Genomic DNA, 284,493 nt, shown 5'->3' with positions numbered 1-284,493 from the left:
CACTAGACCAGGTTGCTCAAGGCTCCATCCAACCTGGTGTGTCGTGTTCGCTCACCACCCTGGAAAAGTGCTGCCGCCTTCTTTTTAAAAAACTCTGCTTTCCTGTGGGGTTTTTTGGGTGTTTTTTTAAGAGCATAAATCCTATGTACATGTATGTATATGTCACTTACGAAGAAAACACTTCTGACTGTAATTTACAACTAATCTACACCGTATGTATTGCTCATTCGCGACTTGCAAATCACCTTGGTGCCTCAGAAAACCTCTTCCATGCCCGCTCCTGGCACGGCCCGCTGCCGCGACAGCGCGTTTGATTGAGTTTGCTGGTAACACAAAACGTTTATGACATCCACATGTGCCAGCAACTGTTGCCATGTTATTTTTATAACCATTTTACTGCATAGCACAAGCCGAAAAACAGAAAAAGCCACTTCCAGCGTGCGTGTGCGTATGCGCTTATGTGCATGTAGGACAACAGAAAATGTTTGATCAAGCTACAACAAAAATAGGTCTGAAAACTTGGAGCTTTATTTAGAATTTAATTTACACAGAGTACTCCAGTTAGCAGAAATAGTCGATGTAAATTATGTGCAACTGATACACAAAGAGCAAGAGCTGCTTGTGCAAATATATGAATAAGCTGTCCCTCGTGGAATTAATTATGTGCATGCCTCTGCTTGTTCAGACCGTTAAAACTAGATGTAGTGTGTATGATGGAGGAGTGGAACTACAGTACAAGTATTATATTGCAAATATCGAATTTTCATGGAAAAATTGTGTGGGTGGCTTCCATTTCAGTTAGGTGGCTTTAAACAAACAGAAACCTCAAATAAGACTAGACATCTAAGAAGGATAAAACTGACAACAGAAATGTCTTTAATCACTTATTTTAGCGTCTAAAAATATCTCTAGGGTATTGAAAAACATAAAAAGAGGAAATGTACCGGAGAAGAAGAAACTGGTACACAGATCTGTATTTTTTTTCATTTTACGTTTGAGTTCTGTGTTTTCAATCAACACTAAAGCTACCATTTAGAATTGTGAAAGGTGAGGGGGTTATTAAAGAAAAAATGAACTTTTATAATAAAATTGTCTTATCAGCTAGTCCAATTAACATGATATGACAAGCAAATTCAGTAATTAAAATATGGAAGGAGAGGGAACCTCTAAGAGATATTTTGTTGCATTCCAGCACAGAGGTGTGACATACATGGGTTGAGGTTTGTTTTGGTGTGTTTTGGGTTTTTAAGGTGCTTGTCTCTGTTAATAATTGGTAGCTACAGACTTGGTCTGGATGGCTGAGAGACTGTTTAACATTCAGTAAAGTTAATCTCTTCCTGCATCTGCAGGTTGACACTTCAAATCCCCACTATGTTTAAGGGAATTTGGGCAGAAAATGAGTATTTTCATATTCATATTGAACTATCACCATATTTTACACTAACTAGGTGCTGTCCTTTTCCAAAATACATAACCTATCACCTGTTTAATCCTGGATTGCTGTCCATAAACGAATAAATCATCATTCATCCTTTGGGATATTCAGGATAATGACTGACTTACTATACCTGTTTTTCCAAAAAGTTCTCATTATACCTCTGTGCTAAAAATACTTAATTTGCTTATACATGGATACGCAGTGGCAACAAGACAATGTGATCCTACAGCATGTGGTAACAGACCACAAAACCAGGGGAAAGCACTGATCTCCTGTTTTTACAGACAAAGGCGGTAGGACAGAACAGGAGATTCTGTAAACCCCCGGGGCTGCGGGTGCCTGGGGGAGTTCACCTGACCCCCGGAGTAACTCCTGTTGTCCCCAAAGGTACTTCAGAGGCCTCCGAGGGCATTTGAGTATGTCCGTGCTGCAGCTGCACAGTCACTGTGTCACTTCAGAGACCGCACTGCAGAAACACAGACTGGCTTTGGAGCCTGAAGTTCAGGTTAAGCCTGGTTTAAAGCATCACCTGGCTCTGTCCCCTGTGTTTGGGCTTGGATGCTCTAGTCCGGTCTCCCACATTCGCCATCCTCTCTGGGCAAAGTGGTGGGATGAGTTTTATCAAGTGACACTTGGACAATGATTAGGTGATGGGCTAAATCATTCCACCATTTTTTATTTTGGGTTTTTTTGGGGTTTTTTTGACTTCTCACTGATTTCAATAGGGCTTTACTGAAAAATTGATAGCACAATGGCTCTTTGTAACTTAACGTGTTGTTCAATAGCTGTGGAAGATGAGACATGCTAAAACTAATGTCTAATATGTGGTATTTTTAATCACCAAAGGTTATAATCTTCAAAATTCAGTGGTTCTTTGCCTATGATATTAGAACTAAGTTCTTTAATTTTCAGGGTTTATATTAAATTTCTGTTTTTTGAGTCCTGTATAATTTCTAAAAATTACAGTTTTGAAGATCTCCATTTCTCTCTGTATTATACTAGTAAGATTTTTGTTTCATGCAATGTCCCACATATTTTAAGTAAAATCTATGTTCATATAGATAATTTGAACTACGTGCATGTTAGTCTCACCTTTGTAGCCTTATTGACCCCTGGCTGAATGCTGAGTGTGTTTCAATGCATCTCCCTGACAAGGCCTGCATTTCTACACCATGTTTATTTAGTGTAAAAAGCGAAATATTTAACGATGAAAAACAAAACAGTAGGATTGCACTCACCACTTTTTTTAAAGAAATGGATACAATATACACCATTACAGCATGGTGCTTGCACAGTTCTTTCCTTTACTATCTTCTATAATTAGTTACCATCAAAGGTACTGTGCTGGATGGCTTTTTCACTAAAGGTGTTTTTAAAAACTGCATCTTCATTTTACAGAATCAACTAATTTATGTCAGAAGGGATCTCTGGAGGTCGTCTAGTCCAACCCCCCAAAGAAAGCAGGTCCCACTGCAGAATTATTTTCCATCTCACATGTTTGTACAGTTCTGCATACCAAGAGAACATCCATCAAAAAATAAGAGAATTAGCTGGGACAAATTTTAAATTGCCTGTGTCATACTAATGCTACATAGAAACTAGTACAATTAACTTGCTTTTGGGGCTGTAAATAAATTCCACTTGGAAAGGTGTGTAGTAAATGCAAAATATTGTAGATAAATGCATATTTCCTTTTTTTTTCTTGTTACCGGAAATATTTTATCAGTGTTTATCAGGTGCCTGGGGAAAGATCGGTCGGATATCCCACCTGCATTCCAGCTAGTGCTCCAGAAGAGTGCAGGTCTCCTGTAGGTCCAGTAGCTGCAAGCCCTGTGCAGATGTTTCAAATACTCCACGCTGTCTAAAGCATCCAGGCACTTGAATCACTTCTCTCGCTCCTACTATTAATCTTGCTGATGGCACTGACGACATCCTGGTGACCCTAAGAAGTTCAGGAGCAGAATTTTGGGAGACTGGGGTTTTTTCCAATAAATATTACAGGCTTGACCTTATAAACAGTCCAGACTATTTTCAATTTGAAGCTAGTGATTGATTAACTTGAATGGTTAGACTACTGCCTGGGAAACTAGAGATCTGCATTCTTTAGGTTTTTTTAGTATTATGTGTAATATCAGTTAATGTATGTAACGCAACAGCAAGTGTAAGGGAAGCAGGGAAAAAAGTCCACGTGCAGCCTATGGCCAACTTGTCCCAGCAGACTGCCTCATATGGAGGGACTAGCTCATTCAAACCCACTTCACTCTGCCTTGACGTCTGAATACTGCCCTGGAGAATAAACACCACCAGCAGCGTGACAGCCTGACGGCGAAGAGTTCCAACAGATACATAAATGCTCAGGCTTATTCCTCTGTCAGCACAAGTTGGATGTATCATGAATTTCAACATCACCCACTCTTAGCTTTGTTCTCTGGCCATTCTGCATGCTGGAGTGTTCCTGCAGTTCAGCTTCCAAGTTTGAAAAGAAATTCTTGCCCACTGCAGCTCTTCTACGGGTATGTAAACAACATCATGTCAAATGATCCTGTTACTCCAGTCTCAGAAATTCACATCCTAGTGTTCCCTCTGTGTGTGCTTCCACAGCGGTTTGTATCTATCCTAAAACATATATATGTATTAAAAAAAAAAAATCTCCACTGCTATGATCACGTGTGCTTTTGCAGAACATGATAACTATAATGTGCAAGCTTGGAATGCCTGAGGCTTCATGGGAAGACATTTTAATAGTGAAGTTATTAGAAAAGTGTTGCTGTTAGTCACGTAAGTAAAACTTCTGTATTCAGGACTTGAAATCAAGTTACTAACATTGTTGGTATTTTTGATAAAGACATATTATGCATGTTTAAAACTTTTAACACTGCTTCCTAACAAAACTGACCCCCTTAGCCTTTAGGTAGTAACTGTCACTAAAAGGATAATCGCTGCAGAGCTGTAGAAGTCAGTACTGTTCTCACTGATGTCTGATGGCAGTGTGTCTATTCATTCAGAGAATTCTTTGTCACTGGGCTGGTTCCACAACCTGCAGATATTGGAAAAAAAAAATGCCCTGACTTTCCAGTTTCAAGTCTTTTTTTAATTGTGATGGCTGCCAAAGTAATTTTCAGCTGTAAACTTCTGGTATGCTGTCTTCTCGACACGTTGGCAATGAGGCTATGTTTACATGGTGCGAGACTGTGCCATGCAGAGATGCACAAAAGCAGTTCTAAAATAATTACCTGGGGTATGGGAAGGTCTTTGGCCCCTAAACACTATCTGTGGAACAGTGAGAGTTCAGGGAACGTGTTCAGAGAGCACAGCCCGTCCCAGTTACACCACCACCACCACCAAGTGTGACACCTTAATTGTTCAGTAATGCCGTGAAGATACAACACATGGCAATACATGTCCTGTGGTGAATTCATACTGTCATATGAAATACATGCAAGTGATTATATGCAAATAAAAAATAAAACCAAAGCTGAAGAAGACTTTGAGTTTATATATGTAAGAACTTGCATGTACATTCATTCAAGGGAAAAGGAGTGCAATCACAATACCAGAACTCTTAAAATTATTATCTTAATCGTACAAAAAGTCTTAATTTATACAGCACTGATCATGCATCTCAATGTAAATACGGGATAAATTGTGTTTATTGGCTACCTGGCACTGAAATTGTTTCTGCATGCCTTCTGCCCAGGGAAAAACCCTGACTCGTCTGCCTCACTGATTTGGTATTTTGGGATCCTGTAACTTCTGTTTAGTCTATCAAAGCTCTACTGACCTAAGCTGTGTGAATGAATTACTTACACACTACATTACTACTACTATTCTTATTCTCTACCATATACTCAGTACCATACCTAAGCCAAAGGTACTAAAATATGGCTAAAGCTAGTAAAAGAGTTCGGATCGAGTCCGTCTGGACACTCTAGCAGTGTATCAAAGGCAATTAATGGATTAATTCTCAGTTTCTCTTGAATCTGTGTACATGGCAAAAGCCGCCATTACAATACTGTCCCGCACAGGAAATAAGATCTAGGCCTGGAACAGACCTCGTAGATCAAGCCCACCATTTTCCTCTTACGTTCGTACAATCACGTTCATAAATTTGTTATGTTATTGCCAATTAGCAGCAGAATAAAAATAACATCATTATGTTTCACAACTGTTTCTGACCCTGTTTCTTGTTTCTTGCCTTCATGTTTGAGAAAAATGGAGCAGGTAACATTGAATGATGAAGGGCTGGAGGAGGTGCTTGAAGAGCACCTTCATGAACTGCAAGATTCTCACTAACTATGTAGTTGTGGTTGACTTTAGAGTTTTTTCTACAGCTGGTAGGCACCATTATTTCACTGTCACGTAGGAAGAGTTTAATAAATTTAGATTAAAGTTCCGTTATGCCTGTGTTCTCATTTTTCATCGTATTCTCTTGCAGTGATATGTAGAGGTATGGTATGCACAGTGACATGTATTGGCATTATTTAGGCCCGTGACTAACAAAGATGGCTATTCAAGTTCACAAAACTGCACCAGAGGGAAAAATCCTTGACAGCGTGCTTGTACAAGTAGTAGGGAACTTGAACGAGTAACAGTCATTGTAGCAGAGCACGAATTGAATCCAATATGGACTCTTTGGAACTGCCAAATGCAGAGGAATTACTCAAACGACATGAACTATGAAAAGCTTTTAGGCAACTATTTGGACTTCTAGGTACACTGGTACCTTTGAGAGTTTGGCTTTTATGCCTGTCAGGCTGAGTTTGTGATTTCTTTTTTAAAAAATACATGTACAGTTATAAAATCACATAGGGGTAGAGCCCAATTCTGCTTCTGCAGAAATACCTGTGTTTTTCAAAAGCGCTAGATGTGTTCTGTAAAGTGTACCAGCAGACCTGAAGAGGAACTGTCATCTTGGAGAGCTGTTCTACCTGCATATAGTTCGGTGTATAAACACTGCTTTAATCCATAATACAGCTTTCTCCTCCTCTAAATATATTTGATAATAGCTCCAACACCACAGTGAGCTTAATTTTTGGCAAGTTCTAGGGTTTTTTTTTTCATTAGCAAAGAGTAGTACTTCATGACTGTACAATCTCTAAGCACCAGCTAAAGTATTTTCAATTCATTTACTGTATTCATATTTCCCCAGGCTCCCACTAGTTCGATTCCTTCTTAGACAGATGTTTCCAGTAGCTGCAGGTGTCAGAGCTACCTGATTGTTTGCCTTAAGGAAACAGAAGATTTGCTGTTAGTTAAAGGTTATTGATACAAGGAAGCTCCCTGTTTTGTGCGTCTGCTTATTGAGGAGTAGGAATAACTTTCCATTAAAAGGTGTATGTCTGATGTGATGATAAAAAAAATTCTAGTTGCACACACATACGTACATAGCGTTAACTTTTGTTATTGAAGCTCATTGAAGGTGATAAGAAGACTTTCACCTAAAAAAATATTACTCAAATACACTGTTTTGTTAAAGCCAAACATTTTTAGGAAGTTCTAATGATCCGGGAAACTTATGTAACTTCAGAATGGAAAGGAGAATTGTAAGAGCTGAACTTCTGGGTTTAAAAAATACTACTTTGAAACAAAGCATTTCACAGAAATGTTTAAAATATTTTGTTCAACCAGGACATGGTTCAGAATGTTGAAATACTTTTGTAAAATGGAGTGGATGCTTCTAACTACTTCTTGGTTTCCTTACTGTCTTTGAGTAGTGACATAAGTTTGATCTTCCTTATTGTAATTCGGTTTTCCAGGACCATCACCATTTTGTCAGGCAGTTCAGAATACAGCTGGGGTTTATTTGCCTTCAGATTCTTCTATCTCAAAATTCTTCTCCCTGGTTACAACAAAAAATCATAGGTGGAATTTAAGGTGGAATGCTGTAATATTTAGATTGATTCAGTTTAACTGTGTAATATATATATATTCCGTGACATTCATGCCAAACTTTCCATCACTATATTTACACAGCTTTGGTTCCCAATTCGATGCACTTCAATTTTTCAGATTTTCAGAAAGTAAGAAATATCCATCCTTTGAAAATCCTCCTGTCCTTGCTACTTTCTAATTCATTCTGTATGTCAGGAACTTAGTTTTTACACTGTGTTCCAGACTCCTCTATCTGAACTGCAAATATGCCCAAGAAGGAAGAAAAAAGCTGGAAGTGTGAACCCAGCTTCAACAGATTGTATTCATTCTTGAACCTAAGTAACTGACATCCCCAAGGCAAAAATACAGTAGCTTGGGATAAAATTGGGTATCTCTCAAAAAATTCTTCAGTATTGCAGTTACCCTTTGGTGGTCTGGGGCAAAGTGCAGTTCTAATAAGTTTTTTTAAAAATCTTTAAAATCAATGTTTAGCAATCTGATTGCCTAATAAAACTGATTTATGCTAGGTGTTTTGGAAGGTGACATTAGACACTTGCTTGTAACTCTAGACGTCTGAATAGCTTTTAAATCTAGTCCTTGGTTTCAGCTTGAAAGACAAGAAAACACGTCCACATTTTCTGAAACTACACTTTATATATGCAAATATATAAATGTAAATGATTAAAATATTATCATAGAATCATGGAATCATTTTGGTTGGAAAAGACCTTTAAGATCATCAAGTCCAACCGTAAACCCAGCACTGCCACGCCCACCACTAAACCATGTCCCTAAGCCCCACATCTGCACATCTTTTAAACACCTCCAGGGATGGTGACCCCACCACTTCCCTGGGCAGCCTGTTCCAGTGCTTGACAACCCTTTCGGTGAAGAAATTTTTCCTAATGTCCAATCTAAACCTCCCCTGGTGCATCTTAAGGCCAATTCCTCTTGCCCTATCACTTGTTACTCGTGAGAAGAGGCTGACCCCCACCTCACTACACCCTCCTTTCAGGTAGTTGCAGAGAGCGATGAGGTCTCCCCTCAGCCTCCTCTTCTCCAGACTGAACAACCTCAGTTCCCTCAGCCGCTCCTCATCTGATCTGTTCTCCAGACCCTTCACCAGCTTTGTTGCCCTTCTCTGGACACGCTCCAGCACCTCAATGTCTTTCCTGTAGTGAGGGGCCCAAAACTGAACACAGCATTCGAGGTGAATTCTGTAGGGCCAGGAATAAAATATTGCCTAGTCCGCACTGGGGTAGTTTTCTACAAGATTTCCTGTGTCTGCCAGTGCATTGTTGGGCATTCACTGGAGCTGGATATATTATCTGCAACCTTTTTATACAGTACCACCTTAACTCAGAATGGTCTAACCCACATACTATTAGAACATGAATAACTGCCAGTAAATCTTATGGTTTTTAATGCTAATGCTAGGTCCGTAGTAAGCAGTGCTGAATATTTAACTCCAGGGTAGATGGGATTGTAGTTAAATACAGTTTTTTTCCCAAATAATCACTAGGAAAAAAACTCCACCACAAATAAGAACAAGCTAACCTGCCATTCATTGCAACTGGCTTTCTGGGGTTTTGGGGGTTTTTTGGGTTTTTTTCCCCGTCTCTATTCCTGTGCTAACCACATGCATAAACAGCTTTGGCATACAATGTGTGTGCTAAAATTAAACAGCACATCCTCAACAATTTTCTCTGATCTTCTCCCATATTGCCTAAGAGAACCAAAGAAGTCCCAATTAATGTTTTAGAAATAGCTTCCACAAAGGTAGAAGGCCGTTCTGTAGAATTCTCACAGGACTTTAAAAATTATACAAATGAATATTTGGAACTGGTACCTGAGACTTCCCACAGGAGAATTCCAGAATGGTGCTCTGTAACCTCAAAGCATCCTCAGTCGCCTCGGCAAAGCAGTTGGACCTCACGGCCCTCGCAGAACAGCCAGTGTGGACAAGTGCCTTTGCAACCCTTCTGACAACAACCCAGCGTGATGCCTCTATCCTCATGCTCTGCTTGCCTTCAGGACTTCAGTGTTGGTCTTTAATTTCTTAATTGTGCAGCTTCTCATTATACTCTGACTCTCAGCCGAGGCACTTAAATCAGTGATCCAGTATCACTTAAGTTGTACAGCCCATGCCATTTTGTGTCACAAGGATAGTGGAGGAACGGCAGACAAGAAGAAAGAAAAAAATTAATTTGTGGAATCAGAGAGACATAAAAGGTAAGGTAAAAAAAGACCAGAAATAAGTGCCCCTGTCTTAACAATCCCATTAAGAAGTGTAACTGTGTGAAAATTAGGGGAAAGTAATGCTTCGCACCAATGGCATTCTTCACACAGGAAAGATTATCTCCTTTTTATCTCACACGAGCAGAAGCCCTTTATCTAGATTTCAAAGGGAGACATATAAAACCCCGTATGGCTGTGCCTGACTCCTGGAAACCCTCTCACGTACAGAAATTCAGAATTTTGAGTGAACTTGCCATGTTTGGTGCCCTGGGAAAATGAGGTGTCTAGGAGGGAATGAATCGAAATCAGTTTGTAGGGCAGACTGGGAACTAAGCTGGCCAGCAGAAACTGCAGTTTGCAGCTGTGACTTCTCTGGGAGTCACACGCCCCAAGTGGCCCCGTGCCCTTTTCCTCTGTCTGTGAAGAACGAGGAGAACATTCAGAGGTAATTTCTGGGCAGGGGGACTGTACGCAAAGGGACTCCCCTTCTCCCAGAGACTGTCCAGCATCAGTCCATGCCAGTTGCATCAATCTTTCTGGGTGCATTCTCTTCTGAGGTCTGCTACGCCCCAAATGCAATGGGTACAGAGGGCCCCGAATCACGCCTCTGCCAGAGTTGCAGCAGGAATTTCAGTCTAAGCCTTCCGTGAGCAAAATGTAGCTGCTGGTTCACTTACCTTTTTTGGGGGGTTTTTTTGCTTAAGTTCTGTTGACAACCAACACCTCCCTTACAAAAAGATGAGGGTGGCTGGTGCTGTCTTTGCCTTGGCCTGGGACAGCCTCTTGGCCTTCCATGCAGGTGAAAGCTTGTTGAACTTTTCCCTTAAAGAAAGATCAATCATTTGAGGTCTCAAAATTGTTCTAGGATGTCTAGATACCTTACAGCTTTTTTTGTGAGCCCAGCAACCAAAAGTAATCTCACTGGTTTGTGTGAAAAGATACTTTCATCAATAAATCCTGAAGCTTTATGCCAAGGAAGTTATTTTTATCCATATTTCACTCAGGGAGAATTCAAAGCACAGAATTCTAAAAGCACAGAGTGGCACTGATGGAAATAAAATTAAGATCTACTAACTCTCAGCTCTATGCGCAAATAGCAAGGCTTCCTGCAATTAGAAGGAGAAAAAAAAGAAAGTAGATTTAAATACAGTTTTCAAAACTTTCAGAGCACTTAAATGCATGCAGTGAAGTTTGAGGCTGAGAATAATTTTTTGAGGTGCCTGAAAATTTGTATGTTAAAAGTGATCCTATATTCTTGCTTGACTGAGACACAGAATACAGGGATTGTTTCCATGTTCTGTAAGAAATTTTGAAAACAACTTTTTATTACAAATTTTGGCTGAAAAGCGGGATGTTTTCAGAGAGAACATACTGTCCCCCAGCCTGTGGTTTGTCAAAGTGAGCCTGGTCACTCTTCTTGAAAGACATCTTGAAAGATGTCTCCGTATTTAATGCTAACTTTTGAGACAAACCATTTTTAAATGGGAACACTGTTTTATTCTCTCAGCCTCATGAACTAAGAACTTCCTTTGTATCTCATTTTGAGAGGGCAGATAGCTTACTATAAGAACATATAAGAAAAACTGGAAGTTGAATTGAATCCAAGTCCATACTGTGAGAATGTATTTTCATATTTATATGACAAAGACACAACTTATACAAATAAACAATTTTAATTGAAAAACGCTGACAAAATCCTAACTATTTGGACTGTGCAATCTGGTTTTGATTTCAGACATAAAAGAGTCTTAATTTTATAGAAAAGACGTGATGGGACTATGTGTTATTCAAAGTTCTCAATTGTCAATATAAATATTATGATCTTGTTCAACAGTGAGGGGATTGTATTCATTTTGGCAATATTCAAAATGCAATCAACCACAGATTATGAATGCCTTTAGACACTGTGCAATGGTGCATAAACCCAATCAATTATCCTTTTTGGCTAGGCTTCTCTGGCACTGAGACTGGAAACCTGTTCTATTGTGAATTGTATGCACCTCAAAAATACATACAAACTATTTTTGTGTTTAATTAGTACACAAGACATTCCTAGTTGTACTGGGCATGGGAATCTTTACCGTCCAATGTTCACATATGTGTCCTACTTCTATGAAATTTATCCAGGAATTAAATAAACCCGGTTCATCACTCCTTAGAACGTTGTTATATGTATCCTCTTGTCTCAGTCTCATGTGGTACCTCACCACGTTATTAATCAATGTGTGCAGCATGGAACTCACAATCGTGCGGCATACCATGAGATTTTTTCAGCATTTTGAACTCCACATGAAAGTAAAGGACTAAATGTGTTTGCAGTACTGGTCCCCGCATAATTACTCAAATTATTCTGCCAGTATAGGTCAGTTTGGATCCTTGCCACCCCTGCTAGTTGTAGTCCTGCTCAGAACTAGACAATTGTGCCAAACTGTGCGTCCTGTCAATCTGCTCATATGAAACTCGGCAGCATCAAGGAATTTCCTTGGATGCTAGACAGCGGCCTCCCATAGAGGAACAAAGGAGCCAGAGGAAGATACTGTATTCTCTGAGCTTCCTGCACATCACTCTGCTTTATTCAGAATGTCAAACTCCCTCCCTTCTTGGCTAAATAAGCCATCTGATTAAGACTTGATTCCAATCAGTAATCCAGTTCAGCATTAAAAACCCCATTTTATCACAACTGTAAGGCGTGGAGGTTTTCTCCACATTCCTTAGTATATGTTGCATTTAGAGGGTGTTCTCTTCAATCATACTATTACTGTCTTGACAGTTTAGTCATTGTTATTCATGAGGACTTCTTGATGCTTATCTGCAAGTTGTTCAAAGAAGATCACATAGTGATGACCTTGAAACGAGAATGAATGAGGCCTTTGTGTTCTACAAATCAGCAACAGTCAGCACAATGCCTGTATTTTCCTCCTGGGAGGAAAGAAGATGGCTACCTGTGGCCATAAGCTTCTGCACTTGTGCATAATACTTGTTACTAATGCAAAATTAAACCTTCACCATATGAGGTGGAAAAAACCACCCCTCAAATGAAAGCGAAAAGGAATGTTTTCAAAGCCAGTGTTCAGCCTAAGTTGCTAGAACAGGAGAAATACTGAGTGTCAGAGAAGGCAATGAATATATATGATTCAGAGTCTTTGAGGAAAACTTTAAAGACATTCCAGAAGAGCCTAACATAATTAAAAGAGCTGCAGATAGATAAATGCATGAAAGGAATAACCAAGTAGCACGTTAGAGGAAAGTGTAAGTATTGCTGAAGCACAGCTAAATATATTAGCCTGCTATAGCAAAAATAAGGTACTCCTCACAAGCTTAAATTTGGAGTTAATGAATAGCATTATGTCTAAAATAGTAGGTTGACATTATTAAGGGGGAAAATCAAACTATATTCTCCAGAATTAATTTTTTGAAGCCTTAGGAATAAGCAATAAGGAAAAGTAACCTGTCTTATTAGAAAAGCAACTACCGGATTGATAGTATGGAAACCTTCAGTTTCCTCTTCATCAGTATGGCAATAGGATCCCAACATTTGCTGAGAAGCTTTCAAAAAAGTTAAAAAATGTCTTGGCATTCTGTTTAACAACATGTAGCTCTAAGGGCAACATAAATGAGTAAGGCACTGAGCAGCTACTTTGTGAGGAGAGACTAAAAGGGCTGGGAGTCTTCAGCAATGAAAGGAGAAGCCTGGGAAGGAAAGGGATGAAGGGTTACAAAGTCATGAAAATAGTGGATAAGGTGAAGGCAGACCTTCTGTTCACTCTATCCTGTGATATGAGAACTTAATAAAAATAATAGAACACCATCTTGAAACTGATAAAACAGCATTTCTTTAAACACGAGGTGGTGGGCTTCCGGCACTCGCTGTCGCACGAGATTGCAGAGGCAAACGCTGTCAACAGGATCCAAAAGGGATTAGACAAACAGATGGGCAATATCGCCATAGGGTAGGGAGGTGCCTCTGGCATCCCTAACACAACAGTGCTGTATGGTGGGAAGTGAGAGAGGAACGGACCTCCGAAAACAGGCGGGCTGCTGATTCGCTGTGGATAGCCTCTCCTGCTGCCACTGCGGGAGACAGAAAATGGGCTGGATAGACCGTCAGACCCAGTAACGCCTTTCTTACATTCTTAAAATAAAATCGAGATTGAAATCTCTTTAAATGCCGGCATCAAACTGATCGGCTTTACTATTCCTAAAAGTGAATGTAAAACGTGAACAGTTACGTTTGTTGTTAAAATAACTTAAGAAGTCAGTGTTAGGTAGCATGGCCTCATAAAAGTCAAAATTTGGTGTGCCTAGTAAAACAATTTCAGTAAATGATGCCCTCTCGTTACAGGAATACTGCTGCTTTCTGAATTGTAAGAATTTGTGGTTACTTAGTTTTAAATATACAGCTTGTATATTTTAAGACTCTATATTTTATCATATAAGGGGAAAGTACTACATAGTTGTGTGTGCTTACAAATTTACAGCCAGGCTTAACCTAGAAACCAGCACACAGCAATGTATTATAGCTCGTTAGAAATATAGTGGTGCCAATAATATTTCCCAACACACTGCTTTATTTTTACATTTATGATGTAGAAAAGTCCAGGCTATGAAATGCAGTTTGTTGGCATAAAAAGGGGATGTTTGTGTGAGGTTTTGTTAAGGATGAGCTCACAAAAGATCTGTAAATTTTCAGCATATCAGCTATAATGATATACAGATGTGATCCTCTGTCTCATTTTTTTTTTTTAATTGTAAAAAAGACACCCTATCTCCCTATTTGTTTGCTTCGTGAGACATAGAAAAGTAGCAGACAAAATGCATTTTTCAAGCAAATGTATAACATACGTATCAGTAATGCTGTCTCCAAAATGCTAAGAAATTCAGTGGAATACTCTGCTTCTGAGGAAATCTCACAAAATATTCATCCCATCACACCAAGGGAAAAAAAAAATCATGCTCTGAAAATAATTTGTTCCGGACTCTGTTTGACTAAGGAGAAAAGTTTTGATCCAGTTACTTACCTTAGACCCATGGAACAAATTTTCAAGCATAGGGGATTCTACCCCATCTGTGTTTCCATTTTGAAGTTCACTTTGCTGGATGAAGTTTCTAGTCAGATTCACAAAGCCCATCTAGGTAGGGTCAGGTGAGCCACATGGATGATGTCTACATTAGTAAGTAGTGTGGGCTAATAGGAAAGGATTTGTGGCACGAAGGAGTTAGTGCTGAGAGCTTAACATCCTCACCACACGTTTCAGGAAGGTTTACTTAGGGGTATTTCTAGCCTGGACCTGTGGCTGGAGAGCATTACGTGTGCTTTTGGAGCATATCTTCTAGTTTGATCTCATCCAAAAGCAACCTAGTTCCTACGCTTTGAGATTCCTTCATGATGTGAATAAAACCATGATAAATGCTCCAGAAGCACACACTAATGTGCTAATGGTGAAGTGCAGCGATGGGTGTCATCAACACTCAGAATTAGTGACACTTCAGTACTTAAAGCACAAAGGTCTTTCACAGTCTGGGTGACTTAGGGGTCATGCTTGTGAAGGATTTTCCTCAGAATAACCTTCCTTTGGTATGACACTCGATCAGGCGAGGGAAACTGTAAGATATCTGAGCAAATACGAACTTCATCGAACAAACAAAAGAATGTGTTTGCAGATATAAATATTTGCTTTAACTACATTTATCCACCAGGTGGTGTCCCACAACATATCCTTTAGGAGGTGCCTGAAAGAGGAATGGTTCTACATCCATTTCACAGATACCACCACGGGATTTTTGAAACTCACAAATATTTTTTCAATACTCGAATGCTTAAGGACAAATTTTAAATTTTATCAAAATGCCGTATCTGGAAAAAATCATGGTAAATGATGCTTTTTATTGCTGCGTTACATTTTGCCCATTTTTGTCTTTCAATGAGCCATGGAGGCTTGAAGCTCTCGAATGTCTATATTTTCTTAAAAGTGTAGAAAAACTGTATGGTTTAGAGAATATTAACACTAAACTAATCAATTCAAGCTGGTTTAAGAAGAGGTCAGGCTTATATAAATAGAAAATATTCAACAGTCTACTCAATGACAAAATTTTGAAAAAGGCCACTAAAAAGTGGAAAAATAGATCCTTTTGATTAATGACTCAATAGTGGAAGAATGTTGCCCATACCCATATGTGTCCCAGACAAAGTGAAGGAGATGGTTTATCTCCTGCCAGGACAAAAGCCCGCACAAAAGGAAGATCTTACAATGGAGAATTCTGGTGAATCCTCACTTATGATACCCCATGGAGTCTGTAGTAACAATAGGGAAAGGAAATGTGACAGACTACAAAAAGTCTCACAGAAAGCCAGAAGATGAGAATTGAAGGTTTTTACTGAATAGGGCTATAGGTGTGTATTTGAGGGGAATCTGGTTCTGCGTTTACAAAGTATACAGTATCACTTCAAATTCTCTACTAGCAGAATAGCAAGACAGGAAAAAAACAAATAGAAAATAAAAATAGAATCTGTGGTTCCTGTAGTGCGTTGTTCATTGTGTATCTGTTGACTAAACTGAAAGAGTTCATGGCAATAGGCTATATTACTATCTGCAAAATGCTTCAAAATTGATATTTAAGCCAGCACTTCCAATACTTTTTCAAAATTAGGAGTCTAAAGCTGGTTCTTAGATCAATGGTCCAATTCTCAGTTGTACCAAGTGCCCAACGGTATCTGCTGAGTCAGTAAGAACTGCAGTGCTCGACATTTTAATATAACTTACCCAGGTTTGCAAACTTTTCCCCTCACCTTTGCCACTGCTCTCACCAAGACATTCTCCCCTGCCTTTTCCTCTTTCCTCTGCAGTATGAGAACTGTTGTCAACAGACAATTTCTCTGTTGGACAAGTAGATAGGTAATCATGGGTAAAGAAAGTTTGACCCCATACCAGGTAGATCCCACACGCACAGTTGGGACAGATTCAGTTAACTTTGAAGAGTGTCAATGTTTCTTCTCCTGGTGTCCTTTCCAGCATCTGCTCTGGATGAGGAGGAAGGTTCTGGAGCTACCACAGTTCAGGAGGTGGCTTCACTGCTCCACGGCCTCCCTGTGCTCCTGCCCTGTGCATATCAGTCCTTCTCCCAGCAGGCCTGTTCCCTCAGCACAGCTCTGTGCTTTGGCCTCATCCATCTTCTAGCCACTTCTCAAGCAGCGTGATTCGTGGGGAGCGACCTCCTGTGTGGAGAACTGGCCCAGAAAGACAAATAAGTAACAGTTACACAAACAAAAAAAACAACAAGAACTCAGGCTCCTTTTGGCTTTAAGTGGTACATTTCTATGAAAGGGTTGAGGTAGAGCTCATAATTTGATATACAAGTGATTAGTAATGAAGTGCAGCGATTTGGAACCCTATTTAATAGTATGTTTCATCTTTTTTTTTCCCACTATATTCTGTCTCCATTTTTCTAATTAGTTTCCAATCTTTGTATTTAATGCTTCTTTATTAGTAAAAGGTTTGGTTTGGGGTTTTTTTTTCACTTCTCAGTGACTTCTGCAGCACTTATGAAACATGAGGAGCATCTATATGTACCCCTAAGTGGTTTCAAATGTCAGCATTCACTGCCTTTATTCCTTGGTATGCACCTGGACTGTAGCACTCTGCTGGTATGTGGGGCATCAGTATAATTGCTAAAGCCTTCTGCAGATTGAAGAGTTTGCCCTGATGAAGTACAGAAGACGTATACCTCTAGGGGATGGAAACTTTGGTCTGAAGCAGCAGTACATGCCTGAACACGTAACCTCGCCCCCAGTTCACATCAAGTGACCCCAACCTTCATCCCACAAGTTCTAGGAACACATTAGTTTCATGTCCATGAAAGCACCGACCTCCTGATTTGTGTTTAGCTTTAGAATTAAAGACAATGTCTGTATTACTTATTCATAAGCCAGTACATTTCAGTGAAATCAGTCTAATGATTCTGGAATTTCTTCTGTAAGAAGTTTCTAGAGAGAATGCATAATTGTGCTGTGCAGAGGTCCAAATGGCCAGCATCCAATGAAAAATCATCAACCAGCCTGAAGCAGGCACACTTCTTGTTATATGATCTTCATATGTCAAAACCACCCAGGAGAAAGGGGGGTCTGCCTCAGTTAATTAGTTTTCCAGCAGTATCTATCTGCATGATGAAGAAAAGCTTGTAAAAAGTGGGGACACATATAACTGGTTTTATTAAGGTATTCTTCACTTTGATACTGCTGAGAATTTGACAGCACTGTTCTTAAATTAGATTTTTGTCATGAATGCCTTGATGTTTTGTACTCTGTGTATAGTAGGCCTCACACCATATCCTCAGAGACAAAAATAACTCCTTTGTGTTCAGCTGAGTAGCTTGGTAGCTGTCTGAGAGACTGAACAGTGATAAATGAGAGAGAAATAAAAGACAACTTAGAGATTACTGAAACTTAGTGTGCCTGTAACTTTACAAGGGAAAGTACTGGGTAGTACTATAGATGAGAGATCTTTTTGCAGCCAAAAAATGAAAGCCCAAACCTTCAGACTACAGACAAGACATACGTTCCTAATAGCAAGGGTGATCCAAATTAGCAGAGATGGCATCTGCTGAAGTCTTCCTTCACATTTCAGAACCTTTCTGAAACACATTCTTTAGTCAAATACAGGTTATGAAGTTCAGTACAAAAGCACCTAGATGTGTGGTGTATCATCATCTCGCAATCTCCCCTGGCCTTCCAATATTGAAAAAGCTTTGGGAAAAGCAGTACAATTGGAGCCATGCTCTGTTTACTCTTCCATTTAAAAAAAGAGTAACAAATGACATTTAAATGCTTTTCATGTGTGCATCAAATATTTTGCCATATCTGTAGCCTTTAGAATGAATATTTTGCATAATCTTTTGTGGCTTCCATAGTCAGATTCTTGGGCTCTAATGACAAATAGCACCTTGCTTTAGTGGCTGTCTTTTTCAGACAAATGGAAAGCTGACAGAAGCTAAACCATCCTTGTGAAGCAACTAAAGTGGACAGCTGATTTTCTTTGGCTCTTTTAAAGACTTCAGCCAAAATCAGTTTGCCTTTTTTTTGTTTCTCCTGCAAATACAATCTCAGAAACAAGAAAAATTTGCATTCCGTACACTTAAAAAAATAGACGATTTTCCTTCTGTTTTTCTAAACAGTTACCTTTGAAACAAAGAAATACTGTGTGACTTTTCAGCCTGTGGCACAGAACAACACACAACTTGGCCAGTAGACCATGTGTGGAAAAGAAAAAAAATATTTTAATGAATAATAGGTCCCAAAACCCAACATCAATGGTTATTATTACTTTCTTTTACAATTAAAATGGTCCAATTTTAAGAGAATTCTTCCAAAAATTCATACAAAAAAAACCCTGAAAGTATGTAGATTATATTTTACAATTAGAAAGGGAAAAAGAAAATGTACATTCTAAAATGTTTTAAATACATGTTTATTATCTGTACCACATGAGCTGTGCTTTGTCCATAAGTGCTCTACTGATAATTTACTTAAAATGCTTGGATAAGGACTGGCCCTTTGGCAGGGGTGAGGTAGCATGGAGTACATAAAACAAAAATCAGTGTAATCTGTTTCTTCTGGTGAAATACATTTTTCTTTTGCTGAGACTTTGTCTCAATGTAAAAAAATGCAGTTTCAATTTGATTTAATATTTCTAATGCCACGTACTAAGTCCATTACTTTCCCAGTCTTAACTAACAGGATTTCAGTGAATAGCGCAGCTACTCTTCAGCAAGCTAGATCCTGCCTCACTTATGCACAATTTCAGTTGAACTCCGTGAGAGTTCTTCCTTCTGAAGAAGTAGACATTTGAGTTCTAACTTGTATGGAGCATTTTTGGATCTTTCAACATGCTCGATGCCAAAATACAATGCTGTATGACAGTTTTGTAAGCTAACAAAGCCAGCACTCCCTATATTCTCCATTTTATTTCCACTGTAACAAATCTGCTCATGATCTTAACACATACATTCACCTAATACTATTACTTGCATTAGTTGCTTGCATGCAGTACTTCTTTTCTTTCTAAATTACTGCTATGTCTAGTATCTTCTGGTTTTAACACAGCATACCGATCTGGCAGACGATTGCTAGTAACATTTAGTTCATCACCCTCTTGTAGGGAAGTGCTTTTGCTTGTCTGCAGCCTCGTTAAGGCTTTACTCCCATCAACTGTCTCATCTGCATGCAAAACACAGGGAGCAGGGACTAGTATCCAGGTATATTCCTGGCAAGGAAAGCCTAACACTCTAAGCATTAGTTTTAAGACACCCTGGCTATTACTATTCCAGTCCCAACCAAATCATCTCACTGTTTCTACCTTCCCAGGTGCCTAGTGGACTGGTAAAGCTCACCATCAACTGAGTATTTTGAAAAATCCAGGGTCCTGGCCATTTCATGTAGATAAAAATGTATTATTCTTTCAATAGCGACATAATTTCAGTCTAGTGTTTTCGGCCAAAACATGTGTCCAAGGCATGTGTTGTGCCTCCATGTCTGGTTGTTGCACCCCGTGTGGTTTAGTCACGTTTAGCTGATTTTGAGCGAATGCAGTTTGCAAAGTCTGTTGGGAATTTTCAGGATGAAAAGCACTTTATAAGCGTAAAATATTGTATTATTACAGCTGCCTCCAAGAGAGAAGTTGTGTTTAGCAGAACATTCTGAAAGAAAATTTACAGAAATTTATTAGAAGCTTAATTTAGTTTCCAAACCACAGTCACCAGAGATCCAAACTATCTATCTTGAAACATACCTGCCAAATTTTGATGAGATTAAATTCCCCCCTCCCCATTTAAAAGCGAGATTGACCACAGTCATACTGCAGACTTTAAAGTACCCTGCATTGTTAGGTTTTCTCCACATTCCAACCCATCTGCCTTAGGGTATTAAACCCTACTTTCATCTCTGTGAGGTTCAGTATTTCCAAATCCGAGCCATAAGGCCATGTCTAGACTACAAACTGAAAAGTGGGTTTGACTGCGCACATGCGCACACTAAGCCACATGCCCCACCATTTTTCCATCTGTACTTTGGTACGTAGCCCACTCACAGCTTGGTTTTAAATAATCTACGCTGTTATTAAAAAACAACCCCAACCTCCCAGTACTGGCTGCAGAACCGTTACTATGATTGATTTTGCCTGGGTGCAGGCCAGGCAGACTGCCTGAAGAAAAGCTTGGCCCACGCAAAATCACGGAGTACGATCAGTGTTTCTGAGCATAGCGGGAATTTTTCTACCTCCTGGCACTGATGCTAAAATAACGCCTTGGTATTAGTTTAAGGGTTTGCGGTGTGAATTACAGGAGAGTTGGGTCTTGAGAATATTCTGAGATCCACACATACTTGACAGCAGAGATGCAAATCCTAGACATAAAAAACATCGTAGTGGCCCCAAAATCACAAGATTAGATTAACGAGATATTTTCAAGTACACCGCCAACTTTTGATGCTGGAGCCCAAACTAATTAGGGTTCAGGATACAGCCTGAACTTTTGCCATGCAAAGATTACGTGCGCCGCAAAGCTGAAGATTTGGAGAGCAAACTCAGTGTTCCTGCTCCTCAGATGTTTCGCTGAAGGTAAGAAGGCAAACAATGAGCGACTTCAATCCTCTGCAACATCCCTAGCCAGAAAGGACCTGAATAACCAAGAGTAATCCTGAAGTATGATTATATTAAGCACCCTCTGTATTCCTGGGACTGTCTTCCTTTAATCTTTGTGTGTGGGATAATTAAGATATCTTGAAGTTCTTTCACTATTGTAGTTTCACAAAGTGGTGTTTAGTCTTATGTGGTGATGCGGTATTAAGTCACTGCTACGTTACCTATTGTATCAAAATAAGGAACAGTTAGTGATACAAAGAGGACTCGAATGGGAATGGAGGATTCCCAAGCCTCCCTTTCCAGGACAATCCCACATTTCTTACGGTGGCACTACTGCCTGTGGCATGAGGTTGAAATCGGAGCCTTGGTGCTGAATGTCCAGAGGAAACAATGCATATAGGAGGGGGAAGGGGGCTTCCAGGGAATGATGCCTTCGCTAATGACCCCTAAGCGGACTAAACTTCGGTCAGGAAGAATGAGAAGAAGTCCTCCCTCAGACGTTTGGAACGAGGGCTTGGGAAGGACCGCCACCACGTTGTGGGCACAAGTGTGCTGACATTAGTAATAAACATGAAGTAATGGAAAAACTGAAAAATGTAAACTATTTTTAACAAGCTGGGTAAATCGAATATTTTATAACTATGCTATTCATACATATGATGAGTGCTTTTCAACATGGAAATGTGAATCTAATAATGCTAATTAAAGAAAAGCTAATAAAAAGACCACATTGGTTGCTGCATATAGACAGTTATAATTGATATTGGCCTTTTGTACCCAACTGGAGAAATACCATTTTGCTATGTTGGTGGTGACATGCCATTGCTTTATTTACGTTGGAGACTACGACATCTCCTATGCCACCTACTGGACAGATGTTTTAAGTTATTTTAATGTGCACGCTATGAGCACAGATGATCGGAACACTGCCAGCTAGCTTCTTGGTGACTGTTTTATTGCTTGGAGGCTCTAAACCCAACTCCCTTTAAGACAATTGAAGGATTTCTGTGGACTTCAACAAGGTTTGAATTGGACCGTTAAAGAAAGTGAATGCTGCGGCACAAGCATGCATAGTTCTTCCTTCTGACAATTTATAAAACAAATGAACTATCTTCAACAGTTTATTCCTGACAGTAAATTTATTCTAGAATGTAAAATAAAACGAAGTATTTCATGGCCATATATACCTCTGTCCCTAGTAACCATCCTATCCTTTCATTTTTGTTTATACTTGTTGACTAAACGAATAGTAATGAAATAACCACTTTCCTCACTTCACTTAAGAACAGAGAAAGTCATTAAAGTATTATTGAGTAAATTAGTTCCAGTAGTTCAGTTTTAGTGCTTTTTAAACAGACCTTATAATGATACTGAGTGCTGACAAGAATTATGTATCGGGTTGCCCTGAATAAAATATTTTATTCTGAGTAAAATATCCTCCTTTTATGTCCTCCGTATTATTTTTTAGAAGGAGCACAAAATATGTATTCTGTGCACGATTTATAACATGCTACATATGTAAACGTGGTGCAGTAAGAAGCAGATGAAAAATTGGATATAGGCTAGAGTGGGCACGACCTTAAAGTTCATGTAGGCATTTGAGATATAACAGCATTTACCGACATTCTTTAAAACTATAAAACAGACATTATGCTGTAACTTCTTGTACATACAGCAGTAGAAGTCACTTTTTGTAATTTTCCTTTAAATAATTTATTTAAAGGAAAAAAAACCCTCACAGATGTGATTCTTTCCCATTGTAAGGATCTCTACAGCAACACGTACCTTCCTCTGTCGCAGAAACTACTAAAATTCTTTTCCATTCATTTTCTACAGAAATGGGTGTGAAATGCATTGCCACCTACTAGTTAACAGAATCTCCTCAGAATATGTATTTTATAGAATTTGTCCCCAAATTGCTTCCTGGACCTGCCTGATCTACTGGCTCTTCCTGACGTTGTGCAAATACGCAGCCTTAACAAGTATCTCAAACGCTCTTCCTCTCTTGAAGCTTCAACTGCAAAACAATCTCTGGAGAGATACCCTCCCGATCCTCTGTCTGCTCTGCTGGTGCTAACGGTGCTTCCTGCAGGGAGGAACCACGTGGAGAGCCACGGAGATGCCAGGCAGTCATCGCCTCTTGCGCTCCAACAGCTTGCCGGAGTTCGCAATGGAAGAAGCAGAGGAGGGAGTCAGTGCGGGACGCTAATTCCATTCGGCTCCACGACAGGGGGATGGCAATGAGCATCCCGTGGTGCAAACCTCTGAAGGGAAGCTGGAAGGCAAGGTTTCATGATGCTGCCCTCCCAAGAAGTAGCAAAGGTAGCCAGTAAAGAGGAAAACAAAAATTATGGACAACGCTGTCTCCTGCTGGCTGTTTATACAAAGGTGGCTTCTACATCCAACCTTCAAAGGGAAATGTGCTTCTCCTGGACTTAGAGGAGGCCAATCCTGTTACCATCAGGGAAGAGTCACGCCAGGGATTGTCACCCGCAGGATCTTCCATTTACAGTAAAGACTGTTGTGTTGTTCTAATCAGGCATTCAATCACATGAATGTGTGAGATGAGAGCTACATTTTAGATGAAAAGTACCAGAAGGGAGGTCACGATTCTGTTTTTCCTCAGAGTGAAAATTCATTGGAAATATTCCTTCTGAAAAACCAACTCAGATGTTGACAGTTATGAAAGCTTTATTTGTAGAACGTTTCCGTGTTTTAGAAAAGCAACCCTGTGAAAAGCTTTGAAGAACTGCACAAAGGCCAAGCAAACAAACAGGACGTTCTGACCTTTCCTTTCTTGAACACTGTTTGTAGGCCACCTAAACCAGTTTGTAATTCTAAATAGACTAAAGACTGAAGTCCCACAACAAACGTCTCTCACAACAACCATGCTTTGCATTGGCAAAAGAATGTCTTCATTGCCTGAAGATTACAGACATCAATAGTGACAAGGTTTTGAATATGGGGTAACGCAGGTTCGTTATGGAGCCTGTTCAGTTTCTGGACACTGCTGTCAGGTGCAATAGTGACGAGAACTGCTGTTACAGTCAGTTATGAACAGTATGGACAAAGCTTCATCTTTGGAGATGTAGTCATTTTAAATTCATCATTGCTGATTATCTCTGCTGACAGTGGCCTCATTGTTAAGTTGTTTTGTAACCATATTACTTTAACTGCATTTTAATTCTAAATGCTAATTTGTTGTGATCATATAGATATGTAGAGTATTAGCTGAAGACTGAAATCCCACTGCACTTCAGGCTACAGAGGATGGTTTTGCTCAAAACTCCGTGATTAAGCAAGTACAGCTAATATTTGTTTATTACCATAAAGTATACTGAGAGACTTCTAAGCTTAGATAAAATAAGATAAATAATCCTTTAAAACCTAATATCATGCTTAAGGCAGGGATTATCCTGCTGCTGTTGAACCGCCATTATTAAGAGCCAAGATTAATCAAAGAAAAAATCAAAATAGCAACATCTGGTTAGACTTAGTTTTTTCCCTGAAATTTCTTCTGTAAAGAGTCTCGGAATGTGAATTAAAGAAAAGATTTTAAAATCTTGACACCTACTGCTGCAAAAAATTTCCATTCTTTGTTCTTCTCTGAAGTGTTTTGATATTAAATTTTCCATACAACCTGGAGAATGGGTGGAATGTGCTGAACAGTCATTCCCGCTGAATAGCTTTATGGCACTAGCATTTTTCACACTCATAGCCAAACTGAGTGTGCATGTGTTTCCACATACTATATTTGTGTACGTGAGTCAATGGCAACAACAAAATGTTCTCGCTGTAGAAATGCCTAAAAGCCTGTTAAGCCCTTAGCCCTATGATTTTGGAAACTTGACTCTTGGTGTGCATCTTGCCACTTTATTAGTTAAGGCTGTACTGTAGTCATAGGAAGTTTTAGTAAGCTTTAGTTCAGTGAAAATGTAATTTTATTGTTTTAAAAGAGCTCCTAGAGCATTCCAGAGAGGAGATCTTCAATCGGCAGGGATCAATCATCTCTTTCTGTTACATTTTCTTTTACATGTGAATTCAAGGTAGTTAAAATTGCTGGAAAGGAAGCCTGGAATGGGCTGTGGTGTCTGCGTGGGCAGGTGGTGCTTGGTTCCATGTCTTAATTTCATTCAGCCTGACTCATCCATTGATTGCATGAAACAGTTTGGGCCTTAAAAGAGAACTAGGTGACTGAAACTAACTGCAGGTAGGAAGAAATGAGCAGTAGCTCAGAGCAAAAACCAACATGTGAAGATATTCCTATAGGTCCTTTGAGAGAGACAGATCTCCATTTTAATTAAGGATCCCAGGGTTTAAAACTGTGTTTGGGGTGATAATGTGGAAACATTCGCTGGGTTACAGCAGGTCCTACACGTGCAAATAAGAGACTTTCAGTACTGTACAAATGTCCCGTAATATTGGATGGATTCATTTTAGTAAAAGAAGCTGTATACACTTTGTTCAATTATATTCTGGTTTATGGATTGTAAGTAAATCCCTGATACTCAGTGCGTGGTAAGTCTGTGAATTTGTTGTGCAGGATGGGCCATTCCTGTCTCTTGGCAGGGAAAGGATTACACAGCATTACGATTATTAAAATTCTAATTTGGGGCCAGGTTTTGCCCTCAGGTACTTCCTTAATTTCAGCAAGGAGTTGTGCATGTTTATCTGATTGAAGAATTTGGACAGTAACATTCTTGGTGAAGGTAATTTTTTTTCTTTAACAAGAATATGCATTAGCCAAATCTAAAACCTGAACATAGCAGGGACAGGTTTCTTACCAGGAGACAAATGTCAGTAACTGTTCTGTTTTGATAAGGTAAAGTGATTTCCTTGTAAGGGAGTGGAAGATGGAGCAGAAGGAAGGGAAGAGGGATCTTCTTCGAGATACCTTGTAGGCTTGTTTTTAAATTATGACTTTGGATCTAACAACAGGTTTGGCAAGTGCTTGCCTAGGAAATCCTGACACTCTGCCAGATTTTCTTAGCTGGTTTGTTGTAGTGTGCATTTTTTAAATACACTGTAATCATTTCAGACCACGTAATTAGAAACACAAAGCAGTTTACTGAAACATAGTGATATATTAAGAGTTCAGTTAATTACACGTAAAGAAACAAGTCAGACTTCAAAACCTTTACTCAGTTTCTATTTTATTTGCAACTGGGGCATGTTGATGGGACTTTGCCTGCTTAGCATTGAGTAGGAGTTTCAGAATTTTAACCTGAGGGTAAAATTTTCAAAAGCATTTAAGTCACTGGCTCACTGAAAATCAATAGGACTTTCACTCCTCAGGGCAACATTTTAGAAAATATGTAGATAACCAAAGTCCAGTTGACTTCAGTGTTTCTGTATATTAAAACAATCCTGCTTTATTGCCCTAAATCTCTTTAAAATAGGAGTGTAACATTTCGGTGTCACCTAAGAGTTTCTGAAAATGTTACCCCCAATAAACAAGCTGTTATTCTCATATTTTTTCATTTGTAAAACCCTGTCTTGTTTTTCTTTCTTCTTCAACATATGCAGAAATCATAAAACAAGTTTTGGATGACAATAAGACACATCGTCTTCAGTCTGATCTTAAAATCTTACTGCAAATGCTCAAGAAGAGGTGGCAATTATAATTAGTGCAAGCAGTTCTTCACCCTACTGTAAATGTTGCTAGAATTTAAAAATAAACTTAAATATTTCCCCCTTTTCAGTCTATTTAATGTCTTTTTCGATAAGGGTGATAAATTGCCTCCTTTGAAGCCACAGCCTGACCTAAATTATTCTGTCTAAATTATGTATAAAAGCAAGTAGAAAAAAATAAAATCGTAATATGAAATCTTAGTGAGATGAAGAAGACATAAATCAGAACTAATTAGTCATTCTCATTAATGAGAATATATATTATGTTTTCCATTGAATCTCTCAGATGTAATTTACTGAGAAAATTAAAAAGTACCACTTAGTATAGAAAAACCTCAGTATTAAAAAAATCTTTGGTTTGAGAATTTGCAGGGCGGGGGTATCTCGGTTCTCTAACATGTTTTCTGTGTGAGCTTTAAAACTATGCTAACTTGTTGCACAATAGCTTACAAGTTCTCAACAGTTGCATTTATTACAATTTTACCTCACTTTCAGACAAGTTCTCTTATCATGCTCCAAATCACATTTTATGCTGCTTTGAAGTACATTACTAATATGCTTATTGCTTAACAGAAAATAGCCTGACAGTCATTTCTGTTTTAAGGTGCAAAGTAATAAATGTCAGCTTCTTTTTTGCAGTCATTTATCTGGGCCTGTACTTATTCTCAAAGTATCTGCCTTTGGAAACAAGTCAGAAGTGCAATGCTCTAATGGTCTTCTCTTTGTGACCGAAAATAAAAATATAAACCCAAATTTTGAACCTTTCTTTCTGTGCAGCCTTCGTTCTAATTCTGGCCTTCTCCTGTCATTATTAAAACCGGGCAGGCCCAAGTTTTATGAAAAATTGGGAATTCCTTCTTATTTTGTGCACGTTCAGAGATCATGTGGTTTGCAAAGACAAGGCTCTCTGGCAGTCATTTGTACTTGTCAGTGCATACCCTGCTATTCCCCGTGGCTGTTTTGTGCTGCTAGACAGGTGTGCGCACTCTGCACAAAACTTTGCCCTTTGGACATCATTATCGTGTCTAAGGAACACGGAAGATGGGATCCTGACAGACTTACAAATGACCACGCAGAAGGGAATTCTCTTTTGGGATCTTTACAGAACATATGCCTTGTATTATTCCGCAGCAATTGAGAGAAGTGTGGTTTTCCCCATCACAAGCAATGCAGAAAGGAAGATTTAAGGTGTGGGTAACTCTGGATACCGCTTTCTCTGAAGGGTGATGGATGGCTTCACCACTATGTTTAGGTTTGTTCAGAAGCAAGCTTGTTCAGGGACAAGAAGCAGTTAGGTTGAAAAAAGTGTGTAGTTAAATGTAGCTCTTCATCCCTGAGTACATGTGCAAAGATTTAAATGAATCTGGTTAACGGGTTTCTTCCCTGCACCTTCCTCACAGCCACCTCTTGAGGATCTGACCCAACAAAGGCCTTTGCCCCATGCCACGCAGCAGAACAGAGCTCTCGTGGATCCTTGGGAGCAGTGAAGTCCAGTCTCCTGGGCCCTTCAGGTGGAGCATTCAGCCTCTCCAGACACTCAGGTATAGTCAGTACGCTCTGCCTGATCTTAAGCGTCATAATGGAAGATAAAGGAGAGAGAATTTATTGCCTAGGACTCAAAGCATACAGGGTTTTATAGATCAATAAGAACATCCTGAGTTATGCCCAGAGGCAAAAAGGAAGCCAGTACAGACTTCAAAGGCCTTGTGTAATATATTCCTTATGGCCAATATTACAGTTTAAGCAGAGAGCGATGTTCTACACAAGCCATCGAATCTGACTAGGATAAGGACAGACTATACGTTGTATAAGTCTGTTTTGGAGGCTACAAAGGTTAAGTTGTAGCCTTCACCTTTGAGAACTCACCACAATCATCTAACTAACAGACAGCAAAAAGTATTTTAACTCTAGGAACCTGTTCTGAGCTAGGCATCAAGAAACACCTTTTTGTTGTGAAGTTCGCTCAGGAAGAACAACCAAATTTGACTGGCCAGCATCTCTTCCCCTCATGAGACTACTGCTCTCTCTCAGAACAAGTGAAAGACTGCAAGCTCTGGGTTTGGCGAAGGAAAGTATAAATCAAGTTAACTGACAAACTCCTCGGAAGCCCACTTACTTTGCAAAGCAGGGAGGCTGACAGTACTGAGCAAGGAACTGAAATCATGAAATTTACAGTACTTGTAACAAGTGGAAAAAACAAACGGCATTAAAATAATGACTACTCTGTGTCTAGTGCACAGAAAAATGAGGTAATCTGTATTATTTTTTCTGTGGCAAATTCAGGGCCAACCTTTTCCTTTTTACAAGGGCTGTAAGAGGCTTGTCTCGAGGCCTTCCTTCTCTAAGTGACGAGACCAAGAGAAGTGACAAACTTAATAGTTTCATATAGCCCAATTTTAAAGGATGATTTTTCTCTTCCATTGAAAGCTGAAAAGGTTAAGTCTTAGCAAGCTCCTTGCAGATCCAGTCTTATAGCCGCTCCAAGGTCCCATTCGTTTTTCCTGTGAGAAGATTATACGCCTTATTTCAAAGAAAACAGCTCTCAAGGAAACTTCTGACTTTCCCAAGTCTCGTCTAATGTGGGAAAATCTTTCTACTAGGAAGAGGTGCCCTGACTGGTATCCACAGGTACTGTGGATAACTGGAAAATGGGTCCCATGCTTTTAATTATATTGGCTCAATTCAGCACAGAGACTATCCTGCAGGGAAGGGGAGAGGTGTGCAGATCTGTATGATCTGTGAATATGAGAAAAAATGAAGCAGGACTTGAACATCGACAAAGTAGACCTTTGGTTAGCTGCTGTTGAGGAAAAATCATGCTCAAATATTAATGGTCTGTAATGTACATATCTTCTTTGATAATTTGCTTCGAGAAACTTTCTACTTCTTTTTTAAAGCAAAGGTAAAATGTCCATCTTTGCTTTTGTGGTTAAGCAAGATGCTCCATGAGAGCGGAACTTGGAGCTCTGTCAGGGGTTAGCAGTGATCCCACTCCTCCATACATTACTCTGCTGAAAGATATCACTCTGCCTTGCAACATTCTTGTTATTCCAGAACTGGGTTGGGCTAGTCATAATAGATGCAGGCAATCAACTCAACTTCCCCACACACAGCTCTGCCAGTAAAACTCACTTCACCTTGCAACACTCCTGTTTTTCCTGTGTCTTTTAAGCGAAGGCTGTCAATTTGTCACTTACTGTGGATCTGTCCTTACTCCTGCTGAAATCAGGGAAACTTTTTGGTGACGTGAGAGGGAAGCGTCGCTGATACAGACACATGTCTGCTTGTGACTAGGATGAACAAGGTTGTCTCCGACAGCGGAGGTAACTGACCTGTGTTCCACTTCTGCTTTCATCACAGCAAATAAAATCCAGGATGACTATAGATATCAACTCAGTTACAAAGGGTGTAAGTGAGATTAGAGTCTGTCCTCTACATAAGGTGGCCTCCTGCATGGTTGTGCTTTTTCCCAAGAAAAAAGATCTCCTTTTAATTAGAACGCTATAGCTTTAACTGTTGATCACTCTTGGTTTGTGTATAATGAAAATCTAGAGAGTATTCACCACGATGCAGACAAGCATTGCCCTACTGACAGCATCTCAGTTTACACTAGTGTTTGGATTTGCACCATGTAATTTTATGTAAAATCAAGTAAGTGTGTGACACAGTAAAATAATATGCCAAAATAAGGATTCTTCTTTCCTCTTTGTTTTCTTTATCACATGAAATAATACATTAAAAATATAAGAATGCTCTAGGCAATGTACAAAACTAAAAAAGACTAGTTTGGTGAATGAATGAGCATAGTGAGAGCTATGAATATGGATGTGTTTGTACTAAGGAGCCTAGAGGAGATACTTTTTATGCGTGGTGATACAGAAATACATACTTGTAGCTCCGCACACCAGGGAGAGAATATTCCCCTAAAACAAGCAGTTTCTCTAGCAGTGCTCCTTGTTGATCAAAGCTGCATAATTTAAAGCAGCTAGAGGCAGCTTTAAATTATTCACAGTATTTTTTTTAAGTGATCTTGGTATATTGCAGACAGTATTTGTGTAACTAGCAGTCTTCTGCAAGTTCCATAAAATTTTGCATCCACACAGAGCTGGCAAGTTTTCTGAAAGTCACATTCGAGAAGAGGGGAAGTAACTTTGCATAACAGGAGCAAGACGGACTCGTTGTGACACCGTGTTAGTCCCATCACACCAAGTGCCAGGCACGCAGGGCCACACGGCACGGCGGGGCACAGCCGGCAGCCTCTAGGTCCCAGCCCGAATGCTGCTGTGTGGTGCCTCAGAGTTTTGTGATACCCTCAGAAGCCCCAAATAGGAATCCTGCAATTAGTGCATCTAACTCCTCCTTTACTGCAGTCTTCTCTCCTATTGGTAAAAGGTCTTCGCAGGCTCATGCAGGGATCCCACCCCTTTTGTGGGTTTTCATTCTGAAGCTATCCACAACTTTACACCTGAATGAATGCCAAGCCTCTCTGAATATATAAAGGAAACCTTCGAGAGCAATTTCAGAGTTACCCAGAAGAAGCCGAAGAAAAGAGATTTCATCCAGCTCTGTCAGACAGAGACTGAACCAACCATGCTTCTCCCTGCCATTCACTTCTACGGCTTTCTCCTAGCGTGCATCTTCACGAAAACCTACTTGGCTTTCAAGAACGATGCCACAGAGATACTTTACTCACACGTCGTTAAACCCGCTGCAGCGAGCCCCAGCAGCAACAGCACGCTGAACCAAGCCAGGAACGGAGGCAGGCACTACACCGGCGCCGGAGCCGACCGTAACAGTGAGTATCCCACCGGCGGGGCGCTCCCCCCGCGGCCCCGGCAGCTCCCGCCCCCCCCGGGCGCGGCGGGGCTGCAGGGAACCAGCGCCCGGGGGAAAGCCGGGGCGAGGGAAGATGCTGCTGGGTCCTGGCTGGGATCTGCCCTCGGCCCCCTGCCCGCCCGGTGTGAGCCCCGCAGGACCGGCTCTCCGGGGCAGGCTGCCTCCCGAGGGAGGTTCCTTCCCCCAGGAACGCCGGGGTTTACGGGTTACCCGGCAGGGAAGCGAGATGAAGGGAAAGGAGTGCGAGGCACTTGCAAAGCGCTCGCTTTCTAACTCACCCTCCCACTGCGGGCAGGGGAGGTGTCTGGGCTACTTTTCAAATGCAATAAAAAACTCTGAATTTTGTTCCCGCTGTTTAACTTCCTGCTGTAGCACTTACCTGCTTAACACCTCCAGCAAAAGTAAACAAATCAGCTCATAATTTACCTATGATCTCTGCTCTAACTTGCCCTTTTATATCCAGTCTTTTCCTGCTGAGTTTTACGTCTCTATGTCAGATACACGGGGATCTGGAAACCTTCTGCTGACTTGCTCTGTTCCCTCCCCTGCCCGCCTCCTTAAAATGAGAGAAATCCAAACAGAGAAAAACACACCCCACACCCCACACCCCCCCCCCCCCCCCACGATTCGGTAAAAATAGCGTCATCCCTGGAAAGTGAAGGCAAAAAGCGACACCGATACCTTTCAGCTAAGGCAGGTGTGGCAGCTTCTGTGGATCCTACGGGTTTAAGCGCACAGGAAACATCTCGTCATTATGAGATTACTGGAGCAGCCCTGTAGGTATTCACTGTCAAAGAGCTGTCACGGGAGAAAAGCGCAGCCAGGAAAGACATAAAAACAGGAGGAGAGACAAACTCCAGTCTGTGACCAGTTGCTTCCAGGTACATTCCTGAGTGCAGCTGCAGGAAGGCAAGCTTGTGTCTTCTCTGCGAGGCAGGCAGGAGAGCAGCCCCCCGGCTCAGCCTGCAGATTTACAGTCCCTCTGACTGCCCACCCTGAGACACGGGGGACAGGGTGAAGCAATCTGAACTCGGTGTCTCCGTTCAGAACTTGCTTCCAAAAATCCGAGTAGAAACAGAAGCAGCCTGTAGCTGCGATATGTAGATGTGCCTTCAAAGCCTTTTATGATTCACTCGAAAATGTTTCTAGTAATTACTTCTATTTTAAAGGCGTTAGTTAATTGCATTGTGTGTAGAATCTGCGCCGTAATTGTCCTTCAGAAAGAGGGAGAGCACAGCCAGTAAAGATTGCTTATTAAAATTAAGCGCACTGTGGGCGTTTATTTCAAAGCGTAATTACTGAAATAAACAGTTGTGTTTATTGCAGGGTGCAGAGCTGCACATACAGACGGGTACAAACACGCCTGCATGAGAAGCTCTGCATGTTGATTCTGTGTCAGTTGCCCGAGAGAATTTGCAGGATCCTCTACGTTACATAGAATATAAAGACTGCCACAGACACAAAGGTGGCGTTACCCTGCGGGCAAAACGACCACTCTGAAATCGTTACTGCTAATCAATCAAACTTCATATGCAGAACGCCTTTCCCTGGTAACTTTGGCTGTTCTCACTTCTGCAGTATCGGTGTTCAGAGCAGTCGTGCTCACGGGAGACTCAGTCCACCGTAACCACGGAATAAGAAGACACACAGTATTTGAAATTCATTTAAAAGCACACAGACAGTTCCCAAAGGACTATTTTCCCCCTTGCTAATGATCCAACATAATTGTTGTAAACATCACAAAGCAGATTCCCTAGACTGAGAAAAAGCAGGAAACATTTCTTCCCTTGGGGCATTTTTTCTCTCCTAAAAGGTATGTCCCTGAGAAAAAGCACAGAGAATAAAATTGCCTTTTCTACCCCAACTGCCAAAGTGCGTATCATTAGGATTTCTTTATGCTGTGGTAATACCCAGAGATACCATCAGCGCTTGAGGCCCTCGTGTTGGGGGACACAAGAGTAAAGAGATGTCCTGTGAAGATTGCAGCCTACTTTAACTTCTGCAAAACACAGCCTGTTAATGTGAAAATGACTGCTTAAGGAAATCTCTCCATCCTGAATCTCAGTGTTTATTATTCTGTGCATTTTGCAGATCGTGTCCAAGTGGGCTGTCGGGAACTGAGATCCACCAAGTACATTTCAGATGGCCAGTGCACCAGCATCAATCCCCTGAAGGAGCTGGTGTGTGCTGGTGAATGCCTGCCTTTGCCGCTGCTCCCCAACTGGATTGGAGGAGGTTACGGAACCAAGTACTGGAGCAGGCGGAGCTCGCAAGAGTGGAGGTGTGTCAACGACAAAACTCGCACCCAGAGGATCCAGCTTCAGTGCCAGGATGGCAGTATAAGAACCTACAAAATAACTGTGGTCACGGCCTGCAAGTGCAAGCGATACACCAGGCAGCACAATGAGTCCAGCCACAACTTTGAGGGAACCTCTCAAGCAAAGCCTATCCAGCATCACAAAGAGAGGAAAAGAGCCAGTAAATCCAGCAAACACAGTACAAGTTAGAAGTCAGACATTCTCTCCTCTCTCACCTCCCTCTCCTCGTGCCAAAATTGAACTCACCTGTAACCATTTGCTTTACCGTTCTGACTGCTTAAAGACAAGTCTGCCATTGCTGTGTTCTCCGGTGACACGACGTGCTTACTGCTTTGACCAAAATCAAAAAGGGGCATTCTCAGCACATGGACCTTTCGAGTGATTTTCCAAATGCTCAAGATGGGGAATAACACAAGCCTTCCAAACCCACACTATAAACTTTTACATTTTCCCCAGCCGTGGAGGCAAAGAACATTTGCCGTGAATATTCACTGAAGTCTATTTTGTAAAAAGGTGCTTTGTTGTGTGTTTTCATGAGAACAGTTATCCCGTCTATTGCCTTCTATATCATGTTTTATGAACTTCTGACAACAGCTTAAAAATACAACACTTGGTATCCGCTTTCAGATTCATTCTAAGAAAATAATTGCCTTGCATGCTGACCTTTCTCTTATCTCAGTATACCGAAAATTAAAATATGCATGGCAGCAATCAAAAAGTAAAGCTGAACAAACTATTTATTTGTTGTTGTAATTATTTAATGAGCTTTTATGTGTGTTATTTCCCTCCAAAATGTTCTTATGTTTATAGCTTTTCTCATGTATCAAAGTATTTTCCTATGATTTGTGGCTGGATTAAAACATTCACTTTGTAGATAATGTAAAATAGACATTTTAGCATTCTTGGTATATATATTTTCATTTTGAACGTTCATAGACATAGGTGTTATTTTGAAGTAGTGACATAAAAATTGTTTTTTTCATTCTCCACTCTGTATTATTTTTGTTTAAAAGTGTGCAATCAAAAGACAGAAATGATGACTTCCTTTCAAATACATTGTTGGTTTTTTTTTTTTTACAAAAATAAACAATGCTAAAAACCTGTCTCGTCTGGCTCTATGTATGAAAACACACACATTTTAATCAGTCACAACACTTAGACTTAAAAACTGAGAGAACATTACTTGGTTAAAATAAAATCTATCCATGGTATTTAACATTAAACCAATCTTTCTGTGGAGTCTTTTTGGATGTAAAAATCTTATATGGCCATTTAACAGATGGTGCCTATTAATGGTCCAAGTCAGGTTCTTATTTGGCAGTTCTCAAGTTGTACTTCGCAGCAGAAGTGTATATTTGGGAAGTTTTACAAGCTAGTCAGACAGCACCATTTTGTTGTTTCACTAGTGATGCTCGAGTCAAAGACTAACGGTAAGATATAGAGAGCCAGGAGAGTCCTGCACATTATCCACCAACTCTTACAGAGTGTATCAGGAAATCCATAGTAAGTAATCTGCCTTTCAGCACACAGCCCATGAATCACCTGTTCTTAACCTTTCAATTATATATTGGATATATACTGGATATATATACTGGAATACTACGGGCGAGATTTCATCATGGGATTCTGCTGTGCTCAAATGATTAACTTTTACAACCCGTTTGCACCCCAAGACAAGATTACACAAGAAGAGAGCAGTGAAGAGTCTTGCCTGATAAGGTCTCACACAAGCTCTCTTTGACCTCTTTTTATCTCATTCCATTTTGCATTTTAATTCCAAAAGATTCAGCATGAAGTTCTTGGCAGAGATCTTCCTTGGTCGTTAGTGCAGAACTGTTTGAAACTTGCTGCTACTGCTTGACTTACTGAATCCTAAACTTTATCGACAAAATGTAATGATTTTTCCTCAAAGCTACTTTCAAGAATTCTCTTTAAACTCTGGTATATGTAAGAAAGATATATACTTACTTTCTTCTTTTTTTTTTTTTTTTTTTTTTCAATTTTAAGTGATCTACATGGTGGCACAGTTAAAAACCTTAGCATTAATGACCTAGTTGTTTCAAGTTTAGTTCTGTGATCATGAAAATATCAGAAAGATGAGATCAGAGACCATTTATACTTAAATTCTCTGTTCACAAAGCTGCTTCTTTTAAGCCTAAGAGGACAGATGATGAATAAAGGAGTTAGCAGGGAGCGAGGTGACATGATGTTGCTCCTAGGCATATCAGTTTAGTGGACCTACAGATATCCTAGTTTTATTTTAACAGACATTACCATCTCATTCAATCCATTTTATGAGGGAAAGATTATTCCCAAATGCCAAACATCCATCCATTTTTATTGTTCTCCAGCTACTTATTCAAGATGATAAAGTATAAAAGATTGAGATAATAGACCAAAATTTAATCAAAATTATTTTCAAAGCCAATAGTCGCTACACATCAGTAAAGTTGCCCTGCCTGGTCTGCATTTGACTCCTAGAAACACTAACCGTGCAAAACCCACACCTCTTGCTCATGACTCTTCTACAGTCAGTGAAGTCTGATGGAGAGAACATTTAATAAGAGTTTGCATTTAGCAATAGAGGTAACAACTTGTAGTTTGTTTTTTCACACAGAACTACCTGAAGGGGATTAATTGCAACGCTTCCACTAAGATGACCTCATGAAATTTTGCTGGACATGCTACAGAAAGGCCGGGGGCTCATACCAGTCTTGCATATTTGAGGGAACATGAAGGAAGCCAGTAGGAGCTTTGTCCATCAGCAGTGACTTAGCTCTGAAGCGCCACCTGAGTCAGCAATGGTCTCTCTGGCCTTTTGGGGGGCAGATCTGCAGGAAAGCAGTGTTAGAAATACGTTAATCTTGAATTTTCTTAAGGAATGATGTTACTCTTTGTGACTTATCTTCTAGTTCTGGATGCTTCAACCTGGCCTATACAATCTGCTTTCTGTTTCATCCCGTGAACTCACAGGGGTCTACCCGAGGATCCAGACAAAAGGCATTATACGAGTACATCCGACTAGTTTTTTCTATAGGGGGAGTGTCCAACAGCCACAGCTGCAGTGGGTAGGATATGGTATCTACAGCGGAGAATCTTGCCAAAGTTTTTCAAAGATTCAATGAAAGAAGTAGGACTGCTTAAACTGAAATAATTTCAAATAGAATACATCTTCTTATGTTCTGTCAGAGTTTAAAAGGAAAGACAAACATGCTAGAATTTTCTTAGTTTTCACCTGAAATATTAAGCCAAATAGATACAAGAAGTATGTAAATATTGTGGAAAAGTACACGTATGTAGAAAAATGTAGAAGAAGATCAGATAAGTTTTTACACAAATTAGACCACTAAACAGTCTAGATTTATTACACTAAGAATACATAGAAGTTGGCTTTCTCAATAATATCCTATCGTATGGGCAGATCACTAAGTCCAGGGGCTTCTTAAAAAGCATTTCAAGCATCTTAAAAAGAATCTAAAAATCTCGTAAGTTCCCATTCTTTCTTCTTTAGAAAACTAAAAGTGAATAAATTAGAAATAATCTGTTAATCTGCCATCATTATTTCATTACTTTCGAGTTGATGAAAACTTCCCCCAGCGAAGGGGTAAATTGTTTTATAATGAATGGAAATCAATTTTCCTTAGACATCACTAGAAACTTAGCCAGCTGCTGACTGTTTTGATAGCATGGTAGCTCTCAGAGGCACGCTTTGTAGGGGCAGAGGTAGACAGCACGTGTCATTAAGATATTATCATCTGTGGAAGTCAGAGGGGCCTGACACTCGCAGCCTAGGCTAGAAAGGCCCTTGAGAAGTTTATTTATTCATTTTTTTAGTAATAGTAACAAATCTGTTGCTTCCTCCTTTCTGGCAGCCTTGGAATCGAAACCACCCAATCCAAGTTCAGTCATTTGTTTGGAAATAAAGCAGACATTTGGATAACACCCTTCAACATACCTAACAGATTTCTGCTAGTAAATCACTGTAGTCCTCCTAACCTTGACCTTTATATCCTTCCTGAAGAAGTACAACATTAATCAAGGAAGGACTGTTCAACACATTCCACCGTGAGAGTCTTGTTGCTACAGTATTAACCTGGAGGTGTTCAGTAGAAAATTAGAAGGAATCCTTAGTGTTGGAAGGTATCCTATTCTCATGATGCATTTCCTTTCCCGTAGGCCAGGCAAGGGGCTTTGATTTTAAGTTCATTGACATACATATAAACATCACCCCAGGCTAAAACCGAAAATTCTCTAGAGATTTATGAGTTAAGCAGACATTCTGTCACGGGATTTGTTAGTTTTGCCTGAACATCGCCCCCACAACAAAAAGCCTGCCCATGCATCTTTCTGAAAGACATCCAGCCTTTCAGCTCACTCATCATGTGAGTTATGTGGACTGACACACTAAAAAAGTGCGATTTACAAGTGATATTGCCTACCACCGAGTTAATATTCAAACATCTACCTTCCTCAGTACTTCCATGACAAGAAAATACTCTTCATCCTTAATTAATGCTCATCAAACTACACACCATGAAAATAACTAGTCTCTACTAATTGCTGAGAAAAATCTCAACAAACACGGGACTTTAACTCCAGCTTGGGAGTTTGTTTTTTCTTAACTCACTTTGGTTTGGCAACATATTATAGTGAACGAGGCCGTGTTACATTACCTAGCTGGAGTTCAGGTCTTCTTAATGCCTCTATGCAACCACAAAGGAATACAGAGGATGTCTTCATATAAATGAAAATCAGGACCACTGACTTTAATAGGTCTGTTTGGGGAACAGGGTACTTCATGAACGTAAAGGAAAATAAAGAAATTCAGCTCCCTGGAAAAGAGACCTAAATCAGAATACACTGCAACAAGAATCTAATTCTGTTTACTAAACCCCAAAGACAACTGCTGTCAAAAAGTGACCTTTGTTACCATCTACTTCAGTAAAAAATACTAAATCACCTAAAAATGTTTTGAACACTTGTTTATGTCTTGTCCCCGCCCTATTTTAGTAGTTGTACAATAGTGTATTATTGTCTCATTGTTTAAATGCTCAGCTGTTGTGAACTATACTTCCTACAGCACGCTTGCTTTTTGATACAGAAACACTTCAAATCTCTTTGTAGAATGACTGGATGTATCATTTTTTAATTTTGACTACGGAGAGGAAAAGTCATGCTCTGACTTGACCTAGGAGCTCCACATTCGATTTGTTTTCTTAGCCCCAGCAAGAACTGACTTAGTGAGGAAACTGCAAAAGAAACTCAGTAGAAGCATAAACCAGCCTGTGAAGTCCGATGCTTTGGTGGGCTAAAGGCGAGAGAACCAGGCACATGTGTTAAAATTCTTTTATATGAAATGGTGGGGAGGTGAGGGAGAGGGCTTCAGGAGGAAAGTACTTGCCTAGCCCTACCACAAGAACAGCCACTGAGAAATGGAGGGACGCTGTAGAGCTTTAAAACGGACTCTGCAGCACAAAGACTTTGTTTTAATTGCAGCTGAAGCAAGTTTAAACATCTGTTGCTTGTTAGATTATTATTTTATTTATTTACTTATTTATTTATTCATTTATTTTTGGGATGGGTTGAAGAAAGCTCTTTTAGATTCCCTATGGCCATTAAGTTGGGATGGAGAACAGAGGTCTGAATGTTTCTAAAATGTAAAGTTGCAAAAATTTTGGTTTTAGGAAGGATCGCTTGCTTTTTTTTTTTTTTCCCCACTGAAAAAGCCTACTGAAACTTCTGCTGTTGTACATCTTTACTGCAATTTTTAGGACAGTAGCCAGAACAGCTGATAGCAGCACTGTATCGCTGGAACAGGTTGTATTGCTGCACTGCATTTTTTGTTTCCAGGTATGGAAGTGTCCAAATCCACGTGTGTCTAGAAGAGGAGAAAGAAGAGAAAATGGATCAAAAAAAAATGGACCAAAATGACACGTGGAGGACAGCATGTGCTGCATGTTCTTCATTTTCTTCTAGTTGTCAGAACGTTTCATGAGTCTTCAAAAGACTTGCTCTCTCTGCAGGTTGCCAAGCCAAGCATTAGCCAATGCACACGCTACCCTTGGGATTCAACAGACAGCCAAGCCTAAATCCACCTGGTAGATAACCATTTCTGTCTGCGTCTTCTCCTAGGGAAGGATGCACAGCACAGGGGGTCTGTACCATCCACGCATTCCATACACAACCACCAGGGCAAGTCAGGGAGACTTCAGAGTCTGACATCTTTACAGAAACTCATGTTTCACTGCGTGGTCATATCTTCTGGTGGGCAACCACAGCCTCCTCTTTCTGAGGAGAAAGAGTACTGCCAAAGCTGAAAAGGCCCACACACAGGTTTGTTAGAAAGCCATCAGTCTACCACACACCTGGACTTCCTTCTCGAAGAATTTGGCTCAAAATCCTGCTTACAACCTACGTAAAAGCTATCAGTAGATTCCCTCTCAGTGTAACCCTTATAAAATTATAGTAATCTGATTTTGGGAACAATACCCTTAAGAATACAGGTAGTGAGTTATCCATAAAACCTCTTTCAGGCGCTCTGCAACTATCGTCCCCATATTCTCTTTTGAACTTTCTGTAATCAGTTATGCATCTTGACACTTCTGCCAGAAGAAAATGTTCGCAACATCCTTTGCCAAGAATAAAGTAAATATTAAGCTGGATTTCCATTTTTATTTGCTTAATGAAACACTCTTTTGCATACTTCTTCCATAAAAGCCCTCATTAGATAGACCATTCAAGCCACTGTCTGAATCTTAATGCAGTACTTTGTGGTACTCTCTCTACTCAAATACTGCAGACCCTTGCAAACCTGCCTGCTTCTGCCCTCCGCTTTGAAACTTCTGGCTCTGGCAAAATCTAAATCCTCTTTCTCATGGTGTCTCAATGACAAAACTCTTCTTTCCAGTAGTTAGGTTACTTGTCCCACAGTTCTATTCCAACACACACACACACACAAAAAAGAGAAAGAAAAGGATGCATTACTTAATCCACTTTCTGAAGTGTTCAGTACTGAATAAAACAGTGTCTGTGGAAACACAAGTGTACTGGCACAGGTGTCAGGAAGAATTTTTAAAGTAAGATGAGTTGGACTGCATTGCTCAGAAAAACAGCAGCAGGATACAGAGCATTTTTCATTAAGTTGCTGGTTTGCATTCAGCTAGGTAAGTATGTTGGAAAATGGTTACCCTTTGGTGTTTCCTCAGTGGCATAAGTGAAACAGGCTGAATCTCTATATCATGGCCGGATGACAGGCAGCCACATTGATGCTGCAGTTGGGAAGAATCTCAAACCTTGATCTTTCTAAAAACTGAACAGGATCAAAGGACTGACCCTTTCCACTCCTACGTTCTCATGATAGAACTGGACAAGACAGCAAAAGATGAGGCAAAAGATTAGGACAGGACTGCTGGTTTTAGAGACTATCATCCTGCAGGTTTTGCTCACTATAAAGCAACTGTTTAGAAAGAGAAAGAAGATTCACAAGCCTTTCTACAAGGCAGGCTGCATTTTAAGGCACTTTCCTTACAAACTGCCAAAAGGGTTAGAACATAACACTAAAAATTCAAAAGAAGAGGAGAAAAATGAACGAGTTCCACACACTGGTTTTGTCTGATGCGTACCATACAAATCCACCATGAAGGCAAAGTCCAATTTCTGTGTTGGATGGTATCTTAGAATCACAGAATGGTTTGGGTTGGAAGGGACCTTTAAAGATCATCTAGTCCAACCCCCTGCCCTGGGCAGGGACACCTCCCACCAGACCAGGTCGCTCCCAGCCCCATCCAGCCTGGCCTTGAGCCCTGCCAGGGAGGGGGCAGCCACAGCTGCTCTGGGCAGCCTGGGCCAGGGCCTCACCGCCCTCACAGGGAAGAGCTTCCTAACATCTAATCTAAATCTACGCTCTTCAGTTTAAATCTTGTCTTACCTGCTGCAATTTCAGTCCCTGATGGTACAGCTGGGACCAGTCTTCATTTGCTAAGTTAAAACTTACATGGTTGGAATCCCTCCTACATGAACTCAGGTAATTGTTTTCATCTATGCCCTTCAGACATGGGACTACTGAATAATGTTGCTGGCATTCTAAGAGTAAGGACCATTATTAACATGAGAAGGGACTCAGAAGCAGTACTAAATAGTAAAGCTTGTACCAAGAATTCATACCAAATCTGAAAATTTTTGGTGGTGGTGTTTGATTCCCTCCATCACTTCAAGTTTGGTGAATTGTTTGACATTCCCTCACAAACACTTCACGGAGATAACACAGAACATGGTAAAGCAATAAAACATGGCATGACAATATGCACACAACAAAATTAAAACATAGATTTAGACCAGTGAAAATCCCAACTTCATGCAAATGTAACTACAACTCTGAAGTATTCTCTTACGTTTCACTACATCATTCTGTATCACTGGTATCTGTGCCTTAATACCACATATTTCACCAGTTCACAGATTATCTCTGCTTTGAATTGTTTTGGGAAAAGGAAACTACCACTAGTCTTTCCTCGGAGGTAACTGTTCCTCCAGTTTTGGACACCTGTCAAGAAAGAATAAATTAAACATTTCTTTTTTACTGAGATGACAGGGCATTATCCTAATGGCTGGTGCCTGCCGCGAAGTCACAGTGATGGTGGAAAACAGCCTCTGGGACATCCAACCCTCAACTTCCATGTCTTAATCGTTGTGAGGGTCCCCATATAATGCACTCTGACAGTGGAACACCCTAAAACTCAATTCCTATAAACTGGCAGAATAAATGGTGATGTTAAAGCCGAGCAGAGAGGCCTACCCAACCTTGGCATTACTCAGCATCTGATCGATCAGTGAAGAACCTACGAAGACCCTCCTGGAGCCAAGTGTTTAAGACTAGTCAACCCTCTCAAATGAAAAATTACATGAGGCCTCTACCTCATCGCCTACTTTTCAAAGCACTCCCCAAAGCAGTAGAAGACTTTCTTCTTTAACCTTTCTGAATTTCATAAAAACTCCTGCAGTCAGGGACTCTCATGAATTATTGGATTAGACACTATTGGGTAATTCTCTTATCTTTAAATTATTTTACTTTATGTACACAAAATACTCATTAGCTTTTCAACTAACCTTCCATACTCCAGAGAAACAGCCTACAGGATTATTGAGTAGAGAACAGATAAACACTCGAGGGTGAAGATAACATTTTAGGGTGAAGCTTTAAAACGTGTGTCAAACATCAAATTAAACCTCTGTCAGTTTTTTCTCTAGCACTTGTACAGAACATAAGCAAGATGCTTCCTCTGTGTACCAAGTATTCATAGACTCTAGAAGAAATTTATCTACCAGAACCATGTAAAAAAATCGCCAAAGGTGTGACCTAAAACACACACAATACAACAGGTGAAATTCAACATAAGTTTCTCAACACTTCCTTCAATGACGTGCAAGTATGAAAGCCCTCCATCGTGCTCAGAGACCACAGTTCCTTTACATTTGTAGCATTCATATTCTCTTATTTATGCTTCAACTACTAAAAAAACTAAAAATCATGGAACACGAACTCATTAACTAAAATTTACAGCTCATTATACCACTTTGTCAAAAATCAAACCCACACATCAGAAATATTTTGCAGAACTGCGCACGAAGGCCACAGCACTTCGAATCCCCCTTAGGGATCGGATCTATAGGCAATTCTGTGCACACTGTATATTAGGCACGTAACCACTCTTTGATATTTGATTGTCAACTATTGCCATCATTTAAGATACGCACTTGCTCAACACATGCGGGTTTGATCTCAGTTCCACATGGCAATAGGAGCAAATCGGTAGCACAACACTATGCAAGTACTCCACATACCTATAGCATCTTTCAACAAAGAATCTCAAAGCAAGAAATAACCCTCTGCAACCATATCTGTAAAACTATGCTAATATGAAACAGGATTTTCCCAAAGGTGTTACTTATGATTTGGAGGGAAAAGAGTTTTGCCTTTTTCAACATTTTCCCGTATCTATTATACTGCCTCAGGCTGTATGTTCCCTGTGACACTGACTTGGGAACCACTGCCACCACAGAGCAAATACTCCGAGGCAGCTGCTGTGCAACAACGACTGAAACAGCCACGACCTAAGTCAGTCCAAAGGGATTACGTGGAGGGTCGACGAGGTCTCAGTCACAGGCAACAAGTAAACGATTGTGAAAAGCATAAAAGAACTGTCACATGATTATTCTTCCTAGTGATCAATCAGAACTGATATAAAGTACCTGGAAACAAAATGCCCAGCCAGAGTACGCTTTCTCAATTATTTTTTTTTTTTCATATATAGATGTAGAAATGATGATGAAGCCTAAGACTTGGAGATCTCGTGTAAATTGCTACAAACAGCAACAGACATGCAAGATAAAACCTAAAATACTTTTGGGGGACTTTCTAATCTCTTCAGATATGTGAAGAACCTGTATCCGTCTCTGTAAACAGTGCCTTCAACAATCAGAGGCACTTACTGTTGACTTAAAGAGAGCCAAGACTGCTATCCTACTTGAACAGAAAAACTCTCTGAAGAGAACTGACATTCCACTTGCTTGCTTACAGCTCTGGATGTTCATTTTATGGCTTGCCACCACCGAAGAATTAACTTATGTATCTGGATAAAATTAGTGAAATACAATCATGCAAAGACAAGGCTCTGGCTAAAAGCCCGCATCACTGCAGTCAGCTGCAAGAATGGCTCTCGCATTTTAAATGCTTTTAGCTTTATGAAGTCTTCTATAGATCTTGCACTTCCTTAGTAAGAAGTACTGTATTTTGTTGTCATTTTGCTTTTACAATTCACTTCAATTTGCGAAAAGTTACTCGATTGCATGCATTTCCCTTTAAAACAGTGAATGTTGCTGCTGGTCAAGGAAAGGTAAATTCATCTTACTTTGCATGCGATAAAACCAAAATGCTTCAAGACCTTAGAAATGACTTTGAAAAAGGGACAGGCAATTTCTCTGTTAATTCATACCACATCTACAGAAGACCCAATTGCAATTTTAAATTAAGGAATTTTACTCTTTTACTCATTTTTCACAAAAAACCTTTCAGTATGATTTCTACCACTCCAATAACTTGATGTTCTCTGGAAACATTATTATGAGTTTTAGTTGTAGAAACAGATGATTTTTTTTTTTTCCCAGCAGTTAAATTTTCAGGTGAATTTCACTTCTGTAATTCGATTCCAATTTGTACTTATCGTCTTTCTTCAATAAAAAAAGAAAAAAAAAAAACACACTTTTCTTTTCAGACCTGTGATTGGCATATTTACTGCATAATTGCAAACTACTACTGTGGTTTCAGATGTTATAGCCCTGCACAGAAATGATGGATTAGCCTGCTCTTTACTTGCTTGGAGGCAAAAACGTTGCCTCTGTCCCTCTTCATTCAATTAAAAACCGGGTAAAATTGTTCTCCTAATACATGTGAGCTTACTTTTTACCCCACTTCAAATGTTTATATATGAGCACACACAGATATGCACAGTAACCAAATTATTAGATTGATTTAACAAAAATGCAAAATGGAATGGAACTGAAGCAAATCACGTATTCACAAAATGCCACTGTTTCATCGCATGTTACTATCAAATGAATAAAAAGATGTAAAACCAAAAATCCCAATTTTCTTAACTCACAGCATGAATTGGTAACGTTAAATATGCTCTTTCTTCCAGGACATGGTCTAAGAAAACAGAAAATCAGAGGAGAAAGACCAGTACCAGGCTCAGTCTAACCAAGACCCTAAGAATCTACACTGAAGGGCTTCTTGCAGAACTATCGGGTGCTATCAATACAGGACAAGAATCTTCTGACTCCTCATGGGCTGTGGAAGCATGAAAACGTCTGAAGCACCTGAGGTGCAAGTGCAGCCAAAAGGAGCTTCAAAGTGCTGTTTGGCTGGATCATCAAATCTCACCACAAATACACAACGTATTTGATGACACTGAAGTCCGCATCCATCAAGGCTATTATCAAATATAGTTTCTCCTGGACAGATCAAGCCTCATCCACCTACCATAATAAAGAAAATGGGCTACAGAAGAAGAACAGAACCAATTTTGGCACGTGATCCTCTTTCCTCAGCCTCTCTTGCCTTTTTATCCTTCACAGAAAAAAACGGTAAGTATGAAAGAAATTAAATGGGGAAACACTGGCGGGGCAAGAGAGGAGGTACAAGATGCAACAGACTGCTGGAGCATGGGAAGAAGTGCAGAACAATAATGTCAAGAAGGAAGGGGAAAATATTTCTGAATGTTGTGTTTCAGAATGACCTACTTACCTCAGAACCCATGTACAGTGGGAGGAGCCATGGGAACTAAAAAAAGACTTTCTTTTGCTCCCTACAATAATGTAAACAAGAAAAAAGTCTGGAAAATCAGCCACAGCTAACTAGATTAATATCTGTACTCTTTATGAATGGAAGTATGAAGACCTGAGTCAGGAATTTAGAATGTCTGTTCCTCTGAAAATAAGGAAAAAATGGGAATGTTGTAGGACAATCTGCCATGAGCATGTTTGTACAGAACTGCTGCAAGAAAAAGTCAGAATACTGTCACTTATGTGATCCAAGATGATTGTGAACACTGGAGGTGCCTACCTTGAGAAGAAAAATTCTTTTTGGGCATCTGATAACAAAGAAGTGATGCTGAATGGACAGCAATCTGCACAGAGGGGAAGAGTCAGGGCAAGCTTCGAAGTCCTGAAAAGAGACAAATGTATGTCATCAGTCAGGAATTAGGTGCACAGAAATACTTTCCAAGAAAAGCAATTGTCAGACCCACTGAAAAGGAAAAGAAACAGGTAAATACGGTTTCTGAGCCAATGGATTTTCTAAAAGAAATCTGACAGGATAAACAGTCCTGAAGACGAGACCAACGCTGGTCGGGAGGAAGGCAGCTCAACCTCTAGCTAATGCTTTCACTGGTGAAAAGGGTCTCCAATCCAGAAGTTTTTCAGCAATTTGTCTAACTCACAGTCTTTCATCTTTTTTTTACATGCCTATTCCCTTCAATGCCCATGATAATACCTAAGTTCCTTACAGGAGCTTTTGGAGCCACCACTACCTCGGAAGCACATCTGTATGTTTTCATTTAAAATGTTTTCTTTTGTTTGCCATCGGTCCCTCTCATGTTGCCCTTCACGGTACGAGCTGATGTGATTTCTGTTCATTGCTCTGTCAAGACACCTCTGCATGTAAAGTGCCTGTGTTCTCCACGGTACTGTCCAATTCCCAGGACCTCCCTGCTATTGTAGGTATCAAGGATACCTGTGAATTCTGTCTTTACTAGCAGGGATCATTTCACTCTTCTTGTAGGAGTCCTACTTACGATGCCTCTGCAATCCCATATGATCATTCTACCCCAGGCCACAGCTGCCACTGGCAAAGCAGCCCAGCTGGGACGTAACAAACTTCCTTCCATGCTGCTTTTTTGATCAGACCTACTCCTCAGAAAAGTCTCCATATGTGTTCTACTTAGGTTCCTCTTAACACAACGAAGAGAAACCTGAAAAGCTGTAAATAAGTCAGCTTCTCAAAGATATAAAGAACAAAAAATCCTGCAGACTCTAAAGCCTCTGGTCATTTTATGTGTCTGCACATAAGACACTGATTTTTGCCTAAAAATAATGTCAAAGACAACAGTGCTAGGGCCCTGAGTGCACCCACCTTCAAGTTTGGTTGGCCAAGTCAAGGAGTCTAGCTTGCCGAGTGCTAAGGCAGCTCTTCCACTAACAAGAGCTGTAAAGAAGAAAGCCAGAAGTGAGCCCTGACCCACCCTTCCTCCCTTTCCCTTGGGAGCTACTTTTAAGCAGAATCTTTATTGTTGGCCCCCTACGTCCGCACCTGGTCTGGTGCTTCCCTGACCTTGACCCACATCCACTGCCTCAGCTTCCTGGCTTGTCTTGGGACCAGATGCCTCACCGAGACCTTGCTGGGTGATCACTAGACTATGCCTGACCCTGAGGGCCTGATCCTGACCTTTATTCATGCTTAACTTCCTGGGTCCTTGTTGGTGAGGCTACTGTTCTCGCCTGCCTTGATACCATGCTCCACTCCAGGCTCCCCTTCCCTTCTGGAGTAGCTGGCCCTCACGGCTCCCTGAGAAGCAGCAACAAGTACACAACAGTTCTTTCAGATCTGCAAGGCTATCTTTACAGCGACATGGCCGGAACTTTCAGATGGGGATGGAATGCAGCAATAGTATAAATAAACTGACGTTACAGCCCAAGGTGTACAGTGAAGCCAGACACAGCAGCCTGAGACCTGTTTTGCTGATTGCGAAGCATAGAATCATTAGGTTGGAATAGATCTCTAGGATCCTCAAGTCCAGCCCCATGCCCACTAAACCAACTCTGTAAGTGCTACACCAACACGTTTCTTGAACACCTCCTGGGATGGTGACTCCACCACTTCCCTGGGCAGCCTGTTCCAGTGCTTGACAACCCTTTCAGTGAAGAAAATTTTAATTATGTCCAATCTAAACCTCCCCTGGTGCAACTTGAGGCCATTTCCTCTTATCCTATCGCTTGTTACTTGGGAGAAAAGACTGACCTGCACCTTGCTACAGCCTCCCTTCAGGTAGTTGCAGAGAGCGATAAGGTCTCCCCTCAGCCTCCTCTTCTCCAGACTGAACAGCCCCAGTTCCTTAAGCTGCTCCTCACCAGACTTGTGCTCCAGACCCTTCACCAGCTTCGTTGCCCTTCTCTGGACACGCTCAGCAAGCCCATGACTGTCCCCCCTCTGCGACCTAACGGGTACCAGCCCCGGGAATTTCCCGACCAACCTGTCTCAGCTACTGCCTACACTAACACCCTAAGATGAGCCGGAACATCCAGCTTCCCCCCGTGAATCGACTGCTGCTATTTCCATCTCTCCCTCCTAGGATTAACGGCAGCATACACCGGATTTCGGCAGGCGTCCTCAGCCAGCCTGTGGAGAAGCAGCCCTGGGGGGCCGGGGCGGGGCTCGGCCCGCCCTCCCCTCGGCTCCGAACACCACGTACTTCTGTCCTCAGTGAGACAAGGCATCGCGCCGCCATCAGCGAAGCCGGACGCGGGCCACGCAGAGGCGGCGGCTCCCCGGCCTCTCTCAGGGCGGGGGGGACGGGGACGGGACGGGACACGGACAAGGCAGGGCGGCGGCGCGGCCTGAGGGGCGGCACGGCCTGAGGGGCGGCACGGCCTGAGGGCCTCCCGCCGCCCCGCCCCGCCCCGCCCCGGGCGGACGCACGGCGTAACAGCCCGCGGGTCGCGCGCGCTTCCCGCCGCCGCCGCCCACCCTGGCTCGCCCCCGGTGGGAGCAGCCCGGCGCCGCCGCGCATGCGCTGTAGGGATTTACCCGCACGCCGGGCATTTAAAGGGCCAATGGCTACCGCACCGTGCTTGCGCTACCGTGTGCCTGCCGCCTCCCTACCGGGGTGCCCCAGCAGGGTGGGCGCCGCCTTCGGGGTCTGCCTGGGCCCGCCCGTCGCGCAGGGTGGGCTCGGAGCAGGGCCCGGTCCCCGCTGGGGGCAGGCCAGCGGGCGGGCGGGCGCTGGATTCTTTGGATTGCGGACGTCGTGGGCAAATAAAACACGCGGGCGGGCGGTTGCGCGGTGCCGGCTGGGTTCCTGCTGGTTGAAGGCGGGGGGGGGGGGTCGGGGCGAGCGGAGCGGCCGCGGCGGCCCGCGCAGATGGAGCCCACCAGCGGGAACGGCGACACCAGGCCCGCCGTTACGGCGGTGGCGGCTGTGCTGCCGGCGGGCGGGAGCGGGGAGCGCCTGGGTGGCGCCACCCCCAAGCAGTTCTGCGCCGTGCAAGGGAGGCCGCTCGTCAGCTACACGGTGCGGGCGATGGAGAGGTAACGAGGCCGGCGCCGCTCCCCCTCCGCGCCCTGCGGGCTTTCCCCTCCGCGCCACCGGAGGCACGGCCGCCGGCCCTCGCCGTGCCCCCGGTCCTCAGAGAGCCGCCGGCAGCTGCCCTCCCCTCAGGCCCTGGGCGCCCCCGGCGGGGCCGCCTCTCGCAGGGTTTGGTTTGCGTTCCGGTGGGCTCGCCTTCCCTCCCCGCGCCCGTCCGAACGTGCCATAAGCGACAGGGGGGCTGGGAACGCGTAGGCCCGGTGCGGGCCGGGGGTGCTCCGAGCTGGGAGTGAGGAGGGGTGCCGGGCGCTCTCCCCCGTCCCAGCCTGGCTCTGTCGCCGTCCCTCTGGGCAGCTCTCCCAGTCTCTCTCTCTCAGTCCCTCTCCCCAGCGCTGCCGGTGCCTTGAAGCTCAGTCGCTTTCCATTGCTGCTGGAGAGCTGTTGTAGGCCTTCGGCCTCGAGGGTTTCTGTAGCTGCAGGGGCTGGGTTGGGGAGCCACCAGCCTACCATAGCCGTTGGACACGGTCACAGTGCTATCCAGAGGCCTTGAAAAAAGACCTGCTCTGCCATAGCCGTTGGAGATGTTCTTCATGGTGTCCAGAGGCCTTGAAAGAAAGACCTGCTCTGCCGTAGCTGTTGGAGATGATCTTCATGGTGTCCAGAGGCCTTGAAAAAAGACCCGCTCTGCCATAGCTATTGGAGATGGTCTTCATACTGTCCAGAGGCCTCAAAAAAAGACCTGCTCTGTTGTAGCCGTTGGCGATGGTCTTCATGGTGCCCAGAGGCCTTGAAAAAAGACCTGCTCTGCCATAGCCATTGGAGATGGTCTTAATGCTGTCCAGAGGCCTCGAAGAAAGATCTGCTGTTCATAGAGGGATGAACTCTCTGGTCTACAGCACTGGCATTATGCTTCACCATAGTAGTCCCTGGTGGAACGTGCTGTCTCAGCACGAAGTTTAAAGGCCCCCCTTGGCTTTTTTTTAAGATGCCATTACTGGGCTAGAAGCTGGTAGCTCACACAGAGCGAGGCTGTGTGCGTAACTTTTCTTTGTTTACATTGGAGCAAAGAATTTAAGTAATGGGATATCTTAGCAGTCAGGTTTTTCCTTTCCGTGAGACTGTTGAGTTCTAGGCATGTGACTGACAGTTAATATATTATTGTCAAATGTTAACATAATGTAAGTCTTGTATCTAGTGTCACTTGAAACACTGCAGGTAGGAGTGGAGTGTCAGATGTATTCTGGATGTTTTGCAGTAACTTGTAGGAAAACAAACCTTTAGATTTTAGAGAGAATAAATGGGAAGGAGTGGAGGGTGGTGAAAAGAAATGGGATTGCCAACATCTCCCAAAGTTCTTAACTCATGGAAACTTGTACAACATCAAAATTGGGACTCTTTTTTTTTTTTTTTTTTTTTTTTTTTCCATTCCCACCCAGAGAGGCTTCCCTCAGGTCACTTGTTACTTTATGAAAGAAATATTGCTTGTTTTCTTTATTTAATTTTCAACGGCAGCCAGTCACAAAGCTAAACACATCAGTAAGCAAAACCTCCAATCCAAAGCTTGTCACAGCTGTAATTTCTGCCAAAATGTCATGGGAATCTACAGAGAATAATAGTATTTTCTCTCAGTGTATTGGAGACCTGGAAAAGAGAATAGAGTGAGGTTTGGGAAGGAAGTGATAGTCATAGGAAAATAAAATGTTATTCATTTGAAAGAAAAAAAAAAAATTGTTTTTGCTGCCAGTAAGCTCTGGGAAAATTACAGTTCTTTGAGCAACGGTATTATATTTATGTCCCAAAGCTGCAAAAAATTACAAGGTTGAATTCTTATCGTACAGTCCAACGAGGCACATGCTCCCAAGTTGATTCTGGGAGTAACAACCTAGTGCTTTTGCTTAACTTTGGGAGTGCAACTGGTGCCAGTGCTCTCGCAGGCAGAGCGTTCTGCCATCTCTGTACTGAACTGGAGCCTTGGCTGGTGTGTGGGTATGGGGAGCTGGGAACAGATGTACTCTAAAGCTCGGAATGGCTTCCGTTTTCGTCTCCACACTTACTTCTGACTCTGAAACTGCAAAGGAGGTATCTTGTTCTTACTCTGTGCGAATGTACGTGCAAAAATGTAATACTGAGGAGCTGCAGTTTGTCACATAATCTATCACCCCGAAGTAGCAGATTTTCTGTGTTTAGCTTGATACTGTCTTCTGGTTGCCTGCTGTGATTGAAATGAATCATTGACTCATTAGCCTGTAATAACTTCTATTGAACTGGGTGTCTGAGCTACTGCAGCTATTTTTGAGCTTTTTTTAATCAGGAAAAATCATAGCAGCATAAAGAGAAATACATGAGCAAATCAACAATTTGCAGCTGCTTTGCATATGCTTTTTAAAAATCAGGAGAAAAAGATTTTTGTACTTTCAGCTGAAAGTAGTGAGAATCTTAAATATTGATGTGGAAAAACTGGCAGGCAATACAAGAGCAGACGTGGATGAATAAGCAGTGCGTCCTGTTGCATACGGTGACAGCGTGTAGAATGTTGGCCTGCCAATAGTAATCAAAGATGATGCCCTTAGGAAGAGGAGGCGAGAAAAATAGGGTGAGGAGAAATGATTGGGTTTTGTTGCCAGTACAGTGGCACTGGTAGGAAGGTCAGGTCCTATCTTGGGGGTAAAATTAAAGTGTTAGAGAACTTAAATGCCTGTTTTTCCCATTGGATTTGATTCTGCTTTTGTTGAACTCTGTGAGGCTTTTGCATCAAATTCAACAGAACTAGACTGGCATTCCTCCTTTTTGCTTCTGTGCAATCTCGTAGGGTTTTTCCTTCACTGTAAGGGTTTTTTTTTTTTGTGTATATTTGTTTAGAATAGAACCTTTTCGGTTCCTTTTCTGAGGCAGGGAGGAGTCTCAGCTGTGTGTGCACATGCACACGCGTATTTTACTAAAGCTATAAAGAGGAAAACACACTAAGGTAAAGGTTGATTTTTAAAATCATTGCGGGACAAATAAGCTACGCTATTCTTGCTGTGCTCTGGTTTCACCGGTTGTTGAGAGTGCAGTGAGAAGTTACGAAAGAGCAAAGCAGAGTTAATATGTTTACTGGCAAAATAAAAATTTTCCAACTTTGTTTTCTTTGTTTGCTGTAATGTAGTCTCTTAAAACGGGTGGCCTGGTATAAAAAGAAAAAAAAACCACCTGGGGGAAGCTTCCAAAGAATCTTCTCTTGGGAAGGGTCTTGGCTAGTCTATTTGCCAAGTATTTTTCCCCATGGGCTGGTGCATGTTCACTGGCTCTGCAGGTCACGTGATTATAGTTTTGTTAAATGTATCTAATGTGATAGGTCTTTTTGTCCTGTTAATTGTTAATTTATTCTTGAAATTGCTTATGAGTTAAAAATAATCATAGCAAACAATCCAATTGTTTTAAGTGTATGAAGAGATCTTTGATATCTTGTCTGACTAACAACGAACATATTCTTTCAGGAAAAAATGAATGGCTTCTGTACATGAGCTGCTCAAAACTTCCTTAATGTACCTGTGAAACTTTCAGACTGAAAAGCTCCCTGCTTCAGTTTCTGTACTGTAAAAGATACATATACGTATTAATATATTTTTTAATGTATTGATGAAGTCGTAACAAAGCTGTTACGGAGAAGAAGGAAGTTAGGCTCGCATTCTGCAAATGCGTTTTGTTCTTGATAGTTCTTTTTCTCGTTTGGTGCTTGAATAATGACATCAGCAAAAGTAATATAAAGGTTTATCTTGTACCTCTGAAGAGTTCCTGTGGCAGTGAAAGATTGTGTCTTCCACTACTAAAGCCGTCTCAGCAGTGACTGCCTGGTTCTGGCCTTGTTTTGGTGATACCACTGTGGATGTCAGTAGGTTGTATGTTAAATAGGTTGTTCCTTCTCTTAGTAGGAGTTGCAAGAGACTGAGTGTGAGTATTTAAGCCTTATGTCAGACTTCAGACTCAGCACTGGTTTGTATGTGAGTGAACTGACAGAGGGTTAAGCCTCAGCACGTTTGTACCTGAGCATGCCGTGTGGGTGATACAGTCTCAGAGCGTAACTCGGGGGTTGTCTCCTTTCCTCTGCAGTCTGTGTTGTGAAGTCCTGTAGTAGCATAATCTGTTGCTGAGTTAATGACCTCCTTTGCCCTGAGTTCTAGCTCAGCTAATATAAATGCATGTACTTTTGTTTGAAATGCTGTTTTCCACTAGGCAGCTGGTCGGTCGGTCTGTCTGTAGGTGATGAGGATAAGGACAGTTGCAGGAAACACACAGTCCTTTCTACCTCCTGGTTTTCCTTCTACTAATATTGAGGTCCCCCCAAAGCAGATGTAAAATGATTATAACTGGGGTTGTTACTTTTCTTTCACGTGATAAGACTTGATTTCCCACTTCACAGCTGCAGCAGACATTGTATGGAGTTCTGTACGCAGTGCTTGTTAAAGCACGGTGGGGTACGGTATTCTCATCTTTTTTATGCCTTGTGCTGATTCTTTCTGAAGTTTGCGTTATCTTGATTTAATATTACAGTTACAGAATGGAAAAGGCTTTACTATTTGTAAGCTGGTTTTGAGCAGGTGCTGAGCTTCTATTATTTTAGTATGGAATATTTCTGAAGAAAAGGGTGTGACTAATTGAGGGAGGAAAACACCCCTGCCCGTTTACAGCCAAATTGAGTGAAAAACGATATATTTCTACTTCATTAAAACACTTTGCGACATTTCCATATGCAGATCTTTAGAAGCGTAAGCACCTGTGTGGAGCACAGTTCTCATCCATGAGCATTTGTAGTAGCATACTTTACTGAATTGGTACTTTTCATGAGTTTTGGTGGGACGTGTTAGGCTTCAAAGCCTGGGCTGTTCTTGTACCTAATCAATCTAGAGGATACCTTTGTACTCTTATATGAATAGATTGCATCTCTAAATTCCAGCTCTAATTATAGAACATTGGTCCAGGGTGAGTTTCAGGAGGACATACTCAAGTTTATAAATGTGTTTATCCAGACACAGGGTGGAGCTGTGACCGCATCCTGTCACTTTTTGGTGTATTGTACCACTGGAGGCCTTGAGCCATCCCACCCGCCCTGTGCAGAGATTTATCACAGGCTGGCCAGTCCCTCTGCTCTCTTCCCTTCTCAGAAGGTGCTGTGTACTACCCAGTTGCCTCAATCTGTTTCGTTTGACCCCAAAATGGGAAATGTCAGTGCTCTTCTTGCACAGTCACTAGTGAATGTGCAGACTGTCCGCTGTTGCTGAGAACTGTGTAAGGCTATAGTCTTTCTGCAAATAGGAGTGCAGAGTTTTTGTTCTTGTTCAGTGTGAAGTAGCTCTTCTTGAATTTTGCTTTATTTAAATAAAATATTCAAAAAAATAATTGAGATGAATCCAGTTAGTTCGCCCTAGTTCCGGGTTGAAGTCATGCCAAGGTGCTAAGTTTTGTGGCTAAATGTAAGACTATGCCAGGACTCATTTGAGAGATTTGAAAACCTTTTGATGAACCTGTGGTGAGTGACAAGTTGAAATGAAACTTGAAACCATATGACTTCAGATTTTACATTTGAACAACTTCAGTACTTTAAAAATGCTGGGAATATGTTGGTTTGGCTGTATTTTCTGCCTTTGTTAATAATAAAATAAACATAAGGACAAATATTTTTCTTTTGAAGGATGCTAATAGCTTTTTTATTTATTTTATTTTTAATAGTTATTTTAAAATTCATTGAAATAATTTTCCATGGAGTTCTATTAATTACAAAAAAAGCATACAGAAGGTGGAGGATGCTCTGTTGTTTCACATAGTTCTGGGGTAGTGGTTTGTATTACAGATGACTTCACTTTTGGAGGAAGGATAATTTGTAGACAATGCTTTCTCATGCGTTATTGCAGTAACCAATAGCTGGAGTCTGTATATTTCTGAACTGTAAATTTCTTGCTCTTATTTTTCTAACTGGAAGTATTTAGTATCTTAGTCCAACTTCTGTCTGCAAAACTAATTCTGATAGCTTTGCTGGTTTTAGCTGAGAGAATGTACCATACTCATCTCTCTTCCTTCGTACTTGAATGTGTAGATTATGCATGAGTAATTTTACTATAGCAAACAGTAAATTGCTTTTGTAATCATTGCTCATCTGTCTTGACTGTTACGCTAAAGAAACCGCCTGTCATCTGTGGAGACACAGGAAGGAAATAAAACAATTTAAAATTCTTTTTTATACTCTCTACATAGCATTTAGGAAATAAGACACTCAACTAGCTAGATCTGAGTTATGATATTTCCATTATTTTGAAGTACAGTATGACACATGTGACTATAATTTGTATTCCTAAGTCCTTTGACACAAGTGTGACTTCGGCATAACTTCAGTTACAAACTGCTTTTAATCTTGTGGGGTTTGGGTCGTTCTTTCCCCCCCCCCACCCCTCAGTTCTAGAGCTAGCCTGATACCACCAGTAGAAGCTGAAGTTCTCTAAAAAGATGCTTTTTGTACTAAGGTAATTTTACCTAGCAGAGCTGTATTTTTACATTGTGATCTTTGTTTCGGGGTTTTCTTTGATGCTCTTACTCACTTGTACACAGTGTACTGCACAGCAGAACATGGAGTATTGCAGGTCTCAGGATTTACCAATTCATTGGAGACTGAATTTAGAGAAAGCTAAAAAAACCAGACTGTAGCTGATTGATTTAGAAGTTGTGTTTGAAGCTGGGAATGAGGCTGAAGTTTGAAGGCTTTTTGGAGGGGTTATCAGAAGGTGCTCTCCCCCCACCCAAACTGGTTGTTGGAAGCAAGTGCCTTCCTGGAATTCTAGTTACTTTGATTGATATCAGTAGAGATCCTCTCATGCAGCTCTCCCTTTAGGGTTGGAGTGCTAATACACACAAAACCATGGACTTGAGTATATTGAGAGGTGCTTTATTTAGCCAGCTTGAATTTTGTTTGATACGAATTTCTTTGTTTCATGGAGATATCTGTACTTTTATGTAGTCATTCATGCCTACTTTCTCTGGTTTTGTACTATTTCTTCTAGGATAAGTTGGATATCCAACATTGTTGTGGTGGTCTCTCCTGAAAATATCGAAACTATGAAGTCTATCATTGAAAAATATGGCCACAAAAGAGTTCTGGTAGTAAAAGGTGGAATGACTCGTCACCGGTCAATTTTCAATGGACTGAAAGTATTTGCAGAGAAGGAATTTTCCAACCATCTGCTCCAGAAACCAGAAGTAGTGATTATCCATGATGCTGTGAGGCCGTTTGTTGAAGAGGATATTCTTTCAAAAGTGGTTCTGGCTGCTAAAGAACACGGGGTATGTACTATACAGCAGTGCGACTCTGCAATGTTCTTTATACTGTGCAGTGTAAAATAAGGATTGATAAGTAAGGATTTTTCAAGCAATTGTATTAATATATTATGCTGATTTTTAAGTAGAACAGATTCAGAATCCCTCCTATGCAGCTGGGGGAGGGAGACATTTTTAAATGCCACAGGCATTATATGCTACCGGGAATAATTATTACCATAGAGACTATCAGTAAGAGATTGAATTAATCAGCAATTTGTTGGTTGAAAGGTAGATTACATAATGACAGTTTACCTTTTTTTCCATGCATAATTCTCACCTAATGCCAGAATAGTTCAATTAGTGATTACTAATAATAGCCAAAGAGTACTGCATTGGTTGGCTCTCAAACTTTGTGTTTTCATCTCAAACTTATATGCAAATCTGAAATACTGGGCAAGAGAGCTATCTCTGTATTAATGCTAAGTTTTTCTAGAATCTGTGATTTGCAAACTGCTGGGAGAAAGAGGAAGCGGGAAGCCTCCACCCGTAGGTTGGAGATCCTCCTGATCGTTGCTGTGTCTGAGGACTGGGAATATTCCCAGGAACTGGAAAGATTTCTGAGAAAGTAAGTGTTAGGTGAAAGGGAAGAGTTGGTAGAAGTTGTGTTATGCAGGTAGAATGCTGGAGTTGTTAAAGGCACGCACTAGCAACAAGAGGAACTGGTGCATAAACTGGCTGACTAAGAGATGCAAGAAATCACAATTTAGCCACGGGCTTGTTTGTACAATTTGCTGTTTACCTTGTACTTCAGTTCTCCATTGTTAAGATAGCAGAATGCTTCCTTACTTCAAGGAGATGATTTGAGGAAGAAGTCATTACTGACAGCAGATTGTTTGGGTATTAGAAAGCTAGGAAAATCTTCCACTGCTTGTCTTTTTCAGGAAATGAGGTAGAAGATAAGCTAATTGACAGATGGTTTGCAAGTTTGACAGTGGAATAGAGTCCAAAGAATGAATTGTGGTATTTCCTTAGTGCTCCTCCACCTTTTTTTGAAAACTCATAGTGTCAAAGAGGAATATATGACTTGTTAAAGTATTTATTATGAAAATTAAATTATGTAAGGTCTCTCAGAACAGTATGTTAGAAATCTAAATATATTGAGCTTCTTACTAGTAGGCCTGTACTTTCGTACATCGGCTTAATGAGAAATGGCAATAAAATAGGAACTCTGCTCTATAGTTTTCAGTGATACAGGACATAAGTTTCCAGTCATTAGAACTTAAATTCTGTTAGAATTTTAACAAGGTTTTTGACCTTTCTCATATAGCACAAAACAGCATTCCAGAACTGATTCTCTGCCAAAGACTTTAAAATAGATTCTTGTTGTAAATCTGTTCTAAATATGAGAGTAGTAGAAGAGTGGGGTTAATTGTAGGAATGTTGAGTGAAAGTGAGAATAACTGTTTTCTGAATGTGTTTGTGTTTAGGTGTCTTTGCATGTAATGGTATATCGTATCTCACTTGTCTTTGTGTTTAAATTGTTCACTTTTTCTTGAAACTTGTGTGATTTTAATGTAGCATTTTTTCACGGTTTTCTTTTTAATTGTATGTAACACATTTTCAGTAAAACAGTAGGGAACCAAGGCAGATTACCTTGACCTTCTCAAGGCAGCGTACTCTAGTTCATCTGAACTTCTGACTGGTAAATGTGTCCTTACCTAGACCACTGAAGTATCGTTTGATGTCAAAAAGGTGATCTTATGTATTTGGCGTAGTCTTTTCCATTGCATAATGTCTGTCTGAAATGCATGTGGCATTTGTTGGCTCTGTGGTGGCTTCCTGTGTTGGCTTGCATCTGCTGAGTTCAGTAAGGCTGCGCTTCGGAGAACTCGACTCCCAAAGCTGTTAGCTACTGGTGTTACCTGAGGAAGCAATGGAATTAAGGAACACGAGAACAACTTCATTTTACGTTACAAATTTCAAAAGCTTCCTGCCAGAGAGGGGTGGCTATCTTCACTTGACAGCTACAGACTTCAGAAGAACTAGATGACTGGAAAGCTGAGACTCTCTCTCAAAGCTGACATGCATCTTTTTGAATATAGGAAAAAATTTCATCGGGAGAAGCTGTTCTCTTTAGTTCTTCCTATAGTCAAATTCTTTGCATATCTAAAAGGGAGTCAGTTCTTCAATCTTTCAATACAAAAAGTAATTACTTCCTTTTGCATTATGTAGAAAGGTACAAAACCTGGCAGGAACAGTGTATTAAATCACTAGTGTAATAGGGATAGTGCTGTATTGTTGTTCATCTGCATACCATATAGATAGCATAATTGTGAGAAGCTTTAATGTTCTTTAAAATGGCAATTGATCAAGTAAGTTATTGCACTTCTAGCTGCCAATTGTCAGACAAACTGCTTTATGACACTTACTAATCAGTTTGTTATTTGCCTGTAGGAATCAAAATGCGTACCTTATCCAGAACTAATAAATTATGCCTTAAATCCCCCAAACAATCTCTTGATTATGTGAAAATATTACTTTGTAACCAATTAAATTCCATTTATGTTTTTGAGGTAATTTTGTAATTAAAATTACATGTTTCTAGAAACAAATTCTTTATTGCTAGTAAAAGTTGGGAAAAGTGGAAGCTTCAGAAGGCATCAGTCCAAAGCCTCTAGCAGTATCTCATTGCCAACATTGCATTTTAAACAACATAACTAAAAAGAAAAATGCTTACAAGAAAGAAAAAATCGGGAGATGGGGTGGGGGGAACTTGTCAGCTCTGCTACTGAGAGTTAAAAAAAAAAAAAAGCAGCACATACAGTCGAAAGACTCTTTCAGTAGTTAACATAAACTAGATTTGAAAGTATAGTTTAATTTCTTTGAAAGGACTGAATCAAAAAGCTAGTTTCTGGAAGCTGTCTAACATCATTACTTTATTCCCAGCTTTAGCAGGGACCTGCACAAAGCATGCATGCCAGTACAGCTGTACGGTGCTACTCGGTCTCATGGGCTCTTATTCACATACACAATCAGTCAAAATAATACCCCCAGACAAAAAACGCTGTCTGTTATGCTCAGTCTGTTCCTGTCTCTGAGTTCACTCAGACGCAGTGCTGCGATTATCAGTCTTACTGGATCGGAAGGCTGGAGCAGAAAACATGTACCCAGACACATGCTGTGCTTTCACCCAGTAAGACAGCAAAATAACATGCTTTATATGTGATTGTGGAGTTGCATTAGAAAAAGAGGGTGGGTGGCAAACCAAAATAAACCTCTCTTTCTTCACTGAAAGTGAAGGAGGACTTGGGTGGATGAACAGGCTGATCTGGTGTGGTATACCTGAATGGGACGGCAGTGCTGGAGCACTTCTGCTCTCTCTGTCCTTTCTTTGTTCTTTTTCTCTTAGAAGCAATTATCTTTTTTGTTGTCTTATTATCTCCTCTGTTTTCACCATATATGGAATATTTTACACACGATCTTTGTCCTCTTTGCTATACTCAAAGACTGATTTTGGCTACTTGTAAAGGCTGCATCAGTAACAGACTGTTTCTGATTTTTATTTGTACACTGGGTCATTTGAAGTCATCCTGTGCCTGTGTTCTCTGGGGGGCTCCTGCTGTCCTGTCAGACACTTGTGCAAAAGCAGGATCAAGAACTGATGACATACTACCCTCCTGACATGATTTTTATTCCACTGATGAAATGAGTTCTGTAGCTTAGGAGACTCTGACGTATGCCAATGTAAAAGTACAGATTAATGACTTGTAGGGGTGTATATAGAAATTTTAGAAGAAAACAACATTTAAAGAGCTGCATTATTGTGGAGATCAGAATCTGTTCAGTAGCCCTGAAACTTTTCTGAATGTGTGAAGAAATCAAGTGTGGTTTTGCTGCTGTACAGGAACTAGTTATACAACATGTTATTCCTTTTCCAACTCTGTACTAATGGATGACTGTCGGAAACATCCTGATGTTTCCATGGCCTATGGCATTATTGGTCCCATAGAAAGTTGCAGCCTTCTCACCCAACTCATTAACTGTTTTCTGTGTTGAATGGAGAACTAATGCGTTGTTAGCAAATACCTGAAGTCTTTGTCCTAACAAGATGTGATGTTTGGTGGTGGGAAAGCACCGGTAAGGGGGAGAAACAACTGTCATTTCCCAGTCTCAATTTAAGTGATTTAGATGATCATTACATTCATTAGGAAGGATGCAACTCAACCAACTGAAATACATAAATCATAGACAGAAACTTAAATTATAATTTCCCTTTCTTCTTTGCAGCATTTCTGTGTTGTACTAACGCAGAGACAGCTGTGCCTAATACAACTAATAGTTCTTTTTAAAAAGGTGACTTAGTCCCACATTTTTTAGCTTTTGGAAGTCTACACCTACAGTAACTTTTACCTTTTATTTTTTTTTTGGGGTAGTATTAGGTTATTCTGGAAATAAATTTTGAGCGTAGTTTCCTGTAGGTAGTTGCTGAAGTCATTTTTATGTAATGTCTATAAAATGTACCTCCTTTAAATTTAGAGAAACTACGCATATACTATGTATATGACACTGCTGGTGACTTGGGGCTAACTAAAATCTGTATGTTTCATCTGAAAACACAGTATGACTTTGGAAAATGAAGCAGCCTTCAGCAAAGATGTGTCGATTTAGTCACTCAGATTTCTCCTTCCTGTGGCAGATCAAAGAAGTTAAAAATAGTTCCTTAAAATATGGGAAATCTCAACTTGTCTAGCATGTGTGAGGAGATGAATGAAGGCCTTGGAACGTTCTAGCCACTTCTACATGGCAAGATCTGGAAGAGATTCTTAGCCCTATCTCTCTGGCTAAGGATTAGGTATGCACACCTCCCTGAGCTTTTTCCTTTTTTCACCAAACATTGCACTGAAAAGAATTCTTGAGTTTTCATCAAGAAATGCCCCCAGCTGCGTTTTGGCTGAGTTTGTGATCTGGGTGGCTGTGGCGAGGACACCCCCAGCCCTGCAGGTCAGGTGAAGCTTCTGAAAGCCAACTTGGCCTGTTTCATACGCTGCAGTAGTTTGCTGGACTGGTTCTGTGCTTCTCCTCCTGTTTTCAGGAAGGTAAGGGGGTTGTGGTACAGATAGAACTAAAACTTCCTTGAGGAGCATTGGAGAACGTAGGAGAGAATTCATGAGGTATCAAATTCATGTATACACAGGTAGAGGCCCTGTTGGAGCCAAACTCGCCTGGTAAGGTATAATGATCCATTTTACAAGGCTTTTGATATCAGAGGAGGTCTTAGATGAAGCTCGTACGAAAAGGCGACTTGAAAGTTTGAATTTAATGGGCTGTAAGAGAAGGAAGCTCGTGTGCGAGGTTTCCTGCAAGGAGAGGCCGCGAGCAGTTCTGGGAGAAGCAGCTGAGCAAATTCAGGAGGCAAAACATTTGATAAGCAGGCGCCGAGTTGCTTAGGGAATTGCACGACCACGGACTATAGTGCCTGTGGTTTTGGTTGCTCAGGACTTAGTGAGTGGGAAAGAGTTATTAATTAAACGTCGCAGGTTTGCATATGGTTGATTAAATTGTGCAAGAGTCCTCCTACAACACCTCAAGATTTTTTTTCTTCTTTCTTTATAAAGTGATGCAAATCATGCGTTTAATGCTATGCAGTGGATCAGTAGCCTTCGTGTCATGGTGTTGTAGACTTTCTGGAGGTAAAATATAACTTCTTATCTGCAGTTGTAACTCCTGTGGCAGTAGCTTCAAGATTTCTACTCCACTGAATACAAATGCTAACTCCTCTTTATATTGACTCACTCTAATATGCAAAATCCTTTGTGGCACAGGGCACTCTCACTGATAGCTTTTTGCAATGTAAATCAGTAATTAGAGTATGAAAGATGGCTTGCTGACTGTATGATGTGTTTTGTTGCTTGTTAATGCAAGATAATAGTATGCAGTCAAATGAAAATAAATAGTCTTATTAATTTTAAAGGCAAAAATAATTGTTTTCAGGATACTTCAATTTTTATAGTAAATATTCTGTTTAATTTTTGTCACCTAGATTTGCAGTATAGGCACTAGCTAGAACAAGAAAGTGCTGATAGCTCATCTTGTTGTCATGTTGAATGAATGCCAAAATTTAAAGCTGTAAGTATACTTCAAAATATTTCTAAAAATACTGAAAACTATTGGTAGCATACTGGCCAACATAATTTTCTTTGGAATGTTTAAATTGCTTAGACAGAATTTTACATGTTATAGAATCCATCATAATTGTCTGTAATATACAGCTATTGCTAACAACTGAAAAGATTAAAACCATGGTAGGAAAGTCTTGAAGCACTATACCAGCATGTGCTGCTCTTGAGGCAGGGGATGCTATGTGTAGTCTGGATCATACACTTGGTGTGGAACTTTGGTAGTGTTATCCAGACTTTATACAAATTTTGAAGTGCTTTAAAAAAAAATCTATCAAGAAGAAAACAAAACTTTAGTAAATGAGAACATGTTAAAGATTACCAGTTACTGCACTGTGACAAGAATTAGCTGAATATGTTGATTAAGGAAATAAGACCTGATTTGGCTAATAATACAGTAAAATGTATTTTATTGAATATGCAGTGCTATTGTATTTGTGGGAAACGTGAGCTTCCTCGACCATTCTTGAATTTCTCACAGATGAGTGCACAGATAAGGAATGCACTGGAAGAAATGCTATATACTTTGTGTGACACTGTTAAAAATGTGTGTGTTCATTTAATCATGCCAACTTTTGCAATTTCATTCTTTATTGTATTAGAAATAGTTCATCTGATTTACGGAAGTAATTTGTGGAAGAAGAACAACATAAATGACATTCTTAAGAATTATTTTCACTCTGCTGTTTAAAATCCAGTTTTAATATGAAATCAAATATTCATGTAAATTAGTTTTGTTGTTTGCAGTCCTGCTCTTTGCTTTTTCTTAGTGCATATGTATGTTCTTGGTTTTACTTCTTTTCCACTTCCAGTGTGTTCTTGAGCTTGCTTTCAGTGCTGTGTTGAAAAATGGCAGTCTGTGATATGCCTAGTTCTGCTTTCTTCTTCCTCCTCGTATATATATTTTCAGTTGCATATTCCTATCATCCTGTCTTTTTGAGGGGAATCTTTCTGATTTTCTTTGAGAAATCTAACTTTTTCTGTAGAATAACATTTAGAATTTAGCATAGTGTCGATTAGATCAAAACAGTATTTACTGACACTGACAGGTAAACTCAATACAAAAGAACAGAAATTATGTAAAGTAAAAGAGAGCATATGCAGTCTTAATTTTGAGCAGCAGTTTCTGTTATCGGTAATCTTCTTTAGTTTGCTATAGCTAATTGGGGCTCTGACATGTCTTGATGTACATGTATTATCCCCAGTTACTCAGATAGTATGTTCTGATAAAGGTGACCTCATTAGAAGAAATGTTTTCTTTTTCTTAAACAGTGTCATAAATATACATTACATTTGTTTAAGGCATCCTGTGTCTTTGAAGTTGGTTCAATGTACAACATAGTGTCAGCTCATTAACATTGGATCAAAGTGTATATTAAATTTCTGATTAAACATCCCCTCTTTTGCAGCTAGGAATAAACACAATTATAACTTCTTCCTTCCTGGTGTTGGTTTAAGATTAACATGTGCCCAATTTTAGTGAGTTCAACTGTTGCTCCTAGCCAGCTGGGTAAACAGACTTTAAGGAAATTAGGTGAAGTTTATCATACAAACCTTATTTCCGAGTGTTCAAAACTCCTTACATCTGTTCTAATTAACCTTCTTTTTGTCTGGCTGATGATTAGGTTTAATATCTGTGTTATACCAGGCTTGTTTAACATTTCAACCAGTGCTGTCCTTGGGCAATTAAAAGCTGCCAGTACAAATATGTCAAGATAGCTGGAATTGGTCTGGTTGGTGATACTGCCTACACAGAAGAAATTTTAGTGGGTATCTCACTGATGAGAATCAAAGATGGTGTGACCATAACGACTATGAATTTTGATTATTTTTTTCACCGACAAAATAAGGTCATTTAAGAATTATTCTTGTTGTTTAAAAAAAGGAAGATACCTGGCAGAAAGAAGGTAGGCTTTTTTTTTTTTTTCCAGCCTTGATCTCTACTGGATCCACAGCCCAGGTGGCGGCTTGTGCTTGTTTGTCAGTAGAAGAAATAGGCAGAAGGATTCCTGTCCCCACCACAACACTGCCACACAAATTATGTCTGTGCTGGGTGTGCGTGTGGGTGAAAGTATGATATGCCCTGGACTTAAATTTGTGTTTCTGCATGATAATGAGAGTACCTCTAGCTTTATTGTGGTCTGCTGTTCTTAACTGAGTCATCCTGGTTGTCCTGTAGTCCTGACTACACACCATATCTGGTCCTTCAAGAGAAGCGTTCAGCTGTGGTGCTGCTTTTGAAGATGACGTTAGCAGAAGGAGGTGTGGGGGCAGATGGTGACAGGTTTGAGTTGAACCCGTGCAGCCAGGCTGCTGCCTTGCCTTGCTGTACAACAAGGATGTGGGTTCTGGGTGCAGAATGAGGTGATGAACTCTGTGGACTATGTTGCAGGCTTGGGTCAGTTAGTTCAGTTTGGAAGTTTGACTAGTTTGGGCTGGAGCATGAACCTAAGTTCAGAAGAGGGTGCACATATAGCCCAATTGTAGTTATCAGCTGTGCCTCTGTGTAGGAGTGGTAGCTCATAGCTTGTGTTGTTGCTTTGTGCCCCGGTCTTTTCGATCCAAATAGAATTATTTTGCCAGGATTTCTGTAGGTTGGAGGAGGAAATACTCTACATCTTCCATCTCTGCAGTGGAATTATAAAACTTCTCAGAGGTTACAACTCTGGTTATAGAGAAGATAAAATGCAGCCCTAGACAGCAGCTGGATACAAAATGCAGAAAGGAGAAGAAAAAAAGAAAGGTGAGAAAAAAGCTGCAATATTTCGCAATATTTCAATGCGATACCGTGAATGCGCATTGGAAGAAATTCTCTAATTTGTTTATTTTACAAAGATAGTTATATGACTTTGTTTTATTAGACATTCTTCCTGTCAGATTTACAATATAAGATTTGAAAATAACATCCTATTAAATATGTGAAATATTTTAATCTTCTTATTGAGTTTTTGAATATTGCTTTGAAGATTCTGCTTGATAAATTTGAAATGAGAAATCTTTCAGTAGAGACAATTCTTCTAACTTAGATGGTAATTACTGAGTGTGGGTGAAGCATGTTGATTACGATAGATACAATTAGTTTGAGTGCAGATGTCTGAATAGAAAAGCGTGTTTCTACCTGTTTCGTGCATCACAGATGCTGTATTTATTTCTGTATTTTTTTATACTGGAGCTGGCTGTGAATGCCCTTCATGGCAAGTAGTTTGATCTGTGTAAAAGAATACTTTCCCTGTAGTAACATGTGGAAACAGTTTGATGGAATAAAATGAGAAGGAATTAATCATAGTTATTCTGAGCTTCTTTCGCTGGTTCATAGCCAGACCTAATTTAGACTGAAATCCTTAGGAGATGTTAGTGTTTGGTAACATATAAATAATCTTTCACCTAATAAAAAACATACCAGGACATATTTGTGAACTGCTAGATACCTAGCTTGTCTGAAATAACATCGATTGTTATTGTTCTGTAGTTGAACAGTGCCCGAATTCAAGCCTTGTTTTCATGGAAAAGCGAGATAGAATTGTTTGAGTATTTACCAAATTCACCTCTACAAAATCGATTTTAATGGAGTTCCAAGATGGATGTAGTTGTCCTACTGAGGATGACCAGCCCCACAGTCTCCAGCATACAATTTCGAAGAAGTCAGCTGCATTGAAGTGATGAAAATACATTTGTAATACACTTCTATATCTGGTGTATATATGCAAGACAGGTTTATTTTTTCTAAGACGGTGTGACTAAATTATTTACGAGTCTTGGTTCGGTACTATTTTGCTTGACAGTCAAAAACTCCGATTAAAGAATTAAAATTAATAAATATGAATATTGAGAAAACATGTGAAAACATGAGGATAGGGACATTCTTGTAAAGACAGCACTCATAAGCTGTGCTTGCATGTGTTTGACATCAGGCCTATTTATTCCTGAGTAATTTTAAAACATTGAATCTCGTGTAGTTAGGATGGTTGAAATATAAAATGTACATTTACTTAATGCTACTAGACAGCTGAGAAGATAGAAAACATAGGAAAAACGAATTTCAGGGGAGAGAGAGGGGAGAAGAAGAGTATTGTTGGTGTAGTTAAGAAGTAGAAGAGAGTTGTGCTAGCGGGATCAGAGAACCTGCTCCTTTAGGACTAGGCTATGTACAGGTTTAGGCTGTGATTCCCACTCACTTGAAGTTCAGGGTTGCAAACTGGCCGGGGAAGTGAACTTTGTGGGTCTGCATTAGTACTTGGGGCCTACTGGGGACAGGGCCGTGCCAAAGACTTAGCATGCTTTTTTTTTTTTCAGTATGCCAGCCTGCAGGATCTGTGGTTGTCTGAGCTTGTTACCGCACTGTTGTAAAACAAAAGGAATTGTAGTTGTGGTATTTTTTGTAAGGATTTTGTGCCATTGCTATTTTTTTTTTTCTCTTCCTAGTCCGGATCATTCAACTTATTGAGCTTTGCGGCTATTTAACGTTGTTCTGTTTCAGCTCTGGCTACCAAAAATGACCCGATCACTGATGCGGGCGTGTTGGTTTTCACGCTCTTGTGGAGCTTCTGGCTCTCTGGTAACTCGTTCTTGGTAGGTTGTGTTCTAGGTGTGGATTGTTGGTCTCAGGTGAATAATGCGCTGTGTGTTGTAACCTCGATAATTTCTTGCTTGTGATATAAGCTCCATCTCTTCCCAGATACTTTTGGAAACTTTAATAGGTTCTGGTTTTTTAAACAAAATTATCAGTTTTTATGAATATTCAGTAAAAATAAGCTATACTGCATTGTGTTAGCAACGTTGCTATGTTTTATGTAGGCTTCCGTGGCCTAACCATTCATACTTCATTTTGTAATAAAAGGTTGCATCAATACTGCTTGGATTTTACTCTTCTTGAACCGACTGTGTTGTCTGATCTTAAAACACACCCTGGTTATATAGTCACTGAATACATGCATCTAAACAATTTCTTGTCGGAATAAAAGCATGATAAAATGAGAACGATAGAGTGTTACTGTTTAGTGGAAAGGTGGATTAGTACGCCTTGAATCTGTTGAAAATACTTATGATACCCTATTATACTGACCTGCGTGATGCACTCCATTCTCTACCTTTTTTTTTAGTCATCATCGAATCTTTAAATCTTGAATCTTAAATCTAAAGTTATGCAAAAGCCTGAATACAAAACTGAGATCCTGTTTGTAAATGTTTTTGATTTGTGCTGTTTAAAATGGGTTATAAAAAACACCGTTTGTTTCTAAAAGCATCTAGAGGCTGGTTCAGTTTTCAGCAGATGGATGGATGAGGTTGCTTCTGAGAGATACCAGTCTGTCACTTCCACTGAAGTTGGTGGAATTTGTGTTCCCAGGACATTTTAGAATTGTTTTAAGGAAATGATAGATTAAAAGGATGGGATTTTGTTCCAATATTTTGTCTGCAAAAGGAAACTAACCAGTTAGCAGTATTTGTTTCAGTATCTATTATGTGGTGAAAGAATAAGAGCTTGCCCACCAATATTTTGATACTTTAACTAATGTATTCAACAAAATATGCAAAAATGGGGAAAAGAAGTGTATGCATTTCCTGGACACACCAGGTTTACCAAAACTAGTGCTTGACTGTCTTTGCAGTGGAGTGGCTTGAAGGCTGTAAAGTGGACGTTTAAAGACATTCAGTTTAGCTATCCATTGACTCCCCACGTTCAGGAAGGGTGTATGATGCATTTTGTGTATGATTTCGAAAGCAAGTCTACTTGAGATCTGGGTCAAAATGATAAGAAATTGAAAGATGAGTACTCTGGATAAGGGAACGTTAATATAAGACCCAGGCATTTGCTTTAGACTCAGAGGATTTGTATTTTGTGGTAGGTAGGCTAATTCCAAGTATAAAAAAAGATCTGTAAAACTATAGTGGCATTAACAAGTACTTACATTTTAAATGAAAACAGATTTTCTTTGTTTTATTAATTTTATTTATTTATTTTTTTAAAAATTCATGTCTGAACCTCTTGCCTGAGAGCTGGGCCAATTACCTGTGCATTCCTGACATAAATAGCAAGTCAAAGCTTCGCAAATTAGACCAAATAAAATATGAACACCTGAGACTCAGTATATACTCTACTAATTGGCAATAGCTCCTTGTTACTGATTTATAACCGGAAAAACAACACAGAATTTCCTTGCGAAGAATAAAACATTTGGTGGTGTAACTGAGGAAGACGTAGATGAGCTGGATGATCGTGTTCTTCACTTACACCCCGCAGTCATCAGGGGCAAAAGCCCCTCTGGATACAGTACCACCTTATTGTATTATTTTCCCTACTGTGCCCTAATGTTTAAGTTTCTGAAATAAAACATGTAGTCTGTAGCCCTGCCTTAAGTACTTAAATTCCTGTTCAGTTCACTGCGGAGGACGCTTGTGCTACCCAGAAGGAAGTGCTGCAGAAGGAGCCATACATCTTAAAGCGTGCCCCTCTTCAGCCTGTATATGAGGACAAAATTCACAGCTCAATTCTTCTGTTCTTACGTGCCAAATATGATGTTTACACCATGAATGGGTAACCATGAGCCAATTTTGGAAGCAGAAGCATGTGTGGTGAGGTCTGTGTAAGCCAGCTTGGGTTTGGCAGCTGTGTTGGTGTATGCCAGCTAGAGAATGTCACCACAAGAACTGCGGATGCAAGGTTTCCTGTGTTAGGGACACAGCTGTCTTGTCCCGTATGAAAACATATGGGCATACACAGGCCAATATTTTCCTTTGCTTGATCCCAGTTTCACCCTGTCTGAAAATGGCCTTAGGAACTAATGTAGTTCTTGTATCGCTGAGGTGGTCAACTCAGCCCCGTGTTGGGTCACGTCATCTGGGCGAGGGAGCCCGTGTGCGTGTGCTGAGACAGAGGAAGGTCCTGCAGAAAGGCGAGCCAGTACCGAGCAAAACAACCAACCAACCAACCAGTTTCTGTATCTTGTCTCAGGATTTCAAGGTTTCAACACGTGCTGCACCTTAGCAAGTATGCTCTAGCTCGTGGGTTCACGGCTTTTGGACCCCAGCTGCTCATCATACGAAAGTTTTCTGTGCAGTAGAAACTTCCTGGCTTACGAAGTACTAGAGATCTGCACTCTGCTTTTAGAGGAGAGAGCAGTCATGGACTGTCTTGTCCTTTTTTGGGAATAAAAGCTGATTATTTTTTAATCAAATGACTAATAGTATCCTGTTACTGCATACATAGTTAGAATTTCTCTCCCTAGCATAAGCAGAAGTCAGCCATAAATCTTACTCTTTGTATTAAACTTCATGTTTTCAGTCAATGTCAGGTATAGTTTGAGTGGACTTGCTGCAGAAGACATTTTATTGTGCCCAGCTTGTGATTTCTCATTGACATGAAGGGAAGACGGGTGAGAAACTCAGCCTGTCACACTGGACTCAGGTCTGGAGTAACGTAAAGCAAAATGTAGTTGTTTGAAAAATGCCAGTTGTTAAATTTTAGGTGTCATGACGCTTTCATTTACTTGAGAAGTTAATCAGGGCTTTTAAAGAATCATGTGTTTGGTTTTATTAGAAATTAGATCTTCCTGAATCTTCTGGAAGAGCTAGGCCGCAGCAGAGCAGGAGATGTGGTTCAGTATTGTCACAAAGATACAGACATTCATGAATTTTTATTGTGCAATAAACCAGATGTCAAGAAAACAATGTGTTTCAGAGCTCCTTTAAGAATATAATTTTGAGCATTTCAATTTTATTTAGAATTGCAGTTTGGTTTTTTGTTCCTCAGTGCGTGTTTCACTTGTGAGATTTGGTTACGCAAGTCACATTGTATTCTCTTGGCCTGTTTTATGCTTAAAATGTAACATGACATGATTGTTTAAAACTGTAATAAAATACTGGTTCAGCCTAAGTAATCCTCTTCTGCTAACTGGTTTTCTGGAATGGTAACTGTTTCAGAAAAAAAAAAATTCAAATAGACTTAACTAATTACAGAAAAGCTGTGGCTAGCATGCTGCTCTGTCTCTTTTCCCATGACCTTCTAATTTTATAATTTTTTTGGTGTGTGTGACCAATTAAAATGTGACGGCAGAGCACAATAACATAGTCCAAATGCCCAGCAGCTGGGATATAGAGGTAATAATCCATGTCCTGGAATCATAGGAAATAGAGAGGGGACAAGTTGCAGATAATTTAGTCTCTCTACTTCTGCTTATGGACAGCTTTTCCTGAAAGTGCATCTGTTAAATTTACTCCTCATTTAACACATTGGCGTATGACTAAAATTATAGTGGTGTTTAGTTTTTTCAGTTTGATTTTTCTGTTACAGAAGTAAAATTGATCCCACCTAGGACAGAAAGATGGACTAGGTGAGCTCTCGAGATCACAGTTCTGTGGTCTCATAGTTCATGCTGACCTTTCTGTACTGTGTTTTGCCTTTGGATGATTGTGTTGTGCTCCATGTAGTGTTTTATGTAGATATCTCTTCCCTTGTGTTAGAAAGAAAAAGTACTTTTCAGATTTTGAGAAAGTGGTTCAGACATTTCTCTTGCCATAGGAATCTTTTGAATCTTTTCTGTTGCTTCTCCCTGCCATGGTAGCTCATGCATATTGGAACTCCTTTGGCATGAGAAATTGGTTCAGATTTCTGTCCTCATTCTGTAAAAGAATGAAATAAGAAGCTGTATTTTAGAGCTCATAAACTGCTCAACACACTGACTGCATTCCTCTTTGTTTTATTGTTCAGTGGTGTGAAAGGGGGAGGGAAGACAACTAGTTCTTTCTCTTCTGAGAGGAAAAAAACTTTGGGTTCACTTTTTGTGTCTCATTCTGCCACTGTGTGCTTATCTGTGGTCAGAAATCTTGTAAGAATGGACAGGACCCATATGTATGAGGGCAGGATTTGCCAAGAGGAGATAAATGAAATCAACAAGTAACAGTGCCTCATTTTATGTGTTGAGACTTCTGTGTCAAAACATGCTAGACCTCAGAAGATCATCTGTGGCTGCAGTGAAAAGTGTCAGAATTCACCACTGGGAGTGGTTTTCTAGGTATGCTGATTTAAGATGTTGGGTAATTCCAGCTGCTTTGGAATAGCATCAATTATTCTTTTTTATTATTCTTAAAGATAGATAATAAACAGTATAGTGTAAGGATGCCATTCTCAGTGGTTAGCCTTGTTGGGGAGCGTGCTTTTTGCCCTGTGACTTGATAAGCAATGTTCTGCCATTGCATCCTTTTCTTCATTGTTGTACAGACAGCTCTTGTCCCAGTTGCCTTTAGCTTCACATGAAGTTCATGCGAGCATTTGATAAGGGACTAATGAAGTGTGGGTAACTTTCTGGTATCAGAACAACTAAAACCATCTAGGAGAGTTCAGTTTGAGAAATGCCATAAATCTTTAATACTATATATTGACGAAAAGATCAAAGACATATATTTAATTGCTTTCAAATCTAAGCAAAACCAAAACTGAAATATAAGCATTTAAATATCTGCTCTGGGGCAAGGTGCTGCTGGATATTGAATGCTTTCTGATGTATATACTGTCTTCCCAGTGATTTCACTGGTAAGTGTGGTTGCTCAATATTTGACACGGTGAATTCAACACAGAGCAACAAGCTCAATTTTCTGACACATTTCTTCTTGCTTATTTCTGAGCAGTTTAGCTGAATTGAAATCTGTGATAGCAATAGGTGTTGTGGATTGTCAAGACCTCTCAGATGTGTCTCCTGTTTGAGATCTGAATAGGCCTGGAACTGTCCTCATAGAAACCACCTAATATGGATGTGGAGAAGTCTGAAAAAGCGACATCTCGGATCTGTACATGTATTTGCAGTAGGAGTTTTTGAAGGACTTAAGATTTTTTTTTTTTTTTGGTAAATTATTTATTATTTTGTAACAGTTTTCTGTTGCTATATTCATGGTAAGTCTCATACAGACCGGGACTTATGGTCATGACTTAAAAGGTACATAAAAGATAAATAAGTAGAAAATGTATTTTAAGGCTCTTATTTTTTTGACTGCAGCGATCTGACGTACATTAATATCAATGACATTTAGGCCTATCTTTGTGTTTTGTTCCACAGGCAGCAGGAGCAATTCGTCCTCTAGTTTCTACTGTTATTGCCTCTGCTGCAGATGGCTGTTTAGACCACTCATTGGAACGTGCCAGGTACAGAGCGAGTGAAATGCCTCAGGCTTTCTTGTTTGATGTGATCTATGAAGCATACCAACAGGTAAGACTTTGAGACTTTTAAGACTTTTTTTCCGTTTACTTTAGCTGAAAAAAAAAAGATATCTTTATTTCTCTTCTTTCAAAAACAGAGATTCAGCATTTATTTCAGATCACATAAAACCGTATGCATATTACTTCTCTGTAGTCTTTTGGTGACAATGCTTTATCATTCTAATCTATTCAAGTTTTTCAGTTGTCAAACTGCCAAATACAAGAGCCAGTGAGGGGTCTAAACTATTGGAAAGACAGATTTGCTTTAATTTTTAATGCACATTAAATAAATTCCTTAAATGAATGGCTTAATGTATTTAAAGTTAGGTATGTATTATTGACTGAGAGTATCGAAGAGTTTTGGATGCACAGTGTAATATTGACATTATATAATAATAAGATGGGATACAGGCTGTTCTAAAATATTGGGGTAATATTAACTTGGTACATCTCAGTAAATATGTGTTTAATTTGTTCCATGTTGTGTGTGTATTGTACATACTTTGATTACTGTTGTAATTCTCCATTTTTTTCCCCTAATATATTGCTTTAACATCATCTTTATTTAAGAAAATAAAAATCATGGGTAGTGTATTAAACCCTGACTCTTTAGCCTTTATCCCTCTTGAAGGCTGCTTGCGTTCGCCCCACCCTGCATTTACAGTTTACTGGAAACACTCCAGGCTCTCGTCTCAGCATTCTACTTCCTTTTCATTCATCACCTTGTGGAAATTGCCTGTCCTCCAGGTATCTTCCAGACTGACTGGAAGCAGAGCATTTCTTTATTTGTCACTTGTAAGGAATTATTTTTCACTCCAGTAACGCTGACAGTCACGCTTCCCATCAGTCTTTCATTTCTAGAGGAAACAAGCCCAAATTACTGATACCCACCTTCAGAGAGTACATAGCTTAGAAGTCACCGACAACAGGGCAGGCAATAAAGAATAAAGAGTTGCTTAATTGTTCAGTAATTGTTTTACTTAGAAATGTTGGCACAAATTCCATGGCATACCCTTTCTGCTTGGTACTTGAAGCTGTTCTTTGATGCTGGAGGTGCGGGGCTGTCCAAGACCAAGAGCTACTCAAGTGATTGGACTAGGTCCGTCCAACCTTTTTACTCCTGATGGGGAGGAGGGGGCTGTTCTTGGTGTACGTGATAACACACAGCTGATACTTCTAAGTGAGACTCTAGCTTGAATGTAGTGGGCATACTGGTGATAAAGGCAGCATGTACGTGCAAAGAACACATTTCAAGAGACAACAGCTACTGCTGGTTGTACAACTGTTTTGTTCTTAGTGATGTGTATCTCTTTCAGCAACTTGCATGTTTATATTGTTTCTCAAACCTCCCCCCCCTCAACAACCCCTGTTTTTTCCTGCTGTGTTTGCTCTTAGTTTGCATATAGAGCTGGCAAATACATAAAAAGCTTTTGCCCTAAATGCCTTGCTCAAAAGGCAACTATATTTGCAGTCCCTGTGCTCCTCTGAGTAGTGTTCTCTTCTCACATATGCATTCCATCAGTCTTCTTTTTTGTATCCCTGCTCTTTCAAGAACAAGCCACCAAAGTTGTTAGCAAGCAACCAAGGCCCTGGTTCCTTGTCCCCAGTTCCCTTCACATTGGCTAAATTTTGGTCATTTAAATGCTCTGTGCCTTGGAGCTCTGGGAAGGATAACACTTCGCTAAACCTCTCAACTCATATTGTTTGCTAATTATTTATGTTTCAATGGTGCCTAGCTGTCCAAGTCAAGGATTAGGACCCTATTGTTCTGGGAACTGTACAAACAAATAAAAGAAGATAGATAATTGCTGTCCTAAAAAACTTAGTCAAGCTACTGTAGGACAGATTTTTGTAGGACCAGGTGAAGCTTATGATGCTTCCTAAATAGTAACGTACCCACCATAGTTCCCACAACAACTTGGTGAAGCAGTTAAGTATCATTGTACAGATGAACAAAAAAAAAGAGAAATAAGGTTGCTGCTTATGTTGCAAGTCATTCACAAAGCTGGGAGTGGAATTCGGTTTGGCTGACTCAGTATGGGATCGTGATCCAACTCCTGTGTATTTTATACAGTTGTGACCTTTTTGCAACAACAGTGTGGGGAAAATCAATAGTCAAACATGCATTCCTTAGAAAGAAACTGTCCATTTGAATTATTGCTTCAAATAACGTAGGCTTTTCAGTTACATTGTGGGTAGTGTGGCATACTGCTTTTAAACTCCATCTCTATTTAAATGCATCATCTGATGTGAGTAGGTAGATTTAAAGAGTTTACTTCCAGATGTGTCCTTTTTCATGAATGTAGGATCTTTGAGTGTCTTGACCACTAAGTTGCAACATTCAGTTGAAGTTCAGTTCTCTGATCCTTACAGGTTTGCCATCTATAATCTTTTGCTCTTCTTGTCTGGCACCAGTCTGGGCAGAGCAGACTAGCGCTTCTTCTCCTCTTATTGCTGTTTTGAATGTATTTACAACTAGAAAGGAATAGGCTACTAACACTATTAAAATATGTAAAAGATATTTTAGTCTCATCTTTATCAAATTAAAAGTAATTTCCTTAGAAACTTTTTCCATGTCTTGCTTGATTGACAAATGGTGGTAATGATTTGGGGTGAAATACATGCCTTGTACATAAAATCAATTGAAGTAGATATAACAAATGCCAAAGATTGGTTTAAAATATATATGTACTACAGTGAATTCCCTTTGTGGTGCCAAAAATCTATCACAGATATTCAGGACATTTAGCCAGGTTGTTTGCCTGTGTTTTGTTGTGATGCATCTCATTTTTGTGTGCTGCACCTCAGCTTGGTTTTCACTCTTACCTCTTCTCCGTTGCCTAGAACACACGTATTCCAAGCAGATCTTTGCTCAGGTATATGTTGCTTTCTGATTTAACTGGGATGATGTCAAGACTTCTGACATCATAACTATTAATTTCTCAGCTTTATAGCAGTGGTGTTGAAACCTTTTAAATTTTGTTGCTCAAAAATTGCATGTACTCCGTTGTCTTTGTAATGGCTTTGAGAGCTCATTGAAACAAACATATTTCATCACTTGCATATCTGATGTAGAAGCCGCCTTTGACAGGGCTTTTCAAAGGTTAAAAAGCAGTACTTTTATTTTTTTTTAATGTGATTTTTTTTTTTTTCCCTGGCTTTGGGTTTTCCTCATTACAACCACTTTGTCAAAAAGCATAATCAGACGGAGCACTTAGCTATAACAAATGAACAGGCGTAATGGGATTTGGGCAGATACAGGCACCGACCCCTGTACGTGACGCTGCTTAAAGATTTCCGTTGCAAGCCTCTGCGTTCAGCTGGTTGTGTGAAGCATGGGAAAACAGCTGTTTACTTCTATTTCAGTGAAGTATTCTGACGCTTCCACTTTGTAGTAAGACTTTGGAATTTGGCATCGGGATGGTCCTGAGGTGAGCAAAGGATGAATTATACAGGCCTCCTTAGGTATGCCTGTGAGTGTTACTGTGTCACTCATCATATATATGCCTGCTCACCTCATGCTTATGAAGTACAGCGCTGCTTTTGTGCCCTTCAGTTTGGTAAATTTAGAAAGTTTATGCCTTTTATTAGTATACTGCATGCTTGAGACAAGGTGGACAAGCCACAGATGTGAACAACTGCAGGGGGAGAAAAAACTGTGTAAATAACATAGGTGGTATCTTGCAGGCAGGGGCTTTACCTGAGCCAGGGGTTTTCCTTGGGATGCTGGGTAAAAGGCTGTATAAATGTTTTAAAGAATAAACATCATGTTGCATCAGTGCTCTTTGTGATGGTATGTCCTAATTTGTGAGTTCTTGGTTGCCGCACAATGTAATGAACCACATCACTAACCCTCAGTACGTATCAGTATTGGAGAAGTTAAACTTTTTAAAGTAAAAAATGCAAATCTCTAAGAATTACTAAAAGCTGTGGAAAAGTTGTAAGATTGCAGAACCTATGATTTACTTTAATTCTAACCTACCTGGGACAAAACCAGCCAGTTGGATTTATTTATTTTTTTGGGTTAATAAGAATTAAATTCCTGATCGTTGGAAACGTGTGTTTCTTTTCTATTTTTATCAGCCCTAAGGGAAATCAGAAAAGTTTTCAGTGTTAATTGAAAATCCACCCTTTCCAAAGACAGCAAATACAGGATAAATTCCTTAGACCAGACTTGTTCATTTTTGCTTAAGGTGGTTTCATGTTTCTGTTCAGCTTTTTAAATTAAGTAGGAGCAAATGCAAAGTATGATCCTGGAAGCCTGGGAGGAGGAGGGTGAGGGGAAGACTTCACTTACTAGAAGTTGAGTGTTCCCCTGGAGCAGTATCTTTTTAAGGAATTAGAGTATCAGGAAGTCAGGTAGACCACCTTTTTCCTTTAATCGGAGTAGGCTGAGGCTGATTTCTGTAAATCCTGTGTCTGACATAGTGTGAAATGCACAGAGGTCTCGGTGATCTTTAGTCTTTAACCCAAAGCATCTTGTCGTGTCATGTCACATTAGTGTACAAAATAACACAGCCACAAAATACAAAGGCTCAAATACCCAAACTTAACAAAACATTGTGTATTTGAAATTTATCTGCCAAAGTAAAGGGGGTAGCGGGAACAATTAAAAAGCTTTGCCTTTCCTGATCTGGCAGAGCGCAACTGAGAATGGAAGCAGGAGTGATATGTAGAAGGTCCCGAGTAGCTTCTATGCCAGGGATGTAAACAAAAAGCCTAGGGAAGATGAGAGTTGCCAGCGTGAATGCTGGGGACACAATAGAATTGCTCACCAGTGTGACCAGTCCGGTGAAGCCAAGGACCTTGTAAGAGGGAAGAGCTACACACAGCTGAAGGAAGGGTGGGACACGTTTGAAGGCTACTCTGCAGGGATCCTTCAGATGTGGATGGTGGCAAAGCCTGATCACTATTTAAAGATAGAGTGATAGGTTTATAACAATCTGAATTTAAAAAAAATAATTTTGATATGCAATTTTTTTTTCTGGTCATCTTTTATACGTTGTTTTACACTTAGGCTCAAGATCTTCTGTACCTGGGCAAATTTACCACAAAAGCTACACCATTTTTTCGGCATGTTTGTATTGCATATGTAGTTAGTTTAATCATCTGTTGATAGTAGACCTTTTGTAGATTATGGAAGTTTATATATTTAGCTAATCAGAACAATGAAGCTGAAATAAAAAAGTAAAAGAAAAATAGGAACAGGAAGCAGGAATATTCATTGAAGGAGGATGAGCTTCAACATGTTTAGAGATGTTTCTCTGATGCCTCCTTCCAGATACCTGCATAGAACAGACTGACCTTAAGAATTCTGTCTAATCTGTGTAGAAACTATGTAGTGATTAGTACTTTTGGGGACTGCACTGAATTAATACGTCTGTTCATAGCCAACATTACCCACTTTTTGGATAATAAGCGATCACATTTACTTATGGGCCATTACAGCGTCTGCCTACGTAGGAGAGAGCTGTTATATATAAACAGAGTAATGACAAGATACAAAATAATAGTGTCAGGGAGAATCATGCAAATACTTTGATGCTAAATTCTGGGAGGCAGATGTTCTTCCACTCCCCCCAAAAATCATTACAAGATGTCCCCAGATGGGGTTGAGATGGGGAGAAGAGATACTCTGCAAACTGTCCAGCCTAGTCTTCAGGAGAAGAAAAGGAAATCTCAAAATTGTTCTCATCTAACAGACCCCTGAGAATGTTCAGGGAAGGTTTTGCCAAAGAAAGGAAGTTGGCTATTGTTAGGCCCATTGTAGAAGTATTTTCTCAAAGTATTGTCTTTTCTGTATGTAAATAATAGGGAGTGTATTCCATGTGGATTTTGTAAACTTCTAAAGTGCTTTTTGAAAGGGCACAACATTACTAGGATTCTTCTTTAAACATGTGTGAAGCATTTTAGTATCCTCTGTAGTGGGGAAGTGGAGTCAGCTGTAGCAGTTTAGTAATATTTTGGCATAGGTCGGGCAAGTCCTTCGAGGCAAAATGTCTAGACTGATTTGGGGATTTTCCTGTGGGTTCGTTCTTTGTTAAAGAAATCACTGTCTGTCAAATTAACATTGCCAGGAGCAACAGGCGATTAAATGAACAGTAGCGGACAAATTGTTGACTAAAACCTTGGCAACTTTGGGAGCAAGGGTCAGATTCAGAAAAAAGAACTGAAGGGTCAAAATGTGAGTGAGGCAGAATTTGGGCATTTAAGTCTAATGCTGGAATCCTGAAAAAAAAAACAAAACACTGCTTGCCTACTTCCTAAGACTAAAGATATCTGAAGGCACTTCAACTTTTAATTTTTTAACATTCACCACATATGAAACTTTGTGTATACCAAGGCATCTACGTTGTGGCAAGGCTGAACAGCTTAATATTTACCTCCTGTAAACATTCACTTGGAGAAAAGTTTTTTTTGGCCTGAATCTGTTCAATCATGAATTGGTGGTATGTGTCAGAGCTGTTTGTTTTTGTAGTGTAAAAACGCTGAAAAAGAGTTCACCGTTGTTTTTAACATAGGACAAAACATAGGCAAGATAGAGATTTTACCATAAACTGTGATGGGTTGCCTCTTGGCCTTCATCCTTTTAAAAAAGTATCTGACATCTTTTATTAAGTATATTATGTTGTAGGGATAATCTGTTTACCTTGTTCTTCTTCAGATGTGTGTTTTGCTGTTCCTGTATGATCTCTGTGTGTGTCTGGAGATCCACTTCCTTTTCCATCATCCCCAGCTTTGGTCACCCACTTTGCTTATGTATTTTGTAGTTTTAAGTTCAGGTCTTCTGAATATACGCCACGTAACACCGTTGTTGTGCTTTTCCTAGTTCTGCATTCCTAGTTGTGTCTATGGTTTTTCTTTCTTCTCATCCACTGTATTCTGAAATACGGAATCGAGAAGTGACTCGTGAACTAGACGAGTCTTTGTATGGAGCCCTAAAGGCAGCATGCTTCCATCTGCCCATGACATGTGACAGGTAACTACAGTTTCAGGGTATCTACCTGCTTGGTTGGTGCAAGTCAACCTACTTGCCTGAATAATAAAGTGGCATGGATTATCTCGGTTTGTTGAAATTCCTATTCCAGTTCCTTTGATGGTGTAATAATACAGATTTTAATTAGCTATGTACTGGTATCAAGATAGGGAATATCTGTGAGTTCTTCAATGTGCAATCTAAGCATATGAAATAGCCTAACAAAGGAGGCCTTTCTGCTGGTTTGTCTGTGGGATATTAGGATTTTAGATCTGCTAGTTTGACAAGGAAATCTGTGTAGCTCCTAAATGTTAAAAGAAACCCTAGTATCTCTGTCTCCTTACATGAGGAGTTTTTACTGTGTTAACAGCACCCTTTCATTGGTCCGTTTCAGCTTGGATTTTCTCTCTGGTTTTAGTCCCGTTTTAAAAATGATTTCTTTGGAATTTCAGTAATACCTGAATTCTGTTGCATTTAACTCCTGCTGAAAATTGGTAATTTTTTTAGTTTTGATGCAAAATTGCAGTGGAGATAATTTTTTAATAATGCGGTTCTGCAGAGGATTTTGGTCTGCCTTTCTCCACTTATCTTCAAGCTGATGCACACAGTCTGTTGCTTAAATACAGGGTTATCAGTCTCACCTAAACGAGTATCCTAATTTGTACAGTCTTCAGGTTGTAGTTCCAAAGAGATTTTACAGTTACTTTATCTGGCATCTTTATACCCTAGCAACTTTGTCCTGAGATTTAGGGGAATAAATATTTTTCCCCTTTCCCTATCCTTAAAACTTACCCAATTCTCTTCAGGATAAATATACTAAATTAATTTTGACAGTAATGCTTTCATTTATTGAAAACCTGAAGCTAGACTGGTGGTCTATTGAGAAAACCATGCTAGTTTAGATAGCTCTGTACTTGATTAGTTATTTGGCGCAATGGTGGAGCCAGGATATTGTATGAATCCCCACCTTGCCCTAATTAATTTCTGCCACAAGAATGTTTGGAGAAATTCTAATGCCTTGCATAAGAAAAAAAAGTTTTTTGCTAATGGGATAATTACTTCCATTTTATGGCACTCCTCATCCCGTAGGATCTCAAAGCACTTCACGGATTCAGATATTAGCTCTTGGAACTGTTTGGTGCAGTGGTGCAAAGGTGCCACTCCCTGGGTGAGATCTGGCACCTCCATAGCAGTGAAAAGGCATTTTGTCTTCAGATGTAATTTGGAGGGTGTATGTTAGGGAGATAGGCTGCAATGATTCAAGTTGGAAATTAGACTGGATTATGAGAGTACTGTTGTGTTACTGGCTTTACCCTGGTAAGTGTGCTGTATCCGCAAGAATCACCACTTTGGCACAGGCTCAAGAAACGCTGACTACTGAGCGAGAATCCCTATATCCAGCATATGGGAGACCACCCATCTGAATTGTCATCTGCTGCTTGCTTTGAGAGAGCGAAGAAAACAAGGTAGTGATGCTAGAGCTTTTAGTCTCTCAGCTACTGGCAGTTTAGTGTATCGAAAGGCAAGGAAAAGGATCATTTATGATCTTGCATAGATTCAAGAGGTGATTCTTTTAAGTAAATTGTTCCAAGAGTGAATTATCTTGTCTTTAAAGACAAAAACAAAACCCAAACCCACATATTTCTAAATTGACCTGAATTTGGCTCACCTCTGCTTCTAAGCCTGATTAAATTGTTTGTTGGTTGCTTAGTTTTAGAACTTGATATATTTAGAAATCTCTTTACTGGAAGAATGTGAACAATGACTTCTTTCTTGGAATGACCTAAATAACCTGTAGTTTTCTGCATTGGGACAAGATTTTGATTTTTTTTTTTTTTTTGTCTTGTCAATGTAACTCTTTTCCAAGTATTTTTACAATTTACAAGATAATTTTTTGAAGTGTAAACTATGATTCTAACAGTATTTTTGACTACTACTCTTGTCACATAGATTATTAATATTTTCTTATTTCTTCTTGATGTTGTAACTAAAATATGACTTTTTAAAAAGCTGAAATTGTATACGAGGTCTGAAATTCCTTGCATGCTCGAAATGGCTCCTGTGTCTTTTTCTGATATCAGAAAAGCCAATACTCTCTCGTGGTTACTGCGGCCTTGTTTTATGAAGTCAGTCTGATTAATAACTAACTCTTAGTTGCATCAGGTATTTCGTCTTCATACCAGTACCATCATTTATTCTCATCTAGTTGGATTCTCACTTTCATTATGCTCTTTTTTGAGGACTTTGTTGGAGTAACATTAGGAATATATCTGCTGGTGTGGCACAAAGAGAGAAAGACTGATGTTTGACTTTCGGTGAACTGAAGTTGTTTCAGGATTGTATGTGTAAACTGGGACTTTACCAGCAGTGGTATTGTCCCAGTTGCCAGTCATATGTGCACACTACATGCTGAGTCCTGGCTGGTAAGGCACCTTGTGTCCACACTGCGAGTGATGTGCTTTGGCAGGTGCCCTTGCAGATGACTTTTGCCTTGATTCCACCAGAAGGGAAATGACTGAGCTCTCCAGCAGCGCAGTCATATGCATTTTGTGTGGTTCTGAGTAGGGATGCAGAAGGACTTGCACCAAAAAGAACCTCTCCTGCACACTGAGTTGGTAATGCAGACACAACAACCCTTGACATTTCTCGTTTGTGCCTACCAGTACCCTTCTTTCTTTGGCACAGCAGCTCCAGTTGTTCTTGATTAAGTTTTTATTCCTTAAGAGCAAAGCTGCGCTTCCCCCCCATCTCTACAGGTTATTCATGATTTGTCTAAGAGAACATAGCAGACCTCATTCTCTGGAAAGACTGAATTATGGATTACTCTGGGCATGTAGGGGTTAGAGCTCTCTGTCTAATTTTCAAACAGAATTAGGGTTTTTCGAAAGTATTAGTTTTTTAATGATTTTGATGTAGAGTTGAGCACATATACTTATTTAACAGGATGATTGGTTTGTTTGGACCTCTTCTTTTGCAGAGACAGAAGCAGTAGCAGCCAGAATAAGATTAAGACTTAAAGAGTAGGCTTTAATCATAGAATCGCTTAGGTTGGAAAAGACCTTTAAGATCATCGAGTCCAACATTAACCCACCACTGCCGAGTCTACTGCTAAACCATGTCCCTAAGCCCCACATCTGCACGTCTTTTAAATACCTCCAGGGATGGTGACTCCACCACTTCCCTGGGCAGCCTGTTCCAGTGCTTGACAACCCTTTCGGTGAGATAATTTTTCATAATATCCAATCGAAACCGCCCCTGGCGTGACTTGAGGCAATGATACAAACACTGTCATAATACTCCTGGTACGGTATCTGCAAGTGTCTTAAGGCACGGATTTAAGAACAGAAGAGATAGCTCTTATGCTTTTTCAAAATGATATTGAAACTTGGTCTTTCTGTTTCTTTTATCTAGAGTCGTGCTTAAGGATGCTGGGGGTAGGACCTAGTGTTGTGATTATACTTCAGCTTCTGTTTCATTTTGAGGTCAGAACTAGAAAATGCCAGTCAATAAAATGGATTTTTTTTTTCTAATTTTCTAGTTACCTTATTTCAATGTTTTTGTTGTAGCGATTCCTTGGTGAATCCAAATCAAAGTACATGACACTTTTTTCTTAGCAGTTTTGGTAGAAAACTGTTTTCAATCTAGCTCATTGGTCCTAGATCCTATCTTTTGGTCACAGAATCATGTGTGATTTGTTGCTTATGAGCAAGTTGAAGGAACCCGTCCGAAATGGACAGAAATATCCACATGAAAATTGTGTTCCTAGATCTTGCACAATGATTTTATTTAATTTATGCTCAGAAGCGCGAACTTTGATATAAATATTTGTTCTCTGCATCCATATGCACTTCTCAGTCCCTGTGAGTTTCTGCCTTTACGTGTTGTGACAGTGAGTTTTTTGAGGAAATGTGTTTGAATTAAAAAAAAAAAAAGCAGAATTATCCCCAACCTTGGCTGGTAGCTAAAACTTTAAACAGTGTAAGGAAAGCAAATTTCATGTTGCCCACACTGTGGGTTCGTGCCCTGCATTCTTGCCTATGGGACTGCTACTGCCTAGCAGCAGGTTTTGTACACTGAACAGTAATTGTCAGCCTCAACATAGATTATGAACTGCTTTCAGGGACTGATAGGAAGAAAATGCTTGGCTGACTTGACTTGGGAGCTCGTGTGTCTACAGCAGGAGTATAGAACATGGCTGCTGGTGATGGCAGTGTGGACTGCGTTCGTTGACCCAGGACATTTATTCCAGAAAGGGAAGAAGCGAAATTAGTCTTTCATTTGTAACTTTTACTATTAAAAAGACACTTGAAAGCGTTACTTGTTTGTAACCCTTGTCTCAATAACATTTTAAACCTTTAATTGCACATTTTGTTTGATTTCATAGAATCATTTAGGTTGGAAAAGACTCTTAAGATTATGATTTCAATCAAAAATGATGGAGGCATAGAGATTTCAACACTTTTAAGTCCCTATATAGTTTTTGAAAGATCAGAGAATGTCAGGAGGAGGGAAACCCAGATGAATGCCTTCTCTGAGAGGAGGCTGGAGCCTGAGAGCCTTCAGGCTCTTAGGTCTTCAGCTCCATGGCTGAAATGTGAATTCGGCTGTTGTCTTCTGTTTTTCTTGGTCATACACCTTTTAGCACCTGGGATCTTGGAACCAACCAATGCATAAGTTCTTTAATAGGTATTTAACGGACTTAGAAGCAACTTGAGTACCAAAGTATTTCAGTGGTCAGGAAGTATTCAGGGGATCTGACAGTAGGGTGCAGGGAAATCACGACATGTACGGAGCAGGCACCTGCAGTTACTGCAGTGAAAGGCGTTGGGATAGAGGTACAGATCTGCAGAAAAACAGGCTTGCTTAGTTCTGTCATGGAGTAGATTGCTGTATTTTTATTCACTGTGAAGCACTACTGCATCTGGACGTGTGTCACAGCAATTGTAATGATTGACTACAGTAGAGATTGTTTCAGAGATGAGCTTATCTGAACTCAGATTAATCTCACTGTTTTCCCGTTCATGTATTTCCTCCTTCTGTTTGCTGCTTCTGTTATTTCTCATTTAGCTGTGCTGTATTGCTGTAGGCTGAGTGCTTGCTGCAGATCCACTGTTGGATTCATCATTTTTTGTTTCCATGGTAATGAACATGGCAAAAAAAAAATCTTTATAAAATATGATAAAAATAGGCAAATTCAGGTTCATCAAGAGCTTGTGTCTGCTGCTTTTTTAACTTGGTAAAATGTTCCTGATGGTGAATATTCACGAGGTACTCTGGCACTCCAGCAGTGGAAACTTGATTTGCAAGGATCAGGAAAAATCATAAAGCTCTGCTATTGTTAATTAGTTATCCATTTGAATTGCAAGTGTGCTGATATTGTTATAGAATGGATTTACATGGGAGAGTGAAATGGAGACACTTGCTGCTGAGAATAGAAAAAGTACTAGAGATGACACAGACAGTGGTTACCGAAGTGTAAAAGGCTGGCTCCGTACAGGCTTTAAAGGTACTGTGTCAAGGAGCAAATCGGAAGTTTTTCTTTCAGTTAATACCTAAAGAATATTGATTTTGCTTCCTTATTATAAAACTGAGGAATGATGTAAAAATAAGAAAATGACAGGGCTGTAATGGAAATTTTTCTTGTGTCTATGTTTGTTCTGCTGTATGGTTACCATACGTATATCCATTCAAAATCTAGCAGTATATACAGTAAAATAGTGCATGTTAACAGTAAAAGCAACTGTTAATGTTAAACACTGCTTCTTTATAGTCTTACTTGTTCGAAGTATTATATTGGAAACAAGTTGGTTGGTTTTTTGAGCCAGGGAGATACAGGCTGCACAGCTGCTCTGTTCTCTAACCCCTCATTCCATGTTTATAGCTAAGCAACAACAGTATGTCTTGCATTTTAGGAAGTAATACTATTTATAAAAATATTTTCAAATTAATCCAGGAGGCAGAGGAAGAAGAATTGGTGCAGTGCTAGAATCTGGATCTCACTTCCCCCATAGCACTTTATTCAAACATCCACTCTTGGAAAACAAACAAACAAAAAGCCACCCACAAAAAAAGTCAGTCCCCCAAACTACCTATTAGAATGCCTTTGAGTATTCAACAGTTCAAAAGCATTTTTCAATAACATATTTCCTTCTGTGTCATTTAAAGAACTAAACTAATCTGTTTTCTTTCTTCTGTGGATATGGTTTGTGCCAGTGTTTCCAGCTGTTTCTACCATTTCAAATCTGTGGTCTGAAACTTAAACTATGTCTATTGTTTCACAAAGCTATGTGTGCATGTCAAGTTCAGTTAACTGTACTCTGTCAAACTTTATGTTAAAAAGCCTTTCAGTCAAACAGAGACTTTAGAAATAGTAAGAGTTTTAAACAGATTGTTGTAATGTGAATTGGCTTTAGATGTACAATGAATTACATACAGCAGACTTAGGATGAGAATGTTTGCGTGCCTGGGTCAGTAAGAATTTTACTCATAGTTATTCTACAACTTTTTGTTATAGGCAGTCCCTGATCATGCTTCATTTGTGAACTGGATTTCGTAGAGCAATATAGAAGCCTTCAAATTCTGCACCTTAAATATGGATTTAAAATTTCACTCGTGGAGCTGTTCAGTGTATGGATAATATATAAACTAAGCTGGTCTTGAGCTGATACTTCCATTTCATTGTTCTCCTCTGACATCAGTGTATCAGACTTGCAGGGGAGGACACTGTGACAATATGTTTAGGTTTAAACAATTACAGATAATGAGAGTGGTAAATGTCATGATGTACAAGTGTTAGTGAAATACGTTTTTAATTATTACTTTGCTTTGTGTCATATTTCATCCCTCGAAGCCAGAAATACCCTCAAGATGCTTTAGCCCATTGATGGAACTTCTCCACTCCCTACTAATTATCTGTAATTAATACCTTGCTAAACAGTGGGAATTGCTTAGTCCTGTCCTAGTATCATTCATTATCCATATATTTAAAAATGTTACTAGGCCATTTCTGGTTTCATTGGCAACTTATCTCTGGACCTCTTTACCTATTTTTGGAGCTAGAGTTCCCTATTCCTTTATATTTTCTGTTGACCTTTTTTGTATCTATCTTGATTATTTAAAGGATATAAATAATTTCTGCTTAATTTAAAAATATTCCAAAGCGTCTTTTTGAAACCTCTATTTTCTTTAGTATTCTGAAAGAAGTCTTTTTAAGTCACTGTATCTTCTTGTGTCTGTTTTGTTACTCAAAGCGCTTAGAAACTTCTGTGAAGAAGTATAACACTTAAATTACTTTCTAAGTGGGCTGTGTAAAAGGATCTTCTTTTTGATTGCAGTTATGACAAACTGAAATGACAAAAATTACTAATTTAAAGAATATAAAAGTGGTAACTGTGATTTTTCTAAGAGTCTGTGTTAGTAATACAATTCAGTTGTGTAATGCTGATGAATTCCTTGAATTTCACCGATGCGTTATAAAACAAGAATAGAAACCAAAAAAATTTCTTCATCTTTTTTATTAAACTACTTGAGGAAATTATATAAAAAAGGCAAGTTGTATTGCAGCAATCCTATTTGAATCTTCTTTAACCCACTTATATTTTTGCATTCTTGATGATTTTGAAAGCTTGAATCCTGGAGGAGACTGAATTGATGAGCACAGTATCTGGACTCTCAGGTTTTATTCAAAACACAAATTTGTAGACACATGGTTAAATCTGACCATGTGGAAGGGTTATTTCAGCTTCTTTCAGCTTCAGCTTCATTGCAGAGCTAATTGTCGTTCTTTAAGGAGTTAACCGGGTGTGGTTTGAGGTTGCTGAAACTGATAACAGCCTACTTGCATAATAAGGTGTTTCACTGAAGCTTTTACTAAAGCTTTTTAAGGAAAATGAACAGATTTGGGATAAGAGTAAGGATTTACCAGAGTAGATTATTTGTTAGAAGATAAGAAAAAGGGTAAAGTACATGACCAGTTTTCATAGCAGTAAATCACCAGTGGAGTTTTGTGAAGATCTGTGCTGGGACCTGTGCGGTTCATTTTGTTCATAAATAGTTTGGAATAAGAAGTGGAGATACCCATTTTTTTTTTTTTTTTTCTGAGTAGTAGAGATAAGGGCTGACTGAGAAGGTTTGTAGGAGGATGTTATGATAAAATTGATAGGTAAGTGTAGGTAAGTGTGAAGGAGGGCAAAAGGATTGGTCAGAGTTTTGAAGTAGCTTCCACATGTGAAATGAGTGAAAAGATTTTGATCTCTACCTGTGGAAAGAAGCAAGAAGAGATGTGGTGGAGCATTTTGAACGCTGAGAAGGTGGTTTTGCATTCCCTTTTCTATCAGAACAACGGAACATATGATGAAGAAGGTGATGAATCAGATGCTTCCTAATGCAGGTGCTTAAAAAATACTGCTATTTGAAAAGTAATGGGGTGAATTCAAGATTTGTGTAAGTCACCAAAGACTGTTAAGGCAGTCACTTCTGGTTCAATGTGTCCCTCGGGCTTCTTAATTTAGGGATTTCCTAAGGCAGGTGATAGCTTTATATGAGGCCAAGGGAATATTCTGGGAAAGCAAGAAGATATGATTGCCCTGTTCTTTCTTGCCTATCCTTGACTATCCACTGTCAGCCTCTGTGGTCTTATCAAATATGTTCATTTTTATGAAAGACCCTATCTTAAATTATCCTTCCTTGTTACGTGTAATTCGTGTTTCTGAATGGGCTGGTAATTTAGCAATATGAATAGTCTAGAACTTTCTTATCTTAATCAGACCAGTTCATCTTGAGGTGGTCCTATCTGGTAAGCTCCCAGTTCCTGCTTTTGTTTTGGCTTGAGAGATTCTGCTCCCTACCCGGTTTTCCATTAATAGGGTTCTTGTAATCGCCAACTGTAGGAAGCCAAACTGCTTGTGAAGGGTGTGCTGAGAGAAGAATGCCTCTTCTAGGTGACTAAAAAGTGGACAAACTCTATTCATTTGTTCATGTAAATCTGGAAGGCTCGTGGAGCAGCATGAAACTTTGCTGGTTTGTGTGTAGATAACTGGAGAAAAACATAGAGGGAAACATGTAAGGAATACAGAGGTTCTTAGTTACTGCCATCCTTTTTTGATGTCGCACAAACCGAACCAGACAAGGCATTTGAAGAGTCATGCTTCTACAATTTATTAACTTGGTCCCATACTCTACAAGTTTGTCACTAGAAGGTTGGTAGTTTCTTTTGGTGAGGCCTCAACTCCATCAAAAATTTTTTTTATACGTGTAACTTCTCATTAATTTAGTTAACAACATAAAGCTTTAGCAAGATACTTAAAAGCACCTAATTGAATTTATTTGTGGTTATAAGGTGTTTATTTACTTCTGTAACACTTTGCTGGATACCCAGAATTTGGCATGAGCTTCTTGGAAGGTTTTATTTCTGATCTATCCTGAATCAACCTACCTAATACAGCATGTATTATTCTGGACAGGACTGCTGAGATATAAGGTTTAATTAATGAAAGAAAATCTGTTATTGCTTAGAAGTATGATTTCTTTAAGACTGATCAAGAATATTTATTCATTTTTAATTACTGCAGTGTACAGACTATGACCTGGATTATGGAACTGAATGTTTGCATCTGGCTCTGAAATACTGTAAAACAAATGCCAAACTTGTTGAAGGAACAGCTGACCTCTGGAAGGTAAAGACAATACTAATATGTATTTTTATATATCTTTTAAAATTAATACAATTCACATATTACCATAAAAATTTGGATGTGTTTTCAGTTGTAACAGTTAGGCTTTTCCCTTCCAAATTTCAGAATTGTTTTTTGATTATCATGAGCTTTTTTTAGAGCTCATTGATGTAGACGGACTTGGGCAGATGTTACCTGAAATAATCAATGAAGACAGTATTTATCTGGAAGAAGGAAAACCAACTAGGTACTTGAATAACCTGAGAATCTGAAAAACTATAAATCCACGATCTCTAAACCGAAGAACATTCTTTTGTGAGATGAACTTTCTGTTGCAATTTCTATATCTTTTGTATATTTTCCTCTACTTTTCCTATGAGGCCATCGTTTTTTTCTCTGGTGCCAAATACCTGTTTGATTTTTAGATTGGTTCACTACATTCAGTAACACTGTAGTCTTTAACACCTCTTCCAAAAATCTTTTAAAATTTTTAAAACATCGTTCACCTTGTCTAATACTCTGTAGGTTCCTGATGACTGACAAAGCAGGAGTGTATACAGGTGCCAAAGGACATGCCCCTGCTGCTTAAAAGTCTCACATTTCATTGTTTTGGGTGATGGGACATTATTCTTTCTCAGTAGCTGTTGTCATGCAATTTTTAAGTGTTTCCTTTTTTTTTTTTTTATTTTATTTTATTCTGTTCGTGACCACATTGAAGGATCTGGAAGCAGCTCAAATCATTCCATCTGTCTTAGACAGTAAATTTCCTCCAGTGGGACATGAATTCTGATAATATGACAATAAATCTTACACAGAAAGGTAATTTCCTGAATCTGCAGTGCAAATTTCCAGTGCAATTTAGCAGCAAAATTTACTTGTGCGCTGGTTGCATACAGCAGCTTCTTTCAATACCTTTCTGAGGATGTAGTCTATCTGAAACAGTATATTGTCTGTTTTCCTATTCAGTCTTCTAAGGGACAGATTCTGTCATGCATGCACATTTGCATTGCATCACTTCTAGGATGGTTTTGTTGTTCTTGTTACAAAGCATGGTGCTTACATGAGGGGTAACGAAATACACCCATAATGTTCTTTTAGTTCTTTACTATCTGTAGATACTACTGATGCCCAGCAGGTGAAACGTAGTTTTTTGACCTAGAATGACAGAATATGCAAGACTGAAGGAAGTGTCTAGATGTCATCTGGTCCAACACCTTGCTGAAGGTGGCGCCAGGTTAGTTAGATTAGGCTGTGCAGGGTCTTGTCCAGTTGAGTTTTGAGTACCTCCAAGAATGGAGATTTCACAGACTCTCTGGGGAAAACAATTCCAATGCATGCCCCTCTGTATGGAGGAGACTTTTTCATGATATTTGGTTGGCATTTCCCTTGCTGCCTCTTGTGGGCAGGGTGGAGGGTGAAAGGCCAACAGAAAGATCTGAAGAAAAGCTGAGTTTACTCTTCACTATGGCTGCTAATTATGACCCTTTCCCACCCTTTATTTTCTATTCTTTGGGCTGAACAAGCCAAGTTCTCTCACACAATTTTAGCAGCCCTCTGCTGATCTTCCTCCTGTTCCTCATTGCATTATACTGGGGAGCCCAGAACTGGGAATAGTACTCTGGTGTGTTCTCAAAGCGCCGAATACAGGGGAATAATCCCTGCATTCCCTGTAATGAAGTCTGCTTCCTTACTGTACAGCCCAGTCAACTGCACTCCTTTTCTGCACCACTACACACTGCTGACTCTTGTCAGCTTGTCCTGAAGGTCCTTTTCTGCAAAGCTGTTTTCTGTATTTTGGCATCAGTGCGGGCTGCTGCCCAGGGTTATTCTGTCCCTGATGCAAGATGCTGCATCTGTGTTCGTTATCTTTCACAAGGTTTCTGTCAGCCCCTTTCTCCAGCCTTTCAGGATCCCGCTAAATGAGTGTTATACCCTTGAGTGTATTGAATACTTCCCCGTTTGTTGTCAACTACTAGTTTGCTGAGGGTATTTCCTCTTTCCCAGGTTATTAATAAAGGTATTAGACAACGTCATCCCCAGTATCAGCCGCTGAGGAACAGCACTAGTAACCAGCCCCCAGTGACACTTCGGACTTCAGCTTGTGCAAATCTCTCTCTTCAGAGAATCGTTGAAGTGTTGGTGCCACTCCAACATTGTTGGTGAAACGAAATCCTGATGCTGTTAACTTTCTAGCATGTGGGACCCATTGCAGTAGCACTGGGCTTTAAAGAGGCCTGTAAACACATGGAAAATGTGTGGAGCAGTGCCATTAAAGAAGGGAACACTCGTGCTCAGTCTGTGCAGTTTGATGAAGTGCAGAAGGCTGCCAGTTTTCTCAAGTGGTGCTTGCCTACAAAATGGTTACGAGCTATTGCTGTTCGTTACTAGTCACCTTTCAGAAGCAGAATTGTCTTTCTTTAGCTGTCATAATAATGTAATTTGTGATATGTTGCTGTTGTTTTCTGTAAGGCTTTGCAGTGCTGAGATAGATGATATTTCACATGCCAAGAACTGATCTGTTCCCAGGGGTCCCAGTTTTATTTTTTCAACAAGAGGCAAAAAGATAATCCATCCAGATAAATGAGAACTGGAATAAATAATCATTGTTCAGCCGAGGTTTCAGAGGATGTGTAACAGAAAAACTGCAGTCAGTTAACAGGTGGGGAACAGTTTCTGAAGTCCAAGTATTATGAACCAGCTTCATCCTATGTGGACCTTGAATCTTTAAAGAGCAGATCGGGTATTGCTAAGAATGCCATTTATTTATTAGGTGCACAACTGACATAACATTAAATGATTCAGAGCTGTAGGGAAAAAGTTACTTACGTGTGCATATATATTGTTTCCTTGAATTAACTCTAATTACTCTACCTGAGCGCGGTCTACTTACACTGTGTTAGAAAAAGTAACATTTCAAAGTCCCTTACCTGGAGCTAAAGCAAGAGATAGTTTGTTTACTTTCTGGTAACAAATTACGAAATTAAAATCATTCTTTGTGGTGACAACAACCAGGCAGGAACATTCAAATTACTTCAGTGTCATAAATATTGATAAGTTCTATTATAAATGTAGTTATTAATAACTATTTAAAAGATATTTAGGATCAGGATGGCAAAAAAGGAAAAAGAATGACTGTATGAACACCATGTTTTCAGTTTCTCTGTGGTTTGACACCTTTGAAACAAAATGAACTTAAATGTTCTGGGGCAATATTGTCTTAAATAAAGTGTAAAATTGATGACAGGATGTAATTTTTGGAATCTAACATACGTGTGTGTATAATGCAGATGAAAACTGCATTGTAAGGACATTTTAAAGAGACTGATACCTCTTTAAAGACTTGATGCCGATAGTGCAAAAAATGTTCACCATTCCTAAAAACAACAGGTTATTTTCTAATCCTACAAAAATATCCCATACAAAGGAGATCTGTACGATACCTTACTATAAGAGAGGCAAATACTTCATTAAACTAAAATGAAGTGCATTTGTGTGCTCATAATGTATGTGTGATCATAACTTCATTGTATTTGTTGGGTAAAGAGTTATGTTTTGCATTTAACATACAGTTTTGTAAATCTGAAATGTTCCTTAAGCTAAATCAGGCTTTTAAACATGAAATGGGAATAATTTTGGGGAACTTTTAAAAGAGCATCTTCCTAGGTAGTGAAGAGATGCCATCTTATAATTGAGAGAGAAAGGCACACAGGAACACAAACCAACCAGCCCTTCTGTGATGATTTTTGAGGCTTCACTAAATAGATAAAGTAGGTTGTTTATTAAACAGAAAAGTAGAGAAATGTTTAATAAGTAAGACTATTCTGCCTTTGCCAAATAAGCAGATGAGCATTTCGTATTCCGTGATAGTTGAGGCATTTGTGTTGAGTTTTAGTGTTTGGCATAGCGATATCCTGGATTGCAGCAATAACATTCAGAAAATCTTAGAATGCTCGATGCTCAAGAGGACAAAATGAAAATTAATGTTGTCACAGGAAGAGAGAGAATCTGAGTGATTAGAAGCCTGTGAGTTTGATACTGATCAACAAAAGCAAAGGGTGCACTGCTACAGGCAGAACTTGATTAATAAAGAGTTAAGGGACTAACGTAATTAATGTCAACCAACATGGAATTAACTTTGTGCAATTGACTTTAAGCCTTTTTTACAAGATTATAGTCTTGGCTGATAAAGATGGTAGAACTGATACAATATATGGTTGGCAGAAGTTTGACTTGTTACTGCATTACAATCTTAATTAAAAATAGGATGCCTGTAATTGTACTAGGCCTCATTAAATAGATTAAAAATGGGATAACTGATATATTTCAAAAGATAATTCTCACCATGTAGAGTTCTGCAGAAACTGTTATTGTCTCTAAGCTGTTTAACGTTGGTCTGATAAGCTTTGCGAATGACACAAAGATTTAAAGATTTGTAAATCAAAATATAATTGATCAGAAGTAACCCACTGATGAGGATTGCTTGGCAGACAATTTGAAGAAAAGGTATGCTTTTCATTGCAGCCAAATATAAAGAACTACTTTTAGAAACAAAAACAGTATAGGCCATGATTAGAGAATTGTTCTAGGAAGGCAGTGACTTGGGAAGTGGTGTAGGAATCACAGAGGACAGCGAGTTTCCAATGTGGGCAAAATACCTTATGTCAGCCACGGGTGCAGAACTGAAGAATATGAAATTAGAAAAGAGATATTGTAGTATGACAAGTGGTCAAATACTGTGGTCAAATCTGGACTCAGGCTCTCTGCGACTGTTGATAAATAGAGAAGGTTCAGAGAAGAGCATGGAAAAGATTAAATGTCTGTTTGATAAGTTGATAGAGATTTAGCTTAGTAACGTGATATAAAAGAAACAGAAATGGATGAGGTAGAAGATTTGTCTTCTGCAAAGTGAGAGAGAACTCCTGCGTGTCATTGCTCTTGCTTATTCTTTTACCCCTGTGATCTTTGCACCTCACCTGGGCTGTGAGAGTGGAGAGAGCCATCTCACTTTCAGGTACAGAGCACCCTTAAAGCGTTCTTCCCGGCGGATTTGGCAGGTCTGACTTGCCTCCGGCTGCGGTGAGCCTAGAAGGCAAATCCACTTGCGTGAAACTAGAGATAAAGCGATATAGCTGGTCAGAGAGGGAAACTTGTGTGGACTAGCCTTCAGAGTTGTTTAAAACAAATTTAGACTAAAACAATCAACGGGTAGAATTAAACCAAAGGGTGTCTTTGTCATAGTTGCCTGTCTTTTGAAGAAGTCTCATCTAAGTTGCGAGAACATCTCTTAACACAAGAAAATCCAGAGACAATATGAATATCCATACCTGAAGAGACACTTTGGTTGGATTTGGGATTTTATTCAATATTTAAAGAGGTGTGGAGAATCCTTCCCTCTCTGACACGTAAGTGGTGATCACCTGGCAGGGTTTTTGTCTCTGTCAACTTCACTATTTTCATAAAGCTTATAGGAGTTTGTGACTGAAATTAGCTTATAGGATCAAAGATTAGGAAAGAAATATATATGGATAGTGTGATATGGTCTCAGATGATTCATTTCTGTAGGAAACCACCCTAAAAAGTATTTGCTGATGTCTAGCTCAGAATTTCAGAAGTTATTTTAAAGGTTTATACTTAATTTTTTGTTCTTCTGTGCTGTTTTCTTGAAGACTGGGCCTAATTTGCAAAGTAACTTCTTTTTGAAATCAGACTATTTAAAAATCCTTTTGCATCTCAAAGAGATCGTGAATCTGAGGGAACATGAGACTGCTTTTGACAGAGCTTAGATAGTCTTGTTTCTTGAAAGGTTTTTAGATGGTAATCTGTTACAGGTTTACTGCAAGTTCAGTATAAAGGCCCTCTAGAAACAGGTAATTAGGAAGAATCCTTGCCACAAAACTAATCACTCAATAATTCTTTATCCTTAAATTTAAATTCAAGACGTTGATTTTTCCAAGCAATATGTAAACTCAGATACCTACGATTTCTCAGGCTGGATTCATTCTCTATCTGCTTCTCTTGCAGGACAAGCTGTAGGGAAGTAAGTTAATTTTTAATTTTAAAAGAATATAATTCCTTGGAGTGATGATGAGTAATGGGAAAGGTAGCATTATTCATCTGTTTCTGACTACAATACACAGCTTAGTTTGTGAGATGGAAAGGAAAGCAGTTACAAGAATCCGTACATTAAAATCAAATAATCATTTACTTGGAGACTAAAATGCTAATACCTACAATGACTTGTTTCTGCTGTAAGATTTACCTCGCAGCACGGAAGCTTTTGGAATCCCATTCAGTCCATTTCAAAAAGAAATAAAAAAAGTTAGTCAGACTCTACAGAAACAAATGCAGAAAATGCAGTAATATTTTATTTAGCATTGAAGGAAGTTACAGCAAAACCAAAACCAAGTATTTGGGAGCTGGTCATATATCAGTTCATGTCACTGCATGTCATTGCACAGACATTGCTAGCAAAGACTGTTCATGTCTTGTGTAGATGCTGTCTTCAGTTTTATGTTATTTTATTTGCAAAGCCTAATACTGGGTCTGTCAACCACCATGAGGGTACAAAAGCAGATATGAAAGGGGTTTTTCGCAAGTACCAAGTAAATATTCAGCATCTTATTGTCCATCTAACTCGATCTGATTAATGTCTTTAAGAAGATATTGATGGATTTTAGTCCTCTGAAAGCTCGTACAAAGTATACTGTAGTCTCACTGACTCCCGCTGATTAATTGACTCTCATTAGCAGTAATAGTCTTGCCCTGCTGAAATATTACACCTATATTAGTAAGGGAAATAACGAGGCCTCTCCCTGGCTGTCATCTTTATGATCACAAGTCCTATAAAAAATGATCTATTTCACAGTAAAATTATAGAGTGGAATGAATGTGTGAAAATAGTTCCAATATCATGTTTTTATGATTCTTCAAAGGGTTAAACATAGTTTTTGGTTTCAAATGAGTTCTAAGCATTTAAAAAAAGATTTCTCTGGAGTCTCCGGTAATTTCTGCGACTTCTGTTCTCCTGACTTACCAGTGCTATTTTACCAGAATTAAGAAATTGACAATATCATTTGTTTACGGTATTTCAAATGTGAAGAATTGCCTTCAGGCCATTGTGTTAGTGGTTTTACATTCCTTCCTGCTGTGTTAAGTCTAATGAGGCTTGTCTGTCCTTTAGGTGACCTACAGGAGGGATCTGTATGCAGCTGAATCGATTATTAAGGGTATGTGCTCGTCCTTGTGGCTGTCGGTTTGCATATTCCTGAGTTTAATTAGGAATCTTGTGTGCTATAGTTTTAAATGTCCTTAAGAAAAGTTTTATGATGAATAAAATGTGCTTAGGCAAGTTGTTTTAGCTTGTTGGCTGGAATGCTTATATTTTGCATTATTTACCTTTATTTACTTCTCTTAGAATAGAGAACCTTGTAAAAAGCTGTGTGTATTACAGAGTCAAACAGAGATTAAACTGAATGGCTTTATAAGGAATAAACAAATTTTTTCTTTCGTTTGCAGTTCAATTCTGAATGTTTCATCTTTCTAAACTAAGTAGTAGACTGAAAATTAAACATTAACTCTTTAGGGCTCTTCAGTCTTTTACATTCAGCCACTTGTTACCTAAATTGATATAGCAATTATGTGATATTGAGGTATTCCATTAATTTATAAATACTTTTCTGAACTGGTTTTTAACCTTTTCCTGTACTGGTAATGATGGTTTCATAGCAGTTTAACAAAAAGACTAGATTTAGTCTTTACCTAGATTGACTCAATCTAAAAACAATGTGGAAAGGAAGAACTCTTAAGTGCTGTCTAAGGAGCACACTGATGGTTATTGTAAACAGATAGGCACTGATTCAGGGGACTCCTGCTTGACTCCTTGTTGGGAACTGAGGGGTTAAAGCCCAGAAACTGATGAAGATAAAGGGGCCTCCCTTTGGATTAAAAATGTCTTTCCAGAGAAAAGACTATGGTTCCCATTTAAGAAAAACAGAACAAACGCTTAGGGAATGGTGAGTGACTGGCTGGTTGTTCACTTTGGTGGCTCCTGTGGTGTTGCAAGATCCAGTATTGGCTTAGCTTCTGGTTTGGGTAAATCAGACCGTGCCAAGATCAGCTCTGTCACTGCAGACAAGGTAGAAAGCTTAAGCAGAGCTCAGATATCGCTGTGGTGTTCTGCATGCTGCTTCTCTAGACCTCCAGGAACACAACAAGTTTGGTTTCTGGTTATTACAGTGGGCAAATATTGCATATTATATGCATTGCTAGAACCACCTGACTGAATTCTTCAGGCATGTATCAAGGAGGTAGGGCAGGGAATCCTTGCAAGTTCTGGTTTTGACAGGGAATGGGCTCTCATCTCCATAGCTGGAGGCCTGAAATTTTTGAAAATCTTGTTTTGAGTAGGATTCTTAGAGGTTCCATACTCGTAGCTTTCAAGCTCAGGATTTGCAAACGTAATAAAGACAAGAAGGTGGCTGGGAGTTGTTGGCATGGATTTACAAAGGGGAAATGATGCTTGACCGACCTGATAGCCTTCTACGATGAAATGGCTAGCTTGGTGGATGCTTATGCCTCCTTCCCCACATATCCCCGTCATTCCAGAGCAGCTTTTGGGAAGGTGGGCACTGAGTCGTCACACTTCTTGTGGGGAAACTAGAAACATGAAAAAATTGTTTCTGTGCTCTCATCCTTATAAAGGTGACTCCTTGTATTCTTTAAATCAGTGCTATCCTTTCTTCGTTATAGATTATTTAAAAGAAAAACAAGTAGATTGGTAATATTCTGAAACGTTTTGCTTAAAAATATTTTGATAGTATTTTTTGCTAATTTTATGTAACACATACACACTGTTACTTCATACAAAAATTTGCAAGCGTGAAACAATACTGCAGCCTTCATGCAAGTGCATTTCCATGTTCCTGTGTATATAAGGGCTTCAATAATCTCCTAAGTCATTAAAGAAGATTAGTTGTAATTTATTTAAAAAATAAGATCCATTCCAAACAGCTTTCTTTAAAACTGTTTGAGTAGAAAATGAGGATGCAGCTTATTCAAACAAAAGGAACATTCACGAAGTTTAACTATTTCTATTTATAACTGGAGGAAAAATGCTGTAAGTGACCAGTCATTCTCTTCGTAGATACATATTTTACACGTGTATGTCATCATGTTATCACGTTTTTTGTTTTCACTGAAACCAATACAGTCTTTTCCAGCTGTTGGTTATGATAAAGAGTTTATATAGCTTAAAGTAAAAATGAAGACCTTCATGGTGGTAAATCAGGCTAATCCCTGACTTGGTCTTCACTTATCTAATGTCCTGTTACCTTGCAGGCTGCCACAGCATCTGCTTCAGTAACCACAGCAGTCTGTAGGATGCCTGGTTGGTATGAAAAACTGTGCTTTAAGTTCATTGAAGTTTAGATTTCATTCTTGCTGCATTGCATGAGTTCAGGAAGGGGAAGCCATGCATGTTCTTTACTCCTTATGCAAGCTGTATAATGAGTCCTTCATAACTAATTAGGACACCCCATAACAGTTTTATCTTACATAATTAATTATCTTTAATGGGATTTTGACTAGACACTGTTAGCACTCCAAGTCTGCAGTTTGAGAGTTGTGCCTTATCTTTTCTGTGCCCTTCAAAAGGCTTCAAATACCAGATCTTCAGGTTGATATAATATGACTTATTTTTGTAGTGGACAGTTGAGCCGTGTAAGTTAATATTAGGCAAGCATTTTATTCACAGTTCGTGCCACACCTAAAGGAGAGCATGCTTAAGGGTAGAAAATATTTTTGTCTTATTGAGTAATTGACTGTATCACAGTGTCTGCGTTTCTCGAGAGTTCACAGCCTGCTACGTGGTGCTATATGAGGTGCTCCTGCTTGTCGTTACCCTCCTGTGCTTTCTCCCACAACTTCCGTAGCTGTCTGCTGTGCGGTAGCTACTCGCTGCTGTTCGTGAGCTTTGGTGCCATGGACCTGCTAGTGTCATGGAAGTGTGTCATGGGGATGGACAGAGAAACAACCACCGGAAGAAAGTGGCCTGCAGTGTTTCTTCTCATGGTTTCAGTAACAGTCTCTGGAGAGAGGAAGGATCTTCTGCTGATTCTGGTCGGTTTAGAGATACAAACTGGGCTAGTGGAAGTCCCCAGTGTACTCGTGTGCTGTTCATGGCTCGCATGAGACCTGCATGGCTGTGGATTTTCAGGTGCTGTTCCATCTTACAGGCGTCTTCAGGAATGGGTTTTCTGGGTATCTACCTCCTCTTTTTGCTTTCCTTCCCTTTACGTTTTCCTTCTTTGGGAGGATGATGAGATGCCAGGAACACCAGAAAGGCATATTATGGCAAGAACACCTGCCATCCCATGTGGAATTTACTCTCTTTTGCCTTGTTAAAAACCCCCTTTCTTTTATTTTTGCTTAGCACTGGCTGCTACTGTGTGCATGTTGTCAAGGTCCTCTGGAGGCGTCCCAGAAGCCAACTGTATGGGCTGGGAGGGTGTAGGGTGCGAAGGGCACTGGCCTCACACCAGCTCCCCGCTACTGCTCCAGTCTTCGCAACTGATTTCTTTATTATTAAGTGATCCAATTTACTTTGCTGGATGCACATTTTGTTACTAGATGAATTCAGCAGCGATGGAGAACTTTTGGGTGTACACATTTAATTTTGTGTCTACAGCTCCAAATTTCGTGTCATCTACAGTTATGTTTATTAGTGACCAAAACTTGGCTTCCTTCAGCTTCAGAGAATGACAGTTGTCTTTTCTGTTAACCTGCTAGTTTTAGTTAGAAAATCCATTTAAGCTATACTATAAATATTTGTTTTGATGAGCATTATTCATCCAACTGTTCCTTGTCTAGTTTCAGAGTTTTTTTGCTTTGAATTATGAACTTCAACAAATCTTTAAATATTTCAGTTTTTATGCTAGAATATTGCACTTGTGCTTCTAGACAGTTTTACTAAGGAACAGGTTCCTTGTGGTTCAGTTCAACATGTTATCCTGGTTTTGACTGGAATAGCGTTAATTTTCTTCCTAGTAGCTGGTACAGTGCTGTGTGTTAAATTTGGTGTGAGAATAATGCTGGTAACACACTGATTGCTAAGTAGTGCTTATCCTAAGTCAAGGATTTTAGTTTCCCACACTCTGCCAGCAAGCAAGCAAGGGTATGAGAAGCTGGGAGGGAGCATGGCCAGGACAGCTGACCCCAAATGTCCAAAGGGCTATTCCATACCCTGTAACGTCATGCCCAGTATATAAACTGGGGGGAGCTGGCTGGGGGGCGGGGTGTGGATCACTGCTCGGACATCAGTCAGTGGGTGGTGAGCAATTGTGTTTAGCATCACTTATCTTTTCTTGGGCTTTATTTCCCTCTCTCTTTTTTACTATATTTCTTTTAATTACAATTATTATTTATTCTTATTGTTATTATATTTTATTTTACTTCTTAAACTCTTCTTTTCTTAACCCACAAGTTTTACTTTTTTTTTTCCAATTCTCCTCCCCACTCCCAGCGGCTGCATGGTGCTTAGTTGCTGGCTGGGATTAAACCACGACAGATGTTATTTTGCTATCCTGTTTATTTTTGAGGTACTCTTGCATTTCTGTCTGTTGTCCATATATTAAATTATAATTCTGTGATTAAATTAAATACAAGAAAAATTATTATGGTAATATGTGTTTGGCAATTAAATGATGTCTGAAAAAAATACAGTTAATCATGTGAGTATAATTAAGAGACTGTTTCTTTAGTCAACTGTATTACAAAAGTAATTCTACCGAAGTAACAAGTCCCAATGTTTCCAGGAAGCACAGCTAGATTTTTAACTGCTGGCCTAACAAGAGGTAATAACTGACAAATTTCATCTTGCTAAACTTGACTGAGGTGGCAGTAAGAAAGACGTACACGCACACATACATTTTTGTACTTTAGATATTTGTATGTATATATATCATTCATATTCAAGGCAATACCAAGAAACACTTCACTAATGTAAATAGACTGATGAGTTATTTATCTTTGGAGACTGTTTTCTTAAAACATGTCTAATTAATTTGCTTACTTCCTCAAGTCTCTCTTACAGCTGTATAATGAAAGTCCGACTCCTGACATCGTTTGTTTTATCAACAGTAAATTTAATGCTTTTCTTTAGTTAAGCAGGTATGAACTTGTAGAGTATGCAGACGAGGTGGCACACGCCTATTTTTAATAGTCTTGAAGTAAGAAAACATCATCTTACAATAAAGGTGACTCATCTAGAAATGTAGTTAAGCTCAGGCTAATACAAAACATCCTAAAAAATTTCCATTAGGACTAGTGCCCTCAGGGTAGGTATCTGTGAGCTCTAGTTCCAACATGTAAACTTTAAATGGTGCTTCTCAGTGGAAGTTTCTAACTTAAAGTTTGACTGAGTCTGCTCCTTTTTCTTTTCTTAAGGGCCCATCTTCTGCAATGACTTTTTCACAAGAGCATGCACTTGCAGATTGGCTATTTTGCCTCATGTTTGGCTGAACAAGTCTCTGCTGATGTAGATACAATTTTGTTTTGGAAGTGCCAAGAAGACTATCTTAATGCCTTCAAACTGTTTGTAACTGTTGGGAGCTACGTGCTGTTTTGTGTCATATGAAGAACCCACATGACTTTTTATTTAAAAAATAAATACATGTTGACATAAGCCTTGTTTAGCAAAGGACAGATACCTTACTCGAGGCAGGCTGCGTTTTCGTGGGCACACTCATTAACCAGTGGCTGTTCTCTGCTGTGTGGCAAAGAAATAAGCTGGCAGGCAGGGAGGTACTCCTCGGGATAGTTATTGTCAGACAAAAACAACCCTCTTCCTTGTCTTCTGCCACAAAATCTTCCTCTTTTTCTTGTATACTAATATTGGTAGGGGCAGTGTCAAGTTTGGCTTTTGGTTTTTGTGGCTACAGAGAAATGTGAAATGGGTAAACAGAAAATTGTTAGATATTTTTGGTTACCTATATTATACAAATAACAATTTCAGCTTACTCTGTTGAGCATGAATGAACTAAGTGCTTGGCAGTACTTATTTCATTTCTCTAGTGTTTACAGTGGTAGAAACATCTTTGTTATGAGACATTAAAAATGCCACGGAGAACCTTACTGAATTTCCAGACCAGTCAAGCCATTGCTGTGTAGAAAGTGAAAATGGAAATATGATAAATTAATTTACTATTTTGAATTCACTGAAAACTTCAAAAGTATTTTGATGCATGGAATGTGCTTCCAAAATAGTAGGAATTGTACTGACAGACCAAGAATGGCGTGGTATGAACGTATGTTTACAAAAACAAGTGTATGTATACACGTATATATGCAATTAAGACAAAAAATGTATGTCTGTAGGCTAAAACCTATTTGCCATTCAGATGCATTTTTATTCTTATGGTATTAATTCCCTAGGATATGATATTTATGATCTTATTCAAAGTATTATTTTAATTGCTGCTTGTTTGTGGCATGTTTTTCAGGGTAAACTTCTAAGTCGTTTGTCAGAGTACACTTAATGTATTTTCTAACTAAGGTAGTTCCATAAACAGACGCACATTTTAATTTCTAATTTTGGGTGAGATCCTAGGATAAAGACTGTATCAGGTGCCACTGAATAATAGTGTGATCTAAAGCTTTCAGGATATCAAAGAAGGACACAGAAAATTGAAAATTAAGTTTTCTGCTGGAGAGAGAAGGAGGTTTAATGGAACAAATTCCGAAATCCTGTATCAAGTTTATCTTTAATGAAGAAAATCCCCACCCCTTTCCTGATACAGAAATTTACTGTTTAACCTAATAGAATTTGGCAGTGTGAAGTTTTAACTATTTTTAATTTTATGAAAAAAACATACTCTTGAGTGGACGTTAAATGTGATGCAGTATGGGGACTGTTAATCCATAATAGGTACAGCTGGAAAGAAGCTGAGAGTAAATGGGAAATGTGTATTGGGAAGATGAGGTTTCCAGGGAAATAACAAGTTTAAAGTAGAGTAAGAGGAAGGCAAAGCAAGAGAAAGATGTTGATAGGTAATGTGGGAGAGAGAGAAAAAAATTAATAGATGGGCAGATGAAAAGTAAGGTACGGCGTTAAAGGTAGGGAAGAAAAGTAGAGCAGTGGTGCATGGTGGGAGGACAAGAGGTAACAGGCAACAACTGAACCAAGGGAAGTTCCGACTCAATAAAAGGAAAAACTCTTTCACCATGAGGACAATCACACAGTGAACAGGTTGCCCAAAGAGGTTGTGCACTCTTTGTGCTCCAAGGTTTTCAAGTGCCAGGAGGGTAGGGGGCTGAGCAACCAGGCCTGACCTCATGGGTGATCCTGCTTTGAGCAGGAGTTTGGACTGGTCACCTCCTGAAGTCCCGTCCAGCCTGAGTTATCCAGCGCTCCAGTGAAAACCAAAGTTTTCTTAGCTGAGTCTTAAAATTCTTTGTGACATGGCCGTGACGTGGTTTTCCAGAATGACTCCTTCATTCCCCCAAACAGACTTCTGAAAACCAGGAATGAAGTGCCGCACGTGGTTAGCTTTCCTGGCAGCCAGCAGTACTCATGAAATCCGTGGAGTCAGGGGCCAGCGCTCCAGCTCCGCTCACGGGCTTCAGCGGGATTACGCTGCGTGACAGAGCTCCATCAGCTACCAGGGGTGGGACACAGGCAGCCTTGGCGAGGAAGGCGCCGCTCAGCCTTCCTTCCCACAGTACAGCAAAGGTGCAGACCATTAAATTAACATGTAGATCTCTCTTGGCCGCTTGAAATAGTTGGGATTTAAATGGAAATTGAATTTTAAAGCTCAACTAGAACAGAACTGTTGCTTTGCTATAAGGGTTTTATAAACGATGATTTCCCAGACTTCCTTTGTTCACTTTTCTTGATCGTTTAAAAGCATCCGGCATCCTTTCAATGTATATATTATCATGACTTTAATTTTTTCATACTTTATTAATAGACTTTCCCCCTATAACATTGCATTCCTCCCAGATTAAAAATAGAATTTTTCACACTTCATTCAATTTTGCTTTCTTCTTTAATAAAGTCAATTAGTCACTTTGTTTTGGTAGTTGTCTCCATTCTCATTGACCTTACAGGAAGTCAGAGGTTTAAGGGGGCTGGGGAGAGGAGTGAGATGGGCTTTTATCGTTGCGGTCTTTGAGCAGCCTCTTGTGAGGTTACTTTTGACACTTGCTGTTGATAACTGACTTCTTCTTAAAAAGAACTGTCTGAGCGTAAGTTATGGTGCCCTTTTTGGATTCCACAGCCTTCTTCCACATGTGGATTTTTGTAATAGCTCCAATCTGACCTTCTTCATTAAATTACTTAGTTCAATAGAATCCGAGTTCTTGAAATCCGATATGCCGGTCTGGTTTATTGTGTGCATCTATCTTGTATCTGCAGTGGATCCGCATTCCCTGTACAGTTCTACATTCAAGTGGCTCTTGCTCTGATTTCAATCTACCCACCGGTTTCTTTCTGCTAATAAGAAATTAATTCAATATGGTTTCCCATTGACCCAGTTTTTAGACTGTAATTTTTTCTGCATTAAGTAGAAGGCAACTTTGGGGCAAGTTCAGTTTATATTTTTGCCCAGTGAATCTATGGGAAGACAATTTCTCCCACAGTTGTGGTATCCTGTGATCTCCAGTCCTGTGAGCACTGGCCATGCTTTTCTTTAATTCTCACTTTCATCTAGTTGTGATGGTTTATAAGCAGATGTTTATTGTTCTCTCTCCCTCCTCCCCATTGTTGCTAACTTAATACAAAGCCAGTTGCTACCACTGTTTTTGTTGTCACATTATAAATATTGGACTGAATAAAAGCCCATGATTCATAAAATCATTGTAATTACCTTTTGGGATCCTCAGTGGTTAATTCACTTTTCCTGCTCACAAAAAAATGTTTAAAAATCACAAGTCGCTTTACAATGATGTTAACTCTGCAGCAGCTTTAAAATTAATTTTCAGGTCTGTGTATCTATTTTTGTAGAGAAGTCTTTGAGTTTACAATAGAAAGTGTGATGTTTACTTAAGTGACGCATCTGATTGAACTTATTGTGTGGTATGTAATTATAAAAAGAACTTTCCACATGCAACAAATATGTATCTTTATATTCAGACTTGTTTGAAGAGCAGTTAGGCCATATTTTTATAATTTCTTTTATGTCTTTCACTACTAATTTATTTTGTGGTGGTGTTTGATATATTTCTGTCCCTGAAGATTCATTGAAGTCTGCTTTAAACATAATTAGACTTTACATTTATGAAATTTCTAGCTGCTTATAGAATGGCTACCCCAAAGACATAGGAAATCTTATGTTTTGGTCTGCATATTAATTCAACATCTAAAGGATAAAATCCTGAATTTAGAAGCAAGAGTTCCAGACTTGAATTATTTTTATTTGTTTGCTTAAAAAAAGGAAAATGCTCACTGAATCTTGAAATTGTAGTCAATAACAAGAGAAAATACTAATTTTCTGAAATATTTGCTTTATGGAGCAGATCAGGCAATAATTTGAAACTATTGTTCTTGGTATCAACAAAATGTTATATTCTTTTCCCCCACCAGTAAAAGATCTATGGAGTTCCCCATGCCAAGATCTTTGTCACTGACTCTGCAACTTTTTTGGTATTGAGGTGAACAGTTATACCTGCTGTCCCCCCGAATAGAACCTTTAATACTTTTTTTTTTACTATTATGTAGTATACATTGTTGGGAAGAGGATTTATGCTATCCCCTGGGTTGTTTTTTCTTTTCTCAGTATTGCTGACACTGCATTTAGTAATCTGTTGAAGTGATAAGTGGTATGAATTTTTCAAAAAGTTATGTACTTGATTGTCACCTAATGTCACATAAACAAATACCTTTTCTTAGAAGTCCCTTATTTCAATGGGCTTTGGGGACAGGCCTTATGTGATGTTTTCACGTTGTACAAAATCATATAAATTATAATATGAATTTTATATTTGAGGTATATGTTATATAAATTATGTAGTTATATTAACTGTGCATTGAAATAAGTAGTCTTAGAATTAATTTACAGCTGTTGGAAAGGCTCTGTCTAAAGACAGCGGTATGTGGATTGAAGGTAATGTTTAGCAGATTCGTAATTTTGGTTGATTTACCGTTGCATGAAATACTAAGGTATTTTTTTTGATCACAGACAACCTCTCTCAACGAGTTTGTGTTATTACCGATGTGAAGGAAGCTGTTGCACAAGTAGGTTTTCTCCTTCATGAATCTCTGAAAAGCCAAATAAAAGTAAGTAAGTACAACTCTGGCTGTAAACTGTACGATTAATTTAATGTTTCTGGCTGTCACAACTCATAAGAAATGGTCTAAATAATATGAATAGAGAAACTGAGACCTCCTGTGTCACTGCAGTATTTATTACAAGGGATTAACACCAGGTGTGGAAGTTGCCAGGAAAGAAGTGTCTTCTGCGCAGTTATGCTGTAGAGGGGGATCTTGCAGATCCTGTTAAAATGTATAAATTAGATTAGAGAAGAAATTGGATCCAGACAACACAGAGGCCATTTTCTTTATGTTTTATGAACTCAGTAAGCCCAAATTGTTACAAATATGTTACAGAGGAAATACTTTTGTTACTTTGAAATCTGTTTTAAAGTCTGAACCAATTAAAGAGTAAGTTGTGTTCCTGCGGAGCTGCGAATGCAAAGTCAAATTAATGAGCCTTTTCGCAGAGAGATAGGGGTAGAGTTCACTCATAATGAGTGCTTATTGAAGCCATTGCTGTAGGATATTGATGGAATTTTCTACTGGCATTTAACTGTCTTTTCATTATTCCTACTAATAGCACTATCACATATTTTAATTTTCCCAAAGGCAATTAACATTTGGTAATTGCTTAAATCATGACTGATCTTGGGCTGATTCTTAATTATATCTTATGTGATGATATCACGTCTTTCTGTTACTCAGAGAAAAAGACAAGGAATAGCTGTTCATAAGTACAGGTTTCCTGACTTGCATGTTACTTCTGTAATGGTTTTGTTCATGTCTGGTGATCTTCTGCATTGTGTGCTTAGTTTCTTCTGTAGCAAACTGTATTGCTGTGTTATATCTAGGAACGTTATTTCGAATTGCACTTAGAGTTTATGTTTGGAGAGAATTGTGTTTAGTATGGAAAATCATGCTTTGTTTCAATTAAATGTCTACATTTAAAAGCACAAAACTTTAGTAGAGTTGAATGAGATCTTTTCTCATCTGAATAGCTGTATAATGGAGCAGTAGGTTTCCATTTCACTGATACCAGATCCATTGCTATTTTCCCTTTTTTCTCTCTGTTTAAGCTATTCTGCGGTTACTAGGAAGACGTCACATACCCATATTAGGAAAAAAATAGTTCTTTAATGTTATCTATATCTATGTATTATGTTTGCAGATAACCACTTCAATCATACCATGAGAAACACTTCCAAGCCAGTAAGAAAAGTCAAAGAATGCATTATGTTTGAACAGCTAACACTGTGACTCCAAACTGAGCAACCTTCAAATCAGACTGGCACCAAAACTAGTTAAAATTTAGAACGTTTCCAAATTTTCGTTGCAAAACCAGTTAGTTGTTGGGTTGGTCAGGCACCTGAACCTATGGTACATTTGAATAAAACATGTGCAAAATGACCACAAACAAGGCAATGAGGATATAAAAGGAAGGGACTCCTTCTGTCCTCCTGATAGAGGACTGAATTATTTTCATGGCTCTATTAAATCAGTTTTAGTTGATGGTTTCTAGCACTGTTCTCTTTTTTTTTTTTTTTTTTTTTTTTGTTCCATGTTGTCTTTCTTCATAGTGAAGTTGATTGTTAAATTTCTCTTCAAGACTTTCAAAACATTCCTGCAAAGTGACACCTGCCAAGGAACTCCAGCAAGATCTGTGTCTTTTATTGTTCCTTGAAACATCCTTAGTCGTTCATTTTATGAACCCTTAAATTGAAAATTTATAAAAACTAATATTTTTGTATTGAGTGTCTTGTTCTTAAACAGTAGAATCTCTGAGTTAATTTTTAAGCTTACTGCTTTACAGAACTTCTAAATTTGAAGCACCTTAGAATGAATATATCCACTGCCCTATGATTTCTCAAGTGAAGCACAGTAACCTTGTGTGAGAGAGATTTGACTCTGTACAACATGAGAATTATTTTAAGTGAGTTGAACATGCCACACTGAAAGCTGGGCCTTTTCAAAGGGCTAATTGGAGGGTAATTGATCTAAATAAGACATTAATTGGGAATTGTTCAGTAGAGTGCATACTATCTGAAATGTAAGCTATAGTCAATATTTTAACGTTTTAGATAGTTTTGACAGTCTAGTTCCCAGTAGCAGCCATATTTACTTTTAAGGTGATCATGAAAGAAGAATTCAAAATAAATGTTCGTAGAGGTATTTCTGAGAGACTCCAGTAACATGATAATGCCAATAAGAGGGGGAAAAAAGACCTAAAAATTGAACTAATGAGATAAAGAAAATGAAAATAAAAGCTTTTCTAAAAAAAAATAATAAAATATTAAGGCAGCAGATATTGCTTGCTGAGTACTTTAAGAGTATTTTATTCAGCGTTACTGTAAACTATAACTAATAAATGAATGTTTTGCAGAAGATACCTGACTGTGAAAGATGTAAATTGAGTCTTTCCTTCAGTTTGTTATTTAGCCCGTTCTTTTGAAGCAAGCAAACCTAAATGGGGGCTGAAGGAGCTTTCTTCTGTGACTGGAAATTATGTACTTCTGCTTATTCAGTGACAAGGTGCTCCTGTCCCATGAGATGTAATCAGTTGGATGAAGTTGTGTGTTATTTTTGCGGCTGGATAAATATCCACAAGCAGTATATCAGAATATTTGGTGGTTTTCAATTAGGAAATGAACTAGTGTTCTAGTAAGAGAAATTCACTAATTTCTTAACCATTGCATTGTCCATCTGCTGCATTGGTATTAACTGTGATTTTAAATCCTGATAGAATTTAACTGACTTTTACAGATTCCCAATGTCCTGCTGCTGTTTTTTGGTTTTATGAAAGTGGATGTTGAATATAGTTGAAACTTCAGCACAGGGTGGGCATCTGATAAGTAGGAAAACATTAAAGAAAAAGCATTTATTATTCCTATCTTCACATTCATAAAACCTTGCCGTCTCTGCTTTTGTATACTAGCTGAATATCAATTGCTACAATGACCAGGAGCCAGTAAGCAAATCCATATGTTTTTTTTTCTAGTTAAACACCGAAACATTGTGACAAACACTTTTTACTGAGGTGGTTTTTTTTAGATAATTTTTGCTCTCTCAAGTAGCTGATAACTTTGATTAATATTAATTTTAATTTAAAAAATACTTTTGTTAGGAAAATAGCAAGCCAAATAGAATATGAATTAGTTTTAGTTAATTGATGTATTGACACTTCTAGTCAGGCAGCTGTGCTTACTTTTCCAAGAGAGAAAGCTGATTTAATTTTTGCTGGATAATGTGGCTGTAAAACAAAGGCAAAGTGTACTGCTTTGTCAAATTGTTCAAGTTAAATCAAAACTCTGATACACTAAATTAATTTTTAAATGTTCAGGAATACTTAAGCATCATGCATTGTAATATCTCAAGGAAAAAAAAAGGGAGTAGGCTTTCTCCCTTGAGTTATGTTCTGTTTACCTTTTGAAAGACCCTGGCATGCAGTATGCTTCTGTTCATCTCAGTATGTCCAAGGTTGTAAAGGTACTGGGGATTTCTGATTTTACTTCTGTAGAAGTTCAAGCCAGGAGAGACCTGGAGTATTGTGTTTTTGAAGTATTTTAAGTAATTCTTGCCTTCTGTGATTTTTTTTTTTTTTTTTAAATCTCTTTAAAATATTAAATGTCAACTGTTTGGGGCTGTGTTATCAAATTTTCAGCCCAAAATGTTTCTAAAATCTTTAATGCGTAAATATCAACTTTTGGGTTTCAAACCACCTTCCTTTGCAAACAAGTTAGCTCCCCAGGTATTACAAAAATAAACAAATACAGCTTTAGATAACAGTGCAAAGCCTTTTTTAATGTTGTATTTGTACTTCTGTTGGATTGTGGATTGAGTGACATTTTGAGGGAACAGAGCAGTCTACTGCTTCTGTTGTTTGCTGCTATATATAATATGTCTTCTGGGCAGAAATAAAGCTTATGTGAGCAGTGGAACAGTGAGCTTTGCTGGTTTAATAGAAGCAACGGGAAGATTTTGCCTTACTTTCAAAGGTTTGTTATTGGCTTCAAAGTGTTATCTTCTCTTAGGGAACCAATTCCCCTTCCCTGGTTTGCTGTGTTACTTAAGGCAATCCTGAAGCTGATAATGTAGTAGAATCTACTTTTTAATTTTAATTAGGATAAGACAATGTCGTAGCTGGTGTTATAGTTGAAATAAGTATGTCTGTGATTAAGACAGTATTCACTGAGGAAATTATTTTTGGGAGAAATTCTAGATGAGTGTTGTCACATGCAGAATCCTAGAGTACCTGTGCACCTGGTCTTTCATGTGTGCTTCTTCATTTATTTTATTTTTAGTTGCATGAAGACAAAATATATATGTATTTGAATATTGCAGAGATTTTTCTCCAGTTAGCGGTCTAAAATCATTAGATCGTCTTGGTCCTATGAGCAGCGTTTCCATCTCTGGGAACAGTTGAGCATCCTAACCCAGGCAGCAGCACTGGTGGCTGATGCTTCCAGGGCTGTGTCTGGAACGGCTGCCCCTAGCAGGGTGCTTCAGCCACAACCTGCAGAAAACTCTGCGGGCTGTTGGACTCCCTGCTTCACTGTTGAGTCACTGAACAATTTGAGGAATTTTTAATTCTCATAGTAGAAATAATAATTGTTGGGTTTAAATCATTAGAATGATCAAACTCTGCCATAATGGTGGAAGCTTTAGCAGATAGTTATTTAGCGGATACGTCGAACTTGTGACATAGTAATATTTTTTGTTTTCTAATCAGGTTGAAGCTATATCAATATCTCCAAGCAAAAATGATAGCCTTCTACAAAACATGTTTTCAGGACAGTGCTACAATTTTGTTCATGTAAATGTAAGTAGTAAGGATGCATGCTTCTGGTTTTGTACTTAAAATAATGACACAGTTGAATAATAAGTTGTTATTTCTGACCTCTTGGTATATCCATTGCGATGTTTGGTGTTTCTGATGTGCACCAAACTAGAACTTTGAGATACTGGTCCGTCCTTTCTTTCTTTCCTGGTTCTGCACTTCCACCAGTATATTCTTAAACCAGCCATGAGTTCTTGACTAAGAAGGGTGCAACTGAAAGTAGTTAAAAAATTCATTTCCTAGATATTGTATTGAAGTGTATTGTCTCCAGAAGAGATAGATAGTATGGGTAGTCATCAGGGTGTGCATTACTCTTGTGATCTAGGTTACTGTTTCCCATTTTGGACACATTCATGTCGTGCAATCTATAGTTGAGTCCCTGTATGGGAACAGAAGGGTTTTAGATGAACTGTATCTGAGACCAATCAAGACCCTTGAGCTTGTTTTATATATATATATATATATTTATATATATATATATTTCTCAAGGGTAATATTATTAATATCAATTTTTTTCAAAAAGCTATAAATGTACCAGAAAAAAGCATTACAAATATGTTAAAACCAACCAGCAACTCCCATACCTTGTTGTAACTTTTTTTGGTAAATAACAGCTCTTTGAATTCCATTTTTATGGAATCATTGTTTGATGTTTTTAGTAATTCTAAACGTTTATTTTCATTTAGGTTAAAGAGCATGCCATTCAAGAAACCCAGCAACTAGCGGGTACGTTGGAAGAATCAAGTATTCCTCTCTTATATCCAGTTGTCCTTATTTCGGTAGGTAACTCCTGTGAGTTACTGCAGAAAGAAACTTATGAAATATTTTTAAATGATAGCCTAGGTTTAAACTGCTGCTCGCTCTGAATAAAGTTGTCAATTTGAACTGTGTATTGGACTGTAAAGAGCATCATTTGCACTTCAGCAAAAGTACTGCATGCTGTCAGGAAGTAAACCAACAGTAGCAGATGACCATTTATTAGTGTTATATTTCTGAGAAAGACTCGTTGTGGATGGTCATAGTGAACTGTTAACTCCTGCTTTCCTGTTGTGCCCCATCTCTGCTGGGGATGCAGCAAATGGTGTCCTCTGCTTGAGTGCTCAGTTGAAACAGAATTAAGTGGCTTTATTTTTTTCTATGCTGTGTGGTTTATTCAGAGTTTTAGAATTATTGTTGCTTTTCTGGTCCAAGTATTAAAACTTAACTTTGAAGCACTTTGCAATATAACTTTAATAGATACTTTACTTATTGACATGCTGTAAGACTGAAAAATCTATTTTGGTATGCGGCAAAAGTTTTAAAGTGTATTTTTGACTGAAATTCTTATTATTTGAATATTGCTGTCAGAATAATGTAAGGGTTCATGTGGATGACAGCTGAAGGTGTATATGACTTTTATTTTACTCAGATTGTTAAAAAGGAGAAAATATGAGTAGATTTGAAGGTCTGTGTTCAGTGTAACCAGATCTAATTAATTCTGTCATTATGTTTTCTGGCTTAATAGGTAGGGATGAGAAGTATTGGGTGGAGTGAGTGTCATTGATGTCATATGTCACAAGGAGTAGCCTCTGGACTACATTTATTATACTCCCCAGCAATAACACAAGATAATATGTTGTGATTTTAACATATAATTCCTTATATAAAGCTCTTGAAAAAGGAATAAATAGTTATTTTATATAGAGCCTGAATAGTTTCTGAAGTGCATAGTCTAGTGATCTGGAGGTAAAACTGAGCATTTACTTCTTAATTTTAGGCTTAATCTGAAATTGAAGTGAAGAAATTTCATTACTGATCTAACAAATAAATGAGATACCATGAAGACAAATTACTTTTACAAATGAAAAAAGTTATATCCTTACTTGTTGTATGTTGTTGTCTTGGAGTGAGCTACTGTGATTCTATGAACATCAATATTTAGCACTTTATTTCTAGACCATCTTTTTTTCTTGACCCTATTTCTGAGGAAATTCAGGGTATAGCTTTAATTTTACTAAATTGTCAAAGATAAATTATTTCTACCTTTGATAGTCAGAGAAACGACATGCCTCTAATTCTGTTGCCCATTTACAAGGCTACTGGATGTGCAGAATGGTCTTTTCTGGACTGAGAAAGTTTTCAGTAGTCCTTTATCAAGATCATAAAAAACCATTTCTGTGTTAAATTTTGGGGGTGTGGAGGTGAGGTTGGAATTGTTAATCAACTAGGTAATACCACGATGTTAAAAGCATGCTTATCATGTACCCGATTCATAGCTAATCTCTACTCTGGACTTTGAATTAAGTGCTTTTTTGGTGTGACACATGGAATGTGAGAGCTTTATTTTAATAACTGTAGCTATAAATACTCTGGACTTAATATTTCCTGAGAGATAGGTATGAATGCAAATAGCGCTTACACAAGCTCACCATAAAACTCAGGTTTTGCCCCTAAGATACTAGCTCTTGAGGTCACTGTAGAATCCAGCACCATTTTTAATGAAAGTGTACTGGCTTGAACAACCAGCAACATGCACAGATCATTTAGGTGGACACTTTTTAAAATAGCCTCAGGACGAAATGATACATTTAATGGCTGTACTGTACTCCAGATCCATCAGTTGTTCCTGACAACTACTTGGAATTCCCTAAAACTAGTCAGTGTGAGAAAAGTCTCATAACAAGGTGGAAGCAGTTGCTAACACTTAAAACTCGGATACACATATAGTTGTTAAAAGCATCTTTAAAAAATGAAGTGCCCTAACTATAAAAAGGCATTTTATGCTACACTTTCCAGTTTTATGGAGGTACAACACTATCTTTTAGAAATTTAGAAGGAAAAAATAGGAGGGCTGGAAAGTATATTTTAAATTACTAAAGAATTAGCTAACAAATCATTGTCTTATATTAATCACCGGGAGCTATTTAAGTCTTTTAAACTTCTGATCCCTAAAACTCATTCCAAGTGGTATGGCTAGGGGATAGAAACTTCCTTCAGCAGTCTTTAATTAAATTTAGTGCTGGGTTTCCTCTTCACTAAGGCTTATCAGTGGGATTCTCCTCATCTTTATGCTTCGCTATATGCTTTAACATAAAACCTGAATGTGTTGTTAGTGGAGTCCCGTAGGACACTCTCTTGTGATGTAAAAGGGCACATTAATATTCCTCAGGCAAATGTGACTCAGAATTTTAAGCAACATGATGACATTTAAATAGTTTTAGGTGCTAGCTGTACGGGAAACATTATTCTTTTCTCCTCTCAAAAGTAAAACTGTTCCTGGTAGCGAATAATTGAAAGGATAAAAGAGGAGAGCAGCTAACTGCTTCCATCCTAACCTCATGATCAGAACAGTGCAGTGTAGGCTTTTGTGTAACTGGGAAGTTCTTGTCTGTTCTCTGATTTCAGGACACACTTTCTCATAATAATCTGATAATGAAGAGAATCAGCTTTATTTTTCCTTCCGATATTCATCTGGTTTAGTCGTGAACATGACGGGTGTTCCGGTTGTGCCAGATGGCCTGTTTAACCACCCTGGGGAGAATTACCCAGTAAAAAGATGAGCTTGCCCTGGGTGTGATGTCTTCTGTCCATATCCCCGCTATAAATTGGCACAGATTTCAAAGTCTATTCTTTATCCTGGTGCCTGACTGGAGTTTTTGGTGGCATCTGTAAGCTGAGGCAGCAATTGGACTATTGGATCTGGACATAGAAAAGGGAAGATTAGTGTTACAGGAGAAGCAGGAAGCACAGAGGTTAAACTTCATGTGGTTATCTGTCTGCATCAAACCAGTATCCTCTCCAACTCTGCTATAACCAGAAGAATCATACTCTTAAACCAATATTACTTTTCTGAGTAATACGTGTCCACGTTTGTAGATGCTATGAATGGATATGATTTTTGTTTTGTTGTTAGAAAGAAAGGAATGCTAGTACTTCAGCTCCGTAGTTGCCATTATTAGCATTTCAGCACAAAAGTGTAAGTTTGAGAAAAATCTCTTTTTAAAGCTGTGGAACAGGTTGACGATAAATAGGTGTTAGGTCATGTTTTCTTTAAATAATAGGTTGTAAAATTTCTTGTAAATAGCTGTAAATGAGCAGTACTTCATCTTGGTTTGGGTAAAAAATAACAAAATATTGAGTGTTCGAAAATGAATCTCTGCCTGTGTAGCAGAAGACAATAGCTTTGCTCCTGGTGAATACCCACCTAGACAGTAAACAGCTTTTTAAAAAGTGTTGCAAGGGAAAAAGAGTAAACCCCTGTTATCTGTCAGGATAAAACGAACACAAGGTGCAAAGGGAACTTGAAATAATTTCCCCAAGCACAGCTCTCTGGGGCTACCTCTGTGCTACTACCTCTCTGTGGTACTCACAGGTCAATTTTATATCAATGGAATCATTCAGCCAGAAAAATATTTTCTCTTCCTTATAAGGGGAAAGGTATTTCTGCTATTAGTAAATGCTGAAACTTTGTATGTCCAAATCATCATCCTTAATTTTGATTTCTACAGTTCATAGAAACTGTAAATTAAACTGATTGAACTGTGGAACACGCAAGCTTTGGGAAGGGATTGAGCTAGTGATACCTCCCCGGAGATACCAGTTCAGGTCCTGTAAGACCCACCATGGTTGTGCAGCATCCCTCCTGGGTATGGGACCTGCCTTTCCCTGCCCAAGAGCTCAGGACGGTTGTATCCCTAACTTCTTTTGAAGTAGTTCCTGCTTTTTAGACTTGAAGTGTTATCTTGAAATTAATCCAATGTAGGCACCTAATATGCTATACTGAAAAGGTAGTAAATACAGAAGAAATCTTTAAAGAATGCAGTTCCATTTTGAAAACCTTAAAGATGCTTAAGGAAAACACCAGCATTTTTTTCTAGTATCCTGATTAAACAAAACAAACCAAAAGTCTGGGAAAGTTAGATTGGAGCTTAGAAAAGAATGTTGTTTGTTTTCCGATTTAATTAAATATGTTTAATATGCAGTTAGAACATTGGGCTCTGATGTATTCGGGTGTATTGGTTTCACTGTGCTTTGAAAAGAAATAATTTTCATGTCACTAAATATGCGAGTAGTGGAATTCAATGGTAATAGAAGCTAACTAAGAAAAAAACTTAGCCTGTATTTTTGGGGACAGACTTTTTAGTAGGGTCTGTTTCAATAGGACAAGGGGTGGTGGTTTTAAACTAAAAGAGGGCAGATTTAGACTAGATATAAGAAAGAATTTTTTTTTTTTTTTTTACAATGAGGGTGGTGAAACACTGGAATAGGTTGCCCCGGGAGGTGGTAGATGCCCCATCCCTGGAAACCTTCCAGGTCAGCAACCTGATCAAATTGAAGATGTCCCTGCTTATTGCAGGGGAATTGGACTAGATGGCCTTTAAAGGTCCCTTCCAGCCCAAACTATTCTATGATTTTTATGTGTGCTTAACAAATGAGATGCTGAAAACTGGCAGTCTAAAATAACACTATGGAAAAAAGTGGAATTGTTTGGGGTTTTTTTCTTCTTTATTGCTTTGCAGGTGCACTTGGATATGTCAGAAAATACTTCTTTCAGCATTGGGATGGAAGAACTAACTAGGATGAAGAAATTTGCAAGGGAAGTGAAAAAGAAAAATATTTTGGTTTATGGTCTCCTTATTCAATATAAGGTAAGTAATTCTTTTTCCACATGCAAATTATCTTCTTTTGTGATTTATATGATTAATGATAGAATCTTCATTTAAAACAAAATCAAAGGGAGATAAATATGACATGAAAAAGGTTTTTTGGGAAAATCCTTGCCTGTTCTTGTTCAAAATTCAGAAGAGCCTGTAGTTATAGGCAAGAATGTAGACATTTTACTTAGAGAGGAATAAATGGTAAACATTTTTTAGAAGCATGCAAAAATGTCAGGGCCATCTTTCTTTTTGCTTTTCAGCTTTGAATCTTGCTTTTTGCAGCATTAAAAAGAGTAAAAGGTAGTAAAAGTGCATTTAATCCGTGGGTCTGCATAAGTTTACATTCCCCATCATTTGATTAACTGCTGAAAAGTAGCTTTAAGAGGTGATACGGGCACCTTATCATGGTAAAAAATACCATTGCAAATACTGCTTTAGTGTAAGTACAGTTTTTTCCTTTTAAATTTCATTGGCTGTATATATGATTTCATATGCACATGGATCAAATATACATATGTGAATAAAAACAGTAAAACTGACTGGCAAAAAGGAAGAACAATCTTTGGTGGATTTCTGCAAACATGCCAGCAAACCATTTGATCAGTAACAGGCATGTGTAACAACAACATGAGATCTGAATGGAAATTCTTGAGCCTTGGTGGCGAGAGAATTGCAGCAGAACGCTGCCTCCATTTTTGAAAATAAAAAGCTAGAATGATTATGTAAGATCATTGTAGGAAGAGTCATCGTTTGTTAGCGTGGAAAAAGGATTATATAGAGTAAAACACTCTGCAAAGTAAACTGCTTCTAGCCATCATGTTTTAAAACGGTTTTAAAACACGTCCTGCTTACAGAGATGGGGATATAGTCCTGAGTTCCTGCGTGTCAGTGTTTTGATAGATGACTAATAAATAGGTTGTACAGATCATGTGTGTATGTGTGATGATATATATCAAGTTTTCTTTTGGCTGCAGATCTATAAAGAACGTAATTGTTTCTAGGTGAGGACCTATGGAAAGACTTGACGTACAAATCTAGAAATGACGTAACCCGAACTTTATTGCTGGTCTGGGGGAGAGTGAGGGGGGGGCACTGTGAATAAAAACAATTTGTTAAGTGTAAAGACATCTTTAAAACAGTTTTGTTTGGTTTTGTTTTAAATTCCAAAGCATGATTTGAGTCACCAAGATATTTTACTTTTAGAAGAATCCATAGGTGAATTCTGTGCTTGAGGATGGAAAGGTGAATTTCATACTGGCATGATGGGGGGTCCAGAGGTAGTGGAAATGCAAAAAGCTCCTGATCCTGTAATTCAGGATACTCAGCCTGTTATCACTATAACTTCTGTCAGTATCCGCTTCCCATAAGCTATGGTTTATTTCAGGAAAGGTGATGACAGCTTCACAAAGCTTCGCTTCAGCTGACAGGTTATATCATTACTACCAGACGTGCAGGCTTGATATACACACTTCTACTAATTCAAAAACAGGGATAAAATGTCAGGGTCGAAGACTTTATTGAGACGCATGACCATGGTAATACTGAGATGAAATTATTTTGTGTTTAGAAGGGTTATATCATGAAGTGGGTGTGATGGTATGTTGATACAAAAGAATATGGGGGCACTTTTGAAGATTCTGCATTAGAAAAGTAATTTTTAAAAAATAATCATTTTTTGAGGTATGGAATTGGTTTTTGTGTTTTGGAAATGCAAGTGAAGTGCTTTTGAAACCTAGGAGTACGTTTTTTACAGTATTGGAGGATATGTGAAGCCCTAAGAAAAAGTATAAGTATTCATTTTTGATTTCTTAAATGCAGTGTTTATTTGGTGTTTAGAAAAAAATATCAGGTACTTCTGTGAGTGTTTGATACTCCAAGGAGCTATTGGAAAAATTAAAGGAAAAGGCTTTAATGTGCCTTGTAAAGGACCTGCTTTGTACCTTCCATTTGCTCAAAATGAGTGTATGTTCATGGCTCGTACACGAATAGCTGTTTCTCTCATAAACACCATGCATTGAATAACAAATTACTGATGTTAATACAAAGATTGTATCCACCTCATAACAGCTCTAGTTTGCATCCTGAAAATATTGTTGATTTAAATTTCATTTAAGAAGATACTTTTAAAGACAGTAAAAATTTTAATATTGATGACAATGTTAGTTATGTTAGTTATTAATAAATGTTGATGACAATGTTAGTGAAATTTAAACTGCTTTGATTTACTGAGTACTTTACCTTGAAAATAGCAATGATTGCTATGGTATTATTATATGTTAGAATAAGAATTTTTCTTTTTATAGTAGTTAGTCTAGTAGGATGTAATGCAGAACAGCTAATTCTGAATATTAGGAGGAACAGCTATAAAAAGAAGCCAAGTTACTCTTAAATAAACATAGTTTTACTTAAAAGGGGAGTTAAGAATTGCTGAGAAGCCAAGAAATACAAAAGGTAAGTCAAGTCATGGCAGCCATGCAGGGCTGGAAATACATTAATCTTGAAAGCATTGGTTTATGCCATTCAAACTGCACGACTTGGGAGGGAACCTCAGCTGCGTGTGATCTGTGTTCTGAGCAATGTTCTGAGCAATGGAATAATCCTAACTTGGTCCTTGATCTCACAAACACATGCATTATTATCTTGAAACATATCCTAGGTAGTTACTGGTTTTATACTTAAATATAGCAGTAATGTTTTAAAAAATCCCAACAAACTGTTTTGTCTATTTACTGCTGGTTTTCCTATTAAAATAATAATGTCTTATGAGTGAATTACGAAAAGTAGTCAACACACATAAAAAGAAAATACAAGCAGCATTTCCTAATATGGGAGTGCAAATTCAGAAGCTCCTAAAGGTTGCAAGAGTCTAGAAGTTGCAGTAACAACTTTTTTACTTTTCACTGAGAATAAAAAGGAACAATTATAATCCAAAATAAAGCACGCACGGATGGACATAGGAAGCCACAGAAAGCTTTAGAATATGAATGTAATACTGATAGGTCTTGGTTATAGAGCTATATTAATTTTAAATAATCCTACTTCAGAGAGGAAACTGAAGTGTGGGTGATTTCTTATGCGAACATACTGGACATTTATTGTAGTCTTTAAGACTTTTTGAAGATAAAAGGCCCATCTACAGTGCGCTTGATGGCTCAAGAAATACTTAGCGTGCTAAATGTGTTTTCTGTTTGGTTTGGTAAACCAAAAAAGTAAACGTTTAAGGTTTCTTTTTCATCAAAGATCCCTTAAAAATAGTATTATGTGCAGACATTAAGGCAGTGGTTCTCGAAACGGGGATCACAACCCCAAATAGGATCATCCAAGTGGCAAAGCAGAAGGTGGTTTGGCAACCAGGAGTGAGATACTGAGCCTGAAGGGCAAATGAAGTAAAATCACAAACTAAAAGTTTGATCACTTGTTGAAAACAAATGAGCCATGCCCTACATGACCCCTGCATGCTTCTTAATTAATTTAATAATCAGCATAGAATTGGTCAAATGATTGCAATCTGATTAGAATGATTGGGATGCTGCCTAGAGACCTCTCTCTTCTCAAGATGACACTTATTCCAGCTGCAGTGACATAATAGATTGTAATGAATATGGAAACCTGCATCTATTCATAGAAGTCCTTAAGGCCAAGTAATTACTATTTAGTATTTTCAAGAGCCGGAAACCAAACTTTTAAGTAGCATGATCCTACAGACTATTCACTCTTTCATCAAGGAAAATTGGGCAAATGAGTGATGAGCCAGAGTGATCTTGCTTGCACAGAGTGTGGAACAGAGAGAGAAACCAAATCCAGTTTGAAACTTTCTTCATAAGTAACCTCATAAAATCAGCATCCATAAGCTTATTAATACAAAGGGCTAGTAAGTCATTCACCAATAAAACTAGAGATTGATATTTAGAGAGGCTGGACACTCTTTCATCCTTAATAATCAATTGTTGCCACTGTTTGCAATCAGTCATGACTGCATATTTTGCAATAGGTAGAACTGACATGGTGAAAATGACTTACAGACACTGACTTTTAAAATAAAAATAGGAGTAACTCTTGATGGAATTTTCAGGGCATAAAAGATACCGAACTGGGGCTCTGTTAACTTGATACTCAAGAAATCAAACGTAAAACTACCATTTTCCCTCGGAAATAGCTCGCACAAAATAGTAAGATCCCTCATAAAGGACAGTATTCTGAATGGGCTGTGTTGCCTTTTAATGGCCCCCAAAGCTGGTGGTAGAATTGGTGGGATAAAACGTTTATAGATGATACTTTGCATATATCAATTTTCAGGTTTTCAGTAATTTCAGTAATACTTAGCTTATCTTCATATTTGAATTTTGCAGTTGGGTAAAGATTATTTGAGTCGGATTCATTTGCTCTGGTGAAAAAAGATTATGCTTTCCCAGAGAAAAATCATTGTGCTCCATCAGTATTTTCACACACACGAACAATTACAGATAATTTTCTGACCCATCTTGGTAGTTTTGTCTTTGATTTTGTTTTGAACTCTCCAACAGCTCATTGTTCATTCATGCAGTTTACTGTGTGAATGCATGGAAATCTTAACAGGCTTTGTTCGAAGAGTGTGTGATCAAAACCATTGATCCCTCTGGTTGATTTGATCGTCACAGTTTTTTGCCTGTCAGACTTGCTCACATGAAAGCACATTTACAGGAACTTCTGAAAACAGCAGAGTTTTTAAATATAGATTTAGTCATACTGTTTGTAACAGCTGCCTGTTAGCACAACATATTTCAGTAATTTTTACATGTTAGTATCAAAATTGTTGGCGAGTTCTCTTAAGAATTCTGTCAGTGTTATATTTATATTACTTAACTACAGAAAATCAGTTCTAAATTTAATGTTTGAAAGACAGAAAGCTGAGTAGTTCCAAAGAAATACTTCTATGTGTGAATATTTTTTTCTACTATGTAATACATACAGAAACAGAAAAGCAAAAAAGTACAGGAATAACAAACCACCAAAGTGGCTTTTTATTTTGATGTGAAATCTGTTTGACCAAACCAGCCTTCCCCATCTCTTTTGTACCATTCGAAGCAAGAAATTAAAGAAGGTCACATCTCTGGAACATTAGTCAATTAAGAAATACATTAATTCCAAGTTTACCAAAATATTGGTTAAACTTTAGACTTTGAGTCAGGAGAGGACACAAATGTTTCAGTGTTAAATTATTTAACACCAAGCCTGGAAATCTTTCCAACGTGTAGTTGGGGAAAGCACAGCCACTTGCCTGTACTGGCTTTAGTAGATATCCTGAAGCCTGTTACTGGATCATATTGATCAACAAATTGTGATTGTTGTTCTTTTTTTCAGGGTTTTAGTGTATTACCTTGAATGCAAGCATATGTGCTCTACATTTGCTTGCTTTTTTTTCTCTTGCTGTCTTTCTCTCTCTGTTGATCTCTCTCCCTTGCCTTTCCTTGTCTCCCCTCAAGTCTTTCTTCTCTTCTAGCCAAAACAGGTAATAAATCAGTGGATTTGTTACAACTGTGCGACTTTAGTAAAGGGACTCCAGTGAAAAATTTCCACAAGCTTACTTCACAGTGCAGTACCACATTCCCAGTCTGAGGAAGATAAGCTTTTTAGGAAAATAATTGGTAACCTTTTGGGTTTTCATCAAATAACTGTGTAGGTTTTTATCAGAGAAAGGTCAGAAAGTTGCTCAATTTGTGTCTGCTATTACAGCTTCTAGGAGTTTAACAAGCTGCACAGAAAATGATGAGATTAATGTTTTATGCCTTTTACACATGACCTTTTTAGACTTATTTCAGCTATTGAACTTATAATTGGAGAAATCAGAGTTCTCCCATCACTTTGTAAGCTAAAATGATTAAGCTACATGGACTTATCTTAACAGTCGTGTCTTCATAAAGCAGTCTTTAAACTTCCTTGCGTTTATAGCTCAGTTCACCTGTTCTGGCAATGTTAGTCAATAAAGGTTGCCAGTTGTGTTCTTCTGGGGATATTTTAGTTGTATAAAATATATTACTCAAAAATTGCTTAATAATCTGGAGTAGAATTTTGGGGGAACAAGTGGATTCGAAAGGTGAAATGCCGAGCTCTCTAGAAGAAAGGAAAATATGTAATATACAATATAGCAACTTAGAAAAGTGTGTATATATTAATTATGCTAGAGACTTTAATGTGATGGGAAATAAACATTGAATTGGAACCATTTGCAAAAACAAATGCTGTGAGCATCAAATCTGAGTTTCATCTTCAAATCTGTTAGTATGAGTTATTCTGACTTTTTTTTTTTCCTTCTTATGAAAGCTTTGATGTTGACCTGCTATCTCTTAGTGGAACCATGTAAACATTTAAGATGAAAGGATTTTGACACAAAATTTTGTTTGCAAACAAACTGCTTTTAACTTCTTTTTTCCATTGCTAGCTTGCCTAACAGAAATCTGTTAAGTCCATTGTATTTGTTTATGGACAGCACTTTATTTATGCAGCACTTTTGAATTGTTAGTGCTGCAATTCTCACCTTAAAGCAATGCTTGTATGCTTTTACTGTCTAAGCTGGGCGTCGAAAATTAGTCTTCTCACCTTGCTTCCATGCTATCCCCCAGCAGCATCATTTAGCATGTAACCAAAGTACTCACCTATAGAGATAAGTGCATCTGTTTTTTTTTCTGGCTTAGCTCTGAATACATAAAACAAAAGTAAAAAAACAGCTTGTTAAAATTGTTATGTGTGCTTCAGAGGCATTTTGACAGTGTTACCAGGTTGCTGTTGTGTTAGTTTCCTAATGATCTTTTGTATTTTGGCTGCACATTTTTAGCGAAAAATATGGCTGAGATTTTTCAGGTAACTTCTTCTAGTTTCAATGCAAAGTTTAGTTTTATAGCGGAAGTATTAAACAACTCTGACAATAGGATTTTATAGAGTCAGTGCTAGCTTGGGTGGTAATATAGATGTTGATCGATATTTTACCGGGGAGTCGTCTTCTCTGAAAGATGTGTTTCTCTGTTGTCTTACAGGTTTTGCATTTAATCATATAATACGTATTTTGCGTATAATCATATAATACATATCATAAAGGTCTGTAACATTTCTCTGGAATTTAGGGTTTCTGCAGGCAAAATCAATAATTTCATTTCCATTAATCTACTTGTATCCATTGATTTCTTTACAAGGGATGGAAGCAGTGCTTGAGGTTTCTGTACAGATTTGGGATACTAAGCCCTAAATCTTAGTTGTTGCTTGTATCAGACTGTTCATATGAAAGTCATCCATTGTGGAACATACCCAGTGCTGAAGTCTGTAAAAATAATATGTGAAACTACATTTTATGGCCAAAACCCTATAATGTCAAGAATGAAAAATGCCCTTTACTTCCCAGCCTGCGCACAGCCTTCAGGTCCCAATGAACTTTTAAAAGTTATTTGAGAAATAAAATGTAACAGACATTTTGGATTGAAAATATCAGAAAATCAATAACTTTTGTAGTTTATTTGAAATAAAGATCATTTTCTCAGCATAACTGATAGAACAATAGGAAATTATAAACCTGCTTTTGCTACTCTAGGTCTTTCCCACCATGTATTTTCTATTGTCTTCAAAGGAGACTCCTTCTGGTTTTGATTCTGGGTTTTAAGAAATTAATGTGAATTAATCCATCCCCCATTTACTTTCTTCTGTTATATGAAAGTTGTGTTTCTTGACTGCAATAGGATTTTTCTTTGAAGAAAAGATGATTCATCTGTACATAGTAGGATGAGTGAGAGCTTTACTTCTCACACATTATTATTTCTGCAGCTGGTTAAGAATACTTCTTTTGATACAACTAACAACACTAACATAACCTTTGCTACATTCAAAAGGGCAGTTAAAAATTGCTAAGGCTATAGCATTAAGGAAACAGAACTGAAAGAGCGTGTCTGACACTGAGTTGAGTCACTTGCTTCCATGTCTTGCATTCTTTTCATTAATCAGTCAAGTGCTCTTCCACATGAGTTAGATTTTTCTTCATCCCTTGTTCTCACTGAAAGACCAGTTGTGTTTTATCTCTTTCTGCGTTCACAGTGCAGTCATATCCTTCTCAGACTTACTGTTAGAGAATAAAGAATTCAAGCTCTTTCATCCTCCCTCTGTGTGATAGCCTGTCTATCCTAGTGCTCCTTTGTGCACTTGAACCTTTTTGAGATTTGTACAACTATGTCACTTATCCATCTCATCTGGAAGTACCTGTCCTGATACATCCCAGGTTTGGGTTTCTTTGTTGGGGTGGGGTTTATTATGGTACAATATTTTGCCATCGAAGATGACTGTAATGGGTCAGATCAGAAGTTTGGCTAGGCCATTGTCTTGTGTCCAACAGTAGCTGTAAGGAAATGCCTAGGAGAGGATCAGACCTGGGGAAGCATATATGACACCCCTAATTCTTCCCCTATACTCCATTATTGTTAACTAAAGTATTCCCTGAGCCAGAGCTGTTTTCTATGGAAGTATTAGCCTTGAATGGATTTCTGTTCCATGCTCTTGTCTAGTCCCGCAAGGTCAATGTCAACTTTTAGCATCCACTGCGGCCCCTAATGAACAACTACATAGACTGGAAAACAAAGAGAGATGGTTCTTCACAAAACAGTGTCCTAATCACAAAGTCTTGCTTCTGAGTAATAATGGTCTGCTGAGATCCCCTCATTTAAAATGCAAAATACACATGCATTATTTTATATTTATCTATATTATATCTAATTTATCATTTTATTGCCTGGTTACTCAGTTTCCAACGGTCATTCTGCACTTCATTTCAGCCAGCCCTGCCCTAATGAACTTCGCATCATAAGCAAACTCCTATTGTCACTTAGACATTTTTCCATTTTGGTTATGAATGTGTTGAACAACGTAGATCCTATACCAGATCCCACCTGAACGATGCGGGTTCTGTTCTGAGAACTGACCATTTCCTCCTTCCCTCTCCACTCTGTCTTTTGAGCAAGTATATATCCATGCCAGAGCTTCCATCTTACATCATGGCACTTGAATTTTCTGAAAAACACCTTCGGCAAGGAATTTTGTTGAAAGTCTTGGAAATCCCAGTAAATTCGATCAACTGTCACCCTCTCCTTTGAAGAAATCCAGTAAGATTGCAAAGTAAAACTTAGACACATTGACTCTACCGTCATCTTTAGCTGTCCACTATTGCTATCTAGTATTTTATTTTTCCGTTAAATTGCCTTATACAGGCTTACACCTTTCTATTCTGTAGTTCCCCGTATCTTTCCAGATTTTTGTTTGAAATGAGCAATTACTACCACCCAGTCGTGCCTACTAATGCAATTTTTAAACTAGAGATTATGCAGCACTGTTAGAAACTGAGCTTCAGAACTGTTGGGTGAATGCCATATAGTCCTGAGGATCTGTTACATTCCTCTCTCTAATTTCTTCCATACCTCTTCTAAAGTAACTGCAGTTTTACAGGTGATTTGGCCGTTAACAAAGAGGGGATCCAGCGTGTGAATTTCCCCACACCAATTCAAAGAGCTAATTTAATTCCCCTGCAATAGCGGTGTCTTTCCTGAGTGCTCACTGTACACATTGATCATCAGTTGGCTCTGCAAACTCTCTGGCAGACTTCCTGCTTCTGATGTGTATGAGGAAAGATTTATTACTGATTTTGATTCTTTTTGATAGTTGTTCGTCAAAATCTTTGTTTGCCTTACTGTTTTTTTAGTTTATTATACCAAAAGTTATGATTCTCTTTATTTTTTCTATCTGGGCGTGTCTCCATATTTTTGAAGGATGCTGCCTTGTTCTTACAACCTCTCTTATCCTGCTGTTTAACCATAGCACCCTCTTACTGCCCTTCCTTGAGCCTCCCCCCCCCAGGCAGCATCCATTGGCACTGTGCTTCCAGCACGTGGTCACCCTTAGGGGCTTCCATATTTCCTGTGAGGATTTAATTCTCTGAGCTGCTCGTTCACCTTCTTTTTAACAAGTTTCCTCAGTTTTTCAGTATGTAGTTTTCATTTCTGTCCCTCTGCCATTTTACATTCAGTATGTGTAATTTAGACTCTTCCTTAGCTTTGATCCATTCTGTGACAGATCTGTGTCCTAAATCGGAACTAGAATACAAAATGTTGTTTCTTCTTGTGCTGGTTTGATTTCCTTACTCTCTTCCCCACCCCCTCATCTGCAATTTGTTCCGTCTTCTGTTTTCTCCTCAGTCTGTCATGTTGCCCTTGACCTTCTTGACTTTTGATCCCAGCTCTTTCAGAAGCCAAGATTTTGACCCTTCTTGTCAGTCCAGTTGCCTTGCCTGATCCTTGTTGCAAGATTTCTTGACCTGTTTCTTTTCAGTTTACTGGAACAGGAAACCGGTTCTTTGGGTCTGTTTCTCTTCTATTACCTTTTTTTTTTTTTTTCTTGTTTTTGCTTTGTCTTTATTGCCTTATGCTTATGAGGATCTTCCTGCTCCTATTGTGGCCTGTCATCCTGCATTTGTTACTTGGCAGATGGTTGCAAATCTTGTCTAGTCTGGACAGGCTTTTTTCTTCTTTCTTCATCCACAACCTCATGTTGTAGCTGAATCTTCCCTTCTGAGTTTTCTAGCACAATCTATTTCATGCCTACTGACTATCTTTCAGCTTAAACGTGTGTTTCTTTTTGCTGTGCGAGCATTGTTTTAACCTCCTGTGTATCTCTGTCTTTATAGACAAATGATGAGAGAACGTTCTCATGCAAGCTCCCCTGATGTCTATGACCAGCTCCTAGCCTGCTCTCGTGCCCTTGTCAGCCATGGTTTTCTCATTGAGCCATTTGCCTCGTGTGATCTCTTCAGTTACTGTGTTCAAAGGTGCAAATACACCCCTTCTCCTTCAGCTTCACTTACCCATATTCGCCCCAAGCAGCTCACAGACCTTGCTGCAAGCAGCATCTAATCCAACCAGCCACCAAGCAAGAGACAAACAAATTTGCTTACAGCCAAAAATACATGTTGTTTCTCTTCACTGGGCCAGAACTATCTCTGAGTGCATTCCGCTGCTCGCTGCTGGTTGCTGAGAGCTATTTACTTTTTAACATTTAAAGATAACAGGAGCAAATCTTGTGGCAACTTCATCTTGCTAATGTTTCTGCTGGCTTTCATCTAAATATCTTTTGGAACGTCTGGGTATGAAGATATGTTCATATCTCAAGACTGTGAGATGCATAGTGTTTGAAGTTAGATTAAACTGTACTGTGAAAATTCTCTTAAGACATGGAAGTGCATGAATTTAGGATTAACAGAGGTAGCACGAGGTATTTTTATATTTTATAAAAAGAATATTGTCATTTAGAGAAAGACATGTAGGTTGTAGAAGACCTCCATGGGTAGTGAATTTCATCTGAATTTTGTTGTGAAATATTTTCTGAAATTTACTTTCCTATCGTATGCTTAGATTGAAAAAAGGTGGAAAATGTCGCCGTTATAGAATTTACAGCATTCGCAGTCTGAACTAATTATATTTGATTTTAAAACATTCTTTGAGCTCTTGTTTTCCTAAGACAAATTTTATTCACCCTCCTACATAATATTTTAACTGTATTCCAAGCCTTACAGTGTAATTTCCCACCAGCTCAGAAAAGTCACACTTTCTGTTGAGAGGCAGAGCCCATTACTTCACAATGTGCTTAAATAAATCTGCTTGATTTATAACTGTTTTGATCTCTGAAGTTTCCACCAAGCAGAATCTTTTAAAAATTGGGATTGTTTACATTTGAGTTTGATTCAACCTGTGTGGTACTGGCAGCAGCATGAATGCTCATTTTTGGCAGAGCCTCTGCCTTCAACTTTTCCCCTGACTCAGTTTTTCCACTCTTACGCAGATACGTGCTCAAGTCTCTCTCTCTTGTGGATTTAATTCCAGTGTTCTGTGCTTAAATTTATCAGACCAGGTGTTGAGTTTTGTAGGCAAAATTTTTAGCAAAACATCTGAGAGGCAGGGGATAATATATGATCTCTGCTTAAATGACAGCGGTAAAATGAAGTACGCTTTGTACGGCTGAGGGTGAGGAGTGGTGAACCAACTCCTCACATTGCTTTGCTGGTGCGGGGCTTTTGCTTTGCCCGTTAAACTGTCTGTATCTCAGCCCAGGAGTTTTCCCACTGACCCTTCCAGTGCTCTCCCCCATCCCACCGACGGGGAGTGAGCGAGGGGCTGAGCTGCGGCGGGGGTTGAACCACGACACACTCATGCTGATGGATGTGCAGTTTAGAAGCTCTTTGCTTTTAGTGAGCAAAGTTGAAGTTTCAGTGAGAGTCACCGCTTTTTTAACTGGTGGATATGCTCAGAGTCGCAGTCTGTGACTGATTCCTGCTTAGTTTTGAGCTGAGAATAAACCTTCAGCAGCTTTCAAACTTCTTTGAAACTAACATTTCTGCAAAAGGAGTTAACTGCTAAATTGTTACTAAGAGCTTACTGGTGAAAACCTGTTTCTGAACAGGAGTCTCTGCTTGGTACTAGTTATGTGCCTGATTTAAAGGAGAATTTTGTCAGTACCTTTTTTTTTTTTTTTTTTTTTGAGGGTAGGTTTGAGTTGCTTTAGACTGGATGCAAGGAAGAAAGTTTTTACAATGAGGGTGGTGAGATGCTGGCACAGGCTGCCAAGAGAGGTGCTCGATGCTCCATCCCTGGAAACACTCAAGGTCGGGTTGGACGGGGCTCTGAGCAGCCTGATCCAGCTAAAGCTGTCCCTGCTCATTGCAGGGGGGTTGGACTAGATGGCCTTTAAAGGCCTTTTCCAACCCAAACTATTCTGTGATTCTGTGATCTCTGACTCACATGTTACGAAGGTGATTTGCCCTGATGTGTCTCACAATACAGTGTAGCTCAAGATTAGATTTTAAGCCTATTCTCATAAAGCCACACCAAATCCGTGTTTAAAAGTTATATTGAAAGTAGAAGTACTGCTTCTATGCCCTCTACGCTCTTCCTATGAAGATAATTTTATCTGGGAATTCTCTAGAATAAATAGCATGGACAGTTAATTTTTTTTATGGAATAATATGTCTTCTGCATTTTCTGATGGAGAGGAGATGAGTCTACTTTGTTTATAAAGCTTGAAAATGTTTTGGGGTTATTTACTGCACTCTTTGGGAGCTTCTGAAGTTCCATTAAACATGTTTATTTGTATGTCCAAGTTCCACTTACTAAAGTTTACTCCAAAACCAGTTTTACGTACTTACCTGTGTTACTAATCAACAGCTAACCATGCATTTATTACATCCAGATGATGTGAGATTTTGCTGATTAACTTACTAGTAACTCTTACTGGTTTGTACAGGAAGAGAAGGCAAATGTCACAGTAGTTTTGCAAATTTTGCATGAATTTTTCAAAAGCTACAACATTTGGAAAAGATAACAGTTATAGTTGTCTGTAGATGCAACCTTTTAGCTTTTTAACATTCTACTGAAATCTTAGGTGCCTTGATGTATGTCTTTAGTGTGTTGGTTTTCCCTCATGACTCAGAAAAATGCCTTTCACTACCTAGAATCATCCAACAAATGTTAATTATGGTTTTTCTAGAGCTTACTGAATAATTGTCCTAGTGAACTCAGATGATTTTCTCATTTTGCTTAATTCCATCTCTCTGGTCAAAGTTTTGCTGCAAGATACCTTGCCACCTGACTTTTGCAGGCATGAATTGGGAAAACATGGCTTTCTGTCACTTGGATAAATGAATTTTCCTAAACAGTATAATCTCTTTGCTGAAATAGTTCATCCCAAGAGTGAGCGTGGGGGTAAAATTCAGTGGTGTAAGAAAGTATCTGCTGGAAGTTTCTAATTATTCTAACAGAGCTTTTCTTAGTCTGGTTGTGTGTCAGCAAGAGCGAAGTCGTGCAAGTTGGTAGTTCTGTCAGCTGTAGTGATGCTTTTGTTGTTAGCAGGGCTTGTATGTCTGGCGGAAGAGCCGGTGGATTTCATATGCCAGCAGCTCCTTGTGACTCTGGCTGTAAGAGCTGGAATCTGGTCTTTTTCTAAAAGAGATGGATTTGAATGTTCAGTGCTGAACAAACTCAGGGGCTAATAATGTTTCTTCTTCTTCATATGTAGAAAGTTAGAAAATAGAGACAGAAAAAAAGATCATCCAGCCTCCTCCACTCTACATGCAGGATTATTCCTTTAAGTGAATGTTATTGCCTTTGCCTTCCTCCTGTGTTGGTTTTAGTACCTTTGTCCATCTTGTGTAGGTGACTTTATGTAGCTCGTCTGAAATGCAGTTTTGTTTTGTATGCCCATCTATTTCAGCTTTTCACTGCTTGGCAAAAAACGTTATGTAAAAAACATTATGTAAAACCCAATATTTTTCCTCTTCTAATTCTTTCTGGTATGAATTAAGCTGCTGTCTCGTTCTATTCAGTAAGGACATATTTTGTACTAATTAATATTACAGCATTAAGAGAAACTACTTGGAGGCTCACTGGCTTAGTGCCTAATTACCACCTACATATTCTTGGTTAAGTGGGACATGAGCAGTAACTTTTCAAGCACACAGACATACAGAAATGTTCAGGGTTATAATTGAAAAGCAACCTTTTTTTCCCTCCAGTTGTCTGTCCAAATCACACTAACATTCAGTGGCATTTTAGTTCATAAATCAAGGTCTTTCTTCATGTTGCCTTTTGAAATGGACGTTCACTCTTGCCTCAGGTCAAAGGCCATTACAGACTGAAGTGCCACAACAGGGCAGACCTAAGATAGCTTTTTCTTTACAGAAAAAATGGAACGGGAAATTTATTTTAAAATAGTTTTTCCTAAAAATAGTAGTAGCACTGGAGAAACCGTCAGTGTTCTCAGAGATTCTCTATCAATATTCCGTATTTGATATAGATACTAGAAAATGTGCAAGGAATTAGCCAGAATGCTTGTATGAGTGTTTCTCAAACTGAGGGGGGGGGGGGGGGGGGGGAGGTGGTTACCCCCATGCTGTAAGTATGCAAGAACTGCAATTAAGTAGTGTTTTCTAGCAGCAGTATAGCTGGAGAGGGTACAGAGGCGGGCTACCAAACTAGTAAAGGATTTGGAGCACGTCTCATATGAGGAGTGGCTGAGGGATCTGGGGCTGTTCAGCCTGGGGAAGAGGAGGCTGAAGGGAGACCTTACTACTCTCTACAACTACATGAAAGGAGGATGTAGAGAGGTGGGTGTTGGTCTCTTCTCCCTAGTGACAAGCGATAAAACAAGGGGAAATGGCCTTAAGCTGCACCAGGGGAGGTTCAGGCTGGATATCAGGAAGAATTTCTGTACTGAAAGGTTTGTCAGGCGTTGGAACAACTGCCTGGTTTAGTGGTGTTGATAGAGCTAGGACAAACGCTGGACTCAATGATCTTGAAGGTCTCTTCCAGCCAAGGCTGTTCTATGATTCTATGTTTAAGACAGTACTTGCCAGGATAATTAGGGATGTGAAAGATCAGATTCACTTGGGATGGGAACATTGGGCAGAATAGCTCAGAGAGTGCTAATTGATAGCATGAACTCTTATTATTGAGCACGTAGGTGTTAATTAGTCTTGGCTAGGCCACTCCTCTGCTGTTGGTCCAATGGGCTGGTTTTGTTACTATGATTTCATCATTGGTAGCAGCATGGTTATTATTTCTACAAGCTTTAGTGAGCCCTGGAAGCAAGTTGATATCCTTACACATTGTGTTTAGTCTAAATTTATGTTCTTTCTCGGATCTGACTTTATTTAGTAACTAAGGTAAGTACAAGATGAATGTAGAACTGGCCAAAAGCTTTCTCGCTTGAACATAGGATGCTTTTGTTGGGTACGGTTAGGAAAAACTCTCTTGGCTATGCATAAAGATGGTTCTCCAGTTAAGAAAGGAATGCTCTTATTTGTGTAGTTCTCTTAGCAGATGAAAGCAGATTTACTGTATGCAGTGTGGTTGGAGCTGTCTGGTTTATTCACTTAGCAAATACTTGGAGCCTGTCCTAACATTGTGTTTCGCGAAAAGTAAGCAAAATCCTGGTTTTATGTTCATTAGGCATATTTTCTTACGTATCAGATTATCACTACCTCTACAAAGTGTCTGAGCTTTCTAGCCTCTGTCCCCTCAGCAGGGTCCTTGGTACAGTGTTGATGGAGACTCCTTCCACCTTGAGCCATCACCTAAACTGGGACTGGAAGATACAGTAAATGAATTAGATTTGATTTTAAATTCCTCTTTCCCACTTTTCCTTAATGTGGAAGATAAGTTGCATCCTGGTAGGGAAGGTCAACATAACATCAGGAATATCTTCCCCTCTTTTCCTGTAAGCATTAATCCAGATTTAGCCAAGTGGTGCAGCTGCATAAACATTCTCTCTTGTACATACACTGTTGATGTGAGTGAAAGCTACAGCCCTGAAATTTGTGGACATTCCTCTGTACTCATCATGGTTTATTGTTCCTGGGTTCCAGCTTTCCCTATGGCTGTCACTTCCACAAAGCCTTTGAACAGACCCCACGCAGGCTTTGTTTTGGGTGGTTTTTTTTTTTTGTCCCTGGGAAAACAGGGAACGCGTTGCAGCCCAGTGTGCTGCTGTTGTACAATGTGTAGTAGTTGAGATGAGGGAATGATTTTTTCATGTGCTCGCGGTCCTCATTGGCTTGGGCACCTGGTGTCAAGAAGAGAGGATCGAGGGTAAAGAATCATTTTAATTGGAGGGGAGAAAAAAGGCAAGACAGAAGTGAACATTGCAGGAGACGGAAAGGAACAATGTTGGGCGCAAGGCAGCAGCAGTGAACTCAGCTTTTTATGGCACAGGTGGAGCAGACCATGGGGTTCACAGTCATTTTACCAGTCCCAGTCTGAAGCACTTGTCAGTGCTGTTCCCAGTGGGTCTTGTGGGGCAAAAAAGTAAATAATCATATGGTATTAAAATGCTTCATGTAAAAGTATCCTGACATAGGCTGCACGAAGAAACCCTGATTATTGGCATGCTGACATTTGAGTGAATCTTTGTGTTTTAAAATAGAAAATGGATATAGTGAACAGTATATTTCCTCTCTATTTTCTCAAAAAGGGATCTAATGTACAATTAATTACGAGCTGTCTTAATTGAAATAGACCACTGCCCACAACTCTGCCACTGAAAACAGGAAAGGCGACGCGATATCCACATCGTCTCTGCATGAGGGAAGGCCCTTCGAGCCCACTGACAGAATTTGGAAACTCTGTCAATATTACTGCATAAATATAGATGAAAACACTACTCACGTTTTTAATCTTTCTGAAAGATCTAAAGCATTTAAATTTAAATTTGCAGTTCAGATGATGTATCCCCACTTGGCAACTGTAAAATTCTTTTTAATATTCACTCCAGGGATATAGTGAGCAAAATAAGATTAAAGATATGATTTTAAAATAAGATAGGAGGTGTCTGAGGGTTGTGCTTTGTAGACATGTTTGGAAATATTTGCTCTAATCTACTGAGACAGTGTTTTACTACATATGAAAGTTATCTTAAAGATGTGATTTAGGACAATGAATGTGCATTTTATATAAACATGTTTTATCCAGGAAAGACCAAGTATTATCTTGCATTGATGAATTTATTATCATGACAATAATATGAATCATAGGAAAGAGATAATACAGGAGGAGAAAGCCAGAAGGATTAATCACTACAGACCAGAGGTGAATTATTTTGTATACCAATGAAGTTTTATAATGCAGACTGGATTTTTTAACTGGCTGTGTATAAAAAAGTGTTGATTTGCAGTCCCTCCAGCATAAATAGTACATTTCTTCATCAGTCAGCAATACTTTTATTACTATAATTATACACAGAGGCAATAGGATTTTAGGCATCTGATTTTATCGGTTGATAATTATATATTTATTACCCAAGTTTCTAATGTTTATTTTGATACAAGACATTCCTACGCCTGCTCATGCGTGCAGGAACACTCAGGAGTTACAAGTGCACACTGTATTGAAGAAACATGGCGTGTTCATATTATTTTTGAAACGGATTGAATGTCTCACTTTCTGAACTATAGTTATTTCCTAGATGGATAAAATATATTTTATTATTGTTAACAGTATCTGTTCATCGTGGTGTATTGAAAGGTAAAGTGGGAGCGACTGCAAAACTGTTCTTTTTTGCTCAAACTGTCAGATACAAATAAAAGGACCAGCGATGTGGATTGTCTTCTAGTTATTCCGTCTTTCCCACTCGCTAGAGATTACCAGCGCCTTTCAGTAGAGAAGAGAGAAAGTAGGATGCAATGGTTTTAGTATACGCAGAGAAAAAGAAAAAGCTCTAGTAAAAATTCAAAGAGCAGAAAGGAGTTTTAAAGGTCAGAAAGAAAATAATGTTCTCTTCAAAATTCTTGTGAAATTGGCCTACCATGATCTTTAGTTTCTGGGCTTTTCTCCATCCTGGAATCAACATCAGTATCAAGTTAACAAATACTTAGTGGCTTCAGCTGAAGCATTTTAGCTGCTTTGGCTGCCCTCATTGAAAACAGGATGCAATGATGAATAGCACTTTTTGAAAATCAAGTGAAGTTAATTTGTAAATCTCTACACAGACACTCTCTTTCAGAAATATAGTAGCCCGGGGCAAGTATCTGCAGAGGAGTGGAATGCGTATGGATTCACAGCTTTAGTTCACAAGATCTCAGTGTGATTCCACATTTTTCTCCAATAGTGCTTTATAGCTTTTAAGTTTATTGTGCCTCTCAGAGTTTTTGAATTGTTCATTCTATCAGCTTTTCCTCCCCGTACACTGGATATTTAAATAGACTTCTGCATAGCTCTTGATACATACTATTGGAATTATTAGTGCTTTCATTGTAAGTGAACGGTATTTATGAGACACTTGTAGAGTGATTTATCTCCTTTCAAGTATCAACAAGTTATCAGGTTTAGAAATAAGCATATTTATATTCTTTTCCCTGCATCTGTGATTGATGACAGGACCACTGATGCTGTGCTCTGTGTGGGGGAACACATTCTAGGGAATGCTGTGTCTGGCCAGATCTGGAGATAGAGATCTTAGTCTCTCTGTCATCTTTTGTAAGAAGATCCGGGAGGAGTGAACACACAGGATCAGATTTGAAAGAAAGAAAAAGTGGTGAGGAATCTTAAGCTTGAAATAAAGGAGAGGTTCTACCTCATGCTGAGCTTTTAGGCTGAATAGGTTTGGGGTTTTTTTAACCTTGTGTTTTTTTGATTTATTCCATCCTTTTGATATTCCACAACCATAGGCTTTAAAGAAAACACTGTTATTTTAAAATATATTCTCTGTGGCACACAAATTAATTCTGCACTATTTCAGAACTCATTTTGGTACCTTAATCTAGTATGTTTGAGCATATATAAACAATATGGGTTTTGCTTAATTATTTTCAAGAAAGCTGAATTTAAATTAGGCTGGGTAAGAGCCTGGAACCTAGGAGTCCTTCTAGGAGAATGGGGAGTTTGTCTGCATGTCTGGTTGTGAGAAGCAGGGTTTAGTTATGTTACAGTCCACGTTGCCATAGTAATGGTTCTTGAATTTTTCACAGAATCACAGAACTTTAGGGGTTGGAAGGGACCTCGAAAGATCATCTGGTCCAACCCCCCTGCCAGAGCAGGACCACCTAGAGTAGGTCACGCAGGAACGCGTCCAGGCGGGTTTTGAATGTCTCCAGAGAAGGAGACGTCACAACCCCCCTGGGCAGCCTGTTCCAGGGCTCTGTCACCCTCACAGTGAAAAAGTGTTTCCTTATGTTCATGTGGAACCTCCCATGCTCCAGCTTGCACCCGTTGCCCCCTGTCCTGTCATCGTAAGGGAGATGTTCCACCCACTTCATCCCCTTTGTGGCTCTGCACTGGACTCTTTCCAGCAATTCCCTGTCCTTTTGGAACTGAGAGGCCCAGAACTGGACACACTATTCCAGATGGGGTCTCACCAGGGCAGAGTAGAGGGGGAGGAGAACCTCTCTCGACCTACTGACCACACTCCTTCCAATACACCCCAGGATGCCATTGGCCTTCTTGACCCTGAGGGCACATTGCTGGCTCATGGCCATCCTGCTGCCCACTAGGACCCCCAGGTCCCTTTCTCCTACGCTACTTTTCAGCAGTCTTGTTTGTGGATAGCTCAGGAGCAAGAGTTTGGACTAGAGGACTATGGAGATTTCCTTTAGTTTTATCCTTCTGTTTAAGAAAATGGAATTCCTAACAGCTACTTAATTATGAAAATGATTGTGCCAGACTACTCATCCTATTTCACTGCGTATGCATGTTAAAAAGCATTTCTCAATGATTGATGAAGATGTTCAGTGGAGACCCAATTATTATCTGAGACGCTGAGGGGAAAAATAATTTCAGTGTCAATTAAGAGAGTTCTGCAATGATGCTGGTATGTCCTATTGAAAAGAAAAAACTTGCTGCGCTTGCAGGCTGGTTGATAATGCTGTAAAAATTGAGATTAGCAAAGTAAAATTCTTAATTTGAAGACAATGGAGAGTACATTATTAATGATAACATTTTAATGCAAGATTATAAAGGTGAAATAAAGCAGTGGCAGGCCTCTTTATTCCTTTCAAATTGCAAAGTAAAATTTAAAACCCAAGTCCGTTAAAATAAATATGCAAGTTTGCTAAACCTTACAAGAATAAGAAGCTTCTCCCTTAAGAATTGTAGATTATATTTCCTGGACGCTTCTACTGCAAAATTCTAGTTTTATACTGTGGTACACCAGAACAAGGTTTGGAGAAGCTTTTAGTTATTCATTGCTGCTTTAGGCTGGCAAAATACAAGTGTTTTCAGGCCACTCAACACTTGAGCAGAAGAGAGGGTGAAGCCGCAGGTGGATCTTCCCAAAATAATCTACTGGTATTAACATTGTAGTACATTAGTGTTGTTGACAAATGTTAAGTATTTTAACAGATTTTCACCTCTTCTTTTTGCTTTTATTAACATTAGTACAAAATAGGGAGCCTCTGTGGAGTCATAATATATTGTATTGCATGTGGAATATACTGCCAAAATGTTCTGTTCATACCATCATAGACTAATAAAACCTCATAGTCTTTGCCATTGACTTCAATGCCAGTGACTGCTGTCAGGAGAGTCCAAATTTCCCTGGAGTTTTCATGAGTAGTGTGAAGGTCTCCAGTTTCCAGACTTGATCATATCATATTGCTTCATGTGAGAAAAGGATATTCTCCTTATAGAGTGGTGTCTACGCTGTTCAAAGAATATGGTTTGCAAAATGACCCCGAGTGGTCTTGATTATGACTCTACCCACACTGGGCTAGCCCACTGTAACTGAACACAGCTATAGGCACCTGAAATTTATGGTGAGTTCGGTGCAATCATGATGCCAGCTCATGGCAGAAGGCTGTGACTGTGCCTCTGCATCCAAAAGTTCTGTGCATGCTGTGTGCTTCATCCCATGTCCCAGGATGATGCAGTCCCATCCAGGTGGTGTCAGACGAGAGGCGAAGCAGCAGTGGTGCTGGAGACTCCTGGAAGACAGGCCCTCCTCAGACTAAAGTGCCTCCATGAGGTCTGAAGTCAGTTCATCTGGGATATACTCATGGAGTAACTACCATGGATGGAGGAGTAGGGGCCACATTTCCTTCTATATTGGTCCCTGACAAAGTAGTGGTGCAAGGTCAGAATGAACAGGAAACTCCTGATGGCTTTATGGTGGCACTTTTGTGTAAGCAAGGACAGAAAGACACAGAGCAGAAGCAGGAAGAGAAACAGAAATAAGATGATTCCATATATGGGGCTTAAAAGGGAGAGGTATGTTACTGCCCCTGCCACCTAGCATTATCCTGCGTGGTGGACTTGGCAGTGCCGGGTTAACAGTTGGACTCGATGATCTTAAAGGTCTTTTCCACCCTGAAGTATTCTATGATTCTATGAAATACTTCCCAGTATCCAGTTGGAATATCTGCTCTTTGGAAACCGAAGATTTATGGGATAGTGTTCCTTTGAACTGCTGAAGTGGGAACACTTGGATCTGGGGCTCAGATCTGACCTAGTCTGCAGTAAACTCCCTAAAATGTGGATTGTGTAATTGCAAGGTCCTCAGCAGCAACTGCATCATTGTATTGATCTGCTCCTACTGTGCTGCCCTACTTGGTGAAGAAGCCTGAATTTAGAAAACCCCAGGAGCTATTCTTTTCTTTTCCTTACTTTCACCTGCAGCAGCAGCATCCCTTTTGTAAGCAAATAGGCCCTTTCCCTTACTCCATTCAGCAATGGAATTACCTGTTACCTGTAGTATTTACTCTAAATTATCTTCATTTCCCTTACTTTTCTATCCCTACCCAGAAGATTCCACTCAGCTGTTACGCCTCTGGCTACTGGTACAGAGCAGAGGCAGTCTGGAATGGGTGGTTGGGTCAAGTGAAACCTAAGAAGCCTGGATAGTCTGAAAAGCTGCTAGTCTAGAGGCTGCCCTTGGGAGAAGACATCTTCCAGCCCAGTAAGCCTCCCATCTGGCTGTTCTTTAGCCCTCCATGACCCTCACAGAAGTCGTCTGTCTCTCTCGACAGCATCTGGTGCTTAAACAGTTGCTCCGTGCCTCTTCCAAGGGATCCTGTGCCAGATGGAAGGATCTGCACAATGGATCCCTGTCACTTCGCTAGTTGTTGTTGGACTTCGACACAAATATAGTCTAAATGAAAACAGCATTAAACACTTTGCATAGTGTACCTTTTAGCTAATTTATTCTCTTGCTAATTGCATGAACTCTTTGGATCAAGATTTTTACAATGTAAGTAATAACTGCCAACTCTTACTTTTATTGCTTTTTATTGCTTCAGGCGAATATATTATTTTGGTATTTAAATAATTGGCAACAGAAAGTTGCCAGTTGCTAGCAAAATTACAACAGTGAATCATCAAGTCAGACGACAATTTTTTCTTTAAAAAAAAAAAAAAAAAAAAAAAAAAAAGGGGGTGGGGGCTGTAAAAGACCTCCAGATGTTATTTTGTTCACATCCCTCATCAAAAGAAAATGTCCTGAGCGGGCTGGCCCAAGCAGGTAGTATTGCTCAAGTATTGATAACTAGAAATACTTGCTGGCATACCCCAGAGTGCAGTAAGCACTCTCCACGAAGTACCTGTGGCCATTTGAACCATTCTGCAGCGTGCCCAAGAGCAGCGTGATCCGGAGTGGAGCTGGTGGCTCCGTTTCAGCGCTGTTCTTACAGTTTTACAGCGAGACAAGCAGCCTACACAGGCCCAGGTTGCCTACCGGGTATCTGGGGTTGTGCTTACTGGTGTAGTTACAAGGACAACACTGCAGGTAGTAAAGGTACTGTGTGCCTAAAATGGAGCGCGAAGCAAACTGTGATGGGAAATGCTTCTCAAAGATCCCTTCATCATGAAAAAATTTTATGTAGATAAGGATCTTCTCCTGGTAGGAACAAACTTTGTCAACTGTTTTTTTCGTGGCAGTTTATTTTGATAGACTGAAGATGAAAAGACTGTGGAAACAATAAGCATTGTTATTGCTAAGTAGTGTTTTGGTTGTTAAATAGATAATGTTTTAAAATTGGAAATGATTGATGGGAATGCACTTAGCAAAAAAGCATTTTGTCACAGTATGCACTGAAAGTTAAAGCCAAGTGGTATTGCTGTAGCATTTTTGTACAGTTTCATACAGTCTGTCGATTCTAATGCTCAGACTTCGTAATGTGCTTTTCTTTTAAGTTTAAATACCTGTCTCACAGTGTCTACAAGGCAAATGGTTGGTGACTTTCTAATTTGGTGAACAGTTATAAGCCTCATCTGTGAACAATGTGTTCTATCAGGCATTTGTTAAACAACAACTCCACAAATGCCTTTTAGACTTTGTTTCTGCCTATCGTGTTGAAAGTTTTGCTGAAACCTCATGATGGTGAGGACAGCACTCTGCGGGCGAGGCTGAAACAGAAGTGTGTCAATATCTACATTAACTTTGCTGTCGGAGCTGAACGCTACGTGTGCTGTTATTTCGAGAGCACTGCTCAGAGTTTTAAAACACGTCAAGTTGTAGCACTAAACTTGAGGCTTTGGGCTTGATTCCATTCTTGCAGCAGTATATGATCTATTGAAAACTGTGTCCCAGTGGTATAATGCTGGTTTTAAATATAGTCAGACCAAGATTTGCTTTTGGAACGTCAAGTTAGCGCTGCAATGTGGTGTGTCTTACAAAATGTTGCTGTGCCCAGGTTAAGCACACTGCCCAACTATTTCAGGAAAGCGAAAACATTAACATCGTTTTGTGGTAATACAGGATGACATTACTGAAGACTGATTGTTCAGCATCATACAGGATCTCCACCAATACTCTTATTTGCACTTTAAATACCAGATTTTTGAAACACACACGCACTTTCCCACTTGAACAAGCAGGACTGTGTTTGATGTGAAATGTCAGTGTTAACACCTATGTGCAAAACAGCATTCTAAAATTTAAAGGAGAGGCAGGTAATTGCAAGAACTCTGTTAAGAGAACAGCGAGGATATGTGTGTGGTGGTTTCACTAGTGCACCGAGATGTATTGTACAGCTGAGAGCGCTGCTGCTTAGAAGTATAAGGTACATTATGCGTTTGTGGTGGCTTTTTGCCTCCGGTTCTGCTTCGTGTTCTGGTAAATGTTGACAGCCATACCCGCAGGTTGATACCTGCTGCGGCACTGTCAGGAATGATTCTGCTGTAGTTCCAAGTCACAGAATCACAGAATTGTTCAGGTTGGAAGGGACCTCTTGAGATCTTTTAGTCTAACTGCCCTGCACAAGTGGAGTCAGCGACAGCGGGCTTGTACAGGACCAGTCAGGTTTTGAATGTCTCCAAGGATGGGAACTTCACAGACTCCCTGGGCAGACTGTTCCAGTGTTTGACCACCTGCCCAGTGAGGAAAAAAAAAAATAAAAATTTCTTGTGTTCGGATTGAGTTTCTTGGGTTTTCTTAAATTTGTGCCCATTGCTTCTTGTCCTTTCAGTGGTCACTGCTGAGAAGGGTCTGACTACTACTACTTCATTCTCATCCATCAGTTATTTCTATGCTAAGGCCTCCCTGAGCTTTCTTTTCTTCAGGCTGAAGAGTCCCAGCTCTCCCAGCCTCTCCTCATATGAAAGATGCTCCATCTCCTTCATCATCATTATATCCCTGTAAGTCCATATCTTTGTCATACTGGGGAGCCCAGAACTGGACACAGCACTCCAGATGTGGACTCCCCAGTGCTGAGTAGCAGGGAAGGATCACCTCCCTCGACCTGCTGGTGATGCTCCAATTCATCTGAGGGGGCTGTTCATCCTTCTTTGCCGTGAGGGCCCATTGCTGCTCCTGTTCAACTTCTTGTGCACAAGGACCCCAAAGTCCTTCTCTGCAAAGCTGCTTTCCAGCCAGTCAGTCAGTCCCAGCCTGTGCTGCCACGTGGGGTGGTTTCTCCACGGATGCAGGACTTTGCATTTCCCCCTGTTGTGAACTTGGTAAGATTTCTCTTGGGTCAGTTTTCCACCCTGTCCAGGTCCCTCTGAATGGCAGCGCAGCCAAGTCCCGCTGTGTTCTAAACAAATCATAGGAACAAAGTAGAAATTAGGGTAGAGAGTTATTTTTAAAAAGTGCTTTTAAAATAAATTCCACAATCAAAATTAGAGAAAAAACCCACAAGAAACTCTTGGGTGTGGTGAGAGAGCGATGTGTCTGTTCTCATCCCACCATCTGAACGTGTTAGAGCATGCAGATTTACAATTTGAAACAGCATGTGAATTCACAGAAAAATCAATAGATGGGTTCTTTCCATAATTATTACCAAGAAAGACATGGTGGGAAAACCTGTTCTCTGCTGGGTGATGGGCTTCCTCACATAGTTACTTGTGTCTAAAAATGAATTTGTTGCTATGGTAAATATACTGGCATATTTGAATTGCTCAAAAGCAGGGATGCTACAAAACAGAGAGGAGCGTTCTATACAGATTTTAGTCTTACAATAAGCAGGTTTTTTAGTAAAAGAGAACAAAGTTTATTAGTTTTATGTCCAAGAAATCATGAATTTGATACTTGGGCCTTACTTATAGTCAGTATAGAGATGTGTTTTGTCTTAAATATTTGTACAGTGTATTTTATAGACTGATATTGTTCAGTAGTGTCAATAATCCGTGGGTGAGTGGAACCGTACTTATACACATATGCAACTTCCAGCCAGAAGGTATTTTGTCAGTAATACTATACTGTAAGGAATGGCAGGCTTTGTAGCACTTGCCCACTTAAAATTTTTCTAGACATTTGGGGCAAATACTTCTAGCAAAAAAAGTAAAAATAACAGCAGCTGCCTGGTATGATTGGTCAAAAAAAAAAAAAAAAGGCACTTTTTAAAACAAAGCCGTTTAAGACTGGAGTATAGGAAGGTGGTGGGACTCAAAAACCTTCCCTGAGAAATCGTTCAAACTTGAAGTATGGGGCACCAAGGTATGTCCCAGGAAGAGTGGTGTTTCCTTCCTCCAGCATGTGTGCATGTGATTTGAAAACTTGACTTTAGGCAGTTTGGAAGTGCTCCGTTGAATACAGCTTGGTGGCAGCGGTTGAGTAGATTGAGCTAGAAAATATTTCTTCCTTTTAACCATTGTATTTGCCCAAGTGAGTGGGTGTGATAGGTATGGCTTGGGGACAGTCTCAATAGACTCATGCCGTTACAGATAATGCAGCTGACATTTTTAGAGCTCTTCTCTTAATCTGTTAAAATGAACTTCTGGGTGAACGGGCAGTATCTGTGAACCACTCGCAGTACACGGCATTCGTCCGTTGCTTCGCCGTGTACCTTCCAGCAGCAGTATCTGGCAGGCACGTTTCGTTTTCTCATATGCTCTGTCCTCCCCTTACTAAATCTGGGCACTAACGGCTACACATGAGATTAATTTTGTGTTAACTATCGATGAAGTTTATGGAACTTCTCTTTCCATCTCAGTTAGGCTCAGTTAGTTGTTAGGACTCTTAAATGTTCATGTTTAATTGCTTTACCTTATGTTGGGGGATTGGTGGTGTAAATACTGCAAACAGAGACTTCTGATGTTCAGTGCCCTCCCTGTTACTGACCGCAAGGAAGAAAGGGAAAGAAACTTTCCAGTTTCAAGATTCTGAATTTGTTTTACCTCCAACCTATTATTGGGGTATTTCAAATTTTTACTAGATATAAATACTCAGTTCTGTATTTTCAATTAAAAATTTTCTATATATTGATAGTCTGTGGAAGTTGTAAAAATAGATCTATTTGACAATATAATTGTAAAAATATAAAATTTCCTCTAAGAATTCTCATTTTTTAATAAACTAAACCACTGTATGTTTGAATTTATCACTTTGTGTTGCAGAACTTTCTTTGCTGTACCAAAATATCTCTGGAACCAAGTAGCCAGGCATTCAGATCTCCTTATGTTTGCGTAGTATACAAAGCTTCCAAACAAAACCAAAAAAATTAAATTGAAGACAATTAATTCCTTAAAAAAGGTCCTTAAAAAAATTTCTGTTACCTAACCTGTACACTTTTACCAGACACTAAGTAAATGGGAAATTGAAAACAAACCTGCAAGACAAAAGGCAGGCAGAAAATACAATATTTTAGTGAGGAGCTATTACAACTGCTCAGAAGTAAAACTGAAAAAAGCCCCACCTCTTCTTGGGTATCATTTATAGCAATTTAAATGTGTCAAGTTCTATTTTAATTTTCTGTGCATGGGAGACAACTAATGCAGGCACAGAATTACATAGCGTTTTCTAGTGGAACAACACTTTTTGCCATATATTGCTTTTATTTTCAGTGACTATTCAAGGAATAATTTCCTAAGTTACCAAGTGCAGTTTTTATGAAAAATAAGAATCTCTGGTTTAGTGTTTTGCTGCTTGTATATCCATATATCAGGTTATGTTTGCCTTTTAGAATATTTTTTTCAAAATGCCACTCTCCCACACAACAATTGTTCTCAGCTAAATGAAATTTTGTGACAAATGCAAAGTTCTGTATGGAATCTGAAAAAAAAAAAAAAAACCCAACAACATTCCTTTTCATATTGCAATGACGTGATTAGGGGACACAGCTACGGTACCCAAACAAGCTGTAGGCGTTGGGCTCCTGGGCTGAATCACTTCATAGGCAGGGAGAGGTTCATTTATACCTGTAAAGGGGGTCTGGGGGAAACAGGCTTCCTGACTTAGTTATCCATCTTTTTGCATATGAAGTTGGGATAGAGTAATTCAGACGACTTACAGAAAGTGTATAGAGATTCAGCAGATTTTAGTTTTGGTGGTTCTGCTTTTTAGCAGTTTGGTCCTTCTGAACCAGAGTATCTGGGGAGGGTAGTGTCAAAAATCTGTGAACTACTTGACTTGGGGCTGTCCTTGGATTTTGAAAGTTTTGGACTTGAGCCCCCTTTTCCTGTGCCGATATCTACTGAAAGCCATAAAGCTCTCCTGTGAATCTGTGTCCAAAGCTGATAGGTTTCTGGATCCTGTCATCTGATGTAGGAGTGATTTTTAGTCACTATGTTGAGAGCTGTTCTCCCATCTCCTGGTTTCTTAATTCTGACTTTCCTGTGGATTGTGTCGATCTGGTTGTCTGGTTTTAAATAAAGCTTTTGTAGGCACATATCTGATCACAATAGACACAGAGATCTCCTTATGTTACACAAAAGGATATATAAAAACGTTTGTTTTAAAGCATTTTTCTGTATATGTGAGATCAAATTATTACATAGGGTTTGTTAGGAATTATCTGTGAGGATGTTTCAACTCAGTGTCAGTCTTTTATCTGTAACCGTCCAGTTGTTTGCTGTCTCTTCTAAATACTATTGCAAACAATTCTGATCTTGGACATGGAATAAATATTAACAAAGGAATCCTTCTGAAATAGTGTCAGTCTTGCATTCAGAAGTTGACTTTATCCTTGCTATAAATTAATTTATCTATTAACCTGTTTTATGTCTAAGCACATGCACGTGATATGTTGTCCTTACCAGTAAATTCTGCCGTCATTCTATCGCTGTTTGTACATGTACCCCAGGAGGCGGTAGCTCACTGTTCCTTTCAACTCCTTTCACATTAAATAAAGTACGAAAGAGTACCTCTGACTGGTGTGCAAGGCGGATTTGTCACTTTTTTATGTTGCCTTTGGAATCTGATTCCTGCTTTTATTTGTGTAATTGGATTATACAGTTCACCTGTTTAAGCTGCCCAGCAGTGGTCTGCCTGCTGGCTTTCATTCTTCACTGTTCCAGGGATGTCTCAAGGCACAGTTGCACAGGAGAATTTACAAGAGAGAGAGAACAGAGTAGACAAGTAGCAGAGATGGTGAACAAAATGTACTTTGAGTGAGCACAGCATCGTCCATGCTGATTGCTCCTTTTGATGACTAGCATTTGAAGATGCAGTAGAAATTGTCTGTAGTAGAAACAAAGGTAGGCATTTTACGGGTTTTATCAAGAGTAATTAAAAATATTTTTGAGGTACGGATACTTACCAGTAATGCTTCGTGTCTTCAAGCCACTAAGAGATTTAGAATCCTAGCTTAAGTGCAGCATGGACGTGCTCGTGACGAACGAGCAATTCACGTCAGAAATATTTACACTTTTCCAAGGAAGCTGATGTTGTCGGGGTGCCGGCAGAGCCTTGCAGTGCCCTTGCCAAAAGCCATCCTCAGTTGCTGCACCTGTAGTACATGACTGCAACCTTCGTTATGGTGACTTCGGAGAGTATAGTGTCAGGTTGATTGAGTTTGTTACCACCAACAGTCTTTGCTGGTACTTTTTTCATCCAGAAGTCTTGATGTTCTGTGGATGTTGAATCATGGATGCGTGTCGCTACTTAAGGTGGGACTGACAACCTGGGCAGTAACGAAATAATCTGGTTTGGTGACTTGTGGTGGTTTTTATGCTTTTACCATTATTGCATGAGAAAGAACTGATCCCAAAATAAACTTTAGAAGATTTCACGAGTAACAAACCGTAACTGTAATTGCAAATTACACAGCGGTTTGAATTACCTTACTCAGATACAAGGATGTGTGGGCTGGTTTTTAACGAGCGCATGTGAATACGCTTCCTGAATTTTGAGCCTTTGGTCATGAATTAGCACTGTTCTGTAAATTTGAACTTTTTAAAATGTTATTTTCGGATTCTAAGCTCACAAATCAAATCATATTAGTGCATACTTCTCCCAAGTAACAAGCAATAGGACGAGAGGAAACAGCCTCAAGTTGCACCAGGGGAAGTTTACGTCGGACATTAGGAAAAATTTCTTTACTGAAAGAGTGGCCAAGCACTGGAACAGGCTGCCTAGTGAAGTGTTGGAATGACCATCCCTGGAGGTGTTCAAAAAACTTGTAGATGTGGCATTTTGGGACTTGGTTTAGTGGGCACGGGGGTGTTGGGTCAACGGTTGGACTTGATGATCTTGGGGATCTTTTCCAACCTAATGATTCTATGATCGATAAGCAGTGGGTGCTGGCAGAATCTCGCTATCCTGTAGTACTTCTGCTTTGTAATGCTGGTTATGAGAATCTGTTCTAGTTCTTTTCATCTGAGCTGTTTTCCCTTGCCTAACAGGTTAAGAAATTGAAAATGAACTGATAGCAATTGCCATTATAAATAGCTTCAGGGTTCTTAATAGAATTAATGTTCTGGAGCTGATGTGCAATGAGATCATTCACAAATCAGTATGTAGCCTGTTTTCCTTATTTTGAAGTTTATTTTGTGTTTTATATCAGTAATATAATCCAGGCATTTCAGTCCAAGACAGTACTACTTGGGTGGTAAAACTCAATAGGTATTTAGTCTCATGCCTTATAAAGCTACTAGAGGCAAATTATAATTGTCTTGAAATACAATGCCTGTCATAACTTATTATAGTTTATGTATTATCTATTGTGTAAATACCATATTGGTTCCTTTAAACACATACTAAAGTCACAGCAGAAAGTAACATCACAGTGGCCAACACTAGGACTTAGAAAAGTGTAGGGTCCATGGCAGCTCTCTCAGAACATTTTCATTTAAACACAGAGCTTCTACTGACTGATCTGGCTTTAGAGCTCCTGGTATTTACTGACTGCAGAATGGGAATTTGGTTGCCATGTGTATTTACCCAATGTGATGAGAGCTGCAGAAACAAGGGTTCCTATACAAAGCTCTTCAAATTCGTTGCTTCCCTAAATGCATCCTGATGACACTGAGTGAACCTCAAAATGTTTTGGGAAAGATGATTTGGGCTTAACTCCGTTTTATTTTAGAAACAGCTCTGTGGTTTAAAGTATGTTCTTTCTGATATTCGGGTTGAATTCTAGAGAGAAAAAACTTGCTGATTAGTCATTTTGAATGTCATTGCAAAATTATTAATAATGCCCCTAACTGATGATTATTACCATCTTCTACATTTTTTTCTTTGGAGTTTGTTTGAACAAATTAATTCTAGTGTATATTCATAAGGCTTTGAGATTGGTCATAAACAAATACAGAAGAATTAAAACTGACACTTCAGTTTTCCAGCCTACTATTAGAATCCTATAAATTGTATTGAAAATGTTTGGGGGGGAAGAAGGGAAGATAAGTCAGATATTCCTGCTATCGTTCAGAATAATACTCTTGGTATGTTGTGTACACATTACCACCATGAATGGTTTCACTAGTGGGTTTGGACCTAATGAGTCTCTGTATAAAAGAAAGGTCTGTGCCTTGAAAGTGTACGTTTTGGATTCTTGGGAAAAACTGAGCTAGTTGCTTATATCGTCCAGGATATTGATAAGGACAGCAAAGATTTGAAAAGTATTTTAAAAATTTCAGGTGAGCGGCAGACAGGAAGTTTTTTTTCTAATACATGTTTCTGTTATGCTATACAGTTTGTGAAACAATCTGTGCTCCAGCATCAGGGTTAGAAGAAGAGTGAAGTAACTGAGGCATGAAGAGAAGGATATTTTTTCAGATGAAGGTTAGGCTAAACAACTCGGGAAGTCCTTTTTGCTAGAGTCCGGTCTGGATAAAGGAAAGGATGGGTGGAAACCAGTGGGAGATATCGGAGAGCAGGAAGTGAGAGCGCAAGGATTTTTAAGTCCCGTCTTTGGACTGGAGCAAGCCCGCAGCCAGTCCCGAGCGCAAGACAGCCTGTGTTCTGTTCACGGGCCTCGAAGGGATTGTGCAGCTCTGTGGGTAGGTTCGTTTGCCTGGGTGAACAGAATCTCGCTTGGAGCATATAAAGGGTATCAGGCAGTGAAAGCTCCTAACAGGTGAACGTCAGGTAAATAAGAGAAAGTTAATCTCAGTAGCTGATGCGGAGGAGATGTTGTGACTGGGGACATGGAGGAGCGCTAAGAGACGAGGCTGTGGCACGTACGGACTGCTGCAGCCACGGTGCTGCTTCCTGAACCGGCGGCAGAGTTATGGGAGCAGAGCATGCAGGGTAAAAGCTGAGGCCAAGAGCAGGCACGAGGGAATACAGTTTGTTGCAGACAAAGGAGATATTGAGTCAAGAGAGGAATTAGTGGAAATGGAGTTTGAGATCACTTCTTTTGTCCAGAGGAAACTTGTAAATCACGTCCATGAAAAGCCAAACCACACATTCATCTAATCAGTACAGGCTGAGGAGATGAACAATGTGATGTGAAATCATTGCCCATGTAAAAAGATACTTGCCGTTCCAGCTGCAGCTGTGAACTTGGAAGCAAGTACTGAAGCTGGAAGGGAAGAAAGAAAAAAGTGAGTCAAAGTCAGAGAAAGAGTAAAAGTTGTGCTTTCTAGTTGAAGCACCAGAAGATTCATTCTTAACGAACACCTAACTTATTCGAGCAGCTGAACTAGTTTTTAGTTCTGGATGAGGCTTGAGCAGAGCTGCGTTCCTTTTCTCTTTGCCCAGGTCTGTGACATAACAGCTCTGCAGGCTGTAACAGCCGGGCTCCCACAGCGGGTGCTCGGGCTCGTGTCTGTGCCATCCAGTGTTCTCACTGTACCCTTTCGTGGGAGTTACTTCCTCAGCAGCTGTGGATGTCAAGACCAGAACCCAACATAATTAAGCTACTAGTTTCCCTTAAACAGAAATGTTGTTATTACAATAAGTTTTTACAAAATGTAATGACTTTTTAAAATCAATTTAAAATTCCTCTGTAGTCCTATGTCCAGGGTCTGTGATGGGTAACTGCTGTCAACATTACCATCAGATTTAAAATGACTTGGTGTTCTGCTTGCTTGCATTTTTGACAGTTATATTCAGCAAATAATCTAACAATTTTGTTAACCCCTCTAAATTATTCTTGAGTTTATTTAAATATTATTACCAATTAACATATTATTTTAATATAATAACCTTAATTTAATAACCTTAGAGATCCTGCAAGATAATTATACAGGTATTTACTTAATACCTGATATCATGATTCTTGCATCACTTCTAAATGCTGGCGACAGTAACGTTGAGCTGAATATTCGCTTTTATAGGGAAAGCTGAAAAACAAACACTCTGCGTGCAGGCCGTCTACAGGGCACTAGTACCACCTCTTTCACCTGGCTTGGAAGAATGGCCGTCCCCTTTCTCATGAAAAAGACTAGTGCCCATCACCATGAAAACAGCACTGGTCACTTGTTCTCAGCCCAGTCAGCTTTGGATGACCCAAATTTTAAAGGGAGGAGCGAGTGATGTGATAAACTCTTGCACATTGTGTTTAGACATGCCCTTGGAAACGGTCATAAATAGTTGCTTCATCCAGTGCCTGTTACGAGAAGATACCAGGGAGAAGCGAACTTATCTTTGCAGACAGTCACAGACGTATTTAAAGTTGTGTGTAAGCACAAGATGGGTTTGGGATGTTGTGAAAGGAAACTTCGGTAACGATTTAATTGAAAGTGTTGAAGGCTGAACGATATGGGCTCTTCATTACGCAACTCAAGATCCAACATACCTGAAGAATAAGCTTAACATTGAATGCTATTCTCGTAAAAAGAGATGTGTTAATAACTAACAAAATACTTCATCTGTTTTATTTTTAATAAAACATGTTTTATTTTTAATAAAACGTCTTAATTATGGTGAACAATTAATCCATCTGCTAAAGCAAGATTCATTCCTTTGTTCCTTTTTTATTTCTTTCCGTTTCTTTTTGAAGTTTTAAAATAGCCGTTTTTCTAAAAGCACAAAACAATTTTGTTTTGTTGTTTTACAAGAGTTTTATCGCTTGGATATATTTTCATTCTGAGTGCCTTTATTTGTGTATAGACAGGCTATTGTGTTACATGGTTTGGGCTGATACTAGCTGGCAGAAAGAAAGAGAAGCCTGTCTTGGCAAACCCTGATTTTTATGTAAGAGAACATCTGCGAGCTCTATCTTTGTGGTGTAGCTGGACTTTCGTAGCCTAAAAGAAAACTAGAGTCTAAACCAAGCACATCTGTCCCCTTACAACTGTAAGGTTTATACATTTTGAGTTGAAGGACAAGGATTTACTGGTGCACCCTGAGGAACGGTGCAACCTGCTCTGTTTGCTGTGTTTTCGCTCCAAGGCAAGTTATGGGCCCTCTTCTGCCTCCCTCTCCCTGGGCTTGTGCTCGGAGGGGGTTTTTTTTTGGAAACCGGCGAGTTGCCTCCCAGCTTGGGATCGTTTCACCAGTAGCCAGCGGCAGGAGTCTGACTGCTCCGTGCGATCCAAGCTACGGAGGGATGATCAGGTGGGGGCCCAGGCTCAGAGCAGCCACCCCAGCACGGGCTGCCTGGGGGCTGCAAAGCCCAGCCGAGAAAGCAAGCGCAGTGTGATTAGTCCTCGTTGACATTTAGTGCTGTTCGGTCGTCCTGCTGGCAAGCTGGCTGGCTTGAGGGTGTTTCAGTTGTGTCTCCAAACAGGACACTACACCCCACAGCCCCGCCCGTCCCTTACTGCCATCCACGCTTCCACGGAAAGGTGCGGTGTGGCCCATGCTCCCCCTTCCTCTCAGCCACTCGGGGAAAGCCGAGCACTTTGCTGCGGTGGTTTCCCAGGCTGCGCTTATGATTCTTCTCCGCCCCGTCTGTTGGACTGGACACGGGCTGTTTGCTGCTGCTTTCTGGGCCCAGCGCCTCTGCTCGCACCTGACTTCAAGAGCCATCTTTACTCTGGGATTAATAAAGTCTCTATGTGCCCTCCTTTGCTTCCTGAAAGCTTTAATTTCCAGCTAAGAAAGGGCAAACGCTCTGTTTGCACTGGCTTTAGCCTATGAACTAAGGAGGACAAAGAAATAGAGAACAGAGAAATGGAAAGTTTGGTTTTGGAAATTATTAGTATTATTTCTTTGTGCATTCTGGGTAGGGATTCATTCAGTTGATGTCCTAGGGTGCTGCTCAGATAAACTGTCCAGACTTAAGTGTGTAGGTAAACGTTGTGTGGGCAACGTACCTGCAAGAGAACAACGGACAAAGGCCAATACACTTTCTCCATTCACAGCAGTTTTGAGTGCATTTGAGTATTTTTGAGTGCATTTGAGTATATTTGAGTGCACTTGTGTTTAGGGCTCCTTTGCTCTTAGAATTATTCGTGCTTGCAAGAAATGCAGGTTCCTTTCCTGCTTATTGCATTCACTGCGTGAACACTGCTTGGGAGCTGGGAACAAGTCCGTGTTCTGTGCAAAGGGACGTTGAGAACAATCAGAATTACTGCAAAATTAATGTATTAAAATGTCGTATTGGTGTGAGAGACGAAGGGAATGAATCTTTATTAATAACCTAGTGTTGTAACTTGTTTTTCCCCTGCTGACTCCTCTCCTCTTACTCTCCAAGGAGACATGTCACCTCATGTCCTTGAAACTTTTTCTCTCATTTCTGGACACTTCATCAGTCTGGTATTTTTATTTTTCGGGGAAAGTAGACTAGCTTGGCCTTACATAAAAGTTTTGATTTGTAAGGAATTTATATTTTTTGCCCTCCGGTAGGCTGTAGACAGGAAAAGAAGTCAGAGGTGGGACATGAGCTGTGCCTCAACATCACACAGATGCAGTCAAAGAAGCAGAATTTGAGTGATTAGATGAAAGATACAGGATGGACATTCGATTTTCTGTGTTAAGGTGGGGTTCAAGGATGTTTTCAAATGTCGGTGTGTAACTTGAAGGAAGGCTTTATGATTCATTCTGCGATCAGTCCCTCCTCACAGAATGATGAGATGGTGCAATTTGACAGCCACTTGCAAGCCACTGGCTAGATTTAATCGAGAGTATCAAATTAGGGAAGTCTGTGATACCAAATGCTTAACAATAAGCTTCTGGGCAGCCCCTCCCTCTCGCTGTGTCTCACCGCCCGAAACACTGACATTTGAGTTACTTTAAAGCTGCTTTTGAAATTTTGAGAGCAGATTAAGAACAGTTACGTATTAGGTCGTCTGTAGCAAAATACAGAGTTTAAAGTTCAATTCCAGTCTCTGCAACTGCAAAGTAACTGGGCTCGTAATCCTGTAGTTACTTTGGTTTGTGTTTCCGTAACCAAGATTGGAATGTGGCCTTTACCCCACTGACTGATATTGTCATCCGAAAAGCTTGGAAGCCACAAGGCTGGGATGTGAACAATAGCCTAGCACATGTGTACACATACTTTCCCCCTCAGAATCTCTTGGGTTTTGTTTATTTCTTTCCCCAAAGGAGAATTTTTAATTTTGGTTTTTGGTAGGTTATAGAGTTTTTCCTCTGAACCATCTCAAATAAATTATCTGTAATCAAGAGGAATGTTTCCACTGCACTAGTTACTGCAGCCCTGTGCTTGTATTTCAGATTATTCACGCTCTGTGGGAGTTGTATCATGAAGATTTTAATGACTGAACAGAACACTTAGATTGAAAGGGGTGGAAGCGTGCCTCTTCTTTTTTGGGAGAGCCGGATGTCTGTCATGCGTAATACTCCATATGAAGTTAGCACCTGTAGGAGGGGAGAAGAGTGTGCTTTGGGCTGAGAGAATGGAAGGAATGCTCACGTCTCCTCTGCGCTGCTTTTCAGCGCGCCCCGGGAGATTCAAAGGCATCACTCATTCTTTCCAAAGACCTTCCCGTGTTGGTGCAGTCTCTAATTAGAAGCTGCCCGGTCGTTCTGTAGAACACCGGCAATCACCGGCACAAATCGTGGGTCCCAAATTACAGGAAACCGCTCCTGCACGTTTGTATGCGACGCTCTGTAAGCCGTGGTGGCTGGAGCGTTTCACGTCTTGTGCTGCGTGGATGTTGGCAGACTGACGGGTTCATTTTTTTCTTGAAAAGTGCAATGACCAATCTATGTTGTCAGTATAATATGGGACAGAAAGAAAAAACCTGGAATATCGAAGTATACTGTGCTAAATTTACCATAAAGTGTGTACTTGTTTGCTCAGGCTAGAAGTCTATACGAAGTGCTGTATTGCTTTCTCTGTCCCCATCAGGCAGGTCTTGTCAGTTCCTAAGTAACGATGTCATAGTGCTCTAAAAGTCAAGAGAAGCATTCAGATATGTGACGCTTACCTGCTTATACCTTTACGACAGTATATACTGAGGACCTCAGATTTCACTGGGTAGAAATGTGCCACTCTGTTCTTTGAAGATTTTTTTGTTTGTTTTTATTACCTGCGGTATATGACACAGTTTGCCTATCACACAGAGCCTCTGGCATTGACAGTAACCTCTCCTGCTCTTTAGCAATGGCATGGCTTTATATTTTGAGGGTTGAGATAGCCGTGTGCTTAAATCTTTTCCCTCTGCTGTTCCTTCTTTTCCCCTCTCTCCTAGCTTGTTCCCCCACCACTTCTCTCCGTCCACCCTACATACGCATTTTTGCCTTCCTACTTACTGCCGATTAGGGCTAAAACACCAGTCATCGAGTGAAACTGGGCCTGGAGGTGCTTATTTCTCACTTTGTAATAGCAGAAAATCAGCCAAACTGTGCTAAACCACTTCTGCTCTGCTGCGAGCCCCGTGTGCCAAACGCATTCGGACGTGACCCGTAGCTGCTCCGTCGTCGCTCGGAGCCGGGTGCGCTGCAAGTCTGTGAATGATTTGCACGACTGGGGCGTTAGGTTTTGCAGGAGGCCAGCGCTACTTCACCCCTTTTGTCCGCACGTGTAGGGGCGATGGGTCTGCTCTGGGCTCCGGGCCGCCTGCGAAACGTACCGCCGCAGCCCATCCAAGCACTTAGAGACTCCGACAGCGGAGCAGGCAGCCGAGGATCCACCACACGGACACGCTGAGGGAAAGGCTGTTACGTGCTGCTGCAGGCTGGAAGGCTGAAATCCCACTCCCTCGTGGATTCGTCGGTGCTGTCGGGTGGATCCAAAGCTTTCTGAAGCCAGAGGAAGGACTTGCCGCAGCTTCACTCGACTCCAGCCCAGTCTTGCCCCGTGCTGGTTGTCAGAGGAGAAGGCAAGTCTCCTGCGCCGCATACGTATGTTCCTATATTCATAGTGAGAAGCATTTTTTCCTTCCCCCTAAAAACCTTTTACAAGGTTACCAGAGTGATACCTCACAGGGCCTGTAAGTAGTACAGTAACGTCTATTAACATGAATACATTTCATATTACAGTCTGTCTTGGTAACACACTGTATTAAGAGACCACCTCTAAGAAACCTCAAACACATAATATACTTTTGCAGACAACCACATCTGGTGGTTGGGCGTGCTCCGTCACGTGGACCTTCTGCGGGCTCCAGCCTTTTTCCCTAAGGTGGCAGGAATGTGCAGTACAGCCCAAGTGCTGCCTTGCAGCGTGGTTTGTCCTTCTCTCCTCTGTTTTGGTGGGAAAAATGTCCACAGAGCAGTTAATCTTTCTTTAAATGACTGTGTTTACGCGGTAGCTGCATGGGATCTGAGCCTCATTCCGGGGGGGTGGGTTATTTGATCGTCGTTCTATGTGTTCTTGATGCATTGGGGCAGGGAGAGAAAGGCACAACTGTCACTTCCCAGCGATACGTAGAAAACCATCTGCCAGTGGTTTTGTACCCGTGGCACGCAGGTGGCAGAGCAGGCTGCTGGCTCAAGCGTTGGGTGCCTTTTTGAACAACGCAGAGGGAAAGGTGGTTGACAGACGGTTGTGCCGTCACTACTGGCGTAGTCGCTCTTGCCAAGAGCTTCGATCAGATAGTGGTTAAGTGCTGAATGAAACTCTTGCTTAAGCTGCAATGACTGAATGTGATGAAAATGCACTTTATAACAAACTCTTCAGAGAATTTTTTGGTCCAGGAATTTTGTTTGATTATTCAGTATAACCGCACTAACAATTTTTCTTACAAGGAAGAAGAAAAAAATTGGAAAGGACAAGAACAAGGAAATACAAAGCCTAGGTCCGCAGGTGACAGAGGCATTGTCACCGAGCTCGGGTCTGCTCCAAACACTGCTTGTCTGTTTTATATCAAATGAACAAATGTTCAGAGCAAAAGTCAGAGCAGAGCTTTTCAGTCGCTTCTCAGGCATCTGGAGTAGCGTCTAGGCTGGAGTCATCTCATCTCTCTGTTGTGACACGGCGACTGTACATGGATTGGGTATTCCTGCCCAGGAATTTTGATCCAAAAAAAAGTGTGAGCTGGGGGGGTGGATTAACTACCACACACAAAGAAGGGTACTGAACCCTGGTCACCTACAGGCTGCAGAACATGTAGATAATGGAGCTGTTTTGAAACTGCCAATTGTGGGCAATTCTGTCTATTCCATTCATACGAGAGAAAGGAATTAATCCTGTTTGGGTTTCTGTTTGTTTGTTTGTACTGGGGTTTCGGTGGGGTTTTTTTAACAAAAGAGCGATGTTTACCACCTTCAGTTTTAAATCTGTGACTCTTAGGTGAAAAGATACGCACAGTGGCATTAGGGACATGATCCTTACAGACTCCAGAAGATCTTAAGTACTCCTCTGCCCTCAGTGTATCCACTCAGTTGTTTTAAATGTTGACGGCTCTCCGTTCTCTTACGACAAACTAGAAGAGGCGTGGTTGCTGAACGGTACAGGAGAGAGAGACACAGTACAGCATCACATGTTTATGCCCAGTTTATCCGGGTTTGGGTTGATTGTAGCATGGATGGACAACACTTTAACTGCAGGGAGCTGACTCAGAGTTCATTAACTAAGGGGCCTTCATTAGCCCAGTGACAACTTGGTTCTTCCCGTGCCGCTCGTCTCTTTTCTCGATTCTCGTTGCGTCCTGACTATCTAGATTTCTAAATTCTTTGTATTTTGAGGAGTAGACGCTAATGAAGAATCGATTGTATTTTCCTAGTTCAGCAAGGAAGCGGGCTGTGTATACAGAGGTTCAGTTGTGAACCTGCTCAAATAACTTTGAACCCAGCTACTTACCTGAACTCAAATGCTATCTTAATTATTTACGTATTACTTGAAAGGAAACCTAAACATATTCAGAGAAATAGTTTTCTTATCTTAGAATGATCTGCATAGCTATCTTCTTACTGAGGTAGATTGCCGCATTGATATTATGTATGAGATGTCACTTATCAATAGATCCTTTGGCACATGGATTAAAAAATGTGATGTGAAAGCATTTTAAGAAGAAAGGAGACTTCAGATTAATTTGTACTGCTACAGAAATGGAGCTTGCTTTAATATGGAGATGCATGCCACTACATCTCTTGAGTAGGGAAAAATGCTTCTTCACGAATCTACCAGAGAATTCCTCATGGTGAGAGTAAATGCCAAACCACGTGATACGATTCATTTCTGGTAGTGGAAGAACCTCGGTCCCTCTTCAGATCATCTTTTAAAGTGAAAAATATTAATTGGAGAAGAAAAGTTCAAGTACAGAGGTTTGGAGACCGGATTCTCTACTCAGTGCAAATAAAAGACTGTCAGTACGTGGCATCAGGCGAGATTTGGAGACACCTGGTATAGCCTCAGTACAAACTGCAGCATCCCGTGGCGTTTTAAATTAACAGCAGCTCCTCTCGAACTGTCAACATAGACTTTTGCAAGATGCTTGCCAGAACACAGACTTGTTTCAGCCCTTTTCTCTCCCGCTCATGCCTTGTGGTGCGCCTGCTGTGTGCCCAGGCCCCCCTGCGGAAGGGAGCGCTGGGCGTGCTCCGTCACGTGGACCTTCTGCGGGCTCCAGCCTTTTTCCCTAAGGTGGCAGGAATGTGCAGTACAGCCCAAGTGCTGCCTTGCAGCGTGGTTTGTCCTTCTCTCCTCTGTTTTGGTGGGAAAAATGTCCACAGAGCAGTTAATCTTTCTTTAAATGACTGTGTTTACGCGGTAGCTGCATGGGATCTGAGCCTCATTCCGGGGGGGTGGGTTATTTGATCGTCGTTCTATGTGTTCTTGATGCATTGGGGCAGGGAGAGAAAGGCACAACTGTCACTTCCCAGCGATATGTAGGCTCCATCTCTACTGGTAAGTAAAACAGGCCAGGGACGGGTCTCTTGTCCCAGGGCTAAAAGGCACAGCATGCCTCACGCCCATGTGGCTGAGCGCTCGTTTTCCGAAAAGAGGGTGGCCTCATTCAGCCCGTCCCCTGGGAGCAGTCCCTGGCCTGCGCTGTCCCCTGAACCGTGCCCAGCCATTGTCTGGGAACATGTTAGCTGGCAGGAGCCCGAGCTGGGCCAGGGCGCGGGCTTACAATGGAACCGCGAGGGCAGGGGCATGGCGTGCCCGGCCCTCCTCCTGGGCCTGGGACCGACGTAACCGCGGCGATCCCGCGGTTCCCCGCGTCCAGCAGCACCTTGACATCACGTTTCCAGGTTTCCCGTCAGCGATGTCATCAGGGCTAACGTTAGGATTCTCGTCGTTTGGTATGAAATGGAAAGTCAAATCGCATTACAGCAAAAGAGGGGGCAAAGGATGGAACACAGCTGTCGTATTCTTTTGGAGGGGTGCAGTGCGCAGCAGAGGTGATACCTGCAGAGGCTTTTTTTTTTTTTTTTTTTTTTTTTTTTGAGCTAAAAAGGGTCGTGTGTGATTTTCAAGCTGTGCTTAAACTGAACTAGTACATATGTAAATTGAAATGCATGTATGTGAAGTTCCAGCTGGGGGAAAAAAAAAAAAAAAATCCTAAACAGATTGAAGCAAGGAAATGAATCGTTAGGGGAATGTCAGTAAATATTCAGATATCCTCACAGTTTCTTAAATAAATGCACATTTGTAGAATATCAGATTGCATATTCCAAACGCAACTTTAACTCTGTCCCTGTATCCATTCCCAGTCCTACTCTGCAGACCAGAAAACCCCTGCAGTCAGTAACTCTACATCAAATAAATTCTGAGTGTGAGTTACAACCATCACACAATATGGTTATGTTGGAATATTTTTACTATTTAATAACAGACAAAGTGGATATTTTATTTTGGAATCAAAGTGCTGTTATGTGGATTTATGGTTTATAAGGTTGGCAGTGTTTCTGAGTACTTTCTTTTCCAAAGTACATAAATATAAAGTGGTAAAAGTTTTGGTTTTAGCTTATAAATGTAGTTAATCATCTGTTCAAACAATAAAAAATTCTATTTATTAATGGCCAAGAAATGTTAGGGGGTTTGTTTTCTTCTTTTTACAAGAGACTCATTTAGGGCAACTGGATGAAATGAATAGACGGTGAATATCACAATGGTTCGGGGGGGATCGTGGCACACCACTTGATCATGTGGAACTCCGCTCGTTAATCCATTCAAGTCGTTGTGCCTCAGAGTCTAATTTAAAGGTCACGGTCTTTCTGTAAGGGTTGTGTTGACGAGGGGAAGAATGGTTCGTGTTGGATCCCTCCAGCGCGGGGCCGGGGTGCGCGCTCACCGCCCGGCGGGCTGAGGGCCCTTCTCCGTGCTCTCCGCACGCGCTCGGGATTTGCCGCGCTGAGCGGTGGGTGGGCGGTAACGTGCGAGGGCTCTCGGGGGCTCCGTGAGGATTTGTCTCCATCGTTCTGCTCTTACCTCCTGGTTTTTATCGTGGTTACAATATAGGCGAACACGTCAGGCAATTAGACATGTGAAGACCTGGTTCTGCGTGATGATTTGACTTCCTGTAGCTCGTAATGGGGTTTTTGAAAGATTGAGTGCTGTGCCATTGAATAGAAAAGAGGGTTGGAGGCCTGTGTGTGCGATCGAGTTAGGTGTGGTAGGTGAAATTTGTCCTGGCATCCTTACTGAAGCCTCCCTGTAGGCGCCATCAGCCGTGATCGGCACTGGTGCCAGAAATCACACTGCAGTGTCAGAAACATGGGTGTTCCAAGGGTGTAGCCGGGGGACTTGAAGTGTTCGCTTGTTTAACTGCAAATTAATAAAGACCCACAAGATTCTTTCTGTTTCCTGGGTTGTTGTTGAATTCTGTCAGTTTAATTCTTCTTAATATTCTTCATAAACACTGCTGGCATCCAAATTACATATAACTACTTAGGAAAAAGTTAAGTGTCATTGTGGCATATTGAAAATAACCACTTATGTGCACAGTAATGGCTTAAAAAGAAATAAATTCCCAGCGGGATTCAGAGGAGAGGAAAGAATACTTAAGATATATCTTAACCATTGTGTCAGCCAGCGTTATGCCTACGCTTTGAGCAACGTGTTCTCTTTCAGTTGCTAGAATTTCTTCTTCTGTTCTCTTTTTCGTGATAGTAGGCACTAGAAATGATCAACAAAAGTTATAAATCAAGCACAGGCTATGACCGTCGGCTACTACAATAATGATTCCTAGCATAGGAGTGGCTTTTGATTCTCAGAAAGATACAGGATATACAATGATTTTGAAATTCCTGGAAGAGTCCAGTTCTTCACGTTATTTACTACCTCTTTCCAGTAAGACTGTGGCTGTGAGAATAAAGCAAGTTCAAAGCAGCACGTACTTGACCTCTGTGGCATGAGTTTCTCCTGCACTCAGAGGCTGGCTCGTAGGCCCAGGTGCTGGGCACCGTTCAGCGAGTAGGTGACCCTGAGATCAGGCTGGGACGGTGTTACCGGGAAGGAGCAACAGCATAAATCTAAAAATTAGTAACCCCCGTGATAAATACTGGAAGGGACTGCCCTGTTGAAAGCTTCAGGACATGCTTCATGACGTCATTTAACCATCAATTGTAACTGGATAAAATTAAGAATATCTTTTTATTACATTTGCTATCTTAAATAGGGTAATGTATATTCACTTAAAGGATACACTTCTGGTTATTTCCAAAAACCAGACTTACAGGGACCAATCCTGTCTGGCAGTTCATTGTGCTTGCCGTTGTATTCTTGATTCTAAGAAAGACAGGAACCAGTAGGTTTTCTGAACAGTTACAGCATTCGTGATGAGATCATTAGAAGTGAAGTAATTGTAAAACTTGCAAATGCTGCTTACCTTTTTGTTTCTCTTTTTGAGCAAATTGCAATTCACCGGTCGATTTCAGTGTGGTTTATAGACCACTTGTGCGTGCAGGTTTTTGTACACATCACTGTGCCGTGTTGCCTGTGTTACAGATACTGCTCATCATTTTTTGCTTGTCTTTCCTTCAGAACATGGAAATTAGCACTAAAGCCTTAGGTTTAACTTTAGAAAAAACTTTTTTCAGTCTAAAGGAATCCTACAGTGTCACTTTCAATCTCTCTTGTGAAAGTTAAATTTCTTTCTCTTGCTTCCTTTTATGTTCAAAAACTTAAATAATTTATTACTGCAAAGGAATGTGTACCGAATCCAGTAACCAACAGAGGATGTGGAAAGATTTATTGAGAGAAACATGAAGAGCATTCCTGGCCAGGTGTATTTTATTTCTTTTTTTTGTGAAATGGGAAAAAAAAATGTACACCTCCAGCCAACTTCAGAGATGGCTGGAAGCCCATTTGGAAAACAGTGTCTGTAATTGTGAAGTGCTTCTCGAGACAAACGGGACAAAAAGGGATGAGGGGCATTGCTGAAGAGCGAGAAATGCGCTGCCAGATCTTGCAGGCGGCTGCAGAGTTGGCTGGCTGAGCGGGCGTACGCGCCCGCCTTCCGCTCTCCGTGTGCGTTATACAGCAGTTATACCCGTGGGAAGCGAGGGAGTGAAACCTCTGCCAAACTGGAGTAGGGGATTCTGAGCTCCTCTTTGCACCCTCGGTCCATGCCGAAGGGTACTGGAGGAGCAGGACCTGAGCACCCTTCCGCACTCCTTGCTTAACTGAGCGGGAGGTGCCGCTCGGTGAACAGCAAGACACAGCTGTGGTGAGCAGTTTCACAGAACACGAACAAATAATGTTACTGCGTATTAGAATAGATAACGTGAACTTGTGAGGAGTGTACTCTTTTGGGGGGTTACAAATTGTAACGGCGTACTTATTCAGTGATTTTTAGGACAAAATTCTAGTCGAATAGAGATGCCATTTTCCCAGGAATGATAAAAGAATCCGGTATAAATTAGCTATTCCTACTTCTATCCAGTTACCTCTCTGCAGGTTTCCTGGCGTTTACAGAAAGCGCCAAGTTAATATCACAGAATGGGTTGGGTTGGAAGGGACCTTTAGTGGCCGTTTGGTCCAGCCCCCTGCGGTGAGCAGGGACAGCTTTAGCTGGATCAGGCTGCTCAGAGCCCCGTCCAACCCAACGTTGAGTGTTTCCAGGGATGGAGCATCGACCACCTCTCTGGGCAGCCTGTGCCAGTGTTTCACCACCCTCATTGTAAAAAATTTCTTCCTTACCTCTCATCTAAATCTGCCCTCTTTTAGTTTAGAACCATCACCCCTTGTCCTGTTGCTACAGGCCCTACTAAAAAGTCTGTCCCCAACTTTCTCGTAAGCCCCCTTTAAGTACTGGAAGGCCATAAGCTCTCCCCAGAGCCTCCTCCAGGCTGAACAACCCCAACTCTCTCAGCCTGTCCTCTCGGGGGAGGTGCTTCAGTCCTCTGATCATTTTTGTGGCCCCCCTCTGGCCCCTCTCCAACATTGAGAGTGTTCCAGGGCCACCCTTCCCCTTTCAGCTTTTCCTTCAACCTCAGCTACTTCGTCTCCAGCTCCCCTCTGTGCCAGCTGAGTACGTAGGTCCCTTATTCCCGAAAAAGCAGGTTTTAACGTTACATTTTTGTATAAGTAAGTTGTTGAAACTGTTTCCTTTTTCTCCACGAATCCAAGTTTCTTAAACGTCTTCTACAAATTCTTCCTTGATGCAGAACCTTAGAAAAACAGTGGTGAAAAGACAGAGAATCAAACTGCTCCATCCTCGGGCCCCGGGCAGGAAGCTGTACCTGCATCCCGTTTGGTGTGTACACGGGTCTCATCTTACAGGACCCTAATGTTGAGTTCCCTTGATCTGTCCAATAACCCGTTCCATTGTGTACCAGTCCTTACTGTTTGAACAGCTTTCCTGACTTCTTACATCCCAGTTTAAGTTCCCTTAAGCCTATCGCTTCCAGTTTTATCCATCATGGCCGTGGAGAACAGCTGTTGCTTTCTCTTTGTGGCTCCCCTGCTGTATTTGAAACTCTTCTAGATTCTCCCTGGAGTTTTGGTTCTTTTTCTCTGTTGCTTCACAGAAATTGTTCCCTCCTATTTCTTCCTCCAGGGACGTGTATGTGCCTGGCTACACCTATTGATATTTTCCCAGCGTGCAAATGAAAATGTTACTGGTAGCAAGAGGCCAACCCTTTATAGTCCGTACAATTAAGGAAACTTGGCAATTGGACAAAGGACTCTTTCAAATGTGAGCTGGAGCGCTCAGTTAGCAGCACAGAATCAAAGTCTCATTTTATGACTTCTTCCTGTGTTGGTCTCTATACTTGCCTATCAAAACCAGACTACTTTTTAAAGGGATTTGATGCAAAGATCAGCCTGCAGTACTGCAGTCCCAGTGCTTAAATGCCTTTGTGAGTTTAGTTTGGAGACTACAGATGGGATTCGGTAGGTGCTTAAAGCTACAGGTCTTTAACTGTGCTACTCAATTAAATCTTCCATTTTGTTCCAGTGTTTTCAAACCCAAAATTCTGGGTGCCTTTTAGGTAGCAAGTGACAGAATCGAGCTTCTGTTTTGGTGGTCTCTGGATAGATGGCATTAATTGTAGCAGTTAAAATATAGTCCTTTTTAAAAAATAATTTTGCTTTTAAAATCATCATAGAGATTGGAAAATGGATATTACGATGAGATTGTGTTTCCTTAAAATACAAGTTTTAGAAGTTCAAATAAGTACAAATAAAAGTTTGAGTGTTTTTTTTTTTCAACGATCTTACGGTAATTTTACATACTTGAAATTTGATTTTAAATATTTACTCTTTGCACTTTTCTTATCATATTGTTTTCCCTGCTCTCTCTCTTTTTTTTTTTTTTTTTCCCCAGGACCATTTGCTGCTTCAGGAGACAGTAAATTCTGGTGCTGCTCTTATCCTGGCATTAATAAAAGACAGAAACCCGGAGCTGATTGGCCAGCTGTTGGTAGCATAGGACCGTAAATTATGTGTAGCTATTGGAAATGTTTCTTTTTCATCATCCATTCACCAAAGGTCTTGAATCGAACTCTGGGTTTATGACATTTACTTGTAAAGATCTTTTAATAACATATTTTTGATACTTAAAATGCAAGGCTGATATTGTATATAAAGTGTAAAATGAAATACAAATCATTCTGAGATACACTGGGTGCATACTGTGAGGAATGACACTGAAACGTTTCTGTGAGGCACTGATCACTTAAAAAGGTGCACAGAGGACACCAAAGCGTTCATACAGAGTTGTCCTTAACCCATGTACTCTAGGACCGCATGAAATAAATATTATTTAAACCAAAATGATCCTAAAGCACAGCTCATCATCTTTATATGAAATTATTTAAGAATTGCTGCTGTACCTGTTAGTGAATGTAGAGCTCATTGTACAGTGTCCCTGACAGCAACAGGAACGCACGTCGGAAGAAGCATTTGAAGGGTCAGGGCCCCGTCCTCCAGGGAGTGAAGGTAACCTCGAATCGAAGGAAAGATGCGCCCGGGGACAGCGAGGTGCTGCTAAACCCCAGCTGCAGTTTGCTCTGGCTGTAGCACCCTTAGGGCTGCACTTCTGCCAGGACCCGTGGGCCGCCGTTCAGAACTAGCTCCGGTCGCTCCGCTGAGCGCTGGGTCACGCAGGCTTGAAGGAAGAGAAAAGGGTTAAGACCCAAAAAAAAAATGTTTGGCGACCCAATCTGTAGGTAATGGCGAAACAGGAAGGTTCGGTTTGCTCGTCTACAAGAGCACGACTCCCACCTCTCGCTGGTTAGCCTAGGTAGGTGTTAGAGAGCAGGGGAGAGAACTGGGTGTTAGGAGCTCGAATATATGCAATGTTGATATTCAGGTGTGGAAAGTTGGGACAGGAAGGTGAGATGGTTACTGTGTGGATTGTCTCCAGGTATCACAGCCACCAAGAGCAATAAAGAAGAGGACGGTCCTTGTCCCTCACTTCCTGTCAGACTCGGGAATTCCATCTCTCCCGCAGCTCCTGAAGGGGCTGGGTCAGTGTCTCACATACCTGCCGTGACTGGCATGAGGTCTTAGAGAAGTATCCCCACCAGAAGTGTCCAGTGAGTCCCCCTTCAGTCTGTCCTGAGTGAGAACACTGTCAGTTCAGCAAGTTTCCCTCTGAAACCAGCATTTCTCCCCGTACTCCCACCACGTTTCTCTCCCTCTGGTGCTCAGACAAAACGTAGGATAGCATGATGCGCGCTTGGTCACCTTCCCCTTCCTCTTTCCTTTCACTTGACTGTCTACATCTCTGTTTTAAATCCCTTTTAGAAGCTGATGTTGATCCCAAACTTCCTTCATTGCATGATAAAGCAGTTGTTCGCTGACTGTTCTGTACCCAAAGCTCATGCTTTCTTCCACACCGAAGTAATCCTAAAGCAACTAACGAAGTTCTCGTGCATCGTCTGCTTTCTTCTTTACTTCTCTCTCCTCTCTACTTTGATTAACAGTCTGTCCTTTTCTGACACTGTACAAGACAAGCATTCACATTGGCTCTGTGTATGGCTATACAATGGGCATGTTTTATTCATATATATATATATTCATGCCTGTTCATATGCAGAGTACGCAAATAAATGAGGAGCTAAAGAATTTATTATTAGTATTCATAATTTAACAGGACAGCTTTCACAAACCAGTTTTCTGAATTTGCTTTTACATTAATAAATTTGACAAAGGAATTTGTCTCACAGGCGTTGAAAAGACATGATGAAAGATGTCTCTTTGACTGTACTTTGCCATTCTTCTTCGCTTGAAGACTGCAATACAGTCTGTGATGCTTCTTCCCAAATAATAAGCAAGTGAAGTTAGAAAATCCTTCGTGTTTTCTCTCCACTCTGATTTATACATTGTGATGCTGCCTTGGCATTGGTTTGTGTGTAACTTCTCATGTGCTTAAACAGAACCTTTTACTTTGTAGGGTTGTTTTACTTACCTCATTCTCTGAAAAGGATTTCAGTCCAATTAAAAATGTTACTGCAATGAGCTGCTGTAATGAAAAAATAGATTATGGTTGTTTATGGACTTATTTTGAAAAGAGAACAGACGATGCACAACAAAAAGTAAGTTTCAGGTCATCAAACATACTTAGTACTAATCTTAAACGGAAGGTAATGAGCTTTATTAATGTACTGTTAATCATTGCATTATGGATTTTTTTTTATCTTTACCAATCTTTTTAAATAATCTGCGAACACTGAGAAAACTATTTTGCTGGAAGCAAATACACCAACAACAGAACTACTAAAACAGATCACAAAATACTAGAACTGCAGGGAAAAAAAACAAAACAAAAAACCGAAGCTGGACTGTGATTAATGCTATTGTGTATCCAAACGAAATTTAAATGGTCTTTTGGATTATTGTTAATACTTACAATGGGAATAAAGATATAAAATGAAATTAAGAAACTGGTTGATTGGTTTTTGTCTGTGCATAGCGTCTCACAAATAGCAATATACATGAGAAACTTGGCAGCCTTTTGTACGCACATGCTGTTTTGAATTTAACTAGTGAATCAGTCACCACCCATATTGCTTTGAACATTTGGACAGAGATAACACAGAGTAAATAAAAGCTCAGGCTCTGCCAGCCTTGCTTACCTTAGTCCTCAAGCACTCTAATTAGTATTCCTTGGGCAGTGTTCATCAGAGAAGAGAATACAGAATCTGGCCCTTGAAATGCTTTTCGTAAGGGCAGAGCTGAGTGAATTAGATTTGTGCGTTGAAACGAACTCACTTCATGCAAAATCTGAAAACTAAATTATTTCATTTGTCGTAGATCAGTTGGCAGAAGAATTTCCAGTTACAATCTTTTTTTTTTTTTTTTTTTCTTTAGCTTTCCAGGCTACCTAGGTTGAAAAAGATGGCTTGGTGGTCCTCTAAAAAGGATTGAAAGAAAGAAAAGGACAGAAGATGGTGGAATTAAAAAACAAACAAACAAAAAACCCAAACCAAAACGCAAAAAGAAACAAAGTGAGATGTGACCCTATTGTAATCGGTTGGCTTCAAAATATCCCAGTGAAGCTTTTACCTCACCTCGATAACTCACGTAGGCTGCAGGACGATGTGTGCCTGGATGCCTTGGCGCTTTTGGTGCGTTCGGATTTGTAGTTCGACGTGACGCCAGAGCCCCGCCATCTCCACAGCGCCGGTCTGGGTGCCATCCAAACAGAAGCCTCCGAAGACACGTCAGGTTCCCGATCAGTGCTTTGCACTTTCCAGTGATACAGCAGCTTTTCCTGTCCAGAGGCCACCCCACCAGAGAGGGGTCACAGTTTTTTGCTCTGTTCTCCCTGTCTCGGACACTTGCTGCTGGGCACTGCTTGTTGTTCAGGTTTTATTTCTGAAGGAAAGCACATTTACTTCCAGATACGCAAAAGCATTTTTATCTTGTATCTCCTTCCTCTTCACCCATAACTGTGATCTGACAAACGCCAGTTCACCTTCTCAAGCACCCACCAAGATGTGCAGACACCGCAGGCTTCCCTTTGTTCCTGGTGAGGAAGGTTTGGGGCTCAGGACAGGCTGGTGTTCCTGCAGGAGCCAGAATTCCGGGCGGGAGCTACCTTTGACCTGGCCCGGGGTGACTGCTCTGCTGCTTGGGACATATACGTGGCTGGTAGCTGTAAAAACGGCCTGTGATGGGATGAATCGAGCCCTTCAGAGTGTTAGTAACGCCTCAACCTTGTATTTTTTTAAGTTTTATGATTATTCTCTCTGGTCCATTTGACAGACGCACTAGTCTTATTCCTGTCTGACTGGGAAAAAAAGTATTTAGTTATTAGATTGGTTAAATCAGGTGCTTAGTTTACTAGATGGTCGATTTTTCTCTGTGTGTAGGTAGCGAAGGAATGGTATTCAGAGGAGTTTCCTCTTGTTTGTTTCAAAGATCACTTATTAAAACCACAGCTGATTCTCACTAAAACAGGGAGAGCTGCTGAGACTTGTAAAAAGAATATCTTTAAGGGCTCCCATTGGTGAAATCTGTTATGAAATATTAAGTTATAAATATATATCTTATCTTTATCTTATATCATTATCTTATAGAAATATATAATCGTGATATAAAAAGTTCAACAATAACTACATTGTTTAAAGCCAACCTTGAAGAGCTGAGTTCTGAGAAACTAAGAAACCGCTTTGGTTATTCCTGCCCAACTCAATCGGTCCAATCTTTTGCACCTGGTTTTGAAGAATTTGTAATGGTGCCCAGTTCAACGACTGGTGCCCCACTCTGGGCACCTACAGTGAGATGTGAAGGCAAAGTATCAAACCCGGTTTGAATCTTTGTGCCCCCAATGCCTGCACTTTCAGCTTCAGACTGGTAAGTTTCTATGATGTCTGTCTCCCTCGGCCTGTCGCTCAGCCCAGTTATTTACCACAATTCCGTTTGTCTTGTGCTTCTGGCAAGCACCAAGGGGAAGGAGCAGTCACTGACACTGCGTTTTTCCCAGTATACGTTGATTTTGATTGACAGGGCTGTAAAGCATTTGTCCAATATACATGTTCCTTGGTTATTTCTTCCAGGAACACTCCATTAGTTTTGGGGGCTGAAACCCACAATTTTAGTGCCTGTGCTGAGGAAACAGTCCCAACTGTGAAAATACATTTATGATAGAATTTACTCAGCTTGCGTACACCAACCTGGGGAGCAGTGGCATGTCTTCATATGTTTATTCCCCGGTTAAGTACGCTGCTCAGTCTTCAGGTGGAAATGGATCTTGTCCTTCATCCTGCAGATATTCCTGCCTCAGAAACTGAAATTATAATTCAGTTAAAATGCCACAATGCTGAATTATAACACATTTACAAGGATAAATGATGGTAAGATAAATAAGATCACTATATGATAAATGAGAGTAAGAGACTACTCTCGGTAGCGCCTGAGAGGGCAGCTCCGTAAGGCGCTTCCCTGTTCAGCAGCCATTTTAGATAAGCGCCTCCCTTGGCTAGTTAGTTGTTGCTACTTCTGCATCTCTTTCTTCTTCGTTACTCTGCCTCCTTCCTTTTGTTTCCTTGCCTCAGACTGGCCCTGTCGCTGCACATTTCTGGTTCCCTTTCCATTTCAGCCATTCCCGTCTTCTCCTGCGCTCTTCTCCCATCCTTTCCCCTACTTCTGGTAACTTGCTCTTTCTCTCCCTATTTGTCACTCCCTTTCCATTCCTCCCAGCCCACCATCGTCGAAGGAGACGATTCCCCCCCCCCCCCCCCTCCGCTCCCTCCCCCTGCAAGCCAGGCCGTGGTCTGGCATCAGAAACCCTTCCTCGCTCCTGGATCGAGAACTGAGGCGTTTGGGGCTTTGGCACCTCGGCGCTGCTCGCAGCTGGGACCGAGAACAGATGTCACTTCCGCTGCCAGCTGCAGGCAGATGGGCAGCAGCCGCCCGGAGGGACAGACCTCCTGCGCGGCAGCTGCTGGGCTGACACTCGATGCCGCTCATTAGCCGGAGTCAAGCTGCAAGCGGAGCCATCCCACCGAAGGGGAAATAATCCGCTCCAAGGTCAGGCCCCCCCTCTCCCCGCCCCCAGCTTCAGTAGCATTAACTTGGGTTTGTAAAGTCAGCACCTAGTCGAGGAGCCAGATTTGCAAACCGATCAGGAGCGCCGCGACAAGAAGAAGGGAAAGAAAAGAAAAGAAGTCAAATCCAGGTAGGGCTTGCAGTCCTGGCGGACGGAAAAAAAAAGTGTGTTTTCACTTACAAACCCGTGGCTTTGCCAGGAGTTGCTCAGAGACAAAACCCGAGGAACCCCACGATGCTGTGTGAAGCAGTTCCTTTCCACAGCAGAGACCCGGCCTGACTGAAGCCCCACTGAAGTCAATGGGACTGAAAAGTTCCTTGCAGTGCACTCAAGAATGCGTGGCATCTCCTCCCTCCGGCCGTCCCCAGCTAGCTCACACATAACCATGCTGGTTATGCTGGGGTTTTATTATTATCATTATTTTTATTGTGCTGCAGTTTTAAGTGTGTTTTTATGCTGTGCTGAACTTCCTTGCCATTTGGTGGGGCAACATTATGGTCTTGATTAAGGCCAACTGTGTTTTGGAGCTTCGTTGTGACTCCAGCTCCAGCACCCACAGGCCTTTGGTACGTGGGGTTACAGGGGCACATCTAAAGGGCAATTCAGAGTTCAAAATCTCTCTTTAGAGACTCTCTCTGAATACAGTGACAGCACAGTAAGCCTAAAAGGATGATTTTTGTGCTTGGTTTAAGCTAGTCTGCAGGGACAGAAAAAGTCTTGGCCTCTTTGGACACTGCGCTTTGTCCCTCTCTCCTGTATGCTGGCAGTGGGAGTTGGGCTGCTGTGTAGCCCATCAGTTGAGGAAGCTGAAGAACTGTTACCTGGCTGGAAACTAACCCTGCCAGAAGTGATTAGCTTTGTCCAGGGTCACCAGGTGGGACGACTTTTGGGGGGGAGGAGGTACGTTATGATTCCTGGTGCAAAGGGATGTGCCGGGGACGTGTAGGGCTGCAGCCGTACAGGCACGGATCAGCCTAAACTGCTGCTCAGCTGCACCGTGGGGCACTCGTTTCTTTCCTTTGCAGTCTCAGGTCCTGCCTATGTTGAGGACAAGATGAATATTTGTTATTCTGACACTGTTATGCCCCTTCTGCAGACAAGGGCGTATATGGAGGTGAAGCACGGGAGGGTCAGACGCAGCGATGTGGCTCCTGTGCTCCTGGCTGTCACGCGCAGGCTTTGTAGGCAGCGAAGTAAGCCCCGGTTGTGTGTTGTGACACGCAAACCTCTCTGAAAATGATACGTCTGAAAATGCTCAAAGGTGAACTGCATTCCAGACCGGTAGGTCAGGATAAGAAAAGGAAGGAAGGAAACGAGGTGTCTCTCACCCCTTCTGGGAGTGGCTGCTTGCAGCAGATCAAAGAAGCGCTCTTATGATGGATATTTCAAGAAAAGCTGCGAAATGCACAGCACAAAAGGTATATTCCTTCTCCTTGTTGGTTTTTTTTCTTCTTTAAAGCAACTGGCTTCTCTGACTTTGGTATTTAGTCCTGCTTTCCGTCGTGCACCTTTATGTAGGCAGCTCCACAGAAGCGGAAGGTGCAGGATTTGTCCAAAGCTTTGCTACACCACAGCACGGTTACTTACAGCGTAAGAACGGGCATTAACAGCGGCAGCAATGCACCCTCTGGTGGTGTCCGTCCATATTTTATCAACAATCTTCCCCGAGTTAACTAAAGACAAGCACTGATGGTAGAGGAAGAGCCCATATTCTGCTCTCCCGTCTTCACTGGTTCCCAGCAGTGATAACCTGAGGGACTGAGAGGGGCTGAAAAAGCCCCGAGCACGGTGGGCTCTGCAGCCGTCGGCCCCGCTGACTACCGAGGGAAACGCAAAGATGCCACCAGCTTAAAGAGGAGGCTGGAAAACACGCTGCACGCGTGGGTTAGTGGGAAAATGGGGATTCAGGCTCATCAGGTTGGGTGGGTGGAGGATGGCAAAGCGTTTGTTATCGGCTGGGAGCGCTCCTGCCATCACGTACCTGCCTCCGGCTGGGTTCTTGGTAGCGGTTTTTACAGACCTTTGGCATTCCTCTGAAAACACGCCCTGAGAAAGACTTGTTGCAGTTTTCCAGAAACCCCTAAAACACAACCCAAATGGGCATGTTCTGGGCAATGCTGTGTTCAAATTATGAATCCTCAACTGCTTTTTTGAATGATAATTTATACTTTAGTGAAAATCTCAAATTTTTTTTTAATTATTAATTTTTTTGAATCTTAAACCCAATTTGATGAAAGCGTTAAAAGCATCAGAAAAGTTTTAGAAAAAAGCTGCACTGCACTATGATGGACATGGTCAGTGACTCTAGTGAGCGTTAGTGAATGGCTGGGGGTTTTCAAAGTGCCATTAAGTGGTAAGCAGGTAAATGTCAGCTCATCCTATGTTAGCAGTCTTGTATGCAAATTAGAAAAAAAAAGTGATTTTTGAGTGTGAAGTACAATGGGAAATAAAACCTCAGTAAGAAGTGACATCCATTAGATTAAGTGAGCATAACAGAATGATTTCTAGGCCATAAGTGTCATAAAGAAATACCCTCTAGAATCAATCTGATAACTTATGGGGTTTAGGTTTGTATTTTTCCCCAAGAAAGCAATCAGATGGATCCCCAGAGGATCTCCCAGGATTAAAATACGATATTGTAAATACTCAGTGTGGAAGAAGACAAACTTGTAGAAAATTATGTTGCAAGCAATGATACCTTGTGAGTAAAACGCTGTGCTGTTCAGTAGCTCTTTCATGCCCTCTGCAGTTAAAACGCTGCTTTGTGTCTGTGCAGTCAAATGGTGTTTTTCCTGGTTATGGAATATTGTACCTCGGGTTACGGGAAAACTAGAGCAGTAACTTCTGTTGGAAATTTCAGGGGGGTTACCGGTAGGCTGGGTTGTGGCTTTGATTACACACTCACATCTAGCAAGCATTATGGAAAAGCAGACGATCCTGGGCTTTCACAGCGGCGCCGCTTCTAGCAAGAGCGGAGAGCCCAGGAGCAGAGGAGCGCTCCGGGGTGAGGGCTCTGCTGGCGCACGCCAGGTGTCACTTACACGGTGACATCGTGTGCGACCATCTCTGCGCAGGTTTGGGTCTTCTGCGTCTTTGCTGCCAGGTAAACGTTGTTATGTACAGATGACCGCACGGACTGCTTTAAAACAATAGCGAGGCTTAGAATTACGTGTAAATTTTTTCTGCATCACTTTCCGAGAGCGCTTAGCACATTTATGCGTAGAAGCGTACGAAGCGATTCATCCTACTCAAAACAGTTATAAAAACAGGTGAGAAAAACTGTCGTATTTCAATTGATTGCACCTCGATGACATTCAACTAATTTCAAATAGATGCCTAACTTTTGGACAGATAGAATCGTATATAGTGAATCATACCCCTTCTGTTTACATTTGAAGACAAATGTGCAAGAGTGCATAAAAAAATGCACTGGATGAAAGAAGAAATGGTCACTCAGGTGAAAATAAAGACCGTAAAAAGCTTTCTTGTAGGTCTTACTCTGGCAAAGCATTTTAGCATATATGTAAAAAAGCATGCAGTAGTCATTACCTGTGAAGGTGCGTCATGTGCATGAAAATAGAAGTTTTATTGGAAGGTAATCTGAGGAATTTGTTCTTCATTTTTTCTACAGGGCCAAAGAAGGTCAGTCCTGAAGTACTGAAGAAAAAGAAGGCCGGTCCTGAAGTCCTGAAGAAAAGGACTCTTGGGGAGGAAAAAACAAGTATCATCTAATTAAGCCAAAGAATTAATAACAACAGCAGTAATAATAATAATCATAATAAAAATTATTACAGGAGGCAAAGAAGCCAGCAGTGCTGAGAGGATGATCTGCTGTTTACACCACCAGAGACGTCTCCTTTTCCCTACCAAGGACATTTTTGAAGCGTGACTGCTGGTTACCGATTCCGGCATGGATTTCCAGGTAATTTCTTGCCTCGGGTTCTCTGCAGATATAAACATGAACGCCCCCTGTAAGCTCTCTGGGCTGTGGCTGTCACTGTGCTGTGTGTTCACTGGTAGGTACAACACTTGGACCCAGGTACTGGTCTAATGAAATTATTTCTGAAGAAACTCATGTATCACTATAAATTGAATGCATCCCTTTGGGTTTCTGATCTGGACTGCACATTAGTGTGCCAGCCACTTCTGCAGCAGTGCCTCTTCTCCAAGGAACTTCATAGCCTAAGTAAACACCGCAAGGAGCGAGGCTGGACACTGGTGCTGGAAAGAGACCGGAGAAGGCCAAGAACCCAGTGACTGCTTGAGGAAAGAGAAGGTCCCAGGACGGTGAGACCAATGGTTGATCGCAGAGACCCCTCAGCTCCCCACTGTAACTTGCTGCTCTGTTTTCTCCCCATAAAAGAGCAAAGTGCTCATGGTGCACATGGTCCCCGGTTTAAAGTACAGAACAGAGAGTCAGGAGAGCGGGGGCTAGTCCCCCTCAGGGAAAGATGAGCGCTGGCAGGTTAGTAAACAACACGATGCTTCAGCGTCTCCCTCTGTGCGATATGAATAATGGCTACTTCGCAGCAGGATTTGTTACAGTGATTGTATTCATATTTATGAAGTCCTTTGTAAATTGAAAACTGTAAAAGCTTAAAAGAGTTGTCTTGGAAAATTTATTACTGCTGAGATGATACTTGAGTGCTGAAAACAACTCTGTGTATCAGGGAACCCTTGATTAACCAGTTGAACCATGGAAATCTCTCTTGGCCTCCATTCATTTTCAGTGGCTCTAGAGATAATAGGGGGTATTACTCATGCACCTGATATATAGGCAAGGACCTTGGACCGCAGAATTTATCAGTGTATTAAAATTACCCAGCCATGTTTCTCATCTGACTCACTTGATTTTGTGCAATAGATTTACAAAAGCTCATCCCTGTTTATGTTCTGCGTCAGCAACGTGAATTGAGCTGAAATCCCTCTCGGACAGACCTGGGATTGTCACTTGTACCGGTGACTACACTGTTAAGAACTGTGGGGTTTTTGGAAAGCATTTAATAGAGGAAACTGAGCTTCCAACTTGTGTGTTCAGTGCTAGGGGAGCAAGGCCGGTCAGGGTGTGCGTAACCCTGCCAGGCCTGGACTGCATCCCCCAAAATGGAGGCTCAGGCCTGCTGGAGGCCAGCTCGCTCCCCACCTGAGGAGACGGCCGGAGAACAGACTCCCTCCCTACTCTCCGCCTGGCAGCCATTTCCAGGCTGAGCCTCCTTCTCGATCCCCACAGGGGCTGCCCTGCAGGGACATTATCCCCATGGCCCGGTCCTGACGCCAGCCCGGCCCGGCAGATCTCTGGCTGGGACAGCAGCTGAGCTCAGGACCACGCTGCCCCGAGGGACCCTCGGCGGGGCACAGTCCCCACATCCCTCTTCACCGCGGCCTGCTCTCTGCCCGGGGGTGAGGCCGAGAGAAAACCCTTGGGAATCTTCCACCTGACTGAATTTTTGGGAAGAAAACACAGCGGCTACAGAGTTGAAACGATCCAGGGAACCAAATCGGAATATTTCGGGTTTTCTCGGCGAGCGAAGGGCGGAAGCCAGACAACTCTGGAGCCTTTGTGAAAGATGTTCGGCTGGGAAGAGTACTCCATAGGCAAGAGGGGACATTAAACAGCCAAATATTCCTCCCGTAAGGCAATACACAGTTTAATACCAGTTTAAGACAAAGCATTTGAAACCAGCCGCATTTAGATGCTAAACTGTGTTTTACTTTGATGGAAAACACTTAAACAGACATTTCAAAATTTCCTTTTTCTCGTGCTGTTCATACCAAGAAAAAACGCAAATGCCGCTTTTTTGGCTTTGGTTTGGGTTGAAGATACTCAAATGTCAGAATTCATGGAGGGATTAAAAAACCTCGTCTGCGTCCCTCAGTGCCCACCGCAGAGTGAGGAGGCACGAGGCGAGGGGTGCTCGGGCACGAGGCGAGGGGTGCTCGGGCATGAGGCGAGGGGTGCTCGGGGGCAACTGCGGGAGCAGGAGGGGGCTCTACCCCAAGGCACGCAGAAAGGGAGGGAAGGAGAATACAGAAGCACCTGAGCGCCCTACCGAAATGGGGTGAAACTCTAAAATACTGAGCAAGAGGGGAGAAAGTAAGCGACGACGGCGTTAAGGCTGTTCCTGCGACAAACACACAGCGTTACTCCTCCGCAGCTTTTTCAGCGGGACGCTCCTCTGAATAACGGCGGCGGTGAGTCCCGGGTAACGGCAGGGGACGGACGGCACCGGTGCCCGGAGGCAGGCGGGAGGCGGCGGGGCGAGGGGCGAGGAGCGGCGGGGCGGGCTCGCCCTGCAGAGGGAGTCGAACACCAGAAATGGCGGCGGGGCCGCGGGGGCTGTGCGGCGCGTAGCCTCCTCGCCGGCGCTGCCATTTGTAAAGCGCACGTTTTCTTCTGTTGAACTGCTTAGCAACTTAACCCCATCAGGTATGATATATGTGCTGTATGTGATAAAGGTGAGTTAATGGGTGTAGCTAATGTGAAGTAGTTTATGATATCATGAAGTGAAGGCGGGAGCGGGGAGGGGGGGGGGGGTTGCAAGCGGCCTCCTGGCGCGTACCGAGGTTCAGGATGCCACTGCCACTGAGGAACGTGAGCCTAAAGGCTCTGCCCGCTGCTGTCAGTCAGTCCCAGGCCCGCAGGTAGCTGCATGAAGCTTAAAAGTGTGGCAAAACACATGAGTATATTGCTCAGCCAACCCTACGGGGAAATTTTTAAAAATTGCATTTCTGATAATAAAACATCTTGAAGTCGTACAGTCACATATTGATGGCTAGGGATAGAACCAGCAAGGGCCACTGATACAGATTTGTTCAGTACTAAAGTACTTACTCTCTGGTTCTCGCTTGTCTTCTTTTTCTAGGATGTTTCGTGCAGAAGTGTGGGCCCTTCCCAAGCCGGTGCAGTGCGGTGTTGGGAATGACAGTCTGAGGGAGCTGCACCTGGTGATGCTTTAGGGAACAATCACCAGCTCCTCCACTGCTGCCAGGGCCAAGCAGGGGCTGAGGGAGCTGCCATAGCTCCCCGTGATCTCTGTCTGGCAGACACTGAACGTGCACGCAACACGCACGAAGGCACGTTCGGAATTGCACCTGCACACATGTTAATTGATAGGTCGTGTGTTTAAGCCAGGGCCAGTCAGTGTTATTCTCTGTTGTCACCAACCTCTTCGTTCTTTTGCACTGTTTGTTGCATCCACTTGTTTTAAGCACTAGTACTAGAGGTATGGATAACAAGTGCCTCACACCAGTTCAGAGAAGATTCATAGCTCTTAATAAGTTGGTTGGACTCCTTTGCTGAATGTTAAAGTTGTCTAATGACCACTTACAAATGTAATACATTTGAATATCATACAGATACCAGATCCTTTTAGATACTTCATCCAGTGTAAGTAAGTGCTGACTGCTATCAGTGCAACATATGCAGAAAATATTCTGGCTGTATCAGCTTGCTGTATTCTTGATCTCTCAGATGAAATGCAAGTGCTGGTAAATGAAAAAGACTCCCTTTCTCCACCCGTTTGTGAGACCACACCACACTCTTCAGACAGGCTTTTTTCAGATTTCACACATTTTACTCAAATTTTACCCAGCTCTTTCCAATTATTCTGACCTTTTTAAGACATAGAAATTGAAGTTTCCCACTAGCTACTGTTAGCATTGGCTTAAACAAGTACATAATAAAACATTTAATTATCAGTAGCTTACATGTAACAATTTGCATGGGGAGATCCCCAAGTACTTTATAAACATTCATTAAAGGTGACAGCAAGCAAATGTGTAATAGCTAGGGAGAGCTGTTCCCATTTTGCTGAGACACCATTTCTTAGTCTCCATTTACGCACAGCCTCAACAGTGAGGTAACACCATTACCCCTCTCCTGCAGGACAGAAGCACACACTCAAGAATTCCTACTGCCTCTGCTCCCACCCTTCCGTACAATAATTTGCTCCTGTGACCCCCCTCTCCCTAATAGCTATTTTCTACAGAAGACTGTGATGGTCCAGCTTTTTTAAAGGATTTGGCTAGGTGTTGCATTAAAAAAAAACACAAATGACTGAGTTTGGGTCCCAGGTACTCCACCTAAAATCCATAGTGTCCACATTAAAGTTCAGAAGGTCACACCAGGTAGAATTGGTAAAGCAGCAGACAGTATACCTTTGTATACACTAGTCATAGGAAGAGAAAACAGCTGCTGAAGAGAAAACAGGAATCAAGGACACGAATTCTTCATGGAGTATCATTGGTCTCTGCACTAACACAAGGACGTATTGAAAGCAACTGAGGAATCTCAGCTCTCTGGGTGGAGGGCTGAAAAGGGTATCGTTCAAATTAATGGTTGCAAAAAGAAGACATGGCTAGATAGCCCTCCCCCCCCAGTAACCCAGTGGTCCAGCCAAGGTGTGTCTTGTGGAGCTTGTATATCCCCCAAACCAATCGGCTTCCTGCACATCATACCGGGCTTTCACTTGGAAGCACTACCTTCTGCAACTCTTACTAGCTCACGTGCGACACAGGTCTGACGTGGCTGTGTTAATTTGATTCTTCTGTTAGCCTGGCTTCTGCCACTTGTGATCCCTCTGCAACATGTTCTTTTGCGTGGTGTAGAAGGAAAAGGAGCAGAAACCAACAAACAGCTGGTTGCACAACCCCGAAAAACCTGGAGAGAGTCCTTATGAGGAGATAACTTAGAAGGACATTGGTGTGGTGAATAACTGTTGTTTTTCTCCTCGGGAAAAGAGGGTCAATCTGTTCCTTGTAAATGTACAAAACTGTGTGAGAGAAGGATTGATTCCTGCACGAGTTTCTCCTCTTTGAAACAGTCCAAACCCCTCGAATTTTGGTCAGTTTCTCAGGTCCAAAAGGATAATGAGAGCAGAAGTTTTGACAAATAGTCCAAGATACTTCATCAGATTTCTCCTGAGGGGTGGAGACCAAGAAGCCATATAGCTCAGCAGTGGCTAGTAAAAACATGGCACTCTTGTCTTCTGAAGTGGAACAGGATTGAAATCTTGTGTACAAGCTACTGTAATCCCCAAGCAGGTTGCTATAAGAAGAGCAAAGGTCTTAAGATAAAGGCTTATGGGTTGTTTTGGTTGACTTACCACACTGTAGAGATTTCGATACTTCAGAGGTCTGTACACAGTTCAGGGGTAAAAGCTAACAGTAGCTTCGGGGGTATGTGTCAGGGAGGGAGAGAATGGGGAGCCCACGGCTAGCACTTGCCACTGCACACACTTCTCAGCATGATGAAAGCCTTCTGGCAACTCCTGGCCAGCTGCTCTTTCTTCCAGATTGTATCTCAGCCTCAGCTGCACATCTTGCCGGCCAAACTCCCTTCTGCTACACCAGCTGCAAAGTTCCTCTTCCCAGCCATTGTCAGCCTCAAATCCATCCTCTCCAGCCCATACTTTCATGAGCTTCAGGTGTGCCTCTCCCATGTGAGGACTCTTTCTTATCCCCAGTTACCTTTTTCTGATCTTTGAATTGAAAATTCTCATTGACCCCAGTTTCCACAGACCAGAAACCTCCTTTGGAAACTCCTACTTCCTAGAACGATACTGTCTGCACCCTTGGTTTTTCTTCCCCTGCTCTATAATACCAGAGACAAACCTTTTTTTTTTTCTCATTTCTATATAGTCTTCTTCCACTTGTACAGCTCACTTACCGACTGCATATGGAAAGGGCCCTCAGTTACGTGGGGCCCTGGGCTTTGGGCTGCTTTACTGTCGACACAAGTCCGTTCTGATTGTGAAGGAAACTTACGGATACATCAGTAAGTGCTGTTATAGTAGAAGAAATACTCGAATTTAGGGCCAAATCCTAATAAAAAAAATATGCACAAAGGTTGCATACATTATATATAGTATGCACTTATCTATCTATAAAATGTATGTTGTGTGGATGCAAATAGATGCATATTTATATATTTGTTTGCATTTTAATATCTATATTATATGCCTAGGAGAAACATGTGTAAACAATATGCAGTTTGGGGCATGAGAATAAAACCTATCAACATTTAAGATGTTAACGTTTAAAACCAGACTGCAGGTGAGTAATAAAAGAGGCACCTTCATCAGACATGTTCACAAATCTAATGATAACCTAAGTCTGATTAAGCCAGATGTCGAACATGAAAGAGCAGGCAGGAAGGTTCAGGAGGCTGAGAACAAACGTGAAGAGACCAGGATCAGAAAGGCCATGAAGAGTGAACTATGTTGAAAATGAGACAGTTAAACCTGAGTTACGCTGAATAAGCTCCAGCTTCTTATTTGAATGCTTTGTGGGTGGACCAACACAAATTGTTTACTCTCTCGCCTTGGCAGGCTGTTATCTTTCACCTAAAAACAACTTGCTGAGGCAATTAAAAACTGTATTGACAACACTGAACAGATGAAGTCGGCAAACATTTTTTCCCCAGTAGCAGGTTTTTTTCTCTCACCAGCCCATAACCCTGTCATAGTCTTTGCGAAATGAGGAGGTGTGTGGTGTGGTGTGGCACACTACTGTATTGCTGAGTCCTTTTCTTAAGCTTTGTGAGATCTAGAAAGCCGTATGCTAGGCAGAGTAGAAGACAGCTGCTGTGGCTTATTGCATGGCTCTGAAGAGCTCTGCCTTTGTACCGCCGTGTCTGCTAAAATAGCCTGGTCATCACGCCGGACTATGCCCCACACTGTATTCCTCTATATCCCTTTCCATTTCTTTATGTGGCTCTACAAAACGTCTAAGACTTGATTTATTATTAAATGCATTATAGCAGAACTACCAAGTATAGAACAGTTTGATTTCATGAAGCTTTACTTGCTTGGTTAGGGGCTTTCTGCTGTGCCTGTACAGGCACCCAATCCAAAAACCCACCTGAGCCAGCAGGCAGATGTTTCAAGTCTTCAAAGAGCAGCAGGTCAGTTCCCAAAGTGGGTGAAAAGTTTAGCCTCAAATTCAGTGTTTTTGTACAGGCAATCACTGGTTTTCAGCTCTCCTGTCTTACAATGAGGAAACGGATTGCCATGTAGGACAAAATGTCTTGCTCAGCTGATAAGGAAAGTCTGTCTGTTCAAACCAACTCGGTATTTCTCATGTACACTTCCAAATGATTCTTTGTCCCCGTCCTCCCCCACAAGTTTGGTTTGCAGAAGGTACCGGAGAGCCCTCCTAGTGCTCTAAATGAATTTAAAGAAACTTCAAGATGAGTTCATTTCAAATGGTGGGCTCTGAATCATCCAGTTCATCACCTAAACGGCTTCACCTCATTGTTAATTATTACCCTGTCACCGTGATTTAGATAATGAATGAAAACTTCTTTTTCCAGCATTTGTCTTAGTGCTCCTGTCCCGTTTCAACTAGCTGTTTACTAAATCATCTTTTTATACACAATAATTGATCAAGATAGGATCTACATTTGAAACAATGGGGGAGCTCTTTATATGACTTAAAGAGCGTTATTTTGCAAGTATGGTTTCCTTAGGTGCATCCTGCCTTATTCTGAACCTAGTCTAAGGTCCGGCTGAAAATGTTTAACCCCCCTCCCCAGCCATCTCCAACTGCTAAACTGAAAAGCCTTCACCTGAGTTTAGGAGTTCAGCTTTTTTGTATGCCACTAATTAATCAGAGTGATTAGTTAATAAACAGCTTAATTCACTGCTCTCTTTTCTACCCTCTGTCTTTTCCACTGGTTTCCATCAGAAATTCTCCAATGGAATGGTCTATCAGAAGCTGCCAACTGAAGAAAGCTGGTTCACTGACTCCGAAAGGCTGAACACCAAAGGCCTTGCATTTCTCAAACCCCGAGCGGTGGAAAGTCAAGGTTGAAAGCCACTGGCTTCACATGTTTGTGCATCAGGACTTACTCCCAGCTGGCTGGAAGCCCTCCGAGTCCTGGCCCTTAGTCCTTCTCTTTGCACCCAGCGCCCCTGGAGCTGATGCTTGGAGCCTGGAAGCGCTGGGCTCAGACAAAGCCCTCCGTGGGCCTGGAAGCTGGTCAGTTCAGGAATTCCTGCCAGGTTGCAGCTTCATGCAGAAGCCCAGAAAGTGCAAGTTAAACAAGAGACTTTCCCTGGAATACCTGGTCTGAGACCCAATGAGCCAGCACAGCTGTTAGTGAAAGTGATGGTTTTCTCAGTTTTACAGTTACTAAAAGAGTAGCTTGAGCCAAAGGAGTAATTTCTTTAAGATATACCCTCTGCCATTGTTTCTAATACAATTCTTTGTAGTGTCTGACTCAAAAGAAATTTGAAAAATAGTAATAATAATTAATTTGTATTTGAGATGAATCCAAGTTCTTGAAAAGTCCTGCAAAGGCAGAATCCTGGGGGGGGGGTGTTGCCATTTCTTTGCTGGGTGGTAAGCAATAATCAAATTAATGATTTCAAATTACTTAGAAATCATCTGGAACTGAACCAGCACAATTACAAGCAGATGGATAAATAAGAACAATAGGAACTCACAATATAACCAACAGCTAGCTACTTTAAAACACCTCTGGAAAAAGGAAAACAAATTAAAACATTTTTAGGATGGTTTCAATGGGGTAGCGTGATTGCATTAACTAGAGACTGTGAGGTCCACCCCATCAGTGTCACTACTGCAGGGGCTCGGTCACCCAACAGCTTCCAGGGCAATTGCAGAAACAAAACCCTGTCAAGTGGTAGCTGGAGAGGGAAGCCCTAAATATAACCCCAGGGTTTTATAATTTGGGCCTGTTTACAAAGAAAATGGTCTCCCCAAGCAGAAAAAACCCTCTGCCTCGGAAAGTGCTAGGCTCTGCCCCTGCTTAAAATAAAGTCTCATGGTGAAAGTTGTCCAGGGCTATGGATGGGCAGCTGAGACATTCCCGGAGTGTTCCCAGGAACCAAGGCCAACAAGTACAGAGCAGCCAGCTCAGCTCTAGTAAACACTCTTAACCTTCAAACCTGGGTGGCTGCTTGCAACTTGCCTTTTGGGAATAGTTCTGGAAATCCCCTGTTTCTGATTTGTGCCTGGGAGTGGTATGAAGGGTAGTTGGCAGCAGCCTTGAGGGTGCTAGGGACTTGCCTGGCTGTTTAGCACCGTAGATGATCGTAATCCACTGCCCAGGAATGTTCCCAGGCCCTGTTTAATTCACCAAGATAGATGCAGAGTGAGGAGAAAATTTAAATGAAATATTTGGTTTGTTGAGAATGGAACTGTCACGTTTCCTACTTCACAGGACATCCATTATGGAGCTGGATTAAACCAGCGTGATGGTGTTTGTTTGTCGGTTTGCAGCACTAGCTGCTGAACTCACAGAGGGATCCTTTTAGCAGCACTGACAGTACTTCAGAAAATCCACTTGTATTCAGGACAGATCCACCACTGTGGAGTCACAACTTTAATTTTGCCAGCCTCAAGAAAGAACCAAATTCACCCACAGCAGAGTCTTTAAGGTGACCTATGGACCATATGAGTTGGGCTTCATTGGTGATAACGGCCCAAACTGGGAAGCATCTGTTGATTTCTCCTCTTACTTTGTACATCTGTTATCAGTCCCTGGCGTGATTTGATTTTTGGAAGCTGGATTATTTCCTTGCACACGTACCATAAGGTTCACTTCGATCTCGTTTATACAGTTTATTGTAAAGCCCTTGACTAAAGCACTAAGGACCAAATCTGAGGAGAGACAACCAGTCCAGACCGCTGGTGGTTTACACCAGCTGAAAGCAAAGCTTTTAGACAATATGTAGAAAGTCGAAGCCTAAGACACCTATTTTAAAGATTAGCTGTTGGCTTCAACCACAGAAAGTGCAATCACCTCCACAACCCGCATGTGTAATTTTGTCTGGGTGGGTGAAAGGGAATGAGAGTACAATTGTTTCACCTCTTCTAATTCTTAATGATCCTGCCTTCCCCCCAGTCGACCTACGCAGAGACATTTACAGCCATCAAACATACAGACTGCCAGACCTAGGTGTGTTGGACTGCGCCTCCAGGGATCCTAACCAGATGGTATTTTAGGAGAGGACACAGTTCATTTCAGAGCAATCCGAATGAGCAGCTTTCTTTTCTTTATTACACCATTGCATTTGGCAGCAATCCACCAGAGGCAGATTCTCTGCTCTCTAAGGAATGATCTGCCCACTGTGTCCATTTAACGGGACGTTCAGCTCAGAAAATCCAGTTGCTGATCACACATGTGGAGCAGATGTGCGAGCATGCGTAGCAAAATAAAAAATAAAAAATCCCAGCAGTGTACTGGGAGAAATGTAGCGTAACTACTGAAAAACAGTGACACAAAAGCTCTGGTTCTGAAACAGTGGTTATTGTTGTTGTAAGGAGCATTTTTCTTATTACTCTTTCTTAGGGAGACAAAAAAAAAAAAAAAAAGGCGTAATAAATCCTTTATTATTTTTCTCTTTGGAGGTCAGGGAGGATTATTCATGTTATACTAATGTGGCTTCTTTGTTCGCTTTCACAGACTTCTCCTTACAAAGATATGATTCTAACTATTTTGACCAGACTGTCTTGGGGCCCTACCTCTCAGGAACTGAGTGCTGGAAAACTTCCACTGGAAAAAAAACCACACCCTTTTTAAAAGAGAGGATATCAGAAGTATACATCTTTTATCCATGCCCCACACACTTGCATGTAAAGGGAGAGCACCAGCTGTTTTTCTCATGGTGAATAAGGGTTACTTGGGGAAATCTGACTTCCTGTTTTTACATGGACAGCTACATTGTTGCATGGCCAGTTAATTTTGGTTAGGTCAATAGAGCAAGTTTAATTATTGGAACTTTCCTTATTCACTCAAGCTTCATAGTGCACAGAAGAAAGAGGGCTTACTGGGAAGTCCAAACCGTGTACAGAGGCTGAAAAGCTCATCTGAATTGCATGGCCCCTACTCAAACGTACGGAACATTTCGGGGGAGTGGGACTTGCTGAATGGTGCAATTGGGATTGCAGACTTCTTTCTTAGTTCAAAGTATACTGAATAAAAATCTTACAGGGAGTTTTCTTTAAGAAGATACAAAAAACGCCAAACCCCAAAATTATGTATTTAAGGCGCTGGGAGCAGCATAACTGCTCCTACAGCTGTGGTGGGAAAACGGTCCGTTTTTCCACGACAGCACAATTCAAAACAACAACAGCCCGAGCAGTGTTGAGTACAGAGAGCAAACCCGTTCCATTACAGGCGACACAGGAAAACCCACCTCTCAAGCTGTGGCTCTCACAGCCAGGACAACTGGTGATGGGGAAACGAAATAGCAACTAATCCCAGGTAAAATCCCTTGAGGAACCAGGAGCGTTTCTTGCACTCCATGATGTTCATTTCTAACTTACTTTAACTGAAACGCTTCAATTTTATTTTGTTATTTAGTTCAGTGACTGGCTAAGCCCCTTCCTCCATTTCATATGGTGTTGCAAGTTATGGTGGATTTCTAAATCTTGGTCTTGGTTAATGCATCAAAGGACATATGGGCTGATTTCCTTCAGTTTCTCATAATATACATGTAGCCAGCTGTACGTTATTACATAACTTTAGACTTAAAGCAGCCAGATCATTCTAGATACCATGATCTATTTCTGTGTTTTTGATACAGTGATATTACAGTGGGAGAAACTCACCAGGGCTGCTATAAGGAAAGTTTGGGGTTTTTTTAATTCATATCCTTGTTCTTAATAAACATCCCAAAGAAAAATATTCAACAGCAGCAGGCAGTAATAAAGAGGCAGAAAATGGCAAAACCACAGTACTGAGGAAACCTATGTGAAAACACTGGTTGTGTCTTCCTGGTTACAGAAAACAAATAGAACTGTTCAAAGTGCTTGCCAATAAGGGCCTGCCAAATAAAATATTGTTTTATGAAGTCAGGAAAAAACTAATTTTAAAGGTTATTGTAGGTTATTTGTGGTCACGTCTTGTGTTCATAAAACATGATGTCATCTTGAACCCTTCACTATTTTTATTTCAGCCTTATAGGTCTTTGTCTGAGACACTATCTCAGCAATTGTAGAAATTTAAAAGTTATTGGGAAATACTTGCCAGAGTCTGTTCTACAAATTGAATGGGAATAAAATAAATTAGATACAAGCGAACAGAATGCAAGAACCCATCAGAGCAGCTGTATTTTAGGGGAGTTTATTTACCCAATCCAGTAATTTGGAATGACAAGATCACACCAACAGCATTACATTTGAAATCAGAAGGCTGCAGAATTGTTCTCCCTACTTAGTCCTGTTTCAAATGATATTAACACCACAAAACGGCCCGTCATGGCATCTGATTCTCTTCCCTGTGCCTGCAACGCTGGGGGAATGATTATCATGGCCACTAAGGTAAACATTTTTTTTGTCACCTTCTGCTTTTTTGGTGGAAAGAGTTTATTTACCACGAGTGAGCCATCCCACCGGCCAATCTGATGTATCTAGATAAACTGCAAACTGATGGAGAAGACAGATGTTAACAAGAAGGTAATAAGGAGTTAAAGATTTTTCCTGGCCACCATTAAACCTTTTGCCTCATTTCTTTCCCTCTCTTCTGTCTAACATTCACTGACCTGTCATAATGCCAGATGGAGTACATGGGATTTTTTTTTTTTTCAGAATCAGGGCTTCCTATAAATGGTTTCTCCCATTTGAAGGTACCTAATTAACAGCTGACTCAGGCCTGAACGCTTCCTTGAATGTTGTGGCAAATTTGGGGATTTTTAGTTTTTAGCCACTGGCAGCCTCTTCTCTGTTGTTCTCACTGCTAAAGCAGTTCGTCAGAGCAGAGAAATGCTTATGACATCTTCCCATGTGCCCCTTTAGGCTTGTGTGCCTACTAATTTTTTCATTAGAATAAGAATATCCCTCTATTTCTCCTTCTCCTTGTTCCACTTAGGCTTTGTTTTATGGTTGTGGGAAATGACTTGACATGAACTAAGTGATAAAATACGAGATTTTTAAGGTAGCAGATAAATTCTTCCTTTTCTTTCTGTGGCCAAAGCTTCTGAAGCCCATGAGGCCCTGCTATCCCGATGATGGCCGAAGCACCCCGCACGTTGGAGAAGCTGTGGGGCCTGGCCCAACGGGAGCAGTTCCTTATGGCTTGGCTCCTTACGGGGATGCCAGGAGCTGCACGGTGGGTGCAGCGATGATCCCATGGGATACCAGAGCATGTACGCACAGACGTCTCCCCCCGTGCAACTTCTGGCTTTATTATTCTCTCTTCTATTCTTAAAATATTCCTGTCTAAATTTAAAGGCCACTCTAAAGGCAACCTCAGTGTCAGTGAGAAAAGATAAGGGGTGACAGCCTGGGTTCCCTGCCAAAGAGCACAGGACTCCTACCCCCCATGGGAGGGAGAAGTACAGGCAGTTTTAGCCCACTTCAGCCCCCTCCCTAGCCCAGGCTGCCGCAAACATCAAGGCAGTCTTTAGATTTTTCCAGAATTTACGCAGCCCAGAGGCCTTGCGTGCTCTGCTGGTGACAGCGTTGCTCAACATGCCTCAAATGTATGTGGTTTGGCTCTGCGGCCCCCACCTCCACTGGGGGCCTATCTGATGCCTGGGGTCACCAGTGACTTTTAGAGGGACAGCCAAAACCCTTCCTCATTGTTGCCGGAGGAAATCCTCCTTCAGTTTTATCTGGAGCTTTCAGAGCCTCTTTTCTCTACTCGGGCCTTTTCCCTGCATAAGAGAGCTGCAGGCACAGATCTCACGTAATATATCTTACCTGTAAATGGCCTTTTTTCTCCCAGATCAGATTCTAATACCCCACTGATGTTTGTTTTTCTGTTTTGCTGCCAGTTGGCATTGCTGATGCTATTTCCTTGCTGTACTATCATATTTGTGGAATGAATCTCAAGAGCACAGTTTCTATTAATGGCTTATCATTTGTATTTTCTGGGTAGCTTTTCACTCTAACTGTGGTTGGGTCAGACTTCTATTCCCACTATCAACTTCACTCCACCCAGGTGTCTCCTACCACCCGACTTGTAAATATTTTTCTTAATAGTAAGTGCTGTGGAATTCATGCTTGGGAAACCAAGAAAGGCTTTCAGACAATTTGGGCTGGTACTCAAAGATTCTTCTGTTCCTGTGGTTAATCAATAATATTCAAGTGCAAAAGAGGGAAACAAACTTAGTTAGTGGTTAACATTTGTCATGGAACAAAAATCTGTTTTCTGGTAGTAAAAATGCTTAATTTGCTAGTTTTCCTCAATAGCTGAATACAAAGTAGGCCAGAAATGTGGCATTCTGAGCCACCATATTTGTGTGTTTCTTGAAAGAAACCTGAAGGGTCTCTGCTTACCATGTGGTTTCATCAGCTGAACTTTCTGATCTCTATCTAGCACCAGTCCAGCCAGCCAGTCTATCATATTTAAAGCACACTTCCTAAAGCCCTGGACAACAACGTAACTCGATTCTGGATTCAGCCAACTTCTGTCTTTCCCCTTATGCTGTCCTCTACATTTACAGAAGGACTTGTGGGGTTTGTTACGGTTGGGTTTTTTTCTGAGTGGGTTGTTTTTTTTTTTGGTGTGTGGTTTTTTTTGTTCTTTTTTTCTGTCTGCTCATAAGCTAAAAGAGATGATCTGCTCTGTTTTTAAATCAGGGGAGAAAAATGAGCAGTAGGAGGCCTCCGGGTTGGAGACAGTTATGCTGCATGGGTATAGTAGGATGGGAAGGAAAATGGTCCAGCTGTCTAATCATTTCTCTGTAACGTGACTGGAAGCATATATTTTATAATACTAGAGCAAAAGGGGGCCATAGCCCTTGCATTTTAATATACACTCATGCCATAGCTAATAAAAATAAATCATATGGTGTTTATCATGGGAAATTACCAATCGCTGTCCTGGTGTGCCTCAGAAGGTTTGCTCTTGATGATGTATTCCTGTGATGGGTACAAGTAAGAAAGTAACACCGCAGAGCTCAAACAAAAAGCCTAGCACTGATGAGAAAACTAGTTCAGCCACTTCTGAGATGAATTATAAGAACTCGTCTTCTTATTTCTAACTCTTTCCTTTCTCAGAGCAGTTCCCTGCAGGGGCTTCTCAAGGTGTAGGAAGTGCATAGCAGATATTAATTGACAGGAAAGCTAGCAGCACTCGCTGTCTTTCTTTAGAGAAATTATAGATCCTTTGGAAAAAGATCCCAGTTTGATCCTGCCAGGAACTGGCCTCCCTAACCCCCCAGCCCATGGGACTTTTTCAGGAGTACTATTATCACATCCACCCGTGTTTAAGTTTATCGGTCTATGTCTCATAAACTCTTCCCGACCTCACAGTATTCTGTGGGGAAAGCGATTCTTCTCCATACTTTCCACATGGGGATATGCAGGAGCGGGGAACAAAGTAATTTGTCCCAAAGCAAACACAGGTCTCCCAGTCCTGATTTCCTGTCCAGTGCAAGATCTCTGTCTTCCCTTTGTGGCCCACTGTACAGGCTAATTCTGACCATCTTGCAGGGCTGACCTTGGAGGTCAGCTAAGGATGCAGGTTCCAACTGCTAAAGCTGACGTTTTATTGCAGGAGGCACCTGCTGCGTGGTTTAACAAAAGCTGTGTGGAGTAGCTGCCTGAACCTCGGATGGATGCTCAGGGGGTTAGGAAGGAGAATTCCCCCAGAGCTCTCAAATTTCAGGTCTGATTTCCATGCCTGCCTATCAAGGCTGACAGGAACTCAAACGGCAGAAACTACACACTACGAGCTTTTTCTTCCACAACTGCACAAGCAACTGTGTGGTGGTGTCAGTCTTCTGAATACTCAGGGAGGTACTTGAATCAAAACCAAAGAGCTGTAATGCTGAAGGGTATGACTCAATATTTTTTGAGAAAGCTGAATGTTTCTGGAAGAAAATCGTAGCAAGCGAAGCCCTCAAAGCACAGCACTCCATTCTGAAGGGCAGCATTGAATGGAGAAGATGACAGCAGAGCACTGACAGCAGCTTCCTCTGGCTGAGTTGAGCTTATTTTCCACAGACTCTGAAGGGCAGTCTTGAAGGGCTTCTTTCCCAGAAAAGCAGAAAGCCCTGCCAGGTTGTTGGTAGGAAGCTGGGAGATAAAGACACAACAGAAAGCTCTGCTGCCAGCTCGAGTCAGTGGGACAGAGCCAGTGAGCGGTATAAAACTGGGACGTTTTATATCCTGACGAAATGCATGGAACTTGCTCTGTATCAGAGCTTAACAGAGTCTCCTAAGAAAGACTACTTTGCAGTTCACAAACACATAGCCCCTCACAGGCCACAGTCACAAAAATGACTCTGTTTTGTAGCACTGTCACTGTCATACTATCCTGTGTGAAAAAACGTGTAAGAATGATGCTCCTTGTACACATTAGGAAAGGAGAAATAGAGGCGGAATCATGGAACCAACGCATTTCTTCCAGGGAACACCAGCTAGTCCTGTAATTTGGACACTGGGGCTTCTTAAACCCCCTTCTGACTTCTGGTCCGGGATAGCTTGATGGACATGGAAGTAGACTAGCGCACAGGACATCCTGGCGTAATCTTTTGCTTCACCACTTTTTCTGAATGGTTTGAAGGTGGGTCACTGTCTGTCTTGATCTTCAGTTCCCACCTTTAACATAAGGTTAGCTTTTCCGTGTCTCACCAAAGGGTCAGGAAGATTAAACACCATATTTAACATCATAATACATTGGCAATACTTTATATTCATACAGTGAGCACAGCTGATGCCTTTTATAGTCTTCTAGTAGAGGCACAATTTCATCAAGAAGGCTGAGGATACTTTAGCCACTGTGCATTTGGTGTGTAAGGGTCTGAAGAACAGAAGCTCTCTAGCTGTGGTCCTGTTGCCATCACAGGAGACAAATGAAGAGGTACCTTTACATCATGGGACTGGTCACGGTGGTGAGAGAAGGACGCACCTTCCCCGTGTGGAGTGACTGTTTCTGTGCAGCAGCACAAACCCGTGCATCTCTGTCTTCAAGGAGGGAGGGAGTTTTGTCCAAGTCTGCCATAAACAACCGTTTCACAATGATGTTCTGAGGGCTGATGTGTACAGATTGCTCTGAAGACAGAAATCTTATTGACAAGTGCTGCTGTTACCAGTGAGTAATAGTTTAAAAATTACACATTATTTATTGTGAAATCCTTCTTAAGAATATTTCATAAGTAATCAGAATAGGACAAAGGCACCCAAATGTCTTTCAATTAATTTAGTATCAGTAGCACGAAGAGGAATTTAACTCAAGTAGATATATATATGTGTGTGTGTGTGTATGTGTATATATATATATATGTGCCAGATCAAAGTCGGCCTTAAAATATTCAGCAAAGAATGCTATTGCTGTTGTTTGACTAAATCACTGACTTTTACACAGATGCACACATTACTGCATTTCTATGTGCCTACTGTGTGTTGAAAATTTTGCTGGTACCCACTTTCATCCTTTACTGGATTTGCATGTGTAGCAAAGAATAAGAATACTTGATAATTCAGGGACTGATAACAGGATATTCAACGGGTTTGTCTCTTCATCACCAGTTCTAACAAACATCTGCCAATAGGCCTTGTTTGTAAATACTTTTCAGGGTCTGTGTGAGGGAAACAGCCTAGTTCCTAGGATTAATCTCAAACTGAGTCACACAGTAATAGGGTCGCACAGGGTGGCAGGAGCAGAGTATTTGTGAGTCATGACCACAGTCATGCCGCAGTGGAATTCAACAAAAGATTCCACTGATTTTATAGGTAATTTGACACTATTTGAGAATCGTTCCACTGCCCTAATGTCACAAACTCTTGGCACAATCTAAGGTTGCCATAGACTTTAGGTTGGTCTCAGTAACACGTCTTAGGAAGCGAGCAATCCATTCAGTTTACCTTCTGTTTATTGCACATCTGTAGCCCAACACAGGCTGCTCAGTTTTAAGAGGACTTATTTGAAGATACGTGTATGTATCCATATATATGTGTGTGTGTGTCATTAGCACTATTGCTCTGAAAGTAAGCGGTGTCAATCCCTCGCAAGTGACATCCTGTACAAGTGGCTTTGTGGAATTTCTGCGTCTCCTTCGTTTCTCTTTGAGCTGAGAGAGAATCGTGACACAAAGTAGGCAGATGAGGCTTGCCGTATTTGTCATGCAAGAAATACTTAGGGATTTGTAAGATTTAAGTAAGAATCACATTTTTAAGTCATCCAAAGTGTATCTATTTTGTTGCATTTATTATGTAGCTCAATACTTAGCCTCTGGACAGATGTTCAGTTTGCAGACAGCTGTGTTAGGTTAAGATGTTACTATCTCCAGCTGTTTGCTGCCAGCATGTTACTGAAGACCTTTTCCATACAGTTCTGCACGGCTTTACTTGGGTTTCTGAGTCGAGCTAGGGCAAGGACATTTGGGCTTGTTCAAACCATCGGCGTTGGCCATTGCTGGTAAGATGTGCTGGAGGACGTGAAGTATTGCTCCTACGGTGTCTTCTGATGGGGGCCCAGGGGTGGCAGCTTCACACGGGTGAAGCCCAAGCCTTCTGGGAGCATCTTTGGTTGACAGACCAAATGCCCCCCAGAAAGGCATCCATCTGCAGTCTCCTACACACTATCGATTACAAATAGATTGTGGATAATCATCTCCTTCATGCGTCTTCGGTAGAGATGAGATCTGGGGTATGTAGGGAGCAATTCAGGCACCTAAACTAAGGTATCTGTTGCCATTTCAACTGCCTAGGCTGTTGCAGTGTGGATGTCTTTGATATCTTAGGGTTAAGCTGGCAGTAGACACCTATTTTTAGTAATCAGACTTTTTCCCTCAGTGTTGAATAGCTCTCACTGACAGAAGATAATTGTTTTCTTTGGAGAGCTACTAGAAAGTTTAATACAGCACAGCCTGAACCCAGTGAGCTACAAATTCAAGGATTACTTTAATGATGTTTAAATAATTGGAAATCCTGAATTCTTTGTGAGGAAGATTCTTAAGAGAGAGAGCATTATAAAACGAATGTCTCTATAGACATAATAAAATATTTCATTATTCAAACCTTTTCCTAGAGCAAGTTAAAACTCCCTCAGTCTTCCTTGGTTAGAGTCCTGGAGATCTGTTTCTCATAATGTGATATTTAGGAGCGGCTATGAAATGTCAATATTAATGTTTGTATCATTGTAATTTTACAGACAATAAGAAAAAAACCAAAACACCACAAAAGCTGATTTTTTTTCTCAGTGTCTCCTACATGACTGGCAAAGTGATCTATCTGATAACAGGGTGAAACAGAAGTGTATAGTCACCACAGAATTTTGTTGAGATTGTCATATAAAAGCAAACGGCCCCTAAAGTACTGGTTTACACTTCTCTCATGAGAGACGGGTCAGGTTTTTTCGGCAGAACTCTTTGCTTCTGACAGAGCACTTGTTACCTTTACCCTCTGGTTTGGATGTGTAATGGTGGAATCCACTGGAGTGTGCGTCTAAAAGCTGATGAAAGAGGTGTAGATTTTACACATTTATTGTCCATTGCTTTCTCTATACACATTTTTGTTCTTTGAATAGAATTCAGAAAGGTGAGGGACAGTCCTTAACTTTTCAAGCGAATGACTGAGTCTTAAGTAAGTGATTCCACATGCTGGTTGGGAAGGAGTCTTTATATTAGCCCTTCACTGTGCTAAACCTACAAATCATGCTTGTAAGACCTTTTCTTTCTGTTTCTGACCTATCACTTTAAATTAAATATATCTATTTTAGCTGCAATTTAAAACAAATTGTCCCACAGTCTGATGAAGACTACTTACTTTCAGTGCCAGAAAAGGGCATATGTCACAAGAAGCAGTCTGCACACGTACTTCACTGCTGCTTATTTGACAGATGACCTTGATGTGAATCTCCACTGGGGGTTGAGGCTGCTTATGTCCATGTTTGGTTCAGGTTGTCTTGTTACTATTTTCTTCAACTAGGGCAAAGGTACAAAGTTCTTCTAATTTTTGTCTTGATGCTTCTCAGCACCATCCAAAAAAGAACAATTTTGTTTTTCAAGGGAGGAATTTGAGGCCAGAACTCTCACTTACTGTACACTTGTTTTCGATGTTTTACAAACACCCAACATCCAGATCTCTCAGGCTCTGCTAAAATAGAATAGACTCAAGAGGTACAAAGAGGCTGAGGAAGCTACTGTATATGCCCATATCTGGCTATCTCTCTAAAAGATCAGCAAGAAAAAGGTTGAATTAATATGCGTACAGTCTTTGGGTCCCACGTGTTTCTCACTCCAAAGTATAACCATGAAATAACATTCTAATAAATGATATAGCCCACTATGGAGAAGTGGGCCAAGTCTTTAAGACACTTGTTCCAGCATGCCTTCTGCTTTAGGCACCACAGGACATGCAGGGATTGAATAATTAAGTTCCAGAGAACCATGGAGAAGTAAGGCTGTGCTATTACGAGAGTGCAGATTATGGCTGTGGACCAAGAAGGATATCATTGAGTTTTCAACATAAAGCAACTGCAAATACTTCTTATAAAAAGTTCTGTGTATTCTCCTTCCTTCTTCTTGTCCCTTTCTGCCCCCTGCCTATAGCCTGTCAACACTTAAGAGTAAGTACAAAATAATTTTTGAGTATTTATATGCAAATTGGTTACTACAGCACTTAAATTTAAAATGACTCACATAATAACTACGACATTTTTATTTTGGGGGCATGAGCAACGCATATAATAAAGGAATGCAGCTCTTAATTCATTGTTTCATGTCACGAATTATCATTTCTATACCTATAGCACCTATAAACTGAAGCAGGAGGGTGACCAGATTAGCAATGGTGTTTTATTCCAATCACAGTGAGTTCAAGTCCTTTGGAGGAAAAATATTCTCTTCAATATAAGAAGATGTTTTCTTAAAAATTTTCCCAGTGCCTAAATGTTCAGGAAGCTTGAGTTACATGGTATTTTTCTTAATTTTTAAGTAAATCTGCAATCTCCACAATCATTTAGGATGCTTTTTTTATGATAGTGTGTGTATGGTGTTTCACACTGTGATGACAATATTAGAGACACATTTGGTGGCTGCTTAAAACCTCACCCAGACAGCAGCTGAAAATGACACATTTCACACTGTTGCAAAAGGAGTTGCCGAATCAGTGGGCTTCTCGGAGGGCCACTGACTGGACTGAAATACCTCTTTTAAAATTGCCTTCAAAGCAAGAATCTGTGGCACTTTTTAAGGCTTTGTATGTTGTTGCTAAGGTTTTATTCTAGAGGTGGAAATTCGTGCAGTTTTCTTTGTTTCTTAGTGTTTACTCTGTTTCCATTTTGTTGCATTCTTGTGTCATGATTCAGCCCCTAGAAATAGCCATATTCTTCTGGGCTTCTAATACTCTAACATCTTGGCTCTCACAGCAAACAAACTTATTTAGCACCAAGTTGCCCTGCCTACAAAAAACATTTCTGAAGTTTTTGTGAGTTGGAGTTGCATTAATCTGAATGATAGACTCTCCTCAGCCTGCTTAGCATTATACCTCATTCAATAGACAGTTTAATGGATGATCCACAGCAGTACATTACTTTTTTGAGCTCTGGGAATTACTCTGTGCAGCCCAAGATTGGGGACTGGATTTGGTGGCTGAAATCCAAAAGCTTTTTCCTGTTTTTTTTCTTTTTTTATGCACCAAATGTTGCCTCTTGCCAAGTGGGATCTTTTCCCCATCTGCTGAAGGGTTTTCTGCCCTTGGTAAAAATATTCAGTTTTTCTGGCTCCTTTAGGCTCACACCAGTGTAAAACAGAAGTAACATAAGTTAGCATTAATGGCAGTAAGCAACTGAAGTCAAAGGCATCAGGGAATCAGACCTCTAGGTGTGAAGGACCAGGAGAAGGCCTGTCTGCGCCTGGAGTGGCTTAATATAATCCCCATTGCCTCCATCGCCTTTTAGTAAGTGATGTCTCATTTAAAAATGATTGGGAGATCTTTTGCTGTGATGCTTTCTTGACCACCATGCCAGCTGCCTTTGAAAAGCTGGGAGAGGAGTATGCTATGATGGGAGCCTTTGAAAGCAGCATTTATTTCATATCTCTGAGGACTCTTGAGTATAAACCCCTAGTTTTCAGCGTGGAGTGTGCCAGGAAAGCAGCATGATATGTCCATTAATACTGCCCAAAGGCACGGCCGCAGCTTGATAAGCCCTGACCTTCACAGAGCGACAATGTGAGCGAAAGGAGAACCGGCTGTAGATGGGACGGGCTGGTGACAGCTGAGCTTGGCCAGGCACAGCTGGCTGCCCCAGAGGTGGAATGGGCTGGGACACCAGGCACACCAAGCTGATGTGCTGGGATTTGTGGAGCTGCTGAACTGAGTACTGAACTTGCCACAGCTCAGTCCTGAGAAGACTTTTGTCTTGAGTCCATAGAGTTTAGATCTCCTCAGTGGGAGAATATGCATAGAAAAGGGCTCATGTGTATAAACGTGGATATACTGGAATGTAATAGATGTATGTTAGTACATGAAATGCACAGGCTCCAAGGAAATTACTCCAGTAGTTACTCCCCAATAACTGGAAAAATGTATTAAAAAATCATTTTGTGTGGATATTTGTGTCACAACACATTTCAGAACAGCTGTCATAACACTGGGACTTTACATCCAAAAATATACTCAAAAAAATCCCTTTCTTCTGGCAGCAAATGACTTAAAACCAGAGACTGCAGTGCACAGAGGCATATTCCAAAAGCACATGATATAAAAAAACTTCTGGTTATTACTGGGTTAATCAGCACTGTTCTGGGAAGTACCAAAAATTGCATGTAACTGTTTCAAAAATCACGGGGATATTTTGAACATTTCCACTGGGTCAAAGCAAAAATAACTATACATCCTTTTTAGGTGATTATATTCAGGAGACTGGTCTTGCTAGAGTGACTTAACACATCCATTATTGCAATTATAATTTAGTGATAATTACTCTGTAGAATTCCAATGTTCTATTACCTCAAGTGAGAGCCCGTACAGAAAGCCAGCGTCCGGCATCTCTAGGGCCTTGGAAAGAGTGCCTGTGATTTTATAATTTCCAGGCTTGTTACATTTAGTTTGGGAGACGCTGTACCTGCATTGTGTAGGTTAAAGCCCTCTCTTTGCTGATTACAATGAAGCACTGTCATTGACATATCGGCTCCAATACATCTAATTAACATGGAATATGTGCTGGATAAGACAGATGACTTCCTTACACAAGTTATAAACGCTTGTAGGCATTATGCCAAAACTTTAAAGCAATTTGTTTTATGAAAGTCTATTTAAAGTTCCCTTTCAAACAAAAATGCCCCCAAACACAAAACAAACAAACCCCTCACACAACGCACGTCTTCAGAATCAGAATATCAGCCCTCTGTAATCAGCATGTGACCAAATCCATTTTTGCAAACAGCATTCCTTCGTAAAGCATGATGACTGAACTGAAAGATAAGGCCTAAATTTCTGTTTAGAAAATTGCACAACAGTGTAAAAGGCAAACGGGCTTTAATTTCCCAAGACTACATTATTTTCTGTTTTCTAGTTCTCAAATGTGGCCCCACATTGGAGAAAGGGAGACAAATATTAGCCACCTAGAAAATGAAGGAAATAACAGATGGAGAGCCAAAGCTGCCTGAGGTTAGTGGAAAACTCTCAGTAAAATTCAAAGTGCTGTCAATTCAGGACAATGTCTTCTACGTTGCTTCACAGTATTGTACTTTTTTCAGTTCAGTTTAGTGGAGGACCATAAATAAATTACCAGCAGGCTGTATACAGCCCCAGTCCCAGCCAAATGGTGTGCCAAGTCCTCCACATTGCTCTCTGGTTGTTTTGAGGGGGATCTTTAAAACAGTTTACCAAATCTGGTGATAGTTTGAACAGCCAAGAGGAATCTCTGAGTGGTATGAATGGATCAAGAGGCACTGCTGAGCGATCCTTCTTCCCATTCAGCACTCAGCTGCTGACATAATGATTTGAGGCTGTAGTCGTGATACTACAGAGACCATGACCAGTGCAGGAGTTCAGACAGACCTGCAGCCCATTTTAGGACTGAGAGGATACAAACAGGAGGTAACAAAACTGTCCTTCTTCCCATGTTTTGGTCTCTGAATGTCAGCATCAAGTCAGGATAAGTCTTGCATTTGTCCATGGAGATGACTCAAGACATGCATACTGTAGGGATGTGGTACTTCTGTAAGGTCCCTTTCTGGCTCTGACATTAACCAGCTTTTGAACCCGTGAAAGAGATAAAATAAACCACATAAATGTCTGTATTTGCCTTCACAAGAAAAGAAATCAGCCAAATACTTGATTTTTCACCTTATTTTTCCATGAGGAGCTAGGACCTAGGTGAATTGTTTCACTTTCCCTCCTGTGGCTCTGGGAAGGAGGTGTGGGTAGGAGGACAGGCTTGTCAGCCTAACACTGTTACCTGCAGCCTGGTTTTGCCTGCAGATGAAATGACAAAGATGGGCTGTTTCAGCTCATTCCCAGCTCTTGCATGCACAGCTGCTTGTTGTTGCCAAGTACGGTTGGGTGTGAGGACAGCAAGCTCTTTTTTTTTGTCCAGGCTTCTCCTCGTGCCTACTCTGATCCTAGCCCCTATCCCTCCTCTGAGAGCAAGAGGAAAACTGCTGGAGGAAGAGGAAGGGCTCTTCCTATCATGGCAGAGGAACACCATACCATCAATAAAGGAGGAGAGCTGAAAGAGAAAGAAAGGAGCTACGGCTTTGAATGATAGTCACCCAAAATCTGACCGACTCTTTTCATCATGCCCTCACCTTCACCTCATGGGAGGATCTGGTTTGCTATCTTTATAAACCTTGGCCATCACAAGTGTGATGTTGACGTTCTCATTGTGGCAAAAGTCAGCCTTGCCTGCACTGATAGAGAGATCTAAGACAGTTCTGCAATAGACCTTGGTTTCCAAAAAATATTGAGCTACAACACTTGGAGGGCCTTCAGGTTATCCAAAAATAACTAATATTTTTTTTTCAAATGTTGATGTGCCTTTGTTCAATGACAGATTTCTGGAGGCAAATGCTACAGAATAAGCTAATGAGCCATTTCTTGCAACACTTGCAGTTTGGGTTCAAACCGGAAAGCACAGATCCAAGTTCTGCTGCCTTGGGGATTTTTTTCAATGTGAGGTTTGGATCCAGCCCACTACAAAGAGCCACTATACATGCAGAATTTTGAGATTGCTGTAGGTTTGGACTCTATCCACTGTCAAAGTTCAGAAGGTTTTGTCTGGGTATTTCCTGGCCTATCTCCGTTTTAGTTTTGGGAACAAAAAACCCCAAATACACATACGAAAGAAAATCCCCTTGCAAATAAGCAACTTACCTATCATGTGTAGAAACGATTTCAGGACTCCCAGCCCTCCAGGTAGTTACTCATGCACTGACACCCATTGTTTTCAGTGGGCTCCATGTGTGAATAATTACGCACCTGGGAACAAGCATTTGCAGGGTCAGGCTGCTGCGAAATAATACGCTGATGAAAACTTAAAAGGTAGCTGTAACACTTGATTGGGTTGGTGTAGACTGTTAGCAAAGAGGCTGTCTGGAGGCAAGCTATTGTCACTCTGATTTGAAGAAGCATTTTTTAAACAGTTAACATTTCTCTGGGTTTCCAGGGCACCTCCTGCTCCCTCTTCTAGGAGGAGACAGCTTGCAAATGCATGTTAACAACTTCAGATGCTACAGATGAATTTTACAGCCCTCAGTGCTGGTTATTCTCACCTCATGAATCCAGAAGTGTCTATGAATTTGAAGGATTGTTTGGGGGGGGATGATCTCATCTCCCAACTTTACATACTCTGTAGTTTCATTTTCCCCTGCAGCTCCTTCCATGCACTCAGCTAGCAAGCCAGGCTTTCCAGAAAAGGACAAACTACTATTGCTTTCCTTCCTCTTCCTCTCTTTACTCTTGCTGCTTGTGTACATCATCTCACTGTGGGGCAATAGTTTTTGTCCACGGATAGTAGTTATTTCCTATGTTTTTAATTTTTATGTACCTTTTGTGTTCTCAAAAGCAGAATTTTACTATTCCACAGATCAAATAAATCCCAGGCTTTCAAAAATGATACAATGGAAGCTTCAGCTTCACGAGCACAGCTGCTTGTGAGGCTTTAATTGCCAGCTTAGCAAAGGGGCTGAAAATGTCTAGCCAGTGAAATTGCAGTAAATTTGAGAGGTCAGAGCAATAGAGAGCATGCCTGTCTTCCACAGGGTCGAGCATAAAAGGCTAGGAAACATTCCCATGAAGCATATGGTATGTGATGGGTGACCAGTCATGTTTCCATTTTTATTGTAGAAATAATGGAAAGTTAAACAATACTTATTCCTTTTGTTATTAAATCCTTTGCTGGTGAGCCTTTTACCATTATTTTGTATATGTTTTTTGTTGTTTTCCAAAAGTTAAAGGAGAAATTTTTTAAAATGGTTTGTGTTCTTCCAAACATTTTTTTTTTTTGTCTGCGTGAAGCTCAAGAAAACTTTGCAGGTGTCAAGAACTGGTTCTGGAAGTTCAAAACAGTTGATGGATCAATTATAAAAGACCTTAATCAGAGTTGCGAAAAATCTCCTCAAAACTTCCCTGTAGCCCAAATTTTATATTCCTATTTCAAAGCATGAATGTCAGAGTGATTCTCAACAAGAGTTCATCAGGCCTTATTTCACAGGGACAAAACAACGTTTTTCCTCCCGAGAGCTTTTCTTGCAAAGAAATACAGTATTTTGTTAGTTTGAAAAAAAAACAACCCAAAAAAAACCCCCAAAAAACCACAAAACAAAACAAAACGAAACAAAAAAACCCAAAAAATGGGTCATAGGAAAAGAGAAAAAAATGGAAAATTACAGCCCCAAATGGTTAATGATTTACAAGCCTATAAGCAGCTGGCAAGAGGGTCAGATACTGGGGTATGTTATTGCAGTTTCAGTAATAGGTGGTATTATTAGCTCAGCCTGTAACTGGTATTCTTATGGGATGTCAAATATGGGATGTTACAAAAATATTTCATTATATAATAAATGGGCTTCTCTGGACTAAATCTCTCAACCTTTTGCCGCTGACTCATCAGTTGTTTCTGAAACGCTGTGTCTTCGACAGTGCTACAGAGACTGCCAAAAGCTGGATCGGCCAGTGCCAGCTGTTAAGGGTATTTGTGATACGAATGTATTCCCCAAGGGCGCTTGCTTTATTTTAATTTTCACTATACCCCAGTTATGTGTTCATTCAGGTTGTCTGTTTTGTGCACTTAAGGGCAATGCAGTTCAGGAGGGCTTTGAAAAGAAGTGTCTCATAGGTCAAGATAAATAATTACATTAAGAAAAACCTTAGCTCGAATTTTTGCTGTGGCTTATTACCTATATTTAATAATGACCTGAAAAAAACAGCAAAAAGCAAAAAAGACAAGCACCACCAACAAAACAACCCACTACTGTAACAATACTTCGGTTTAGTTAGAATACAGCAAAGATGTAAAAACTATTTAACGTTGATTTTACAAACAATAGAGAATATTATAACATTCTGTATTTTATTATGTTATGAAATGCCTGTGTGATGGTTTTCTCACTTTCGAATTGTTTGGAAAGGGATAGAAGAAAGAGAAATCGCGAGGCCTGTAGTACTTCTGAGTGTCCGACTGAAAACTGTCAACATATAGCTGGCACTATCTTGGACGCCAATGAGCAGGCACACACTTTTAATGACTGTCAGCCAAAGAAGGGAGAATAAATGACAAAACATTTTGACTGCGTTGGATCAGTGAAAAAAGCAAACACTTCATTTGACCATCAGTCTGTGGGATTCATTGTCACAGCATGCCAAAGCTTCACCCAGGTTCGAAAAGAGAGTAGTTAATTCAGGGAAGAAGAGTCCAGCAGGGGCTATGAAACATGAAGTAAAAACTCTTCCTCAAGAACTCCTTAAAGGCATCATCTAAGCAACGTGTTGTGTGAGAAATATCCCAGCATGCTTCTCCTGTTCTTATACAGGAACAGGAGCGGGGAGGGTGCTGCTCTTCCCAGCGCTGCTGGTGCGAGGTGGTGTGTAACGGCTCCCGAGTGCCAAAGCAGCTCGATAGTAGGTGATTGTGTTAGTGCAAAGAGGAGAGAGAGAGAAATGATGGCATGTTGGCATTCTGGTTGGTAGCTTCATAATAAGGTCCTTGGAGTGTTTGCTGCTTGTTCTTTCATCCCATTTTCCTGGATAAGGTATACCGAGGTCTCTTGACATTCTAGGCAGTTATGCTTTCTGTGGCACCAGTTCAACCAGTCTAGTGATGGAAAAGATTTCATTTACCTCCTTCCAGTTTGTACCTGTACTGTCTTACTGCAGTTCGTGGACCTACCTCTGTTGGTATTTTATTGCTTAGCTGGGCTTCCGCAGCAGGGCATAACACAGACCACATCAAAGAAGAAGAAAATGTTACTTCCCAGTGGGAACTACTGCTCTAGCAGTAGTAACTACTTGTCTAACATCTGTTGTTCCTGCATTTTTTACACTACCTATCTATGAGCAGAGGTTGATTTTTTCCTGAAAATTCCTGCATCCCAGCAAAGCCAGCAAGGTGTAAGCTAAACCCTGCAAAAAGAAAATGAGAGGAGACTCATAGATGGGTCTGCATGGGCGTCTTCCTGAGAATGAAACGTGCTGTGCAGCTCATCACCAGGGCTCCTTGCTTCATTTCTTCCCATTCCTTCCTCATGCTGTTTGCCTGACTCCCACGCCCACGTGGGCCCAACGCACACACTCAAATAAAAATCAAGGGCACAACACTGATGGACAGCTGCTATTTTCTTTTACCATCTGATCCCAGTTTAGCTATTACTGTATACTGTTTTCTGCCAGTCCTTAGCAAAAATCCAATTAACATTCATTCTGCATGTTGCCTAATTGGCCACATCTTTGGTGAAAATAACCGATCCTGTATTTCTAAGAGAAGGTATTTTCAGTAATAGGTATCCCATTTGTGTGGTAGCTGGGGAATGGGAATTGATGTGATTTATTTATCTGGAAAAAGTAATGGTTGGTAAGCAAAAATTTGACGATACCGTTTAAAATTTCAAATCCATTTTTGCCTCAGTCTTTTCCAAATCTTGCTGGCTGTTATGGTCTTGGTGTTTAAATGTGTTTTCTACAGCATCCTCCCACTCCCAAGAAGTTCTGTTGCATTTCTGTGACTGAGTGTTGCCATTCATTGCTTGAAGTAGGTAACGTGAATTGTGCATTCTTTCAAAAAAGAGGAACCTCCCCAAAGGCTTACTTCAAATTCTGTTTTGAATTTAAAGTTTAAAATCCGATTATTGCATCTTCTTTTTAAACACGCTTTTAAGTCTGTGAGCATGTGGAAAATGTTTTCAGTTAGAAAAACATAGTTAATATATTTATTCCTACAAACTGAATATGTGGCACGTGATACAGGAAACCTTTATGCATACTGAAGCTAGCCATATGAGTTTTATTGCTCCTGCTGTTCCTTATGTGAGTCTGCTGCTGATGTGGCTAAACACAATTTGGCCCATCGTTTTGCAACAGACGAGGGTTTATGAATGCACATCCCTTCCTACAGGCTCATAGAGGATCCTTGCTTTAACTACTGATATTTACTTAAGGACCATGCTTTATGTAGTTTTGTTGTTTTTTCTCTATGTCCTCTTAATATCAGTTTGTTAAAGAGTCTGTTACTGTACATGGTATGGGCCAAATTCTTACCTCATTTTAGAAATTGTAAGCTCTGTTTAATTCCTTGGAGGTACATGGAGCTGCTTCAGAATTACGGCAGTAACAGGAAGATAGGAATTTGGCCTTCAATGCTCATCTGTTCTGCACAAGATCCCTCAACTTGCAGAAAAAAATCTTAAAGGAACATTCAGGTAACTGAATGCTATTGAACCTTGTTAAGAAAGACTGATTTTATTATTATTATTATTATTATTATTATTATTATTATTATTATTGAAAATAGATTTAAGCTGAGGCGGCCATGGTCACGTGCCTTTTTGGGCTGCTGGCTTCAGAAAACCTGGTAAGTGGATTAAGACAGAGTAAGCAAGGGGAGTGCTAGGACAGGGGGAAGTCAAGGTCAGGTCTGTTTTGATGAGTTCATCTTGGTTCCTTCAGTCCTCTTCACTGTGGGTGGTAACTGTCTGAGTTCCCCGGGGTGTTTACAGCTGAAGTAATCTTTAGACAGGTGGACTTATTTTGAGTTCTGCCAATTTTGTATTTATTTGCCTTGAATTCCACCATAGTCCACATTTTCCTGTTGATGCTTCACATAGATAGATGCTTACCAGAAACCTCCCTTTCCAGTATCTCTTTTTTAGATTTCTTACATTTAAGAGGTGTTGCATATTGACTCGTGGATGGTTTATTTAAAACAAAAAAAACAGGCAAAAAGCAACAATCCCCCCCAAACTGCCAAGATTTCGGGTTAACCTGTATAGGGTAGTACTCATGTGGGGAATCAAATCTCTCAAACAAGATGATCAGTCACTATCTAGATGATGATTGTAGTCTGCATTGCAAGGTGCCTTTAGCTGGATTGGGTGAGATGTCCCAGACTGTGAGGGGTGTGGGCCTACATGACCACTCCAGCACGTCCGTGATCCATTGATACTGATTATCTTAAACTGCTTGCAAAACATCTCCTAATTGCTTTAACTAGGCACAAAAGGCTGTCCTACATGACTGTTACTGCACCTGCAGTTTCTACTATTTATAAGTATCTTGTCTAGGTACAGTTTGGTCCCTTCTGCTGCAGGAATGGCCTGAGGGAGCCTCCTTAGTGTCCAGGTTCTCCACCCAGGGTGTTAATGACCTATTAAAGCATACATTAGTGCCTATCTGTTGGGCTAGGCACAGTGGGATCTGCCTGGGAGGATCTCGGGACTCCCCAAAATTTGCTCCTGGAGTGCTCCGCAAAGTACTTTGTAGTGAAGGTGGCTAGGAAGGGGTTCAGTCAACCACAAACTCTCCAGCCTGTCCATGGTCTCCCATCAGCCAGTTGTTCTTGCCTCTGCTGGGGAGGCCCTGGGCCACCTGGGCAATTGCTAAGTGCAGTGGGGGAGCGCACAGGCACAGCCTTCATCCCCAGCTATACCACGTATATAACTATAGGACAAACTTGAATTCAGTCCTTCTGACACGTTTGTAACTTACATTTCAAAGCCCTTTGTCACAGGTGAAAGAAAGTGCTTGTTGCAGGATCACTGGTAGCTTCTTAGGGCTGCATTATGGCTTCTCTGAGAGGGCTTGTGTAGACAAAGGAAATGCTGAGCAGCTCTGCAAGGGACCGTTTTGATACAGACTGGAATTTTAGCTGGCTTTGTATGAAAATTTGGAGATGGCTCCTACACATTCTTCTCACCGCCCAGAAGTTAGGCCAAGAAGAGGAAGGCAGTCAAGCTTTAGAGCAGAATAGACAATAAAAAAAAGGCAGAGGTTAGAAAATAACAGAAACGCCATTGGAGAGAAAATGAAAACAGTTGCTACATAACTTGAAGGCATTTCAGCTTCTCAACTGGTTGCACGCGTGGACAGCTTTGACACAAATATTTGCATGCTTAGATTTATAACAAAATGTTACCCACAAGGGTGACATGCGTTATTGTAGACTCAGGCACTGAAGTAACCAAGCCAAAATAGCAGAAATACAAGGCATTCTAGGGGCACATGAGGAGCACATGTGCACAGCTGTGCTCACCCACTTTCCCATATATACACAAACACGCTCACGTGTAATTCGAGTGTACGGGCCCTGGGATCTTTCCCAAGCTCCTCACACCTTACATGATGTATACACATACATGTATGTATGAATATGTATGTATTTATGCATTGACTCTACATGTATAGCTCTACGGCTGGCACTGGTGTACTTCCCCAAATGTATCCCTCTTGGACCTGTAACACCTCTTATTGTGTGGCAGGGACAGCAGTGGCCACCGTTATTCAGCCACAGCTACCTGTTTCACCAAACAGTATCCAAGGGAGAGCAATGCTGCTATGTTTTTCTGTCTTTACATATTTAAAAAAACCTCTGTTTTGGGGGGGGGGTGGGGGGTGGGGTTAGCTGAGAGGCCTCAGCTGGAAAATTTGGAATAGCATGTATAATTTGGTGCAAATTAAAATAACTCAGACCCCCAAAACGTGCAGGATGGAAAGTGACTGGATGCGTAGGTGATACATGGCTTCCAGCACATAAGGGACTGTGTGTCTGCAGGTCGAGGAGCGCTTGGAAAAGCCGGTGCTGGGATTGGAAGTGGGACAGGCACCCAGTGCCCCTGCCGTGGCGTGGGGAAGTGTTTGTGTCCGGGGGCCTGGCCCCACAGTAGGGCCGTGCCAGACTCAAAGCACAGCCCCAGGTTCAGCTTCCCCAGCTGCTGAGCTGTCTGAATCTGGAGTTTTGTTTCAGGGCCGCCTCCTGAAATGATGGGAAGATTATCTGCCGTGGTTTATACATGTTTTCTATGACACAACAAAGGATTGGTAATTCTGTAGATTGTTTCTGCTTCTCTTTTTATTATGGACTTTTGGCTTCTTCTCTTGTTTTTTCTTGGTTTTGTTTGGGGTAGGGTTGTTTTTGTATGTCTCTCTCTCCTTTTTCCTTCATGCTTTTGCATTTTCTCTTTTTCCTTTGCGTTGCCACTGTAAGGGTTGACATGAGTGAGACTCCTAATATTTAAACCCTAAATTTGAGGTCACTTAGTAAAATATTTACTGCGCCTGGTCTGTTTAAAAATTCCTCTATCATGACAAGATCTTAAAGCACAGATGTCACTATGCTGTTTATTAAAACTTAGTCTTGCAAAATTTGAAATCAATATAAACATTAGTCATCTACAAACTAAGTTTGACCAGTAATTTATTCCATGAGAAGTTACCTTAAAAGAAAGTTGGGTTGGTTTCATCTTGCCTAGCTTAAATCATCTACGTCTAGATGTTTCCCCAGGCTCGTCACCATAGCCTCCTTTTATGGTTAACAGAGTGAAATAGGAACATTCTTCCTGAGATTTACTTGGCCGATTTTAGGCTAAAAGAAATTGCACCCTAGAAGATCCGGTCTATTGCATGGCTTGCTGCGAGACGACTCTTGCTCCTAAATATTACGTCTGCACAAAACTGAAATTGAAGGGCATCAGTAGTTTGAAATCCAATCCTTGAAAATGAGTCTTAAAATAGAATTTAAAGAGCTGGTTTGATCTGATTGCCATCATGTAGTTTGATTGCTTAAGACTTGCTGGCAATAATTTGTGCATTGTCTTTTTGAGTTCCAACTTGAGCTACAGAAAGATATAATTTATCTTTCTCTTATCTAATTCTTGCAGTAAAGTATTTGGGTCCATTATGTTCACTGCAAAAAAACTCCAACATATCGAGCACCAGTTTCCTGTCATCCAGATTCACTTCTTTAAAATCTTTGTTGAATAATTGTTTACTGTGAAAAGCTAACTTTTAACTCAGTAAGAACAAGCTACTGTAATCTCTCACTGAAAATGAGGTAGGTTACATAAAGAGGTGTGGTCATCAATAGAGGTTTCTAACCAGTGCTTTGACTAACAGCTGTCAGGAACCATACATTTTCTGTGTTTTGCAGGACATTCTTGCTGCTCTTTTCCTAAAACATTTCTTGAATGGAATCTTCATATAAATAAAATCCATACCTTTTTGTCAAGTTTATGAAGCCACCTCCTAAAGAAGACATGGAATTCAACCAAATAACTCACCAAAGAAAAAAACAGACTTAAACTCAAATGCTCCAACATACATACGTGCCTAAGAAAAACGCATCACCAGAGCTGAGAATGGTTCTTTGTGGTTCCTGTGATAGTTTAAAACTGTTAAACTTTGTTCCAAACTTCAAAAAATGCTGGCTTTTCTCAAGCACATCACAAGTGGTCTTCGCTATGGCCCTGTATTTGGCCATCAAATTCGTGATGCCTGCCGTTTGACCCTTTTGGTCAAGCTGTAACAACGGCGTAAGCATATGTTGTCGTGTGGTGACACTCCTTGGAGAGCCACCAGCCGGCTGTCGCAGCCAGCTCGGGTGAACACCTTGGCCGGGCATAGGATGCAGGCAAGGAGAGCATTTGGCTCACGGTCTCTCCGATGGAAATTGAACGTCCTTCAGCTCCACCTCCGTGTGAGATGTGCAAGATGCCCTGATTATTAGACCTGGTTGAAAATTTTCCAGTGGAACACTTCTCTGTTGGAAAACGCTGATTTTACAGAATTGAAACATTTCACAGGAACATGTTGATTCCATTGAAAGTTTCGATGGAAAGCAGGCAGGCAGGCTGTCCAGGAAGCCTGCACTCCTGGTTGCGTGCCAGCCTGGGCTCCCCTGGCTCCCCGCTCCCCAGGCAGCTGCTCCTCCAGCTTCCTGACACCCCGACCAGACCTGTACCTCGGGACTGGGGTGGCTGGGGGGGGGGAGGGAAACATGAAATGGAGGGGGCACTGGCCCTCAGGTAGGCTCTCTTGCGGTAGTATTTCTTTGGAAGTTTTCTTTCCTTTACAAAAATACGAATTCTTCCAGAAAAATTACAATCACTTCTTTCCACAGGAAAGAATTTCTGTTTTCTAGGCTGATCTGCCAGCGAGGGGATAGTGGCAGTCTTTGCTTTCTCTTTGCTTGCGCATCACATATTTATGAATACGATCTCAGGTGGAAAGTATCCGGTATGTTCACACTGAAAGGGTGACGCAGCTGTTGTTAGTGCCTGAAGTGTTTTTTTCTCTCTGATAGGCACAAAAAAGGACATATTCGCTGTGCAGACTGTCATCATGATGAAATGATTTCACAATTTCATCTCGGGGCGAACTCAGAGTTGTCTCAGCAGAAACATACCAAACAAAAGAGAGATCTGTCAAAATGTGTTTTATTTATTTACTTATTTTCCAAAATTGCTTAAGTGAGGATAACTAACCTCATTTTTTCTCATCCAGTCTAGGAAAACTGAGTAAAAAAAAAAAAAAAAGTGTTTAATTAGAAATGTCTTTTAAACATTGTAATACACACTGTAAGAGTTTCTAATCCCAGCTGAAAGAACTATTTACACGTTTGTGTTAATATATCCGCTGCCTTGAGCTTTGTTTTTGTGGTCATAACTTGAGCTTAGAATTCTGTTTTGGGGCACGTGTGACAGGCACCTGTAGAAATCAGTCCTCTCATCCTTGCTCATATATGCCTTAGGCTGTGTCTTCCTCTTAGTGCTATTGGCATGCAGAAGCTAATTGTCTCATTAACTTTATACCGTCAGTAAAACTGCTACCATGTAACTAATTGTAAAGTATTTTGGGTGATTTGGATTTAAAAAAAAAGCAGGTCATATAAACCCAATGTTTGTTCTGCGTTGTACCACCTGGGGAGAAATGCACAAGCTACGAGTGTTTATGTGCACATGCTTACAGGCTTTGACTTGCACTGAGGTGTCGCACGGCTGATCATTTCTGTGCTATTTCCTCAAATTTGGTAGGTGGCATATTTACCGTACATCCAATCAGTGAATCAATAAATAATGAAGCCTGCATATTAAGAAAAGTTTAACAAATAAGTGCTCATAATGCAAGTCAGTGTTGGGGGGTTTATTTTCATGGTTTCGCTGGCAGTCTTGCTTTTGATCTGGGAGCTGTTAGGAGCCATTGCACCACAGATGAAAGGAGTTAGAAAATTCCATATCATAATGCAGTTAGATCAGTAATTCATGGAGCAGGTAATTCACAATGACTTGCCAGTCCTTTGATTGCACACGGTTTATGACTATTAGCAGTTTCCCCTTTCAAATTTGTATGCTTCCATACTTCCTTTCTGACCTCTTTTTCATCATTTATAGTCCAATTTGGTAGTGAAAAAACATAACTGGTGCTCAAGTGCATGGCTGTCATTCAAACCCCAATGCGTTACTGAGCAGTTTGACATTTGTGACTATGAAAAAAAAAGCATTAAGCAGGTGTACAGAACACTAACCAGGTCCCTCGAACAATGCTTTATGGGATTCACAACTTGCCTCTAGGCTATAAACCTGATTCAGCCTGAGTTTTCAAGGTAGATTTAATCTTGATATTTACACTCCCAAACATATCCTGCAGTAGAACATAATTGCAATATAAATGACACAAACACATTTCAAATGGAAGGTCGGGGGCAGAGAAGTGTTACTGTAAGAGCTTTGCAATGACACGTGTTCTTTGAGGTTTAACCATTATCTGTCCTCAGTCTGTAAAATCGAGGGCCGCATCCTCAGCTTCAGTAAAGTGGTTTGCTGAGAGGGGTCCTGGCTCTAACGATTTCTTAGTAGAAGTATAAGGGAGTAAGGTTCAAATTAAAAGAAACCGAAAGAAATGCTGTTTAATCACTTTTAACGTAGTCATCTGCTATACAGGTGTGCGCATATCACGTTTTATTTCAGTTATACTTACCAGGTTTCTGGGAACTGATGTTGCAGCTTTACAAAGGTAGAGAGATTTCTACAAGTGGGATGAATAACATCAGGGAAATCTGTTACAAGAAGTTACTGCTTTGTCTCTAAAGGGCTAATATAATGCTCAAGTTGCTGAAAAAGGGCCCCTAAAAAGAGCATTGCAAACATTTAAGTGCTCAAGTAGGAATAAGGACTGTGAGTCTGAGAACTAAACAATTCTCTAAGGTGCTTGAGTAAAATAATATTTTTTTTTTTATACATAAACACAAAAACTATGCACAAAGCCCTTGCATGCTATCCCTCCCAGCTTCCAGTAGTCAGTGGGTTAGGGACTTCCTTCGCCAGAGGTGCATCCGGATCACTGTGCTTAATAGCCATTGATAGACATATCCTTCATGAATTAGCCTAATCTCCTTTTGAACCCTGTTATACTTTTGGCTTCTGCAGCATCCTGTGGTAATGAGTTCCATGATTTAATTGTGCATGGCCATGAAAAGTGCTTCCTTTTGTTTGCCTTAAAATCGCTGCTTAAAGATGTTAGTGGGGGCACTTGCCTACCGTATCTGCTCCTTTTTGTTCAGTAGACAGAGCTGGTTAGTCTGTTCAGTCTGACCTAGGTTTTCGTTTCTTATGCTGGCAAAATCCATCGCTAATAAGAGGTAGAGAATGACATTTTGCGATTGCTTCAGTATTTAATGTGTGAACAGCAGAATATACAGGTTATTCAGTTGTGAATACTTTATTTTGATATTATGCCTGGGGTTGGGGTATGGCACTTGTGAATAAGAAAGCAGCAGTACCACGGGAAGACTGATAAATGTTTTCAGCACCCACAGATATGTGTTAGGCTCTGTTTCCACGTCAGACAATTATTATCAGACCGTTTCTGCAGTGATGTGTGCTCACGCCCTTTGTGCAGCACTTTTTGCAGAGGTGCAGAGAGAAGATTCTGCGGGCAAAACGTGGACAACGTGGAAAAGACCACACGGAAAAACTGTTCGGAAAGTGAGCACTGGCAGCAGCTTATGGTCAAAAACAGGGAGAAAAAAATGGACATTTGCCTCCCTCCCACCTTCTCCTTTGCTTTGGACAGGGTTGCTAGGTGGTGTCCACGCCCTTCATGAAATGGCTGACACAGGGACGGTCCCACATCAGCAACAGAAAATGTGAGGTAGCTGACGTGTCTCACTGCTTGTGTGATGATACGAATTTATCATCGCCTTTTTTTGTTTCTTGGAAAAGAAAAAAGTTTTGTCCAACCTTATGTGGAAAAAGTGTGTTGTTTTAGGATTACAGGGTATTTTTTAGTTCCAGATGAAGGCTTCCCCGGGTTTGCCTTTTTCTTCCTCTATTAATATGAAAAATTAAGAAGAAGGAAGAAGAAATATACAACCAACTTTTTAAAATTTAAAATTTGAAATGGAATGTGTAAAATATTTATATATATTTCTAGCATCTGTTTAAAACAAAGCACACGGCCTTACTGAAACATGACATTTTGGGTTTTTTTTGGATAAATTGTACTCAGAATAGATTTTTTTTTTTGCTAATACGCCTTTTCCAAATGTAAATGATTTAATGAGAATAATTTTTACAAAAGAATTTCTTCTTCCTTCTCTATCCAGCTAATTTTTTTGCCCTGTGGTTATGCTCCCTCCTGTATTTTGTTCTTTCCTTTTTCTCTAAGGATCACTCATTTTTGCTCACAAGCTCAGCAGAAGTTCAGCCTTGACTCTTGGTCTGTCCATGTCAAAGCCTTGTTGAACGAGCTGGACGGAGCTCACTAGGTACAGATCAAAACAAGCCCCCGTTTGTTCCCAGCTTGAGAAGAAAATAAACCCCACAGTTATATTATTCCTTTTTTTTTTTTTCCTCTTCTTACCTGATTTCCTATTTAAGAGGGCATAAGCTCACTGTCCGCTGTTGCTGGAGGCCTTAAACTTATCTGCTCTTCAAAGCAAGTAATAATTTGCTTCCGTAAGGCTTATACATCTCCTAGCACAGCAAGGCGCTAGTCCTTCCTGCTGTTTGAGGCAATTCTGCAGAGGAGTAAGAGGATGGACCATCTTAGGGAGACGGTGGTGTTTTAGACCTCACTGTACTCCACTACAGCAGTTTTTGGGGGTTGAGGGTGGTGGGTCAGAACTGGAACAGCTGAGTAACAAGCTGCATAGAGCTCATTAGCCCTCTGCCCTGGGCTCCTTTGTCCGAATTAACTCTTAGGGAGTGAAATGTCTGATAAATCCCAACTGCCCAAAGGCCCTGAGGTTGCTAAACCAGCATGGTTAAAATTAGGCTCTGGATAAGAAAGAGGTCATCTCCAGGACATAAATGAGTGATGTTCTATTAAATCTACGTACTATTTACATTGTTTTAGTGGATATTTTCAGGATTGTCTTCTAAGAGAATGCAAAGTTGGGGTTTTTAATGAATTATACTAAATTAAAATCAAATTCTTATAGCTGCAGCAACTGAAAAAAAAAAGTAAATAACAAAAGGAGAGTTTCTGTAATATCCTCCTTTTTTTCTTCTAGCTTATTCTCCAACTTTGAATGGTCTTGCAGATTTGATGATGAACATAGTGAATGTCTTTGAATCTGAATCTATAGTTTTATACCTGAGACAGAGCAGACTTCTCAAAATGAAACAAAACTTGACAGCTGATGCTATTAGGAATTTAACTTAAAAAGCTGGTACTATTAAGGCTTCAACTTAAAACAACCTCAGCGTTTCAGCAAAACAGCTGCTTTGAGGTTTTAGTCTAAAGACTAGCAAGACTGTTATAAAACGAGAATTGAAACAAAAAGTAAGCAGTGTCTTTTTTTTTCCCTAGGTAGAAGAAACTTTTACTTGGTTTAACAGAGCAACTGCATACTCTTGGGAAAAAAATGCCTTTGTTCATGCCCTGTAGCTTAAGAAAAACTTTTGAAGAAAGTTAAATAAAAACATTTCCTAAGCCTAAAATTTAATAATATTTTTCTGAAGGTAAAACAACCCAGAAGGACTAGTCTTCTGTTCAGAGTATTTGGCTGCTCTTTGCAGGTGTTTGGGCTTTAAAACATTTGGGCAGAACACCAATAATTTGGTTTACAGATTACGGCGTTGTCCAGTTTCCTGCACGTTATTGCGATGTGGAACAATGACATTACAACAATCCAAGTGTGCTGTTAACCTTTTTCTTTTTTTTTTTTCTTTTTTTTTTTTTTTTGCTCTTTTTAGACTGTGTGTCTCTTCACAAAACATTGAAATGTGTCTTGGCCAGTTACCTCAGCTGTTTACCTAAGTAGCTACAGGACATCTGTTTCAAGATAGGTTACAGGCACATCAGATTTCACCTTCCTGAAGGGGAAGAGGACAGGAAACTTCATTTTGAAGTTCACCATTGCCAAAGCTTTCTGATTTCCATAAAGATGCCAGACGGTGACATCATATCTACCATGTATCCCTTTGCTTTATGGCTGGAACTTCATTGCCTGGTGGAAATGTTGCAGGAGAACCATTGATCTTGACTTTCACCAGTGCTGGACTAAGCAAAAGTAACAAATGGTGTCATTGCTGAAGCCTATGAAAAAATATTTGTAGTCATGGTTGTAGCTGGAGCCAAAGTCAGAGGCACTGAACCAGAACCTACATAGAGCCCAAACTTTTCCAAGGTCACATGTTATTTTATTTATTTGTTTTAACTTGACTAAGTAGGGTTTTGATCATTTAACCATGGTCCCTGTTCATAACAGTCCTGTGGATTTGCCAGAAAACAACTCCTCAGTGTTTTTCAATATGATTTCAATTAAATATAATTATTCAGAGCAAATGTTTTCACCTACCACATCATGTAACTGCAATCTGTGCTTCTGCTTGCAAGTCTGTCACAATGAGCACAGGTTAAATGACCACATAAAATAATTAACAGTGGCCTTGTGAAAAACAAATACATTCAGAAATAAGACTGAAACGCTCGTGTGTTTAACCAAAACAGCATTCTGCTGGCCACATCCTAAAATACTGGCTTTTGGGCCACGCCTGTGACAAGCTTCCCTAGAATCGAATGCAGGTCACTTGCTGCGGGGATTCATTCTCAACAGACTGGTGCATGTTGGAAGTGATTATTAGTAATTTTAATTACACCATGGCAAGTACTGTAGCAATGATACACATTTTTTCTTTTTTTTTTTTTTTTTTTCTGTTCAGTCCCACTCCTCAGCCACTCCGTCTGTATAAAGATGTGGCTGTGTGTTCTGTTCAACACCTGACACGTGCTTCTCAGAAATGGCTCCATTTCAAATGCAAGTGAAGTGATCCCTGCACAGAAGGCCTAATTTACAAAATTGCTGAGCTCTCATGTTTCTGACAGAAGTCAAGGTGAGTTGTTTCTTAAAACCCCTTTCTGGATGTTTCCGTTATGTCGTGGTGATTCTGCGGGTCGGAAAGGGCTACATGGCACATGTATGTTATCACATTTTTATTCTTTATGCTAAATCACAGTGAAACTCCTAATGACAAAAAGAACAAGGAATAGTGCAACTTGTAAAATAAAGCTTTCGCTAAGCACTGTAAGTCTTCCCAGCTTTACAAGAAAAGCTGCCATGAGCCGTCTTTTTAATAACTTTAGGAAATATTGTGTTACAAATGTTACAAACATATATAAAGGCACACTAAATGTTATGTCAAAGTTAAGGGTCTGACTTTTTTAACCTCAAAAGTAAAGACGATTTAACTAACCTGCATTCATAAAAGAAATGTTGATAGACCCTTAACTCTTGTGAAGCCGGTGATTACTGGCATAAAGAAAAGAAACGACACATTCTGAAATATGTTACAATAAAGCTACATACCACATAGTTTATAGATTTATAAGTTTTAGATTAAACCAGGATCTTTTTCTGTGTTTATCAACAGCATTAAAAAAAAAACCCCAACCAGTAAGCAAACCTGGAATACCACAAACCAATCAATAAAGTTTAAAAGCTCCAGTGAATCTAACCTATAACAGGTCCTTGTTTGGAGAACATGCTCAAGAAACACATGTGCCTTTAAGAGGTCTTGAAAGAATTTACACCCATGGACCATTACCATTTCCAAACACCCTGCAGCTTTACCAGCCCAACATGTGCTGACTGTATATCACCATGACCCTTTCACTAAAGCTCTTTTGACTGGAGTGCTTTTAATACCCACTTTCTCAGCTGAGCTCAGGAGTGATTTGTTTTACATGCCACATTAATCCTTTCCACATTTTCTGGATGAGGCAACCACAATTCCACTTGTGAGGTGTTTCTAAAACATAGTTATAGGAATAAAGCAGCAGGGTCCCAGACTTGACAACTTCCCTTCGGGCGGCTGACAAAGTGGGCTATCGTGGCTGGCGCTGGAGCTAGCAGTTGCGCCCGGCAGCGAGGGTGGGCTGCTCTCCGTGGTTAGTCACAGGCCCAATTATTGTTGGCAATTCAGCCACAATTAAAACCCTGTAGGGATCTTCGTAGATTTAATGTCCAATGAACGCTGATGCAGATTAATAAAATCCAGCTCGTCTTTTATAAGCTTAAGATGAAATGCAACAGAGAGAAACAGAACTGAAAGTATAAATCGCAGCTCCGTAAAACCCAAGAAGTTTATGCCTCACACCTACATGATTGGAGGAAAAGAGCTTTTTATAAATGGGCAATTAGTGTTCAGTGTACTGGCTTTTATTATGTGGTAATTTTACAGTTTTCACTTTAAAGACACCCCCCAAAAAATCAAAGGCCAAATGAATTTCTGTTGTATGCATTTATGAGCTTTCTGCATTTATAATGTTAGCTCCATGTTACTAACGTAGGGTTTTGGAAATTTAGTGTTGTCAACAAGGCTAACAGAGTGGACCAACCAATTATAAAACTGTTTTTACATGTCAGCGCTGTGCACATTTTATTAACAAGTTAGTATTATACTCCATTTTTTATGTGTTAAATCGAACTGTACAAGTAACTGGAGGACAAAAATTATGTTTCTACCCAATTTAATTTATTGCTCTTCCCCCATAAATTTTACTTGCAAGTTCAATGGTCTGAGCTGAACTATAAATTAGTGAGGTGAGTCTTATATATAACTTGATTTACTCTGGTAATTTCTGAATGAAGTATCTGAATCCACATGCCTGTCTACAATTGTCTTTACGGCAAGCTATAGCGAGAGAAGGGAGAAAAGCAGTGGCTAATTCAGAGTTTTCTGTTAAAGGTTTTTAGGGTCATACACCCGGCTGTCCAACACAACTCCGAACAACAGAAGGAGCTTCACGAGTACAAACGTGCAACCATTCATACTGCGTGGCAGGTGTCACCAGGTGGTGCCATTTCAACCTTCCAGACTCTTTTTTTTTTTTTCTTTTTTTAAATTTTATTTAAGCATGCAAGTAAATATTTATTCATGGGAAGATACAGTAATTTTTTTTAATTTACGTTATACACAGTTGTGTGTGAAGGGAGCACTGTTATTGGAAGGCAAGCTTGCTATTTGCCTTGATCTCATACTAAAATCTGTTCTTCAGGTGGAATTTTTGCTTGTAATCCCAATTTTAGTGATGAGCTGAGATTCCTGAACAAGGGAATTACTTGCATGCTGTTTGATTATCTCTGTTCTAGGACTTACTTGTATGTGCAAGTAAAACATGTTATACTTAGAATACAACCAGAGACCATGTATCTGATTTCCCTGATCTGCCAAGACATCTGCAACTGCTCTGAAGGGGGACAACGATGATGTCTACACCAATTCTCTTTCTTTAATTTGCAACGAGATGTTTATTGATCTGACTTTTCAGATATGCTCATCACCTGCAGCTGGGAGCCGCAGGCACCCAGCATTTTCACAGGCCTGACTGCTCTCCTGGCATCAAGTAGGACTTCTACGCCAGCTTCACCAGCTGTACATTAAGACCTTGTTGACTGTAGTTTTTAAAGTGTTTTTTTTCTTCTCTGACTGTATGCTGGTGGAGAGCTCAGTGGCACACAATCATCAGCATGTCTTCTTCACATTTTATTCTTGAGAGAGAGAGAGGACTGCAGTTCTGTTAAGGAAGAAGAGAAGTGTTTAGAAGTCATCCTTCCTTTCACATTTAATCTAGATTCAGTATTACAGGTATAGAAAGTCTGTCCCTGAACTCACTCTTCCCACTTTGCCTGACTGGCTATTTCAAATGCTTTATGAAGCACGTGGGTGAGGAGAGGTATGGCTGAGCCAAGGTTTGTTGCCTGTAGGGGAATACAGAGAGCAGTGTGAAGCACCCAATAAATACATTTTCCTGCCGTTGAGGAGCTGTTGCACCTAGTGAAGAAGACAGAGAACACGTCACTTATGGCACTTCCCACCACCACTCCCCCAGCACACGGACCACGGTCCAATATCATGTGTGACCTGAGCATGGACATTCACTCCGTCAGGGCAAAGCTGACATGTGGTACGAAAAGCCCAGGAGCTCCTCTGAGTCATTTTAGTTGAGCTCAGGTTGTGTCTGAAGCTCCTCCTAACGCTCTGCATTTGAGCAATACCGCACGTGTAGCAGCGGTCTGCACCCCGGAGCGAAAAGGACCGCCTTTCACCGAACAACCGGCCAGCTGGCTACCACCAGCCACGTAGCAGCTACATTTCCTGAAGGGTGCCCTCTGTGGTCCCCTCTAAAGACTTGATTCTTCTCAAACAGAAAAGCAGAGAAGTTCTGGTTGCTGTGGGAACAGGGCAGACTGCGTGGCCCTCGGATCACCGTGCCCCCGCCGGCTGTACGTGCGTTCCCCAGACAGGCTCCGGGCAGGTTGGCACAACTCCGCAGGACAGCGGCACCGGGCAGAGACACTCGTGCCGAGATGGTGGAGCTCTGGCCACGCGGCGTGATGTCCCCGCCGCTCAGCCTCGTTCACTTGCTCAGCTTGCCTAGAGCCTCGCACTGGTACAGCAATGGTCTGTCTGCTCTTGGAGCTGGCTGGTGGTTCAGCGTGAGTTTGGCTCCTCCTTTCAGGGTGCAGGCGTTGTCTTCAGCCCCGTAGGGCTGATGTGCGCTGGTTTGACCACTGTACCTGTTCCCACATCCGTACCTTTGGCTTTTGAGGAATAATTTAATTCCCTGAATTTCCACTGGCTTTGCTTCCTTTTTATTAAAGCATCTCCCTGCAGAAAAAAAGACAGAGAATTCATATACATAGAAGGGAAAAAACCCAAACCCTGATAAGTCCAACTTCTTAAAATTATTTGTAGCCACCTATATCACGCTGACATCGCTTTGGGTATGTCACAGAAAATGAGTCACAGAAAATACTGGGCTGTAAATACTATCCAGACAAAGAGCTTTTCAAGATGATGGTCTAGATTGTATGACACAAACGAAAACTGTGATGCCTTTAGCAAGACAGCTTCCTGAAGCTTTGAGTGTATGTGTTGTTTCTTTTTTAATATCTACCCTAAATGGGAGCATTTTAGTAAACAACTCGTTTTGTAGAGCAAACAGAAACATACTTTCATCTGCTCTTCTTTGGAAATCATTACTTATGGGCTTGGATTGCTTTTATTTTTATTGTTTTCAGTAGCTATTTAATAAAAACATTCTAATTGTTTTACCTCAGGATACAGATCTTGGTTCTGAAGACAACAGGAAAAAACCAACCCTCGAGCTTTTTACAAACCTCAGATAGCTTTTGATCACTTTTAAGATCCCATACTTGCAAAATTCTTTTATATGCCAGTGCAAAAATCATCTCAGCTGTATTTTGTGTTGGTATATAGTCTGAGCCACAAAAATTGCCTACTTCTCTTTTGCCTTTGGGCAATTTTTCAATCTTAACTAAACCGAGTCCATAATGTATGCCTGCTGGCCAACATTCCAGGTAAATGAATAGCTTTTAAGGAAAAATGATGCTGTTTTTCAAAAGGTTGACATTTTTAAAATACAAGTCCAGAATTGAAACCTTCAATAATTTTTCCATGCCTATAGGTTGCAAGCAGAAAAATGTTACACAAATGAATACATCTGGGATTATTTTCAAGCTGTTATTTCCCACTAGGGAAAATATTTAGAAATAAGACTCAATTTTTTTTTTTTTTTGTGCTGAAACTACAAAGAGGCCAGCCATCTTGATGCTTTTCCAGATTTTTTTAATGGTTTTCCTGATATTGTATAGTGACTTTACTGCCCTGTTTTGTATGCCCTTATATTCACCAATAGTAAGCATTTATGTTGGGCTTATTCCAGTTTTTAAATCTGTTTTGTGGCATTTATGGCCTAAAGCTAATAAGGACATTCGGTATTTTCTTGTAAAATATTGAAAATACCTTTTACCTTGAAAATAAAGGGGAAATGTTTTTAAAATTAAAAAAAAAAAATAAAAAAAGTTGGCCTAACCAAAGGCAGGAACCACCCTTATTTTAGTCTCAGGCAGGCTTTGCCATAACGGTAAAGTGCTGTTTCCTGGGCATAAGGGAACTGCCAGAAACTCCTCAAGCCCCAAAAAGAATCTCCCAGCTGGCCCCAGCTCACTGGGCACCAGAGTAGAGCCCAGCAGAGGTTTGGCAACACCCGGGTACAAAGTAGTACTACTGGACCAGCCTAGGTGGAAAAATTTTAATAAAATGGGTCTTTATAAAAATGCCAGTTGGTTGAAAATGAAACTTCTCCACAGAAAAGGGGTTGGATGCATTTTTTGACACGAAAAATCTGGAAGAATTTTTCATTGATCAAAACTTCTCATTTTTGTTCACTTTAAAAAATAGCGTCCTGCTTCTCTGGCTTGAAATCACTTTGCATTTTGGCAAACCAACCAACTGAAGCGTAAAAAATGTAAATAGTCTCTCACATGAAATCTTTTAGGATGAGACAAGCACAATGCTGCTCAGGAGAGGACTTTTAGTTAAAGAAATATCTCAGGATTTCAAGTAGTTTTTTTTCATGCGGTCATTTTTTCCTCAGAAATGTGAATATTGTCCTGGAGCAGAAATCTGGTTCCTGCCTAGTGCCTGCCCAGTGCTTTCCTATCATTCAAGCGTCTTTCCCAGGGCTTGTGGAAAAGCGTGAGTGTTATGCCCATTTTACAGGCTGGAAGCCGAGGTGTAGAGCTGCCTTGCTAACCAGGTCAGCGGCAGAATTATTGTCCTCGAACCCCATTTTGAAATGTAAATGCTGGCCAGGTGATGCGCAGGGCCCGTCTTGCTCCCTGCTGGATAAATCCATTGCAATCTGGGACTCGAGCGGCAACGCTTCCTCTCAGCTTATGTTTTCTCTGTATAATAGAGGGTTAATTTGAATAAATGCCTTATTTACATTCACAACTGTAAAAAACCGCCTACCAAGACCCTAGGTGCCCCAGCGTGCCGCTCGGTGAAGTCACGGTAACATTGAAATCATTATTCTGACAGGAACCCAGCCAGCCAGACGCCTACAGGAGCGCTTTTCCTCTCCTTCGCGCTGGGAAGCACGGCCCGCAGCCCTCTCCAGAACGCTCTCCAGCTCCATTCATTTATTTATTCGCTGCATCGCCAGGTCACTAAATTCTGGTTTCTGTGGCCCAGGGCCGGGGAGGTGGGGGGGGGGGGGGGGAGAGCGAGCTGCCGGGGCGGCGCAGCGACGGGGAGGCCCTGCCAGCTGCCCCCCCTCCTGCGGAGCCAGCGACGGTGGGGGGAGGCAGCTGCAGCTGGAGCTGAGCCGTCTCCCCCGGGAAGGGGGGCCATCGCCACACATCCGACACCACCAGGGCTTCCTGGCCAGCCACCTCGTCCCAGTGTTTACAAGGGATGGCGTGTCTTTTAAAGGAAAGTGGGCCAGGGCCGGCCTGGCTCTGCATGGGGCTGCTCTTGCTGCTTCATGTGGGACGTGTAGGATTTGGGTAGAAGTTGGGCTTTTAAAAAATTTTTAATTGAAAGTGCCATTGCATTGCAAAATAGGAAAAGGAAGAAGAAAAACACATCTTCAATGAAGATCACTCTGAGGGTCACATAATCTACAAGGCATGGCCAGCCAGTAGCTAATTATTACCCGGCTCTCCTGCTTATTAGGAAAGTTTCGATATTAGTTCCCGTTTGCTGTTCAGAATAGCACAGATGGAAGGAAATGAATGTGCCATTTGCTTTTTGTGACCTCAGGGGAGTGGAGCAAAAAATGGATGTGAAAACATTGCCAGAACCCTCAAAGTTATATTCTCTCATTCATTAGTTTTCCTGCTTCTCTATTCCATATGCCCTCCTTGCCTTCGACTCCATGGAAAAGCATGGACGAGCCAAACGAGGAATACAATTAGAGCTTATGTATGACCTGCACAGTGTCTGTGGCTCGACTGGCCCGTTAGCCAGGGTGGCTGCCGTGCTTCCACAGCCCCTGAGAACAGCACAGACTACGGGCACGAGAGCGCCCAGCTTTCTTACTCTCCAGAACGTCTTTTGACGTATGATTTGTCGATTAGCGCATGTGAACGGTTCAATACAGCAAGAAGTCACAAAGGATAAGCAGAAGGGACCAGATTCTTCAGAAGGGTGTACACATGGTTCTCATTCCAAGGCCTGAACCAATACACTTAAGCTAATGTAAATCCTTCTCTTGACTTCAAGGGGAATCCAGCCTTTCTGGCTAGCTCTAGTAAAGGACTGAGGCACCTAAGGCAGGATGTAGGTGGAACGGTATCCAAAAGTGCTCTCCAGAAACCCGTGCGTGGCTGCTGCCTAATCCTGGAGGCGCCTAGTCTTGCAAGGCACCTCCCTTTTCGATTTTAAAGTTCTGTAGGTAACAACAGTTGTCCAGATCACGTCCAGATCAGCCTGGTCTCTGAGCAGCTCATCAGCTAGCTCTTTCCTCAGACGGGTCTAAAGCCAGGAACTAAGCAGAAGACGCCTCAGACTTTTGAGGGCCACATCTGGTAGGCATTTTCAGAGCATCCCAGCATACGCTGATGGATCAAATGCTCTTCATATCACTCTGCTTCGATACTAAAATGCCAAAAGGCATTTCCTCCAAACCAAATCCGAGAAGAACATTAGAAAGGCTACCTTTTTGTGAAGGTAAAAAGAGTAATTTGATGTAGATTAGAAATATGTTGAAATATTCAAGGTATCTTCACATCCCATTTTTTTCTCTCCTGTGTGTTTAAAGGACATTTTAAACTGACTGGGGTGAAAAATTGTCACCTTATCCCTGAACAGTCTCATGCTTAGGAATGTCCGCATTCCCTAAATCAAGTTGAATGGAATCTATGACAAATGATTAAATATGGATTTTTTTTTTCCCCCCACATCTAAGTTTGGAAAGAAAACCTTCAGACTGCATTAGGATTGCAACTTTATGAACAAAAGGAGCACTGCAGAAGTAGGCTGCTTTTTGCACAGGTAGAGCACGGTGCTTCCGAGGCACAGAGGAATGCTGCGTGTTATATGAACACTGCAAGGTGGAAGTGTTAACTTTGTGTCAGACACTTGGCAAAACAGAAATACAGCAACAGAAATAGAACATTTTCAACACATCCTGCTTCGAAAATAAAATAACTTGGCTTCTTAGTGGTATTTTTTCATTAAAATAGAGGCTTTGCTGCGGCATTTATGTGTCAGGAGGAGCCCATTAGTCTGTGATGATATTCTTTTTCCATTGACATTATCTTTTAATTATATCATTCTGAGCCACATCGCTAGTGGAGGATCGATTTTTACAGCCCAGTTTACGTATCACTTCAGCGTCTAATCCTGAGGAGGTGTTACACACTTTGAGGTTTCTGCTTCCCTTTTCTAAAATAATTTGGAACTCATGACTGCTTAAAAAGGCATCAACAAAGGTGCCTGTCTTTCCTTTGAAGTCATTTTTTGCGGAAATCACAGTCACTGACCAAAAGGTTTCAAAAGATTAAATTGTGCTTATTTTACGACATTTTAAAACAGCAGGGTTAAATGCTGGGCCAGCTGCCAGGCAGTCAGCAGCACCCATACTTTCATGTTCGGCAGCCAGACACATCTACAGCAGTTATTTCTGAGTAGTTATTCCTGAAATATGTCACTCAGAACAGCAGAGGGGTATTAAGATTTGCGTGCTTTGATGACGGGCTAATGAAAATGTATTTTATATATATACCATGAGCGTAATGAATTTCAGAGTTAAAAAAAAAAATAAATGTAGTAGGCAAATCAGGTATTTGTAATTCTCTTTGTCAACTCTGGCTTCTCCCTATGGTTGGAATCAACTGTGAGAGCCACGAAATCACGGATATTGGACACTCGTGTCCCATAGTGCATTATCCACGTGCCGCAAAACACTTCTCTTTGCTGCTTCCTCCTTTATATTGGGTCTGTAATGGACTGAGGCCCAGTTTAAACTCCCAGAACTGCTCAGAGAGGAGACATAAATCTTGACATCATCTTTTATGAGGAACCAGAGGAGAAGGAGGACACTCACACACTGTCTGTCCTGAGCACTGTGGGCTTAGTGGATCTTTTCTCAAGTCCAGCTCTGTTGCAGTCAGGAAGTGATCTGCTCCGTTTTATAAATTTTCATTCTGGTCTTTTCCTTCCAATCCTCCCATTTTCTGCCTGGTTTCCCTTGCCTTGGTGTGTTGGGTTTTTTTTTGTTGTTCTTTTTTTTTTCATCTGCCTTTTTCCATTTTGAGGACTCATGAGCCAGACTCTGTGCTGGTTTCCATCACTTTGTATTGTGCAGGTGTTGCGCTGGTTTAACTGGCCCCCCGGGGAAAGCTCCCTGCGCAGGGAGCTGTGCAGGCAGCCCAGGGCGGTAGAAACAGCTCTTGTGTCAGTTCTTCTCCCCGTGCTGGCACAGGGAGTGGCTGGAGAGACCCACGGAAGCAGGACAGAGTGCTCTCGGTTCTTAACGGGTACATCTCGGGGACTGAAAGGAGCTGGGATGAGTTAGGGTGTACTGGAACAGCAGAAGCTTATCTACGTTCTGCTGTGGCTTCGGCTGACGCAGGAGCAGCCGCCGAGTTGTGTGACCAGAGCCGGCTCCCCATCTTCTGCTCTGAGTGGATCTTGGCACAAGGCAGAATAGGGGCCTTTTATTCTTGTCCTGCTGGCTGGATGAAACCCCACTGTCTACAGATCAAAGGGGTTTGATGGACTGCCAAAAATAGTAACCTATACGTAAAACATGTGCTCCATTTATAGCGATCATTTGGAAAGTTTCCTGCTACTGCAGAAATGCAGATTACATTGATTTACTGTCCAGTACTGCAAAATACTGAGAGGCTTTTCAATGACTTCTATTGTATGCATTTGCAGAAAGGCTGGGGAGATTTCTTCCTTCCTTCCTTTCCCCTTTGGTATATGATACATAATCATGTGAAGTACATCTTTCTGGGGTTTTGCATAGCTTTCGTGAAGCGGGTTAATATCTGCTCTGCACTTTGAAGGACATGGTCACCTGTGCTGATGTCTTAGCCTTTGAAAAATGAAGTGCTGCTTCTTTTGATGTAAAGAACATCTCTCAGGTATTTATGGAATCGTTTTATTTTCCCTCGCAGTCTACAGGCTGTTAGCTTACGGAATATGTCCTGCATGTTGTTTTCAGGCACTTCGATGGCTTTTGTGGGAACAGACTGATGCTTAACATCGCAATTAAACAGCCGTACAGCCACCCTGCGTGTTGAGCACAGGTCTGAATCTTCACTTGAGCCTATCGGTGCTGTGGCCAGCACACCCTTTCCAAGCCCCATCTGCGCTCTGTCGGACAAAAAAAAGCTACTTGCAGAGTCCTTCCAGAAGGCTCTTAATGCTCAACGGGCACAGAGGTGCTGCATTTATAGACAGCCAGAGCTCGGGTTGTTATTACAACGAGGAAGACATGCTACATTGAGCAGCAGGAACTGATGTGGGCACTTCGAAGTAAATCAGGGAGTCTAACAGTGCTAAGCCCTCTGCCAGGCCAGCCTGCACAGACCTAGTCTCTGTGTAGGTTTGATACCTAGATTAGAAACAAGGCTGGAAGGAAAGGAGAGCACCCGTAGCTCTTAGGACTCATAACAAGGGTTGTTATTCCGTGTGCTCACACAGGTATTGCGAAAAGAGTAAATTTACTGAAAGGTTCGCTAACACAAGAAGAGAATAAAAGCTTAAGAAATGATCAGTGACAGTAACCGGTGGCTTACAACCTTTCAGCCTGTTTGCAGTTGTCCTCTTGGGTGGGTGATAATGAAAACGGACTTGGCCTCCATTTCATGACTCGTATTAAGGAAGGATGTCATGATTTTCTCTCCAATAACTTATATACCTAACAATATTCAGGAAAGCCTCTTTTCCCTGCCTGGTTTTATTTTTCTAAATCCTTTTCCTTCAGATCCTAGCTGCTAATAGGCACCATAAGAGTTAATTATTCTATCTCTGGATACTATTAAATTCACCCCAATTCACTCCTCTGCTTCCCGTCTGTTAACGTCCTAAGGATCAAAGCTCAATATAACTATTTTAGGCCAAAAGTTCAAAATGCTACCATTCATATTATAACTTTACAGGAAAGCATGAGTTACTTTTCCTCCTAATAAATCATATCTTTTTGAGTTATGTTTTTGTTTGTGGGTTTTGTTGTTTGTTTGGTTTGGTTTGTTTGGTTTTTTTTTTTTTTTTTTAACCTGAAGAATTAATTCAGTTTTTCCTATTTTATAGTCCTGGGATCCTAATCTCAAAGATTACATTAATCTGTTTTCATGCATCCATTATGTGTCAATTATTTGAAGAAGAAAATGTAATAAAATTAATCTAAAAATACTGAATAAGGAAAACATTGAGGCATTTCGGAAAGAAATGCAGCGGGACCCTCCATCCCTCACCAAAACCCGCCATTTCCGTGCCACCCTCCCACCCGCCACCCCGCCCGCTCCCGCCCCGTCGCGGCGGTGACCACGGCTCCCCCTGGCGGCCGCCCGCCGGCCGCGGACGTCACTGGCCGTTTAACGCTGTTTGCGCCGATTTCGGCCAAATTCGCTCTGCCCCGGGGGCCGTCACGGAGCCGCTGCTGGGAACGGCGGCCTCTTTCTGCCCCGGGCGGTGCTGGAGCAGCGCGGAGGGTCTGCGTGGGGCGGCGGTGCTGCGGCCTGTCAGAAATGGCGGGAAAGCGAGGGGCGGGAAAGCGAGGGCCTCCTCAGGGGTGAGCGCCGCAATGGCCGCCGCCATGCAGCGGCCCCTGTAGAGGCAAGGGCGAGAGGACGTGAAGGTTTAGTTTAAATGCCGCCCCGGAGCACTTGTTTTAATCTTTTTGCTCTAAAAAGCGTAACGAAAAACCTGGGCTCTGAGGTTGCACCTCTGCAACGCACCGACCGTCCTGCCGGGGTTGTGACACCTCCTCAGAAACGGGGCGGTGGAGCGCAAGGGTAAGCCGAGAGGCTGCAGATTCCTCATTAATAATTCTGCGCGGCTTCCAAAGCATTCAGCCATAAGTCAAATACTTACCTAAGTTATGTTGTTCATAGGAAGACCTCAAACGGGTTTCGTCTCGGCTCCCGCAAAAGGCCCTCGGGTGGAAGTCATACGCTTCGCAGACATAGCACGTGCTTTTGAGGCCGGGCTGTCACACCGTGCAGCGTGACTGGCAGTGGCTCCAGCACGAGGACTGGCATGTCCCCCTCCATGCCAGCCTCCCTCCCCTCCCAGTTCCACCCACAGCACCAGCCCTTTCCCCCTTTCAAGCTGATGCCCGAGATGTTTTGTGAACCGTTCAGCCCCGCTCAGCGGAGCAGCAATGAAGAATGCCTATTTTCCCTTCTGCAGAGTGTTGTCTTTATCAGTGAAATTTAGCTGGAACTTGGTGTTCAGAGGGGTGAAGAGATGATGGGAGAGGGGAATAACCCGGGCCAGCTGTGTGTATTCTGACTGCTCATTTAAGCAGCGGCAAGGAAAGCAGTCTGGCTGCAAAAGGTAAAATATTACAGGCTATATCATAAGGTTTGGATGTGAACATACGTACACAATGCTTCTTTCACAGGATTCCTGCTGTAAACTTTATCCTTTACTGCGTGATTCAATCCTCTGTAATGAAAAAGTTGCCCCACTCTGAACTTTCCTGCCTTTTTTTTTTTATTTTCTGAAGAGTAGTAATAGCAGAGACTAAAACAAAAGACAGAAGAAAATATACTCCAGCTTGTGTTAAAGGAATCTTTCTTGGAAAATGAAAAGTCATGGTACCACTGGGATCAGCCATTCAAAGGCTCTGAAACTTCACCGCAGCCTCCACAGCTGCTGCAGAAATTCATTTGATGTGGCTCTGCGTTCCCTGTATGGTTAATTCACACTTAGCTGGTCGGTGACCTCTCCAGCTTGTGGACAGACGGGGCAGGGAGTATGAAGACACCTGAATCCAGAAGCAGTACAGCTCTGTTTGGATCACCTGCATTCCCTAGTTCAGAGAGGTGCCATGTTAAAGAATCAGCTTTTTTTCCTCTCCGTCTGATCTGATCCGGTGGGTTGCTGTAAAAGTGTGGCACTGTCTGTGGTTTTGGCTGGCCAGGGTGCCCCACTCGTGTGTTCTATAGCCCTGGATAACAGAAACCTAACGAAACCACCGTGCGCCTGTGGAAACACCAGGTGATACTCCTTATCTATCTGCTGTTATGCCTCCAAATTTGGTATTTCTCTCAGAGAGATTATTTATTTGCTCTGTGCAAATCTCCTTCAATGAGCATGTCTGCTGTTTTGTAGACCCCTGTTTGCGAGGTGTGCATGCATTAGTGCATGTGTGCATACAAATTGGTCCCTAGATTCTTAACTAGCTTAGGACACTTTGTGCTCCGATGGAGTCCTGACGATGTTAGATACACGCACAAACTCCTAGAAACTTGCTGGTCCGTGTTTTAATGTTGAATATTGTCATGTAGCTTGACCAACACCTGCGTTTTGAATAAAATTATTGTATCTTACGCACACGGATTCAGGAGACTATAGCAGGAGGCAGTGCTGCTAGCGACAAAACCCCAGGAACACTCCCTGAAACCTAGAGAACTGGAAAGTATTCGATCAGTGTATCAGTTTATTGCTAAAGCAAGGTCATATTCCAACTGAGAGAATAAGAAAATCAATATACCAATAGACCATAGTCTTTTATTAACTACTGAGTGTTTTAAAGGACAACGATGTGCAAAGTCTTTGTGCAAATTGGTGCCATGTTTCACTTTTGGAAGTTGAATGCTATTAGTGTGTGATGGTTATTAAAAGGTTCAGTCCAGTAAATACAAAACGGACAGATGTGCACCAGTACAGCAAATTCTAAAAACGCAGGTGATGCACAAAGAGCCCAGAATATTTATTCCTCATGTATATTATGGTTGGTATGTTTATGATAGCTGTTAGGTATGCTTTAAGGAATTACTTTGCGATTGCATTCTCACAGGATGTCCTTTTGTTTTTCCAAGGAATATTCCCCAGCGTTTCTCTTTTCCATCAGATGCCTCCAGCACGACCACAGGAAGACATTATTTCCCCTTTACTATACAGGAATACCTATCAACGTAGGACCCGTGCCGTGCTGTTAAACTAACAATTGTTCAGTAATTTATTTCTCTCTTGTTTCTCTCTTTCCAGTGGAAATACCTGATCCAAACCTGACTGCAGGCATTTTTGTTGATTTTATAGGCTTTGGTTCAGACTCTCTCTGTGATACAAGAGAATCGGCCGTGCAGGACGGGGGTGTAATTCCATCAAGGACTTCTGGTGACCTCATAAACCATGAGAGCTGGCATTCCCATGCATCATTTTGAAAATGTAGGGCTTCATTTGATATTGCAGAAGGATACCAGACCTACCATGTCAAATTGTTTCTCTTTCTTCTAAAGGAGCCACTAGCTTTATGTTACAGTCAGTCCTCTTTGGTAGCAGATGAAATATGCCATTCTGGAAAATGAGTATTTTCTCTGGCAAAATGAACTTGAAAAGTACATTTCATAGAAAAGCACATATTTGGGTTATATTCTTTTAAATAAACTTTCTAAAAAGATGGCAATAAATTCAAGGAAAGGTGTGGTTTGTGCAGCGCTGGCTTTGCTCACAAATTTTTAAGTCCGAGACACTTTTAAAAAATTAATTCGTATGTCAGTTAGAAAATAGAGGAATTGAATTGTTTTGGGTCAGTTGAAAAACTAAACCATATTAACCCTGGTTTAAGTTAAGCTAGGCAAGTTGGCACAAAATGCTAATGTTGAATGATCTCGGTTAAAAGTTACTTTAACTACAGCAGTTTAACTGTATTCAGCATATCAGTTTTAGGACTTTGTTAGGCATTTTCAGGGGTTCAATGAGGTTGATTTGAAGTTTCAGTTTGTGAAATCTGTTCTGTCACCTTCGTAAGGCTCTTGCAGATTTGCCTGCTCTCAGCCTAGGTTTTGCCTGTTGAAACCGGTGTACAGCCATCGCGCATATCTATAAAATGTTGCCAGTTGTCGGTCTAAAAGTGCGGTCTGGAAGTGTGGCGACGATTCAGGCAAATGTGGTAATAGAGACATAACCTAAATGTGTCAGCTCAGCTTTTTTATCATATATGACGTCAGAATATAGCACGGAGATGCTCTTAAAACTGCTCATTGTGATGAGGGCACACCAGGAAAGGATCTGTCCTTAATTCTGAGCGCATCCATCAGTGAACTGCTTAATCTGTGTTTTGCCTTCAGCATGGTAAGTAATTTCATTGCTAGCTTGGTCCATAAATAACAAAATCTTTGTGGCACAGCTAGATAATGTTCCTGTAGTAGGTACACGCTAGGATACATTATTTTTCATTCAGCTTCAGGTAACAAATCACCTTGAGATTGAAGGGGGAAAGAGGATACCTTCTAGGCAGATTGTTCAAAAACTACTTACCAGGGCCTTTCTACTGCCTTATTGTGAAGTCCCTGGTATTTGCTGGGATAACTTTTGAGCTATGTGCATCACTGCTCCTGAGGCCGTATTGCACTGAAACGCACACGTTTTTCAGCATGTGCGTGGCTCAGCCATAGGGTATAGCCTACATGGTCTTCCCTGTAGTTACATCCTATAGCCAGGTGGAATAATGGCGTATCTTCAGTTTAGTTTAAATGTCTTCTTAAAGGCTTGCGAATGCCAGCGTATGGGAGAAGGTTGGTTCTCCAGTGTTAGCGTCCTCATACAGATTAGATTTTATATATTGTTGTAGATTTTATACATTGTTGTAGATTTTATACAGCAAGCTCCTTCGTAACGGCCCTCAGAATGATTCCAGTTGTAATCTCGTAGCTGAGATGATAGTTAATACATTACAGGCATGTGGAAGGCTGCAATAGCCTTGGGATAAAGTTGTATTGTAGTAGGTTAGATGGTTTGTACAGGAGGAGGATCCCTAAGGCTTCTTGAATAAATAGATGGATCTTCTCTGTGCTCCATGGAAAACGATGTGTGTTTTTAGTTTGTTTGTGCTACTTTCTCCACATGAAACGTGTGTTTGGTCCAACAATTCTGTGGTTTCCTCACTTTGTGATAATAATTAACACCCTCACTGAAGTCTAAGTAGCGATGACATTTGTTTAGGGGCCTGACTCTGATTTTTGTTGCTGTTTTGCCTTATGTTAATTGCAATATGCAATTGAAACCATTTTGCAAAATCTAAAGGTTCAGAGACTGTTGGTTTTTTGGTCTTGCTGACCGTTTAGAAACTCTTTCATGCAACATAACATTCAGCGCTCGAGGATGCACAGCCTCTCCAGCCCTGTGGGCTTGGGTTGACAGTAGCAAGCTGAAACTAAAGCCAGCTATGCAGGGCCCTAAATGCAGCAGGCTGGGAAAGATTTCCTCTTTTTTTTTTCTGAAGAAACGGAGAAATAGATATAATTAATCCAAAAGTAAATCAGTCACAAGGTAACTATTTTTGGGGAGGTGAATATGTTAGGAGAGAAAAAAGAAAGAATATCTTAAACCTTACTTTAAAGATTCCTGAAGCTTCGTGGAAAATTTATTTTAAGAAAGATGACAATGGTTCTCTACTCCCCTCAATAATCTTGTAAAAAAGATTAATAGCTTTGGAGTAGATGTACATATTTTGAACTTCCTTTCTGGACAGAGCACAAAGAAAACCTGGCTTGTTTGTGGTTGTAGAAGAATCATAGGTGGCTTTGTATAAGAAAGGCAGGTAGCTGCCAGGGACGTACAAGCCTCCTTCCCTTTCCCTGTTCTTTTCTTCCATAATAACTTTTTTCAATATGTTGTCATTTTTTCCCCCATTTTTCCTAAATAAAGTGAAATGTCAAATCAGCAGAGAATTAAAATGTATTTATAAAAAAACAACCAAAAGGGCATCTGATGTTTTACAGACATTCCAACACCTTCAGGAAATTTGAACTCACACCAAAGGGTCTGATATTCATTTGAATCTCCATCTGTGCTGAAGCACATGTGTGCACACAACACACATTGAACCACTACAGTGGAAAAAAAAATCCCTGCTCTTAAATTATAGCAGCTCTCTACAATTCTTCTGTAACCACAAAGGCTTTGGTAGTTTTGAGACATTGCAGTGGCTTCGGGTGATCTGATCACAGAGCTCGGTTTTGTTAAAGAAATCCCTTTGCTGAAAGGTATGGAAAAGCTGCAGGAGAAGCACGGGGAGCTGCAAGCTCCCGGCGTGAGGTTAGTTTGGAGCAAAGGGGAAGGGTTCAAGGAGCTGCTGTGACAGCAGACACCCTACAGCCAGCGTTACCGCTGGAAACATTGCAGTTTTAGTTCCCTCACCAGAAATCCCCGTGCCTGCAGGAGCGGATATAGTCATTAGTCCTCAATGGGAATATGACCTTTCCCTTTAAGTATCTGTGTGATGCTTTTGATCCCTTTGACTCTCTCTAGGGGATAGATTAAATATGTGGCACAATGTCTACTCCTGAGTGAGGATTAAGCCTGGCTTTTGGAAGCAGGACTATATTGCCTAACCCATCATCATTTATCATGTTCTCTGGGGAACTTTCTCCATTTTTCTTCCCCTCCCCCCATACTTTCAGAAAATCCCCTTCTGTGGGGTTTAATATTGATCTTAGCTGCATTGGCCTTGGCTTCACTGGAGTTACTTCTGATTTTACACTTACACAGGCCTTCTGTCTCCGCTACCTTGTTAAACAAGGTGCTATGCTGAGGCTCCGCTCTCGCGCACTCCTCTTAGCACATTTTTGTGCATGTTTTTTTAATAATAAATATCTCAAAATGATTTATAGGTTTATATCACCCTGTATTTCAGTGGAATTCCCTGAGGATAAACTTTGCCCTATAATACTTGTACTCTGATTTAATGAAGCAGTGAAGCATGTGATTACCTTCAGGACCTGTGTAAATCCCATTAACTTCAATTAAGCCCAAGAACGTGCTTTAGTGCTTCCCTAAACAGGGATGCTTAAGGCTAACATGAACATAAATGTTTTTGCTGAATCAAGTCCTAGCATTTTATCCCTTTTTGTTCCTGCTTCTCTTCTACTCTGTCTGATGATGTAATCATTTTGGTCCTGTAGTATCCTTGCACGCTGCTTCCAAGTTAGAAGCTACGGTGGGACTGAAGGTCTCATTCAGGGGAGGATAAAATTAATCCGTTCTGCAGCTGTGAACCAGAGAAGTCCCAGCAAGCTTCCCAGTAAAATGAAGAAGTGATGGTATGCCACGCTGGCTCATAAAAATGTAATTTAAGCACTGCCCTCTCAATAAAAATATCACATTTAGGACACAGTAATCCCCTTCTGAACCTTATCTTACTTTTCAACAGCTCTTTGGACTCGTACAATTGATGCACTTTGAATTTCCTGTTGGTCAGGTAGCATGACTTTCTGTACCTCCCTCCCACAACCACAGCTTTGCGCTTCATTCTAAGCAGGCAAGACCCAGACACAGACGGAAAACTGAATCCGTGGTCTAAAATTCAGTAAATTCAGGAGCTTTTAGGGACTTAGTTGGCAGACTTCAGAACTACTAGTGCTCAGAGCTGTGGCCTTTGCACGTATTGCACCAAAACGAATGAAACTTCAAAAATGCTTTTCAATTGTTTTCTCAAGACTCCTGCCAGAATCTTTTGCCGTCTTTTCATACTTTTTTCTTTTTAATGAGCTCCTGATTTATGACAAGAAATCACCAGACACCTAAGTTCTCTGGGCTTATTAAAATAGACAAATTCTTTGGTGTTAGAAAATCGTCGTAAGAACATATATTTTTTCCATACTAGATTGAATCATTGTAGGCAAGTGCCCCAGTCCTCCTCCCAGCTATGGTCTGGAGGTTATATTTCAGCACAAGGAAAAAATAACCCTTTCCTGTTCCTGGCTCAATAAAGCCAATGTTTTCACTGGGGGCAGAAGGATGATTCCTTTCTTGTCCCTGCAGTATTCTGCATTTTATCTCTATCAAAAGATTTGCTTGCTCTGCCTTAGCTTGTACGGTGTAGTTAATCTTCCAAATAGGAGTCATCTTCCTAACTCCCATGTCTGAATTGCACTGGTGATTTATGTGCTCACAGGCTGTTTTCACGATGTCTTTCCTGGCTGCCTTGTACCTCTCCCCTGTGGAGCACTGGGCCTTAAAATCGTTGCAGTAAGGACAAGCAATCAGTCTTCTTTAGATACATGTTGGATTTTACTGGTGCCTGAGCCTACAGAACGTGCCAATGTCTTTTGTGGTTCTGGCAGGGAAACCTCGGGAAAGTGTGGAGTTTTGGTTTGGATAACAGAGGAGCTGGTTGGGACTTTTTGAGCAAAGCGTTCCTTTTTATTGTTCTTTTCATCAGATAGTGCCGGGAATACATGAAGAAGTTTCAGAAGGAGTTTTGGAACTGCAGGGTGGTGGTTCTGCTCAAAATCGCAGAGCCGTGTGTTAGCTTCGCTCTTTAATAGCATGAGGGGCGAGGAGTGTAAGAAGAGAAATATAACATGGGGCTGCAAAACAGCCAGCTCTGGTCTCTGCAATGGCAAGCGGGACAAGATCACACAGATTTTGTGCTTGGTCTGAACAACTTGGGTTCAATTCACTTGCCTAAACACAGATGGTGGGTGCCATCTGAGACACAGCAGAGTACCTGGGACACCTATATGAGGCTGACAGGTAAAGAAAACTTGTGTCTTTCTGGAGTGCCGGCTAGTGAGCTGACTAGGTATCTTCAGGGTTTTCAAATACCACAAAATACACGTGTTGGGCAATTGCACTGCACGTCTCATTTCTTTCGTTCCTTTTCTCGTTGTCTGTGCCCTGCAGATTTGTTTCAATGCACAGAAGTGTAGTACAAGTCAGGTGCAACACCCGTTTTGGTACAATTCTGCTTATTTGTAAAGGAAGTGCTAAAAAACCGTGTTTCCTAAGAAAACAGTAGAAACAACCAATAACATTTTTAGCTTACTTGCAGTATCTTAGTTGCTTTCGGCACTCAGGTCAATATTCCACATTTCTGTTCAAGTCTACACTCTTGTGACCATTTCCTCTAAAGATTTCTGGCTTCTTATTTGTTTTGATGACCTTAAGGCAGTCGTTCAACCCTGCATTACATTCAAGGAATCTCTAGGTCCATTTAACTTTGCCTAGGGTTAGACCTTCCTGTGTCCTTGGGTATTGTTTTCTGCTGTTTCCAGGTATCTCCCTGCATAAATATGTCTTTTGCTTAATTTGCTGAATCCAGAGACTTTCTATAGATCAGTGATAGGCTATTGGTGACAGTCTTGAAAGCCTCCCATCTTTTAAGATTTATCCAGAAATTCGATGTTTGCTAAAATAGAGATTACAGGGGAGTCAAATGACTGCAACTGAGCAGAGGCAAAAGAGTATCTAAGCAAGCCAGCAAGATACACAGACATCCTTAAATACATGCTAGTTGCCAATGAAATATGAATCCATTTCAAGATTCACTTTTATTTTGTGAGTTAATTGGACCAGATTTAAATTCTCTCACCAACTCTTCCTTTTCTACTCACAGACTCCATGTAAGTAGCCATAAAATTGTGTGGGCTGGAAGGAGCCTCTCAAGATCGTGTAGTCTAACCTCCTCCTCAGAGCAGGTCCAGTTAAAGGAGGCTGCTCAGGGACTGGTCCAGTCATGTTTTGTGTGTCACCGAGGATGGAGACTTCACAGGCTCTCTGGGCAACCACTCTAATGGTAAATATTTTTCTTTTCCTGTATCTAGTCAAAATTTTCGGTGTTCTGACTTGTGCCCGTTATTTCTTGTCCTCATGCTGTGCACCTCTGAGAGTCACAGTGTCCTGTGAGAGACAAAACAGGTTGTCAGTCTGGATACCTGTGATTTTTACAGGGTGGTTGCTTTTACTATAGCTTTGAACGCAGGTACAATGTTTGAATGATCTCTTGTTGTGCTGTTACACTTCCTACACCAACTTCTATCATTATCCTTTGGAATGAAGCTTTTGAGAGAGGATCACATCTTACATAATGACTTGACTTTAAGGAATACAGATTGTTTTGAGTATTAATAGTCTGGCTCCTTGGATTTGTGTTCTATGTTCACTTACTGCCTTGAAAGTTTTTGAGGAGGACTGACAGGCAGGTTGAACAGACAGATGGATAGCCAAACAGCACTATTACAGATGTTTTCTTTTTGGAAAATCAAACTAAAAGTACTAATTTTCCATTCAAAAATATGTATCTTTAAGTCCATTTCCTCATAAAAGGAAACTAATGAATTTAGATTTTTTTTTTTTTTTTAATTTCCTTTTCTAAGTGTAAAATCAGTATTAGATTTAGCAGTTTTTAAGGTCGTGTCTATACTGGAAAATCAGACAGTTCCGGGGAATGTTATGAGTGCCTGAATGGGTTGTCTCTCCTGCTAAACTTGTAATAGTCCCCTCCAAGTTTTTGTCCTGAAGCAGTTACCGACCTCCCAAAGAGCAGCTGGGCCTGCTTCGGAAGCTGACAGACACCGCGGCGGATTCTTCATAGCCAGTTTCGGAAAGTAAAGAGGGTTTAAATGTATATACACAGTCCATTCCATACTGTTGGCCTTAATGGGAAAGAATGGGCATTTTACTTGTACAGACTTTGACAACTTCTACCCGATGGAACTAAAACATCTCAATTTGTATAATTCATTAAATACGATATTATATAATTTATTTCTGGTGGATCTATTTTTGAGAGTCTCACGGTTGCCAATGCAGAAGGAATGACTGAAATTCCAATCTCGATGCTGCTCTTAGTTTATCTTTATTCTTTGCTGACCGCAGGTTATTACATGACGGTGGTGTTCGATTTACTCTTCTCACTTTGGCGTAATTAAAAGTAGAATCTGCTTCTTGAAGGTCTTAAATCCTCCTTCTCTGCAGCTAATAGTTACTGGTTCATCATCTTTGCTAGAATAGGAATGAAAGAGATATAGAATTACATTCGTGGAGGGTGCTGAACAATTATGAATCCAACACCAGGAGCTATCTTCCTAACTCTTGTTCATTGGGCATCACCATGAACTCTGCATTCATTCATGCGTTGAGCATCTGAGTGTCTTGTCTGTGGAGGCTGAAGGACGTGGGACTCACACCATCAGTAGTATTTAGGGACACCACTCTTCTTTTTGGATCCAAATTCCAGAAATTTCAATATGTTAAAATTATAATTACTATAAAGTGTTTTTCTTCTGCTCTTTATGAGACTATCTAGTTCCCTAAGTTAGGTATCTAGATTCCCAGTACATAGGTTCTTCAAACCAGGATCTAGAATAGTAAATTTGCTGACCAAGGGAACACCTAAAGTCAAAAGGAAAGTGGTGAACTGCCCAGAGCAAGTGAGCAGGTGGTTCTGAAGGTCAAAGTCTGCCTCTAAACTATTTTCAGTGATATGAGCAGAGCTTACTTGAGTCTTTTGAACCACTCCAGAGTAAAAACAGAGGATAGCAATGTCTGCTTTTTAAACACGGTTAGAACTGTACCAATATGCAGCAAATAACGTCAAATCCCAGGGAGAATTACTTCTCCAGTGTTTCTATTGGCATTGTTGAAGACAGCATCTGTTATCGTATTTGTAGGGAGACATGTCTTGCTGGCCTTGTACTAAGAAAACCAGCTGGGTTATGTCCCTCAGGAGATTTAGGCATACCGGTGTGACACAGAAGTGTGACAGAGAGCAGCTGACAGAGGCAACCAAGAGACACAGCAGTCTGTGCCAATTTGGGCAGAAGGGTGCGCAGAAAGGGTCCAGAAACTCTGTTGAGGACAGTGTACACATGCTCAGCTACGGTGGTGACCCGTCACGGGGCGGCAAGTAAAGCAACTTCCTCTACAGGCTACATAGCGTCAGAGACAAGGAAAGGAGTCTGTCTGAGGAGATCTTTTCCAGGACCTTGTAGTTGCAAGAGCCTGAGCTCCAACTGTACAAAGGGAGAGGGCAGGCAGAGCCACTGGTGTCAGAGCCCCCCGAGATGGTGAAGGCTGCAAGCATCAGGCAAATGGTTCCTTCTCTGCCTGCAGTTCTGCAGCTACAGAAAAAGTTCAGTGTCCTGGTTGCAGACAGGGGGCTGGGAGCTGTGCCTAGAGCAGAACCCAAGCTTGCTGAGCCTGAGCCCCAGCAGCACAAGAGGCAACCAAAACACTCAAATAGACGAAATTCCATTTAAACATAAGAAAAAGCTCTTTCACTGTGGTCAAGGTAGTCAAACACTAGAACAGGACTCTGAGAAAGTTTGTGGAGTCTCTATACATGGAGATATTTCAAAATGCAGCTGAGTATGATCCTGAGCAACCCGCTCTAGTTGACCTTGCTTTGAGCGGGGGTTCCTAGTAGGTGATCTTCAGAGGCCCCTTCCAACCTCAGCAACTCTGTTTTTCTTTGACATAGTGGAAGGTCATGAATACATATCAAAAGACGATAAATTAGTCAGTGGGGAGTGATAAATTATGAGCTTCTGGTACCCAGACCAGTTCATTGAGAGCTAGTTGAGGTACATATGACCTGTGTATGGCTGTGCAGGCATATTCATGTGTGGAAAACATCTAGCTTCTGGATCCAGGTGGGGCTTAAGGCAAGCCTAGCCAGGGCAGTTCTAGCAATGAACAGTTGTGTGATTCAAGAAAAGCATTTGAATTTTGAAAAAGAAAGCACTTAGGCCGTTTAGACACCACCTGATTTAAGGGTAAATCAGGCCTTTTGGAATGATTTTTCTTTACTTAGGTTCCTGAATTTTCTGTGGGTTTGTTCTTTAAGTGCCCAGGTTGTTCATCGTTTTCCATCTTCAGGCCTAACCGTTCACAACCAAGGGAGGAGTGAAAAAGTTCCCACCCATCTCCAAAGGAGAAAACAATAAGAGATCTTTGCCTGTCTGTCTGTACGTTCCTACCTTTGAGGCCATATCATTGCTGTTGCTCAGTGCCAGCAGCCCTGCATTCTTAATTTGAATATGTATGTAAAATGGATGACCCTCACCTTCCGACAGCTGTGCGACTGTTATAACCTTATAACTTCAAATAATGTTTTACAGCTGGGGCACAGGGCTGAAATAATACATGTGGTTACTTACTTCTTTGTGTATGGTATCCTTCAGCTCCAGTATGTGTCTGCTGTTCCTCAGTAGGGCAAATATTGACATACAGTATTTTGCTCCCCTTTAGCTCTTACACTTCCCTTTTAACCAGATGTAACAAGCTCTTTCCTAAGCTCTTCTGTCTCTACTGATATGTATGTTGACACCAATGCACTTGTGAGTGAGTGGGCCTGTCAGCGGTGGATATTTTTCTCCTCCATTGTCATTGGAATAATGACATCTCTTGCTTTATATGGTTTTGTGTCCTACAACTCAATAATCCAGCGCAGACCTCAGTGTCTGACTGCAAGACACCAGTCTGTAATTCGCCTAATAAGCCTAAACAAAGGAAATCCCTTGACTTTAGGACAAGAATGTGTCCCGTGTTCTTAGTATTCTGCAGACTAGAGAGCAAATTTGCTATCCTCCTTCATTTCTCATTGAAGTCAGAGTCATTCCCCGTACCTGCATGACCAGATTCCTTTAAACCGCAGCAAACAACATAATACATAATTATTTTACAACAACGAGATTTTATTTGCTATTTTAAATGTTTTCCTTGGTTTTTGTTTTAAGAAAAGAAGAATATAAACCTTCTATAACAAAACGTGCTGAGGATGGCTTTCAGCTGCTGCGTTCTTAGCTAAAGCCAAGTGCCTTGGAAGTGCAGGTATGTTTACATCTGGGTTTTATTTCTGGTCCACCTTTAATAAAGATGCAACAACGATAAAGCAAAACACAACACAACATGATAATATATGGCACATAATAAAGAACTGCCATAAGTACACAGGGGGCTCAATTTTGCTTTCACTCTATCTCTGCGAAACTCCATTGTTCAAGACTAAACCTTTACGATTGTCAGAGTTCCTTGTGGTTCAAAAGGAGACATTTTCCAGAATAATGAGGTCACTGGTTCCCGTTTGCCATTCCACAATATTCTGTTTATTCCTAGAATCCTTGTTCTTTCAGCAATAGCTGATGCTCTCTATAGCTGTTACTCCTGGGGGAATTGAGACTTTAAACATTCATTAAAAAGTGAATTGCTATTGTTGACAAAATACAGATGGCCGAGCATGAACTACTGACACCTAGGAGTACACTTCCAGTGCAGTGCGTGGCGACGTGGCCACGTGAATGCTCTGGTTGCTTTTACCAAACCAGTGTGTCCTTTGTTACCAGATCGGCCCTGCTGTACGCTCATATTCCTTTGCCGAAACATGGCACAAGCTGTTAAAGTAATTTCTTTAAAAAATGAACTGAACTTCTGCTGTTGCGAGTGAGAAAAGATATGCTCTTTCACATTAGCAGACAACGTTCGTACAAGGCTCAGCTCACAAAATAATTACCCTGAGTCAAATCTCTGCTTCAGGATGCTGCAAACATAACCCTCGATGACTCCCAGAGGCTCTGTCTAAACTGCGGGGTGTGCGCCATAACCATGGCCCCGATCACCCGGGGAGGACTTGGCTGGGGTGGAAACCAGGGTGTGGGGGCGGAGGGTGGAAGGGAGCGAGCGTGGAGCCAGGGTGCAGCTGGGGCACACACACACGCTCGGCCGTAGGAGCTGGGAAGCACGCCTGGATTCCACAGGTTAGCCATAGCCGTAGCTCTAAATCAGCCACCTATTTAAATAGTTCATTCAGCCGCAGCCGACAGACTTGGCCTCTCTGGACTACGGGTCGGTGCCGCACCAGGGTGCAGCATGTGGCGTTACGCTTGCGTCATGATACGTCCGGTACTCCAGGTTAACGTGTTGAGGCAAAAGCCAAGGGAAGGCTCAAGTAGTTAACATTTTCGACTTCAGGAATACTGTGTGATAAGCTGAGACTGACACGGTCAGATGATACTGATTTTTTTTTTTTGCATCTTTTTCAATGCTTCTAGAGATGAATATTTGGGGCAGATAGGTACAAATTGCAGCTTTGGGTTATTTAGGGCTTAAGGTTTTTTTCTGGTTCTACATCTTCTTTTCATCTCCAATATATCTTACATTGATTTTGCTCATCTCCAATATATCTTACATTGTTTTTCTTACCCTTATATATATGATTAACATTTTTTTCACTGTTTTCCTACTGCTGTATTTAAACTCTTCTTTTTTTTGGTTCCATTTTCTTTATTCAAGTTTTATGGTCTTCCTTTCTCCCTCATGCTCTCTTTTTTTTCTTCTTTTTTTTTTTTTTAATCATCCTTTGATTCATTCCCTTCTTTTCTAGGTATGAAAAATTGCGATTTGCCATTGTTTCTCTCCAAATGGTTGTGGTGCTTCACATGCTGGGATCTGTGCGTGTGTGTGTGCGTGTGTGTGTTTGTGTGTGTAGAAGAGAGTGAAGAGGAGATACTGTGAGGCTGCCAGCAAAAATCAAAATTGGAGGAGACAGGAGAGCAGAGGGAGTAAGAGACTGTCTTATTGAACTTGGAGAGGAATGAGGCCCACCTGGGGCTGAACCAGCCATTGGGAAGATTAAGGAAATAAAATAATTATGGAAAGTTAGTGCTGGAATTGTGAATGGGCCTGAGAGACCTGGCTGAGGCTCAGGAACTGGGAGTGGTGGCTGCCTGAGCTGAATCAAATACTCAGTCACTCAAAAATGGAACAAATAAGGATAAGAGCAGACACGCCGAGAAATTGTACTTTTGTACTTTGACTTGAATTTTTTAGCCTTATGAGTAGAAAGACGATGACTTTTTCCTTTCTAATGAATGGAATTTGAAAAATGTAAACTCAGGTCTAGTTGGTGAGCATTTAAAAAGTACTGTGATCAAAGAGCTGGAAACGAGAACACGGTCCGTGAGGAGCAGCTCCCCAAATCTCTGAGATTTCAGACCAGAGCGAGGCTCTCGGCATCGACACAGTGAAACACGGTTAGAACAGACATAGCTGTGAGCTTAAGGTTCCTACTTCTCCCTGGTTTTTCATAAAGAAGACTTAAGGTAATCTCTTTCTAACGGCGTGGGTATTGTCTGCTTCTGAAATGCATAATCCCGAAGCTGATGTTAAAATGTAAAGAACAGGACAGTAGCTTGAAAATGCATTTTTCGCATAATCATCCAAATGACTCCAGTGTACACCACAGTGAGATTTTAATGCGCTATGTTTTACTCTGCCATTTTTGTGTTGCCGTTTCTTTGAACTTCAAAAAGTTCGTAGAAAAAAAATGCACTTTGATAAACAAAAATATCTTCCAGCAATCACCCTTCTTTAAAAAGAAACAAAACAAAACACTAGAAATTATCTAATTTAGTTTCTTAATATGATTTTCATAATATCAGATAGATTTACCTGATAGGATGTGTATTTTTGAATCTTAAATGAGATGTTGCTAGAAGTTTAGAACCAGATCCTCAACTAGCATAAATTGTCACAGTCATTAACTCACTTCAAGTTCTATCTACACGAGTAATAGAAATAGGCCAGCTTGAAAAGTGCCGAAAGTTGGTGGACCAGATGAAAATGAGATGATCGGTGCAGGTTTCATTATCATCCATGTGGATCACGATACCAGTTTGAATATATAAACATGCTACCTGTGCCTTGGTTTTCATATTTCTTCGTAGCTAGCCCTCATTAGCTACTATTAACAGAATGACTGTTATGGTCTGACACTCTATAAGCAGCTCTTTTAGTCTTAGGGCATTTTAAGTCTGGTTTTGTACAATAAATAATATGATAAATAGGTAGGATGAAACTTCTTTATGAAAGGGAAACAGGTTTAACGCAGTGATAAGTGGAATGGGAGATCCCATTCTTGTATTCTAAACCTTGATGAATACCATCAACGCTTTAGGACTGAGGGCTTAGAGGAAGGATGGAGTAGGAATAGGATAGCTGGGATCTGAGTAGGATTTTTTTCTTTTTCTTTTGCAAAGAAAGGGGAAAAAGGCTTAAAGAGAAAACCATCTCTTTTAATCACTGTATGCTACTTTTTTTTTTCTAATCACGACTTGCATCACTGATATAGCCACCAAAACTGACGTGAGAACATGTCAATATGAGATGGCACAGCTCATGCTACCAATTTTTGCAGGTCATACAGTCCTTACCAGACCACTGCAGAAAACATACTATTTTGAAACGTTTGGAGGGGCCCAGCAGATATTAACTTAAGAATTATTGGTTGTGGGTAGAAATAGGCTGAAGGCATTTCCTGCTGTGAACGACACTTGGAAGTTCTCCTTTTGCAGTACTGTAGAAAACAACGGCAGAATTTATGCAGCATTCATAGACAGCAGATTTCCCCAGAGGCTTCAGAAATGCTGTCAAATTAAAACTGCTCTTCAGTAGGGCTTCATATTTTGTTTTTATTGGCCATATAACAATAATTCAAGTGTGAATGTAAAACGAATCTTATTTACTTGCTGGTGGGAGTGTGGATATTGTGGGATACTGGAGTGAATTTTTTTATATCGACTTTCTGTTCTGGTGGAGGTGTTACAGGCTTTCCGAACGACAGCTGCTGGAAGCACAATCAGGAGCTATGGACACTGCCTACCCTGAGATCACAGGCAAGTCCCCACGTCTCTCCGACCTGACTCGTGAGCAGTTGCTATCAAACCTGTACATTCTCTTCCTCTGATGGCCTCAGTTTTATAAATCTTGACAACCACTTCTATACCCAGGAGGTGCAATACGAAAATCCCAGGTTATGTATTTGGGAAAAAGCTTTCTCTCTAGCTCTGTGTGTTTGCTGATGTCTCCATACCACTGGATGTGAGTCCAGACCGTACTTTTACTTACTGTGATACCTTTGAGGCATCTTGGCCCCCAGCCTCTGAAGAGCGTTTGATGCTGCGCCATCCTAACAGCCTTTACCCGGGGATAGACCCAGCGATGGGAAAATGCCGAGGCTTTCCCCACCTCTGTGCAAACCCAGGCAGCAGCAGGCGAGCACGACCTGGGTGCCTGCTTTCCTTTTCCCTCTCTCAGCCGAGGCAGGAGTTGGCTAACAGCACCGGGAGGTGAGCAAAGGTTTCAGTAGATGACCGTTGCGACCAGCTGCTACAGATGACCTAGCGTGAAGAACAGGGAATGAGCTAACGTGAAGGTTAGCGTGCTGACTGCTCAAGGGGGAGCAGATTAATTGCTCGTGGAAGGAGGCAGGAAGATGTTTTGCATCCTGCTCCCTTTTCACGGTTGCCCTAGGGAAAAGGCTGCTACGAGGTGTCTCTCACATAGGGCCATGCTGGTGGGACAGGCTTAATCCTCTGAGCTGTTATTCACATTTATCTTTAAGAGCACAAAAGAGATCGCTTGAAAGCTTTTGAATGTTCGGGTCTGAATGTATTTAAGACCAAAAATTGTGCTCCATTCTTGTGAAAGGGTGCTGAGAAGTGCTGTTATATGTTTTATTAATTATGCTACCCCTGAATTTAAAGTAAGTGGTGTAGATTTCTAAATGATTTTTCATTATCGTCACAAGACATGGAATCGACTAGGTTCATGAGCGAATGGATAATGTATGGCTGGCTGGCTGCGGAAAAAGGGATTGGAAAAAATCTTAAAGATTGATTTAATGATGTAGCAATTACTTGAAGAACCAGCAATAAGTCAGTCCTCGAGCTCTTTTTCCTTCTCTTTGAAGACTGAGGAAAGGAGGGATGGTCCTCCTTCGGTATGTCCAAACATATTCAGGTACATGAGATAAGAAATTCTACCTCATAGCTTTTATTTAACTATTGCTAACAGTGAAACTTCACCTGGCTTATGTTAATGAGAGTTGTGTACTGGATTTGGCAGAATTCCCATCTATCCCCATTAGAGTACAAAGCTCCGCTGAAGGCAGACTCACTTTTTCACTAAGCCTAAGAAATATATGAATACTTTATTAATCTTAAAATATTCTGTGTGTACAAGGAATAAGATGCTTAGCACATAATTCAAGTTGGGTGTATTACTGAATTTTGGTGTATCATCTAATTCATTTGCAGAGGGAAATCAAACCCACTTTCATTGGTCTGTATCAATTTGCATCACGCTAAGCAGAGGAAGAAACTAATTGGTAACGTTAGTACTACTTCTAAGGAGTTGTTAGAATTTACTTGACTTTAGGGATTACCATGGATTTAGTTTTGGTTGCTCCTAACGCTGGAAATAAAAGAACCTTTCTTTTTCAAAGTACAGGGAGAAAAAAACCCCACCAACTTCCTAAGCTCTGTCATAACACTGGGGAAAAAATACTCACAATTAAGAAGTGCAAATCAACACCTTGTGTAGGAGCTGTATTGATTTTAACAAAATGGGGAAAAGCTTCTTTTATTAGACAGGTAAAAATGGAGTATTACATTTGCAGGAGAGAGAGGGAAGAGGGTACGATGGACTGACGATAGGCAAATTTAGCTTCTGTCTCTGCCTGTAAGTAGGACGCAATAACTCTTTAAATTATGGAGTAGCTGCAGAATATTTCACTGGAAGCTGTTCTAACTAGTGGCTGGAATAGGCTGCATGGGGCCGTTATCTGTCCCAAATCTCAAGATGTGATCAAGCCCACTCGATAAAATGTTCTGATGTATTGGAGTTTACCTAAGTACAAACCCCACTAGGAATGCAAAAGATTTCCACTGTTTTGGGGAGTCTTTGTGTCAGGACCTTACAGAGCCTCAAGTAGGACCTACTGTATTGTTTGAAAATGTAGGAGGGAATGAAGTCTGATGTGCTGGATATTTCTAAAGAGTTAATGAACTGACATATGTTTATACTTACTACTGATAATCTTTCTTTGGAAAACCCATCTAACTTCTTAACTGTACAGAACTGGCATCCTATATGACCTAAATTGGATTTGAAAATGGCATTTGGATAAAAATCAAAAAAATACATCCTACTGGTTATGTATGATTGCTTTATTATGTTTGATAAGAATGAAAAGCCGAAGGATTTGACAGTCCCAGAGCCTGGGATGTAAAATGAAATTCCTGAATGTAAATTAGACAGATTAAACTATTCTTTAAAAGACCCTTGATGGAGAAAAGGATGTATTTAAAATCCAATAAACTTCAGACCTCCTTCAAATGGCTTAAAATGAGGTCCAGAACGCTTGCTAAGTAGGAACTCTACTGGTTTTGATTTAATAAAAGAATTGTATGGTCTAATTTGAAAAAATCCTGTCACTGTATTCACCTTGCAGAAATAAATACGAAACCATATGGAGAAGTATATTTCCGCAAATGTATTCCAATTCAAGATGAATTAACTGTGTGCTTTATTTAGTAATCAGACAACAGCAAATGTCTTTAATTTCTCTACAATTATTAAAGAAAACAATTTCAACTTCTGTATGAATTCTCCTAAGCAATGCACAGAAAATAATATGCTTTTGGCAGAAATTCCAAATGGATGTCTTAATAATTTTTTATAAGGTAGAGGTGTCATAAGTAGGGATGAGGTATTTTTATGTTACTGAGTTGCATGTATGATTGGCTGTGCTGGTAAAAAAGCACAAAAGAGCCTTTGTTATACTCTCAGTAGAGCTATTTATACATTGTGACTTACTGTGTCCAAGGACTGCTTCCTGCTTCCGTTAAAAAGTAGTCCCTCCAAATAAAATAAAAGCCATAAACCCTGACATGACTCAAGCCCTGTCTACTGAAACGACAACAAAAAAAATCACACATGATTTTGTATTGCCTATACAGAATATGCTCTCTTGAGTCTGCTTAAATACAGTTCCAGATGAAGCATGCTGTGAAAGTGATGCTTTCCGTACTCAAAGAAGCAGAAAGACATTTCATTTGTTTTAAAAGTAATGATGGTCCAAGCAATCAGGTGCATCTACAAGGTATGACTGAAGCCGGGGAGGACTGCAGCCGTTTGGGTCACTGTACAGACCGTAAGCTCTCCAGGCGGCAATTCCTCTTTTTGTCTTGTGCTTGACCAGCTTGGGGGGAGACACGATACACGCTTTGGTCTTCTTGAAGTTCTAATGCAATCGTGCAAAATTAACGATAGCTGTCTCTGCACGACTTCTGTCCTTGCTCGCCGTGCCCGTGGTCAGCCACAGCTGCCTCGGTAGGTGGTGCAAACTAAAGCAGCCCTTGTGCCATCAACATTGGCTGCCTCGTGCTTGGTCTGTCCCAGCCGCAGGGTCAGACCACTCCTGTTTTCTCCTCAGCCTCTTCAGTACCTTTTTTGTCTCGCGTGCGACAGTTTTTCGATGTGTCCGGCAAAGCACCTGGCAAAACGGGCTTGTGCCAGCGAAAGGGGGGAAGCTGTGTCCCGTGTGGGCAAACTTAGCTTAGCTGAGGCCAAGTTGCAGCTAGGGGTTGTCTTCTACTGAGCTTGGGAGAGGGCAGGAGGCGTTGCCCCCTTTCTGCGGTGCAGCTGGAATGGTGTGCCCTTGCCAGGTGGACGTGTAGGACCGTGGGGGAAAGAGCATTGCACTGTGCTGTGTAATGTGTCCTCGCTTGCAGGGGTGTGCCAGGGGGGAGCCAGTGCCCGGCTCCCACTGACAGCTCAGATTTGGCAGATCTATCTTTTTTGTTTAGCCTCAGAATCTCCTTTGGCCTGTGTGGCTGGGAGCTGTACAGCTGGCTGTGCCATGTAAGCCGTACCTTCTAGAAAAGGGGACCTCCCGCTTAGGTCTTCATCTGGACAGGGGTAGGGTCAGGATCAGGCTGCACGTCCTTCTGTCTGCACACCCAGGGGCCAGCAACGAATCCCTCCGGGGCTAATTCGTCGCCTCCACCTCTTCTGCAGCTGCTGCAAGGCAGCGGCTCTTCCCCCCATATCTGTATGTGCTCACTTTGATTTAGTGCTATTTTTAAAGATCGTATGCGAGGTTTCCTACAGCCACTATGTAGATCTAGGAAAAAAAAGGAAAAGAAAAAGCAAACAGAAAAGAAAGAGATAATCAGATAAGAATTCCATTCTTCCCATTTTGGGAACACACATAATTTTTGTAGCCTTATAGTGCTGGGCAATAACCATACTCCAGAAAGACGTGAGAAAAATCTCATCCCTTCATGTAGACCAGTGCTCAGTATAAGCACAAATAAGAATTCCTAAAAAGACAAATTTTAGAAAGTTTCTTTGAAAATTTTCAGTACAGTGTAAAAATCTTTAGTAAGACTGCAACTAACATTTAATGTGGCTTTTTTATGAGGAGGGAAGATCCCACAGTTCCAAATCATCTCCCCCATACTGGTAAGTTTTAACTTTAGTATAACTAATGTCTATTTCTATATCACAAAATAAAGAATCTGCTACCTCAGCTATATTTCTAACTGTTTTTTTTATAGTACCCTCGATATGGCCTTTTTCTGTCTATGATCATTCTACATTGTGCCAGAGAGAACTGATTCCCTGTTTCCCTGTCAGGAATAATCTTGGCGGGCGACAGATATTGGTGTGAATGGGAATGAAGTGAAAACTGGAACTATTTAACTGCATCTAAACCAACCCTTGTGTACATACAAGGACATATGCGTCTCCCTCCCCAGAGGACCCTCAAATCTTTTATTTTAAATGTGTTAATAGCATTTCTGGACTAATTTTCGTTTAATTAGTACTGTTTTGTTTTAAAACTAAACCAAATCAGAATTTAGCATGATCTCTGAAGAGCCTTGATTCCTTTACACCTTGATTCTGCACCAAGGAAAACAGACTCCATTTAGCCTAAACCTTCCGTCATTTACATTGAAATGTCCCACGGATATTTAATGAAGAAAAGGGAAAAATGCTGTTGCTTATGTTTACATTATGTGTTTTTTAATGACAGCTTCTAATACTGTTCCCATGCTTAAATGGCAAACCATACTTAAGCTTTAATTTTCATCACAATATTTTATTCACAGCCATTTTCACGCATTTCAGGAACAACATAACATAAACAGAGAGAATTAGGACAAGTGAGCAGTAGGGTGGGTTTTCACTGGTTCTGGCAGGTCTTAGCCAATGAAACTAGATAAACTCTGTGCAGCTTTTCTGGGTAGGCTGTTAGGAATAATTCAAGGAGTGCTCTATGTAGATCTATTATTTTTGCACTCAAACTTTATAATTATTATGTAGAAAGTTTTAAAACGATACGGAAGTAGTTTTTACTCGTGTGCTTACGCGTAAACCCTGAAGCTCTTGGTTATTTTTTCCTTGTGTCAGGGTGAGCTCCCAGTAACGTGAATGGAAGTTCAACTTTAGTAACGATAGAGTAATAAAAACTGGATCCGGATCTCAGGATTTGGCACATGGACACTAGACCTATTAAGTCATCTTGTCCATACTCCTGCCAATGCAGAATTGTTCCCTTCAGCATAATCTCCAGTGCCTTATTCAGTCCAATTTTAAATTACTTGGGTGAAGCGGTTTCCATTACTTCACTTGGTTGAAGTATTACTTATTCCACAGACTAATATAATGCTTTTCAAGCTGCTTCATTCTCATGGATCACTTCCCAATCCCAACATTTCCCCCAGACAAACGAGTATGAGTAAGGGTAAGGAAAATGTGTGTAGAGTATAAAGGCCAAAAGGAAAAAGTGGCATGAAGTCCTTCTCCTCACTCCATTTTTTTTTATGTATTTCTCCTTGCTTCATATTTCTGAAGTCTGCCTCTTCACTTTTGCCAGTGAGACTTGGACGAAACTCCCTGAGACACAGATCCACTGTGCATTTTTCCCCATTTTTCTGCGTGTGAATCATTCCAAAACAGTCTGTGAGGTTCCCTCCCCACCCCTCTTCTCTGTTAGATCCTATTATTTTTACTTTCCTTTGTATTTTATTTATTTTTAATAAGGCACTGACTTTTACCACATATTGCTGACTTTTCCTCACGTAATTCTTAAGATATTATCCTGATCAGAAAGAATTTTTCATGGAGGATCCATAATATGCTTTTTGCAGGTGAACGTGGGAGGGTGGGTGTGTGTAATAAAAATGATGCTTTACAAATTATCAGGAATGTTAAAACCAACTGTAATAGCAGATAAGATTGATGAAAAAATCATCGAGAAGGTGAAAAAAGGTTAGCGGGCCCTGTTTTGTAGTACATCACATGTATAAAGACAGCCAAGGCTTTAAATCATTGTGCATGCAAAATGAGGTTGTAATATTTGGTGTTGTAACTGAAATTCCATGCCAAGATCTTTGTTTCAGTTTTCGGCTATATGCACAGTAGATGCTGCAAGAACAAAGACTGAATTTGGCACTTTATTGAGATGTAGAAATTCAACAGCAGGAAATAATCTTCCTTGAAAGAAACCCCTATTTCCGTCCTCTTTTTTTTATATATCCTTTAGTAGCTGATCACTTAAAACAGGTGCTGTAATTCATGATTGGACATTAAACATTTACGACGGATGGTGTCTGTGTTTAGAGACAACTTTATGTACCAGGGCTTGTAAGGCACTTCCTCTCAGGAATCAAGTGGAAATAAGATCATGTAACACTCTGGCAGATTATGGATTCAAATATTACAGCTGCTTGAATTATTCATCGGAATTCAATTACTCAGTTCATTTTCATGTATGTAATTATTCAGAAATGAAACTTGATTCCTACAAATATGTTGTTTATATAGCAGTGGTCAATAAAAGCACGGAAAAAAAGCATGCCACATGGGTACAAACATGCCTGAATCTCACGTGCTACCAGTGCTGCCCAGGTTTCTGGGCTGTGACAGTTGTAGTGGAAACATCTGGAAGAAAGTGCCAGTCGTTCAAAAGGGAGAGCACACCAGGGCAAGTCTGCCCCTACTGGGAAGAAAGTCGGGGCATGGCCCTGAGGCAATGGTAGGAAGTGGTGCCTGAGCACCAAAAGGCCTTATTGCGGCAAATTTGACTAATTCAGGTTCTCAAACACAAAGGAGCTGTCAACAACTCCCATCCACATGCGCCTGCTCCCTGCAGAACAATTACTGCCACAGGTGTATGTTCACCTTTACTGGTTTGCAAACCACCCTCTTTACTGAGGTATCTGTGTTTGCCTCCAAAAGACTTGGCACCTGTGATTTCAGCTGTGCAGAGACGAGGATTCCCCACTCAGTCCACGCTGTACCGAGTGCAATGGGACACGGATTTAGTGACAGATTTAGTAGAGATGTTTTAGAGCAATCCATCCATAAGCACTGGCTGGGTGGCACACAGAGCTGTCCCATGGCGTGGTTGCATCCGTGTGGCTGTGCAGCCCTTCTCTTTTCTCTGCTCAGATAAAGGCTGTATCTGCTCTGATACTTGCACTGTGGTGAAACGTGTTTTTGAGAAGCTTGTAGACATAAACCAAGCTCTTTTCCAAGGAAAAGACACGTATGAACTTTGAAAGGCGGCCTGGAGCACGTCGATTTTCTTCCATTGCAAAGTGTCTGCATACCGGGAGCGTACCTGGAGCGTACCATGCAGAGGCAGAACCGCAGGGAGATGCTTTGATAGCCAGCCACATTTTGGCCGCTGGGCACAACGTCTGCTCTTTGCTGTGCCGCTCTCAGGAGCTAACTCCTTCCAGCAGGTAGTGATTGTTCAGCAGCCACAAGGGACCTGCGGCTCCTCCTCTGGGCACAGCAGAGGTAGCTTCAGCTGGCCGGTGTCGGGCATATTTGACTTTCCCCCTCCAGAACATGTAGGTGAGCACCCTTCTTTCCTGTCCTTACTCTGGGTAGATGTAGCCTATGTGAATATAAAATACCTAGAATGGAGAACAAAGAAAAACCTGGGTTCTTGGATGCCCTGTCTGGCATATAAATGAACATTCACGATGAACCATGCAGAGAGCTAGATACACTTATACTGAGCAAGAAAAATCCTAGTGCCAAACATCTAAGGTTTCTTGAATGGATTTTTTTCCCCCTGAAGTTGGATGTTTAAGAGGGTCCTTTACATTTTGGTCTCAGTTCTGTCAGATTAGTAAATTCATTCATGCGCTACTTAGCACAGGAGGCAGACAGAACTTCCATAAACCCAATGTTTTTCCAACACATGATATAAATTATCTGCTATTCTAAGGACAAAAAGCAATGAAACAAAAATGGGATATCACCCAAGAAAAGATCCGAGAGGCAAATAGAACCTGGAAAAGAGAGAACACAGGAAAACAAGACACAATACAGAAGGTATGTCATATAGGAAACATTACATCCTCCTTCTGAAGACAGATATCGTCAAACCCGCTATTATCAAAACAAAAGCTTCTTTGACCATAATTGGTCATAAAGTCATTGAGTCCTTTTCAGGCTGGCCCTGTCTTCAGCTGACGTCTGGATTATTCTTACTTTTTCATCAAAACAGATCTTACCAGTAGTTAAGTGTGCTCAGAAGTCTTTTATATATTGCCATTGCCTCCAAGCTGCAGTTCACGAGTACGTGCATGGGAGGAAGGGTGGGGGATAGGGCAGCAGCCAGCTCTGTCCCCATACTGGTGTCCTGTCAGAGTACGGATTGGTCAAGCATGTTCTCCGAGCACAACTCGTACTGGTGTCTTTTATAGAGTCCCAAGTCATTTAATTGTCCAGCAGACAAGCCCTGAGAGCAGGCTGTAAAGCACATTCTTATTCACTATCAAATTCCCCAGGGTGTTGCCATGACCGGGGCTCATTCGCACATAGGTGCTCCCAAGGAGGAGTGAATCGAGCCAAGGTTTCAAGCAGTATTACCTAGGCTGTAGTTAAACGCTGCTATCCTCAGCTGAAGGAACTCAACCGGTGGGGCCTTAGCTTCCCATGACCTAGCTTGCCAACAGCTGTTGACTGACGACTTATAGCACAAGCAGAGACTCTGGCAGGTTTTCTTTGATGACTCAAAATAAAAAAACCACAATATGTTTTTCATCTGATGAGGTACGTGGTGATTATTTTGCTAGTTTTTGGTGCTTTTTTCTATATACTTCCTGTGAGTACAGAGAACGCAAGACCCTCTTTTCAAGAATACACTTTAGAAGACTTTAAGAAAAAAAAAAAAAAACAACCAAAACACAAACCAAAAAACCAACAACCAACCCCTAAATGTTTTCATACTAAGATCTGGAGTGCTGTGAGATCACTAGGCAGAGCTCTGCCTGGAAGCCCACTGCTGAGCCGTGGACTGCAAAGGAGCTGAAGAATACCTTGGCTCTGTAGGTGGTAGCGTGCCTTCATGAAGTCCTGGAGTACGTCACAGCAGTCTGTCATGATGTGCAAACTGAAAATGCAGAGTATGGAAAGGTGGTGGCAGAAAAAAAAAAAAAGCATTTTTGAACTCTTGTGCAAGTCCCTTGGAGCTGAAGGGTCTTAGAGTTCTCCTTCTCACTAAGGCAAAATTAGCCCTCTTTGGATCAAAAACATACATCGTCCTCACCTTGATGTGTTCTCCAGAACCTGCAGATGTGGACTTTGAGAAGGCTTTTTAAACATCCTACTAGAGATGATACAGAATTTGAGTGGCTGTTAAAAGTTGTGGAGGTGATATAACGCATTTGTTTCACTTGCCTGAAAGGAACGGCATACTTCAGCGAAGCAGTTGCTTCCACCAAAGCCCAACGATGTGGCTGATGGCCCCTGTGCTTTTGACTTGCGATGGAAGATGCTGTGCTATGGGCAGGAGGCTTAGAGAACAAACAGGAACCTTTGTTTCCTTTCATTTTGGGAAAAGAAAACAAGGCAGAAGGAGGAATGCTGAGCAGCTGCCTGAAAGCTGCTTTGTTTCAGCTTCATTATGACATGTTCCCTGAACTGGTTTTTGATAAAGTATTTAGTATATTGGAAGAAATCACAGAGCTATAGCTGTAGTAAGCAGTTTTATTTAGAAGTTACTCTGCCTGTTGACTATAGATAACAGCATAAATTCTAATAAGCAGATGCTACGCTCTTTGAAACAGGGCACTGATATCTGATACAGGACCCAACAGTGGAATTAACAGCGAACATGATGAGGCAAATGCACAGTTGTCAAACTCCGCTCACCACCTATTTCATCATGTGGAGAGCAAAGATTTCATGACAGTACAACATACTGGCAGCATGAGAATCTGTCTCATTTAACATCGTGCTATTGTTGTCAGCTGGGAGAGAAGTTACACAGTTTGGTGCTCTCTGCTGAATATCCAGGATCATTTGAAGTTGGTGGAAACGCGAGTGCTTTGTAGCGTCTGCTTTTTACATTGTAGGGTTCTGCAACCTTAAAAACAGATGTCTGAAGTAGTTTATTGTGCTTTTCCTCAAACATTATACAGCGCCGGTATGCGCAGAGCACAAAGGATTACCTCAAAAGCATTGTGTAGGTCTTTGTCTTTAGTTTATGGTCTCTGTGATCTTTTGTATGTAAACCGTTTTATGGGACTGGGAAGGGATGGTAGCTTAAGTAAAATTAAACAGTGCACTATGCAAAACTTCCAGGGCTCTCCTGCTCTGTAAATAGACACACTGAAGACCCCAAATGGAAAGCCCTTAGAAATAAACATTTTCATCAAGTAATTTTGACAGAGAGAAGTATTTTACGCTAGACCACAGAAGATGTTGGTTTCGGTGCTGGCAGTAACAGGACTAATTTCCCCAAGGGATGAAGAACACATTCTCTCCACACTCTCACATTTTGAAATTTCAGCGGGGAAAGCCTAGCTATTTTTATCTTGTCATCTCCCAGTTCCTGCACCACTTTCTTCTGTGAAAGACAGCAGAAGTTAAGAGTCAAGTACCAGTGTGGCTACAACCCAAAGAACACGAGATGCTTCCAAGAGGAATGAGTGACATATTATAATGTTTTGTTCAGGCATCTGTACCATTGTTGAGTATAACACATTCTTGTCTTCGTGCCTAATGAATCATGCCAGCAGCGAACCCTTATACTGAATAAGGAAGCGTGCTGTTTCCCTATAGGAAAATGCTAATCCAGTCTATCTAATTTACAGCTTGGTTTAATGGTCAGATCACCACTGGAGAGTGTCTGTATTTAGCCCATATTTGGGACTAATCTATACCAGTTGCTCTATCACCCAGTGACCCCTCACCAGCCAGGAAGGGGAACCAGGAAAAGAAGACCCATGGGTTGAAGTGAAAACAGATTTACTAAAACAACACCAATACCAACAGAGGTGTACAGAGTTATACTCAGCCAAATGAATATGCAGCAGTCCTCGGGAGCAGGGAGAAGCCAGAGGAGGAGCAGAAGAAACTGCAGAAGAAACCCCAGCAGGATCCCCAGCAGGAACCCCATAGGAGCTACCTTACTAAACCTTCCCCCTTTATAATGACCATGACATGATGGGATGGGCTACCCCTGCAGCTCACTCAGGTCAGCTGCCCTGGCTGACTTGAGCCTGCCTGGCATGGCTGGGCTGGGATTCTATGCCAACCAAAGTAGGACAGAGATTTTCAAAGTACTGTAATAACATGGAACCAATCACTGCGTAAGCCAGGATGTGAATGCTTACATTTAACCCCCCTGAATGCCAGGATGCGATGGGAATTGGGTGCTAAGGACAAGACTCTCAAAGAGCATATCTGAAAATCCCAGGAAAGGAGACACACAGAGTTATTTGAAAGGCATTGGAGAGCAGAAGTCCATGGTCTCATTCCCTTGGTTTGCCCTTTCCCAGGAGTTTATTATCTTTATTGGTAGCTAGGGAGTGATGCAGCTGTTTGGTCGTCTGCTCAGATGAGTTTGATGAACCTCATGTGGATACATCTTTAAATGAAGAGATAGGAATGTGCAGAATTTTCATAGCTTGTCACATTGCTAAAAGATGGAATACATAAATTCGAGGTTTTACAGAGTAGAAAAGGGTTTCCCCCAGGCGTCCTGTACTTTGGGAGTGATATAAACATTAGGCTATATATAAAATAGAACATTTCCTCTCACAATAAGGATTTTTGAGAAGATGGCCTTGGCTCTGTGCCTTATGAGGAGCTCAGTGTTCTGCCAGATTATGTGTTTTAGAAAGCAATGCTGAGTTGAAGTGGCTTAGTGAGGTCCAGGTACACACAGATCCTGCGTGGCTCAGCCATGTTAAGATGGTGGAGTTTTGGGAAAGGCACAGTAACAAAACTTCAGGAGCGTAAGGAACTTCCCTGTTCAAGTTGTCGATACCTTAGCTCTTCTTAAATCCTACACAATGTATCACAGGTCACATTCAGCAAAAGATTAGGGAATTTCTTGCGTGGAATGGAACCACATGAATTCTGGAGTTTGTCTTCTCCTTAGTGCCATCTAACCCTAGAATTGCCTAAGTCCAGGTGGCCTCTCACCGTAGATTGTAATTTTTCCACGTAGCTAGAATTTTTGTTGTCTGTGTTGTTGCACCTGCCTAACTCTGAGCAGGTGGGTACTCACCTTCCTCCAAAGCTTCATCAAAAGTATCAAATAGTACATTCCTCTCATATCTCTTCTGAAAGGCTCAGCATGGCAGGCCTGCATGTCGGAGCCTATAGCTCAGAGCACTCCCCCATGGGGAAGCACCCACATACAATACTCATCTCACCTGGAGGGACTGGTTGCTGCCCACCACATCGTGGAGACATCTGGATGGGAACACTTGCCCTTGTCCTGTCTTTGCCCTTTCCCACCAAGTGCAGTGAAAGAAGTTGCAAGCAATGTTGTAAGCCCCCCTAGCATAACGCTGCCATTTGTCACAGTTTCCCTCGATACACATCTTTCTACCTGAAAACTTTGTCTGGAGTAATCCAGGAATCCCAGACATGCGTTTTGCTTGTGCATACCAAATCTACCCCACGTGCACAAGTCGGCTGTCCAGGGCAAAGGCAGTAAGTTCAAAGCTCCTTGGAGGCATCTGGCTGGCTGTGCATGTGGCACCCACATTTCTTGCATGCAGAAGGCAAGGCAGCAGACTCATGTACATGCGACAAACATGTGAGCGTATGTAAATACTTTTTGTCTAGGTTAAGCAACCTTATGTTCCAGGCTCGGGATCCCACATGCCCAGAGCTGTGACTGCCACCAAAGCTCCAGAGAAAGGGAAAGGGCTCCTGTCAGGGTGTTACTTCTTGGCTGATACTGGGTGAGCTCTACACACAGCGCCTTTCCTGTCCCATTCGAGAGCCCAGCGCCTGCGCTGGATCTAGCCCTAGACAGGCACCTGCACCTTCAGGTACTTTTTTGCCTAAATACCTCTGAAAATCTAATCTCAATCCCTTCACAAGCTCTGATGAGATCCCAGACTATGTAAAGACCTAAGGCAAAGTGGTTTGACTCGCAGTTCTACCAATAATGACAGCTGCAGTCCATGGCACAGAATCTCTAGAAGATCACACCGGCATTATTTAGGTGCATTAATAGGGAATTAGGTTTCAAATTTTAGGCATCAGGAGTTTAATGTTGTGGTCACAGTTTGTGTGCATATTGCAGGACTTGTGGTAAAACACTGAATAGGAACTCTTTTTTTTTTTTGTCCCCTAGTTGTCTTAGAAATCATGTTTCATTAGAGCGGTGCAAAATGTTCACAATGAAACACCAGACCACACAAAAGTCACCTGGTGTGGAGTTTTGTTACAAACTAGTAACGCAAACCATATTTATCAAAAGATTTGCTTAGCATTGTGGAACTCCTGAATGACCTGAACTCAATTTTAAGCATATATGGTGTGTGGCTTTGGATCGGAATCATGCAAAATTCATAGCTTTGAATGGTTTTGATGTGAGGTGTGAATAAACACCAGGTGAAGCACAGCAATTTCAATTGAGTTTCAATTTGATCAGGATCCGATCCTTGCCCGGTGTTAATCGGTGTAGCTCCATTGAAGTCAATATTTTGCTCCGTCGTGGAGCTAAACCAATTTACTCTAGCTGAGGAGCTGATTGGAATTTTCAGTTTGCTCGAACCTGAAAGTCAAACTCTAACTCAGTGGGTGTGAAACTATTTGGATCAAAATGAAAGAGAACGTTTGGACAAATGCTTGTGAAGTAAAACTAGTTCTATACTTTGCAGCTGTAAGGTCGCAGCCCCGAAATATATATTCCTAATGATATAACCATAAGTTAAAATCCATCATTAGTTTTGCTAACCAGTAAAATGACTTTTGCCAAATCTACCTTGTGACAGACATTTAAAAGGCAAAAAGGTATTTCTACTCAAGTCCAATAATAATCCCAAATCAAACAAGTTTTGGAGATAGCTAAGGAAACTGATGACCTTGAGTGCAAAGGAATGCCTAAGAAACCTGTGTTTTGGTTTAGTACGTATACATTTAATACATGACTGTAAAGGCAGCAAAGGCATGCAAGTACTACGTAGGAACACAAAGATAATCCTAAAAATAACCTTTTCCAGGGCAGCCCTGGAGAAAACTGAAAAGTGATGTCCTTAAATCGCATTTCAGTTCTGCTTCCTTTGTTTATTGTTTCCTTTCCAATTATTCCATCAGTTCAGACAACTTTCCATTGACTTGCCCTTCTCCCTTAATATACTAAATAAAGAGAGAACAGAGAGCTGCTGATGCAGCGGGCAGTATCTCTGAAACGTTGCTGGTGTCTTCCACAGAACCAGAAAGGTGATGTTGTCCGTCTGTTCTCAATGAGGGGTGCGGCTTCACTGGCTGCATCCATACTCAGAAGGCAGGGCAGTGTTCCTGGGTGCTGGGATTTGATCAACTGCGCTGTTAAATTGCTGCAGGTGCCCCAGCGTGGTTTAAGCCTGGGCCCCTTAGCACCGCCAGACGATTTCTGGGTGCGGCGCAGGAGTCGGCACGCACCAGTGACCATTTCCAAATCACATGTCTGTCCTGGTTTGGCTGGGACAGAATCCCAGCCCAGCCATGCCGGGCAGGCCGTTAGCAGTTTCCAGTCAGCCAGGGCAGCTGACCTGAGTGAGCTGAGCAGTTTCCAGTCAGCCAGGGCAGCTGACCTGAGTGAGCTGCAGGTGTAGCCCATCCCTTAATGTCTTGCTCATTATAAAGGGGGAAGGTTTGGTGAGAAAGAAAGGCTCCTGTGGGGTTCTGCTGGGGTTTCTCCTGGGGTTTTTCCTGCTCCATTCCTGGTTTCTCCCAAGGACTGCTCTCTGGTTGATGGTGATGACTGGATATTCATTTGGCTGAGTGTAAGTCTGTCTATCTTTGTTGGTATTGATGCTGTTTCATTAAATCTCTTTCACTTTTACCTGGGGGTCTGCTCTCCTTTTTCCTGATTCCCCTCCCTGGCTGGTGAAGGGTTGTTGGGTGATAGAGAAACTGATGTAGGTTAGCCCTGAGTACAAGCTGAACATAGGCAGTGTTGTACGCAGCCTTGTGCTTGCAGGGTGAGAGAATTTAATATGCTCATGGTCCAGGGCATGCCAGTTGCTCAGTGCAGCCAGGATTGTTCTGATGTGCTTAAATTATTAGTGTGGCCAGTGTCTCATTCTTGACCTGCCAGCTGTCTTATGCATTTCAATTTTTTTGCTCTTCTTTCAGATTTTGGTGTTTGTTTTAGGCTTGTTTTAGTTATATCTAGCAACTTCTGGTCACGATGTGGCATAAGCTGTGTCAGTTCAGATATGTTGTGATGTATGTTTGTTGCACCTCTTAGTAAGACATATTTTAAGTTGTACTTATCTTTTGGAATCTGCCAAAACCAAAAAAGCACAAACCCTCCTTGAGAGACTGGTATTTCTTGCCTTTCATACAGAGTAATTAAAGATACTAAGTACAGGTGGTTTTATAGTACACTATAAACTTTCTACTATGAAAAGAATCCTCTTGGCAAATGTGTTAAAACTAAGAAAGGATGATGAGGAAAGCTACTTTTCTCAGTGGAACAAGTGAAAACTCTGTTAGGATTGACACTGGTAAAACACGCTATAGCTGCTTTCTTGCTTTACCAAGGTTTACATACCTTTTACCTTAATTTAGGTGTAAAAGTGTTTAAGGACTTACGTGCTGGATCTTTAACAATTTCTTGTCGTGCTGTTTTTGCTTATTAATAAGAGGAAGAATGTATATGAGTATCAAAGCTTTTTATGGGAAGTGTGGAAATAAATACCAAAATCTTCCCACAAATTTTTGAAATCTGAACTGTCTTGGCTTTACAAATGACTTCTTTTTTTTCCAAAATAAACAACTGACAGCATTTACCAAAACTGTGCTGTTTTATGGCAAATGAAGCAGGGCAGGGAGGTGGGTATTTCACTAGAATGACTTTCCATGTGCGTATTCCATTTGGTCACTCTTCATTGGAAAAATAATAGCCCACTCTTTCCAGAGAACACTTCTATTATAAAATTGAGAAGATCCTGTCACAGGCACAGCCTGTGCAGTGAGAAATAGCCTTGAAACAGCGTGCAGAGCTGAGATGATGATGAGCTAGGAGAGTGGCTTGGTGTGGGACCATTGCCAGGTGTAGAACTGCTTCTGTTTTGCCCTATCTGAGGAGACATTAGGAAGAAGTAACAAGCTCCCTTTCCTCCCTATTTACTAATCCTGTTCATTCCTGGCAACACTTAGGCTGCATGTCATGATTCTTAAGCTGTAGTAGGTTAGATAAATGGGTCTGAATGTTGTGAGTTTGAGAAAGAAATGTGTTGTGAGGCTGGGAAGTCTCAAATGCTTTTTCCCAGAGTGGGTGAATGAGGGAGAGCTGGATCCTCTAGAGAGGAGTGGAATTAAAGGCTGAGCTTTGAAGAGTGAGAGGAATCCCCCAAGACATCCCATTAGAACAGAAACCACTGGAGAGGGGGGATGATCTGGTGGTTGGCAAAAGGTCCAGGTTGAGAGCTGGGAGAACTACGGCAGCCCAAGATAGCTCTTGAAAGGCTGGCTGCTTGCTTGTCTGCCTGTTTGGGGTGGGGGTTAAGCCCCAGACCTGTCAAATTCTGCATGCAGCTCTGTGCTATTTCGTGAGCTGGTATTTTGAGTTTTGACTCAATGCCAAGGGCCTGTGTGCTCTGCACCTACTGAAATATTTGGGGTATTGTCAGGCATTGTAAACATACTCTCAGGGTGTTCGTACAGAGCTATCCTTGCTAGCATTCCATACAAAAATATCATTTTAAGAGGTGTTGTGAAAAAGATCACTGGCTGAAAAGTTAATTTCCTGCCCAAATGGATGATGCCTGGAAGGTAAAATAAATGTATTTAAAGAAATCGGCTATCTAAATCAGTCTGTTTCAAAAAGAGTTTGCTTTTGTCAATAAGGCAGAATCTTGTGAGTCTACACACTTCATAATTTGCACATAAGGTTGGCAGTTTTTCCTCACTTTTTGGCAATGATTTAATAGCAGAGAGCTGCAGCAAGGGCTCAGATTACTAGGATTATATTATATTACACAATATACTGCAGCATATTTAGAGAAGAACCTTATTAATTTGTATTAATATGAATACACCCACTGAAAATTAGTGATTTTTTTTGGTGCTTTTTAATGCTGCAGCAAGGAGCACATTTCAACTCTGCCTCCTGAAGAAGCAGCAAAGTGGTATGATGGTGGAAGTGGGGGAGGAACCAGATGTGAGAACTCTTCCTTTTAGACCCAGGTGAGGACAACGCTTTCCTCCATGCCATTGGATTAGTAGTCAGGAGACCCCTGTTCTGCTCCTGAATCAGGAATTGATTTGCTGTGTGACCAAGTAACACTTAATCTTTCTTACTCAGTTCTGCAACAGTCTGTGAAATGACTGTAAGACTTTGATGCTTTTGATATCCTTTGCTTTAAGGTCTTGTGTACAGTTTGTATGAGGTAGCATTATTGGCTCTTAAAATGCATCCAATGACTGCTCACAAAGCAGTTTGGTTGGAATTGTTGAAAACCAGAGTGGCTTAAAACACCTTTGTGCAGGGTGTAAGAGGAATGGGAGTTTGGTTCTTGTGTCTGAAAGTCTGTCTATGTGGAATCTGAGACCAAATCCAAGTTAAGTTGTATAGAAAGTCTTTGTCTTTTAGCTAAAACAAAGTGGTTCTTGAATCCAGAGTCAGTTGGGAAATATTTTTGTTCATCTGGACAATGATTAGCAGTAGGAAAGAACAGAACCTGGCCATGTATTATGCTCCCTAATTTTAATGAGGAGATGATATTTATTCCATCTAAAAAGGTGCTTCTGGCTAATTACATGATTAAAAATTTGGCTTGGCATTATCTGAGCTTGTACAGCAAACCTGACCTTGTGTTTTATAGGATTTTAAATAGGATTACTATGAAGTAGAGAGCAACTAATTAAAAGATGGCAGGTTTCCAGTTTCCAGTTGACGACCTGCTGCTGCTTGTTGCTGTCCCTAGAGTGAGCGGAGCAATGCGATCCCCCGCTCTGGGATGTACAGAATGTTCTGTGGTGTTCGAGTCAGGCGCTCTATGGAAACTTAGCAGGATCCTGCATCCTCAGTGCTTTTCAGGCGCTTTAGCTGGGGAAAACTGCCAGAAAGCCAAACCAAACATTTTTATGGGTTTCCTCAGGCCCTACCTCCACATCTTGTTGAAAAATTAAAGCACACAATCATGGGTGGGTCTGTTGAAGCAAGCAGGCATTATTATTCCAGGTTTTCAAGGTTGTTTTTCAGTCTATGGATCCAGTCAATTAAGGAAGAGCACGTCTGAACTCTTCTCTGAAATTTCTCGTGAAAAAACCCAGTCCAGGAACACTTTCCAAATACTGCTCAGTAACTGCAACAAGAAATTGGAGAAGGTAGAGATTTTGCTAGAAGCATGAGTATCACGGAAACTTAGCAGTTTAGTTTTATTGATGAAATGGAGTTTCAGATGAAAAGGTCCAGTAACACCCCCACTCCCCATTTCACTCCCACTGTTTGAATTCATAATATGCTTAGAATAAAGTCTTGTCAGAATCTTTTTAGTCATTCTGGCTAGATAGGAATTTACACCCTACAGCTAAAGTGTCAGCTTGGAGTTCAGTGGAGGTTTGCCACCTAAAGATTTGCCCAAAATTTTCAGATTAAGTTTTTGGTCTGTGCTTTGCTCTAAGGCTCTGTTTATCACCACTTGACCAGCTAGTTGCAGCTTGTGCACGCATCCTCAAACAAGCTTTAAATTGTACTTCTTGGCTGCTGTGTAGATGTGTTTAACCCCTGCATAGCGATACCAGACGTGAGCTTCTATTCTGATGCGATTTTATTGCTGCCTTTCTGCATCTTCACCTTTGATCTAGAAAGATCATACTGGCTGGTAGGAAGCTAGTTCAGGCTGTGTATTTAGCTTATGTTATAAAATCTACTCTTAAGCCTTTCAAGACATCAGCACACCCTAGAGCAACTAAAGGGGTTTTCTTTCCATCCCCTTTTTAGAGATTAAACAGTAGATGCCAATTGTGCCAAAATGTTTTTCTAGTACAAACTCTGCAGGAGCCAAAAAACACAAGACATCTTCAGCCAGAGGCACTGCCAAGTGCAAGCATTCAAAATAAAGCTGTAATGTGATTGGGTTGCGTGGCACCATTTAATCTGGGGATGAATTTCCAGAATTTCTTGGCTAAAAGCCCTGAGCTACATAGTTCTGCATGACACAAATCTCTGAAATTGCTCTGTGTTGGGATTTGAAACCCTATTATTTGGGGTGGGGTGGGGGAGTGGCTTCTATTAATTTTTCACCTAAATATTACATAGCTCCATAATGCTTATGATGAAACTTACTCTTTACTGTCTTATACTGTGTTTTCCAAATTCTTATCTTTTTTGACTTGAGTTATGGGCATCCCTAAATGATGTGGATCTCACAACTGCAATTCACTTGAATATATTACTTCAAGGAGGGTCTTGTAATTCTTAAAATAGGTAGAGGAAACAGTGAGAGAGGGGAGTGAAGTGAATTGGTTTTATTTCCGCTTTGGTATGAGGGGAGATGGCCCGATTTTGTTCTAAAAGTCAGTCTCCCTGAAATATGCTTTATACTGTAGGCTGAGCTCTGCCCACATGAATGCTTCAGAGCCCTCAGCTTGCAACTACCTAGAGGCTCCTGGAACTGTTAGTCTCATTTTTGTTCCTTCAAAGTGGAAAAAGGAGCCTGGCCCAAATTAAGCTAGGAGTGCTGCTCCCAAGGCATACCAAGCTTTATGGGGCTTCAAGCACAGTATTTCAAACTCTCAATTCAGAAGTATAGGGGAAAGCAATTGCCACTATATTATGCCTCTTTTTCTAAACAATCCAGTATGTTTTCTTTTTGTGTAAATGTGATGCAGCTGGGTCTAGTACCATATTTACAGTAAATATCCTTTTTGGTAAACTATGGGCTTATTGAGGCAGTGCGGTAATAATGTGTTAAGGGACTTAATCCACTCTTTGAACAGTTACTAAGCATGTATTTTTTTTGAATGAATGGTTGAGCTGAGCATGTAAGACAATCTCAGCAATGTAAAAGATCAGAAATAAGCCCCTGTTTATATTTTTAATCCACTGCTTATGAAAGAACTGTGGGTTTTGAAGAAATCCTGACGTTGCTTGAATTTAGCTATGTAAGATCTAAGAGCTCTTCTGTGGTGATTTTCTTCAGCAGTTCAAATGAAAATATGGAACTTTCAGCCAGAACCTATTGCTTAAATTTCGTGAATTAGACACAGAAAAATGTGAGAATGTATGGAATGAGAATGGCTTTCTTCCCTTTAATGATGTTAAGAAAATAGACTTCTGTTATGGTTTCTATCATTGATGCAATCTGTTTTACACGTCATTTTATCCTAGTTGCTTTTTTCTGCCTCCAAACAAGTCTTTGGTAGACATGATGGCTGTTACAGTGTGTTTTCTTCAAAGAGATTTCCTGCATAAACCTGACCATGCAGAATCAAGTAAACTTGGAAGAAAATGCTTCTAGAGCACTTTTCTGTGAGCCTGCTTAACTATACCCATATTCATTTATGTGACATTAAATTATCTGAGAAACCTGTTTGTCAGAGGAGCTTAAGTAGAAAACTTGGCTTACAAGGTGCTGTAGGAGCCCAAAAGTGTATCAAACAAAATTGGACCCCCTGATTCAATACTTTTTCAGTTATACCAGTATGACTCTTTAATGTTGAGTTCACCTTCACTTCAGACTAGTCAAGCACTATTTTACACACCTGAGGACAGTTTTGGTTCTTGGATTTTAACACCTTACATGAAGGCTCCTTTTGCCACGTTAAAATTACTGGCAGATAGTGGACTTTTTACTGGGTCAGATGGCAGAGTGGTGTCCTTTGCTGTGCAAGGCTGTGTACTTACCCCACAGAAAAAGGTCAGCCTGTTTATTCTTTGGCTCCTGCCTCTAATTTACAGAAGACTTCACTGTCACAGTGGAAAAGCTGCTTGTGTAATACAGCTTTTCTCCTCAGAGCTTGACGGGCCTCTAAAACCAAGAGTTGTGTGGTGTTGGGCACTTATCCTTCCAGGTGTATTTATCAGACAAACATAGGAATGGAAGTGGAGTCTTGAGTTATCTGTTCAATTCTGGAATATAGCTACCATGTATTTTCATAGTTCAAGTGTTTTTTGAAGAGCTGTTATGGTTTTGCCTTTTTACTCTGGAACAGATCTTCCATCAGAAGGTAATTGCTGTAATGGCAAGACACCATCTTTCAGTTTCCAGCCTGGAGTAATTTATGACCCAGAGCTTGCTGAGTTGTTATTGTGCCAGCCCTGTCTGCTGGCTTATATAATTATTCTGCTTTCCTGATGTTTACTTGCCCAAGCCAAATTAATTTTATAAGGCTACACCAGCAGCACTTCCTTAGTTTCCTCTCACATTGTAGATTAATTCCTCTGGCTCTCCTGCTGTGCCATCTCTACACCTGTCCTAGCGATGAACTCATTTCCCTTGAACACAAGCTGTATGTGGTACTGCAGATGAGGTCTCCCAGTGGCTGCACTAAGAATTTGCTGCTCTTCCTTTAATCTTACCTTGACATTGCTTTTGTAGCCTCCTGCGGCCATCTGGTAGCTCCAGAGGAGACTTGACTGAGTCTTTTCCAAATGAGGGTTTTAGTTCTTGGCCTTCAATGTGCATTTTGTTATTTTTTGCTACTGAGTGTCACCTCATTTCAGTTCACAAATATCCAGTTCTTTCAGTGAGTTTGTCCTCTTGTATGTTGATGTATTCTTCTTTGTGTCACCTGCAGGCCATCAGTATACCCCCCACGTTCTAGAGCCAGGACATTAATCAGAATGGTGAACAAAATCAATTCCTTGTGAAAATATCCTCAACCCCACCTCCAGCCTGACCCTTTCTTTCAATTTTATGCACTACTCTCCCCATTTTTATGCTATCTCCATTTTTGTGTTGGATTTCATGCTAACATATGCTTTATTTGGAGACAGCACTCCATTACTGGGCCTGGGAACAGAATCTGGATTGGCATCTTTCTCCCTGGCTGATGTCTACCAAATGAAGAATCTATTAGCACACTTTTTATCTTCTTAATTATGCCTAGCCTAAGTAGTGCATCAGTTTTCCTGTTAGCTGTAGTGGCAGAGGTGAGGTAAACATTCATGCTGGGCTGGTTTTGGGTTTGGAATGGGGATTTCATTGGTTTGGCCATAAATAATTTGGGTTTTGTTTTTAAAACTGCTGGTTTATTCAGCACACTAAGTGAGAAAACATTCAAAACACATATTCTAATTAAAAATTACGCTGAGGCTCTCAACAATATACAGATGTTCCACATTTTAGTCAAGTATCATCCCAGATTTTGATGGATAGCTTAACACTTGGCTAAACTGCAAGACTGAGACTATCTTGTCCTAGACTGTCAGAGGAGCCAAGTCCAGGGTAAATTGTGTTTTCCTTACTCAGAATACAATTTTCTTTGTTGTTTGGCTGTTAACAGCGTGGGTTCACAAGTTTCCATTTCTTTTAAGGCAGGAGTGCACCAAGATCCCCACTGAATGGCAGTTTAATAGAAAACCTCCAGAGTTTGGGATACTGGCTCTCACACCCATAATGGGTCTGCTTTCTTTTATGGTTGTGTGTGTCTGTACAAACAGCTAGCTGGCTACAAGCGAAGGTCTCTTACCCAGAACCACACTGGGAAAAGCATCAAAATGAGGTCCAGCATCTGAAAACAAAAAAATATTAGATTGTTCTTCACCTCTGGAATCCAGCACAGTGTCTATGTCTCTCTTTATTAGTACCTTGGGCAGCTCAGGCAATACACACAGCGCTGTTCTTGGCATCTTCTAAAAACAGTCATAATATCAGGGAGGGTTTCTTAGTGGAATCCCGTCTACAACCAAGTTACACCTCATGTGGGCCAATGTTCTCAATCCTTCAATCACATAAAGTGTCTCCTCTCACTGGCACAAATAATTCTTCCCACCAGGGTAATGAGTCTTTCAGACTCCAAGTTTTTCTGCTCACAGTTCTGAATGCACATCGGCATTTGGATTGAGGCAGCTAGATCTGAGCAGGCTCCAGGGCCCATTAAACTTCATCTTGAGGTTCACTGGCATCATTGTTATTTAAAAAAGAGCCCCACATTTAAATGGAGCACACAGTCCACATGTACTAAGTATAACTTTCATCACTACGAGTATTTCCATATTCAAAAAATGTGAATTTATATTTGATTTGTGCTTTATGAAAGAAACTATTATATGAAGTTTCCATATTGGTTGAGTAAGTGCTGTTTAATTTGTAACTTCTCAGAGGATTAATTACACAGAGAAACAATGACAACTGGAAGGATTTGTTTATCTAGATTTGATTTTTAAAAATAAACAGGATCATAGGGCTGGCCATTAGTCTGAACTGGTACTAGAGGACACAAACACCCTTTTTTAGGTGGGTGGGTCTGGTTGAACTTAGTATGCTTAAGAAACTGTAGCTAAGATCTGTAGAAAAAGTTGAATTAAATAACTGATTCGCTTTTTAGAATAGCTGGGCCTTGTATACACAGGATTTGGAGCTCTTCAAAGATATGCTGCCCTTCACACAATCACTTTGGTATTTAAAAACAAGATAAGGGCATGTTTCTATCCAAAAAAGTTATGGTTTTGAATAAAAATTTGGTTTATGTTGGAAGTTACTGACTGAATCCTTCAAGGAGATTTCCAAGGATTTAGTTGCAAAACACTTGGGTATGATTTATTTAAATTGTTAGTAGTAATTAAACACAATAATGTGTCTACTCACATCTTTACATGCTACCCCCACCTGGCAAACTGGGTTCAGTTCTGGTCACCTTCCTGTTAACCTTTTCCCTTGAAAACTGATTATTAATCCTGACTCTTTGTTTTTGGTTTCTTAGCCTGTTTCTAATTCATGGCAGTACTTTACCTCTCACCCCAATTTAGTTGCCATAAGGTTTTTTAGGCAACAAAGCAAATGCCACTTTAGAGAAAAGGGACTGTGAAAGACTCTTAAAGGGACCTTATAAAATTATTAAAGTGCTTGATTTTTCTTATATTTTGCAGGAAATGAACTAATATAAAAACATTTAAAATATAAATTTAGAAAATGAGATAATGAAAATATTAATATTACTCTGCTGTTTTGAAAACATAGCTATAATAGCTCTGAAGTAGTACATGAAAGCCTGAAGGTGAAACAGAAAATGAGTCTGACTAACTCTGGGAGCCCAGCCAAACACTGATTGCAAGGAGTTTAGATCTAAGGGGGAGTTAGGTGCTGAGTGGACATACTAAACATAGTGATTAGAATAGGAAAGAATTAATAAATACAGAGCATTCATAAAATGAACCTTCAAGGCAATGGGTAGGGCAAAAAGGAAAGTTCTTGGGCCAGCTGATTTCCTAGTCATTTACATGTTCCAATAAGTGAAAAGGGATCATATGGAAAGAGGCAACATGCCTTCTAAAGCATCCTAGATATTTTCAATATTCACAATATTCCTATTTATAAATGAGGAGGATGAAAGACACGTATTAAATGTAGTTTGACATATGACCAAAGATACAGCACTCTTACATGTCAACTGATATTCTTGGTTGCAAAAGAAATCTGAATTGGACTTCCTATGGCACAGGAACTTGGAACAACATGAAAGTCAAAATTTTGGAACAGCAGTCAATCTAGAGATAGAAAGTGACATCGGTCAATGTGAAATGGTATAAAGAAAGCAAAAGGAAAAGTAGGAGGAAGCCATTTTATGTTCATGCTCCCAACAGGTACAGCTACATTGACAAGATGAAGGAGAATGAGACAAAACAGAGGCTAGCTGCAGCCGTCAGCCCATGTATTGACAACGAGCCAAATCCTGAAGGTGACTCATTATGAAGACGTAAACAATCCTGGTCGGTGACTCAGTGGTGAGGAAGCTTGGCGAAGACATCTGTAGTCCATATAAAGAAAACAGGATGATGAGATTTCTCTGGGGTATGGTAAGATAAACTATGGGACAATAATATTGCACGTGCCTATGATAGCCTGTAGAAAGTCGGGACATTCTTACCCTTTATAGCTCACGGAGGAATGTACATATCACCAACAAAGGAAGCTTTGATTGGCATTTGCCTGGGGAATCTGAGAGGAGCGCTGGAAATGGATATAGTGTGAATCTTCTGAGAGTCTGTGGAGGAAGGAAGAGGGTGGGTGATTAATATCATCATGTAGGGAGCAAATACTGCAGTGCAGCAAATACTGCAGTTTGGTCAGTTAATTTGTTACGGCTTAGAAACCACCATCTGTGTAGAAGGTCCATCTCCTGTCCAATTTCGAAATCTGTCAGTGTGTGCCTGGAAGGATCTCAGCAAAGCAAAAAGTGGAAAGAACATGTATTTTTTTCTAGGAGTTGTGCTCCATAGGTGGTGGGGATGATTTTAAATAAAAGGTGAAGATTATGGATCTCTACACTGCTTGAAGAAGCACACTGAACAAGACTAAAACACTCACTAATAAAAATCAGCTTGGGGTATAAAATTAAAACTTTGTAGAATGATTCAAATGACTAGGAAGCGAACATACTGCATATTGTTTCAGTCTGCAACAGAACGTGGTATGTGAATATCTTTGAAAAACTGCTTAGAAACTTTATGGAATGTATGGAAATAAAACCCTTCAGTTTGTGATATGGTAATGAAAAGCTGGGGGTCAGTGACAGCAGGGCAAGCTGTAGGTTGGCTCTTGTCTCTATTTGTAGACCCCAGCTTGAAGCAAGTCTCTGTTTTGATGGATGCTGTGGAAATACACAACAGATCAAAGATCCTTAAAGCATTCTGTAATTTATAGGTGAACACAACTGAGTTCAGCAGCTCAGTGAAGATGAACAAACGTGTAACATCAAATTTTCTGCATTTGGCAGAAACTTTACGCTCAGCAATGTGATACCAGTTTTTGAGTAATTTGAGAATTATCGGGTGGCATTCTTTGGTTCTGCAGGCTTTCACTTGTGTTCTCTCCCTAGCCATCTCTCTTCGAGAGAAATACTGCTTCACCTTCCACCATTCTTATTTTTCAAGAGGTTCCTCAGGCTGTTGCTGTTCTACCGCAAGCACTATTTGATGTTGTCACAGACATTGATTCTGCAGGACTAAGGTTTGGCTGTTGTGTCTGAATTTTGTGGCTGCTGTTGAGGGAAGTGTGTGCGTGGCTCACTCCCACACCTGTTTCCTCCCTGTGTTTCACTGCCAGGGAAGTTCTCTGGGTCTGGGTTGTAGAGGAGCCTGGGTCAAATGATTTTTCTGTAAAACATTTCTCTTTATGTCTTATCTTCCTCTTTATACACATGAGAGAAATAGAGGGAAAAGACTGCGAGGAAGTCATTACTGAAGAAAAACAGAATTACAAGAGGTACCTCTCTGCTGGGAAGAGAGGTAGTCTTCAGCTATCCCCTTGTTAGGACTCTATTTTTTTTCTCTGTTCATTAAAATTGGAATATTTTATGGTTTCTAGGGTACTGTTAGGTAAAAATTTAGTTGCCTACAATGCTGAGAATTCCTCTCAAGAGATCAGGAAATGTTACCTTCTTGGCTACTGCAATGAAACCTGAAACTTTTGTTTTGGAGTTGCATTTTGCAGACTCCAATCCTGTGTGATATTTGGTAAATGTATCAGTTTGTCAACTAAGCACTGGACTCTGGCAGCACTCTCTCCTAACGAATTCCTATCGAGATTAATGCAGGGAGAAAAAGTTCCTGCTCATCACGAGTAGGCGTACCACTGTTGGTCCTAAATGAAGTGGTAGCTATGTACTTGCAATCCTTCCCAGCTGCTGAAAAGACCTGACTGAGCTGGCTAAGCCAGGCAAAGAAGCAAAGAACTTGAGTTCTCAAGAGCTTGAATCATGGAACACAACTTGAAAACATTGACTGGAGGTTTTGAAGGAAGTAGAGAGAGTTTGACCACTGTTGCTTAACAAATACACTGCTATCTGTCCTCTTTCTGTTTTTACAGAGCACTTGAATTTCTAAATTAGTTAAAATAAGACTTTATTAAAACTCTACTCTCTGAATTGCCTTGCGTGCTGCAGAGTGCTGAAAAAATTCTATCTACCTTGGATTTCAAAGGTGGGGGCTTTGTCAGTTAAACATTTGGGATGAAGTTAATTGGATTATTTGGGCACAGCCATAAGATCTGAGAGCATCTGACACTGCCTATTCAGTAAAAGCATTGTCTGAAATGGATGCTGCTCGAAGCTGCATGGAACAAAAAAGCAAAGCATCTGACAGGGTTGTGATACTTTAAGAAGGCTTTCTTCTCACATTCATCCAGCTGGCAATCGGTGTTGCACCTCCTGCAAAACAGAACAAAGCAATGAATAATTCTTATCCATTTTTCCCCATAGAGAGTCCACCAACCTGAAGAGAGAACACCCAGGTGAACTAGGATTTTTAGAATTTTGGCTCACATAACATCTCTCTTTTCAGTTATCACCTTAAGTGATGCAGGAATAGCACAGAAGGTGGCTCATTAAAAATAAGAAACTGTCTTAGTTCTAGGAGATGTACCCTTGGTGGCTGGTCCCAAACACTGTTTCAGTTGCTTTCTTATTCATGGGAAGCAAACAGTTGTTCATCTGCTGAACAGATTCACACTTTTCAGCCTTGAAATTAAGAACAATTATTTTTGGGAGTCCAAGGTAAGCATCTTGGTGACTTTGCTTTACCATTAGATAGGTTCCCTGGGTGCATTTTTTAAAAATAAGAGTAAATGTCTGAGTTACTGAAGCACTCCTGAAAATGCTACATCGAATGCACATCTGCCTGTCATGAAGGCAAGAGACGTTCTCTTCTCATATACAATAGCAGGATGATAAACACACCGGATATGGGGTTTAGATGAGTCACTGTGACAGTTCCTCGGGGGACCCAGACCATGAATAACTCTCAATAAGCCAAATTAGGTAGCAGTGAGGGAGGACCCTGTAACCCAGTCTGTTGCTATGTATCAGACAACCCAGGCTGTTTCTATGCTTCAAGCACACACTCCTTGCTAATACCCTGGGCCAGCTACATATTTCACAGTTAGCATCACAGAGGAAGCGTGGTTACTAATCGGATGTTACTCTCTCTGTCCCTCTTGGGTAGTTCAAAAGAAAAGGAAATTTTATATTGTTAACCCACCCCCAAATTTAATTTCTGCTCTAAGGAGAGATGTAGTGACAGTAGAATCAAAAATATGATATCATAAATAAGTGATAATAAATGAGCCATCCTGGGATTTCAGCTATGGGCCCTTTATCCACAGTGTCTTATAAGGCATCACCTCCTTCCAGTAGATTTGTAATTTGTTTTTAGGACCACATCTGCAATGCCACCAACGTTTCTGTCACTCAGTGTGGTCTCATTTGGAGTAACTGGACAACTCTGACCAGTTTTCAGGATTGTATCAGAGATTGATCGGTTTAGAGGCTTTCGTATACCTGAAATCCTTTATGATCCGAAGACTTAATATTCTGAGAACAAATCTCTCCCAGGTCATCGACAACACTTGCAAGGCCATGTTTTAAAACACAAAATTAGACGTTAATCTGTATTTATCTTTCCTGGCTCTGAATGCTTGATTTCTCAGCCTCAGTTTTCTTCCAATCTGTTTTTAAATCTCTTTTCATACTTTGATATATTTCTTATGAGATAATATGAAAATGTAGAGTTTTAGGAAAAATATCCCCTCTTGAGGGTCACAAGGTTTTTTTTTCTGTTTTGCTTTTTGTGTTCTTTTAACAGCAGTTGCCTGGATTGCTGTGCTTCTGTCGCATATTGGACCTCACATCTCTAGGCTGACACCTGTTATTTTCACAATAGCCACTTTTTACGTTCTTTGAAGTTGTGACAGGTGTTGCAAAACATGGGGGGGTGGGTGTTCATATCACATTGGCTTAGTTCTTATTAAAACCAGAAAATATCTTTTTTCAATTACTTGTTCTGCTTTAAAAGACCTTCTCTTCCCATGGTACAAAGGAAATGGATATTTGTTTCAGGGTTCATATGTTAAAATTAAGAAGCAGCCAGGTCTAATGCAAACACAAAGTAATGACCCCTACCTTTCCTGTGGTTTATTCTAAAACTGAATAAATTCACACTGGAACATGAGAAGAGACTCATTGCGTCTTGGTTGAGAACACTAGTGGACAACAGCCTTTGGGTTAGTAAATATTTCCAGTTTCTCTTGCACTGTACAGTTCCTTCAGATCTGTCACAGCGCTTGCAACGTCTCCTTGATTACTTTGCTGAGCCTGTAAGGTTCAGCTCTGAAATATTTGTGTTCTTTTCCCTCAGCTTATCTTGCTCTCTTTCAAAGTCAAAATGGAAAGCAGAGGGGGATGAAGTCGTTTTGACCCTGTTTCTGCCTCCTTCTGATGAATAAAGGCTGATTTTTTTTTTCCTATTATTCTATTTGCTATAGATTTGACAGAAATAACAGAGTACTGGTTTATGAAGAGTGATATCTGTGGTGTGGAAAATCAAAAGGAAAGGTTTCTTTCTGACAGATCTGAATCACAAGTAACTTAGAGGTTTGTGTCCTTAGCTATAAATTCATAGGCAGATCCTTGGGGACTGAAAGACATATGACTTCTTTCTTTGTGATTTCCTCAGAGTTCTACCCTTAACTCCAGCCTTCTCGGAAGCACGGCCTAATGCTCCTGGGGTGCATTCCCTGATGCATTCCCCTTGCTTGTAAGTTTTTGAAAAATCATGCCAGATCATGTTGCTATAACCTTGGCTCCACTTGGGAATCAATATCTTGCTCCAAACACCAGTTGACAGACGTTGGTCTTCCTGTTGACTTTTCAGTATTATGAATTACTTGGATTTCTGTGATAGGCTTTAGAATATTTTCAGAGCAATTTGTAATTTCTTGCCTCCCAGCTGCAACTTATGTGAACAGTAAAGTTCCAATTTAGCAAAGTACTTAAGCATATACTTTAAGCTTTTGCTTTATTCTACATATTCAGAAAATGCTTAAATACACGTTTAGGTACTTTAGTGAACTAGGATCATTGGCCAGTATTTGAACTGGTGAATTTCCAGTATGTAAATCAAGATGCAGTGTAGTTTGTTTTGGTACTACGAAAGCTGTCAGTAAAGCTGTTAGGTGCTTACCGCTTCATTTACCTCTTGCACTTCATTTTTGTGGTATATATTGTAAATAAGAAAGGAGATTAGAATTTAAAAAAATGCTGGCCTCTTGACCTAATTTTTTGCCAGTGAAGACTGGATGTAAGTGCATATCTTTAAAAACGCAGTTCATTTTTTCTCAAAATTGTAACAGTGCTCCCTGAACAGTTTCAATACATTTTTAAAGCCATTTGTACAGCTGTACATGTTCTAAAAACGTCTGGATGAATTTTACACAGAGATCATTACTTTTTTTGATTTCTAAGCATCATTCCACATACAAAACAACTTTAACTAAAAGCTGACTCCACTAACTAGTTGGTAGATCCTTAGCTAGCATGTTTGAAGGCTGACCGTGCTCCAGGTGCTGCACCCTACCTCTCAGCTAAACGTGCCTGGGTAGCTGTTGTGTTGGAGCTGGGTTGTGGCTGGCTGGGACCAGAGACACAGAGGGACCCAGGGAACTGCCTGCACCTGTCTGCACAGGCATATCTGTAGTTTCACTAGTATAATTCACCTCATAGGGTTGGAAAAGAGCCCACATATTTTTAAAATCCCACTGGACCCTTACTGTGAGGACTTTGGTGATAGAGAGGTCTCCTGATACCTATATATTCAGTGATATTTACCCATTTATGAATGGATATACTATACCTGCATGTTATTCTGAGGTGCTACCCATAGATACCGCATTCCTCTGATAGCAAAAGCTGTTACTCTACTAATCAACTGCAAAAATCTGGGTGCCACTTATACAGATGTTGTACTTTTCATCAGCAATGCCTACTGTGTTTTCAATCTGCTGGAACACAAGGTGTTTCCTGCACCGGGTGATGTGCAGTGATCACATTTGAAGGTGATAGAAACATAGATACAAGAAACAATCTACACTGTGATGTTAAAGTTCTGTAAGAGTGTCTGGTGTGTGCCCAGAAGGGAAACATCTCCAAGTGGGGGTTAGCAGCTTTGGGGGGCTTGCTGTGGGGGACAGGAGTGGGGAAAACTGGGAAAATCTTCTTGCTTCAGTATAATCCTCTTGGTCCTCTGAACTTCTAAAAAGCGAAGCTATTAAGGCAAAGTTGTAGTTGTTTTTTTGTTTGCCTTTGGAGTTGTTTTTTTGGTTGGGTTTTTTAATGGTACAACCCCTATGTTGCTTTAGCACTTTGATTTCAGCATTGGGAAACTGTTATATTGTCAGCCTCATATGAGGAAAATGACGTTTTATAACAAAGACAGAAACAGGTTCCCATATTCTCAGTAGTGTGCAAACATTGTGGTCTTGGTTTGTAGTGTTTGAAACAGACAATTTTTTTTTTGTTTCATTTGATTTGTGTGGGTTTGTGTCCCAAAGTTTCTGTAGAAAAATTAGTACTTTGGGATTGTGAAGGGAATGCTACCTGTAAAAGTGACTTTGAACTTAATCCTGTGAGATGCTGAGCATTTGTAATGCCTATTAACATAAGGAGGATTTTCTGGGTTAGGGTGGCACTTGTTATGTCAGCTTTCACCTTGCACTAAGGTTTTGTCATTTGGAAATGTAGTTTCTTGTGACTCCGAATTTCTCCTGTGCTGCACCCTGTATTTGTGCAGCCTGGCTGGGATATTCAGCTTATATGTGGAGCTGTTTCACCTGTGCCTGGGGTCACTCTTATGTGCCCGGATAGAAAACCTACTCAGAAAAGCACCTGGATGTACCTTTAGCTTTGCACAGAAGCCAAACCTATTCAAATGTGGGAGTGCTTTACTGACCCGGGGCATGTGATGCTTGTCCTGGGAACTGAAAGCCCATCGACTGTTTAGGGGTGCAATGACTTCCTCTGGCTCTTACTGTCACAGGCAATGGCCCAGCCACTAGGAGCGTCTGTCAACCACCATCTATCCACTTCTCATCACTATCAGGAGAAACAGTCTTGACTTGCATGTAGCCTTTCTATGAGGAAAACTGCTAAAATAACCCTGTGCTACTGGAAGCAGAGTCCTCCTTTTGGAGAGTTAAAAAAAGGCTGAAACTGCAGCAGTATTATGTGTTGTTTTCTTTAAAAGAAAATATTAAAGCGGCAATCTCGGTACCCCAAAACAGTAGCTAGAAATGAGCAGCTTCTGCTGCACACGTCCTGTAACATTTGTGAAACAAAGATGGGCCTTCTAGTTTGCAGAGTATGGTAAGTATAAGTTAGCTTTCCACTTAAAAAAATTATTTCACTTTTTATATGGATGTCAAGGCAATACTTGTTAATGGGAGAAAAGGAGAGGGTGTGAAGGGACAGGGAAGTATTTTCATGCTGTTTTCATTTTCTAATACAATGCCCTTGGAAAAAAAAGCAGAGGGTGACATCATAAATTTGGAATTCCAAGGTCACAAACAGGAATTCTTGACAACAAATGGGAGGGTTTAGGAATGTACATTGTAAAAATAAATCTATCAAATTTAAAAAGAAAAATAATAGTATTGTAATGTGGTATTTCCAAATAGATACTTGCATGGCAAATGCATCCCTTTCCCTAAAGGATTACTGGATCCATTTGCTGGTTTATTTTGTTATATTCAATAATGTGAATGCAAGTATTAAGAGGTTTTATATTTGGTTGTTTGGGTCTCTTTTCTTGGCAAACTACCACTGCTCTCTTAATCTTGATATTTATCACTCCACAGGAATGCTTAATTCAGTTTTGAAGTTTTATATGATACAGCAGAATTTTCTGCATCTCTGTAGGTAGCAGCCAGGGACATATATATAGCAGTGATACGACTTTATTGAAAGCTGCATGACAGGAAGCGTTTGAGATGGAATTTTGAAACATTTTTCTGGAAGGGTTAGTAATAGGTTTTTCTTTGTCCTCTCTCCCTTTGTACCTGATATTTTGGCACTTGGATGACCTAAACAAGAACTGGAACTTCTGCTTCTTTAATGAGATTTTTTTTCAGCCTTATTTTTTGTATTAGATTGCCTGTACTAAAACCATAAAAACCTACTGTGCTGTATAAACGATGCACTGTTGTTAAAAAGTGGACTTTTGCTTTGTAGGCTACCGTACCTATTTGTTCCTGTTTCCTTAATATTGTTTTCTCCAGATGTTGGAAGTTAAAACACCCTTGTTATTTTTTCCAGTGTCACTCTTTGTTACTTTCCATAGGCAACGTTCACCAAAGCCAGGCAGTGGAGGAAATAACAGATGTGTTAGCCTCAAATTATGGGCATAAAAATAACCTTAATAAAATAGGTATTAAGTGACAGCACTTTACAAAAATCCAGGTCTAATTTACTCTAGACTAGAAAGCAATAACTTAAGGGGACCTCAGACATGCATCCACAGACTCCAGATAGTTTGTAGCTGGGCGACAGTAGCTTGGATGATGACAATCCCAGCTTGCTGTCGGCAGCGCATTCCAGGAGAGGCTGTTGGGTGTGTTTGTGCTAGACACTTTTCTGCCTGTAACACTATTGTTTGCTTGTAATTAATATTCCATTATGGACCTGCTAATTCTGCCAGAGAACCCCTCCCTCCTCCTTAATAATAATGGTAGTAACAACATGACTAATAATACAAAAATCAGCCACATTCTGACTTTGAATGCAGACAAAATTGTCACCCTGGGTTTACTCTCCTTTTACCAGGCCTTTGGTTCCTGCTGTTCACAGAAAGCTGCAGATGGCTGCCTCAGCAGGAAGCCCTTCCCCCTTCCTTAATGGAACTCGTGGGAATGCAGGGATCCTGGAACCGAAGCCCTCCTTCCCTTCCAAACCTCCTCTCCAAACCCCTACTGAGTAAAAGGAAAAAAATCCCCACATCCCTGGAAACATTTTTGCCAGCCTGTTTTTCAGTAAAAACTTAAATTAACCACTTCACTCCTGATTATAATAAAGATTTGTTATTGAAACAGCTTCTCTTTAATGTACTGAATCATTTCCACCCGCTTATTGAAGTCGTCCATTTGGGTTGAATTATAGCGTCCCGCTTCCATTATGTAATAATTTCAAATAAATGAAAACAGGTTTGAATTCTCCAACAATTAGCAAAGTTTTAGCACGTTCCCCCTCCCCCCACTCCTTCCCAGACACCCTCCCAAAAAATGAGATTAAAAAAACTCAAAACTTCGGTGAAGTCACATCCTAAGTTTTTTGTCTCTTGTTAAAATCTTCTCCCAGATTTGCTCAAACACGTCATATGGGTTAAGTTATGGCTTCCCTTTATATTTATTTTCAAGTGCAAAATAAAAACAGCTTAAGCATTGTGATTTGATATTGGGAATGAAAGAGTTAAATGCCTGAACAAAGCACTCCATTTATAATTTTTGTTAGGAGTTCCACACTGAGCATTAGAGTGAGGTGTGTCTTATAAAGAGGGTGTTTATATTGGATTTGATATAGTTAAGAGATTCAGCTTACACATAATAGTCTCCTCTAAGAAGCAGCATAAAACAGAATGAGTTCAGTGGGATTTGCTGCAGTATAAAATATAGTATAAAAGCCTAATCTTATAGACTAGTATCAAGCACAGAGGAATACATCCCTTGCAAAACATCCACTGAAGAAAGAGAAAGAAGAAAATGGGGCCAAACCTGTAGCCATTATTTTCAGCAATAGCTTTAAGGCGTCCAACGTGCCCTACAGTTGATTTTCTGACTAAAGTTTACATGTGCGAATCAAGGCAGTGGGAGGGGGTCCATAGTTCAATATGTTCCTGACAGCAATTTCTAATACTTTTTTTTTTTATATTTGTGGTGCTTTCACTAATTCAAATGGTGTTCGCCTCAGGCCTGACAAAAATGTGAAAATATCACAACACAGAAAGAGAAATAATAGAAACTTTAGATACATTCATCTGCTATAAAGAGGGTGGCCGGTGTCCATTGCAAAGGCTTAAGTAATAACCTTGGGTTCAGAATTTGGAAGTCTGTAGTAACTATGTTGTATAAATAAACAATAGCTGGAATACGAGAAGGATCTTTGGATCAGAATGAGCAGTCCAACTTAAAAATGTCTGACAAGTCTGTTGATAAAGGAAGGCTGTCCTGGATGGCTCAGCTAAAGGGGAAGATGCTGGGCAAATGGGGAAGAGTGGGGGAAGAACTGCTCTGCATCTGGCTTAGGCAGATTTGGCATCGGTTCCACCTTCAGTGTGATACCAAAGGCTTTAGTTTCCCTGGTGCCCGTAGAAAAAGCAAAGCCTCTTGAACTGGGATGCTATAAATACTGCAGAAGCAAGGAAATAGAAAGCACGCTAAAAAGAATTCTTAAATGGTAAGGACCATATGATGTACCCTGAAGGCCAGTGGGGATTAAAGCAATGGTTTCATTAGCTTTGCAGCAAGAACAGTTCAGGGAGGACTGTAGAGTGGAAAAATAAATATACATCTGCACTTAAACACTAGCCTAAAAAGAGGAACATATGGTAACCTCTGGGTGCCAGCTTTTCTTAATGAAGGTTGCAAAGCCTGTTACATTTGATATAAAGTCTGAATGAAGACATATAAATATTACACAGCTTCTTAGAAATGATGGTATCACACTCCAGGTTTGTTACTTTGAGTTCATTTGCTGCCAATAGGGCTGTGATTCAAAATACCATCAAAGGTTGAAAGTTTCCAAAACTGCATCTGTGTATGTAATTGTTACGCAGTCTTTAGAAGCACATATTGGGAATGAGAGAGGGCTTCACAGGAGGAATGGGGAACTTTTGAAAGTGGTTGACACAGCTCGTGGCAGCTTGGGGGGAAAAAAAAAAATATATTCCTGCAAAGCAAGTGAGTGTCGTTGGTGACAGATATCAGGGCATCAGCAGTAGGAAAACAGGAATGAGTAGAGAAAAAAAAGACAAAAAATAGAAGCACTGAAAGGGCAAACAGTAGATTTTTCTCCTTTTTCTTTTTTTTTTGCCAAGTATGAATGCTATAGTCTACCCAATAATAAGAAATAAGAGGCGAGCGATGTCGTCATACAGTATTCTTGTCAAATGGTCAGCATTTGGGCTTCGTGGTTTTCAGAGACAGATTTATTGCCCAAGATGAGGGGAAAGTTCTACAAAATCCACTCCATAAAAAAAATGTTTTTGTGGATGATCTCATTCATTATGACTTGTACTATACAGCAGAATGAGAAGCGATCATAGTAGTGATACTTGAAAGGTGAAATGTGACCAAATGTTGCTTAAATATAATAGATAAAACATGAATCGCATTTCAGGAAAGAAAAGTAGTTACCCTGGAAATACTTTAAATGTTTGCATGTGTAATGGTTCTCCAAGACCCAGCACACTAATGATGGGCCATTGCGCTGAGCTGAAAAGGAAATCCAGTCGCATACGCTGCCCCCATCCAAGTCCATTAAGAAATAATGGTTGTAAGATGAAAGTCTTGTTAGGGTTTCAGTGAAAATGTTTGGCACACCAGGATGAAAAGTCAACAATCTGCTTTTAACGAGAGACACTGGAAAAACTTTGGTTAACATACCACTGAAAATATTAATTCTCCTTAATGGCAGGATGCAACACAGCTTTTTATAGTTTTTGATCCGTGTCATAAATTTGGCCATGACAAAGGGATACTCCAGCTTTAGCTCACTGGCAGGAACATGAGCTGTTTCCCAATACTAAAAGGTTAGTCCTTTGGATTCTCTGTAATGCACCAAAGGGCCAAATTCTTTGCGTGGAAATAAAATGACATAGGCCAAAGAGTGAGAGGAAAAAGAAGCATGGTCGGTGTGCAAGCTGTAGGAGATTAAATTTCGCATATCTCTTTTGAGCCCATCGCCTTGCTAAGGGGCCTAAATCCAATACCGATAGGAATATTTATTTTAAGATGAAATGTAGTGGGATGATGACAGTATAAATGCAGATGTTCCAGCCGCTTGCCGTCTGTTTCGGGTCAATACTCCAGTGGGAATGTCTAGCTCTGTGTGCTTTTTTTCTGTGTAATTGTGTATTATTGTGTAGTAAAGGGGGAAAGTGTTTCTTTTATCAGTTTAGTGCAGTGAAATTTGGAACCTCTTCTGAATCAGAATCTCTTCTCTGAAACAATGCTCCATTTGTTCAGCATGTGAACATAGAGTTGCCTCTTTAGTAAAGCTGAAATAAAAACTTGATAATTTATTACTTCAATAGCAAAGACACCTACTAGCTAATACCACCTTTGGGCCTGGTACAATATGATCTATTTCCTTTACAATAAATAGATGTGAACAATAGAAATTACACACCAGCAAAAGAATTCCTGTTCAGGCAGCTTGCAAATAAAGTATTGTTCTGTACACAGTAAACTTCAAATACAAAATCCTGGAGGTTTGGCAAACTGTGATTGATTTATGAACAGGCTAAATTTCACCTCTTATGGCTTTGTCTGTAACAGAAATAAGTCACCTTTATGTAAAATATTAACTTAAAAATCTCCAAATGCTTTACAGAAATATCCTGTCCTGAGACCTATTTTGTAGATCAGGAAGCTCAGGCTGTCAAACCCAGTTGTTTGGCAGGTAAGTGGCTAGCATTAAACTGGAGATTCCCTGGATCCCAGCACAGTGCCGTAGTTAACTTCTCTTCCCTAGAGTTAAGTGTCTGCTGAGATGCCCTTTTTGATATTCTTCCTAAGTCGTCCTTCTGGGTTCTTGTTTTTCACCCATGGAATTCCATATCCTTCAATTGTTTATGATCAGTGAACTAAATTATCACCTTCGATGATACCAGTCTATCCCGCCACCTGCTGAAAAGCAAAATACATGGTTCAGAAACTAAAACTAGACAGTGACTTTGAAGTGCTCAGTGGATTCTGTCCACCATAGGTCTCCAGCAGGAGAATTATTTGAGGTTCCTGTGACTGTAGCTGTTACTGGAAACACTATAGAGACAGCCCATGTAAAGGTTTATACAATCCTAGAATTTGCAAATCTCCGTGCATTAAAACTGCTGGGAATAAAGCAAGCTATTGTTTCATGTTTGGTCCTGGAGTCTAATCTTGATTCTACCCGCTGCTTTTTGAAAAAGGCTAATTAATCATACTACTCTGGGGGGCTTCTTTGTGATTCTATCCTCAGGATCAAAATACTCCCTTATATCTTAAAGGAGCGTTGGTTCTTAAAATAAAAACTCCTGTAATGTACATAAGTGAAGATCTTGGGTCACTGAATTTATCTGTCACTGTAACATTTCCTCTCCATGTTTGAACTAAGACACAAATTGTTTGACATTTTCTGCTTATCTTCATTTTCCCCCCATTATTTTCCTTATCAGCTAGCACAATGCTGAAAATTTGAATGTGAGGGAAAAAAATCAAGATTTTTCTATTAAATGAAAGAAAAAGGGAGAACTTTGATACTGTTTTAATAACTTAATTTCTATGAAATATTGGGGTTTGTCTTTTTTTCTTTTAAAATCCTGCCTTTTGATTCAATTTTGTTTTTATAAAGCAACAATTTTTGTTTGGCTGGCATTCTTTAAAGTTTTCTTCATGTTTTTTAAAAAAGAGGTACAGAGAGGAGAGAAGGGTAGAGGGAGGAAAAATTTAAAAGACTGAGATGAAAGCGGGATCATTAAACTATTCAGTAGCTAAGACTTTCATTAGTGAAAGTGTTATCCTATGCTTTGAGGAGAGTAAGGAACTTAGACTTGGCCTGTCTTGTGACCACCTTCCTGGCTTCCTGCTGGCATTTTCTGAGAGCTTTATGCTGATGATAGTATTAAGAGGGAGGGAGGTGTTCTGAAGAGTGAGAATATCATGCAATAATTAAAAGAGGTTGAAAGGAACCTAAAGAGATACCTCTTGACAGGCTGGAGAGGTGGGCCCGTGCATATATCATGAAGTTCAACAAGGCCAAGTGCAAGGTCCTGCGTCTAGGTCGAGGCAATCTCAAGCACAGTTACAGGCTGGGTGGTGAGTGGATTGAGAGCAGCCCTGCGGAGAAGGACTTGGGAGTCCTGGTAGATGAAAAGCTGAATATGAGCCAGCAATGTGCACTCACAGACCAGAAAGCCAACCACCTCCTGAGCTGCAGCAAGAACAGCGTGACCAGCAGGTCGAGGGAGATGATTCCCCCCCTCTGTTCTGCTCTGATAAGACCCCCCCCTGCAGCGCTGCATCCAGCTCTGGAGCCCTCAGCACAAGACAGACGTGAACCTGCTTGAGCAGGTCCAGAAGAGGGCTATGAAGATGATCGTGGGGCTGGAGCAGCTCCCCTGTGAGGACAGGCTGAGAGAGTTGGGGTTGTTCAGCCTGGAGAAGAGAAGGCTCCGGGGAGACCTTACAGTGGCTTCCAGTGCTGAAAGGGGCTGCAGGAGAGGTGGGGAGGGACTCTTGATCAGGGAGTGATGGAACAAGGGGTAATAGTTGCAAACTGAAAGAGGGGAGATTTAGATTAAATATTAGGCAGAAGTTCTTCCCTGTGAGGGTGGTGAGGCACCGGCACAGGCTGCCCAGAGCAGCTGTGGCTGCCCCCTCCCTGGCAGGGCTCAAGGCCAGGCTGGATGGGGCTAGGAGCAACCTGGTCTGGTGGGAGGTGTCCCTGCCCAGGGCAGGGGGTTGGACTAGATGATTTTTAAGGTCCCTTCCAACCCCAACCGTTCTGTGATTCTATGTGCTGTTATTTATTTGCACCTTTCCAGGTATTAGTGCTTCCAATCTTCTCTCTTCCTGTGACTCCCTGTGATTGCTGTCAAAAAGATTCAAATTATGAGTCCCTCTCACACTTTGATTGTGACATTTTTTTCCTTTGGCTTTTTAGACTATTGAAGAAACAATGAAATTAGATGATAAAAACCAAATTAAAATAACTTCAGTATTTCCACTGTGAAATCTGTCAGATTTTGCCGAGTAATTCATTTCATGTGGTACAGTA

At 40.7% G+C, this 284,493-nt stretch overlaps 2 protein-coding genes across 3 annotated transcripts; both read left to right on the top strand.

Annotated features, from left to right (window-relative positions):
• Nucleotides 1–31,281: 31,281 nt before the first annotated feature.
• SOSTDC1 (sclerostin domain containing 1) lies at nucleotides 31,282–34,151 on the top strand. Its single transcript, XM_086468395.1, has 2 exons — nucleotides 31,282–31,603; nucleotides 33,736–34,151. Exons 1-2 carry the CDS (start codon nucleotides 31,282–31,284, stop codon nucleotides 34,149–34,151), a joined length of 738 nt encoding a protein of 245 aa, XP_086324521.1.
• A 15,488-nt stretch (nucleotides 34,152–49,639) lies between these two features.
• CRPPA (CDP-L-ribitol pyrophosphorylase A) lies at nucleotides 49,640–165,067 on the top strand. Of its 2 annotated transcripts, none has more exons than XM_086468321.1 (10): nucleotides 49,640–49,821; nucleotides 56,848–57,127; nucleotides 73,326–73,475; nucleotides 90,011–90,115; nucleotides 97,293–97,338; nucleotides 107,284–107,381; nucleotides 112,084–112,180; nucleotides 112,885–112,970; nucleotides 117,690–117,818; nucleotides 164,963–165,067. In XM_086468321.1, the coding sequence occupies exons 1-10, from the start codon at nucleotides 49,655–49,657 to the stop codon at nucleotides 165,065–165,067; spliced, it is 1,263 nt and encodes a 420-aa protein (XP_086324447.1). In that variant the 5' UTR covers nucleotides 49,640–49,654. The 2 variants fall into 2 exon arrangements, with proteins under 2 accessions (XP_086324447.1, XP_086324446.1); XM_086468320.1 differs by having other exon boundaries at nucleotides 49,655–49,821; nucleotides 112,084–112,173; nucleotides 112,878–112,970.
• Nucleotides 165,068–284,493: the final 119,426 nt, after the last annotated feature.

Source organism: Leptosomus discolor, chromosome 7 (genome assembly GCF_034619465.1).
Source record: "Leptosomus discolor isolate bLepDis1 chromosome 7, bLepDis1.hap2, whole genome shotgun sequence".
Classification (NCBI taxonomy): Eukaryota; Metazoa; Chordata; class Aves; order Leptosomiformes; family Leptosomidae; genus Leptosomus; species Leptosomus discolor.
This window is presented reverse-complemented; position numbering and strand designations above follow the sequence as displayed.

Excerpts from the sequence above, each read along its gene's own strand:
- SOSTDC1 (XM_086468395.1), top strand. The coding sequence starts at position 31,282 with ATGCCAAGCCTCTCTGAATATATAAAGGAAACCTTCGAGAGCAATTTC. Across the intron at positions 31,604-33,735 it reads CGCCGGAGCCGACCGTAACA|ATCGTGTCCAAGTGGGCTGT; the intron begins GTGAGTATCCCA and ends TGCATTTTGCAG.
- CRPPA (XM_086468321.1), top strand. The coding sequence starts at position 49,655 with ATGGAGCCCACCAGCGGGAACGGCGACACCAGGCCCGCCGTTACGGCG. Across the intron at positions 49,822-56,847 it reads ACGGTGCGGGCGATGGAGAG|GATAAGTTGGATATCCAACA; the intron begins GTAACGAGGCCG and ends TATTTCTTCTAG. Across the intron at positions 112,181-112,884 it reads TGTTCATGTAAATGTAAGTA|AGCATGCCATTCAAGAAACC; the intron begins GTAAGGATGCAT and ends TTTAGGTTAAAG.